This window comes from Molothrus ater, chromosome 21 (genome assembly GCF_012460135.2).
Source record: "Molothrus ater isolate BHLD 08-10-18 breed brown headed cowbird chromosome 21, BPBGC_Mater_1.1, whole genome shotgun sequence".
Classification (NCBI taxonomy): domain Eukaryota; kingdom Metazoa; phylum Chordata; class Aves; order Passeriformes; family Icteridae; genus Molothrus; species Molothrus ater.
The window spans coordinates 11,304,567-11,540,415 of NC_050498.2; the positions used below are offsets into that span (position 1 = coordinate 11,304,567).

Genomic DNA, 235,849 nt, shown 5'->3' on the forward strand with positions numbered 1-235,849 from the left:
AAACTTCAGTTATTGCTTCCATTTCACTAAGAAGGCATATACTTGCAGTGCTAAGTGACAGCATAAAACCCTTAGATAGATGCATAATAATTTATTAATTACCTCTAATATAGATAGAAGCCTTTGGACATAGATATGATACAAGGAAACTGTCATGATTCACTACCACAGATTAAGAAACATCTGGTTTTTTGCTTCCTCTTATCACTCATTCCATCTTTTTAATTTCCTATTCTTTCATTTCATGGTAGCACTGTTGAATACTAACAAGACATATGTATTTAACTGTGCTCACTCATTTCCATGCTAATTAATTCAGGCACCAATATATGCATTTTGTACAGGTTTGATAAATCCCTCTTAAATTGGTAATTTGAGCCCAAATCTTCTCGCAGGGCAGAGAGAATCATTCAGCTTCTGGCCACCTCTGCCTATGATGTCAGTGAAGGGATTATTTTAATTAAAATGTAGGTGAGAAAATCAATCAAAAGATACCAAACAGGCCAGATCACCCATTACTTGTAGCCAGTATATATATATGGGATTGTAATCCAATTTATGAAGCTTTAAAGACAGTAAACCAATTATTTTTAAAATGCGTTTCAGTCAAGATGAAAAACTACTTTGTCTTGTGCTTTGTTTTTTAATGACACAAATACAATGATTACTCCTAAGTGATATCCATCAGAAGACTCCTGGCAGTTTATATACCTCAAATACTTTGAGAGTGATGTTAGCAGACTGTTTTTCTGCTGTTATTCGCTTTCATTACAACACATTAAACCATGAGACAGAGGAATCTACTATGGTCCCACTGTGTTGTCCTTGGTGCCTTGCCACTCACAGATACCAGAGGCTCTGAAAGCCTCAAGTGAACAATAAATATTCAGGAAAAGATAATGAAATTATTATATATGGGACCACTACGCAAGTACATAAAATATAATTACCTTACATCAGGTATTTCACTGAGCTCAAAACCCTAATAATTGTTTTGGGTTACATTGCCATTTTAAAAAAATAGGAAAAAACCAGAGTGATGCAGCTAAAAAAGCTCTTCACTATGGAGAATTAAGTGAAAGTTTTGAAAAACAGGATAGTGTGTAATTAGACATAAGATATATCCAAGCAAATATTTACAGTCTTCAGGACAGAAAGACAAACAGGAAGCAAAAACTACCCAAATACAGCAAAAGTCACCATCAGTTTGGTGTACCAGAGGGTAATTTCATTCTGCATCACCAAAAATAGTTATTAATTGTGATGTATTCCATTCTTCTGAGCATCTTTTTCTCAGTTTTTTAGTTTGCTTTTTTGTCAGGGAGAACAAAAATAGAAGAAGGAAGGAAAACAGGAACAAAAAAAATTTCTGTCTCAGCCAGCATAAAATGTATTTCATAGTAAAAGCACTCAGGAATTAGAGAAGAAGGAAAAATTTCCTATTTTTATGCCAAAGCTATATCATAAAATAATATTTTTAAGAACTGCCTATATTCATAACCTCACTTTCAATAAAAATCCTGCATTCATAAAAAGAAATTTAGGGTGGTAGGGCTGGATTTATCACTGGAATCTGCACACTGCCATAAAGCATGTCCTCTATTAGTGACAACAGCTGTTGGTTTAATAACCTTAGAAAAGACCATTAAATTCCTTCAAATTTCCCATAAGCAGATGGAAGAAATGCAAAAGTGTTAAAACATATGGGAGAACATATTGGAATTCAGCAGCCTCCTGGAGCGGCCAGGAATCCCAACACTGCAGCCTCCAGGCTGACACGGGTCCCCCCACAGTGCTGGAGGTGGCTTGGCTGTGAAAATAATGGAAATACAGGGAGATGATGGAACAGGCTGGATGTCCAGGGGCAGAGGTTGCTCTGCCAGTTCACCCTCATGGCTTCTGCAGGTACAGATTTCCTTCCCACTCTGTTTCCTTGGGAAGTTCTTTGCACCCAGAACTTCAGGACATGCAAAATTTTAACACACAGATGAACCCTTTCCCCAATAGCTGGAACAAACCTCTGACTGTATCACCTCCGCACTTCCTAAAACAAGAAAAAAATTCATTTTAGGAAATGGGAATTTCCTAACAGCTTGAAAGAGGAACTGCAACAGGACACAGATGAAATGTTTCCTGCTGTGAGGCTTTTTTGTCTTGCGCTGCAGTAAATCCCCCAGGCTGGGAGGGACCCCCCAGGACAGTGCCCTTCCTAGAGGCATTGGCATTGAAAACAAGATAAATTAAATCCTTCCTCGCCAACCAGGCTGCGACTCGCTGCACGTGGTCCGGCCAGGAAAGCAGGAGCCCCGCTTCACTGACCTCACTCAGTGAGTGTCTACATGCAGTTATACACAGAAGCCTTTACATTTTTTTACTCTTTATATATCATCTGCAATGGACTATGTGAACTTTTTGTCTTCCCAGTGAATGCAATTCCCACCCAAACAAGCTGACAGGCAGTTCATGAGCCATCTGCAATATACTGCACCTTCCTTGTGTACACAAATAACTATAAGTTTGCTATTTCAAAAGACTACTTTTTCTTCAGCAAAACCCAGTTACAATATTAAGCCATAAATCTAGGTCTTGTCTCATTGTTTATTTATGGTAAATTTTCATAAACAAATGGTTCTTGTCTTCTCTAAATTGACAGCACAAAATGAACAAGTTTATCAAAGTCGTTCCAAACTATATATAACGTATTCGTGGTTTTGTAAATCCAAGTCAGGCATGTAATTATTGCAAATGGTATTTCCTGTATTACTCACTTGAGCAGAAAGTCATTTCAATGAAATTTTGGCTAATAATTGACTCTTCTGAAAATCCATCATTTCAACTCAAAAAATACATGCAAATTGATATATTTATATACACACACTTCTACTTGCCATTCACATGCCTGCCTACCCCAGCGTACATCAGGAACCTGGAAATTCAATGGCTCTCTGTTCTGTCCCAGAGAAATGTTATAGCTTGAAAGGGTTTACTCCCTACACCTTTTTTTGGCTTTTGTTTTTTTCAAAGTGCTGCCAAGCATCACAGTCCTTGCTGAGAATTTCTGGTAATAGAACCAGAAATAGTTGCTCTCTTTTTTGAGCCCAGTACAAAAGCCACCGACCCTGTTCTCTCCTTCTTGCCTCTTGCATTCATCTCAATTCTTCAGACCCATTTTCCAACCCTAAGTACTCTGTGACTTTCTTTTTGTAGTGATGACTTCATACCAGAAAACCAATTTATCATCCAAATCAATTGCTTGTGCATCCTTGCGGAGCAGGCTTTCAATACACCAGTAACAGATAGAGGTGAGTTACAGCTGCGCCTGTAGACCCCCAAGACTCCCAGCACCTGGCCAGCTGGAAAGCCAGACACAAATCTTTAAAAAACATGAAAAGGATGCACAAGATGCTTACTTGAAGGCCCTCATTCAGAATTGGCCTTAAATTGTCATTCCTTGTTCCTCCACAGTAAATGAAAGCTAATTTGTCTTTGAATGAAAACATCTGCAGGAGATCTAATGTGTTTTAAAATATGCATAGTGACCTCAAATTGAGCTGGACCTGCTTCAGCTTTCCTGTACACTGATGCAGAGATCAGCTGTAATGCAGGGATTGGAACTGCATCAGGAGCCCCCTCTGACCCCTGCTGCAGAGCCATGGGGCAGGGAGATGGAGAGGAGCTCTCAAGGACTGCCTCCCCACAGAGCCAAGCTGAGCTGACATCCTCCAACAGACAGAAACACCTCTGCCCCTTTTATTCAATGACCCAAAGAGACACTGCACCTATGGGCTGACTCCTGCAGTTTTAGAGGGAAGTTGGTCCAAATAGGGCCCTTGAGCTGTGCCTGTGCTGAGACCAGGTAAGCCTGGTGCCTCTTCTGAGCCATGGCTTTTCTTGTTACTGATGCCAAATCACTAATCCCTGCTTCCTGTGAGGCCAATTGAAAGGGGACAAGGAAAGCAATTAAACAGAAAAACTTCAAACAATTTCAAACAATTTTAAAAAACCCAAAAAACCTACAAACAACCAACACAAAAACTTGCATGCAGAAACAGTACTTTCCTCAACAGAATTAGCTAATAAAGAACATAAAGGCACTTGGAGTTTCACTGGGTTAGGCTTCAATCGTTACTACAAAGTTTATCAATTATTGAATAATATTTATATGAATTATTTAGCAAACCTTTTATTTAAACAGGCATTTGGTAGCAGAGAAACTGGAACAAACCATTTAAATCCTCAGCTTTATAATCTAAATAGGTAGGCTTAGCAGAGATAAAAGTCGCATTTCACAGGGAAAATCCATTTGCTGGACTCATTTCACCTTCCAAATTTGTTTCCACTCCTCAGAAACAGCATAAGATGAAGTCAAAAAGCACCTTTGGTGCCTGGTGTGGAGCACAATACCCTCCCCAGCACCCCACAATCCCACCACAGCTCCCCCAGTAGTGATGGCAGAGGAGGCCAATGGCCCCTGTGCAATCATCAGCACCATGGGGAGGGACAGAGCAGAGGCTTCGGGGCTGGTCCTCATCATTCAGCTAGAATAACCTGCAAACCACAGCTCTCTTCTCACTCAGAGACACGGGCAGCTCTCACAGCTGTCCCTTTCAGCTCCACAGCAAACATTCTGATGGCTGCACTCAGATCTTGCAGCCGCTTCATCCTGGTGCTGCACACAGGACTCATCCATTCACACAAAGAGGATGACTCACTCCCTGAAACCGGAAAACTGAGAATAAGCCTGTAGAGCATTGTGACCAGCAATTCTGTCCTTCCAGTCAATATTTAAACTCCATCAGTAGAGTTTCATGAGGGAACTTGCCCCCAAAGCTCCCTTGGAAAGCTGCATGTGCCTTTCCCAACTCAGTGCTCTGCAGTCAGCACAGGTCTCCTTCAGTGACAGGCTGTGCTGCACCTGGGCAATCAAACTGCTTTAATTACTTCAATGCTCTATATACACAGTAATAGAACAGAATTGTTAAAGCTGAATCGTTAATCATTTGAGCTAGATCAATAAATAATTATCTGTGCCATACCACTGTGCTCATAAACAGAACCTTCCAGACACAGACACATCGTAAATAAGCAACAGCCACACGGACATGTGCAAGAAAGGAAAACAGACATTCCTCACAAAAGCTGCTTTTTTTTCTCTAGGTGTGTAATAGTGAGATTTGTGAAGTGCCAGAGCTGTGAACTGATAATTTATATCAGGTATTCATATCTGGTATTATTTCTGCACTATAATTTTAAAACTGACCAGACATGCACAAAGGCACACAAACATGAGCAAAGTGATCATGACACGCCAAGGAGTAGTGATGGGGGTCTTGACCGGTGTAGGAGTTTTATGTAACAAATTTCCTGCAATAATCTAAAAGTTGTGAGAGAAGGGCGAACAAAAAGTAGGCATCCAGTCACTGCCACCATTAAACTCCATTTTAATGCCCATGACATCTTGGAGAAATTACTATTTAACTACCTCCTAATTAGGAGCCCTTCCACCCCCACATGTCTCAGATCTCTTCTTCCTCTCAGATAACTCTGGGAACTGGAGCTTTTAGGAGAAACAGCAAGCACTGCAAGATTTTAAATAAAAATTGCAAGATTTGTCAGCCCTGCTACTTGAGTGTTTTCCAGTTTTCAAAACAGAGCCCTGTGCGCTCCACCAAGGTGCTCACCACCAGACAGGATGTCACAACCAGGCCCATATCCCAGCTCTCATGAGCCACCCTTGCAATGTCCCTTTTCAGTCTCTCCAGAGACACAAGTCCTTTTTTCAAGAGGAACCTTGCCCTAGTTTCTGTGTAAGTAAAATTCATGCACAAGATTAAGAAAAAAAAAGTAAACAAAAAAACAAAATAATCCAAATGGTCCTCTAATAAAATCCACATAAGATAATGCATTTTTCATAGTGCATGAAAATATCAATAAAGATTCAAGCTCTTGTAGAAATCAATGATTCTCCTATTTCAAAAGCTTCTGTGCAAACAATATTTCCTTGAACTAATACAATACATTGAAGTGAAAGTTGTAATTTTATTATAATTGCATCAATAGAGCAGTCACATTCCTCCATACAAAACTCTGAAGATGAAATTTTAAAGCATGGCTCATAAATACAAGAAGAGAGAACAAAATAGCCTCTTTTTTGATAATTAAACAGTTAGCAGCTAAATTGCATTGTAATTGATTGGAAAATTGCTTTTTTAATGAGATTTAGTCATGAGGAAATGGCTTTTTTCTTCAATACATCCAATGTGCATTGGGGTCATTTAAAGAGCAAACTGCCTTCCTGGGCTCTCCCGTAGAGACTGAAGTTTGCCTAAGAAAAGTCACATCACCCAGCAAAGGAGTCCCGGCCCCGCGAGGCTCAGCCCCGCAGCTCAGCTGTGCTGGGCATCCGCCACCTGCAGGGCAGATGCAGGAGTGCACTCAGGGCATGGCAGGGGCAGGGGGTACAGGGGTACTCCTCACTGTCCCAGGAAATGAGCTCGCACCCTGCCAGCTCTGCTGTCTGTTTGGCTGATGCTGGGGTGGACTGGGAGCAGCGCTCCAGCTGAGGCCCCAGCCTGGACAGTCCTAAATAGACAAAACAATGTGAGAGAAAGTGCTGAAGTATCTTTTAAAAGATGTATTATTTCAGACCTAATGTACTACTATGATTAATACAGTGCACCAAAAAGATAAAGTAGCCAAAAAAATAAAGTAGCCTTTCTTCAACATCAGAAAGACCATTAAAATATTTGTTTTCAATGATATAGGAAACAGTCAAAAAGAAATCTTGTCCAGCTACCTTAAGAGCACTGAGTAAGCACATATTAAATGTAAATTATTATTTCACAACCATTAGTTACAGGAATTTTCCAAATGCTACAGGAAAAATGATTTTGAAGAATCCTGGTTATTGCAAACAACCTATTATGCACAACAACACACACATTACACAGTTAAGTCAGATTTTTAGTGTTTAGTTTCCAAGATTTCTATTGATGTGACTTGGACTGCAATATAAACAGCAGTGATCGCAATCATTTGTTGCTGCCATAGCAACAGAGAAAATTAAAAGGGCAAACACTGCAGCTGAAGTGGCATCACAGTTGTAGCTTATAATTGCTTGACAGTAAAATGTTGTGTGCAGGGTAGCAGCAGTACTTGCAGGTATCTGTGAAACAGGTTTGCTTGCAGAGATCAAAGTCATTTAGGTCAGTTCTGAAATCAAGAATGAGCTCCAGTTCTCATTTTTCTACAGTTCCTTTTCTTTCTTTTTTTTTCTCTCTCTCATGTAGGTAGATTTTTAAAAAGGAGTTCAGAGCAATCTTATGGAGATTTAAGCTATGTCTCCATTCTTCAGGCTTCTAATTTAGAACTCCAATGTAACTATTACTTGCCACTTCTGTTCTAGATTTTAGAATGTGGCGGACAACAGAGTCCCCACTATTTATGCAGTTTCCACAGCACAGGGATGAATTTGCTCTATTCTGCTGCCTCTGCAAGGTTTGCCATCCCTTGGAGACATTTCTGCCTACCTTAGTCCACTCACTCTCCCCTGCTGGTTACTCGCACTTTCACTGCATTTCCTTCTGATTTTCAGGGACATGTGTTCATATACCATAGGAGAAGATGGTCCTAGGTCATCTATCTAATAGTTTACTTTTTGCAGGGTTTTTTTCTAAATAATCAAAAAAGGACTTGAGCTCAAGTTTCTGCCAAATTTTATCCCAATGTGACTCAACTGAAGACACCCAGAAAGACCTTCAGCAGGAAATTAAGAGATGTCAGTTATGAGGTACTACGCAAGTTACATAGTTGGGTATGGTTCATAAAATACATGCGGTTTGTTTTAACGTGCTGAGGCAGTGTGGGGGCCTTGTGTTGGCTCAACAGATGACTTTTACCCTCTGGATTATTGAAAATCACAGAAGACAACAGTAAGACAATGAGATCCTGCATGGTCTTTTGCAACAGAACCACTGAGAAGCAGCAGTGGGCAAATTCAAAAATAGGTCATTCAGCTTCCCCCCATCAGCTCACTGCAGGGTATATTGTCACTTTAATTTCCTCATTTAGTTCCTTCTGCTTCCCATAACAGTGCTTTTGAATCACAACAGTGTTTGGGAGTAGGATATGCCAGCTGGCTTTGCAATGTTTTGTATATACACAAAAATCCTGCCTTCAAATGAGATTAACCTTTGAACAAAATTAATATACACAGCATAGTGAGAAGCAGTCACAAGCATATAGCACCTAGGAAAGGGAGAAATACGAGGTGTTCTTCAGTCTGGTGCCTCAGAGATTGGTGTTAAAATTGTCACTACAAGAAAGGATTGATTAAAAAAATACTGTACGGAGAGGCATGTAGGTAAGGATTTACTAGGGAAGGAGGGCCATACAGAAATGGATTGTCTCCTGCCCCTGCCAAGTATAAAAATGTGTCTTAAGCTTCAAGGTAAAACACTGAAATCCCAGAGTATTTGAAACTTCAGCAGTGCTTCAGGAGTATGATGCCATGTCCTCTGAGTACCTATCCTGATAAGGCTGAGCTTCCTTTTCTTGCACAGAAATATATTTTTAATCTGATAATAGTTTTGTGCTTGGTAAATACAGCCTATCCTTTTAAAGAAACATACAGTAACAAAACAAATCCTCATTACCGAGCAGAACGACGGCACACTTACTTTCTTGTCTTCTCTAGTAACTTCCAGTTCTATCTCCTGGGGAAATCCAGGCCGAGCTCTACGATCCTCCGCTGCTGCCCAGGGAAGAGCACGTTGGGTCTTTATTGCCATCTAGTGACGGAAGAGAGCGCATTGGCACACCGAACACACCTGGGAATTTGGAAACCGACAAACGCTGCTTTTCTCTCAGCCTGAACTTCGTGGTAACCTGTTACCCGCATCCCTTACGGACCTTGGGCCTCAGCTTTGCAGACGTGTGGGAACTGCTGCTTTCATACAGTCCCGCCACTCTGCAAATGAACCGGCCCTTCGCCCTCCCACCAGGACCAGGCACTTTAGACAGAGGCCACTCACAAAACCAAGGAGCCTTGGTTTGTCCCCAGGGAATACACCGAGCTTGGGAGCAGGGTCGCCACGCTGGGCAGAACATCCAGCCCCAGAGCGACATTTGGGGTGGCATCAGACGGTAACAGCCATCTATCTCCTCACCCTGAGAGAAGTACAGAGACAGATTGCTTACAGGTGTTTTGAAGATCCACCAGAGATGTGTTTTGTTTTGGAGGCTCTCTTGGTACTGAGACAGACTCCTGGCAGCTGGTACACCTGCACACAAGACACCAGAGCATGCCAGGGGGCTGCAGAATGCTCCAGGCCATGGACACCTGGCTCTCTGCTCTCTTTTTCCAGATGCTGTTGTCTTTGACCCAGCTGGGACCTGACGTTAAGAATTACGGAATGGTCCCGCGCCCGGGCTGGCCAGGCTGCTCCCGGCTCTCCTCCCGCCCGAGCCCGAGCCGCGGCCCCGCGCGGGGGAGCCGGTGCCACCCACAGCCACACGGTGGCGCCGCAGCACCGTGCGCCGAGGACCCCGCGGGCCGTCGCGGAGGAAACACCTCTCTTGTAGGCCACGTTTTCCCGCCGCTCCAAAGGGAAGGACTGGAAGGCTAAAGCCCGGCCCTGTGATCTGAGGCAGTGTTGCGGCCCTTTTCAGGCACAGCGACCTTGGTGCTGCAGTACGAGGTGTGACCCCATGTGCCCTCACAATAACTTCTGACGGAGCACAAAGATAGTGTGGAGTATTGTTGGGGTAACAGGGCTGGTGTGTGCATCATTGCTTTACCCACCTGTTCCTGCCCATTTGCTGTCCCGTGAGCATCCACTCTCCCTGCACGTTTAACTTTCCTGCCATTGGACTCTTATCAGTTTCCACTTGCATTTCAGGAGACAAAAATCCTTAGTTATCCCTGGATGTTTCTGCCATCTGCTGAGATGAAGGTGTTTGTGCTGGTCCTGGGTTCAGTGGTTCACTGAAGTCATGGAATGCAGGGTTTAATGTTTTCTAGTTGAGAGGGCTCAGCCCAAGGCTGCTCATTCAGCAAAAAGGAGCTTTGTCTTCTGTCCACAAACATCTCTCACAGCATTCCCAGCATCCAGCCAGCCAGCCCTTCCCACAGCAAACCTGAAACCATGCTGAACACCTGCATAGCTGAATCCACCCCACCATCTTTAGGGCCGAGCTTCAGCAGAAGGCCCTGTGGGAAGGCCCAGCTGCAGGCCGGACGCAGCGGGGGAGGTCGGTTGGGGGCTGTGAGGCAGTTAGGAGTGAGGAGAGGGTCAGTTCAGTGAGGTTGTGATTGGCTGGAGGAACACGCAGACAGCCACGAGCAGCAAGCTGATTGGGTGATAGGACGCCTGGGCAGCAGTGCGACAGCTGAGCCAGCCAATGGGGGCCCTTCTTCGGTTAAGTTCTGTTGGCCTCAGTTGGCCTTCAGTTGTGTCCAGTGGACATTAGAGGCATATTGCGATTTCTGCAGGAACGAGGTCTTCTTCGGACCCGTAAGGAGGTCCGTGCCCCTTTGTTCCCCATTGCTACAGGGTCCGGGCATTCAGGAGGTCAGTTGTGACTAAGTATAGCCCTTTGCACGTAGGAAGCCAAGGCCAGTGTGTCACTTTTCATGTTTCTGAAGGGTTGGAAGTGGCAGCAGAATGTTGCAATAGTCACAGGTCACCAGCATGTCAAAAGACTGAGTCTTTAAGAGCTTGAGGTGATGTGGAACATGTGGCATTGGAGTCCCTGGGTTGATAGGAACGTAGTGTCTTCTGGGAGAGGGAAAGCTATTCATCTTTCTTTTGCAGAGTTTGTCCAATGGCCTTGCTACTGTTCAAAACACACCAGGTTCTGTGATCCTCATGGCCCCTTTCATTTTTCTCTTCTATGAGAGGTGGCCAATTATCCTGAACAAAGAGATGAATGTTTTATCACTTAATTGCACACATATAAAGAAAAAGAATCATCAGTCATGGAGGGAAATTGAGGCAGCTGCTGGGTTTGCCATTGTCTATGCCCTGACACCTCTCTCTGCCAGATACTGCAAAATCGCCCACAGTGGTGTTCTGAAAAGAGAGAACATGCAGCATGAGAGGAGGCTGTGAAAGAAACCTCTGCACAGCAAAGCAGCAAAAGAGCAGGAACTCGGGAATGTGAAATGCATACAAAATACTTCTGTTCTTACTCAATGGCCAGCATACTCCTGCCATGTGGTTCTTCCTCTGCTGCCTCTCTTACAGGAGACCCAGATAACACTAAGGAAAATCCTAGAAACTCTTGAAATCCCCACTTTGTAGGAGTGAAGATCGATTTCCAATTTTTGCACAACTTGCTCTCTCCTGACATTTTTCTTTTTATTCTGCTGGATATCCTTTCTTCTAAGAGCAGAGAGGAAAAAAAATGTGAAACTGAAAGGCTCTGTTGCAGTAACTCCACCCCAAACAGCTGTTTAGGCCAAAACATTTTTTAAAGGAAAAACAGCAGCATTGCCAGACCAGTATTGGGTTTTGATTTTCAGTGGCAGTTCCACACACAGATTAATTTGCTAATCCTTAGAGAAACTCTGGGATCTCAGTTTCCTTTTTTCCCATATAAGTTTGATTTACATCAGCAGGTGGCAGGGTTCCTCCACCCCACCCCTGTCTGGCCTCTGCCCCCAGCACCCAGGCATGCTCCAGCCCCAGAGCCCGTGGCACCCTGAGGAGGGAGGCATGGCATGAGAGAGCCCTCCAGGCTGCCGGGCCTCAGGGCTGGCTTGTGGTGAGCAGGAGGGTAGGGGCATGCTGCCATCCCCTTTGCCTCTTGAGGGATGGGCATGGTAGTATTTGGCCCCCCAAATGCACCTTGGCCTCCCTGGGGCAGTGCTGCTTCCCTTGGACAAAAGCTGCCAGCTCATGGGAGGTGTTTTCCCTCCATCTCCACCCAGGAGAAACCCTTCCTCGGGCCTCAGCCTCTCATCCCCGGGCACACATGGGCTGCTCAGCCATGCTCAGCACATGCCCAGGCCCCACTGGTTCCCCAGTGGCCCTTGAAGCATTTGGGGTATCCAAGTAACATTCCAGCTGAAATCTCCAACCTGCATTAGCCAGCACTGTCTTTCCTCCCTGGGGATACTTTCCTGTGATTGGGATGGACTGACAGCACAGAGGCCCCAGGAACAGCACGTCCTGTCTCCTCCTGGACCTCAGCAATGCACTTTTAAATAGATAACTTCAGAAGATATATAAATTAGAGAGAAAAATTAACAGAACTTCATGTTTTCAATGCCAAGAAGTTTCAAGACTTTCTGAAGGAAGGTCGAGCGTTTGTGTACCTGCTGCTACAACTGATCCCTTATAGCTCTACAATGCAAGTGGTGTCTCTGATGTGACAGACCCTACCCACTGTGGAACAACGGGATACAGGAGATGCAGAAAATATTAACTAACCTTCTTAGTGTGTCAAGTAGGGGCACTAATAATAATTCTTTCACTTTGCAGGAGTATCAGAAAGAATCACTCACTAGACTTTGCACAATGTATCATAATGTCATAGACAACAGCTGCCACAGATGTTTCTCAGAAATTGGTGTGGTTCGTTTCCCATCTAAACAAGCCCCTTCTGTGCCCCATTTTTCTCTGGGAAAAATGAAAGAAGAAGAAAAAGGAAGCGCAGTAAGCCATTATTTAGATCTGGGAATAATGAATGTTTATCAGGATTTTGTAACACAAATTATGTAATGAAGCAGAGAAAAGGCTTTTGAACAAATATGTTAATGAGATGGCAGCTAAGGGAGAGGTTACAGAGCTGCCAATTCTGACACAAATTTTTAATGTGATTTTCTTTTGGATCTTTTTCCTTTTGTGGTCATTAGCCTGCACAGCATTTGAATGGGCTTTAGGGCACAAACTATATGGGAAACACCAATTCTAGGTCAAGAAAGACTGATCAGCAACATATACTGACTGAGAAAATCCCATTGACTCAAAATTCATAATGAGGGCTTTTATGTAGAATGTTGTTGGGCACGGGGATTGCGCCGAAAGGACTGTTCATTCAGAGTCTTGAGAGCTTTTCCTGGGAAAATATCAGATGCTCCACTGGGAACTTAGTTGAAAGCTACTCCTGAAGCAGGACAGTGGGCTGGCAGTAACTGGGAAGGACCGACTGGAGGGAAAATGGAGAGCAATGAAGGAGTGAATGCTGGTAATAACTCTTTCTATTTAAATTCTGTGTGAACCTTCCAGTACATAACATTACCATACAAGACCTCTTCTAGGCACCTTTTGAAGGCAAGAATCAGATAGAGGTAAGTTCTGAGCTGGTTGTTTTTTAAATATGACTTTCAAAAGCCCAAGTAGAAAACATTCTTTTTCTGCTACATCCTAGAATATCTCAGGGTCAGTTGTTTTAATTTTTGTTTCTCAGTATCAAGTATGATACAACTTACAATCCTTGTTTAATTTTATTTTGTTAAAACTTTTGTACCTCTGGCTGTTGCATGGAGCGTGCAACATGAAAGAACTTTAAAAAGAATGTGAGGAGTTTTTGTCTCGAGAGAGAGTAGCAGTTATCTAGGTCAAATGGACTGTTTAGAACAAGTAAACTGTACTTGTGTGCTTGGGCAGCATTTGAATTAGAAGCAGAAAATATGTCTATCTGTAATTAAATGAACCAGCTTCTGCCTGTAAAGCCACCTTTTTACAGACCGTTCCTATCCTCCAATAACTGGAGTAACTGGGATGATTGCCTTGTAGAGAGTGCAATATATCAGAAAAGCAGCTTCTCAGGAACAAACTAAGCTATTAAAAAAATCTGCATTTTACAATTTTTCTACCTGGACTGACCCTGGAAATTCTACTTTCTAAGTGGGATTTGTTTTCAGTCCCTTTCTCTATGAAATAATACAGGTCTGCCTTTCTTTACTAGTCTTCAGCAGTGTCCCACTTCTAACTGCAACTCTTGGCCATGGTTCACGTAATTGATTCTGGTATATGAAGTATAAAAGGAAAGATTGCAAGACTCTGCATGTGGTTTGACAATGCTGTCAAGGTCACCTAGGCATTTTCTGTCTTGAAAGCTGCGGTTGTTCCTGCCACAGCTGTTCCTTGCCCAGCCATAACTAGCCCAGTCTCTTGAGCTGGCTCTAGTGTTCACTCAACACTTCATTGAACCTATTCAGCTCACGAACAGCAGAAAAATGTTCTGCTTTCTTTGTCAAGTTAAATCAAATGAACCCCAGAGCCACCAGCTGAGAAATGTTGAAAAGGCCAGGGAAGGTTGGTGGCAGTGAGCCACAAGATGGGCTTGGCTCTGTTACTCAAACCCTTAATTCTTGACATGCTTCAAAATACCGGGGTTTATTAGGGCAGCAGAACAGCAAATGGAAAAAATGGTATCTTGCCACCAGGAAAAGCGATTTCAAGTACAAGAGACCTGATTCAGCTTCTGGTTCCACCTCACATCGCCACCCATGCCTAAGCCTCTTTGTAACTCAAAAATTTGAGTTCCTTTGAAAACTGATTTGAAACTTACTATCAAGAAGAACAAGAAAAGTACATTATTCAACACTAGGGTATCTAAGGATGCTACAGTCTCCGGCTTCTAAATGATGTCTGCAACCAAAAGCTGGTTTTACCCACTGCTTCTAAAGCACTATTTAAAGCTATTGTGTTCAGAGCCATACTGACTAGAGGAAGGGATTCCTTTTTCTTGAAGGTGAGCAATTGGTGCTCAGTTAGCATGAGCTGAATTTCAGGCTGTGGGAGGTTTTTGTTTGAATGCTCTTTGGATCACCTAAAACTCATCCTGGATGTTTTGCAAGTGCTTAGGCTCTCTGCAGCTCCCTTCTACTCAGCTGTCAGACCAGTTCTGTAAAGCAAGCAGCCAAAACTTTGTCTGTCCTCTCCTTGGCACAGTGAAAAGGAAGCTCATAATCAAATGATATGAAGGCCAGTTTGCAATAATTCTGCACAATAAGGGAATATTGATTCCCTTTTTTGTATTGACTAAAAAAAAGGACTGAGGCATGAATTAGCTAGTTTAAATTGCCCATGGAGTCCCATGTCTCATCCCCAGGTACAACAAGCAAGTCTCCTTTCACAAGATTAGTCCATCTAAAGGTATCAACACATTTCTTGTCTTTCTCTTTATTTTTTTTTTCTTCACTGCATCTTATTGAAACAAGAAGACAACAAATCATATTTGCACAGGTCTATCAGAGTTAACCTTAGAACAGCTCCTTTAGAGTGAACAATTTGCATTTTCTTATTTAAGTGCTTCTAGTCTTTTTTTCTTTTTTTGACTAGGAACCATTTTTTCATTGGAGACAGGCCACAGGAATTCAAGTTTTGGCCCATTCCCCACTTTCTGCTAGACTTTGCACTGGTGTGAAGTGTGTTTCCTCTGTGTTGGTAAGTTACCCAGAGGGACTGCTCAGAAAGGTTTGAAGATTTGGTATCTGTCCAGATCCGGTTAGCTACTTTTTTTGTTAGTGGGCATTCACTGCTTTTATAAATGAAAAGTAACATTGGAGTGTCTTGTTTTGAACTTCTGTCACTCAAGCTCCTTTGGTCAGCAGAGGACAAAGAGTTCAAGCTGTAGTCAGAGCTCCCTCATTACTTGCTGTGGAATCTGAAATTCTTTATTCCTGTGAGTAACTGCTTGGTAAGACTGTATTAAGAGATTGCAGGATCAAATTGTTGAGATATGATTTATGCTGACTTCAATTTCAGGTGTCTGTTGCCATCCCAGAAGCGAAACCTAAAATACCAACTATTTGTTTGTCCTCTGTCTAGTTGTCCCTTTCTGCCCACCCAGTCGTGCTGGCCACCATCAGTAGGGCTGTCCCTTTGGATTCCAAGGCTGCGCTGTAGACAAAGTCACTGAAGTCAACAACGTCAAAAATAACCTTTCAAGTTAACCTTCCTGGGTTATTTTTAACCCAGATCCAGAGGCACAATGCCTCTCAAAATAAGAGCAAAACACAGCCATGCATGCCTGCACAGACCTTTGTTTTCGGGAGATCCCCACTGTGGTTTTAACTCTCCATTTCCCCGAAGGAGCTCAGTCCTTCCCCACCACGGTGTGAATGAGCGGGGGCGATGCTCCCTTGGCGGCACCAGCAGCTCCCGAAAGCCCAGCTCCCGAAGGGGGCCGCGGCAGCACCGGGTCCCTGCGCGCTGTGGGAGCCTGTGCGTGCCGGCACCTCTCTGTGCGCTCTGTGAGCAGGGAGAGCGCCGCTACCGCGCTCTCCCGACGGCGCTGGTAGCTGATACACAGCCCTTGAGCCGCTTTCCTTGGCGCGGAGGTGGCCGTAGGGGAGGGGGTACGGCACGGGCCCGCGCCGTGTCCCGGCAGGGAGGGCGGGTCGGAGCGGGGCCGGGGCGCTCCGGCGGCTCGTTCGCTCCCGGGGCTGAGCCGCGCCGCTGCCCGGGGCGGCCCCCGGCGGGGCGGGCGGGACGTGTCGCCCCCGGCCGGGTCCCTCCCGTCCCTCCCGCCCCGTACTTAAAGCGGCGGCGGCGGCGAGCGCTGCTCGCGCTCGCGCCCTGACCGTGTCACCCCACAGAGCATGGCCCCGACGTGCCTGCAGCCCCTGCTGAGGTACCGCTCCTTCGCCATCCTCTTCCTCACGCCGCTGCTGCTGCTGCCGCTGCCGCTCGCCGTGACCACGAAGGTAGGTGAAGGGAGCCCGGCTCCGGGCCTGCTGCCCCCCGGGTGACCCCGCTCCGCCCGGCTCCGGGCCTGCTCCCGGTGGCACCCAACCCACCGTGCCAATTAGAGGCAATTCATTCTGGGGCAAGACAAACCCGGGCGTAGCTGGCCGGCATTGGGATTGTCCTGCATTATGTCGTAGCGATTGGAGTGGGCTGAAGGGCAGGAGTGCTTCCCCCAGCTCTCTGCTGAGGGTCTGGTACTCCCAGCATGTCGCTTGGTGACATTCTCCATCCTGATGCAGTCAGCGTTGTGTTATATGAATTGGTCAGGATTTCAAATGCCATGTCTTCCAATTAATCCATCTTACTCCAGGGATGGCGACGGCACAACTCCTTTGCGTTCAGTGGAGTTACACCAGCGTAAAATTGAAATAACCCAGGAAAGTTTGAGCTTTAATGCCTTGTAGCCTTCTTGATCAAGTGTGAAAGCTGAGTTTGCAGTATTTTAGCCTACTAGAGCTTTGGAGGCTATTCTAATGCCAAAGCCAGCCTTTCTTCTGAGCAACTTGTATCGCTCAATCTGTTTTAAAGTATGGGAAAATTTTATCTGTGTTTATAAACCAAATTGCCAACCCTTCTTGTTTACCTGTCTAAGTTATACCAGCCTGGCCTTTCAGTTGAATGGTGGTGCTTTATACAATGAGGAATTCCTGACTGTTAAGCTCTACTTTGATCAAAGCTAGGGAAGATAATTTCCAAAAAAATTAAGTATTTCTTCAGTTTGCCATTATTTGTAGGCATATTTTGTTATTAGTCTAACCTAAGAAATTACAATATTTCACAATGGGAAGGCAATATTTCTGTCAGTGACTGCTTTTTCATCTCTCAGCCAGGAGTCAAGTCACTGTGTTTTGTGTCAACTGCACAGAAACACCAAAGAGACATTCTGTGGCTGTTTCCATAAATCACAGATATATATATATATATATATAGATATATATATATAGGTATAAATACAAATATATATTTAATTCCAAATCTTTTGTTGTTTGAATTGGCCACAGTTGCTGGAGTTAAATTATAAGCATGGCTGTATTTTCACATAAATTATTTACTTCACATAAATTATTTACTCTCTACTCTCTAAAACCAGGATTTTGAATTTTATTCACTTAGAGTTGTTTATCTGTCTTTCATACTAGCAACAGATTAACCACAGTCAGTTCTACCCCTGCATTACTGCAGTACAGCATGAATTGTATCATGAGCTGACCTCATATTTATAAAGGGAAGGGACTTTTACAGGATCTGCCTGATATCATCTAGTCTCTGCAGAATTTTTCTTTTCAAATCTTGTGCTGTAATTAACCTGGAAACTTGAGGGAAAAAATTTCACATTACTTACAAAAGGTGTTTTCTGGTTCTTAAATTTTTCCCCAACACTCAACAAAATTAATGAAAACACAGCCCTTCTTACTAATAACACCTGATGTCAGTTTTTAAGTGTCGCTGTCACACCATTTATTTTAGCAATAAAGTCACATTTGTTGTATTAGAGTAAAATCCCATATACACATGCCCTAAATAGGAGCAAATAGTGAGCTACAGAACACGGACTTCAGCTTTCAAGCAGTTCACTGTTAGCTAATGAATACCTGCTTCTCCTGACAATTTTTAGAGTACAAACCACAGAAGGCTGGGATACAGAAATGCCTGGTCAACAGCCCAAAAAGACAGGTTACAACAATTCTAAACTAGGGAATCACCTTAGCAGGTAGGGACAGTATGATATGGGAAAATAGTTTAATACCTCTAATGTGCTTAGTCACAAAAAAAAAAAAAAAAAAAAGTTTTACTTTAGGAGTTACTTTAAAAAGCAAAGAAATTTTAAATTATTCAGTGAAATAGTTTCTGAGCTCAACTGTGTTACAGGACATACATCAAAGACTTGTGAATTTCAGAAAAGCTAATCATCCACACTGGGAAATTTGGCCTTCCATTTAAAAAAATTAATTCTATATTGCTGTTCTTGGCTCCTAGATGTAAAATCCGCTGACCTCAACCACCAAGAGTAATTTTACACGCCAAACTGTGCACTTACCTAGTGGTGGAAGATTTGTTTTTCTCACAGCATCTATTTTGTGTGGTTGTATTAAAGCAAACACTATGGCCTTCTTGGTCAAAAAGAGCTTTTTTATACAAGTGACTTCAGAACATGATTTAAAAACACAACTTTTAAGTCCTCATTCAGCGTAACTTGTTAAGCTACAGATAGTGGAGTGTGTGAGCCACTTTTAAGAGCTACCAATGTGTTTCTTATCTTTAAAAACAGTTTCAAATGCTTAAATGTGTCGTCTTTTATGTTGCAGGAGGCCAGATGTGCATATATCATCATTATCATGGCTGTGTACTGGTGCACTGAAGTGATCCCCCTGGCTGTCACCTCCCTCATGCCAGTGGTATTTTTCCCTCTGCTTGGAGTTCAGACCTCTAAAAAAGTAAGTTTTGCAATCCAGGTCTGATACAGAGAAATCCAGTGCTCTGATCCCTCATCAGTATTTAGCCAACAAGTCTGTATTATATGGGAAGATGCTGAACTACGTACACATTTGCCCAAAGTGTTAACAGTGGGGGTCTTGAGGTGGTAGAGGGGAGGGTCTGTTTTGGACACGGATTCTGCTGGAGAGCATCCCACTAGTGCCAGCAGTTTGTGTGTTCCCAACCACAAAGAGGAAGTGAAAATAGAGCTGACAGTCTTCTGGGAGATCTCAAAATGCACGGGACAAACCTGTGAGAGTTTGTCCCGTAGTGCCGGCAGGTGTGCTGTGTGCTCCCCAGGTCTCTGCCTGGGCTGTTTGTGCTGGAGCACAAGGCACAGGCTGTGTTCGGGATCTGTAGCCCAGATTCACCACTGCCCAACAAGCTGGTAAAGGCAGGTTGCTGATGGTGTTGAGAAAGCCCTTTTGGAGCTCAATATTTCCAGCACCTTCCATACTTTGAACCCCTAGCTGCGTTTTAGGAAACTGGTGTCATTTTGCACAATGATGCACAAAGAGCTCCTGCACAGGCAAGTCAGCAGTTACACAGGACATCAAGGGTTAGGAAACTGCTGGGAGCTCACAGGCAGCAGCTGCCTCTTATTCTAGTGTTGGCTGGAGCCTGCTCCAGTCCATGGATTTGAGAGGGTGGTAAGCAAATTGTACTAGTGAAGCAAGTATTTTGGCCTGACTTATCTTCTCTGTCTTACAGGTGTGCTTGCAGTACCTAAATAGCACAAACATGCTCTTCTTTGGAGGGCTGATTGTCGCAATTTCTGTTGAGCAGTGGAATCTTCACAAAAGGATTGCACTGAAAGTCCTTCTGATTCTTGGGGTGAAACCTGCATTGTAAGAGTATTACATTGGTTTTCTCTTACCTCTTGTTAGTTTAGCAAAGGCCCAGGGATGATATTTAACAGTCAGCAGAGAAAGGATCCTTCAAGAGCCAATTTAGCTGTACTTGCAGAGTATCCAGAAATGAAGTCTAGCAACAGGAGCAGTTTATTTGTACTTTATCCAAAACTAGCATCTGACTAAATTTTAGAGGCTTGCCATTGGGGACAAAATTATGACAGACTTAATTATGCCCTGGGATTCCTTCAGTGAACGTGGCAGAGCTGTCCTAGAAGGGAGTCTGGCCCTGCTCTGTACTGGTGGCTGCACACATCTCTGCCTGGGCTTTGCTCTCCAAATTATAGTGACTTCAAAGCCTAGCAGCATCTGTTCACTTTCTTCCTCTCTCCTCTGTGTCTTTCTTTTCAGCCTGATGCTGGGATTTATGATAGTCACTGCCTTCTTGTCAATGTGGATAAGCAACACAGCCACCACTGCCATGATGGTTCCCATTGTCCAAGCTGTCCTGGATCAATTGGACGTCACAGAGCATGACTTGGCCACGGTGGAATCAGCAACTGGGCAAACAAATACAGCGATTGAGCTGGAGGAAAAGAGCAAATCAGGGTCCACTGCAGTGAGCGGTAAGGGCCTGCTCACCAACAAACTGATGCTACTGAACTTGCTACACTCAGCTCCCCAACCTAGGAGTGTTGTGTACCCTTTCCAAGGAAAGAGGATGGTAATCTGACTGAAATCCTGTAAATATATGACATTTAGGTTTTACAAAATAGCTTTTAATTTTGATGGCTGCCATTTTGTATGCTGGTGCTAGAGCCCAGACAAGTTGCTATGTTCTTTCCTTCAAGCTGGAGTCATCCTCCCAGTTTCCCTAGACTTAACTGCCTGTTTAGGGAAGTAAAGAGCATATCCTGTGGGAAATAACCATCCAAACCCCCAGCATCCCACTTTCTAAATCTTGTGATTATCAGTGGGGATTCAGGTTCTAGGCCATGTAGGACTATTTGAAAAAATTATGTAAACAAATTCTATTTTGGCTATAGGGTAATAAATATCTCTTTATTGACCAGATGGTATGTGGAGGTAGGGAGAAGAAAGAGGGCTACTTTAAAAGCCACATGGAAAAGAGGAACTGTAATTTGACTCACATTAGACAAACTGTTCTTTTGTGTGATCTTACCCAGATGCTTGATTCCTCAAGGTCCTGTGCTACTGATGTGGTTCTACAATAGGTTTCACTTCATTTTAAATATGTGCACAAACTCAGACCCTCTCATTTCAGTGCTCTGCTGTGCTGTTACGCAGGGCTATATTATTAAATATGATTAAAGATCAGATTACAAGTGTAGTGAAGATAATAAGAGTGTGCCAAAAATACCTTTAATATTGGTGAGTTGGTTGCAGTTGCCATAAATTCTTTGTCCTGCTTCATTAGTCCAGTCAGACTTCAAGATTAGAGTGTTAACCTCAGAGAACAATGGACACAGCAGTAAAGTTTTGTGGTTATTGTAAATTGACAGAATGCCAAGCAAGGATTTGGGTTTTAGTGGGCTTTTTTTTCCTGCCTGTATTCACATCTGTTAAAGCTAGTTGGGTTCTCACTGTGGAATTGGAATGGTTTCAGTGACTACAATATTTGGCTGGTGGTGAGCCTCTCTGTGAAACAAGACATTACTGAAAAGGAGTTGTGGCACTGATGTGGGCAACAGCATCCTTGGATCATGTAAACCCAGTCCATCGGCCTCTTTCTTCTGCTCCTCATGAACATTAGTCTGAAGTATTTAGGTAGATATCTGTGAGTTTTTTAATTAAAATAAATGGCACATACAAACTGGAAGTACTAAGCCTACAGACCCTATCCTGAACTCTCTGCCTTTCCAACTTTACCTGAGGCAAATAATTTTCTTTCTGTCTAGGTGTAAGCAATGAACAAGTCACTGATGAGCCCAAATCTTCTGAGGAAAATAAAACAAGGAAGCGTATATGCAAGGGAATGACACTTTGTGTATGCTATGCGGCCAGCATTGGAGGAACTGCAACACTTACCGGAACAGGACCAAATGTGGTACTGAAGGGCCAGATGAATCAGTAAGTAATTTTTGCTGCTTCTTTTAGTTACACTGTCATACTGTTTGTGTGACCGATTGACTGGTCTTAGATGACAATTTCAGTTGTGAACGTCAAGCAATTAGTTGAGGAACTGAGACTGAGAAATGTGTATGAAGTGTTGGGCCTCATTTCTTTTTGCTTCAGCGTCTTTTAAAAGGGAGCTATGTGATGGAATTAAGGTCTTCTGAGAAAATTGGAAATACTTGTTGGCAATCAACATGCAAGTGGTTGATTATGCGATATTGGTTCTTCTGTGTCCTCTTTTTCAACTGAAATGCAGCACATCCGGAAGAGGAACTGCAGTAAAGAGCACCAGAAGAATGTAGATTAACTCTACTCATAAGCACACTGAAGAGAGCTAGAAGGAACTTGGCCCCTGCTGTAACACTGTTCCTCCATGCTGTGCCTGTGGAAACTGTGCAGTTGTGTTGTTCTGTCATTGCTAAACTGAGGTTGGGAACTGATCTACATGGAACCCAATCTGCAGTGGAAATTTTTCCAACATTACTTCCTTGTGTTGCAAGTACTTCAGCCTTAGCTGCTACATTATCTCTTGGTTTTAACATCCAGCTGGAAGTTTGCTATTGATATTTTTCCTCCAATCGTTATTGGCAAGCACAGAGAATAACAAAATTTGCCTTTCTTAAAACACTGTCATCATTGTTTCAAGCCAACTAGCAACTTTTTCATCTGTTGAAGGCAGCAGAAGTACAGGCGTTAATTTCAGGGAAGACATTTCTTGTTCTCTTATTAGAATGAGTTGGGAGGAAGAAAAAAATATCCTTTCTTGGGATAAATGAACAGATGTGTTAGAAGTGAAAAGTGTCTAGAATGAATGGGAGATCTTTCAGCCACGCTTGTCTGACTGAGACCTAAAGTATCAACATAAGCTCCTGTATGCATCAAATTAAAACACAGGGAAAACTGACAATCATTTAAGTTCTGCTCTGAAACCAGGCTGCCTTCTCTCATGACTTAAATTAGGCTGTGGATGTTACCTATGATTGCATGTAATGGTTGTCCTAGATTTTCTGCAGCACATATTAAAGGGAGACTAGATTGCTAAATGTTTTGACATTCATACAGAAAATAATTTAATAATTTCTTTACAGGTTATACCCCGACAGTAATGATATTGTGGACTTTGCTTCCTGGTTTGGATTTTCATTCCCAAACATGGTCCTGATGTTGGCGATAGCTTGGCTTTGGTTACAGTGCTCCTTCATGGGACTCAAGTGAGTATTTATCTACATGATATTGTGTAAACCCCTCAGTAAGTTAGTGCAGATCAGCTTACTGAGACATCTGGCTAGAACAAATGCAATGACAAGTTATTAATTTTGTAGCAGAGAGCAGGGCCATTTCACAAAAATTTTGAGGTCTGGAAACCTTTTGTGTTCATGGGAGGTATATTAAGGCAAAAGCCATATACATTCTTAATCTTCAGACAAAATTACCTTTTTATTCTTCAATCTCTCGCCTGTGAATTTCAGCCCTGGGAGAGCTGGCATAGCTGGTTTGCAGCCATTGATTCAAACCTGACTTTTTCATCCTGTGTTACTCCAAATTGCCATCCTTTGATAGACCACATTCTTCTGTGAGAACTGGTGTGTCCCCACAAAATACTTTGGCACTGTTGTAGTTTCTTTATTTATGACCTCTGCTGTTGTCTGTGCCTGTCCCCAAGAGGGGCAGCTGCAGAGTGATAAGGATGCTAGATCCCTCTAATATGTTCATACTTACAGTATTTTTTTTCTCCCTTTTTTCAAAGCATAAAAAAAAACTGGGGCTTTGGGACAGAGAAAACTGACAAAGAAAAAGCTGCATACAGTGTGCTGAAGGCAGAAATGAAGAAGTTAGGCCCTATGTCTTATGCTGAAATAAATGTCCTCCTTTTGTTTATATTGCTGGTGGTCTTGTGGTTTTCCAGAAACCCAGGCTTTATAAAAGGCTGGGCTAGCATACTCTTCAAAGGAGGAGAAAAGTAAGTATTTAGGGTTTTTTTCCATCTTTTACCCACTTGGTTATTAATCAGATTCCCTTGCTCATACATTCCATTTTGAATGTGGGATCATTAATTCCAACTTTACCTGACTTCACATGTTTGCTGGGCTTGATACAATGGCTTGTACATGACACTACCAATCATCTGTAATTTGACTGTTTGTGCTGCAGTGAAAAGGCTGGAGACTGAGACATGGAGCAAGCTGAACTTTCTAAAAGAAGAGAAAATTCTGTAATGTTGGTCTCAGTCACCCTGACATATACCTTGGTATTTTGTTTGTATGAGCTCCAATCAGTTGCAGTGACATTTGAATATTTGGTAATACCACATTTAACCAACACCTTAGAACTCACTGGAAAATTGATTTTGTGCTTGGAATGGCTTCTTTGTGTAGTATTTGTGCATGGCATGTTAGGAATATAAAATACATTTTGGGACTATCATTCAGGCCATTTCTTTAGATGCCTGTCTTTGAGATACAACTATTGAATCTTGGCTTCAGTGCAGAGAAAGAACCCTGCTCCAGGAAGGATGAGTTGTCATCCAGGACTCTATTTATTAATGTGTTGTTAAACACATTATTAAAGCTTGTTTCTTTTATTATTGTGTTTAAATTATGGCAGATCTGAGAGACTTCAGACATCAGCTGATGTCCTATTTTGCTCAAGCCCGAAATGGGATGGCAAAGATCAGTGACTAGAATGCTGGAAGACAGCCCTTTTCTAGGAGAAAGGTGTCCATTTTCTAACCTGTATTGTCTTTTCTTCATTAGGTATATCACTGATTCTGTTCCTGCTATGTTTGTTGCCCTGTTACTGTTTGTCCTTCCTGCTCATAAGCCCAAATGCATAGGCTGGAATACAAGCATGTCTGACCCTGAACAGACTGAAGAAGGTATTTAAAAGAGGGACTGTTGTGAAACATCTAACCCACTCAGCCAACAAGGCAGAAACATGCACTGGATTTGCATGCAGTTCTTTAGAGCATCTCACCTACCTCCCTTGTTGGGCAGCCCTGGGGCCCAGTCCATGTCCGTTGTGTTACCCTCACCCTGTGCAGATTTCTCAGTGCTGTGCATCTGCCCACCGCTATCTTACAGAACAGAAGACAAAGTGTCTTCGCTCTCCTAAAACATGTTCTACTTTTTATTTCTCACTTCAGATAAGAAAAAGCAATTTTTATCAGCCCCGCTGCTAGACTGGAATGTGGTTCAAAGGAAGATGCCCTGGAGTATTGTGCTGCTGCTGGGAGGAGGTTTTGCTTTGGCTGATGCAAGCGCAGTATGTCCTGACATCTGTTTTTCTCTGACTCAAAGGCAAACTTCCCTGGTTTGTTATCTAGTCCTGTATTACTGGGCATGCACCCAAAGCCAAACCCAGTAGCAAAGTTCTGATCTGAAGGGAGATTATCAAATTATCAAAAACCAAGGAGACGTGAATGCTTGTGAGTCTTCTTCAGGAATTTTTGTTCTTTAAAGTTTCTTTAATTTATCTTACCTCTTGGAGACTCCCAAGTAGGTTGGGATCTTCACTGTCTGGACAGTCCAGAAAAGCATCCTTTCTTATTTCTGTAATCATCCCAATCCCAGCCCTGGCTAGAAAAGTAGAAATATAGATAGCACTTGTCAGATTTTCAGTACCATTTGAGGTTTGTTTGAGGGTTATATATCTTCAGACTTAAAGCAAAACCACTGCTGAAGTGGTCAGAAAGAAAATCCTGGGTTGATGCTGTGTTTATAAATTCACAGAAAAGGCAGCTAAATTCCCAAAACAGGAAGGAATCTTGAGGTGAACCATATTGTTTCTTTCATCGCTGCTAAGATGCATCTAAATCAAAGCAAGCATTAGCTGTCAGTAGTGCAATATTTTAGGGAAAGTCAAATTTTGTGGCTAATTAGGTTTAACCATGGGGCAAGTTAAAGCTCTGGCCCTGACATTCATCCACATACAACACACATAGATTATGAAAGTTCCAGAGCCTTAAAACCTATCAAGTCAGATTTTGTAACCTGTTTGTATCAACTACTGCCTGTGTTCCTACAATAGAGCATTCATACAGAATCATAACCTTCAAAAACCTTAGAAAAATGTGCCAAGAAGATTCTGGGCCATACACTAAGTATTTGCAATGACCTCAGAAAAATTTTCTTGTTCAGCAAGAAAACCAATAATTTTGTAACCTGTGTGTGAGCAAGTATTTGGTTTCTGGAAGAATCAGAAAAGTGGGATTCAGTGTGATGTCCAGTTGGCAAGGAAATTTTTTTAGTTTTTGTGACAGATAATTGTACTTTCCTGGATGGTGTTTGTATAATTTTGGAGTCCTTTAGTACTATTTGTCAGGAATGTTGCCCATAGCATGGCTTCCCTGTTTGTGAGTCAGGGATTCTAAACCTCACTGAAACCCACTTTCTTTCTTGCAGAACTCTGGGCTCTCAGCTTGGATGGGTCGTCAGATGACACCACTGGGATCTATCCCACCATGGGCCATTGCATCAGTGATCTCCCTCATTACAGCTGTCTTCACTGAATGCACCAGTAACGTGGCCACAGCTACCCTCTTCCTGCCTGTCTTTTCATCCTTGGTAAGACTGCTTCTGTCCTGTTACCCTGTCAGCTGGAGGATCAGAGTTAAACTGCGTGGCAAAGCAATATTATAATTATTGTCTTGGATGTTGCTCCAGTGTACTTAAAAGGAAGCCAGGTCATGCCTTCTGTAAGGTGTGTGCCTTGGCCCTGGAGAGGGTGAAGTGACAGTCACTTTTTCAATACAGTTCAGCAAACATCAGTTACTTCTGGTCATTTTGAACCATCAGCTTAGTACTGGAAAAACACACACACACAAAACCCAAACCAAAGCAAAATCCAGCACTTTCTGATGGTGCCTTTGAATTATTCATCTTCACATTTGTGCTAAAATACTCAAAGTGGTAGGCCTGATTATTAGGAATGTGCAATTTCTCATAGGAACCCAGAACAATTTTAAAACTTAAGGAGGAAAACCTGATAAGTTTTGCTGCCTTTTCTGAGCAGAATCAAAACTGTGGCATAAAGAGAAAAATCGATTACTTTGTTCTTTAATTAGAAAAGGACAAACACTTTATTCTAGACTATTTCCTCAAAGCAAAATTATCCCAATCAAGGTACTGAGCTATTAATGACTTAAATTGGCACTTAAGTTTTGAGTGCCACAGAATTTATGTAAAGTCTAAGAGTGTCACTCCACGTGCCTAGTAATTATAATTCCCATTCCTGGAAAAAGGGTTGTCCGAGGTCAAAGAAAAGATTGTTGGATATATTTGACCAGAAATCTAAATTATACCATAGAGCAAAACAAACAACAAGAAAGAATCAAGCCTTGTTTTTAAGTATCATTGGACAGGAAACAACAGGAAGTTATCTTAAAGCACATGTGGATTTCAGAATAAAATGTTTGTGAAATATTTTGGTGATGTAGTACGAGGCAACAAAATAAGTCTATGTATCTCATTGGTCTGGGGTAGATTGATCCTTTATGCTTTTCTTTTCAAACACCCCCAGAGTGATATTCTCTCCATTTCATTGCAGGCTGAATCTATCAAGATCCACCCTTTGTATATTATGCTGCCTGGTACTCTCAGTGCTTCATTTGCCTTCATGCTACCTGTTGCAACACCACCAAATGCAATAGTGTTTTCTTACGGCCACATCCGTGTTTTGGATATGGTAAGATAATTGCCTTCTCTCTTATCTGAAATTCTCCATTGCTTTCTTCCTGAAATATGGTAAGAGTTTAATTTTCTTTGCATAGTATTTCCAACTCTATGCCACTCTCTTCTGCAGCATTAATATTGTGATAAAAATTTGCATCTCTGAAGTAACAGTACTTCTCTCATGGGCTTTGGCAGACATACAGTTTGGCCCAAGTGAAATGAAAAACTGACAAGTCATAAGTCTCTGAAACCTGAAGGGTTAAAGTCCAGGCATGCCCTGCAGTGTTCTGGGGCTTTGGCAAGTGTCTAAAGCCTTGTCTCCACTGGAGCTGAAAGCAGAAGGTAGCAATCAGTAGCCCTTGGCTCTGGTCCTCTGATTTTCTGCCAGACCACACAGGGCAGGTTTTGGGCGGAACACACAAACATTACTGGTTTTCTAACTGGATACTTGAAGAGGGCATAAGCTGTTCTCTAACTAATAAGAAGGTCGTGTTACACATGCCTTAAAGCTCCTCGACTGGTTATATACATAGCAAAGCGCTCAAAGACTTTGCACAGTGTGTTCCCTGGTATCTCCGCCTAAGCAAGGGCAGAAGGCAGTGGATAGAGTGGCAATTTCTGTGATTTATTTGACCATCTTTCTTGTGTATGTACAAGTAGGTCTTGCTGCAGTTTGCTGTGCTGGTGTTTGGTTATTGTTGGTTTGGATTTTTTTCCTCACAGGTTAAAGCTGGACTGATGATGAACATCATTGCAGTCTGCTGTGTCACACTGGCCATCAACACGTGGGGAAGACCTATGTTTCAGCTGGACACATTCCCAGCCTGGGCAAACAGCACAAGAAACCAGTGAGCTGTGAAGAATTCGTGTGTTGAACTAGGAAAGTACCGTCAGTACTCCCTGTTGCCTAAAGTCCCGTATAAAGTCTCATCACCACTTCAGATCCAGTGTTGGGTGTTTGCTGCCTTCCAGCAGTCACGCATCAGTTCAAGTTTGAACCAACCCAATCTTACTCCAGTTGTGCTGGAGCCAAAAGTGTTTGCAGTTACACAACCTCTCTGTCAGGATCATATGTTCAAGTGATCCATTGTACCTCCAGTCAAGGTCAAGGATTAGGATTTATCAAACTTTCAATAAAGAGAGGGGAGACTGTTGTATCAAATGGTTTGAACTATTATGTCACTGGTATGTACTTGTATATCATTAGCATTGAATATTGCACTCAGGAAGGGGCTGAACATTCCTTACCTATTCCTTACATCTACAAGTCAGCAACTGTACAGAGAAATCCCTGTTGTCACTTGTCTAGTGAAGAAGGGGTATGCCATGTTGTGCTATGTTATGTTTTAGTTGCGACTCAGCCATGTGGTGGGATCCTTCCAAGTCAACATCCAACACACTTTATCTTGCCTTGTTTTCACTCCCAAATCTCACTGCATTTAGACACCTTTATTGAGGGTTGAGATAATGTAATTCCATGATGGCCATGATTCAGCTGATATCTCGGACAACGATGCACTAAGGCTGGCTCTGTGTTTCTTGCACTGTGACAATTAGAGGGCAGGGAGCCTTTCCCTCAGTCACAGGTGTGATTTCACATGCCAACTAGTGTTTTCCGAGGGCCAGCCTGGAAATGACCAGTGGCCCTTGGGACTGCACATCTATTGCAGAAGTTCCTGAATTAGCCCCTGATGTGCCTTATTAATTAACTCTGGAATTTTTGAGTGAAGTCAAGACGTGAGGAAGGCTCTAACTGATGACCTGGGAAAAATTTAGGGGCCCAGATCTTATTGCTTGTGCTGGCTGACAGCAGTGGGAGTTGTCCTGTGTACTTTGGAATTCATATCTTGTAAGAAAAGTAGTTTGTAACCTAATTATGCCATTTCTGTTGCAGAAGTAGTCTACAGAATGATTTGTGTTGGTCTGGGCGTATTTTGTCAGTGGTACATGGATGCTTTCCCTTCAGCCCTGGGGATGGAAGTGGGTGGGAGGTAAAGCAGTGTCTTACAGTGGAAAGATCTGTGGGTATGACCTGGGATTTGCTTCCAGACTTGCCATGTATCCCCGTGCAAGTCAGTTCACCTCTTTGTGCTTATTCCCCCTCCTAAAGAAGATGTTATCGAACCTATCTACCTCACCAAGGTGTTGTGAGGACATAAGGTAAAATTCTGCAGCCATAGTGATTTCCCACTTCGTGATAATGGGTGCAAGGTGTTACGTTTTAGAATGATAGAATTCTGTGTAGAAGATCTGGCATATAGCATAGTATTGTGTTTAGGATATTCAGTAGTTCTGTTATTAATGTGAATTTTCTTTATGGAACTGGAAAAATACATTTTTATCTAGAAATGAGGGAAATATTTTTTCCACAAAATGACCAGGTGCTTTTTTGAGCAGAAAACTGCTTTAAGAATTTATTTCCATCCCTTTATCTTTTATGCTCTTTCATGGTGGTAAGCACCATAAACTATCCACTTAATGTTGTTCCCAAGAGCCACCAATGGCTCCCTGTCTTCCCAGATGGCTGCAGGTAGTGCAGCCTCACACTTCTTCAGGGAATGGTGGAGCATGTGGATAAACACACTTCCACTTGCAGAGTCTGTCTAAGGAAGAGGCCAGTTCTAGTGCCAAGAATTGGCAGATGAGATATTGCTCACAGATATTTGTCACCACCTGAAACTTATGACAGTATTTTTTTGAAGAAAGTGAAACCAGGAACAGTTGAGCACGTTCTGTCCTTTGGCAGTCACCACTTAATGCTGATTTGCATCTCTAGGTATCTAAATGCATTTGAGAAAGGGACTTCCTCTGCTTTCTGATGGACTTCACAGTGTGAGAACGTGTTACTTTTGCCAGGTACATGGTGCTTGCTCTGCTCTGTCTGACAAGTAAGATACAGGGGAGCTTGCATGGGTAGATGATACTGAGCTTGGCGATCTCAGTTCATGCAGACCGAAACTCCTTTAAAACCAGTTCCAGCTAAAAGCTGCAGGACAGACGCTTCACTGTCCTGTTTGCAGAAAAGAATGTTCTGAAAGTTTCTTGAAGGGGAGAGATCGCCCTCACCTCAGCCAGTGAAGAGCTTCACTCTGTTGCTGGACAAGAAGGAAGCAAATGCTATTTTCATCAAGAGTCACACAGGGTGATTCATGGTCAGGAGTGCTGGGCCAGGGCAGTGTGCCTGTGGGGTAATAAAGAGAGTTGAGCTTATTGTAACTGTGAATTATTGGATGTGTCACTTCTCTGTACCGTTCATGGCAGTTTCTTTTTGAGACACTTTTATGACATCCTGTGATTGATTAATATTTAATTTAAATGGGTGGGTTGCATAATTAGAGCCTGGCAAATAAAAACTTACTAGAGCTGTCTCCCCTCCTGTGTAGCATAGTGGACCACTTGTTTCTGCATTAGCTTCCACTGTAGCACAGTGGTGCCCCAGTAAGATCCCAGAAGGTACATGCTCTAGTGAATAATACAAAGCAGAGATTCAGACACCACTTTTAAGTGTCTTCAGACCTGAATATCAGTGGTTTCTCTTCTTTAATCAGCTAAGTGATAACTCAAGTTTGCATCCCTGAAGATATTTAGGTGGGACCAAATCAGGTGGCATACCCTACGAACTGTCTCATTCATTTCAGAGTAAAGGATTATAAGACTCTAAGAAACACAACCAGTTTTTAAGAATAAATGTGTACAAACTTTCCAATATAACAGGCACAAATGGGCTTTTCTTCAGCAGCAAGCATGCATGGTGTCCTGTTCCAGTGCCCTGAGTAAATCCATATTACTTGCAGTGGACAGTGCAAGGACAATTGCTTTGTGAGTAGATCTGGTTTACAGCCCCTTCAGCTGCAGGACAAGTATCATAGAAACTTACCGGACATAGCAATTGTTTTGTTGCTCATCAAAGGAATATTATTTTAGGTGCAGAAGTTGTGATGGTGCTAAGGTAGTGGCATAAAAGAATCTGTTTGCCCCCCACTTTCAAACATGCACCCCCAGCACCCACAAAAAACATGGGAGGATCCTCAGTGTGGGCTTTGTCAGGGTGAGTTATTCAGCCACCCTGAGTGAGCAAACAGTTCCCGTTTTACCATCTGAGGGCAGAGTGTGATTCCTTGTGGTCAGTGAGTCTGTCAGCTGGCCAGCTGGCAGTACCACCTCTAAGGAGCTAAATTAAAGCTTTCTTATTTTCTGCCCACTTTCTATGGATCCTTGGCTTTTCCTTTCTTCTCTCAAAATACCAATTTACCAAAATATCAAGTTGCTAATGCTGTTTCTGCAATTATTGAGCGTCCTAAACCTGCAGCATTGTGATCTGGGCTGCTGTTGCACCGGGCTCCTGCTTGGTCATGTACCAGTGTGCAAACTTGTTCCCACAGTGTACTAGTGCTTGGGAATGGTCTCACAACTGTGAATGAGTTCATGAACTACCAAACTACAAGAAGACATACAAAGGGAGAACACAGGTATTTCCTGCCCATGTTCACAGAACATCTAGATCTGTGAAATAGAGAAGAAAAACCTTTCAGCATTCTCTACATGATCAGAAGTCCCCAATCTGAAGAGTGGTTCGTATTTGTTGGTGTCATCCGCTGAGTTCAGAGCAGCGAGTACTGCATTCCAGCTGAGTTCTGTTCTCACTTGAACTCAGTGTTTGGCTTATTCAGCCTTTGTTTTCCAGCTCAGGTGTGTTGCCACTTGAAATAGCAATAACCTGGTTGTAGCCAAACCCAACATTTGCTGACAAAGTTGGAATTGGACAGTTGGTGAAATCAGTCCAGAAAAAGAAATAGATCACTGAATCAGACCTAGCCAAAATGCAGCAGTGGCTCCTTAACATACCACCTCTTCCTTTTCAGTAGTGACATATTGTATACATTTTTACATACTTCACATCTTTTTTTCCCCCCCAAGTGTCTGTGCTAAATATGTGAAGAGGTGAGTGGTAATGAACCCTGAGCCCTTGGATCAAGTGACAGAGTTTTCACAATGTTTTCCAGTGTGGGTGAATAAATGTGTGACTTTAGACAAGTCTGATCAATCTCTTTGTGTCATTGAGAGGCTTTCAACACTTCTGTGCCTTTGCACCACAAAGCCACCACTCTGCTGCAAGACTTAGGCTCAGCATTTGTCTGTGTGGTTTAATGGCAGGGTGCTGATTCTCCTCTGCCCAGAAGAACCATACCAGTGGCAGCTCTTCCGTGTCAGATCTGACCTTCCCCTCTGTGTATCTTTGCTGGCCCCTGAGGGAAGGGTCTGTGGCACAGAGAGGGCTTGCCATGCACTGCAGACTGCCTCTGCTTGGCACAGAAACTCTGAGGGAAGTACAGCCCTTACCTTTGGGAGCACAGAGTAAAGATAGGCATGCCATGATGCCCTCAGGTGATTGGGGACTGCTTAATATAATGTTTGGTAGTTATTTAAAAATAGAGCTGACTATACTGAAGCTATTTTTGCCCATTTAGGTTTTTCTAGAGCATTTAGTCAATAGTTGCCCATTTATTATGGTGTAAATGTAGATTTACATTTACTGTAGATTCTGGCCATAAGAAAGAGACTGTTTCTTCTGTCAGAGAAAAGATGTTATCCTTCCCCAGTTTACTTCAGTGCTTTATTTACCCACACAAAATTATTTCCCAGTCTTATTTGGCACATGACACTTCCATGAGTTTTCATAAGCTGTTTCAGGCCAGACTGTGAGCCTCATTAAAATGTTCATAGAACTTTTTTTTATAGACAAACCATTTTCTTGAAAGAACTGAATGTTCCAGATACTAAATCTAATTTATTGTCATTTCCTTTGTGAGATATTCTTTGAGAACAATAACCTGGGTTGGGTCTTTGCAAATATTTTAGAAAGCCAGCTGAAGATCAAATTTCCACCAGAAACAAAGTTAACACAACCTTTCAATTAAGGAATTATTATTCTGGAGGAAATTTCTGTTTTACTTCAATATTTTGCCTTGGCTATACAGTTAGAAATCAGAAACATAGGAATGTATATTGCTCCTGACAAATGGCTGACTTCAAATTCACCTGCTGTCCTGGTGTCCGAATAGAAGCCCTCAGATATTTTTAACCAACTTATTAATGAAAAACATAAAATGCTTTCTGACACATGACATTTAATCTTGAATTTATCTTTGAATTCTAGTGTTTGCCTGAAGCTGGAAGACTACCACAGTCACAGAAGTACATGTGCCAGTGCCTTCAATACACCAGTCTTTTTACACCATTTCATCCAATTTGCAGCTTGCTTGAATGGTATTTGGCATCTACAGATGAAGTGGTTCCACCATGACTGTTATTGGCTGCCTTCTGAAATGCGCATTACCTGCCAGTTCCTGGACCTCAAAAAAGAAAACTTTGTGAAGAGTTAAGCCTTTAATTAAATATGTTCTGACAATTGTTTTAGTTGCTGAAAACTATGATTTTGTTTCTATTGAATTACAATTATAGCATTGGAGTAAAAAAATTGCAGACTTTGTGCTGGCTCGTTATATATATAACATAATGCATACTCTGCTCTCTGTTATTTAACCATATTTGAAGCAGGATGCTCTCCAGTCTACAGGAGCTGTCTTGCATTCTGTGGGTAAAAATCCTGTCAGATGTCCATGTTAGTATCAGTTTGCATTCTGTTCCAAAGCAGTGGGCAAACGGGGAGTGAACAAGAGGGGATGTCTTGGGTTTCATGCACTGGTGTGGAATATGTCCCTGTTTCATCTCACTTGATCAGTTTTCAGTGATGAAATTGCTGGACCTTTTTTCTCTCTGGTGCAAATGCACTGCACTATGGTGTCACAGAGGAATCTTTTGCAGCATTTCTCTTCCTCAGGGTTTACCTCCAAGATTCAACAGCATGCCAGATGAGACTTTATTTTCTCTGTGTCTCATAAAACCTTGGTGGCTTCAGGTCCCAGAAGTGGCTCCATTTAAGACCTGTGACTCTATGCCGGTTCTAATGAGTTAAGATAAATTTATTGTCCTAAACCATGACATTTCTGGCAGGCAACAGCAATGATAGCAGTCTAGTTTCTATGAAAGGAGAAACTGATGCAGCAATGTCATTCTGGTTCTATGACAATAAGACAAATTTCTGGCTCACATTTATATTAACACATGTCCTGCAAGTCACTCAACATTTAAAAACAAAACAACAAAAATCAAACTTTTCTTAGGGAATGTTCCATATATAAAATCCTTTATACTATAAAATCTCACATACTAAAATCCTGATTTTTAATTTTGTTTCTAATTTTGATGGACAAGAATTGAGATGTTTGACTTAACTTGGGCAAACCTACATAGTAATTTATTTTTGTGACCAATCCTTTTTTAGGGTTCTCTCCTCTGAAGTCACTCTTGGGAGAGAAATCCTGTTCTAGAATAGCAATGCAGACACGTGGGATCCATTTGATCTCTTCTTTTAGCTCAAAGTGTGTGTTTACTGGGGAGTGACTTGTTATGTTTTGATATAGTAATAGTAGTATTCCACAACCACTAAAATGTAGCTTAAGAAAGCAACCCTTTTTTTATTAAGAAAAAACTATGCACGGATCCTTTTTATATGTTTTTGTAATGCAATTCCCAGGGAAAAATTCATACTGCATAGGAAAATACAGTATTATAGAAAATTGCTATGTTGGATGCCAAAAATACTTCAACAAATGAAAATTGAAAATGATTAAACAACAAATAAAGGAAGAAATTAGAAGGGTTTCAGTAAGTCTGTAGAGATTGCTTCCACTGCTGCTGCTCACTCATGGAGCATTTGCTTATTAATGGTTTTACTCTGAGACTACTGTGTTTTAATTAATGAAGAATTAAGGTTAGAGGTTGACAGAAATCTCCTTGGCTGACTGTAAAGTCACTATACAAAACAAACCTGCAAAGCTCCAAACTTTGTCCAATATCCAATATTTACCATTAAACTTTAAATACACTTTAGTATTTTAGGGTTGATTCTCTCCACTTCCTTTTGCTCTGGAAGCAATGAACAGCATCTTTGTCTAGTACAAAGCTAAAATGAATGTTCTGCAAATACAAACAAAATTTCATCCTCCTTTTATCCTTCCCTGCTCAAGGGTTATGTGGGGCAAAAGCATGCCTGGATCACTGACCCCAAAGACAAATTCTAATGGCTCTGGGACTGCCTGGCCTCTGTGGCAAACGGACAAACCAGTACCCGTGCTCCAGTACCCATTCCCAGAAGGAATGTTCACGTTCGGGAGGAGTCGTAGGGGCTGGTGTCGCAGGAATGTCACCCTGAGCTTGCACGGGGACCCCCTGGCACAAGCAGCACCAGGGCTTTTGTGTGACCGGGCTTTTCTCCCCTCCGATGGGGAAGTTCTGCAGGGCCGGAGGCAGCCGCCGCACAAAGCGACTGATGTAAAACGGAATGCTGCTCGTTTAAAAATACACTGGTTTGTACTTTAATGATTTCCGAGTCCTTTGGGGTTTGCCGTGAGCTGCAGCAGAGCACGGTGAGAAGGAAGGAATTTGTACAGACCATATTCGAGGAGTGAGGGGATGGTGTCTGCCGTGCTGAGCTCCCGACACCGCAATGTTTGCAGGCTGCTCTGCGGGGCAGACACGAGGGAAGCGCTCCGAGCAGTGCGCGCACACCCAGCCCGTAAAATGACCCGCACGTGTGCAAGGCGCGCCGTGTCAGTGTCCCGGGCCGAGTGCGAAGGACTGTGAGTGGGCACACGGCCGGGAACGGGAACGGGGACGGGGACGGGGACGGGGACGGGGACGGGGACGGGGACGGGGACGGGAACGAACGGCGCCTCCAGCGCAGGAGCGACGCTGGTCTCTAGAGACCATTTCGGGCCCGCGCCGCGTCCGGAGCGGAGACGGACACCGCCGCGCCCCGCCTCCGCCGCGCCCCGCCTCCGCCGCGCCCCGCCTCCGCCGCGCCCCGCCTCCGCCGCGCCCCGCCTCCGCCGCGCCCCGCCTCCGCCGCGCCCCGCCTCCGCCGCGCCCCGCCTCCGCCGCGCCCCGCCTCCGCCGCGCCCCGCCTCCGCCGCGCCCCGCCTCCGCCGCGCCCCGCCTCCGCCGCGCCCCGCCTCCGCCGCGCCCCGCCTCCGCCGCGCCCCGCCTCCGCCGCCGTTGCTATGCAACAGCCGCTGAGTTCCCAGAGTGCCTAGCGTTGCGTTTCGCCGGGCCGTCGGCAGGGGGCGTGCTTGTCGCCGGCGGGTGTGCGCGCCCCGGACATGGACGCAGGTGCGGGAGCCCGCGGGGCCGGTGCGGGGCCGGTGCGGGGCCGGTGCGGGGCCGGTGCGGGGCCGGTGCGGGGCCCGCGGGGCCGCTGCCGGAGCTACCCAGGCGCCCAGAGCGGCGGGTGTGACGGGACCGCGCAGGCCGAGAGGCGCCGCGCGGCGCTGAGGCCCTTTGCAGCCCGCGGCCCCGCAGGCCCCTCCCGTGCTTGCCCTGGCCGGGCCGGCCCGCGTACCGGGCCGTTCGCTGCCCTTCGCCCACCCCGGCCCGCTTTGCTCCCGGGCGGCATAGCGACTGGGATTACTTTCAATCTATTGTGTGGGTCCAATTCTTACTGGTTTTTTTCTTTAATCAGATGATACAGGAAATCGACTTCGATTCCAGTTGGAGCTGGAGTTTGTTCAATGTCTGGCAAATCCAAATTACCTCAACTGTGAGTACTTAAATAAATACCAGGACCCGCACGAGTTAACACAGTGTATTAATGTTTATTGTTACTGGTAATTTGAGAGAGAGCTAAACAAAGAAAAGGGTTTTTCACAGCATAAAAGTAGTCTGTAAAGAAGAAAATAACAAGTTCCAGTCTGTTATTAAAAAGTAATGTCAAGTTAACAGCATTCCTTTATCTGAAAACAGAATTTTACTAATGTGAATAGTTTTAGGTACTATACATAACTCATTGCTAATTTTGATGCTGCAGTCAAATTTTCTTGTTTCAAAAAGCTGTTCCATTCAATGAAAGATGCAAACTGTAAGGGAAATGAGACCAATCTATTATTTTGTTGACATAAAAATCTTATTTTGCTCAGTGGTTTTTTTAATTTGCCAAATATAAATTATTGAAATTTGATTGTAATGAGAAAGTTTTGATTTTGTGTTTTTTTTCCAAGTGTGCTGATATTTTACACCCGTCTGTAACTCTCAATTCCTTATTTGTCTTTTTATTTCAGTTCTTGCACAAAGAGGCTACTTCAAAGATAAAGCTTTTGTAAATTATCTTAAATATTTACTTTATTGGAAAGAACCTGAATATGCAAAATACCTGAAGTAAGTGCTAAATTCCCTTAAGTTTCTGCATTTTAATGGTTTGCCATTGACCTCATTTTACACACTGTACAGCACCACGTTAGGATTTCATTTCTGCCTGTAACATTACTTTTGTCCTCCCCGCAGCAGAGATTATGCAAGATCATGGTTATATGCAATGTAGATTTTCTTGTTTCCAAGAGTCCACATGTAGCAGCAACGGGCAAAATTATAAAAAATTCATGAGTTTTGCATAGAGTCTTCCTTTAAAACCTTAATCTGCACTTTCTATGGGTTTAAAATCAAACTATTGAACATTAAGGTAAAAAAGCAATTAAGTGAATTTTAAGATCAGTTTTGCATTATTGATGCTTACATGAGGCAAAGGGTGATTTTGTTTTTGCAAGTGTGCAAATTCCTTCCGTTTTTGGGAAATTGGTTTCAGTCATCTTTAAATGGGCTCTGGAAGCAGGCCCTGTAAAGCCTGTTGGATGGACGGATTTGGCCTATCAAACCAAGCCACTGGGGAAGAAGGCAGGAATGTGCATTTATTACTGGGATTGGATTCCTTGTTTCCTGGCCTGATGCTGCAGTTACCAACTCACAGTGTGGATGCTGAAGTCGTTTCACACTTGGGTAAAGACATATGAGTCAAAATTAACGACCCACAGAAGTACTGGAGACTTTAGATCTAGTCTCCCTTGTAAAAACCTGTATTAAAGCGTGTTTATTTTTAACCCAGGTATCCTCAATGTTTGCATATGCTAGAGCTGCTCCAGTATGAACATTTCCGCAAAGAACTGGTCAATGCTCAGTGTGCCAAATTTATTGATGAGCAACAGATCCTCCACTGGCAGCACTATTCCCGGAAAAGGATGCGCCTCCAGCAGGCACTGGCTGAGCAGCAGCAACAAAACAACGCCTCTGTAAAATGAAAAGCACACGCAGTAGTGGTGATGAGGTGTACTTTGTGATAGTGAAGTATTTACAGAAGATGAATGAACCCTTTTGCAAGTTTGGCTCTGGGTGTGTGTCCCTTTTATTTGAATTTATCAAGTGACTGGGGTTGTTTTTGTTTCATCAACTCTTTTGAAGACTAATAAACACCTGCAATTTATTTTACAGCATGGACAATTTTGTAAGAGCTTTACTACAATAGCTATTGATTCCTCTTAATTTTGAAAACAAAATCTAGATTTGTTCTTACTGTCTACAAAGAAATGTAGCTCTAAAGGCTGTTCCTAGGAAGCCTTTTCCCTGGAGAATAATGATGTGTCTCAAAGTGTACTGAGAACTCCCTGCTACTTACAGCTCTGGGACGAGCAAAGGTGAAGTGACGATAGAGTCAAAACTGTGCAGTTTTTCCTTGAAACCAAGCTGAGCTATTACTTGTCACTTCTGTTTCCCTGGCAGTCATTGTTGATGGAAGTTATTTTTCCTTACAGCATGTGGTACAGATAGAAATCAGACTGTACAGGGTGAGGTCTGGGGAGCAGAGATAGGTGCTGATAAACTCTCCAGGACAGAGAAGGAAACAAGCTGTAGCTGTCTCTGTTCTGTTAAACTCAGCTTCCCTGAATCTTGGCCTCTGCCCGTGCAGCAGTGGCTGCTCTGGAGTCTCTTTACACTCCATGTAACAAGAACAGGGTGTGTGGGGAAACATGCCATTGCTTGGAGTATTGGAGAAGCACTTGCCATTTATTCCTGTATAGTTTTTTTATTCTAAGAACATAGCTCTTGGCATCTGCCAGAGTTTTAATTTTCATATTTTTAGACTGTATTTCTGGTGCATTCATGTTGTATTTCCTGTCCTTGTAGGAGCAGGTACTCCCAACTGTTAACCATTAACATGTGATCAGTGACACTACAGCTGCCAGCCATCACATTATCACACTTAGACTGAACAGATAAGCCATTAAACATCTTTGGCATTGAAAATTTATCTTAACAGTTTCAGTAATTATGTGGTCAGGCTTAGGAAGGAGGTCTTTCTGTTTCTCCCCTTCCTCCTTATTCACTGTAACTTGTAGTTACACTTCAGTAAGTGCAAGCTAATCTGAATTTCTAACATGAGCTCAGCTCCTTTGAAAAGAGGTTGTTCACAAACTCAAGTTTATTTGGACATGAAAGGAAAGATACAGTTTTTCTTGTAAGATTTTAGTGTAAGGTTTGGACCCAGAATTTCAGGACATTTATCTTAACTAGTCCAAAGTAATTAATCATTAAAGTTTTAACAAAGGTCAGTCATTCCTTGAAAGGACAGTGCAGTAGTTGAGACTACCATCTTCATCAATGATTGACTAGTGAGGGTTTTAGTCTTCAGTAAACAACATACGCACAAGTTCTGATTTAAAGCATTCTTCTTCAACCAGCTTCTGAGGCTGAAAGAAAAAAGTTCATAATTAAAAAACTTGTTCTAGCTGAGAGCCATTTGTACATACTAACATTAGCCACATCCAGCAACTTTGGCCTGGGGAGTGAGGTAGTGGGGGTGGAACAAGAAAGGTAACTACAACTAAAACATTCCTGAGGGTTCTCTGGCCTTGGAAGAGGCGTTTCTAAGAAAGTAACTGCTAATTTAACTAACATGTACAAGTTACAACTTGAGCTGCAGTCTGAGCAGAGTGCTTGGAACTTGTTTCACTCCTGTAGCTCAGTGTTTGGAATTTTCTAAAGTTGAGGAGCTGCAAATCAGGAACAGTAACAATATGTAGCTAAGAAGTTTTTCAACCCCTCAAGCACTATGAGGCAAGTGCACATATTCCCTTTACTGCATATTTATTATAGACATTACACAATAAGCAGAATGATTCTCTCTTGAGGAACTGGGAGCAGAAGAGCTGTTTAGAATGCTCTGGTCTCCTTGAACAAGAGAGGGTTCTGAGAGAATACAAGTGACTAATTCATTCAGCCCTAAATTCCTGCCAGGTCCCCATCTCAATGCCTGTAGATTCAGAACATAAATCACTTACTGTTCCATATTTAAGCAGTGTAGGCACTCCTGTTAGTTTCAGATTCCTCCTGAATTCATTGTTGGGATCCTTCCAGCTGTTCAGAAAGAAAGTGTTAAGCACAGCTTGTAGAGGGGCATTTTGAAGTTAAAATAGCTTCAAAATTATTCAAAGGCCTTTGCCTCATACCTTCCCAATGCCCTAATCAAAACAAGCATGCAGATTGATTATGTCAGAGATAGTGAGGACCTCAAAAAATGACTGACTCTTGACAGAAAAGGACAGCTCAGTCAGTTTTTTCAACAGGTTAACCACCAGTCCACCAACAGAACAAACTAATCCCATTTGTCAACATTCAAAGGTACTTACTAGGCTCTATCTCCAACTAGACAGTAGATGAAAACTGACTCATCAGGCAGGTTATGAAGTTCCTTCCTCACAATTGGCTCAGCTAGAAAATAATTTTTAAAATCTGTTAGTACTAAATAGTCGTGCTACAGAATCACATGGATTAACTTGGACCGGCAAGGCTACTAATTAATGTTTTGTCTGCTTTAGTTAGAGATCTCTATTTTGGTTGCACCTGGCTATCCACAAGTTTCTCAGAGTTTATTACATGCTTGAACGCTGACTGGACTTGTGTTGGAGTAAAGGCGAATTTCTTCTCTAACACGAAGAGAAACACCCTTGTTTCTCTTGTTCTGTCCTGTCCTGGGTGTGGCAGCCCAGCACAGCGCCCTTCTGCAGGGTGACGGTTCCCTAAGGCACCTTCAGACCTGCTCAGACGCGTAAAGCCCAGCAGTTCAGTGCGGTGATTTCTCAGAAGGAAATATTGCCGCTGGACACGGTCGGGGAAGCCATCGCTGCGCCTCGACACGTGCAGCATAGGTGAAGCTGACGGAAGGGTTCAGGTCTGTCCGTCTGTCTGTCTGCTGGGCCGTGTTAGGAGCCTACGCGAACAGCCCGCGCCGTTCCATGTGCGCAGCCAAAGGGGCAGCGCGGCAGCTGCGGCTCACAGCCCGCTCAGCCCCTTCAGTTCACCAGGGGAACCTGCGCCTGGAGCCTGGCACCGGCTCTGGGGCTGCTGTGCCCGCGCGGCATTTCCCGGAAAGGCACCCGAGGCCTCTCCGGCTTCCTCAGGACCGACACGGCCCATGCCGCCCCTATGCGCCTCACCTGTCACGCAGTCGGGACACCAGCTCCTGCCCTCGGCGTCCTTATCGCCGCAGAAGAGCGCGAAGATGGGCCGGCCGTGGTAGCTCTGCGCCGTCCGCACGAACTCGGGGTACCCGCGGACCTGCCTCTCCTCCCAGCCCATGGCGGCAGCGGCGGAGGCTCCGCCCAGCCCGGCCCGCGCGGCCGCCGTAGCTCGGCGCGCTCCCGGCGGCCCGTGCGGCGGCGGGACCGGGTTCGAACGGCGCCTGGTGCGTCCGCCGCGGTCCGGGCCGCCCGTCCGACCTGCCTGCCTGCCTGCCTGCCTGCCTGCCTGCCTGCCTGCCTCCCTCCCTCCGTCCGTCCGTCCGTCCGTCCGTCCGTCCGTCCGTCCGTCCCTCCCTCCCTCCGTCCGTCCGTCCGTCCGTCCGTCCGTCCCTCCCTTGCGGCAGCGCCCAGGGCCCGCCGTGCCGGTGCTGCCCGGGACGCTGTGAGGGCCCGGGCCGGGAGCAGCCGCGGGTCCTGGGCGGTTGCGAAGAGGCCGCCCCAATCTGTCCACGGCTGCTCGGGCTGGTTCTCCCTTTGTTACTCACATCAGACCCGGGATGGCTTTTGCCAGTCTGAATTAACGGTTTATTGTTCTCGCATTCACAGCTGTGATCACAAGCAAGGGATAATAGTGGGATTTGCTCTCGAGCCGATGAGATGGTACCGAGCAAGACAGCGGTGTCTGATGATGCGTTTGCATTCACCAACCAGCGATACAGGAATGAAGCTAAAGCTTTACAAACACAGGTACCATTTGCCGTCTGTAGCAATGCTGAATTGGTTTTCTTCGTGATTGTAACAAAAATATGATTCTGACCCACTTCATGAGACAGCCCAGCAGGGAGTGTCATACTAGCTTTCCTTGCGCTGTCACACATTATCTTGACACTGTCCTTTAGTAAGGCTAGAGATCGCAAACTATGTGTAATTATTTTTAATTATCTGTTGTGGTTCAATCCCAGTAGGCAGCTGAGCACTTGCTCACCCTCTCTCAGTTGGGATGGGGAAGAGAACTGGAAGGAGAAAAGTATGAAAAGTTATGGGTTGTGATAAAGGCAGGTTAACAGGGAAAGCAAATGCTTTCCTGTTTTTGTGCACAAACAAGGCAAAATAAGGAATTCATTCTCTACATCCTATCAGCAGGCAGGAATCCAGCCATTTCCATGACTTCAGCACATATAACAGTGACTTAGGAAGACAAATGCTGTCACCAGTCTCCCCTTTCTCCTTCTTCCCTGCAGCTTTTACTGCTGAGCATGATGCTACAGGGTGTGGAATATCCCTTTTGTGAGTTGGGATCAACCATCCAGTTGTTTCCTCTCTAGCTTCTTGCCCACCCCCAGGCTATTCAGTGGTGAGCAGGTGAGGAACAGAAAGGGTCTTGACCTCTGTGAGCCCTGCCCAGCAAGAATGAAAACATTGGTGTGCTGTTAGCACTGTGTTCATCACAAATCCAAAACAGTGCCATCATGACAGAGTTGTATCACCTGTGTATAGCATTCTGTATAACATCAGGGATTTTTTTTTCAACAGCTCCAGTTTAACAGAAATGTTCCTGCAGTCCCAGAGAACTTGGCTGTCAGATTCTCTCACCCCCGTCCAATTATAATAGAAAAACTGAAGGCATCCAGTGATCAGAGAAATCTAGTTGGAAGTGAGGACCTCAGCCTGAGAAGCTCTGGGATGTTCTCAGTGGTATCTGAAGAGAGACTTAAATTGGCTGTTCAGCTGGCAAAAAGGGACATCAAACAAAGACGTCTCGAAGAACAAGTAAAACAGCTGGTATTTGGAGATGTCAGCACACCGTTGTGGACCCAGAAATCACAACCACAGAAGACTGAAGTATTTGCAAGTCGAGAAAATAAAAATACCCCAAAGTCTCAGACTCAGTTGATGTGTCAGCAGAGGCTTGCCCAGCCTTCCCAAGGAGAGTCTGCCAGCTCTGACACCAATGTTCATCTCTGCCTAGTTAAGGAAGGAAAGCCAGTAGCAGCTGTTTTGGACTCTCCTCCCAGCCAGGACACAGGACCAGACCACAAGCCAAATTTAAATAAAAAAGAACATCAAAATATGCAAGAAGTTCAGCGTTTGCAAAAAGAATTGAGGCGCTATGTCCAGAAAATTGAAGATTTTATTAAAAAAGGTGTAAGAGTGAACAGTAATTATATTATATAAATTATATAAATGTACACTAGTTTGTTGATTTTTTGCCCCTCATTTTTGGGTTGGATTAGAATTTGTATTTATGGCTGGACTTTTGAGAACCATCTATTTTTTTGAAAACTAAATAAAAGAATAGCTAGCCAGCTTAAGCAGTTGGTTTTTTTGTAATAACTAGCAGGAGGTTTAACCATTCCTAATTTTGAGTGCTTTATCTGCAACTTTGTCATAAAACTAATCATAGTTTTTATGACAAAGATTTTTTAAATAACTAATGAGCTATGTTGTATTAGACTGTTAAATAGAAACAGGATGTAGAGTTTACAATAACTAACTTGCATTACTGTTAAAGGAACCCCCACAAATATGTGGTTTGGGTCTGAATGGAAAAGGCTTATTACTAAATTGTCTGTTGTCATGACTTAATTGGCATTTTCACAGATTAAATTAAGATATAAAACTTTATATTCTGTGCTTTTTAGGGAGAGATAGAGAACTTCTAGATCCTGAAAACGAGCAGCGGCTTTGCACTAGGAGACAGCAACAAGCTGCACGGTCAGCTCGGATGCTCTATGTGCTCCAGCAGCAGGTAGGAACCATGATTTTAAACTGGGATGCATAGGAGCTTAGTTTGTTGTGATGAATTTGTCAGAAACTAACTGAAAGAAGAGGCAGTCAGTTGGGTTATCTCTGAACTTCCATGGCATTCTAGTTTAGATCTGAATGGTGTGACTGATTTCCCTTATGGCTGGACAGAGAGGTGAGCATCACTGTTGGAAAATCTCAGATGCTACAGTGAAGATCTATTGTTCATTTATAGACATGGAACTAATTCTGACTGACTTGCTCCTCTCTGTCTCCTTTCTTGATAAATAGGTAAAAGAAATTCAGGACGATTTAGAGAAACTGAGTCCTCATACAATCAAACATACTAAAAAGGTAAGATGTAGCTATCCTTCAGGCTGTAAGTGACTTATCAACAGAGTTTTCTGGATAATTGAGTTTGATTGTCTAGGGTGCAGCTAAGCCTTCTCCAGAAAGGAGATTTCCTTTGTATCTTACATATTTTGTCTCATTCTTTGAGAAGTATGGCTCACTTGGTCTGATACTGCCTTTGCCGCTTCTTCTCAGGTCTTGTCTGCAGTAAATGAGAGGAAGGTGGTTGGTCTTCTGTGTTTATGTGCCTTCTAATTCCTTCTTCATTCCAATTTCTTTTTGCAAGGAATTAACAATGTGTTCTATTCTTGACTGCTTTTTTTAGACTTCTGGTTGATGACACTCAGTCTTACCAGCCTTCTTTCTGATTTTCTTCTCTGCCCAGCAGTCTTCAGGGGGATGGCTGAGATCTGGCCCACAGTCTAGCCAATGTTGCCCTGTTGTTCTCTTGTGCTTTTTCAATCACTTGCATTTTCTTCTGTAACAAAACAAGGAGGATTGAGAATATTTTTGTTTGTGCAATATTTGCACATTAGACTCCAGCCAACTGTAAATAGCTACAGTTCTGTGTTGGCACAGTAGTTGAAACACCATGACCTGATATACCCAGGCTGTTTTACCTGAGGCCAGCATGACATTAATAGGAGTACTCTTTTGAGGAATCTTGAGTAAATTACTTCAATGCCTGTTTTGTTTTGTCTCATCTCACAAATGGATTAATATCAATTAAAATTATTCCAAGCCTGAGTGTTTCTGCATGACATTGCAGCAACAATTCTTCCAGTAGTATAAGTATCCATAGAAACTATAGATATTAAAGCATTTATTTATTTTTCATTTTTCCAGTCCCGAGCAGTATCCAGGTTGGCAGCAGCACATAGAGGAGCTGTACGAACCTTGCAGGCATTTGCCAATCACTTTACAGATCAAACAGATGAGCAGATTCCTGCCCATTACAAGGAACTGGGCAGTCTCATTCGTCAACTGTCTCTTTGCTCCGCCAAACTAGAAGGGGATTCTTCCATTTCTGAAGCTATCATAGACATTTTGCTGCAAGTTGAGGTAGGAAAAAAGCATTTGTTTTTGCTAAGGCAGGAAAGAGGTTGTGAAATACGAGATTGTGTTTGTGTTAATGAAATGGCAGAATATATTACTGGGTTTGTTTTTATTTTTAAAGGCCATATTTTCTAATGTAAAAATGTACTTCTAATGTTCCTAAGTAATGATGGTGTAAAAGAGACATGCATACTAAACACAGTATAGTACTGCTGGTCTTGTTGATGCTGGTCCTAGCTTTCTTGGCTGTCCTGGTAGAATGAGGACTAGTAGTGATAGTCGTAACAAAGCATCAGTTTCTAATTCATTAGTCATTTTCAGGACAGAGAGAATTAATTTTATACATAGGTGTACATTAAGTGTTTTATTACTCTGGATGCATGCTTTAGTCATCAGCATCAGTGGCGAGCACCTGAGCATCTCATACGGTGTTGCGTGCAGAGCTGTCCAGGCAGAAGATAAAGTTGTGGCTACAAGAGTTACTTGGCTCTGTGCCCTTCAAATATCTTTTTTACAGATATCTGATGACTTATACATGTCATTGGTATCACAGAAAAGTTCTGATGCATGTTGCCTGCTGCATAAATTTAAAAAAGCAATACCAGAGCCGTAAGATACTTTCCTTAAAATACTGTTAAAACTGTAAGAGGTACATTTTTAATTTTAGTGTTATGACCTGCTTATGAGAACAGTAAGAGTACTAACTGCCTGAGAACAGAAAAGAAGGTAATGGTTTATGTTTGGACATAGCATTGGAAGAGGTGTCTGTGTTACCATAGTCATGTGACCATGAAGTTTTTGTTGGTCTGTAGCCCTTGTGTTCGATTCTTTTTGAGCATTCTGTAAGCAAACAGTTTGCTGGAGTCAGTTGTAAATACAAAAATATAAGCCTTTTCAGGGAGATTGAAATAAATAATGTGAAAAAGCTTCTACATGAACAAGCTATCAGTCTGAAAAAACCTGAAAGTTATCATCTGAAAAAAAAAACAACAAAACAAAACCAGACCAAAAAAGCTCCACCTGCTTAGAATGAATTTGCTTTTCATTACATCAGATTTACTGAGAGAGTAATTAAAACTCTAAATATTTGGTGCAGGATCTGAATTCACTGCTAGAAAGCAAGCAAACACCAAAAACAGTGAAGAAATGCATTTCAGCTTCTCAGGCCAAATCTCCAAGGAACACCGAGACATATCCAGACAGAAAGCACTTTCTGTCTCCAAAAGGAGAAAACAAACCTCTCACCTTAAAGAGACAGCATGGACAAGAGTCTAAAAAACCTCCATGTGCCAGGAGTCTTTTGACTGGTTTGTATTTTGAATAACTAAATACATTTTTATCACTTAACTTGCCATCTGCAGTGCAATTTTTTAGTATGGTATTGTTGGTCAGAAGTTGGTTAGATGTTAGCAAATCAGTCTAACAAAAACCAGGCTGTAGTTGTTTAACTGTTCATAGTGAAAAGTTGTTCTGTGTCTTTGGCTGAGAATTCCCTTGGTTGGTACAATTTCTCTACTTCTGGGAGCAGTGGCTGTTTTATCCTGGCCAGTTCATTACTGTTAATATCTTTTGCACAACAGTCACGCTTTTGTACCTAGAGACACATGAGCTGATACTTAAGCTGAAGACTCGGGGGCTTTTAAGCACTATCTTGCAGTGCAACTGTTTGGAATTGGCTTTCTATATCATTCTTTTGCTTTGGATATGAAAGGAAAGGAGCTTTATTCTTTCTCAAGGTGAGATAAATATACCTGAAGTGTTTTGGCACCTCATGAAAGCCACTGTAAGTTCTTACATTATTATATAAACTATATTAACTGTTTTTCTTCTTTGTGGTGACTTCCTCACACCTCAGGCTGGTTTGTACTACAATAGTGAGTATTCCCTACTACCCCCAGGAGCAGGAATTCTGTATACTGAATTCTGGCAGTCCAGGCAGACAGTATATAAACATGTAATGGTTTCCATGTGTCTAAAAGAGGATGCTTTGTTATCACCACCTAGACCTCCTATAAAAATTGCTCCCAAAAGACTTTCCCATGACTTGCATATATATGTATATTTTCAAATATCTCTGTATGTATAAATATGTATATGCACACAAACCCCAAACCTTCCTGTTCATCAAAACAATGTAAGAAAGACAATTTCTTTAATATTTGTCAGGAAATACAAGGGTAGAATTTTTCATTTTGTCTTTGGTTTTTTTTTAAATTATAGTAGAGCTTAAAAATTCATGATAAGGTATACCTAGCATAACAGAGGTATCGAATGTAGAAAAAAAGACAATTCTTGCCCCTTTCAACTTAGAGTTAACAGTTCATATGTTTAGTATAGATAAACACTGACATGTTGCAAATATTTCAGCAGTTCAACAGGCAAACAGTTGTGCTCATATATTACACAATAAATACCAAGGAGAAAGTGGCCCACCTACTTCAGAGAGAAATGCCACTTTGCAAGGAAGCACAGATGTACTGGTGAGAGCTAGAGCTGTAAAAAAAGAGTCTGTCCTTGAAAGTGCTGCTTTGAAGAAGAAAGGTGTGTTATTGCCTGCAAAACCACAGGTATGGAAGTGATAAATCATTCATGCTGTCTTCTACTTGTTTTCTGGGATTTGTTGTATAATATAAGACACTGTCAAAGCTTTTCACTTCCTCACAATATTGTTATTTTGAGCTAGGAGACATAGGGGGATAAACTATGTCATCTGCCTGTTATTGCTAGTGGTTATGACTGTTTTAGAAAATGTTTTTCTAAAACAGTATTTACTGTTCCTTGGAAGTATACTCTACAACTAGAAACAACAACGGAATTGGTAAGGAAAATGCTCACTGAAACTAGTTTAATGTTTGAAATTAACGTGGTTTTTTTCAATTTGAAATTAAAGCTGAAGTATCTTCCTCCTATGGTCATCCTCTATCACAAAAAATGCACTCAGCAGTAATGTTGTGCTAATGTTAGTAGGAGAATATAAGTTACTCAGGCTTACTTAATTGATAATAGGAATGATAAAACTTCACTATACAAGTTCTGATTTCCGCTAAGTCCTTGCAACCAGAAAGAAGCTCCATAGTGGAAAGAAAACAATTCTTAAAAGACTAGGGCTATATTTTGCTAAGAAGTGTATTTTTCTTTTATCCATTCCTCAGAGTATCACTTTTAACTAGGAAAATCAAATCTGACATAGTAACATAGGTATATGCTTATGTAACTTTTACTGCTTCCTGTCGCTGGGGATCCGTGAGGATCATGGGCAGGAAGGTTAAGCATTTCAGCAATTGATATAGGGGAGACGAGCCTAAGTGACCTTGTAACAGATGTGGGAATATTATAGTTTTGTGGCTGAATACAATGTTACCTTGGAAACCTTCTATTTGGATTCATAAATAGTTAACTATTTATAATAGATTTATAAATAGTTAACATAGAGTTTAATTCTGAAAAACCAAAAGTAAGTTTTTTCCCCATGAAGAGAAACACTGGAAAAGGTTGGAACTGTTTGCAAAAATATAGTTGCAGGATTTAGCATGTGTTCTGTTCAGGCACAGCTTTGCTTCCCTTTAAAGCACTTGTAAATCCTTCACATACATCAACTGCAGCAAAGCCAGCAGGCCTGATTTCAAGATAAAGTCTGAAGCAGAATGCCAAATACTTTAAAAATTCAACAACTGGAATAGGCGTTTTTAATGCGATCATGTTAATTTTAAGGGAATGCTGAAATCTTTAAAATCAAGACGGGCACACCCTCCAGGAAAGCATGCCCGATTTCAAGAGCCAACTATAGCTTTCCAGCTAAAAGAGAACAAACGACCTGTTAAGGAGAGCAAAATGCCTCGCGTGCCTTCAAAGCCTGCAGCTGGGTATGTTTGCAGTCCCCTGGCACCCACCTCTGCCCTGCTTCCCAGTGGAAATGCCTCTGGATCTGTGCTAGGGACTAGGATAGAGTTGGCCCAGCACAGCTTGCTGTCACATAGCTCCTCTCCTTTCCCACTTGGCCCAGAGCAGCCCTATTCCCTAAAGCCTGGGAAGAGCCAGGGCTTTAGTCTTTTGTCTGAATTGCTGCCTGGGAGTCAAGAGCAAACTGTGCAAGGTGGGGCAGTGACAAAACACAGGAGGAGGAGTAGGTATTCTCCGCACTGCATTAAGAAGGTAAATATTATCTCCCTGTTTCAGAAGGACAAGATACATATATTTGTCCCAGGCAATAATAAAGTGCAGATTTGTTTACTCTTAACTCTGTTCAACATACTGTTAGACAGGGGCTCTCCAAATTTAGGTTGGTTTGCGACTGGTGTTTGTGGCATTTGAAGCCAGGAGATCCAGGTGCTAGATCTCCTAGGCAGTGTCCATGGTAAGATGAGGAGTTCATTTCTCTGGACAGTATTTGTGGATAAGCATGTAGTTCCTGTTACAGCAGAAACATGATTCAAGATCCCTCATTCTCAACAGAATTTTCTGTATTTTATGTTTTTAAAGTCTATTAATTTTCTCTCCGAAGTTTCTTGTAACTCTTCCAAACTAATGCTGGAAATTACACTATTTCATTCTTCAGTTGTTAGAATGTACATTTTGTAACTCTCTATGCTACTGTGCTATTTTTAAAGACTAGCAAGGCTTGAAGCAAAAAATTCAAGAGGAGTGAAGGTTTTAACTGACCTTTGCAGAGGAGAAATGGAAAAAATACAGAAGTTAAGGTAATGACTTTCTTTGAAAAATTTCATAAGAGGTGTCAGATCTGATATGAACTTCTCCCCACTCCCAACAGTGGGAGTAAATGTAAAAATACATTTATGTAGTTTGGTGTTTAAAATTATTGTTGGCATACCAGGTTTCAGAATGGCATTGTCTTGTGTTCTTCTTTGTGCAGGTCACAAATTGTTTCTTCAGACCAGTGTGCAGACAAAGCTGAGAAGGAGATACAGGAGTGGTCAGAGCCTCCATTTGACAGGACACAGGTGGTACAGGCAAGCTCATGCCACTGGGTGAATGATGCCTTGAGAGCTGTCAAATATTTGTAAAGGGGCAGCAAACAGTTCGTTTTCAACTTAATGCTTAATTAATTTCAACATAATTCAACTTAATCACTTTTGGTTTGGTTTGGGTTTTTTTTCTTTCTTTCTTGTATTGGGTTTATGTCTTTTTGTTTTCTGTAACAGTTGTTTTTGGGATTTGTTTTTTTAAGTTGCAGGTTGCAACAAATGCAGATATTCTGAGTGAAAAACTATTGGATGATCTTTTGGAAGATACTGCTCAGGAACTGTGGAGCATGGATCAGCATGAGAGACTCCAGGCTGAGGCCCTACCTGTGACTGACACTTACAGCCTGGAGTCAATGTTGCAAAGAATGGAAGAAATTGAAGTAAGATTTTCTGTCTTGCTTAGTCTCATTAGTGTCAATTTCTTATTTACTATTCATGAATTATAATAGCTGTAAGTATCTACATTCTTAAATGAAGCAAGGTCTGACTAGATCAGTGTCGGAGATCAAAGACCTGGATGGAGTTTGTGCTTCCAGAAGACACAGTGTAAGGACAGAAAGCAGAGTGTTTGATTAATGTGTTCCTGTAAAGTTGGCAGACCTGAGTTTGCATCCCATCTCAATACTTTGTGGCTTAAATCTTTGTGTGTGAATGGGAGAATCAGTATGGTGATTATGTTGATTGTCTAGCAGAATGGAAAGTATATTAATTTGAATTTTTCCCTTTTGTGTGCTATAGAATCTCAGTATTCTAGCAGCATGACCATCTTGAGGAAATATGCTCTGGCAATCCAAAATATTTCACAGGGCAACATGGAGAAGTCAGACAAATACATGGTTATCTTTGCCTTTATTCATCTTTCTATATAAATATTCTTAAGGTTATCATTTACTTGACTTGAGTTTTCTCATATATTGCTTTCTTGAAAAGTGTTCTATTTTTTCATAGTGTCTGGTTTGAGTTCCAGTTTGACCTTCCTGTTCTCTGAAATTTATTATGACTAAGAACTACACAGTTTAGTGCCATTTGCTCCTAGAGATCTGTTCATCAGTTGGAAGTGTGAAGTTGCAGTGTCCTTGTCCCTGAGGCACTGGAGCACACACTTGGATTCACTGTTGGTGAGGCAGGAGCAGCTTGAGGGCCCTTCGTTGTTTGGCTAAGGGCTGTTGGTCTGAAACGGGAGGAGTTCCCATGGGACTGGCAATTAGTTTTGTATTTGAGAATGATACTTTGAACAAGCGAAAAGTCTGTGTTTTCAATCCCCCACCTCTTTTCTGTGTTGTGTTGCCGGCCAAAGTAAGGCTGCTTAGCCCAAGGAGGATCCTGGCTTGCTTTGCTGTCCGTGATAATCAGTTCAGGCGGGCTGCCAGGTCCGTGGCTGACTGCTGTGTGTGTTCACCACAGATGTACCAGGAGGCTGTCCGCAGGAGAGTCACACAGATTGTCTACAGTGACTCCCACTTCTGGGCCCAGCAAGACAACATGGGTAATTGTCTTTTTTAATACAACTTGGTTTCCCTGTAATCTGTAGGTTTAAATTCAGGTGTTTTGAAATCAAGGTAATTGGATTATGTATGCTCAAATAGCACCACTTAGACACGTTTTTTACCATAGGTGATTCTTTCAGAGGACAGTTTCTAAGATGTGGTTCTAAAATCAGTACTTTATCAGCACTCCTTTTCTTTATCCTATGGTTTGATTGAGTAGCACAGTGAAGCTACATTGATTTTCCATTGGATCACATACAACTTTACTGAAACTCTATTGTTAAACACAAGTTGGAAAATCTCCCAGTAAGACTGGTGAAGATTTACCCCAAATCTTTATAGATTCTTTTTCCATATCTTGGATTTACCATTGAATTTGAGAGACTGTGCTATTTTTACAGTGGTATTTTCTGTCTCTCTGCTAGAAGTACCCACTGGCAGGCCAAATGATTTATACTAAAGGTAGTATTTCTAAAATGCTCAGCTTTGATACACTGAGCTGTATTTATGTTTTTTTCTAATTTTGAATACTTTACTTACCTGGAGGACTTCCCCTTAAAAGAAACAAAAGTCTTTGTGAGGACTTAACCTGCAGTAGATGTAGTTTTTCTCTTTCAAAAAACCAATTTAAAATAGTATTTTCTTCCTTCTAGAACTACAAATGGCATCAACAGCTAAAAAACTTACACCTCCTCATCCAGTTCAGATAACCAAATTAATCAGACATGGAGAGCTGGAAACAGACATTTTATTTGAGAAACCTTTTGACAGCACGTAAGTGGAATACTTGGCCCTACACTAAACTGTGGTGCATAAGATCTATGTGACTTCATTATAGTATTTTCATTTCACTAACTCTTCAAAAAGAGACTTAAAAATTTAGCTCTGTCTTGATGATTGTTTTATCTTTTCAGTGATATTGATGAAAATAAAGAAGCAGAGGAGAAATTGCAGACTGGAAATGATATTCTGCAGCCCTCGCTTCGGAATTCTCTACAGAAAGCATATTCTGTGTCTCTCTCTGTGCCAAGCAATGTGCTCCAGAGCATCTTGGATTATAACAGCAGATACAAGCATCATTTAAAGCTTATTTCCCATGAGGCTGTGGGCAGTTTCGATCCATGGCAGATTGCTGAGAGGTATATGAACTGTCTTTGTGGTTTGGAAGTGAAAGACTGGAATTTGAAAGCTGACTTTCTGAACCTTCTCTTTTTTTTTGCCTTCTCTCTCCCTCAGTCTTGCAGAGCAACTGACAGAAGAAGCCCTGTGTGACGTGGCAGCAGAGCTGCAGGATGTTTGTGAGGACTATGCAGAAGCTGTATTCACATCAGAGTTTTTGCAGCCGGTGCAGTGAATTCTTTCCCACCTGTCCCATCAACATCAGCCTCAGCCTGTGAGATTTTCTGCACTGGATCTCCATCAAAGATTAATCTTAGTTTTTTTTATAAAGCCATTATAATAATGTTTTCCTTTTCAGAAAGGACTTCCTTACTTTTCCTTTTATTGGCTAATCACCTTAGCACATGCTACACTGGAGTGAGTTCTTTTGGAGATGTAGCAATCCAGTGAAGGATTCTCATGGCAGAGCACAAATATGCAAACATTTGTCACTGGCTACTTGCAGGCTTGCTTGAGCTCTTGCCGTCGGCTTCAGAAGGGAGTTCCCGAGTACCTGTAGTAGCTAATGCACCGGCAAAAGGAGACCTTCCAATAGAAGCATGGGATAGAGATGTTTCTTTTTCTTAAACTAGTCTAAAATGTTACATTTTTATCAGCTTTTAGTGAGCGATTCAACCCCACATTCCTTTCTCTTAAGAATCCCATTGAAATCAAGAACAACAAAATAAATGAGCAACTGGCATTTCTGCAACATTAAATTAACTTGTTTCAAGTAATCAAGGTACTGGTTTGGATTATGTCTGGAGTCAGAGCGGTGACTAATAATTAACTTGAGGTAACCCAAAGAACATATGACAGTCTGTTTCCTTTGTCAATTTTTTTCTCCAATATTGTTCAATCTATAACACATTCATTTTTAATCCTCTAAGATTATTTTTATTTCCTCCAATTAGAACATATATTTTAAAAGTAATTTAGTTTCTCTTGAAGCCTTGTTTACTATTTCAATTTTCTTCAAATTTACATCAAATGTAGATGTTACTGCTGAAGTGGAACTTTGCTGATATGTGATTTCTATAACTTAAACCAGCTGATTTCTAAAATTGTAAGTCAAAAACACTAAAGCAATAGTGTGTCTATGTATACATATGTGTGAAAGTGTTTTGAAGATGTTTTATTTTTTAATAAACAGTTGTTTATTATCACTGAACACAGTTTTAATTTAAGATAACTTCCCTCTGAATCCATTTGGAATAGCGCAGCATATTCTATGATTCTGTATATCCATGGTCTTTCTCTAGGATTGCTTTCTTTGATGGCTTAGTGACACTGTAGCACCTTTGGAAAAGCAATCCTTGTCAAATCTTTTAAACAGGACTTGTGTCCAGCAGCAGAGGCAGTGTGGCTCGAGGGCAAACTACAGCATGTATACTATCACTGTCACCCATAGCTGGGAGAAGGTGAACATAGTTTACTTGCAGCTGGCTCTGGAGGTGGGAACTGCTGGGTGTTCTGGCTATTCCACTTAAGGCTCAGGCAAAACCACTTAGCTTGCCATGTTCTCAGGGGTATTTGCTGTGGCTCCTGAATGAACTAAGCAATACCCCTAGCAAATCATGCAATTATACCTACCAAGTCGGTGTTGGCACAGAGCCTTTAAGTTGCTTTAGGACTTGGTTGGATTATGTCTGCTTAGTTCTTTAATTGTAGGATTTTTGGGGCAAAACTTTTGTTCACTGCCCTTTAAATAGCGGTATTCCGACACACTGCAGTAACATACAAAGCCTCCTAAGATCTCTGCCAGCCTCCTCCCATCGTTTCTACAAGAAGGGCTGTGACTGAAGTCATTCCTTAAGATTAATTTCTCCCGCTTATTGGGGGTTCTGGAGAAGTTCGCTTTTCTGCTTTTAGAGACATGCTGCTAATGAGGCTCTTGAAGAGGGACGAACCCTGTAAGTTCCCTAATTCAGCTTTCAGCAGACTCTAAGCCACTTGCCTATGGCTGACTTAAAAGGCAGCTTTGCAGTTGTTCCGCCACTGCATTGACACGGGGCTTGGCAGCACCCGGAGGAATTTTGCTGTTCAAATCCAGAGCAGCCGCTCGCAGGAGCAGCTTGGCAGGGGCAGTGCGGCAGCAGCAGCCGAGCCGTGCGCGCCCCCCCAGCACCACGGGCCGGCGCAGGGACAGCGCCTCTCGGCCCCGAAGAGCTGAGGGCACGACGCGGGTCTCAGCCCCCTCCGGCTCTGCGGGCTCGCAGCTCCGAGGGGCGCCAGGACGGCGGGGGAGCCGCGACCCCTCCCCGGGAGGCGTGTCGTGAGGGCTGCGGGCGAGGCGAGCTCCAGGCAGAGGGTCCTTGCCGGCAGCGCCGCGCCGGGGACGGGGGCTGCTCGCACCGCGCGGCCGCTCTCTCTAGGCCGTATATGCGCAGCCACGTCCCCGTGCTGGCCCGGCCCGGCCCGGCCCCCGCTCTCCGCGGAGCCGCTCACTGCGCCTTGAGCGACGGCGGCTGCGCCTTTAGCGGCGGGCGGGCGGCACCGGGCGGCGGCGGCGTCTCCCGGCCGCGTCTCTCAGCGCCGCAGGCAAGGGGGCGGCGCGGGGCCTCTGCCGAAAGCCGATGGGGCGCCGGAGAGCAGGGTGCCGGAGCGCCCAGCAGGCGAGCACCTGACACGGCTAAGGACGGCTTGGCTGCGGGCGGGCAGCCCTGAAATGGCGAAATCTCCACTCCCAGGTAGGTGCTGAGCCTGCGCGGCGCAATGGGGCAGTCCCGAGGGGAGAGCGAGGCCCCCGGGGCGGGATGGGGCGGCCCCGAGGGGAGCGCGGGGCCCCGGGGGCGCGGCGGGGAAGAAGCTCCGGCGCGTTCCCCGCCCACCCGCGGCTCCGTGGCAGCGCCGTGTCCGCGTCCTTCGCCGCCGGCCCCGCGGAGCAGTGAACGCGAACTCGTGTGAACGAGGCGCGGGTACATTCGTCCTCGTCGAGCACGGCCCGCTCTGCCTTCGGCCCCCGCATCTGCCGCTGCCGTGGTCAAGGCACGGCCGTGCGGGTCTGCGGGGGCATCGCAGGCGCCCGCGCCCATCGCCGCTGCCCCGCCTCCTCCCCGCGCTCCGCCGGTGCTGCTCCGGGAAGGGTCGCTCCCAGCTCCCGGGGAATTCCGTGGCTGCCGCCTGGTCGGGGCGGTGCTCGCTGCCGCCCGCTCGGGAGGAACAGACCGAGAGGCAGCAGCCGTGGTCGGAGAGCAATACAGGTGTGCAGTTGGGTGGAATTTGACGAAAGCCTGCCCTGAGCCTTGCCTATTCATGTAACTTCTGCTTCCTCTGGAGCCTGAGCAGTGTGGAGGTTGGAGGTCGGTTGGCTGGGGCTGAGAGCAAGGCTTGAGGATGCTCAGCAGCAGCAGCAGCAGCGCCCAGATGTCCCGTGCCCGGTGGCAGGTGCGGCCTGAAGGAGGTAGCGTGTGTTCTGTGTGCACGAAGCCAGAACAGATGAGAGTGCAGTTGCTGATGCAGAAGTGGTTTTATTCTACGTTGCACACAGAACCCATTGCCGTTGCAGGTGAAGGCCCAACTGCTATGACTGAATGGTCAGTATGTGACATTTCTGGTGTTTGGTGCCAGGCCTGGACACAGCTTGACAGCAGCATGACAGTATTAAAGCTAAACCCAAAAGGGTGGTTTTTTCCAGCACTGTTTATTTCTTTGCTCCCCCAAAATAAACATGGATTGGTGGCAGCCCAGAGATGTAACACTCAGAAACATGACAGCATTAATAATTTCAGAGGATGCAAATATAGGATTGAACTAAATGTTTTTTTTTCTGACTTTGGAAGATGAAGAAGTAATAGAATAGGTGAAAAGTCTCATGTTTTTTTCTTTTTTTTTTTGGCATTAGCTTGCAGTTCTTTTAAGTTTGATAGGAAAATAAGAAGAGGGCATTGCTTTTTCTTTCTGCGATACATGAATAATGCAGCCTGCATACATACTTTGCATATTCAAGTACAATTTTGCACAGGAATTTTAAAACATAGTACTTGTCTTGGATGTGATTTCACTGAAAAAGTATGTATTTTGAAAGCTTTGTGATGGCAATACTTATTGCGAAGAAGAGACCATTCAGAAAGAAGGTCTGGAAGAAACTATCTGGTCTAGGCATAGGGAAAATGTGCTGCTTTTATAAATTGAGCTTACTGAGTTTACCAATGTGAGCTGCAATATGCACAAATATTAAAAAGTTGTTTTGCTTGTATATATGCTACCTTGCAGCCCCTGCTAGTGCTGTAGCCTTATCTCAAATAGAAAGGAAGATCAAAATTGTAGTGAAAATGTGCTGTTTGTTTACTGTTGAATGATAGATGTGCTTGTAAAAGGGTTTTAGACATGGTCCACACTTGACTCATTTGAGTAGCCAGATCTCACCTGGTGAACTCCAGACCCTAAGCACTTGAAGTCGTCCCTATGCAGAAATGCCTGGGCATTTGCAAGTGTAGATTGTAAAACCACATAAAGACAATTGTAGATCACCACCTGGCATGTCCCTGTGGGAGTGGTAGAGTATCTGCTTTCCAGCTCTGACTTCATTTTTAACAGAGCACAGTGACTCAAAATGCCAGAGCCTCCTCAGAAAGCCAGAATCTCTGCACTATGAAAGTAGATACTTTGCGATGTGTTGCAAGCAGTCCACCTACAGTCATTGCAGGAAAAGATTGGAGAATATTCATATCTTCTCTGGTTTTGGGGAGTCAGTTTGGAGGAGGTGATGACACTGCTGAGAGGGAGGGTGAAGTTAATTTCAGCTGTGGGGAAGCTGGCATCTGAAGCATCAAGAAACAGCTCTGGGAGATGTACAATGTTTACAGGAAAGTTTGATCTAGGATTTGAAGTCTGAACAGTCATGTTAAACCTCTTTTCTCTCTTCCTCCATCTCACTAGTAATCCTGTAAAGTGCAAGACTGCAAATGTCACTGGTACCTTAAAATAGGGGCTTTAAGACATGCATGGCTTAGTTTCTTGATTTGTTTTCTGTACTCAATATTCAAATACATGCCTATCCTTACCATCTGCTGCAGAACTGCCAGTGGAGGGATATAAACAGTAGACAGCCAGGGATTTTTCACTGTGAAGTTGCTGTGACATGAAAGACACTGAATGAGGAATGGGAGAGAGGAGATGGTTGTGTTGGCCACTTCTGACCACAGTGGCTATCAGTTAGGTCTTTCACTTCTTGACAAGAGAACCTGCAATCTTTGTGGACTTTTTTCTATCTGTAACTATGTCTGGCTTTGTCAGCTGTGTATTTTGACAAGGGAGCTTGACCTCTTGACTTGATCTTCCACTTTGTTTTTTCCCCATCCCCTTTGGCATTTTATGTTCTCTCTACCCTCCCTCTCACCTCCCAGTGTTATTTTTTTTCCTCTTCTCCGTTAGCCTCACAGTTTTGTAGGCCTCCCACTCCATGCCCCTCCTCAGCCCCTTCTACTGAGTGTGTTCCATTTCAGCTTCAATTGATTTTATTTCAGTTCCAGTCTCTGATGCAGATTCATTCTGTGATTTTGGATGAGGAGGCGTGCTATCAGTGATGGCATATATGGTCCATCTTTTTTGGTGGTCAGTGTGCAGGCAAGGACTTCTTCTGATCAGCATCTCCCTCTGTCTTGTATGAGATCCTGAGTTCTTAGGAGTGCCTCCAGTAGTTAAATTCACATACTTGTAATGTTCATCTTCCGTTTTACGATTTCCAAATAAGAAATAAAACATAAGTAGGAAATAATAGTGGGTGAAGTTGGCCTCCAGTAAGTCTTAACTTCATAGTCACTAGGTAACACTGTGTGGGTAGCTCAGTTAAATCACTTAATGGATAGGCAAGAAGCATGAAACCAGCAAAACAGAAGGAAATATTTTTATGCAACCACAGTTGGTAGCAATAGCAAAGGTCATTCCTCCTACCCAGCATCTCTATCCAAATGGAAAAATGACTTGTGCTTTTAAATTTTATTAGGACAACTGCCCCTGAATTCAAAATAGTGTGCTTCTAAAACAAGTTTTGACAGGTGGAAATTTTTTAATCTGTGTAATAGAGTCTATTTTTTAATTTTTTTTAATTGAGGTTAATTCAGTCCTCAATATTTGACTTTGTAAAAGACTGAGTTTCCAGTAGCTATGAGAACACTGTGTGCTGTTTCATCTCTACCGAGGTGTGATGATAGTAGTCAGGAGCGCTTTCTTTATCATTGCCTGTCTTCTGGCATGTGCTTGTGTCTGGGCTTGATTGGAAACTGGAAAATGTTACCAAGCAAAAGATGTGGAAAAAGGCTGGGCCTCCTGCAAAGTTTGAAATCTGTGATAATATGACAGTGAAGCAAATAATACTGAATTCATTTCACAGCAAAGCCCAGTGCTGTAATTGCATCCAGTGGAAACTGCAGCTCTTACCCCAGTCTGCTTGAATGCATTTTCCTGGCAAGTCTGGTGTGAGCACACCTGAGCTGGGATGGCCTCTGGAACCAGCCTGTGATGCTGCCACTACACAAGGGGCTGGTATGGCTGGCATTTGGGTCATCCTGCTTACTTTCCGTCTGTCCTGCTTGCCCGACGAGGTAGCGGGTGACACATGCACTGGTAAGGAGAAGAGGCAGATGCTGGAGTGACTCCTAGGCTGATGCTTCTAGACTGACCCTACTGTGCTGGTACTCTGCCCTCACAAGTATGTTTCAGGGATGAAATCAACGTACTCTCATTCCCAAAGAGTATGTGCTAGTCCTGCCCGTGAAGTGCTACTGTAAACAGTGATGTGATGACTCCAGTAATGGGGGTTTTTTTCGGTTTCAGTAAGAGTTTTTAAAAGCTATTTCAAAATTAGGGGAAGGCAGAACCAGTGAAGAAAGGTAACATGGCTGTGGTTTCGCAGCAGGGCTAGGCTTACTTCCTGCTGCATTTGAAAATTAATTTTCTGCCTGTTAGATCCAGTAGCAGATTCAATCCCTGTGCCTTGGTAAGGTGTGCTAAGAGGACATCATTTCCACAGGAAAATATTCCTTCCTTTTCCCAGAAGATATTCTTGTGCTCTCACATGTTTCACCTCTAGGTGTATGCCACCTAAGGACCTGGGCCCCGTACTGTATGGTGTTGCTTTGTGCTGTCAGAATTGATGCCAGTTACTGGAATGGAAATGGAAAGTAGATGCCTTTTCTTTCTCCTGACATGGTGTGTATTTTAAATACTATCTTTCTTAACAGGTAATATTGAAGCAGCATTTTTGGTACTGGTAGCAGAACATGTGCATACTGTTGAGTGACAATGGTGAGCTGTTTTGTCTTAGGATGCTTGGGACTTCTACGATTTGTGTGTTTTGGACACTGGGCCTTCCAAAGGATATGGGAAAGTGATTAAAGTTGGGAATCAACAGCATTAGGTATTCAGTTTTCAGAGGAAAACCTTTGCTTTTTAAACTTTTTCAGAGCCTCTTCAGCCTTACTTCACTTCTTACCTGTTTTTCTGTTTCCATTTCCTTAGTCCTGAGAATGTTGGCTAAAGACCAGTAGGGTCACTTTCATTCCTCTTGTGTTTTTCTTTTGTTTTCTCTCTTTTAGAATCACCCTCATATCACATGTAATGAAGCGTGCTCATGCAATGCTTTATTGTGATATCATTGCCAGCTTGTAAAAAAAAAGAGACACCTTTAGAAAGAATTTGGGTATATGCCTCCTGACCTGAGGAAGCTAGAGCTGATTCTTCTCTTATATATATTTTTCAACTGCTGGTGATTTCTTATGGAGCTATGGAAGAATGAGCCTTGCTGGTGTTTGTGGGTGAAAGTAGAATTGGCATTTTCCATGACTGTTCCGCTCCTTTGGTCTATTTGTGGAACATATCGGAGATTGCATCATTTTAGTGGGTTGTTCCTTCTCTGGATGGACAGTATTAGAAGCTGATGGTATGTGAGTGGGAACTTTTTCTTCTGCTGTTTGCTGGAATTACGTACACTCACTAAACACCAAGGATTAAATTTGTCTTGCATCTGAATTAGGATGACGTGTACAGAGGTGCAGTCTGACTTGCCTTCAACCGAAGTGTGAGTGTTGCATAACAGAACATGGAACTATTTCTGTAGAAATTTTTAGTCAAATAAGATCCTGGCTGTTTTGCTGCTTATCACAAGAGGTTGCAGCCGATTATCATCTGTGGCTCTTCCCCTTATGGAAGCTGTTATGCAGGATAGATTTCAGTTGTGATCCTTACTTATACATAGTAGGGGTAAGGAAATCAACATCTAACATGCATCACAGCACCTCCATCAGTCACCAGGTCACTGATGCAGCAAAGTACCAGTGAAATTCCAGCTGTTCTTTGTTGAAGAAAAAAAGACTTTTTTTTTTTTTTTCCTGAGGAAAATCCATGATTCTATTCTTAATTACAATTACTTAGGTTAGTGCTAGCCTAACTAGAGCATTGAGCTTCTGTTCATAGTTCTGCAACAATGGCTCTGCTGTTGTATTCTCCCTTGCTTTTACTGTGCCTCTGTGCTCAGGGCAAGCCCCTGCCAGCTCCCTCTATGACAGGTGACTGTCACAACTTGCAGTCCTGTGCAGAGAGAACAGGTTAGATAGGAAACTTTACTTCCGCTTCTTGTAGAAGAAAAGCACCTGTGCATTTCTGTGGGCTCTCCTTCCACCTCTGGGAAATGTTACTCTTATATCCTACTATCCCTCTGTCCCCACAAGCCTCCCCGACAGCTTTGTGGGGAACCACTGTATGTGCTTCCAGTTCAACTATTGTGACTCACAAATTGGTCATGTAGTGTTCAAGGCATTTCTCCATGCTTTCCCCTTCTTCAATCAGAAATTGTGATACTGAACAACTGAAATGAAATGGAAGTTGCTACCCGGGTGCAAAAGCTTCTGAAATCTGGCTGCTAAGAGTCAGCTGACTGATCTGATAAAGGGTAGGTTCACTGCTGTAGAAGCATAAAGTCATTACCGAGGAGCTCACCTGTGCTCTGAAGTAGGGCTGGTCTTTTCATTCTCTGAAACAAAATTATAAAATAAGATATGCAGCAGTTGACAGTGTAAATCAAATCAGTGAGTCCGGGAAATGCCAGTGTCTAATAAAATCAAGAAATGTTAATAGAGTCCTCTGAAGGTTAGCCTAATGCTAATCTGCTGGCACAAAAGAAAGCAGACTCAATAGGACCAATGTATTAGGGCAATGCAATGCAGTCCAGCCAGCAAATCAATCTAGATGTGGAGAGCTGTGAGCTTTACGCATATTTGTGCTGCTGACTGTGGTTATGTTTAAGCTGCTTCTAAATCTAGAAGCGTTCCCAGTGCAATATAATAAAACTTATGCTCCCAAGATCTTTTCTCATAGCCAGAATTTATGCCTGGATATTTGTCACACTTTTCCCTGCCCTCCCTTCACATTCTACATCAAACTCCAAGGTCCCTGGAACCATGGGCTTTTTTTGTGGGGTGAGTACTATTATTGATTTTCAGCCAGGCTAGTGGCAGTTCTTCTCCAGGGAATTGCTGTTTGCTTTGGAGTACCTTTGAAGTTTTTACAATTTTTTATTTTTATAGCCTCCTCCCTCCTTTTGTTCTTCCTCCCTCCCTTGCTCCCTCCCTTGCTCCCTCCCTCTTTCGGTCCAACCCTCCATTCATCACTCTGGTATTTTGTGGTGCTTCCCACCTTGTGCTTTTGGAATTTTGGAATGCCTTCTGTTCCAAGCATTGACCCCATGCAGATTTTTTTTCATTTGAAGTTCAGAATAGTGTTCTTTCTACCACTATTTTGATGACTGTAGTGGTGCATTTTAGGATAGATATGTATCTGAATGGAGGGGCTCCAGTAGCTGCCAGATATCACTGGACACATTCCCAATACATGCTGTACTCTTGTAATGAATACTGACTCCTTAATAGCCATTAAAAAAAAAACCTATCAAAATGCTATCAATTGACTATTATTTTTACTTACTTCTTAATAACCAATTTTTTTAACCCTATTAAAATGCTATTAATTGATTATTGTTTTTACTCACGTCTTGGCCAGCTAAAATCTGCTGCTTCTTACCACCCTTCACTTATATTTCTGATTAATTCAGCTATAGGTGGAGTAAATGAAGAACAAAAGGCTGTGACCTAGTGGCATGTTTTCTCCAGAATAATACAGAAGGATGCATCCTCTGTTTGAGTTGCTCTTTTACTGCTGAGAGAAGAAGAATGCTTTTGTGGCCAGGGGCTCAGGATATTAGAATCAGGTCTGATGTCATCATTTGCGGAAATGAATAAAACGAAGGACACTATTCTGGTGGGTAATGAGTGTCCTTTCTACAATAGTGTTGTTAGGGGTATGGTGGATTTGATCCCTGCTTCTCCACTGATTGTGGGGAGACTTTGTTGTTAATATAAGGAATATATTTCACTGCTTCTTTCTAGTGTTGGGTTGCTTAGATGTAAGGAGAATTCAGATACCTAGACAAATCTGGCTTACTTACTACAAATTAGTTTGAATATGATAATCCATGAGGACCATCTAAGCTGTCATGACTATATCTGTTACTGTACCTATTGTAATGTGGTTTTGCCTTCCTATCTTCAAATGGCAAGCTTCAAGTGAAAGCCCCAGGCCCCAGCACAGCAGAGCTCTGATGAAACCAGTTCAGTGAGTGAGAATTTAGTAGCTTGTCTGCAAATCTGTGAGCCAAATAAGATGGCACTTATTTTAGGAGTCAAATTGAATTTAAGTGGGAGCTACTGTCGTGTCCTGGGGAAATGCTGCTTTGTGTCTTAGAAACAATGTGCAGTTTGAGTGTTGGAATGGAACAGTCAGATGAATTCAACAGAAAAGAGTTTATCTTTTGAGATCACTGCATTAGCTGAATGCAGGCATATCTTTAACACAAACTTGTTTTAATCACTTTCATTAAGTGGAAGTATTTTTTTGCCATCCTGAGAGCTCTGGCTGGCTGACAGTTGAGATTAAAGTGTGCCTGATGATCATCCTCCTGAGGCACCTACACAAACTGGTCATTAATGTGTTGGGTCAGGGTCTTTTCTGGAGCAGAGGTGGGCATTCCCTTGTGTTAATGTGGGTCTCCTTGTATTTTCAGCTGGCCCATGCCGATTTGGTGGTGCTCAGCGGCACGTGCAGAGTGTTCTCAGAGACTCTGTAGAGAGCTCCGATGATGAATTCTTTGATGCGCGGGGTGAGTACACATTTTTGTCCTCCCCTCCCCATTTTTTCCCCCAATTTTACAACAACTAACTAAACTCCTTCATGGGTGAACTGACAGCATTGTCCTCATCAGACAAAACCTCCCATCAATTCTATCCGGGATTTGTGCATGGACCTGAATTTACCGGAGTTTGTTGAGGTGCTGGGGTGGATGAGTGAGCTGCCCTGAGCTGAGTCTGGAATCAGAAGCAGCAAAACACCACCAGTGCAGAGCTCATGGGGTCTGACCCTGGTCCTTCCCAGCTCAGATGGTGTATGAGGTTACAATGGGAGTGTTCTTGTTCATAGTTCCTAATGAAGGCCATCAGTGTCCATGTTACTGATGGCCAGCTTTAAAGACCAATGTCTTAGGTTTTCCACTCTATCAAAACTTTTTCTGGAGGGACTGGGATCTCTGCTCCTTCAAAGAGCAGTATTTGAATGCTTGCGGATTTCATCACAGGATGTTCTGACTTGGAAGGGACCCACAAGGATCATTGAGCCCAGCTCCTAAGTGAATAGCCCATATGGGGATCAAACCTGTGACTATGGCACTGTGCTCTAACCAGCTGAGGTACCTGCAGCACTCCCTACGTCATCTGGGAGGCCCTGACTCTTGACATGGTTGGTTGCATGCCAAGTTTTGTTCTGAAGTGGGAGAAGAATCTGAAGGTTGGGTGCATACACAAACTCCCACCTCCAGTGGGAGGCTGGAGCTCTGGTTTTGGTTCTGTTTCCAGGAACCAAAATTTACACTCTTCTGACACATTTCACTTGTCTTTTTCTGAAAGAGCTTTCCTTAAATACCTAAGTTTTAATGTCAAAAGTAGTCTATGTAGTCTGAAATGCTTGTAATGACAGTCGCTATAGTTTTTATAATGAAATAAAAAGTCACTATGTAAAGATAATGAACAACATCTGTTGCTGTGTTGTTAATCCCCTAATAACAGACTTTTAGTGAGAGATAATAATACGTGATAAATTGCTTCTGTGGATCAAAATTAAATGTGCATGGGATACATCTAAGCATGAAGAGAATGAGAGATGGTGATCTTTTCCCACTGGGTATTCAGTGAGAATAGGATACCCAAATTGTTTAAGCTGCATTTAAATCTTAAGCTTTAATGAATGGAAGAGTTGGAAATAGAAAATAAATATACCCTATGCTGATCTTCCTCCACATGCCTTTGTGCTTTGCAATGTTCTACCATGTGCTTAAAATAGCTGTCTTGATGATTTCAGCAATGTTTCCAAATTCCGCGTGAAGCTGCAGTTGTAACTTTGAGCACCAAATCATACTTGAGTTTTTTTCTCCATAAAGAGAACTAAAATGATGATGTTTCAGACATTCTAGATGGCATAGTTTTCTTTGGTGTGAATAGATCAAAAGTCTGACTAGATTCTGTCTTTGGGAGTATGATCACTTACTGTGCTTGATGGAATATTCTTTTGAATCATCAAGATCCATTGTTCAGTAGTGCTTTGAAGGTCAGTTTGGTGCCTGCATTTTTGAACCTGGCAAGATATGCATTGTAGGCTGAATTTGCTGGACCTAGTCCATATTGAGTTAACACAAGTATTTCCAAGTTTAGATTACTTGATAGTTAGCTTGCAAAAATGCTCTTCAGATTAAGTTTTCTTTAGATAGATTTTTATTTCTTCATATCCTGTCATTGGTCACCAGAGAAATATCAGCAACTCCCCCTCTATGGCCCACCTTGAGGAAGTTGCAGACTGCGATGAGGTCTCCCCTCAGTCTTCTCCAAACTGAACAAACCAAGGGACCTCAATTGTTCCTCATAAATCTTGGTCTCGAGGCCATTCAGCATCTTGGTTGTCCTCCTCTGGATGCTCTCTAGTAGCTTTAGATCTTGTATTATGGCACCCAAAACTAAACACAAGACTCCATGTGAGGTTGCGCCAGAGCAGAGCGGGGCAGTCACCTTCCTTCAGCTGGCTAGGGTGCTGTGCCTGATGCACCCCAGGACACTGTTGGCCTTTCTAGTTGCCATGATGCACCATTGACTCATATTCAATTTGCCATTAACCTAAACCCTCAGATCTCTTTCCCCATGGCTTGTCTTTAGCTCCCTCCCCCACAGTTTGTAGGTCTAACCAGGATTACCTCATCCCAGGTGCACAATCCAGCACTTGCACGTGTTAAATTTCATATGGCTGGTGATTGCCCAGCTCTGTGGTCTATTCGTATCTCTCTGCAAGGCTTCACTACCCTTGAGGCAGTATAGGTCCTCCTAATTTAGTATCATCTCTGCTTTCTCCTGACCAGCCTTTCAGAAATAAAGTGTTTAAGCGTCAGGAAACTAAATGTACACAGAAGCATAAATACTAGCAAAAGAGGGAGAAGGCGTTTCTACACTCAGAAGCTCTCTTGGTGATAAGGGAACTTGTGTCTTTGGTAGAGGAAAGCATATGTGTAGGCTGAAGTAATTGGCATTATCAGTAGATTAAATTTAGCACCAAAGAAACAAGAGGAGTTTGTGCTGGAGTGAGAGAGACCTGTCCAGGACAGAGACTGTGGCTTTCACCTCCTAAAAATGAGGTGGCTTGATACCCTTTTTCTGTCTCCAGCATAAAATTTTCTGCAGTGTTTCTTACCTATATTCCTCACCCATTCTCTGTAATTTTTACAGAGTGCTTCATCAATGTTTGATATTCTTGCAGCTGCAAAGTGCAGCTGGAGTTGAGTACTATGGGATTTCTTCATGGGAGAATTTGGAAGCTATCCCACATCTACCCATCTGTAATTTGTACTTCATAGACAGGCTGAAGTAGGAAACAGTGGGCACTGCAGTAGGCACCATTAAAACATAACATTAGTGAGCTGCTTTTGTATTCTGAAAAACAGCTGGGGTCAAATCTCAGTTTCTCAAACAAAGAAGTTTCTGGCTGGCTGCCTTGTAAACAGAGAATCAAGCACCTGTGTTTGAGATGAAACAGCTGTACATGTTTTGACTGTTGATTCATCTGTCATGGCTAACTACTTAATTCAGTAAAATCCATATGGAGAGGGAGAAGTAATATTTTACTGTTTTATATTGCCTGGCTTTCCTTTGTTTCTTGCTTTCCATGTGACATGCCATAAGTTAGGCAGGAATTTTACAGTGTCAACATGTAAAATTATATTTGATGCAGGAAACTACCTTATAATTTAACTGCAACATACCTCTGATCACAGAAGATGAAAGTTACAGCTGAATACATCATCACAAAATTGTCAGAATATGAAATTCCATGGTTGACTAACATTTTTTTCCTCAGATTTGAAAAGCTGCTCAGAGAAGCCTGCACATTCCCATTTGGCTGTTTTATCAGACTTCAACAGCAGACAGGCAAACACCCCTATACCAATCTCCCCACATGCCTGCCCCACAGCCTTTAAGCTCAAAAAAAAGTCTTCCATAACAGCTCTCTCATTTGTTTTCAGTTCTTTTCACTGGTCTTCGTGCCTGCTGCACACACCTGGCAGTGTTCTTCTAATAAACAAAGTTTAATAAAAACACCCCAAAACCAGCCAACTACTCTAACATTCAAAGTGATTATTATTGACTTTGTTTTGCAGTGGCTGCTCAAGAGAGAAAAGATTCAGACAGTCCTCTCTTTTCCATGTTTTTTCCTGCACATAATCTGTGAAGCGTATAGGATTGCTAAAAAGCATATGAGTAGGCAAGAAGCTTTCCTGGATAGTCCTGCATAACCTGTTACATGTTCCCATTAGGGGTTCTAATGAGTGTTTATTTCTCTCTTGGTTACTAGTTCTCACCCTTTTTTCTCTTTTTTGTCACAGCAGTTTATTCTGTTCTTTTTCCTCTTACAGAAGAGATGGTGGAAGGAAAAAATGCTATTCTCATAGGCATGAGCCAGTGGAACTCAAATGACCTTGTTGAGCAGATAGAAACAATTGGGAAGCTTGAAGAAAATCAAGGTAATGTTTAGGTTGTGTTACATAAAGCTTAAGAGTTAACAAAAACATCTGACTACTGAAGCAGTTCACAGTGAAATGTCAGTTCTTTATTCCTGCAGCTCTGTTCATAAGCACATTGTCACTAGGTGCCAACTCCTTCCCTTTTGGAAATCATACTTTTTTCCATCTCGCCTGGTCTTTTAACTGGAATTGTGGAGCATTTTGAGTTGAGATCCGCAGCTAAATCCTGTGTGTTTTTCTTCTCCTGTGCTCTGTAGTAGTAATTTATGAGATCTGGTGGCATGTGTATGTGTAAGACTCATTCAATGAAGAAACTGTGGAATTTAACACAGGAACTATCTCATGCTGTGATTTTCAGAGCAGGATTGGACTCAGTGATGCATGCCATTATTTTCCTATAAACAGTGCAGTCTGCAAAACTGCATCTGCAGTATATTTACAGTATTCTTTCTCATTTGTTAATAGAAAGCATATGTCACAGCCTTCATGTGAACATATTTCTCATGACAGATTTGTCATTATGAAGGGCTAGCAATAGTGAAGCAGATGGCAGGAAGCAGCATAACTTCTCATGAGAGCATGATAATGGAAATAGCAGTTTTCTTTTGGGACTATCACCCCTTTATGCTTTGTAGCCAACACAAGTTCTCTTTTTCTTTTTTTTCCCCCTCTAAATCTCTCCCTAATTAGCATGGCAAAATATTAGGGATATTTGAAATGGTCTGTGTAATAAAAAAAAAAAACAGAGGACCTGTCTTGATTCTTAGTATGGGTTCAAACTTTACCTCATGATCTCAGAAGTTTAGGAGTGGTCATATGAATTGTCTTCTAGATTCAGGGTACAAACTTTTTTTTTTGGTCATGTATCAAACCCATGCCTTTCATGCCTGCTTTAGGATGTTGAATCACTCAGTGTTTTTCCTTTCACCTGGCTTTCTTCTTGTGGTGATCTTGAGATCTGATGTGCTCCACCTGAAGAGGCAGGGCAACAAGTTACTTCAGGCAAAGCTAGAGATGCAGAACTTGCTTAGTGTCTCTGAATCACTGGTGAACGTGTTTTGTTCTGTTTGTCGACAGGGTTTCCTGTGAACAGAACTTTCTGTCTTGAAATCAGAAATGGGCCTTACCTCCACAGATGTCTGTAAAAGATGTAACAGACAAATATTTATATGACTAATATGTCTCTTTTCCTTTCAGGTGAATTATATAGAACCTCTTTAAGAAAACAAAGGTTCCCTGCACAAGGCAGTATTGAAATACATGAGGACAATGAGGTGAGATTGTTTCCTAAAACAAGTTGATTTTCAAGGAGTAGACATGTGGAAATACTCTCATATTGTGTTATGTAACCTAAAACTCATCTGATGCCTTAGTGTGTTTTTCCCTTGTTTAGTAGGTGCACATGTACTCACTGAAAGTCGTCACAAGATTTTTAGACATTGCATACTTACATGGAAATAGGACTCAGTTTTCTGAAGAAAAATTGTTATGTCTGCTTAGTACTTGACTGGAAATGCAGGTTTTGTGAAGCAGATTCAGCAGCAGTCATGAATTTGATAGTAACAGAATTGCCTTTATTTAGAAGCAGGAAAGAATCTCAACGAGTGGTCCTTCCAGAAAACTGATTAAGGTCCTCTGTCCACACATAGGACAGGTAATGGAAATATCTACCTTACCATTTTTGAAGAACTCAGTCCCACAACCCCCATAAAATGATGACAGTCATTGATTGACTGCAGTCAATCAGTCCTTGAGCACCTGTCTAAGTCATGGCTGAGCTACTCCTGAGAGACAAATTAATTTTATTCTCTTTGAGTCTTCCTGTAAAAGATACCAGTTAAATTCAGCTGAGAGACTTCTCATACCATTGACTTTATTGACCCACTTGATTTTTTTCTTTTTGAAGCTTTCAGTTTCATCAGCTCCTCAGCGGTGGTGCTTATTTACAAGCAGACATTGTCCATGGAAGGAACTACACTTAGCTTTTAAAGGGAATTAAATTTCTCTTCTGAAAACTGGAATGAAACCTTACAGAGAAGGCAATTGTAAATCGGTGCATGGAAAAGTGGAACCTGAAAAATGCTTACATGATTCTCCTGTATTTAAGCAGTTACAAGTCAGGTCAGCAAAAAGCCTTCAGAATTAGTACTTCTACTGGATACTAAAATTCATGGGCTGAACAGAGACAGTGGAATAACCTACAATTCTCTCATTTTCGGCCATTTCTCTGTCACCATAATACAAGTGCTAAAGTTATCAATTTCCTTTCATTCTAGAACTTAAGAATAAACTGTCCAGAACATTGCCTGATTCTGAGTAAATCACCCAATCTAGCATTAAATGATCCTTAGTCAAAAAACATTACTGTTATTTTTACAGTGTGTTCATATTTGGTCAGGAACTAGAAATCTTCAAGAATCCTGTCATCCAAAGTGAAGAAGAAAATAGCAGTCAAGATTTAACAACAAAAAAATCTAACCTTTTCATGTATTACTGAGTTCTTGGAGTGCATGTGAATATCAAGGGGTAAAGAGGAAAAAAAAGGTGAAATTGTGAGACATTCAAAATGCTTTTCTGGTTTCAAGCAGGAAACATGTTGGTTATCTACAAAACATGCTGATTATTGTCTGTGTATGCGTCTATTCACATATTCATAAATTTGTTTGTGAATTTTATGGATATCAGCAATAATGCATTTTTTTTACTTTTTCAGGAAGTGTCTTTCATTTTAATAGGAAGCTACCAGTCTCAAAAGCCTGAGATAACTGCATCATCTGCTTTTGCTGAATGTTTTCATTGATAGAGGAATTTGTCTTTTTTGGACTTGTGATGATTTGAATGAGAACCTTGCCAGTAAATTAAGCAATCACTAGGATACCTAGACAGATAATAGCTTATGCTGCCTGTGGAGTTTGGAATTTTTTCTCCAATCTCAGAGTATTTAAAGTAACTTCTGATGTACACAAAGCTGTCTTAATCTTTGTTGATCTGAAACCTACATCTGTGCTGCACAGAGTTTGTGTCAGAGCATAGTGGGCTCTGCATGATTCAGACATACTTGAATTAAATGGAGCACAGGACATGCGCACATGCACACACATGCCCCCACCCACTCCAGTGAAAGCAAATATCAAAAAATTATCACGATGGGCATGGCAGAAAAAAAAAATCACTGCTAATGTTGACACCAGGTAAACTAACAAAGTCTGTAAAAATGCCTCCTCCTTTCCTATTTCGTGTTTTTCTCACAGGAAGGAGTTCAACACCAGAACTGCAAAACTCATGTGTTAATTTTGATCCTACATGGGGGGAACATATTAGACACTGGAAGTGGGGACCACAGCAGCAAGCTGGCAGACATCAACACCTTCAGTTCTGTGTTTGAGAAAGTGACCCGAGCCCATTTCCCTGCCTCTTTGGGCCACATCTTAATGAGACTTGTTCCCTGCCCAGCAATTTGTTCAGCAGCTTTCTCTCTTGTTTCCAGGTAAGTTGATTTGCATTCCCAGTGTTGGTTATGCATTGTGGTTTTGAATGGTTTTCTGTGATCTATATATTTCAAAATGAAATTTTGTGATTCATTCTTAATCTTCTGCTGACTGGAAGACTTGCAGCGATCTTTCATCCTTTTCAAAGTGGATTAATTTGTTTTAAAATAAATTTTTATTGGATGTATCCACTTCAGAAGTGGCTCTTCCTCAGCTGCTTTTTCAGTCTTGAAATTCAGTCATTGAATGAGAGAATATTTTGAAGTAACCTTACTTTCCATGACATAAGTATTTTAAATGGCACGATAGAGAAAGATGAAAGAAACACATACTCCTACATCAATTCTTCTACAAGTGCAAACCAGGATTAACTGCTGAACTCTGGTGAGGGGAGAAGAGAATCAGATTTTCTTGGTTTCTGTTTTTCTAAGCAAAGAGTTGCTTCTCTTGGTTTTGTCTGGGGCTTCCTTAAGTGATACTTGCTTTTAGAGTATTTTTATTTCAGTATAGTGCCCAGGGTTACATTTGAAGCTCATGATTTCAGATCGTGTGCAGCTTTGTTTCATCTTTTTGAAAACATTGGACACTGGGAAAAATGTCTTAATATGCTTTTGAACAATACACCTGTCATTGTGTTCTCGGAAACTATTCCATTGTGATGGTTGGATTCTGCTCTCTGGTGCAGTGAGTTATTATATGGGGGGGAAGCAAAAGCTGAAATGTAATCATGTCATTGCCATTTAAAATTATGTCTAGTTGTATGTAGAACAATTGCATCAAGTGCGTTGAACTACAGAAATGCCTTCTAGTGTGATCCCATTCACCTGAAGCAGTAATGCTTGGGTTTTTTTAAGGAATTAAATTCTCTGAAAAAATGATCCTTGCTGTGTTTTCTTATTGTGAACTGCAGTAGCCCAACCCATTTCTGTTAGTAATTTCTCATTCTCTAATGCTGTGCGCTGCCTCTTGCAGTTTCCCTGATGATAACATGTCCTTTTCTAGCCTAAATCCCTACAGCTATGATGAGAGCTGTCTCAGCAGCAGTGAAGACCACATCCCACTGGCTGCCTTGCCTTTGCTGGCTGTTTCATCTCCTCAGTACCAGGATGCAGTTGCCATGGTGATCAGTAGAGCCAATCAAGTTTATAATGAGTTTCTCAAATCTACTGATGGGGCTGGTTTTAATGGACAGGTAGGACTATTTTCTCTTACATCAAAGTAAAATTTCTTCAGAGCAAGGCTGTTTGGTTTTATGCCATTTTGTTGAGGGGTTTGAGTTATGAGTGTGGGACACTACAAATACGATGAATGAATGTTAGCATGGGATCATATACACAAAATGCCTTCTCTGTGTCCAGCACAAGACAGGCACTTTTGGAATCCTGTGCATTATCTCACGTGGATTTACATAGAAATATGATATTGATACCCTATGTGAGTTACTGATATTATTTTGTAATGGGGCCATCTACAATGGCCAGAAACATGCATTTCTTTTAAGTACAGTGACCTCCACACTTCAGAAAAAGAAAGGAAATACATTTAATATAGAGTACGGTGTGAACTTTGAAGGGAAGCATGTGTCTTATTACACAAATTCTTTTCCATGGCACTAATAAGATTATGCTGTGATATATCAGTATTTTTAGACTATAATTTGGTTGTAAGCCATTTTTACTGTGCACAGTAAACTGTTCTCGGTTCAAGCATAAAACCAGCCCAGCTGCAGTGACAGAGCATTATGAAAGGTAAAATTATGTAAAGAAGAATGATACCAGTTACAAAAATAATATGAAAACTTTCTCAATAGAACTTTAGTGTTATGATATTTTTCCTTGGCAAAGCTACAAAAAAGTTTCTCTCTTGTGGTTTACAAATAATATATTGTACTTACTGGTTGACCTCTATATGTTCCACAGAATTTTCACCATCAGCTACCAGCACAATTAAAATGCAAGTGACTTCTCTGTGCTCTCTAAAGTGCTTTGCTTTCTTCCTTAGATAAGCCCTGTACTGACTGAATATCATATATCCTGGCATGCACCCTATTTGGATCTTTCCTATAATATTTTTGTCTCTTCTATCAATTTGCATTCCAAGTTCATTAGATCAGAGATTGCCTTTTTTGATTTTATATTGTATGTGGAACAAATTGACTCCCACTCATCAAAATAGTTCCTGGCACAGATATTCTTTGCATAGGGCATATTTCTGGTGATAAAAGAAAGTAGAAAAAGGTAGCTGCAATATAAACCAAAGTGTAGAAACCAGTAACAAGGGGAAGAAGTAAGATAGAAACTCTTCTGCAGTACTGTGATGCTTTTTGTCTCTTTTGAAAACACTTGCTACATCTTAAAAAAAAAATCTTTTTTTCAGGTGTGTCTTATAGGTGACTGCATTGGAGGAATTTTGGGCTTTGATGCCATCTGCTATAATTCTAATACAGCTTACGAGAGTCGGAACAGTAGCAGGAGAGGAAGCATCAACAGCATCCAGGTGAAAAGAAAAAAATACACAGAGCTGAAACCCCATAGATGCATTCCATGGAGGAAATCAGCTTCATATAAACCAGAAGAAATTTAAGGAGTTGGTAAATTACCATGATAGAATGGGATTCTACCCATGTATCAAACTTCCTCTCATGAGGATGCTATAGACTGCTATGAGGTCTCCCCTCAGTCCCCTTTTCTCCAGCCTGAACAAGCCATGAAACCTCAACTGTTTCCTTATATGGCTTCCCCTCCAGACCCTTCACCATCTTTATAGCCCTCTTTCAGACACCTTCTAATAGCTTTTTTATCTTTCTTGTTATTGTGGTGCCCAAAACTGCACACAGGACTCAAAGTGTGGCCACACCAGAGCATAGTAGGACAGTCACCTTCCCTGAACTGGCTAGCAATGCTGTGCCTGATGCACTTCAAGATGCAGTTGGTCCTCCTGGATGCCAGGGCACACTGTTGAGTTGTATTCAACTTGCTGTTGACCACAACCTCCAAGGTGCCTTTCTGTGTGGCTGCTCTCCAGCCTCTCGTTCCCCAGTTGGATTAAGTGAGATCATATGTATAAATGCAGGCATTTCATATAAGCTCTTTGTATTTTGTTATCTGTCTAAATCTTCCCTTTGCTCTGTTAATTTTCTGAAGGATAATCCACTCTTAGCAGAGGACTCCAGTCTGGGTGACAGCAAACACCTGAGCAAAAGCAATATTGACATCTCGGGAATCCTGGAGGATGAGAAGCAAAGGCCACAGCTGCCTCGGAAACAGAGTGACTCATCCACTTATGAGTGTGATACCATAAGCCAGCATCATGCCTTCCTGTCCAGGTAACCAGTGCCTGATGACTGAGTCAGAGAAGTGGGCTTGCCATTGAAAGGAGCCTGTGAGCAGCAGAGCATAGAGGCATTGTTATTGTTTGTGGTATGTTTCTGGAGGTTTGCTTAAAGTTCTTGTCTCTCCCTCAAAGAAAACTATGGATTTAGTGGGTCTAGTATGAACATACTCACATCTGGAGAGTTTTTTATTTGATCTTTATTCAGTTGTGAGGGTTTTGAACATGCAAAAATGAATGCACAAAGTTCTATTTTTTCAGTACAGCCCACTCAAAACAAGATGAGTGAATACTTGATAATTGTAAATTTCTGTTACCTATTTCTTTCTAACAATCCCTCTGACTTCACTTTCAGGACTTTTATTATTCTCTAGTGAGATGATTGCTTTAGTGCTCCCGTTGATCTATAAGCTATTCAGATCAGCTTTAAAACAACAACAGAAAAAAAGCCCTGCATAAACATTTGGCTTAAATGAGGAGGGAACTGGGGGGAGAAGTTAACTTAGTTTTCCTTTATCCTAAAAAACCTTTGATATACATGGGATGGGAACATAACCATTCCCTTTGTCTCATTGTTCCTGCTGGTTCTAAGCTATTTGATTTTTTACTTACCTGAACTATTCAGGCTTTTGTTTCCTCTATCTATCTTCCCATTTCCTGTATTTCATTGTGAGCGATGCAGAGGAGCTAGACTTACTGTGTGTTGAAGTTTCAGTTCTGCTCAAGTTGAGTATAGTGCAGACTTACTACTGTGCTTTACTTCAAGTCTGCATTTTTCTTAGTAGCAGGTTAAGGTAATTCTATAGTCTTGCTGTGATGGAATGTCCTTTGCTTTGTTTTCTTTGACTATTCTGCATTTATTTTGAAACCATTACATTTTCTGGATATCAGTGTGTTGTAGATTGTTTTTCCTCTGAGACAGAATGGTTGTTTTTCTCTTGTCTGCAACTGAAAACTTGAAGATTTGTTTGGTCAGTCACTTTTAGGAACTTTTATAGGAGAAATACAGTGTTATATTTAAAACAGTAAACTTAAATATTCATGGTCCTTGCAAAACTTTACCAAGTATTGTGTAGAATAATTGCAGGAAACTCTTGCATTGTTGAAGGCAGTAAATTTACTGAATAGCCGCACTGAAAATCATGGCTGCTATACTGCAGTATCATTTTACAATTTTAAGGCTTGGATCTAAATGCCATTTGCTAGAACTTTCTAAGTATCTTGTTTTGGTACTGTTCTTTTTTTCTGAATGCCCTCTTTATTATTTTTGATTCAATATTTTATTTGTTCAGCATCCACTCAAGCGTGTTGAAAGATGGTGCAGAACTTCCTCCTGTGGATTCCAGTTTCTCAGAAGTAAACCTGGGCCGATTTGAATTTGAGGTGTCTGATTTCTTCCTTTTTGGATCACCGCTTGGTTTGGTGCTGGCCATGAGGAGCACAGTTCTGCCTGGTCTGGATGGTAAGTTCTTGGGGTTAAAATACAAGATGCATAAAGACCTTTGTAAACAAAGAGGCTCACACAACAAGGAGGAAAACAAAGGAGCCTAGTTAAAGTCAGGGACTGAGGTAATTTTCTTCCTTTAAGAGATGGTAATGTTAATGTAGGTAGGTACTGAGGTGATGAGGATTGCTCTAGGGAGGTCACTGCTCACTTAAAAAAGTGTATCTTAAGTTCTGCTGTTAATTATATACCCAGTGTCATACATCATGAAGCTCACACTTCACCAAGGATGACTCCTTGAAAACAATACCAAAAAATAACATCTCTTCTTGGTTCAGCATTACCTCTTGTTCATGTCTGGCTTCGCGGGTGGGTTTGGCCCTTGGGTGTGTTGCTTGTGAGCCATTCTTCCTCTCTAGTTACAGAGCCTACTGATCAGACACGTAGAGGATTTTTTAAATTTTATTTCTAAAGCATCTGGAATTTTTAAGTTTTTCAGTTAAAAGATTACTTTACTTTTCATTATTCAGCACATGCTTTGTCTCTTTGCATGGTATGAGCTTTTCGTAGTGCAGCATCTTTATAGGAAATGATGCATTCAGTTATTAACAGGTGAGGGAGAAAATCTGTTGTAATAATGAGAAGAGACAACAACTCAGAGCTCCAAGGTTTTTTTTTTCCTAGCCAGTCCTTTCCACAGTCTCTGCTCTGTTACCCTCTGGGCACTTTGAAAGGAAAATTTCATGTTAATTACTAGGATTTTAAACTATTTTCTTCAAATTAGCTCTCACTTCCATTCTTCCTTGAATATTCTGCAAAGGAATATGCTTTGAAAGCAGCTCAACTGATGGGCATTTCAAACACATTCTGAGGTGAGCAGTGTCTACTTGAAGCATAATTAGTCTTTAGAGGTGCATATGATAAAAGAATCCCATTTTAAAGTGATAATTGTGACACTGTTGAGAGGAAAACAGACAAATTTAAATCTATCATGCAGACAGTTGGAAATTAGTTGAGAAGAGTAAGGTGCCCTCTTTACTGAAATAAATGGTAGAAAGCTACCTGAAAATGTGACAAGTAAAATTCAGATGTATTTATTTGTTTTGTTAGAATTAGTTTTTATAATATAAGGGAAGGTTCTGCTATCCCCTAGGTTTACGTCCTCGGGATGACAAAAGCCCATCAGATTGTTTTGCTGGTATATATTTGAAGTGCTGAGCATCACAGCTATAATGCTCAATAATGTATTTACAGGATTTTAAAATTCTTTTTCATTTCTCACTTCCTTCTGTTTCTCTTCTGCTGCTCTTTACATTTCATATGTGCCTGCATTTCAGATTGTGATGTCTCTTTAAACTCCTGTGCAGTGAAGTGTTCTTTACATATGAAATAGGAAACAATTCAATTTGGCCAGCTGTGTGCTAATCTGGAGTTTGCAGAAGACCCTGTTAACTGTGTTTCTGCACAGACTCTTTGAAATTTGTAAAGCAGCAATACTGGCCTCTTTTTCTCTGTCTTGTTCTCCAAGTATGCCAGGTCCGACCAGCCTGCAGCCAAGTTTACAGCTTCTTTCACTCTGCTGACCCCTCTGCCTGCAGACTTGAACCATTGTTGGAGAAAAGATTCCATCTTCTTCCTCCATTCAGTGTCCCACGGTACCAGAGATACCCACTAGGGGATGGAAGATCTCACCAGTTAGGTATAGTGCCTGTTTTCATAGCTCTCATTCCTGTTGTTCTCTTAAATGTTCTCTCCTTATACAGCTCAAGAGAATTTGAAATAGCAATGTGCCAGCATGCTAAAAACAAACTCTGGGACTGAGTAGCACAGACATACTTAGCAAGTGTGGAACCAAAAATTACTAAGGAAAATTTTTCTTATGCATGAGGTTTGTGATACTAGTTGTGTTAAAGAGGAGTTTGAAGGCGATACCACTGTTCTAGTTGAAGTATCACTTGGAAAATTCCATGTCCTTGACTACCATTTTAAACAATTTATTTTTTCAATTAGTTGGCCTTTGCCTAGATCTTCATATGTTGTTTCTTTTGGTCACTTATGGTTGGTTTGTTGTAGATATCTACTAGGACAAATCAGACTACTGAGCAGTCTTGATTGCATTTCTCCTGGGTGGATTACTAAGCAATAGTTATGTTGGTAATAAAGATTTGAATCCAGGAAAAGAAAACCAAAGAGAAATGGATTGATTTCTGGGGAAGAAAGAGGAAGGGGTGGATGAGCAAGGTGCTAGTAGAAGGAATTGTGCTTTTTTGGCTTAATAGAAAATTAGGTAAAATCATATAGGCATGAAGTATCTTTGACTTGTCACGTTACACAGAAAAGAACATTTTGCTCATGTCAGAAAGAGGACCAGAGAAGTATCACAGACTCCCAGGACTATGTAGTTTTCAGAAAATTACTTTAAAATGAGTAGGGTTGAGTGTGAACTAAAGTAGCATCCCAGCATCACTACCCAGTTTGGAAGATCCTGGCCAAAAGCACCCAGCTGCCATTGCACGTTCATGGCAGTAGGGTGTGTGCTTTCTCCATGCAGTCATGCTGTGTCGTGCTATTCACACTCTGAAGGAGGAAGTTTCATCCATGGGCATTAAATGAGATATTATTCAGGAAAACGTTCATTAGCCCTGTATTTAAAAATAAATGAATAAATAAGGAAATAAGATATACACAGATGCAAAAGTTTCAAAACCATGGTGTGCATCCTTTTTTTTTATTGTTATTTTCACTTTTGTAACCTGCAGGTGATGCTCTCCACAATCACAGTGGTCTGTTCCTTGAGAATAGCTCTTTGAACATACCTTTCTCTCAGGAGAGTCCTGGATCTCCAAATACATCTGATCAACCACAAGGGAAAACGAGAAAGTTGAGCTTGGCCAGCACAAACAGTGAAAACTCTGGGTCAACTGAAAGCTTGCCATCAGCATGCCTCACCAACAGTGAGTGAAGTGCCCTGTGCTATTGCATGTGGCAACAGCCTTTCCCTTTGCATTGTTTCTGTGAAAAAGTTGATTATGAAAAGAAAATATATCTGCTTGGAATTTGGGGAGAATGAGAATAGCCCAAGTTTCTGCAATTTTACATAACACAAGTTATCTTTCTTTTCTGTTTGTAATTAGATAGATAAAGTAATAGAAAATAAGTCAGTTTTATATTATGGTGTTATTCATAAATAGCCACAGGAGTTTCATAGTAACAGGGGTTTATGATCATGTTCTAGGCATGAAGCAGCATAGGCAAATAAGATTTGTTACTCATAATTAGAAGTGCTATAAATCAGTATATTGTCCTGCTATGGACTATAGTCATATGTGTGTACATATATATGTCTGTATGTATGTATCTCTCTTTCTCTCAATACTTGCATCACTGTTCAGGAGGCATTTGCAATTCTTACCCTATAACATGATTATAAAAGTAATAATCTTTCACTGTACATTTTCCATGGACTAGAAAGCAGTGGGGATCATGCTGAGGTGATTTCTGCTTCCCAAAACTTGGACCCAGAAGAACTCTTTAGATGTTAGGCAGTTAAGGTGATGATGCAGTCAGTAAAAACTGTACTTTTGTGAATGATAGATATTTAACGGACTTAAAATATCAAGATTAAGAAAGCAGAAGACGTGATTCCATTATCTAGCTTAAAATGAAGACAGCAAGAAATTTATTGATATAAAAATGTTATGCTATTTTGTTTCATTTTTTGTAGTTACTGCAAAGTGGTGGGGAACAAAACGAATAGATTATGCCTTGTATTGCCCAGATGTGCTGACAGCCTTTCCAACAGTGGCCCTGCCACACCTCTTTCATGCCAGCTACTGGGAATCAACAGATGTTGTGGCCTTCATCTTAAGACAGGTAACTGATCTTTTTTTTTTTCTCTCTGCAACAGATAACCTTGTGCTTGTTAATTGCATTTCCCAAGGGTCAGTCTTTAAATCTTTTGGTCAGTTAGGTGGCTAAGTGTGGATGCATCACATACAAGTGCATTTAGGAGTGACGGATCTGGATTTGTTGGAGAGGTAAAGGGGACAGTGAGCCCACCATTAGCACTGCTGACTTTGTGACCAGTAATATTGTGCCTTTATGCATGTCTCACCCCTCCTGTGCCCCAGATCAGTCTAATCCTGTATTATATATTAATTTTGTCCTGGTTTTGAAGGAATAGGCTACCTCCTGCCTTACATAATTATATCTTTCCCTATTAAGTATCAAACTCCTAGCACAAATCTGATAGTAAACCAGTTTGAAAGTACTGCTTCCTTAAGAAAGTCGAGTCTCTCCTTTACAGGACACTTTCCTATCTTGTAAGCGCATTACAGCTTTTAGAATTTAATAAGCCTTTCAAGCATTTAGAACATATCTCTAAAGCTATATGTGAGCTTACAGCTCTACATAAAGGACTAGTTAGTTCCAATACAGTCTGGACCTTCTACCCTTGTTGGGGGTTAAGAATAAGACTACTGGCTCCTGAATGCCCTGTGGCTGCATATATTGCCTGCACATTACCTCTAGTGAATAGAATTTATGCCAATTTGTTAAAAACCATGCTTACTTCTCAACACTGCTGTAATTTGTTGTAAACCAGCTGCTTTGCTGACTGTGATTGCAGCATGATTTTACTCAAGGGACTTCATATAAGACATCTTTTAAAAGAGTTCTAGATCACTCTCTTAGCAAGGGTACTGAGATTGTAGAACTTCAGCACAGAAAACCAGCTGTTCAACTTGAAAAATTTGCTAATGTATTTCTCATTCAAAATAGCTATTTGTGATTGCAGGTACAACCACAGATTTCAGTGAGACAGGGCTTCTGGTTTCAATTGAAATGTGGCTTAACCCACACCCAGATTCTGGATTCTGTAGGTTGTGTCCTGAAATCTGAGTTGGACATGAAAGTTTCTTGGTAATGTATGATGTTTAGGTTGTAAGAATGTGTATGACATAATAAGGTTCTGCAAGTTCAGTTGGACTTCAGTGGGTCCTTGTGGGTCCCTACCTATCAGCTACTGAAGTAGTTATACCCAAAAGGGATAAGAAGCATTTTCTCTGAATAGATGTGTAGAAAATCAATATAGATGAAGTCAGGAATCTGATGTCTACCACATAAAGGACATTAAAAATGCTTCTGTGGTTTTATGCTGCTTTACTGACTTTGCAGACCATAATCAAGACAATGTGACTTGTCTCTTGATACCATCCTAATATTTTCACTGTTTCTCTGGAGGCATGTGCAGGCTGTGCTGTGAATGGAAAAGCTGTTCAATAAGTATTTGAAATTAAGTGTTGGGCAACAGAGTGAAAGCAGTTTCTTTGTCTGTGCAGGTTTTGTGAATAAATGGCTTTACCACTCTACTTCCATTGTGCTTTTGCCTCTGCAGTGTCACTCAATTGGGGCAGCAGTGTAATTTCTCTTTCTTTGCCAAGTACCAGGACTCCTCAGGCCTCAAGCTGTTTATTAAAATATTAATATAATTTCAGGTGATGAGGTATGAAAATGTAAATTTCAAGGAAAATGACAACCTGGATCCAGAAACACTAAGTCCATCCAATCCACGAGAAAAATGGCTACGCAAAAGGACCCATGTCAAATTGAGGGTAAGTTTAACACTGAATATATATGGCAGCCATGGAAGATGGAAGATGAGTTTGGCAGAAATTTAAATGGAGTTTGATCTCCCCAAGTAAGAGTTTACATAACTGAATATCACTAAAGAGCTGAAAACTGATGACTTAATCCAGAGGCAGGCAGATCAATGGTTAGGGAATATGAGCAATTTCATCTTGGTTTATCACTTCATGTTGGGAGAAAGTCTTTCTTTCTTTCTTTAATATTTATTCTTTAATTCTTATATTTCTTTCTTTAAATAACAGACAGGCCCTAAGTTTCCATTATGCAAAGAGCTTTCTTTTATGCTAGACAAATCCATGAGCCAAGCAGAAATATTTCCTAATTTCTTCAGGTGCTAAGTCAATTAATAATGTCAGTTAAAATGCATGTGCCCTGTGCATAATGATGTGGCTCTGTGGCACCACTTGAAGTGAAAAAGAATTGGCTTTCTCTCAAATGTTCTCTCTTATTTGGTCGTTTTGAGTATTCTCTCTAGAAAGTCTATTCAGAAACCCACCATAAGTGAAAATCAGGCTCCAGCTGAAATGGGAATGCACTGCGCTTCATGTACCTCAGACATACTGCCCAGGACTGTGTTTCTGTGTCACTGTTCATAACAAAATAGAGACAGCAGCCTTGTGACAAAAATGAACCATACCCTTCTCATCTTCTGCTCTTATTTCAGAATGTGACTGCTAATCACCGAGCTAATGATGTCATTGCAGCAGAAGATGGTCCTCAGGTACTGGTTGGGCGCTTTATGTATGGACCTCTGGACATGGTGGCTTTAACAGGTGAAAAGGTGAAGTCTGAGTAATCCATTTTCTTAGTTGTTGAATGTGGCACAGATGTACAGTGTCAGAGAAAGCCTTACAGTGAGGAGAAATGTCACTAACCCCCTACTACTTGGGCAGAAATATGCTATAAAGTGGGCTTTACTGATGGCTGACCTGTTTCTGAGCTCTCATCTCTCTTACCTGATTATGGGTATCTCCTTTGGTTAGTGGTTAGTGGTGAGTGTGCAGTGGTTTCTGAATCGGCCATCCAGCTGTACCACCTACTGGAGACAATTAACTTTCCGAGGAAGAAGGAAAAAGGATTTTATAGTAGTTGACAAAGCAGTAAAAGAAAACCATGTATCATCCTATCCAGGTAAAACAACTAGATAAAAGAATAGGCATTCTAGAAGCTAGGTGGCTGCTGTATCTTACACATGGGCAAGTAAAGATTAGTTTTAGAAATTAGTAGTAATGTGACACAATTGAAACAGTCATTCCTGAAACTGCCTGCAGAAGCCAGGCTTACAGCTAATAAAGTCAAGCATCAAGTGAGCACATTTTTTCATATTCACTGAGATTGTAGGAGTTTCTGAGCAAACTAAGAGAGCAATGCTGCTGAGCTGAGGGCAAAACTGAAGCACGTAGGCTTCACTTGGCTTGTTTCAGGTCTAGCAAAGTTTTTAATATAGTTTATGTTAATTTTGATTAAATATTTCAGTTGAAGAAAACCATATTGATTAAATATTTTGATAATTTGAACTGTTTTGGTTGTAGGCGAGATTATGATTTGAGAAAGATTTTGTCTCAAGAACCAGATGCAGGAGGTTTTTTTGTAGGTTTACTGTGTGAAAAGGTAATATAGCTATGCAAGATAAAATTGTCTTTTTCCTAGTTTAGGGCTCTTCCCAAATTTCTGACCTCTATGTTTGACATGTGCAGTGCTAAGATCAGGGCTTTAAATTATGAAGACGATAAACTCTTGTATGTTAGAAAGCATTTGCTTATTGAGAGGACTCTCTCTGAAGTTCTTACTGAAGTTCCTTCAAACTTCCATGAAAGCTTTTACTACCAGACATGGTTGGAGATACTAATATTATCTAGGCTTGGCAGGCCTTGCACATAGGGGGTGTTTTGTTGACTATCACACTAGATTACTGTTTCATTGGTTTTGCAGGTGGATATCTTCATAATGACTGAGCCATCTTCGGGTAGGTGGGTGTATTTTGACACAGAGATATCCAACAGCAGTGGACGAATATCCTACAATATACCTGAACAGAAGAGACTGAGAGTTGGTGTGTATCCCATCAAAATGGTGGTCAGGTAATAACTCCAAACTGGAACTAAAGCTGTGATGGGTTGTGGTGATCAGGAAGGAACTTCAAAAGTGAGTAAAAACGTCATTTGAATCCCTGGTTGGGAGATTAAATCAATGAGGAGAATTTAGCTGAAATAGAATGTGTTGTTATCCACCAGTTAACAAAGTCCAAAGTCAGCTTACAGTCCCATGTAGTGCAACTTAAGAAGAAGAAAATGTTTTACCTCAGTTAAATAAAAAAGGCAATCAATTCAAGAAAATAGTTACTGAAACACAAATAAAATTATATTCAAAAATGAAGATTTAGAGTGCAGGAGTAAGTTTCAAAGAGGAACAAAATAAATTGCCCTCTTTTCATTAGGCTGTGAGCACATATTTGTAGGAATCTTCATCACCAGACATTTATGTGGTCTTTAGATTACAGGTTTTAGGAAACATGAGGTGATGGTATGAGAAGAGCTTTGGATTTCCTTGTCATTTATCCATTTTTTAACATCCAGTTCTCTTGGGGAAAATGGTTTTCACATGTCTTTTCATGACAAGAGTGATGTATGCCTGCATTGTTTTTCGGTTGGTTGTTTGTTTTTGTTTTATTTATTTGGTGCTTTTGTTTTTTTGTTTTTTACTTTTCTCAACTGGCATTCCCATTGCAAGGGGGGATATTTGCAAGAATAGAGGGTGGCTAATGTCCATATTACAAATTGTTAAGCTTATGGAGAAAGTTTGAGTAGTAATTAAGAGTACTTCAAGATGTTTTGCGGGGCTTTTTTCTAATTCTTTTGGTTATTTGTATGCATGTGATTTCTTATTAAGATCAGCTTCCAAATTTCTCTTTGAAAAACTATTTCCTAAAAGTGTAAGTTTTGATTGTCCCACATAAGACTGAAATCAGAAGCTATATTTGACAGTGATTCTTACAGCTGTAGGTCTAGAAAGATCTAATTTCAAATCTTAACTAGAACATGCAGAAAATACATTCTGACATTTTGCTTTTTAAATTAATTTATTGCTTTGACTCTGCAGAGGGGACCAGAGCAGTGCAGCAAGTTACCTGACTGTACTGCCCCGAGGAATGGAATGTGTTGTGTTCAGCATTGATGGCTCCTTTGCAGCAAGTGTTTCAATTATGGGAAGTGACCCCAAAGTCCGAGCGGGGGCCGTTGATGTTGTCAGGTAAATGAGATTTGAACACTTCAAATCTCTGACTTTCTGCTTGAATACACTAGAAAGGAAAAGGGTTGCTATACTAAACCGACAGCAATTTTCTAAGGGCCAAGATTCTCTGCAGATACATTTCTGTATTTTCTTGCACAGCACATCTGCCTGAATTTCAGAGAAATATTAGAATGCTGTGGATTACATTGAAATTTGTAGTTTAATTTGCCTAAAGACAAAAAGTTGCCTCTTGGGAATATGATCTTGAAGTGTGTGCAGTGAGTTAATAATGAGTCCATGTGTATTTTGTGTTTCACTAATTTCAAATAAGGACATATTTGTACTTAAAAAATATCAGGTGCCATGAATGCAAGAATGTTTTTTGGAGGAAAAATGAAAAGGCCTTTTAATTCATTCTTGCAGGTCTGTTAATGTTGGCCTGGATGGGAAAAGGCAGTTCTCATTTTGGAACTTGCATGAGAATGTAAAGTGTCAGTTTTCAAGGGTTTCCATTCCTTACAGCTGAAATGACAGGAAATCTCATTAAAGATTTCAAAAGTAGCAGTACCTGATGTGTTGCAAGGTTTATTCTAAGTATATTTTTGAATGGCTCTTATATTTTAGATAATATTTTGTATATTAATGTCTCTTGCTTTCCTCCATCTCCCCCAAGGTGTAGACATTATTACTCAGTTTCTGGATTGGAGCAGAGACTTAGGCATGCTGCTTTCCACTTGTTGAAGGACTTCATATGACTTCTAACTGGTCTGAGAAAAGATGCTGACCTGACCTGTGAGCATTGTTGCTCTTTCTGCACTTACATAATTTAACTGCTTCTTCTGACAGGCATTGGCAGGACCTGGGATATCTGATTATCTATATCACCGGCCGTCCAGATATGCAGAAACAGCGTGTGGTTTCATGGTTGTCCCAACACAATTTCCCACAAGGGATGATCTTCTTCTCAGATGGACTCGTTCATGACCCACTGCGACAAAAGACCATTTTTCTCCGGAATCTCATGCAAGAGGTACTAGAAACCTATTTGTAGCCTTAAAACCTCTTTTCAGGGAATGCAATTCAGTAGAGATCTCCCTCCTTTCTGAACAGTAAGTCTTACTGAACATCACAAAGTCTTTTTGCCACTCCTCACTTTTAAAAGAGTAAGGAAAGCTGATAAAACATCCAAAGGGACCTCCGGTCATGACAAATCAGTAGATCACCTGCTTGTCCTTTCCTGTGCACATAGCTGTAGTTCTTGCTCACATGCAGGCAGATTGATTTAGCTTTCTGGGGTTTACAAATTGAAATTGTTAACAGGGAACTCATATGCTGCTTTACTGTAAATCAAGCACCAGCCTTGTAGTTGCATGGTGTTCAATAGTGCGTTCACTTTGGAAGTAATGTTTGTTTCAGTGCCACATCAAAATCTGTGCCGCATATGGTTCCATGAAGGATATTTCTGTGTACAGTGTCTTGGCTCTGTCGCCATCCCAGATCTACATAGTTGGACGATCCACAAAGAAATACCAGGCACAGTGCCAAGTAAGTAACTCTTGCTATTCAGTCAGGAAGTCCTAGGGAAGACAAGGCAATGCATGCAAGTGAATGCATGTGCAAACTTACAAATACACAAAGCAGCAACGGTATTTCAAAGAAAGGCAGTTGGGGTTACAAATGAGGCATTTTCTGGAAGGGTGAATAGTAAAGAGAATCAAGTGGTTGCAGGTTGTATCTACAAGTGCATGCATTGCATATTTCTGAATGACAAAATGAAATGGGTCACTTGAAAAAAAAATTGAGGGGAGAGGAGTATTAGTATTTTTGTAGGTGTCTAACTGGGATGCCAGTGACCAAAACTTAATACCTCATAGCACTCATTGGTCAAGGCAGCAGTAATTTGTCACTCCCTTCTTTTCTTCCTATTTCAGTTCCTCAGTGAAGGTTATGCAGCCCACTTGGCCTCGCTGGAGTTCAGTCTCCATTCACGACCCAAAAAAAACAACTCTCGGATGATCTTGAGAAAAGGCAGCTTTGGCCTCCACTCGCAGCCTGAGTTTTTGCGCAAGAGAAACCACCTCCGCAGGACTATGTCTGTGCAGCAACCTGACCCACCTTCCTTAAACCCCAAGCCAGAGCGTGCTCAGAGCCAGCCTGAATCAGACAAAGATCATGAGAGGCATTTTCCTTCCATTGCTTGGGTTCGAGGTGGAGTTCACAAATTTGAATCTATTCCCTAGGAGGATTGGGACTGTAGATTTTGGGTGCACCCCATAAAACTTGTAGGCATGCCTGAAAGGTAGTATTTAGGCAGCTCCAAATTAAGAGAAGTGGACAGGAATTTGTACCTTGGAGTCTTCCCTGTTCTGAAATCTGCCTTCTTACACCAACTGGGGCACTTCCAGTCTTTTCCTCTTATCATGTTTATTGGGGAAGTTTAAAACAATCTAAAACTATCACAAGTTTTGTCATCATAGCAACAGGTTATTTTTGGGAACAAATATAATATGTGCAGTAAGAGGAAAAGATACTGATTTTACTCAGAAGGATTGTGGTATCAGCTAATTAGCTGCACCCAAACCAGCATCAAGGGTAGGTCCTGTAGGTTACAGAGGAGGTTTACACTTTAAACATTAAGTAGTCATGTCTGTTTCCACTTCACTTTTCAATAAAAGTGATAAAAGGGAAGCAGCAGCAGAAGCTACAATAACAGGTGGTTAGGACTTCTACAACAAGATGCTTTCTGGGTGCCTTAAACCCAAGGTTTCCTTTCAGCCTACAGTGTTGGTCAATAGACTCCAACATGGGCACTCTCCTTTGTGTGAGGTGCTGGACAAATAAATGCGAGAACTTCACTTGTGAACCAAACATAAAAACTTCATGTTAAAACTAAATATGTCAGCCACAGTTTGAACACAGTTAGTGTTGTTGTAACCCAAGTAGTGTGCAACTGTACAAAGATCACATTGTTTGTGGAACTCAGTGACTGTGCAAAAATTGTGTGGACTGCTCCAAAGAAGATGGCTCTGATGATCTCAGTCCGAGAGTCAGATCCTAAGAGGGCAAGCTAAAAGAAACCGTTTTACTAAGTGATCTGCAAACTTCAGAGCAATTGCTTTTTAATTATTCGAACTAGAATATTTACACTGGAGGGGAAAAAAACTAATTAAGTAAATTGATAAATTGTTTACCTTCTCATGCTTAACAGCAACTTCTGCATTAAGACAATCTGTAGCATTCAGAATTATAGCATTTGAGCTTCAAAGAGTGGACATGCAAAAATACAGGTGCCACATAGACATTTCTCTGCTGATTTAAATTTCTCTCTGATCTCTCAATGGACTTACTAGAAGTAAAATGTGTGATGTTTTCCCTAAGTAGTAATATTTCTAGATTATTATAGTTACTTTAACATAGTAGCAGTTTGCAGATTCTTCATGCAGATACTTCCATGGAAATTCATCAAGAGAATTTTAATGACTGAACTGACGCATGTTTTAAAACCTACAATGAAGTTACAAGTGCACATAAAACCCCCTACCCCCTTTTTTTTAGAGTTAAAAACATACTCTTGACACTGAGAAAGCTTGAAGTCAAAAGAACATTCCTTTTTCAGGTTTGTTGTTTGTTTTTTATTTCAGGGAATTGGGGCAGAGATGGTGTGGTGCCTCTCCATCCCCCTTTCAGGTTTTGCTAGACCAGACAGAGTCACTCACCAAGTCGGTTAATGATTTTGAAAGTTAACATGTAAAACAATAAATGCAATGGAAAACTATTAAGACAGTGCAGAAGTAAAGTAAGTCAGTACTTTCTGTTAACCATGAAGTTTCAGTGGACTTTTGGAATGGTGTAAGAGAGTAGCTTTTGCCTTAAGAGGCAGCAAAATAGGTTATAAGTGGAGATGTTTGATTTATATTTTCAGACATTACTTGGCAAGATTGTCAGTTACCTATTTCAAACTTCCTGAAATATCTCTGGCACATCAGTAGTTGGTTGTTTTGGTTTTTTTTTTTTCCTATTGCTTCCTTTAGGGGAAGCGGTTATCTCTGCTGAAGATTAAGGAAAGATGTAAAATGTTTGGTAGCAAACACTCTTTGAGAGCAGGTAAATACATTACAAGGGGCTAGGGTTTTGTGCTGTTGCTACAAAAGCTAAATGAAAGATAGCTTGCAAACTACATTGAAACACTCTTAACATTTACAAATGCTTTCCCAGTAGTATCATAGTTCTTGAACCCATGAAGTTGGAGGAATTATTCCATGTTCTGTCTCAGCCCACTGCATGTATTAATTCTAGTCACATAGTCCGTTTCTTCTCTGCTTTGCACCGTGAAGAGGTTGCACAGGTGCACCAGCCTCCATCTCCTTCTAGTGAATTTACTGTTAGCACACTCCTGCTTGTTAGTTTTAAATAGGCATGGGAATATACGGCTTGTGAGAGGAACTTAATAGGAAAATGTTAAGTTTGATGAGGGGTCTAAATTGATTGATCGAATAGTTCTTTTTAATCATTGGATGTTGTTTAGCATGTCTCCTGACTGTAATCGCTATTCCTGTTCAAAGCTACCATTGTTTTAGCCATCTACCTCTATCACCCAAGAGACTTGAAAACCTATTTTTTTGTTTTCAATTGCTGTAGTAGAAAGGTCTACTTCCTTTCAGAAGAGGGATCTGTGTGTATTTCTGTGACTGTATTGAAGGAAATAGTGTCTAAGTACAAGGTTAGAAAAATCTCCTAGGTTATAAAGGGCTGTCTTTTACTCTTGGAGACATAATGTCATTTTACAGGATTTCATATCATCAAGACTCCGATTTTGTGTATTTCTATTAATAGCTGGGTCACCTTTACAGCAGTCACTGTGCTTCCTTCCCTTAAGAATATTAGGAGCTAATAGCAGTAAAACAAGTGTGTGTGCGTGCATGTGCGTATATGATTTAGTGTGGTAACAATTTCAAAGTTTCTACACATGGCATTAAAATCAAGCTGAAAATACTCTCCCTTTAACTTTTTCATACAATTTATGAGAGCTTATATGGCATTTGCATAATTCCAGCACTGCTGATTGCTCATGGCTAGAATGGTTTATCTTGTGATCCCACACTCCAGCTGTGCACTTTGGCAAAATAGTGACACAGGCTTCTTAGTTACACGCTTTGTCCACATGGAACTGCATCCAGTCATTCACAGGCATTCAGCTTGCAATAGGATTTCAGTTCCACTTGTGTTTTCATGGAAGATCAGTCCCCTAGGAAGCCATTTGCTGAGGGTAAGTTTGATCCTACAGTCATCTTATTCTTGATTTCAAATCCTCATTGCTGCAGTTTCTGTGCAGTCAGCACTTAAATTAAACTACACAGACTATGAAAGTGTTTTAGCATACACAGAAGGGAAAGGGACAGTGAAGTCAGGTGGGTGTGCCCACAGAACATACATTACATTCATCAGCACCATCTTTTGTTTAGTGCCTCCAGTGTGTAACAGAAAAGCACATTCTTTTAGCGTGCTGAATGGAGGAAGCATAAATGAAATTGTAAAATGCAAAATTGTTAGTCCAGTGGCTACTAAGGGTACAGTACAAGTATGCCACAGTTGGAAGCATTTACTTCTTTGTCCTGTTGATATGGATCCATTTTAAATTACTGTAAAAAATGGCTGTGATTAATAGCAGTGGTAGAGTTATTTGAGATATTGTGAAAACACACCTTCACAGCTGTGGTGTTTTGGTTTTGTCTGTGTGTATGTGTGTATAGCTACTGGAAGACACTAGTTTTGGTTCTGCTTTCACAGCAAATTTGTAACCAATACACATTAAAAAAAAAAAAAACAAAAAAAACAAAACCAACTCAAACACAGCAACAGTGGCTGTCCAATTTTGTTGTCTAGCTAGGTAGGTTTGGAACACGGTATCATTGTATAGATTGCAGAATTGAATAGTGATGTTAATCCAAATCTGCTTATTTTGAATAACATTTTTGTTTGCGTACACTAGTGCTCTTGGTATAGACTTTTGCTTGACCAAAGTATTCCTGTTTAGTTTTGTGGCATGATTTGTATCTATTCAGCATAAAATTCTGTTAGGTGTAAAAATGACAAAGTACTGGTAATCCTTATTCATTGGGGTTCATGAGAGCTGTCATTTTTATTTGTTTACATTAAACTAGTCTTAATTTATACAGATTACTTCACTTTTTCCTCTATACCTAGGGAAGTCACTTCCAAACAGCTAAAACTTTCACTGATTATGTAGAAGTGGAATTATCAGTAAACTAGAGGGAAAAAAATTACACACCCTGGTTTATGCAGGACAAAGACATTTTTTTCAGAAGCCCCAGTATTCTGCAAAATAGCCTTTGTTTACCATTAGTAGTGAACAAGTTGTCCTGTTTATACATTGCAGTCTTTCTTTAGCCAGGACATTACTAATGCGTGTATTGAACAAATCCTCAATACTTAGATCTATAGTATCATCATGGAATCTTTAGTATAATTTATGGAATAAATTTAGAGAGGGAAAACTTTTTCCCTTCTTTCTATACCATTTCTGTTTTAAACTTGCTAAAAGCTTTTTTTTATAAGCATTTAAAACAATACCTGAAACCAGTAGGTATTTTATGTTTTAAAATGTGTAGGTCCAACAGTTGTTACTGAACAAGTAGGATTTTCCTCAGTTTTTTTTTCCTATTGCCATCTAGGCTGCAGAAAGGTGAGTACATCATCATAGGACTAGCTGATTGGAGCATGGATATCTTTTTAGTAAACTCATTGGCTTGATAATGGAGAGATGACGATTATGCACCACAATTTTATGATTTTTCTGATTAGAGATTGACTTGTGGCATCTGAACTCAAAATTTCTGCATTGAATTGTTCATGTCAGGCATGCAGGGGAGAAAGTGGCACTTTGATCCTCATCTGGAGCTGAGGATAGAATTCCTATACACACAAAACTTTCCAGCCTACCTTCTCAGCTTCTCTAAGAGCAGTGATTCCTCATGGTCTGTGTTGAAAGCTTAAGCAGAAATTGTGGGTTTGTGAAGGTAATTAAGACTTCCATTATGTTTAGGCACTCAAGGTAACGATATGTTCCTATAGATAAGCCTAAATTCAAAACCCCCATAAAGAATGGAAGTAATAACACATTTTTCTGGATGAAAATATTTGTTTTTCAGAAATAAGGCCTGGAACAGCTAGAATCATGTGCATGGACACTGGAATTGAAGTCATGTGTTGGCTCTTTCACTCATTTTAGGTCAAGCCCAAACAGAGATTATTACAGTTTACCCACTACTTGTATTAATCTCAATAAGCTATCCTTGAAACTGAATGGAATTTTGGGGAGTTGGGGGAGATGAATTTCACAGTTCATTTGTCATTTGTATGGACGTATAGAACATAGGAGGGGAAAAAGAGAGAGGCAGGTTTAATGTGACATGGTGGGAGATGGTATATTAGAGATTGCAACACTGAAACATGATTTACAGATAGCAAGTCTGAAAGGTAGTGTTATACCTGGATGACTGGTATACAGCCCAGAATGGCAGTCCTCTCACAGAACCCCAAGTCTTATGCATAACTTTTTTTTCTATTTGTTGGGGTGAAAAGGGGCAGTCCCCTTACAACTGAATTCACGCAAAGAAACTTGAAATTGTAGGTGTTCTTTCAGTCTATAGTTTTATTAAGTGCATCCTTTTAAATATTGTCAGTGAGAAGGTTCTATCTGGTGACAAATGTTTATATTTCTTATGGCTGCCTTGTAAAGATTCAAAAATGTACAATAATGAATTTCTTAATATGAAATAAGGAGTAAGATTTCTACAACTGCTATAGATTTTGATGTGAGCTGGTTTTTAAAATCTTAAAACAGATTAGCCACTTAAATAAAACCTTCTTGCACCTTTAAACAAACAGTGTCACTGATTTTTCTTACCAGTAATTTGAGAAATATTGGATCATGATTGTACATGTCCAAGTAGCTGGTGGAAACATTATAAATAGAAGCTGGTTGATCTGTCTGAAATAATACTTGGATTGGAGGTCAACTTTTCAAAAACCTCCAACCCTCCTTCCTTTTCAAAAGTCATAGAAAAAGGCATTTCACTAATGAGAATTTGTGAAAGCTTTATAGAAGTAGTTTCAGGACATACAAAGGACAACTTAGAGATACTATACTTATACTTCCATATAGAAAAGTTGTTAAAAAATTCACAAAACACACACAAACACTAGATGAAGAAATAACACAAGCTAAAATTCTCAAGTCCTCTGAAAGTCTAGAAGTCTTCAGGCTGGAAGGGTTGCTTTCATATTTCCAGGCCTCATTAACTGTTTAAATGTTTTAAAATGGGTTCATTTGACAAGAAAAAAAAGAAAAATTTGGAGCAAGTTTAAAAATCAATACTTATACATAAATCATAATTGAATGCTTTTCATATTTATACCTGATACCATTAAAATTTTAGTAACACTGGAGCTACTAGGTCACATGCACATTTTAAAAATTACCAAGTAGAGCAAAGTTTCCCAAATCAGTCTTTTGTTTGAAAGTTCATTTTAGAGTGAACATAATTGGAGAAGCCTGCACAAAGCTTACCATGGAAAACAGCCCTGCTATTGAATTCTAAAAGCCTGACAAATCTTTGTTTTCATGTGAAAGACTAAACTTTGTTATACTGAATGACAGACCAAAAAAGGGGCTTGTCAAATGAATGTTAATTTTTTTAAAAGTAATTAGAAGCAAAATAAGGTATCAAATGCTAAGTATACATAATCAAAATACTTCCACTGTGATACTAGCTAATAAGAGCAGTTACAAGATGTTACATTAATTGTAGAAACAAATTTCTGTGTATAACTAAAAGACAGATGCAGCACAAAAGCGATGTTTAAGTCAACTGCCAAGATGCTATCTAAAGCATCAGTAAGAAATTACAAAGTTGATCTGATTTGTCTGGAGCCAAACCACCTAAGATAGGATTAGATTGCTAATCCTTAAGGCCATGAAGTAAGACTCCTAAAATGGTTTTGTTCTTGGGGCATGAGTGACTCCACAGAATCCTGTTGCTTTGGAATGGCAGTTTTGCTTAGAACTCAAAGAAGCCACTACTGTTTTATTAACTTCCAGCTAACATGATTAATAACTTTAGTTTGCTAGTAACAAAAAAACCCCAACAAGTTAGGCTTTCAAAATAATAGACCAATCTTTTTTGCATGGAAAGTATTTGTGCTAAATCTCGTGGCTGCTGGATACCAATTTAAGCACTACTCTTACCTAGGATTATCCTTCATAAGTCTATCATAAACCCTTGCTTTGGCCATTCTTACTGGCCAGTTCAGCATCATTTTCTAAGTACTTACTGCCTTATGAAATACGGTTTCAATACAGTTCCCTCATCTCAGCAGGGATAATACACTGTGGTTGGTACTATTTTGATCCTCTCTTTACTAGAAAAGAGAAAGCAAGGAAAGTCCTGAGCTGTTTCATTTAAAAAAAAAGTGTAATGGCTCAAGTAAGTGTATAGAGTGCAGCCTTTCAGGTGCTATTCAGACCTCTCCCTTATATATGCTCATAAACTTGGAAACATGAAAAAATAGTTACAGCCATCTCTGTCTAGGTACCAAGTGCTTGATGGAGTTTCTTAGCTTGCCTTTTAATAGCTTGAGATGGTTTCAGGGATCGATGTACAGACTGTGAATTCCGTGCCGTTAGATAGTAGTAGTTTGATATTGCTTGTTGCCTGAAGAAGAACAACAGGATTACCATTAGCAGCATGAAGTCAGTAGAGTTAATCAACTGGTTATCCCACAAATTGCTGGAAAACAGATGGGAGAAAGGAAGAGGTCTGGTACACTTTCACTGTGTAACTGTTCTAAACACTAGCAAGAAAATATTTTGTTATCTTCAGTGAACATAAATGGCAAGTACACAAATGAAGTACTGTGATATTTTAACTAGCAACAGGAGCATTTCTTGTGATATAATCTAATTCATTAAAATGCAAAACATTAGAACAATACTTTGAATTGGAAACAATCATTTGAGATCAAGATTTGCTTCATCATGAAAAAAATGAAAACGAAGCATTAACATTAAAACTCATGGCAATTGGATACCAGAAGAGAAAGTCTCAAGTAAGACTAAAGGCACCTCCAAAAAAGTTCATTTCACAATTATTCCAGTAGGCAACTAGGCAGTAACAGAGCACAGTGTATGCATCTACACATGCAGGAGTACTGGACCAAAGCAGTACAGATCTGTACTGGAAGCAGTACAGATGACTGTTCAAACCGTCAGTCCAGCATTTGAAACTGCTCTCATTTTTCTTGAAAAGTTCAACGAAGTGTCTTGCACCTGTCTTCATTGCTAAAATGGGACATAGTATTCAGGATGTACCTTTCCCTCTAACAAAAAGAACAATTCCAACATAATGGGTGAAGATATTTATTTCACATCCACTTGGGTACAATTGCTGTGTTTAAAAATGCCACCAATACAATTATGAGCTGCTGTTAATTGTGATAGCATAGACTAAACTGCTATGAAAACTCGAGGGATGGAAAAGAAAGGCTGGAAAATCAGACAGCTCAGGATAATGGTTGGTTCTCTCATGCTTTGTGATCATTAGTAACCAGTGAGAACTGAACCTGAGTGACAAAAAGATTAGTACTAGTCATTTTTGGTCTGGAGTGAGAAAAGCTGATGTTTGCATAGGAGGTTCATTGTGAACCCATAAGGACTCACTAATCCTCAATTTAGAGGTGAAGTTTTACAACTGCACAATGATCTGCTGTAGCAGAGATGGCCACAGTGAATATGAAGGAAGAACCCTGTGGTTCTACATAATACTGCCTGAAAGAAGCATGAGATAATAAGCCTTTCTCTCTATAAACAGCAGGTTTTCTCCCCACAGATGCATGCAGGCATAGCCAAGGTAAGTAAACAACTACTTTACCTGGTTGCTACAATCTTCAGTTACGAATGAGAGAAACTGTCACATCACTAGCAGATGGGAGAATATTAGGAGTGAGATTTAGTGAACTTTCAGTGGGTATGATAAAATTAACTTGATACAAGTTTTAACCTATAGTTATCTAGACATGGTCCCATTGGTACAAACTTTTGCAATTATCTGAGATGTTAAGCCCTTACCTCTTTGTAAGTAAAGTACTTGATGCTAAACTCTCTTTAGAGAATTTGAGGTGCTTGACATTTAGTTATTGAATACTTTACATGGTCTAAGAGAGGAAGAAGTTTAGGGAATCACCCTATGACAAGATTTCTGACCTTTAATTTTTATTTTCTTAATATGTCTAATTCAGAATGACATAACCTTCACAAATGCAGCAGCCTACCACCCTGTGGATTAAACAAGGTGTTTTATAAGAGGTTTCTTCATTTGGGTACCATGGACTGTTTGTTAACATAATGCTACCTAATAAAAGGGTTTTTTTAATGGATGTGCAGACATCAGTGACTGCACCCGTACACTGGAATTTTCCCACCTCCTCCCCCAGTCTGGATTGGCACCTCTTTTACACAAGAGTCAGGGAGGTATTGTTCTCACACAAGGTCAAAGGTAGGCTCCTTCTGATAAAAATCTGACTTCCACAACAAGGAAACTGAAGACAAGTAGAGCATTTGGCAGGTTTTAGAAGCTGCAAATCCAACTGCAGATTTAAACTTCCCAGGTATCTTTAAGAAAAAACGGATATACTACATTACACTTGAAAAAGTTCTGCAACTATTCCTAATCCCGAGTTACAGGGACTACTTGGCCTGCAATTGGCTATGTTCAGGTGGCAGGTAAAGTTGAGGGACACTTAGCAGTATTTACCTCTCTTCTTTCACAATGGCATCATCAAATGCTTGGGAGATACGCTTCAACTGGCAAATCCCTGAGGAGACCAGATCCAGCTCACAGTCAAACTCTCTGCAAACAGAATAGTCATTGCTACAGATCAAACAGGACAGGCTGACTAGGTGACAGTACTCAAGCCTTCTCCCTGAAGTACCACTCTTGTTACCTCTAGACTTTACCCAGAGAAGTTTAGGGCCGTGGAAATTATACTCTTAATTCCATTGGCCAACTGCTTCACGTCTCCATTCATCCCCCGAACAGCTATCTTCCAACTGAGACATAGGATTCAGGTTCACAAGGCTTGGATTCAACTTCTAGCTTTAACCTTTCTTGTGACTTCGACCAAAAGAAAAACCTGTGTGCACATTATTAAGTATTTCCCTAGCTCCCAACTCTTGATCTAATTTGTGTTTGTTCTTTGAGGCACGAATCTCTCTACATTATATAAAGAACTCCGCATAAGCAGAGGTATTCCTGGTATCTTTGGAATACAAATAGCAGCTTTGGAAAAGTTACAATTAAATCAGAGTGAGATACTGAGCATTTTCCTTTACCCAAAAGGCACCAGCAAAAAGCTCAGGTACGTCTCTAAGAAAAAATTACTTTTTATGTTTCAGCTTTACGCATAGCTCAGTCCCTGTCTATACAGGGAGCTGGAACTACTTTCTTAACTATTCAAGCAGCACACAGCTTCAGGGGAATAGGATAGAAAACTTCATACCTTGCCTTTCACTTTATCAGATACTCTAATCAGTGTAATAAATTTAAAAAAAAAAATTTAAAAAAAAGTTTACAAAAGAATGTGACTTACATCTTTCTGCTGGAAGGAACAGGAGATGAATAAGGGCTCTTCAGTGCTGCTGCTCTTCTGGATCTCCGGAGAGAGAAACCATTTTTACCAAGCCAGGATGAGAAATCCCTCCATTCTCTATGTTTTGACACCCTTGTTGGCCCAAGCAAGGCCCTTTTGCAGGACTTTGGAGTGCCTTTGGAACTGGCTGCTGGAGTAACACTCTTATAGCAAGGTGTTTGAGGTGTAGCAGTTCTTTTTTTGGTAGAACTGGTCGCACAGCTTCTGCTGATGGATTCAGCTGGACAGGTCACCATTGAGCGAACTGGGCTTTGGCAAGACTTCTGTATTTTCTGAAAGAAGCATTAGACATGTTAGGCTAAATGAACTCAATTAGCCATGAGTTTGGAACCAGGAGGGCTAGGAATATTTGGGCTGAATTACTAGCTTCCATGTTCGTATCAGGTTTCAACTAACATGAATGCATCTCAACCTCTGTACTCATTTGCATAGGGAATCTCTTGCTTCCCTAACCCTTGACACTCATCAAGGACTTCAGAGCAGGCATTGGACAAAGCTCTTGCTGCTCTTATGCTGGAAAAATTCAGGCTCCACAACACAGAACGCATGCATTTAAAAATCCAAGGTCTGCAAGAAAGGGAAGTGCAAGCTTGAATCTGCTACCCTGCTACCTTGTAGCAGGTTTTGTCAGTCTAAATTTAGATTAACTATAATGAAGAACATGCGAGTAAATAGTATGGGTACAGGAGAATAAATAAAAGAAAAAAAATCCAAAATGCTGCACATTTCTCAGTAACAATTCTTTGCAAATTATGGCAATTTCTACCCAATTTCCTCTGTGTAAAGGCTGTTCTGCCATATATGATTAAATACAGGAGGGGAAAAGCTCTTATAACAAAATAAACTGTTTTCACCTTCCTCCATGTTCTGCCAGATCCATAATTTGCCTGTCTATACTTTAGAAAAAGATATTAAAGATTTTAAAAGTTAGTAGCTATGAGACAAACACTAAGTTGTGCAAGTGTGTGGGAATGGACTCTCTGGAATACAGCACTCAGTACAAAATTCAGAAATCCTAGTACTGGAGTTGAAGCAAAAACTAAACTCTATCTATGTTCTACTGCAAAGACAAAATACCTGGGACACTGTTCCAAAAGCATATTTTGCTGTTCTTTTAATAGTCTGAAGAGTTTGACACCTCTGCCTTGGTTCCAGACTTTCCCTAGTTGGGGTTTTATCAACGCGAAAATTCAACTCGACTGGCTTTAATGGTACCCGTTTCCTTAAAGACATGCGAATGGTATTGAGAGAACTCAGAGAGGCCCTTCTCTTGAATTTATCAGGCACAGGGCTCTCATCCTCATTGAGGTCAGGTAGGAGCCGGTGTTTCCTCCACGCCACTGTTGCTTTGACATTTTGGAGCACAGATGCCATCTTGTTCCAGTTCTTGGTCAACTTTATTTCTAAAACAATGAAAATGAGAGCAAAGCTTAGGCAGAACAAGGTACAAAGCAGTGTAAAAAAAGAGAAATTGAAACTGTTGCAGAATATATTTGGTTACACTTGCCTGAAACAAGAAAACTAGAGCTGAGCAGACTTTTAACTTTTAGTTGGAGTCTTGAAAGAGAACGGGGTTGATTTTTAAGGCTATTTAGGTTTGCTCAAGTCCACCAAGAAGCCTTGTATTGCAATTCCACTGGAAAACTCTAGTTTGAGAGGTAGAATGCTCTATGAGTGCATTTTTTTTTTGGTTTATATCTCAGATCAATATCTGATATCCCAAATTTTTGCCTTCTTTAATCAAAACAACCTTCCACAGCGAGACAAGTTTACACAGCTGCTATTGTCTCCTGCTGTACTTAGCTGAAGGCTTCTGCTTCAGTCCCAGTTATGATTGTGGATACGTAACTCGTGAAACAGACAGGATTATTACTGGCAAAAGACTTTCGTGAGAAGGGCTAAAATGCTAGTTATCTATATGACATATGATAATTTAAACATATATACTTTCCATTCTTGATTTTCACTTGTTAACGAATACGATTGAAATGAGAGAGAGCGCCGCTACTGTCCTACGATTACAATGATCTGTTTATTAAACAGGTATTGCACAGGACAGCGCGGTGCCTTCTTTCTTCTGGAGGCCACGGCGCTCTGGGGTAGCCCCCGGCCGGGCCCCTGGACACACCCGGGCCCACGCCTCGTCCGAGCCGCTCTCGCCGCGAGCAGCCCGCTCTGCTGGCACTGGCCGTGCTCCCCGCCGACAGCCGCGGCAGATCCGCCGCGCCGCCACATGGGGCTAACGGGACTGGGCGGGACCAGCCGGTGCTGTTTTTGCGCCTACCGGGACAGCAGCAACAAGCGCGAAAAGTGCCGCCAAAGCCGGAGGAGACGGGCTCGGACAAAGGGAGCCACGACTGGGCCGCTCTGGCAGCTGCTCGGGGCAGTACTCACTCAGCGCGCCGGACGGAACCGGGACCCGGATCGGGACGGAGCCGCCGCCTCCCCGCAGCAGCTCCTCTGTGCGCCGCCACCGCGTTTGAACGCCGCACCGCCCCCTCCGAGCCCCCGGATTGGCGCCGCCGCCGCCCGCCGCAATTGGCTGCGTCCCGCGCGCTGGGCTGCCGTTACTCGGCCGGGCGCGCGCGGCGCAGCCGGCGGTGAGGGAGCGGCCCGCGCCGGCTGAGGGGAATGTCCGGCCCAGCGGCGCAACCGCAGGGGCTGCGCTGCGCCCCCGCCCGCCCGCGGCTCGGGCGCCTTCGCGGATCTCGGCCCAGAGGTCCGCGTCAGCTGGACGAGTAAAAGGACTCGGGCTGGGTTGCCCCCTTGGGTATCCAAGCCACACCTCCTGTTACTTCTGGTAATTATCGGTCAAAGTCTTAGAAGGTTTTTGTTTGCTTTTACTCCACGGGCTTCTGCAGCTCTTGCTGGAGGAGACAGCTAATGTAACTGTCCGTATGGGATCGTAAACCATCCGGGATGCCCTATGCCCTCTGAAGCAAAGAGGGCCAAGGCCAAAGGACGTAATATGTTCAGCAGTGGGGGATTTTATTTTGTTTTGTTTTTTTTTTTTTTTTTCTTACCCGAGTGGCAAACAAGACATGCAAAACGTTCATTTATCTTGAAATTACTTCTGCTTGAAAAAAAAAAAATTGCTCTAGAAAGAACTGTAGCAGCGTTTTTTTCCCAAAGATTTGTTTTCCCCCCACCAAGTTAAACTCGGAGCTGACAGCTAGAACACCTCCTTAACTAAGACTTCGCTTATAGTGATGGAAAAGCCAACCCAACACCGCAGGATACCTCTTGAATCACACCACTGGCTTATAAACAAACATACCTTTTACAGATTCATAAGAACTCTGGTTTTAAAAAAGTTCCACATGATGGTGTTTGTCCTGCTTTGTATTCACACACTAATATTGATGAGTACAGTGTAATAAACATCCTTTGTTAACAGACGTGTTTCTATGTATTACAGCCCTATATTCTGTTCTGCTTTCCTCTGTCCATTGCCTTCAGGGCTTCAAGGTAGCTGAAGTATTAGACCTCTTCCCCTGTGTTCTCCCCACTCTCTATAGCAAAAGTTTCAGGTTCTTCTCACTAGCAAACTGGAGCTTCAGCCACCATATTTTAAGACTTGGTTTGGATTTTTGGAAATTGATCTAGAGACCTCCTAAATGACTAATAGTTCTGCAAAACAAAGAGCTCTTCTTGGGGATGCTAAATAAGAGAGAGAGAGAGAGTGAGAGAGACAGGTAGTAATCAGACCACATGATCAGTTTCTAAGGGTTTTATTGATAGCTGGGGGTGTGGGTTGGTACTTTGAATGGCAAGAGTGGGCAGAAGAATCCCTAAGAATAGAAACGGTGCTAATTGAAAAGAGTATGTGTACAGGCAGAGAGATTCTATGTGACATAAGAACTGTAGGCAAAAAGACAAACAGCAGACTGAAGCTTAATTGTGCTATCAACCTGTCCTTTCATGCCTGTTTATACAATTAAAATAGAAATATCTGAGCTTTTGGAGTTGTAAACAGACTCTCAGGGATCTGCATGTTTTCTTCTTCTTATGGTGCACTTCTTGTTTTCATCCATTTCAACTTTTTTTATCCAGCCTTAATCTAAGGTAGGGTACTGATTGTCATGGAATGGTACCCCAGAAGACTATGAAAAGTCATTAGTGCTAATTTTGCACTGATGGTCCTGTTCCATGTATATGTATACTGTAAATGTATACAGCCCAAAGAACTGAGTACTTTTAAATGCTAGGCATCAGATCACAGACCATGATCAATTTAATTGCAGCTGATGCCAACCAAAGGTTTTGCAGACGATGTGGCTACTGTCACAGCATTTCACAGAATCACAGAATTTCTGGGTTGGAAGAGACCTTTAAGATCATCGAGTCCAACCCATGTTCTAACACTTCAACTAGATCATGGCACCAAGTGCCATTTGATACTATTTCACTGTTTAGCTAGACTGAAGGTGAAGGCCCAAAAGTTAAAATATGTGTCCTGTGTTTGTACTGTGATTGTTCTTCACTCTTTGTTTTTTTCTTTTGATTTAGGTAAGACTATACTTTAGACTCAAGGGCTTGTTTGACAGCTGGAGTACAGAGGTTGTTAGTTTTGATTGTGAAGAAACAAACTTTCATCCATTTGTTTAGAAGCCTATTATGTTGGGATTGGCAAGAAATCTACCCACAGCTTTCTGCATGTTGGTTTGATTTAAGATCCAGAAGAGAAGTCCTCTCAATGGAAGATGAGAGTGAACCCGAGCAAAGCTTCTGGGCCTATCTACCTGATGTCTGTCTGAGGCATGTCTTCCATTGGTTAGATGACAGAGACAGATCTCGGGCTGCCTTGGTCTGTAAAAAATGGAGGTGTGCCATGCAGTCTGGATCTCTCTGGAGATGCAGAACCATCACCTTTTATGGCCAACCATCAAGGACACGCACACTGGAGTTTCAAAGTGCACTGTGGTATACCAAGAAATTTGGCAAGTATTTGAAGCACCTTGAGATCAAGTTATCGAATCCTTACAATACTCCCTTTATCAAAAAATTTCAAGTGATTATGAGAGGTCTTCTTTCACACCTGGGTAAGTGTAATAGTCACCTAGTATCCCTGAGCATCAAGTACCTAGAATTAGACTGCTTGATCTGGAGAAATGTGGTTAGGGCTCAGTTTATCAAGAATTTATCTGCCTTCCTGAAAAGAATGAGCAATCAACTTGATTATCTTAACTTAAAAGGAGCAAGAATAACTTTGGAAGAAGGCTGTGAGCTTCTGAATTCTCTAAGCAGTTTGACAAATAGAAGCTTTATATCTGAAATCAATATTGAGGATTTCTTCAGTCTCCACCTTTCTGTCTACAGCAGTGCCTTGTTCCACCAAACTATGTCTAAGTTCCACAGGCTGACCATCCTGACTTTTAATTACAACTGCATCTCTGATGAACTGCTGGACATCCTACGTGAGCGCAGCTCTCATTCCCTGTGCACCTTGAATATCAAGTGTCATATCCATGACCCTCATGGGCAAGTGGTCTCAGGAATGTCATGGGCAAACTTGGCCAAGAGAGCCCCAAAACTGAATGTGAACTTCTTCTTTGAAAGAGTCATGAAGCATGATCACCTAGCTAGGATCCTGCTAGAGGAGATCCCAGTTAGGAGCATCAGCCTACGGAGCTGTTATTTTAGTGACCCAGACTGGACAATGAGACCTACTCTCACCAACCTTCTCCCAGCTTACTGGCATGGTCTGCAGGTAAGGGAAACAATAGACACACCCTACTGCAGTATCACAAAGCTCTGCAAAGCAATCATGTAGGCCTTCTGCAGAACAGCAGTCAGCAACAGAAGTTCCCGACCGCTTTGGTTTTACATTCAGAGGGCAGTTTTCATAAGTAATTTCAGTGTTTCATCCATAATGTTGTCAATGAAATTATCCTTGTCCAGTTATAACCCTCCATAATGCTATCAGGCTGCTCTATTTTGGCAATACACAAATGTCCTATAGCATATCTAAATTAACTAGTGCCCATGTCAAAGCACTTCGGTGTCACAAGGGATGTGTCATCAAAGGTTTGCAACAGCTGACCCTCGTAAGTGAGCATCAGGTCTTTGCACGCCAGAGGGAAACAAGTGGCCTTACACCTGATGGCTGCTGACAGCTTTCTGTAAGTCCTGTTTCCATTGCAGAGTTGCAAATAAACACCATAAACACCATGTAAAGCTTTCTAGAAACCATCATTGGCTCTACTCTTGTCTCTGGAATAATTTTCATTATGTCAGATAAGATCATGGTATGACTCTAGGTGCAGCGTTTTCTAACTTCATAAGGGTCACCCCCTCTTAACAGGAGAGTGATTTACTGTAGCACATACACTGCTGTCATAATGCAAAACAGATTGTCAGCTAATATCAAGGTAGAAAATTGATCTGACTTTTTTTTGTTAACTTGGAAAACTATTTGTTGAATTCTAGTTACTGCATGCAACATCTGTTTAGTAGTACTAACAGTGTTCATTTTTTTCCAAGAAATTAACACTTGAATTAAACAATGACCATGAGTTGCTGGACAATGAGCTGCTACAGCTTATTTTATCATGCAAGAGGTTGTTATTTCTGAAAGTCTGGGCATTTCTAAGTGTCAGCTTTATGGAGAGGCTGCTACAAAACCGCGCAGAAAGGAAATGCATTTTGACTACCATAAAGGTAAGACTTTGTGCTTCAAAACTCCCATTCCCATTCTTGCTCCTATACCCAAAGGTCCCCATGCCCAAGCAAAGATCACTTACAGAAATGTTAATCTAACTATCTTCCCTATGTTATGCCTTAGTACCAAAAAAAGGAGGCTTTCCAACCCTACTTAGCCACATACAGATACTATAGAAGTTTATTGTGAAGTCCTGAAAATTCCAGAAGCCCTTCCTAGACTGGCACTCCCTCTGTCACCTCTAGTTCAAGCCCTCTCCCACTTCCAGGGTTTGTCAGTTACCTCTCGGGCTCAGTGCTTATGTCTATAACCAAGGAAGGTGGCTATAGACATAATAACCAAGGAAGGTGGACTGAATCCCACTAAATTGCAAAAATACAAACACATTACACCTTTTAGGGGTCCTGTGTTGAACTGGGGCCAAGCCGCAACTGTAGCTGGTGTAAACCATGCTGACATGCTACTTTCTGTGCTACAATCTGAATTCTGTAGGTCCTTACATATCTGTGCAGATCCCAGGGATGCATCAGTTCTGGGGGTAAAAAGAACCTTGTTCTTCCTGTCTGAGTCAGCACAGGCAGACAGCAGGGACAACCACAAAACCACAGCTAAAAGACAAAGAGTAAATTTACTTCCCTTCTTTTGCTCACTAAGGCATCCCCAAAGCAACGCCCAGGCAGACACACACAAGTGGAGATGGAGGCACAGTTAAACTCGCTCCGTGCCAGAGGATCACTGGCTGGCATTCATACTGGCTTATCAAGGGCTATTCCCATCTGCAAGGTCACCTGAGTGATTTACAATCCTTCTTGCTAGTCTTCCACTATTTAACCTGTTCCTCCCAACACCTCCCAAAAATTCTTTGTCAGGAGATGATGTTTTCAGTCAGCTGGGAGTGGGAAGAGAGTAAAGATTCTATTCCAATTCAAGGAATTTTTCTTCTCTAGATTCCTAGTCACAGATGCTTCTTGTTGCCATGAGCTGTAATGGGTTGAGCTCCCTATATCTGAGAGACATGACTTCTATTTGTGCATACAGGTCAGGATTTATACGGCCCAAGACGACAGCACTGAGGAGGAGCGGCTGCTGGCTGATATTTACAGGAAATTCAAGTACCTGATTGACTCAGAACTTAATTATTTTGTCATCACCTACCCAATGGTATAAACTACAGGAAGAGAACACCCAGTGACATCTGCATTAATGGATCCTTTGGAGTGCTTTAGTAGGGGATTTGAATTTTGACAGCAGTGCTTCCAAAAGGGAGTTGTCATTCCAGCAAGTGAGAAGCAAGGGACAATTTTAAACTCCATGCATTAAAATGTTGGACTTGGGAACTGGACTCTTTTGTCTCCAGCATTATATATTCTTTCCCTTGCTTTGGTTTTCCTTGCCAGAACCAAAGGAAGCAGTGATCCCTTTTCTACCCTTACAGGCATCTCTGATAAAAAATAAGACCCTCCCCTTTTTTCAGCACTTCTCATTGCAGAGCTTCAAACACTTTACCACTGAAGCCCATCTCATTGTTTCCATTTCACGAATAGGGGAACTTAGGCATGGGGTGAGCAAGTGATTTTCCCAAAGTCAGCCTTGACTTGATCTCGATTCAGATGCAGACAGGTGCACTATCTAGTGTATCGGTTAGGTCCTGTTAAGTTGGCCATACTGTCTAGTTCTTAGCAGCAGATGCTAAGATAAAAACAAAACATCGCATGGCCAGTCCTGAGAGACAGCCCTCCCACTTGCCCAGCTGTCCAATAAGTGATTTATGAGGACACTCCTGCTCTGGCTTCCACACAGTTGCCTTTTGACACCTTTCAATGGCAAAACATATCATTAGTTACACACGAGAGAAACATGGAAGAAGGGGCATTTCTCATTATTCTGAATTTTATTGCCAAGTGGAAGATTTCATCAAACATTTTAGAGCATAGATAGTTCTGAAACAGCTGTAAGTACTAGGTCTGTTTTAATTACCTTGTGCAACTAGACAGCATTGAGCCAAGCCAATAAATTTGGAAGCTTGGAAATAAAATTTCAGCAGGAACTGCTTCTTTGGAGCACAATCTCCGAGTATAATGACTTCAGTAATTGTTTATGCAAACAGACTCTCTCATTTGCATGCACAGCACTTCATCAATGTACAGTGTGTTCTCCTTGACCTTGATCTCTTCCTCCAAGGAAAGCTGGCGGCGGCTAAGGCCTTTCAGCTCTGTCTGAGCCTGTGCCAATGCATCCTTTAATCTAACAGGGAAAACAGATGCAGGTATTAGTTGAAAACACATGGGTAGGGGTTTTTTTCTCACAACGGTTAGGAATTCTGAGCAAGAAGGATGGAAAGGGATTCACAGAGACAATATCCATTGTCTTCCCTTAAAGTCTATCCATTAACTTCCTTTAAAGTGTCCTGCCCTTAAGAGAAAAGCAATTCCCAGCTTTTCAGGGAGAATAGTTGGGACCCGTTGTTATGCTAATACATTAAATTAACCAATACCACAGATTTTCCTCTTGCATATTTCCACTTGCCTTTGAATATTTTTGGTAATCTCTTGAACTTCACCCATCAGGCTGCTGTGCACCGTGTCATAACACAGTTCCATATTGGGGCGATGGTTCCTCGCTTCCAAGCGGGTTTGAGCCACTTTCACAGGTGCTTCCTTATCAGTGATTGCTTTCTTTAAGGCTGCAATGTTCTTCTCCTGTGAGGCAGTCTCATCCATCACCTTAACAAATCCAACAATGAAATTCTGCACACTGCCTCTTACAATGTGTGAATCCATCATCATCTACTTTAATAGTTGCAACAATCACAGTAGCACTCAATATGTTGTTATTTCATCAAATAATATTTTGCAAAGCTTAGCCAGGAGTATGATTCCTTCATTGGAAAGCAGATGACACGGTTCTGGGTAAATCCAGAAATTTATGCTCAGGAATTAATATTTTTTAATATTAAAACTCAGTTTTCATGTGTCAAATTTTGAGCATATTGACCCTGCTGTTATCAGGCTCTTACATCACAATCTCGAAAAAGCTATAGGAGCCTCATGCAATTAAAAATCACAAGAAAAATCCTGTCTTTACTGATGGCTACAGCAACATTTAGATTGAATGAGTGACTCCAGAAATTCGTCTCTTTGGTGGTGCACACAGAGCTAAGAAAAAAAATCTAAAATTACTTTTATGGAGAAGGGAACAAAAAGGAAAATATGGCAGATAAGTGCAACCCACTGGATTGGGTAAACTGGTAGATAACCGAAGCCTTGTGTTTCCACTTTTTCACTGACTGTCCCCTATGACTTACCATTGCAAGAAGTGTCTCTAGCTTGTGCTTGGCATCCTTGACTTCCTTCACCCTATTTCTAAAAGCATTATTCACCATCTCACAATGCTTGCGCATGTCATTTGCTATCTGTGAGAGGATGCCATCGATAAGTGCCTTCAGTGCCAAAGAATTGTTTCGCTGCTTGTCAGCCTTTTCAACATTTATATTTGTGAAATCTATCCAGTCCTCAGGGCTAACAAAACTGAAAGAGAATCAAAATAAGAGGTCACCAACAGACAGCAGCAGGCCCTCTATGACTTCATAAATCTGTAATTGTGCCACAAAATCAAGAACAAAGCAGCACTTTTAACTGCATGTCCCAGTAAGTGCCATATGTCCAGGGAGTGCTACAGATACAAAAGAAAGACTCTGTCACAATCATTTTGCAATGAAGTAGATGAGAGTCCAATGAAAACAGATTTGCTAGAGAGATAGAGGAGCCTTGCTGTTACTTTCCCCCGGCAAAGGGGAACTTATGACTTAACATGGCGGGAAACACACATAATAATCAATATTTCTTAGAACATCTTTCATTAATAAAGCTGTTACTATTAATAGCAGGCAACTATTTACACAACACGTTCACTTATTCTCTCACAGAGTTCACCTATACGACACTTACAGTACCTGCCTGGAACAACAGTTGAGAAGCCCAGCCCCAGGAGGTAATCCCCAGAATTAGAGGGTTATGCTTGTGCAGCTTTGGCTTGCAGGCAGGTGTTTGAGAAGTTCTTCAGAGGCTTCGTTCCTTGTTTCATTGGGTGAATATATAAAGTTGTAATTGTCATTTGCACATAGCAGGCAACACCATCCTGGGTGTGGTCTGAGTTACATAACCAGTTTTAAGTGCTGGCAGCAGGAGCTGTCAGCCTCTTGGTGTTGCAAGTTTGCCAGCTGTTACATAGCAACAGTAATTTTAGGAGGCTCTTGCACATACTGCTGTCCTAGTACAGTTCCTCTTTTCAGCCCATTTTTCTGTGGTAGCTATTTTTGCATTTAAACCTTTCACACTAACTAACCCATGAGGAATGGGCACATTTGACAGCTTAATGTCCGAGTCAGAAAGTGACTAGACACCTCATGGGTCCCAGTCCAGCATTCTCCCCACTGGGACACCCCGGGAGAGGAAAGAAGTTAAGATCAGTAATCTATTCTGTGTTTAAGCAATATGTGAAATTCTTCCTTAGCTAACTGTGAGCCTCAAAAGCTTTTAAAAAAACTGCAGTTCACTGGGAGCATAATTATTGTGGTTTATTTCACAGACATATTACACAGATACAGAAGTGATGGACAGAAGTATAAGAATAAGATGGCAAAAAGATAAAGCCTGTTTTACACAAAACTAATCTTGCTGTTACTGGGACAGCCCATATTATCTGTATAATTATCATATGTTTGTTGAACTAAAGAACCACTTACTTTCCTTCTAGTTTCATTGCATTATCAGCATATATAATATGAGGAGTGTCGTTTGTCAAGCTAGCACAGTAATCATCAATCGTCAAAGCTGTGAATTTGTCCTTCAGATCCATGTCCAGGTCATATTTTGCTGAACGGTTTCGTCTAGGAGAAAAAACAACCAAAACTCTAAGACCATGTGTAGGCATTCACAGGTGTCCTTAATATGCATGCATACATGCATTAGGTAATTAAAATGCTGTTACAGAAATCGTCGTGTAAGAACTCTTAGTTGTCAAGTCACAAAATCTACAGTATGAAGCTGCCTTTTTAGAAATTGATGGTACAATTCTCATTGAAATTAAAGGCACAGGACTGGATCATGAGAAGACCAAGGATCAAGTGCAAGTACTTTGTATTCTACAAGCAGAACCTCTCACCACTACTGATTGAGTGGTATGAATTAGGACTGACCTCCTGCTAGTGTTTAGCATTGAAGATAACTTAGGACCTGTGTTCAGCCTGACAACTTCTCAGTATTATGGCTGTCTTAACTTTCATCTAATTAGTGTTCTGTTATGCTCTCTGCCTCTGCACCTGATTTGCTCATTTGTTTGTTCCAATGTACGTTCAAGTAAAGCAATAATCCCCTGGAGGACTTCAACTTCCTTCAGCAGCTGCTGTTCCACTTCATCATGCACCAAGTCAATCCCAACTCGCCTCTGCCTACATGAAAAAAGGAAAAACCATCAGCCACATTGTTCAAATGCCTGCATCGAACAGAAGATGATAAAGTTCCACTTTCCTCAGTGCTGTAACACCTAAATCAGACTGTGACTTCGCTGTAAAGAGAGGTGGGCCTTTAGTTTGCAGTCTTTTTTCTTATTTGTTAAAGGTTCATTACCTAGACTTTTTTTGTCTCCTTGAATGCTCACCTGTACAGGAGACACTTTTGGGCAACGACAAGGGGCTCTTTGCAACCCTCCAAAGCTCTCTCCAGCCTATTCTTGAAAGTCAACAAAATCTCTGTCTCATTAACAATTTGTTCTAGCTTGTTATCTAATTCTTGCTTCCAGAATTTTATCTCTTCCCGTCTCTGTTCTGTAGAATCAAAATAACAAACATGTATTATTATGGGCCCATTTTATGAGCAAGGGGACTGCAGCTCAGGTCTTAGGTATGGCTAAAAATAGACTTATTCTATAGTGGAGTACCTGTAGTGCTGTGGGCTGTGTGGAAACAGTTTAGCAACCCTGTGTCAGGAGGTTTGGTTAAGAGAGCTTTTCGTGTGTTTCGTTATAAAAATAAAGAGTCTGCCTCAAAATATTTTATAAAATATTTTTGATTTTTTCATTACATTAACAAGCATGGCATTGACATATACTCCTATTCATTATCAACTAATTTGCTAAGTCCTTCTTGAAAATATAGCTCAAATAAAATATTTGACCCTTGCAGAAGACATGGGATTACCTAATTTCTTGTTGACATCACTTTGGGTTTTTTGAGTTGTCTTTTCTATTTCATCCACCAGCCTCCAACTCTCAGCTATCATGCATTCTGACCTGGATTTCTGGGACTCTGTACTGGCACACTGCATCTTGTTTGCAGTGTACCATTCTGAGGGATGAAGTTTAGATGGATCTTGCAACAGCCTGGCCATTGTTATTTGGAAAGTTTCTGGATATAATGCAGGTCAGTTTTTGGAATATCAAACCTGAAAACAGAAATAGCGTTATATTTGGCTGCCAAAGCAAGAAGGGGAGAAGACAGGTCTATAAGGATGAGAAATATTTTGTTCTTTTTACCTGCAAAATGACACTGATATGAAAAAAAAGAGTTTTTGCTCAAAGTTCCCCAAGTCTTTGCTGATGAGTAGGGAAGAATGTGCTGATATGTTTGGAGTGAGAGAATGAAGAAACAGAAGAATTTGTGAGGGGACTTTATGAGGAGAGAAATGGATCTGACAGGAAAGGATGGACTATGCAATAGGAAGGAGAAGAGAAAGGAGACCTGTGGAAAAAGATGGAATTACTAAACAAGCAATCACAGAAAACAAAAGAAAAAAGTGAACAAACGTAAAAGATAAATAGCCTCAGAGAGGTTGGAGAAGCAAACACTTTTCAATAATATGATTGGAGAAATGGATAAAATCTAGACTATAAAAAGAAATGTAACCACAGAATTATTAGTGTTGGAAAAGACCTGTAAGATCATTGAGTCCAACTGTTAAAACAGAACAGCTGTATTCACCACTAAACCATATCCTTAAGTTCTAAATTCACATGCCTTTTGAACACATCCAGGGATGAGAATTCCACCACTTCCCAGGGCAGGCTGTTCCAATGCTTGATTAGGTGATTCTTTTTCTAATGATGATTAGGGGAAAAAAAAAACCTAAACAAAAATAAACCAAAAACACCCCCCCCCCCAAAAAAAAAAAAAAAAAAACAACCAAAAAACCAACCATACAACCACACAACCAACAAAACAGAACACCAAACCCCAAAACCTCAAATCAAAATCGGACCTGAAAAGCTGAAGGCAAATGAGGATATGGGAAAGTCCAGAAAGGATTAAAGAAGAAGAACAAAGCATACTGAGGAGACTTGGAGACTTGTTTAGTGGAGGGTGAAACCAATGCCCCGAATTTGCACAAAGTAGTTTGATTATAAATTTTCCTATTGCAGTATGCTCATCCAGTGTTCCTGAGACAGTTCGTGAGCACAAATGCATACAACTGCGCAGCAACACACAGCTCTGCCCACACTCCATTCAGCACAGCCACCCTTAAATCGACTTCCTTCGCCCTCACACACTTCTCGACTGACCTCCATCCTCGACTGAACTGGAGTTCAAAGCCTGGCAAAGTGCCACGTCCTCAGCTCCCCTTCCCTAGGAAGGTGTTTCAGCCTCAGAGACCCCTCAAGAGTCTCTCAGCCTCCTCAGCAGCAGCACAGGTTCTTTTTAAATGTGTGACTCAATACTGCAGGAGGCGGCTCGAACTGCGCGGAAGGCAAACAAACTGGCTGCTGTGGGAACTAGCGCAGCTACCTCTGCTAGCAGCTTGGTGCTGTGGCACCGGCTGGAGGAGGCACAGCACACACAAGTCCGTGGTGCTTCATTTCACCCCCTTCCTGTTAAGATTTATCGGGAAAGAAACCCACGTGTTGGCTGTACATTATTTTTTTCATAGTTCCCAGAGCTGTGGACAGTAATTCTGAATTGATTTGTTGTAGAAATGCATAAAGATTGTGAAACAAATGAGAGGCGTGTTAAGTATCCAGCTATCTAAAATGTCAGTCGTGAAATATCCTTAGTAGTATGCTCTATCTTTATGTCGACAATATTCTTTCCTGGGAGAAAATATTCTGGGAGCCAGACAGAAGAGATGAAGGAGATAAAGAGCTTGACATTAGACGGTACAATTGTGTCCCCTCCGTATGGCTCTGCTATGGTTTAGATAGATCAGTTTCTCTGAGTGAAACCCGACAATGTTCCAAAAGATCACAAAATGATAAAGAAGTAACATTACTCAAAAAAAAAAAAAAAAAAAAAAAAGAACAGCTGTCATGTTTCTGAAAACGTGCTCAGTCACCTTGAAAGCTGAGGAAACAAACTCCCAGTGGTGGTTTTCCACGACGTTATTGTGGGACCCGTGGGACTTCATGCTGTTTTGTTCTGAAAACCCAGTATCTCATGCTGTCCTGACCCAGATTGTAGCGACACTGCCACAAATTAAAGTTACAAACCACAAATCCATTCATCAATGTCAGCTGCCGTAAGACAATTTCCTTTCAACCTGTTAATATGAAATTTACAACCCATCCTGCAATATGAACTTTACGACCAAAGAAACCCTTTGGTTTTACCTCAGATGGTTTTCTCTACCGACTCACAGGGCTAGAAAACGGCTCCACGGCCGCCGGGGCTGCGCGCACCGGACGGGACGGTCCCAGCGCGCGCCCCCCGGGCGAGCGCCGCCCGCCGAGCCCCGCGCTAGCGAACGGCCCCGGGAGAGCGGCGGAGGCACCGCCCGCCCTAACGAACGGCCCCGGGAGAGCGGCGGAGGCACCGCCCGCCCTAACGAACGGCCCCGGGGGAGCGGCGGAGGCACCGCCCGCCCTAACGAACGGCCCCGGGAGAGCGGCGGAGGCACCGCCCGCCCTAACGAACGGCCCCGGGAGAGCGGCGGAGGCACCGCCCGCCCTAACGAACGGCCCCGGGAGAGCGGCGGAGGCACCGCCCGCCCTAACGAACGGCCCCGGGGGAGCGGCGGAGGCACCGCCCGCCGCGCCGACACCCGCGCCGCCTTTCCACAGCGCGTGTAAGCGCCCAGTTACGGCCGTATGAAAAAGGAAGTCCTCTTCTGCACAGCAGTAGGGGTAAGCTAACACCAGCTTGCTTACCACGTTCCATTGTTCCAATGCCTTTAAAAGGCATTGTTCCAATGCCTTTAAAAAGGATTTTACAAAGGAGCGGTTCCTCACATCGTAAATTTTGTCTGGATGTAGAAAATAGGGTCACTATTTGTGAAATGGCCAAGTCCTCAGTCAGGAAACGTCTCACGTTTTCTGTGGAGGAGTCTAACCAACCAGCATTAATGAGACTAGATCTAAATTAAGTATGTTACCATATTCCTTGTTGGGTGTATGAAAAATACCATAAATAGTTTTATTCGTCATAGAATCAATCAGCAGAACTGCTGCCACTGTGTTGAAGTAGGAGAGTTCTCTAGGTTGAGCTCACACTGCAGCATCATCAACTACTTTCTTTCAATGTTGCTGAAATCCTAAAGCAGACTAACATAATAGGTCTGAACAGTGGTGTTCCACTAGAGTCCAAAATAATCCATAAAGAAAGGCTGAGAGGGCTGGGGCTGTTCAGTCTCCAGAAGGCTCATCAGAGAGCTTCTGGCAGCCTTTCAGAATAGTCTTAAAAAGTAGATGATGTCTCTGCTGACATTATTTTGAAAATATTGCACAGAACAAACTGATTTAGCCTTTAAAAGTAGGATCAAGTTGACAATAAACAACCGTAGATATACTTTTAGATGTAATACAGAAACATTAGAAAAGTTAAGAAACAGTCCATTTGTGTAAAATATATACTACGCCAACTTAATAGATTGTTCTTTTATCATTCATGTTAAACACACTGTCATATACACATACACACGTGCTCTGCATTAAAAAAATAAAAATATTGAAAAATCAATTGGGGGCATACATTATATACTTTAATTTCAATTTAATCATACAATCAAATAGTTGAGGTTATTCATACAGAGCAGACCTCTTAATGCAGAAAGCTGTAAGTTTTTCTAGAAGTATGTCATAGCACTATCTCCCTAAACCCTTACACACAAACCACCAATAGATCAACTCAACTTACAGTCTTCAACTTTCCTGCAAACAGGTGGCTGTTAAGTCCCAGATATCTTTAGTCACCTCTCTGAAGTGGGAAGACTTTAGATAACCTGCACAAATACCTTGTGGATAGCTGCAAAAACAAGCTAAATTACAGAAAGTATGTAGATTCACCCTGTTGAATTAGCAATAATTTTACAGTCTAAAAGTTCCTTTATATAATTATATGCTATTAGGCCTAAATTGGCCAAGCACTTACCTGCGTCTTCAGCACTCATATCACACAGTAAAATCATCTATGACCTCGGACTGTGAAGGAATGCGATGTATTAAGCCAGTATTGACCCTCTCATGGTAATTATGATGGACTCAATAAAAAGTACTCTACTGTAAGAATGTAAATAGGTGTATTGTATGTGCTAGTTTTGGACAGATTTCTCCTCATGCTTAACCAAAACTCCTCCAAAACATAAGTACGATATGTTTATCCTTAGAGTGTATTTGGCAGAGCTATAGGCACACACTTACTCCTCAGAATTATAATCATTCAAGACAAAGTAAAGAACTGAAGGCAATGGCATTTATATGCTAACAAAGCTGGTGCTTCATTCATGGTTTTTAAGTAAACTAGACTAGAAAGGGAGACTGAAGTAAAATCATATTTCAAATGCAGCTGAACTTATGTACTTTTTTAACTGAAGTTCAGAGCACAGAGAATCATGACTGGAACAAAAATCTTTTAAGTAAAAGCTCTGTGCTTTCACTGATTTTACTTGGTTATCTGTCACATCATTCTAAAAAGATGCAATAAATCTGAAGAGTGCTTGACATATTTTATTATAAATGGTCATCAACACAACCAAATTAATCTTTCTAAATATCTACACATCAATGTAGAACCAAATTAATCTTTCTAAATATCTACAAAAAGCACAAGGGCAGGTTAAGAAACATTCTTTAGCATGAGCAGATGATTTGTGGCTTTCATTTTTTTTTTTCTTTCTATGAGCCTATTCTTAGGGAAGAAATAATTTTAGAAGGCTTTTTTCAGTCCAGTAAATCTGGAATAATCTAACTGTACTGTGGTTTTAATAGTAATATAACTGAAAACTGAAACTAGTGCAAGGCTTTTGAAACTATTTCAAAACTCCCACATCTTTCATATATATTTTTGTGTATTGTTCATTTGCCTCAGAATCAGCATCTGTACTGAACAAGTTGAAAAGAGTTCACTCTTGTCCACACTGAAGAGCTGCTCTCCCCCTGAGTCCAGGTAAAAGGACATTACAGAAACAGGCTTGTTTCTATTAAAACTGTTCAAAGGCTTTTGTACCTTGCTAGCTCCTACCTTTCCTGCAATCCTACACCATGCAAGCACACGATCTCAGACAAAGAGGAGTCCCAGCTGTTGCTAGTCTGATCAAGAAATCAATCCAGGACTGCCAGCAGAGGCATTAGCAGCCCTCTCAGCAAATACTATTAGATTTGACCATTACAGACAAATGCCATTATGTAACGTAGTAATCCGTCACCACACTCATCAGACAAGAGGTTATGCTGTCTTTATGATTTAAGAGAACAAAACAATGCCTGTTTGATCTGTGTGTGTGTATGCTAGAGTGCAGGGGTAGGGTTGGAGGAGAGGCTCATTAGAGCCAAATTGATTGCTCTAATGGTTGAGTACTCTAGGTCATTATTTGCTAAACAGAATTTTCCTTGTCCGTCTGCTGTTTCTTTTATACTATGTTCAACAGAGAAGTGAAACTGAAGGTGCTATCTTCTGGAGTTTTACCTGCATTTTAAGATGGAACACCTTCATACCAGAATCACTGCATAAAATTGTCCCTAACCTTACAGACAGGAGAAGTAGATTTGCTTCCTGTGATCTTTAAACATAAAAATCCTAAAAATCCAATCTACTACTAGCACCAAAATGACAATATTTGCTTTTGCCAATGTCTTTTTGTCTTTCTCAAACCTATTTCCAAATTACTGACATGGTGATGTGATCAACACTTCAGGGCACTGCTCAGAAATACTTCAGTCAGCCAGCTACACAGCTGAACGTTAGCAAAGGGACAGTACAAAGCAAGAAATAATACTGTGCTCCATTTGCAAAATGTCAGTCTTCCTATTAGCACGCTGTACTTGACCCTTCTGGCTGGAGAGGTGTCGATAGTTTTATTCAAAACACCGTAGATGACTGTACAGAGACTGGACATAGGTGAAGACGCACATGGGATCTGGCTTGTGACCCATCACCATCATGTCTTCCACTTCTATCAGACGGTCACAGTGAGCCATTTTCCTGTATTAACAATAAAACAGATACAACAAATCAAGAGTTACATAACTGCTTCCAGAATTCATTTGATGCTCTGATTTGAGCACCATTGAAATATTTAAGAAATCGTGAGGTTTATTGGCAGCATTTCATTTCACAGTGAATTGAGCAAGGTCAGGCTGGACATTGTTGTTTTTTTTTTATGACCACAGAATATTCCTGTTCTTTCTGTCTCTTGCTTTATACTGGGATCTGATCTAAAGCCCTGGAGTGGTGGTGCTTTTTTCACTATCATTCACATTCCTTGTATCTGTAGCATGTAACCCAATCTCACACTACTCTGCCCATGTCTCAGTTCTTGGCTATATATAGGGAGTTCCAAAAGAATGGAAAAACTCAGGAGGAGATGAGATGTGCTGATGAAGGCCCATGTGGCTGTGAATTGTTTTTTCTCCACCACACCCATATCTTCAAGATGTGAGTGATCTGGATCAGCAGAAAGGAACAGATCTGCAGAGGCTTAAGATGAAAAATCAAAAGGGCAGGGTTCAATTGTATCAGCATAGCTAGTACTGGGGTGAACAGCAATAGCTGAGAAAATAGCCTTTACTGACACTCAAATCAGTTTAAAGGCAATCATAGCTACGAATAGTAATTTCTGTAATTTTCTCTCACCTAATGTTTCTTAGTGTTGTGTTTATGGTGTCTTTTGTTCTCCCCTAAACTTACTGTTTATATAAACTGAGGTAGAAGAACACTGCAGCTTTCCCTTGAGAGTTGTAGATAGTTTTTTAGAGATCAATCACCTAAATGTATCACAGAATCTCCTTCAACTCACTGACAAGCAACAAAATTTTTTTATATATATGTGTACTTATAAAAATACTTGTATTTCCCAAATTAATTCCTTTGCTAGAGGCTGTAATAAGGAGAAACAACATTATGTCAAGAAATGTGAAAGGCTTTTTCTGAATGGGCAATGGCAAATCCAGTTCTTTAAGTTACCTCATTAGCCATGTGTTCGTACCGCCTATTACCATTTGGAAAAAGTGTACCAAACCCAGCTGCATAGCACATGGAGAGGTCTTACCCTAAGAATCACATTGATATCAGCTCAAAAATGTTACTATCTCTGACTGGCAGGTTCACATTCATAATGACTTTAACAAATTAGTTAGCATTTAATTACCTGCTATACAGCATAAAAAAGAATCTGGATAATGTGACGGAGGGTATTAGCTCTGCCTGTTTTCAGAAATGCAGTTACCTGGTTGAGATACTGAGAAGCTCTCAGTCTTGATCTGTACTTACACTGAATTCAACCTTTGTTCTTTTTCAAGAAGAACAGAGATGAAGTTTCCCACATGTTCTATGCATTCTCTCTGCAGAGCTTTATTGTCTTTTTTGGCATGATACATGCAAGCTAGTAATGCTGATGCCTTAAGTTTTAGCTTCATATTTTCCAGATTCTGTACTGCATGAGTATATAAGTCTGAACTTCATATAAAGTGTTAGCAAGTTCTCCTCACAGTTTAGTCAGACAAAACAATCCTCTCCCAGTCCGAGAACCAAGGACACCCTTGCAGCTTCAGGCCCAAAAAGTATAAACAGCAGCGAATTGAGGACAGCAATCTGGGAGGATGGGGCTTCGTAATCTGAAGGTGTAATTGGACAATTAACCCCAATATGTAAATGCACCAAAACTTACAAAAGTGTGAAAACGTGTGATCCATCATCCATCTCGGGTGTAGCCTTGGCCAGGCTCTTGTACTGTCCAAGGTGTATCCTTTGAAGGCCTTTTTACTAAATACCTACTTTATTCCTTTAACACTGTCTAGCCTCTGTTCTAGGCAGCCTCCCAAGGCATCAATAGAGAGTCAAAAAGAATAATAATGAAACTCTTCACTGCTGCTCAGGTGCATTAGACTTGAACTGGAAGCACTTCCCAGAGCACTAATGTACTCACTCAGCCGTTGTGAAGGCCAGCTCAAAGTTCTGCTTGCGGTTAGCTGGGTCAAGCTTATTATAATCAAAAGCTTCAGGAAAGAAAGAATGCACAAGAGCGCAGAATGCCATCCCATCATTCCAGCTTGAGGAGAAGTTCTGCAGATCAATGTGCTGTCATGATGAAAAAAATACACGTTAATGCAGCACAGGGGAACAAATAAGAGCAGCTGCTTTTGTTCAATGCAGTTTTCTATCATTCTTTCCCACCAGCAAGAGCACAGGCTTTATTTTCTTCTTCCCATCTTTGTATGTCCATTTCATTGTTGACATTCTGGTGAAAAAAATGGCACTAAAAAGCAATAAAAGCTCTTTGCTTAAATACCCAGATGCAAAGCAGACATATAGTCAAGGTCCCTGATCCAAAGCCCACTGAAAATACTGTGAAGAATCTCATCAACATCAGTGAGCACTGGAGCAGGCCTGATGCACCAGCTCAGTATCTGTGGAAAACTAAGGACACTGCTTATATATAACCATAATCACCCTATGGAGGATTTAAAATTGAAGAACAGTTCATTTTGTGAATAACACTAGATAAAGACTATGCTTGCTGGCTTTGCCCAATTCAATATCTGTTTACACACAGATAGGTAGAAATATAAGAAAAATCATGCCTACTGCACAACCTGATTCTCAAAACAAATTCTTATTGTTCCTTTCAAATGCCACAGTGAAAAGAAACATATTTGTCTCATGCTGCTTTCTCATCATATAAAATTCAAGTCCCAGCTCTTCTGATAAGCAATTAACCATAATTTTAATTAGTTCTGCTTATTTACACTATACTCTACACTTTAGCAATAATTATGCACATTTAGTAATGTTGAAAAACATACTAAACACATGCAAAAAATCCCTAGAAAAAAAATTCTGTATTTCTTTGACAGTTCCAGTTTAAGGCCAGGTAAAATAAGTAAAATCTCAACTGCTGTATTCCTATAGTAACACTGATGCTACCTCACAAAAATTTACTCAAAGTATGATTGAAACTCAACCATTTATTACAAATTTATTTGTCGAATACTAAGAGAGTACTTGGGTCTGCATGTAGCAAAATGACCATAGTCTCCATGTATTCAGAACTTGTCATGTATAATGTGAATAAAAAATTACAGCCTGCAACTAAGAAAAAAAAGTCTGAGCGTATACTGAAATTTTTATCCATAAGCACAAAAAGGTTGGCTTTTAGAAAAACACTAATGCATTGCTTTAATATACATACAGAATCTTGTTCATGCAGTCACTGACAGTCTTAAATTGCTGCCTACAGAAACCATATTCATGTTACCCACACAAAAATTGATGACTTTGAGGAAGTTAACTAATTCTCTAGCATATTTTACATTCAGCCTTTGAGCACGGAATTTGGCAAATTCTCTTGAAACAAAAAAGAGAGAGATGAAAATACTACCATATCTTTACCTTGTATCCAATGGTTTTTGAGCGACACCAGTCTAACAAAATTTGTTTAATGCTGCTAGCGCTGGCAACCCCAAAACTCAGCGACCTCTTCAGCTTAGCTCTGGATTCTCCTTTTCCTCTGGAAAATTAACAGAGACCAGATTAAATTACATTCTAGAAAAACTTAAACCTCTTTGTCAGGAACATCTATACAACTTTGCTCAGGTCAGCCCCTGTCCAGGTGATATTTGAGAAACATGTTGCTGAAACCTCGACTTGTTGGTCCTGCAAGAAAAACTTAGTTTTATTAAACGGAAGACAGAATTCCAATTCCTCTTTTCTTTAAATCATACTTCCATCAAGAAGTGTCCATATTTTGATCCTTAATGAATGGCAACAGAAAGACACTGTATTTGCAGTCTCCTATAATGATGGAGAAGGCAACTTTCACAGAACTCTTCCCTGATAAAAGGGAACCTGCTGCTTCAGCTGAACAACTCCAAAGTCAGAGAATTCTGTAGCTGTGAATTTCCAAGACTTGGTCTGTAAGTCAGTGAAACTTTAGGGGCCTCGTATTGTTCCTTAGCTCCAAATCCTACAATGAGAGAGTTCTCCCACCCAGCTGTACTCTGCTGGTAATAACTGACAAATTAGTTTTCCATTAACAAACCATTCTGGAGACAAGGACTGAGACGTACTTTCCATCATCACGTTCAAGTTTTTCAAAAAGCGCTTTCCTGGCCTGTGTTCCTGAAGTCCGCGGGAGCGTCTGAGACCGCACCAATTCTCGCCTCCTTTCAACTGGGCGATGCACAGCAGGAGGAGGTGAGGGAGAGCTGGGTGTCACCTCACAGCAACTGTCAATGGCACTGGAGAAACATAACGTGAAAAGTATGTGGTAAATGAAAGAGTAACTCTCTGCAGTGACAAGAGCAAGCATAAAGGTTCAACTATTGTCTCTAAACCTTCCAAAAGATCCATTTCAAGAAGACCTGCATGAGTCAAAAAGCAATGTTAATAAGAGTAAAATTATTATTGACACACAACAGCACTTAAGTATTGAAGCACCTAAGGTACTGTTACAAATAGGACACAGCTGGACAAGCCACAAGCACCTTATAGCACTGAGCAGAACAACAATTAAAAACCTTCAAGAAAAAAAAGACAAAAAACCAAAGTTGTGGCCACACAGGAGCACTAAATCCCATCGATTTCCAACTTCAGGGTTCTTGGAGGCTGTGACATTTTTAAAATGAAACTTGAAGAATAAATCAGGAAGTACTCTTGAAATTTTTACTTGTAGCACACTGAATTCTGACCTTCTGACAGTGTTGCTTTACTGACTGCAAGCTGTATATATGATTGAGAAATATATTCTAATTTGTGTTTGTTTGAGCCATATACTGCTTCATTGGCATTAATGAAGAAAGCCAAATATTGCATTTGGAATTACTCCATATCACAGAGATGGGGAAACAGGCAAAGAACAATGACATCGCGTTAATTTCTGGTACAGATGGAGGTCAGGTATGACACCAAGTTCTCGAGTGTGCTCACTGTATCATGACTCAAATGCTGAAGTGCTGATGTTGGAACTACCTCGGAGGAAATGTAATGCCTAATTTGCGATTGTTTTCAAGACAGATACAAGCCTAATTTAAGAGATTTAAACGTTCTTCTCTCCAATTCTTTTCTTGATGAATATTTTGCATGCTAAGCATGTCTGTATATGCCAGGAATAATTGTGATACCATGTAATTCTCTACTAAGCAACTGCAACTTGAGTTAATAAAGAATGTGTAGTAGTCCTCAGCAAGGAATTTAGTCTAGCCGAGCCAAACTAAGGATATTTGCTGGTAATCATATGTTGGTTTCCAAAAATAAACCCAAGGTACTAATTTCAACACAGATTAGTATATTTAAAACTGTTTTCAAAGGATCTGACAGCTTCCTCCTCCTAACAAAAATCCACCACTATCAAGCACTGATAATCTTATTCAATAAGACTAAAACAGTGTTGAAATTCACAGTTAGGTCTACTTGAAAGTGCTCTGTAAAATTTAGTCCTTTCTCATCTCTGTTCCACTTAGCCCAGAGGAAAGCTCACAGCCTTTAACATGCTTAAAATATGTGACTTTGTATACCAGTGACTCATTTGTTCTTTGGTGCACTGGTGGGACAGCCTGAAGAAGCACCCCCCACCAAAAAAGGAGCCAAATGTGCTAAGGCTATCCAAAGCTGTAATCGCAGGCGTGATGTTGATGTACAGCCTACTAGATGCCTCCTGAAAAGAAAGGTGTGAGGATTAACCAGGATATGGCCCTGATATAGGAATCAGAGGCACAAAAGAGCAAGTCATGCAGGGGGTTTAGGGGGAACGAGTGATCCTCAAACTAGACATATAACATGATATATACAGCAGGTTACTGATTTCCCATGAGAAGTACAATCAATAAATAACCTGGTATGTTTCACCTGAGAACATTCAGGGTATGTATATAAGCACCGCTGTGTTGAATGAAAATTACTATGTACAGTACATCACTAGGATGGTTTTAGTACAGATAGTGTGATGATTCCAGTAGTCACTGACATTGATTGGTGATTCGCTGAAGGTAGAAGTGTGGTTAAGAGGAATATGCCCATTTACATGTTGATGGACATAGCACATACGTTATATACATTAATGTAATTTAATGTATGTACATACATACATTAAATGAACTACCTATGTGAATGCAAGAGATCATGAGGCAAGTAGTTTAATGTACAATGATACATCCAGTGCTTAAAATGGCATCTGGGACTCACCTGTTTTCCAAGTCAGCAGAACATTTGTCCCTTGAGACGACATTGACCACAATGGCCTAACAAAATGTCATGAAAAATGCATACCTTTCACTGGTTTTGGCTCCACTACGCAGCCCATAGTTCACAGTTGAGACAGGCTTGGTGACAGAAGTAGCATTCTCTATATAAAAACAGAAAAGATGCATTAGTGCAGAAACTTTCCTCATGTGCTTTCAAATAGAAACTTTCCTCATGTGCTTTCCTGATGGATAGACACGCATTGATTTTTACTCACCACACTGTAAAGCTGCAGGCCTCTGACTTCCATTTGAGCTAACAAGCTGGGGAAGGATTTTCCCCAGCAGTTCAATTCCTCTGTAAAACTGCAGCGAGGATAGTGTAGGCATACCAGGAAGGACTCCAAGAGGATGCCTTTGATAAAACTGCAGTTGGAAGGTCAGATCACTTCAGGCCCTCAGAGCAGGGCACACTGCCACTGACATTTCAGTTAAAGGAAAAAGTGGTGCTTGCAAAAGTCATTCTAGCAGACAAGCCCTGGGGAGTTTAATGTAATTGAGTACATAATTTAAATTATCTAGTTTCTACCAGGAAGACATTTTAGTTTGTAAAGCAGAACAGATTCGAAGTTGCAAATGTGGCTTAAAATCAACTTTCCCTCTTCCTCCCTCCACCTCTGAGGTTCTACCTTCTGTGCTTTGCCTCTTAGGCCTCAGCTTTGGACTCCAGCTGTGCTCTATAATTGCAAAACAGTGGAGTGCCTTGCCCAGTTTTAATGTACCAAAGCCAAAATTTGTTGCATAAACCAGCAGCTGATTTCTTGAAAGGTCCTTCTATACACGAAGGACTGCCATCTTAGAAGCAGTTCAACCTGATCACTGTCTTACTCTCTGAAAATGCAGAATTCTTCCCTCTTCTTATAGAAGTGATCCAGATCAACTACACTTCTTATGTAAAACACACTGGTAAATGCCAGCATACAGGTGTGACAAATTTGTGACCACTAACAATTGCCAGATATTTATGCCAATCTCAGATGTTTTCAGATGAGGAGGAATGTAATCCTTATTCCGGAAGGGCTACATATTTTGCTAAATAAACCGACACTTGAGACCACTGTGAAATGCCAGTACATTGTGCAGACAGTAACAACTTGGTGACAGCAATCAGAGGTACTTTTGGAGAGAGCTCAACTCACCTATTTCAACTGAAATCAGAAATCCTTAAAGCATTTTGTCCTTTACCACATTATATGACAAAGGAGACGCCTTACTTTTATCTTGCTCAAAGTAATTTGCTTCAGTATATGTGGGTAGGCATGCCACTTTCCAACTGCCTTGTGTGCAGTCACAGTTTTCACTTGATCAGCTGAAATCTTCACTGCTCAAGCTGTCTGCTTGCCTCACTTTTCTGGCATCTATGGTTTCCACTGCAGAGACTGCCTAACATTACACATGTACATCACATGTGCAAGTAAGGGTAAGTACCCCTCACTTTGAACTCATTGAGAATCTGATGGAGTAGAACAAGTGTTTGTGATTCTATGAGTCTGCATACATACTTGTTAGCAATGTTAGTATTACCATGTACCTACAAGTCAAAACTACATGCTCAGATCCCCCAAAGAGCCCAGAATCACTCTCAATTTTTGTTACATAAGGGCATGCAGATAGGAATACTCACCTCCAGTGGCAGATGAATCCATTGTTCTCATGGTAATTGAATTCCAGTCCTTCACTGTATCAGCACAAACAAAGACAAAGGAAGTGTTTGCTACATTTTTAGTTTTAGTAAGATAAAAACTGAAAGAATAATCTGCAAATAATCCCTATCTCTTGTTAGCAATCCCATCCCAGTCTCCTTCTATAATTTCTGACCCATATATATATAGTCCAATTTGTAAGTGTCACAGCCAAGGATGAACGGCTTCCATGTGAATTTTTTTTTAAACTCAGTTTCAATATAACTAAGATTCTGCAATCACTGACATGTGTATATGTGTCAGACTGCTGTCAGTCATTCCTTCTTCCAAATGACTATTGGAACCTGCTGGCCAAATATCTGCCTAACTTCACACAGGACCTCCAGTCCTAAAGCACTAAAAATGTCCACAAATTTAACGAAAAGAGCTGGGCATGTTTAAGAGATTCAGTAACTTACTGAATTCAGTAACTGCGCTGTCAGATACACTTCACTAAAAACTCAAATACATTAGGCACAAAAATTCTCTGCAGATGTGACATTACAGCTGAAGGCTCCAGCTAGGACCCACAGTATTCCAAAATGGAATGTCCCACAATGGGATATATAGCCATAGAAGCAAGGTTTCATAACGACCACTAGGTCACAGGACAATAATCATAGCACCAGTTGAAGAAAGGAAACGGGATGCGGCGTCAGCAAGTTATTTTTCTCTTTTACCTGGCTGGTTGGAAGATTTTACTCCCATTTTATTTGCGCTCTTGCCCTGTCCCAGCAGGCAAGAAGATGTATTAGTTGTTCCTGTTGGACAGATGTTCTCTCCTGAAAACTTCTCAGATGTCCTGGTTACTGCAGTAACAGGAAGGTGGGGCATCTGTAAGGTGACTGCAGGGGCATGGGCTTCGGGGGACGAAGATTCTGACATCTGAAAACAGGTCAGTTCACGGGCAACTTTTGCCTGACCTGAGTAAAAAATGGGAGAGAGGAAGTAAATTTGTTTGCAGTTTGTAACAAAGCTACAAACCAATGTTCATGCAACAATATTTTACAGGTCATTGGACTTACTCCTCTTTGAAACATTATACCATTTACATAGCAGAAACAACTCTAGCCCAAGTGACCCTTGCAGCGATCACACATACTCTACGTGAATCTCAGCAGGAGCAATATCTTCAGATCATTAATATACTAGCATTTGCATTTGGTAAGCTTCTCTTCCTCTGTGCAGCCCTCACTCACAATCTCCTGCCCCAGTTAAGGAAGCAGCATTTTTGTTCATGGTTTTATGAAACACTGTATGACTCTCTCTAAAGTGGAGATGGTAAGTCCTTCGTCCACTGAAGGATGACAGAAGCAGATGGGTGACTTGCAACATGTTTTGGGACAGAAGACTACAACGGCACCCACCACAAAAGGTCTTATCGCTTGTGTCTCAAGTTAATGCAGGAGTAATAGCTTCCAATTTATGAAACACCATAGTACATGCTTAACAGTAAAGCCAAAGTTTAATTTCTAAACTAATTATGAAATAAAGTACAGGTGGCACCAGACAATATCCATCCTGAAACTATAGTAGATTCTAACCCTTCCAAAATGTGAGTCCTGCTCTATGACTGCCAAGATCAGGTATTTTACCAGCAGTGCTGCTTCATTTCATGCCCTGTTCCTACCTGATGATGAAGATCGATGCCCATTTTCAATGATGGAAGAACTAAAAACTCTTCTAAACTCAGGTTTCTGGTGGTCATCCAGGTCTACGCTCTGTCAGAAAAGAAAACAGACATGACAGCTAAATTTCAAACAGCAGCAAAAGCGAGAAGAATATCCAGAAACACCTGCCAAGAACAGGTCTTCCTCATGCAAGTGACCACAAAATAAGAAAGGAACAATTACCTAACCCCAGGAGCTGAGCCTGACAATGAAGCATTGGCAGTGCATAACTTAAATCAATCTTCACACGTGTGTCCTTAACGGACCCCAAGCACCTAGGAAGTGTTATCTTTTGTTAGATAAAAGTATCGCCACCCACTGCAATGGTGATAAACAGAAGACTTGATGTAACAGTGGAGAAATTGATTGAGATTGCATGGAATAATGCTATGCATTTTTTCTGTTTGCTGCAGAAAGAAAATACAGTATAAAAACATATTGTACAGGCATTACAAAGTAAATTCAATCCCAGGACACTACAGCTATTTTATAATCTGTAACGTTTGTAAGGATAGCTTTATAGCTTTTTTCTGGCAAAAGCATAAATTGTCCTCATAATAGCTGTCAATATAATTTCAGAAAAATCAGCCAGGAATTTTTTTGTGGGTTTAGTAGAAGGTAGGGGGGGGGGGTTGAGGGGTTTTGTTTGTTTGATTGGCGTTTTTTTTGTCTGGTAGGGATGGGGTTTTTTGGGGGTTGAAGGGGCATGTTAAACTGTGAGGAACTATGTGATTTTTGGCTGCATAAGTAAAGGAAGAAGAAACTGCTTCACAGATACATGATTACTGCAGTTAAGTTTCCAAGAAGAAGCAAGTTAGCTTCAAGCTACAAGTAGTAGAGAGAAATTCCCCAACACACAGTCCACAAAAATGTTCATTGATTGCATAGTAATATCCAGATGTTTTAATTTTCTGGGAGAAACCCCCTATTTTGAAACGTTTGGAAAAGGGACTGTGCATGAATAAACTCGGTTATCACTAGCTGCCAGGACTGAGAAAATTACAAATTAAACAAATACTAATTATAGAAACCAGACAGAATCAGGGGTTCAGAACCTTTATTGCTGCATTTAGTGCAACTGAGATCCCAGTCAACAATTACTGCTCAAATCCAGAACTGAAATGTAAAGCACAGCTAATGCAGCTCCCTAGAATGTACCCATGATACACAGTTAGAACTGTTTAGCCATTCATGTCACATTATGACCAGAATGTGAAGAATGCCTGTGTAGGCTGTAAACATGAATCTACTTTTATAAGCTGGGGAGGTGTGGGTGAGTAAAATTGTCAAATGACATGATTGTTGCAAAGGTCACGTAGCATTCTACACACTGAACTTGCTTTCTAATGCAATGTCAAGTGCTGTGTTACCTTATTTCATGCAAACCTGACTGCTACGGTTTGGCTAACAGTGCCAAAGAAGAAACTGATACCAGGCTGGAGGATGGGGAAGAAGGCCCATGTGCTGACAGAACAGTGGGAGGATCTGAGATCAGATTCTGATGGGCATTTAGTAGTGTCAGACTGAAGTACTTTCAGAATTCACTGTGGAGATGCCAAGCTTCTGACAAACTCGTGTGTTTAGAAATACTACTTCTGTCAGTGCTGGTTACATAGATTATAAATAGCAGAGGGATAACTACACATATCTGTTCTTAATAAGAAGTACACATTTGTACGACTCGTGACAACAACACAATGAAGAACTGATGAAGTTGAAGAAAAGAAAGTTAACACTAATATTTTCGACGCCTTATCCAAAGCTGGCTTGTAGAACTAATCTCAGTGTAGGTCAGAGGTTTTCATGTAAGGAGGGTGATAATACTTTCCATAGTTATAGGGCGGCTGGAATTTCTCCTTTGCTGCAAAGAAGTTTCACTTTGGAGATCCCTAACTGTAAGCTGCAATTATCGCAAGCCAGTAGTAGAAATTCAATGCATTCAGAAAAAATAAGCACCAGTTCACAAGATTAGGAAAAAAAAAAAAAAAGAAATACAATTGTTATTTCCCCGCTGAACCTCTAAGGTACATGTCTGTTATGTCTCTTCAAGATTTTGTCTGCAACAAGGTCAAATTCTAGAAGAATGACAGACACAGGATATTACTCTCACTCAAATGACAGATTTCAGTCATTCAGTGTCATTCATAAGACCACCAATTACCACAAGGGTCACAATACAAATCTCTGGTTCTAGAAATGCTGTTTCTCTAGGAGAAGTACATCCCATTCTTAAATATGATAGGTGAAATTGTTGCTTCACTTTGTTGAACAGTAATATTGCCACTGACTGCCACCCAGGCAAAGTTCCACACTCTGTTCCTTGCATATATAGAGATCACTGAGGTATCAGATACTGGGAACAATGAAATTTTGAGGAAATGGAAACAAGCCAGCTAGACACCAGAAAGAAGTGTACCACATTTACCCCTTAATTCTACTACAAGAAAGCCATTGTCCACAAGACAATACAAGTATCCTCTATCTGTAACTGACCCTGCTACATGAAGAAAAAACCTTGAACACTATGAACATATTAGAAAAACTATTGCACTGAAGAAAAACAACAGGAGTACTGGATATACTGGATATAAATGGATAGGAGGGGACAATTCTCTCTTAGCAGCTTCAGCAGGTGCCTGTGGCTATGCCACAGTGAATTAAAACAAACAACAACAAAAATAGTCTAGATAGGATCAAGGCAACCATGAAATGTCACCATTCCAAAAGGACACTTCTGGAAGTATAAGAGAATAATAAAGAAGATAAACCAAAATATTTCCTTTATCAAACAGAGGAGTTAAGATAGTTTGGAAATAGAGTATGTAATGCTCTAGGAATCATGTAATCTCCCTGTCATTATAGAACCATAGAATGGTTTGAATTGGAAGGGATCATAAAGATCATCTTGTTTCAACACCTTGACATGCACAGGGATTCCATGCATTATATCAGGTTGCTCAGGAGCCCATCCAACCTGGCCCCAAAGACTGATAGGGATGAGGCATCCACAACTTTCCCGGGCAACCTGTGCTTCACCACCCTTTGAGTGAACGGTTTCTTCCTAACATCTAATCTAAACCCGCCCACTTTCAGTGGTTTAAAACCATTGCCCCTTGTCCTGTTGCTATCTGCCCATACAAAAACAAGTGCCTCACCCTCTTTTTTGTAAGCCCCAAAGTATTTGAAGGCCGCAATGAGGTTTCCTTGAAGTCTTCTCCAGGCTGAATAACCCCAGCTCTCTCAGCCCATCTTTGCTAGAATACTTAGGTCATTATATAGACCCAAGTCACATCTTATGCAGTTACTCACAGGCTGCGTAAGTGCTGGGTGCCATCAGGTCATCAAGGAGAGATCCCAATGGGTAGTAATACTTGTTTAGACCTTCATAGGTGGTCATAGCCAGCTATCTATCTCTCTGTGGCTTTGACCACTGCAGGCAGATTCTCTGCAGCTGTCTGTCCAAGTTATACAGAAACTCTTCTGATGGTTTTAAAACAGGACACCCTTAAAGTACTTTTAGTTCTCCCTCTTAACAAAGGCATCATGCTTAATCACAAAAACTATGGAAATATCCTAAGTTATGAAGCTCTTGCCAAAATGTAAAATCAGACCAACAAAAGGAAGATCAAAACTCTTTCTTTGTAAATGCTCAGTAGCGCAGGTATGGCTCCAGGATCCAGATCTTTGAAACTACCTCTTCAAATATCCCCTATTTTCCACCTTTGTGAAAGCAGCTCTCAAGACTCTGGCGTGGTTAAGAGAGCTGAGTTGAAATCTGGTATCAAAATAACAGAAAGACTCACCTCCAAATCAGAGCAGCTAACGGCCATTTAAAATTCCACCGAAACCAGTATTTAGACTGCTCTATATCAGCTTTCAAGGACATCATAGCAGAAATTGCCCAGATTAGAATTAAAAGGAGATTTGTGTCCTTGCTTCTGAACTATGCTTGGAATTCCCTGGATTCATTTTTTTCCCAAATGAAATTACCATGAAAAATAATCTAGCAATATTAGAAAATAATGGCTGAGATACCAAAGATGCTCAAAATCTCTGATATTCAATTAATGCTGCATCGACCGCACAGTAAAAAGGAACTCAACCAATAAATCTTTTCAGGAGCAAAAGAGCACATCTTGATTTGCTACTATTTCCAGGTCAGTATTATTTGCTTCTCGTGTCTCACATTATAGAAGTATTTCCTAAGACTAGAAGCGTCACCAGTTTTATTATAGGTGCTCGTGTGTCTGTAAACATACACAGTGCCATTTATGGTATTCTGTTTCAAATTCTTCAGTCCTATATCCAGAAATTGGAATCAGCTGCAGGAACAGTGTTCATTACAGAAAATCTGAGCAACTGTCCCAGCAACCAAGGCTTGGTCTTTCGTCATTTGCATGTAGCCACATCAGAACCTGACCCACAAACTCATGTTTTCACTGCACAAATTTGGCATGTATAGCTGTAGCTGCACCTCCCATACTTCTCAGTACTGAAATTCCCTTTCGGTCAGCTCTGCTAACTTGGGAACTTCTCCAACCTAAATTGTTGGGAGGGCACTGAAGAACGATCAGCACTTAAGTGATCTTCCTTAAACCCCCAAAGCAAACCAGGAAGGTTCCCATCCAAACAAAAGCTCATACTGTGCTTTAACGCAGACCGATACTTAAAGATGGATATTGGCCGTAACATTGATGCAAGACTTTCACAGACTGTGAAGTGCACACCACAGCGTAGACAGTGGTGATGGAGTGAGTGAAATGGAGTGAGGGACCACAATCCCTTGTCCCTTCTGTATCACTCATCTTATTTCAATTCCTTGCAATACAAGCAAGTGTGGATAGCTCCGCAGAACAAAAAGGAAGCAGTCTGGAAGTTGTATGGATGCTACTTACCTTTGTCACACAGGGGAAAGGCAGCAGTTGCTAGAATGTATCAAATAACAGTTTTACCTTTCCATTTGCCCAGAGGTAGGAAGCCCAATGATCCCATACACAGGTCAGTAGGAATGAAGAGGGCTGGAATGCAATACAGACTCTCCTCATTCCTACCAATTCTAGTAAATGCAACTTCCAAGCTTTTCTTTAACCCCAAGCCTAGACAGACCACAGACCAGTTTTTTTAAAGCTCCAACAGTTTTAAAACCCCCTTAAGACATGCTTAACCAAAAGGACGTGAAACAGGCTGTCATCTGTGAAAGCCAAGTCTCTAGTACCTTAGTTTTATGTGACCCAATCACTGACTGGTTGCGCTCTCCTGGCGTCAAGGGTGGCACAGGAGCTCTCAATTCTTATCACAGAGACAGACACAGAAAAAGAATTACACAAAACATCTCGGTACCAGATGAGCTTTCCACTATTGGGATTTCTGTGCACCAAGTTACAGTGCTCCATTACACTGCAGAAAGTTTTATCAGTGGGAGGGATAACTACATTTGTGCAAGTTTAGGTCACGGACACCACGAAAGCTTGTGTCAACCTCTCAGGGACGAGCTGCAGCAGTGAGGGACAGTGGCTGGACAGCAAAACTGACTCACTGCGGGATGTTATCTTATGGAAACCACTGCCTGCTATATGCTAAGCTATTCCCCTTTGCAAGCTTGCCAAAATCGAGTCCAAAAAGGATACAAAAATATTCGCGTACACACGTACATTGATAGCCTAGACTGCCCCATCTCCTCTTATTTCTAACCGCAGGGCACTGACAGGTTGCTACCACTCTAACCAAGCTCCCAGTCTGACCAAAGAGGGCCATAATCAGGTAGATCTCTAGATGGTATCACAGCTAAGACCATCTCTCACAGCACCTCCCAAAATACCACTGACCCCTGGCAAAAGAGGAACTCCGTGTACCTAAACATTATCCCGTGCCAACACAGTCTGGCAACACCCGTGAAGCATCCCTTCATGCTTGCCCTTGGCCCTCCCTCCTGTCGTCTCCCTGGCTGCTTACCTGGCTCCGGCCAGCAACCGTTCGCTTGCCATGACCGGAGAAGGCGCCGTCGGCCGAACCTTGCGCCGGCGAGCCGGGCCCCACGACCTGGGGGCTCTCTGCCGCCTCGTTCACCCACTCCTGCGGCAGCCCCGCCGACCTGCCCAGGGCCTCCACCTGCCGAGACAGGCGCTCCAGCTGTACCCGGAGGCGCCGGTTCTCCTGCTGCAGCTCAGAGACAGCGTGTGCCAGGGGGCTGGCGAGGCGCAGCACCTCCTCCACCTGCCGGCCTACTCCTTGCTTGAACAGCTGGATGTCCACATGGATCTCCCGGACGGCGCCCCGCAGCGTGTCCTCGTAGCGTTCCAGGCCGTCGCAGACAGTCTGCGCCTCCCGACTGTTCAAATCCTCGCTCTCGCCGGCCATGGTGTCCGCGCACCGCAGGCTGCGCGGGCAGGGACGCAGGAAGGTCGGCAGCGGCTATCAGCAGGCGCCGGACCGTCCCCCCCACTTCGCCGTCAGCCTCTCCACTTCTTCGAGACCTCCCCGTGCCTCCCGGCGGCCCCTAGCCCAGCCCTAAGCCCGGCCCCCGGCGCCGCCGGGCACGGCCCGTTCTGCTGGGACGCGGGGGCACGGCGGGGCGCGCCCGGGGCAGCCGCCGCACAGAAGCGGCGCGGATGGTGCGGGTCGTGCTGCTGCCCGGTGTGCCCCGCTCAACGTGCACTTCTTCAAAGGGGGAGATGGAATTTCGGGAGGGAATGGTGGAACAAGCAGGGGGAAGGGGCGGGGCCACGGGATCGTTCACAGCTGCGCGGGGCCTTTAGCCCGCGAGGGGCTGCGGGCGGGGCCGCGGGAGCGAGACGGCTCGAATCGGGCGGCAGCGCCGGTGTGCAGCAAGGAAGAAGTGGGAGAAGTGGGTCGGGAAGGAATCGGAGAGAGACAGAACGAGGGGAGGAGGGGTTAGTACCAGGTCTTTCCCGGCTTGCTTGGACGATGACGATGTGAAAGTATGCACAGATTGTCTCTTTAGCGAGGAACACGGAGGCGAGGGGAGGAGAGAACGGTCTTTGAGGGCGTAGAGACGGAAATGCACGCACATGCACCCTTAGACAAACTGCCAAATTTCTACGCTTTCATGGGCAGAAACTTGTAGCCAGCATGTTCACACTTACACGTTTCCCACAGTAGGTGCAATTCCATGGGCATTAGTATTGAGCTGCCAAGTCGTCCAGCCGATCCAATCTGGGTGCGTGGTGGATGCGACACATTTCTGTCAAGCTAACCAGAGCCACGATGCAGAACCCTTTCAGGCGTATTCTTTACTGCAGCGCAAGACAAAAAAACCCCGCAGAAAAAGGGAATCTGAGAAATATTTTAAGCAAATTTGCATCATCAGGTAGCCTATACATGACAGCACTTTATGTCAGGTGGCTACAACTTCTTTGGTACCATTTAACAGTTGTCAATAGTAGCCTACTTGCAGCAGCAAGTAGCTAAGCCTGTAAATCTGGAATGTGCAGGGAAAGTTGGCATTCTGCCCCAGTCAGTATGTGTAAAACTCTAAAACAATAATAACAGAATCCAATTACCATTAGCTCACAGGCAATTTCTTAACATATGCAACCTTATCGAAAAACAATACGTGTGTGTGTGTGTGGTTATTACTGTTGACAGCTCATAGCTATTAGCTAATGGTACTCATAGTGTAATTCTTTGGAAAATACTCTTCTCTAGTAAATATTTCCATTTTTTACAATTTTTTACTTGTTAAAGAAAATTTCTACTTTGTCACAGAACAACTATCTAGTAGACATTTTTGTTTTCTGACAAAAGATGTTTTGAAAGAAAATTTCCAACCTATTCTCAGCTAGGTCTAGCAGAGCTAAGCAAATCAAATTGTTTGACTGTTTACAGACTCGGCAACCATAGAGTAATCACAAACTGCCAGTGTTCTTAAAACTGCCTCTCATTCATGCTTTTAGAGCAATTTACAGTACAGGTTAGCATACCAACAGTTAACGTACATCCTAATTTCACAAAAAAATGAAGTACAACTTTCCGCTTTCCGTCTGTCTCTCTGTCCTTTTGCAAACAAGGAATTAGCTTTATACTTCAACAGTCTGAAACCACACCCACCTTTCTGTTCCCTTTGAAATCTTCTCCTTTGGACCTCTTGCAGGTGGATAGAGCATGGGAATATGTCACTCTCCAAAAGCCTCTCAAAGCAGTTATTGGATGTAAATAGCACAAGTGAAGCCTAAACCAGTGATTCAAAGATGGACAGATAATGCTCAGATTCTCAGAGCTTAAACTGAGAGATTTAGAATATCTTGATGCCCAAATCACACTAGATTCTCTGTCTCAATATCTGATGGTTTTTCTTCTTCAGCAAAACTCTATTAGGAAATAAGATTTCTTTTGAAGTACAGGCAGTCAAGGGCCTCTTTTCAAGTCTGAGCCACAAACCAAAGACCAAGATCAATGGATGCATTTCTGTTCATAGTGTTTCAATAGTTCCCTAAGCACTTGTGGTTATCACTTTTTAGAATCAATCTGGAGTGCTAGAAAAAAATTGAAAACTATCCTAGAACAGCAGCAACGTGTAATTTCATTAAAACAAACTCTGTTTCCTTTCCTACATGTCTCCATAGAAAGACACACGCACGTATAATGTAGGTGGGTGTACCCGTGTGCATTCAGAAGCCAAACCATGAGCTGGGAAGTCCTCGCCTGATAAGTTCTTTCTAGACTTGTGTTAAAAGCATATGCATTTCAGACCTTGAGAAAACACAGCCTACTGAAACATATTAATCTAAAAGCTAAGCAATCCACTGGTAGTTATGCAACAAGGATTTAAAGAGGTATCTTAGACGTAGAAAGATTTTGGATAGTTTAAATATCAAAAGCCCATTCTGAAATCGGGTCAGTTGAGTGCACGGGTACAATCACTGCTCAGATGAAGTTTCACAGCCTGTCTGCATGTGAAACAACAGTTTTTTAGGGGATACAAGCATCATAACATCACCCTAGGACGCTGAGGAAGGATAAACCTTCTAAATATAAAACACGAGTTAACGTTCTTAGTGACTTATCTCAGTCATTAGTTCTAATTTGCAAAGCTTACTGAAAACAGCCGAAGACAACAATCACTCCAAGCAGGCTAACAGCCAAGAAGCCTCAGTTGTTTCTTATAACTGACAGGCAGCTTTTTGGTGTCGTTCTCACTTGTACCAGGAATTATTGTAACATTGAAAGCACGGTGGCAGAAGGTATCAGAGCGTATGCACGAGCCATGTGTCCGCAGACCTACGTGCAATTGCACCCACCCAAAGGCGGCAATAGGAGCAGCCATTCCCTGACTTGTGCAAGGTATGCAGCTCCTTTGGCCGTGTTCACTCACCACAAGAAGAACTAACAGTCTCCGTTACACCTAAGGATGCCAAGCCCTGTAAAGGGTAACATTTAAGAGACAACAGTCGCTGCCATGGCTGCAAACCTTGTTTTCTCAATACTGATCTCGGGTATCTGAGACCTGGTCATCCTCTCCTTAGCAATCACTGTGCGATCATGTGTCTGACAGCGTTCCACGGGCAGTTCCAATTCTTTCCAGATCAGAGTTCTAGCTTTTCACGGCATAAAGCAACCTGATACTCTGGGCTAGCTCCAGCTTACACGAGACTGCCAGCCAAGGGGAAGGCCTCAGCAATAGGACATTTTTTGTCAGCACCTGTCTAAAAGTGCTCTATTACAGAAGAAGTGGAAAAATTCTACAGTCACTTCACACAAACCAGTTCCTTATTCACATCTCCTCCTTAGCACCTGCTTCAGCAAGCACAGCATCTTACAATGTGGCTTATTATTTATTTTCCAGAGCACTCGGCTCACCCCATCTGATAAGAGGTGACACCACTTGAAATTCTGAGACCAGGGCAGAGGTGGGTAAAAATGAGAAGCAACCGCAAGACTTATGGGTATCTGGTGCGCTGTGGGAGTGATTCGGGCTGAGCGTCTCACTAGCAAATCTTTTATTAGGAGGATGAAAAGCTGCTATTGCATTATTTCACCCTTGGATTTTGCATTTGAAAGGAGTAGGATTGCCCAACACTATGGGAAGGCAACAGCACCCTAGCATTGTCCATCTGGGGTGCTGCTGCATGCTTTCATGGCTGCGGTACTTCCCCTGTGGAGTTGCCAAGACATACAAAACTCCAGCTAAAATGTCCCCAAATCAGCTAATTACAGTCTTCATTCTAAGAAACACCTTTACCGACCATCCGGAGATTTTCAGGAATATCAAAACATCAGTAGCAGTCTGTTTTTGCTCATTCCTCCTGCGTAATCTTCTGCTAGGTACTCCACTATCTCACTTTGCATTATGTTATGGAATTCATCAGTGATATATGACCATTTATCAGGCCAGGGCTTGGTAATGGCTTTCCTGTCTGATAATGCTGGTTGATGAGCTCCTCAACCACCCTTCCTAAAGCCTCCAACACATTCCTATGTACCATGTAAAATTCCCACAGTTTGGATAGAGGCCTGACTGTTACGTATGTTTATCTCTTTTCCTGTCTGGGATTCACTTTTTCCTCAATGCTTTGGTTTTCCCACTTCTTATTCTTCTTGGCTTGCTACAATCTTTCTTGTTCTACAGGAAACTGATCCCGTTATGCCTCCTTTTAGGAGGGAGATCCCAAGTGTTAAAACATGCTTACATTCTGTCTCAAATCTGTACAAAATTGATACTGCACCAGAGACCAGTCAGCTTCCTTCCTTCAACAGGAGAGCTTTAGCCCTTGGCTGCTGCTGTGGCCTTTTGGCCTGTATGACACAGGTAACACATTAATGTTCATTGTATCGCTGACTGTACTTAGCAATTGACAATAGAGTCAGACATTTGCCAAGGGCAGCCATGTAATGATCACAGTACAGTTTCTGAAGGGCTGAGAAAGACTTTTACTGCAGATAGAACCCAGCCCTTGCATTAAGCTCAATGGAAGGAAAGATATGAAGCTCCTACTTGAGGTAAATACGCACATGCTATGCTGGTAATTTAAAAGTTAACAGGGCAACTTCTAGTCTCAGCTATATTAGCACTAATGTGAAATTATTCTTTAAATTCCTGAAGTTACCTGATATTTACTGTTATCTCTCTAAAATCAGAACGCAGGCTTTGGTCTTGATTTTGAGGGTTGCCCATACCAAGTACTGGATTTTTTCCTCCCTTGCATGCCAAAAAATGGGCAACAAAGGTAGGCAATATATCTAGGCTTAGAAGACCATTCACAAAAAGGAGCAGAGGAAAAACATTTGGTTTTTGCTTCATCAAAAATATTTTACCCCAACTATTATTCATTATCAGAGCAATGAACACGGAGATGTGGACGGCAGCAGTAGTGTGTTCAACAATGACCTTGCTTCGACTCTTTTAATATAGAGCCGAACTCATAACTGATTTCTCAGATGCATATACTTCTTATTGCAAGCAGAAGGCATCATTAAGTTCCTTAAGAAAGCTAAGACTTTTTTCCTCTCTTTATAGGCAGGACAAAAACAGAGGCATTTTCTGAGGTGATCTGTCTACTGCACCAGCGGTTAAACCACTGAATGAGAACTCAGCTTTGTACAGTTCCCAACTGGCTTTCTAGCACTAGGCCTCAGCTTTACCTCTCTGCTGCTTCAGCGAGTGTCCCAACAACCATTTAAGGAGGATGCCAGGGCAGTGCACCTAGCCAACTGCGTCTCTCAGCACCCTAAGCTACCTCCGTTAGCAAAGGAATATTTAGGACTTCCCCAATAGAAGTAAACCTATCCAACTTCCTCATACTTCACTCTAAAATCAGAGAAAATATGGGGACCTTTCATAAGCTTCTGGTTTAAAACTTTTTCATGAACATCAGCATCAAATCCTTCTAGAATTCCCCTGCCACCATTCCTCACGACAGGTTTAGAAAGGTAGTGTTTTCTTCCATAATTTACATAATTGTGGCATCTCCTTTACGAGTATCCTGTGCTGTTTGGTACACGTTTTTTTGCAAAATAACTTTGCAAGAAATACCCAGAAGTGTTGAGATGCACAGCAGAATAGCAGATACTTGACAAGAATTATCCTGAAACCTGTGGAATATACAATGACTAGGTTCCCACCCTGCTACTGCATTCCTAATGAACTTCTTTACAGCATAGAGCAGCACTAGGCTGCTCACACCAACAATCACGGGCAACAGCAGTATGCCTCTTTCTACAGGGGAGCTTGCTTTCCTGCTGTGTGCAAACCAGAAGCTCTGTCAATGGGATTAACTAGTAGTACTTAGTACCAGTAGTCAGGACCTGAAGCTTAGCTTTCTTTAGAGTACATGCAGAGTAAACTAGGATCTCCTTTGAGAGATCTTTGAAGATTTGCCAAGATTCAGAAAGCTCACAGGTAGTTAAAGAGCCTGGCTCACACAACTAAGGAACACGCAACTTTTCTCTGAAGGTTTTTAGCAGTCAACAGAAATAGCGCTCGGTAAAGGTCAGTAACTCATCTTTCCAGACCTAATAACAATAACAGGGCCAGCAAGGTCGTTCTGTGATGACACAGTGATTTATGACCTAGAAGGGGCTGCCTTACAGCAGGAGCACATAAAATGCAGTAATGCTAGTTGCAGCTCAGAGGGGTTAACAAAACCTGTGGCTGAGGGTAGGAAAGGCTATTCTGCCCTTGTTAGCTAGTGCGTCTGTGTGGCTTTTAATAGGCTCCTTCTCCCATAGAGAACTGATATCCAGTGGAGCCAAAGAGTTTGGCAAGAAAGTTGTGAAAAGATCAGGAAGATCAGCTTTTGATCATTACTTGCAGCTACACTTTTATGGCCTGCAGGCAGTTATTTTTTCACATGTATTTTGTTGGCTGGGAAGAAGAGAAGATGCCAAAATGGACAACTTATGTACTGAATAATTTGGTTGGGGGAAATGCGGGGCAGAGTTGCATGCTGGAAGGACCGCTTTCTAATTTTGTGCCACAGATGGACAGATTGGAAACTATTCCTGACAGCTGAATGCAACGTGCATTTATTACTTGCAGCTTTCCCTAGTAAGCACGACGCTGTAGCATCAGGAGTGAAGACTGAGTTGAAGAATTACCTCTAATCCATCAAATCACAAAAGTGTTGGGGAGGGGCTGGGGGAGGGAAGAAGAAAAGACGAAGAAACCCCAAACAAACTCTCCTCTTGTCTACGCCAGGTAGACCCATTAATGGGAAGAGAATGAAATAACAAGTGAGTGAATTCCTCCTCAGCACTTCATCAGCACAGCTGTGGAACTGACATGCATAGAAACAGAACTAAAGCAAGAACAGCAGCACTGACAGCCTTGATGATAAAAGGAAAAAGTTGCCAGCTGTCACCAGCTGTCTTCCTACAACCCAAGTAACTGTCACTGAATCCTCTCTGGAGATGGCACGTGCTCCACAGATAGCCTTGTCAGTCATGCTGTGCTTCTAAGGGTAAGCTCAGTCTTTGACCATGTCACAGTTTTTCTAAGAAAGGCAATAACTGGCTCTAAATGAAGGTTCCCTCCAGAGTGGAGACACTAACTAAATGTGCAATGCAGAAAAGCCTCTGTAAGAAGGATCCTTCGCTCACACAACAAACTTCAGCAGGTGTCTCTTGTGGAAACGTGGAAGTCAAGACAGATACACTAAAGATACACTGAAAAAGTTCTTGGAAATACTGGGTTTAACAGCCCCATCCCAAAATAGGCCACTTACAGCTAAAGGGACAGCAAGCAAAACAGCCTGCAAACTCCTTTCAGTGTCCAAGAGACAGCACAAGCTAAATACTATTGAACCTAGATTGCATGGACTCTGAAGCCAAGGCACAGCACAGAGCGAAGTCAAGAAGGGTGTGTCAGGGATCAGAATAAGCACTACTTCCCTCTGCAGCAACTCCTAAGGCCTCTTCCTCACTGGAATCACCCACTTTTGCTCCCAGCAAAGGTTACCATAGCCACAGCAACTGTATGAAAATGACAGTTACTTGGTTTTAAAAGAAAAATCTCCTCCCCAAGTATTTTTACATTTACATTTTGCAACTCAATTGCTTTATATAACCCCACAGAGCTATGGACATTAAGACTTCCCAAGGTAGGTCAGAGCCTCTTAATCCAGACCTACAACCCATAAAATAACCATAATCGTTACCTGCAATGCAATACAAGACGAAGAAAGCAGCTGCAGGACGCAGCTAAACCCACTGTGTGACCCAGCCCCACTCACCCTGTGCAGCTACCGCAGCTCAAGCACCACCCGTCCTGTGGCCCCAGGTGATACTGTCCCAAACAGAGAGCAGTGGGCTTTCTTCCTTCCACAGGACTGTCCCCAGTGAGGAGCCTCCAAGCACTGAGGAAGCGAGCCATCTCGTCAATGGGGAAGCCGGCCTCTTCCTTCAGGGATTAAATCCGTGCCAGATCAAGCCTGATACCTGCAGCAAGGTACTGTTGTCTGAGGCTCATAGCAGCCTTGCCTCTGGATGAGGGCAGTGCAGCCAAATGAGATGCAGTTAAAACCACTGCCCCACCCAGACAAATCTGTGCACACAAACTCCTGGTCTCACAGAAATCCTGTGTCAGGTTGGCCTTATGTTTTGGGAGGAATCAAGATTGCATTTGTTTGTGACTCTGCCATACCTGGCCGTGCTGCACACGATGGGCTGGAGCAGGGAAGATGCTGTGCAGTCAGCTCAAATTCCTTTTGATGCCTCTGACAGGAGTTTGGAATGGCAGAAGCCGGGGTCAAGTGCTGCCTTAGGATGCTCCAGTTTGTATTTATTCCTCACCGTTTATCAGTTTTCTGTGGTATGATTTGGGCATTTGAGAGTCCTTGAAAATAGTGAGTGAAAACTTGGATGAGATATCAAAGAAGCCAGGGTCCTCGTGTCTGCTGTTGTCAAGGTGCTGTTGTCATGGGCGGAGACCACTGGGACACAGTCTTCTCTGCCCTGCTTCTGCAAAGCTCCCGCACAAATGTCTTTTGCTGCCGTGCCGAGGCCAGCTTCTCGGGGAGACACGGAGCAGACAGTGTCACTGCGGGACCCAAGGCTGCTCCAGTGGCCCTGGTGCTAGGTGTAACACAAAGCCCTCTGTGCCACAGCAGGAAAAGTGCACAGTTGCATCCTAACAGAAAGAAGGGGTCACCTTGAGTTTCCCTCTGCTATTTGCATTTTTGAATAGTCCCAAGCACTCACAAGTGTGCGATAACGTGATTTTATGGGTCATGACTCAATGAAACATCCCATTAAACCACTAAATAGCCTTTAAAAACATACAAGCAAAAAAATCTCTGGCATACAGCTCTCTCTGCTGAGTGAAGCTGCCTCTGTGGTTCAGAGCAGCTCCCCATCCCACCTCTGCCAGTCGAGCCAAGCAGAGGTTGCTGGGGCTGTGGGAGATGTGAAGTTCCTTTGATTGATTCCCATTGCATTTCTTTCTCTTCAGTCATGAAGACACAGCTTTTAGTCCTTGAGTCTAAATGCCAGCATGTTACAGATTCCTCTTGGAGCTGTAGCCAAGTAGCAGAAGACACCCTCTTTCCAGTCCTGGAGTACTTGATTGTTCATCTGTTGAGCTTGGAAGAGACACGCTGGACATGAAATTGCAGAGAAGCTACACTTGCAGTAGCAATTGGAACAAAAACCAGTGGAAGCTGTTCACTGTCTGCTCGTTCCCCATGTTTCCCTCAATCCTCTGGAGCTCCAGGTCACCAGACATCAGCTTTGCTTTTCCAGCAACGTTTTTGCTGAAGGGTTTCTAAATGGGGTGGTGGGCTTTGCTGTAGCTGGAATTTGTATCTATTTCAGGAAGCATCACATAGTATATCCTGCAATTTAATAGTTCCCGTGCCAGGTTAATTGTAGTGGAAGAAGTTAAATGAAACCAGGACACTGAACTTGAGTGCCCAAACCCCTGCCAATCACAGGTTATCAAATAACAAACCCACAGGTTACAACAATGTTAAAAGCCTAGCTTACAAAAACACCAAACTCCCAGACAAAAAAAAAACCCTAAAAACTCGGCCTACAAAAATACCAAACAAACCAGCCTATAAAAAACTGCATTTCAAAATACCAGGACAACCTAGTTTCAAAAAAATAGGAAACCCAATTTCAAGGTACCAAACCAAGTCTCAGATTTAAAATACCAGAACTTTAACCTCACCCAAGTTCCAAAATACCAAAGTAATCTAGTTTCAGAATACCAGAATAAGAAGTTCAGATATAGCAAAATAACCCCACATCAAAATACCAGAATACCAAGTTCTAAAATACAAAAATAATTCCATTTCAAAATACCAGAATATCAATTTCCAAAATATCACAATTACCCCATTTCAAAATATCAAACTGCAAAGTACAATTTTTCAGATCCCTTATATGGGCAGGATTCTCAAAACCAAAAGAATGCTTATTTTCATTTATAATGTAGATAGCCCTAATTAGAGGCCCTAACGAGACTTACACCATTCATATCATTACTATTCTTCTCCACCCTACTTAGTCACATGTGGAGCACTACTTAGTAATCACTAAGGAATAATTATTTAAGTCAACAATAAATTATTCAATTTATCTAGCTATACTACCAAAACGTAAAATTTTATTTCTTACTAGTTTTCTGCCCTTTTGCTCAAAGCTGTGGCTGCAAAAAAGAAAATGCTGTAATTTTGCTGAAGAGTTTTCTTCAATATCATGCTCTTTACTCCTTTGAATTTAAGTCAGAGAAGCCTCTGAGGGCTCTTATACTTGGTGGGATTTGCCCCCTCCCTTTTCCTGGGAATGAGACGTGGGCACAGTCAGAGGTATATTAGCCCCAGCCTTTGCTAAGGGGCTTCATTCCCTCTCTGGGATCAGCTGGGATAAGAGCTCTTCTCTCATTTCAGTGTAGAAGCTCTTTCAGCTTATCTCAGCTTGTTTTTAGCAGATACTTTTGAGTATCTAAAGCAACAGAGGTTTGGAAAACACTGTAAAGCATTGAGCACAGGGAGTATTTAAGTTCATGATTTAGGGTTGTGTGTTCAGGGGTGTTAAGGTGCTTTTATAATTTCTGGTTTTGTTCTTGTTTGGGTTTTTTTTGTTGTTGTTTTTGGTTTTTTTTTTTTTTTTTTTTTTGGTTTTTTTTTTTTTTTTAGGAGGAGTGCAACTTCCTGAAAATCCAGGTTGTGTCAAGTACAACACCTCAGTTTTTCAGCAGATTCATTGTGTTACAAAAGAGATCTACCCTGTGTCGAAGATGATGTTTGAGACTGAGGTTTCAGATGAGGTGAGGATTGTGACTAGGAGAAGGAGGGGGTGAACAGGGTACGCAGTTAAGAGATATTGTGAGGGGTTTTGAAGGCAGCAGGGTGGGAAATAGTGTTGATTTGAGTTCTGCATCTTTTCACAAGCATAGCAGAGGCATTCACTTGTCTTACAGCACAGAGGCTCATCCACTGCACTCACAGAAATGTCATGTAGCTTTGCCTCTCTCTAACCCAGGTGCCACTCACAACAACACCCATAGTCTTGGACTCAGGATGAAGCTAGAGACTTGAGGATCCCAGCACACTTAGGAGAGGATAAGTAGCTGACTTGATGGGATTTGGCCCTAGGAGGGAGAGCCAGGCTGTAGCCATGATATTTTCTGAAAAATCCTTTCCTTAGGATTTTTTTCTCCTGAGAAGCTGAGAGGCCTCAGGAACAAAATGTAAACAATGATTATGTGCTGCTGTGGAATGCAACAGGTGCATCTGTGATTGGTCTCACGCGGTGTTTCTAATTAATGGCCAATCACAGTCCAGCTGGCTTGGACTCTCTGTCCGAGACACAAGCCTTTGTTATCATTCTTTTTTTTTTTCTATTCTTAGCTAGCCTTCTGATGAAATCCTTTCTTCTATTCTTTTAGTATAGTTTTAATGTAATATTTATCATAAAATAATAAATCAAGCCTTCTGAAACATGGAGTCAAATCCTTGTCTCTTCCCTCATCCTGACTCCTGTGAACACCGTCACACCAGGCTGTGATGGAGGAGCAGGTGAGTGGGGAATGAGGGGGGGTCATGCTGGGTTACCCTCCCCCAGAGGGACCAAAAGCTGCCAGAAAATTCACACGGAGGAGTGGGTGTAGAACACCAAAACCTGTCAAGTTTTTCGTTTTTATAGGTATTGGCAAAGAATTGGAATTTATCTCTAAAACCATTTGGAAAGAATGATTTGGAAAGAATCTATCCATTCTATTGTATACAGGAATGTAGGAAACTCTGACTAGAGATGCGTAGTCGTTTTGAAACCAATGTTCTAACGTTTTTACCTAGGAATGAACCAATCAAGTGCCCTTAAACCGTAGGAACAGCTGCTGGGGCTGAAGGGAATAAATACAAAAGGCTCTCCGGCAGCTCCGGCCTCCGTTCCCTGCCTGCCCCAAGGCGCGTCCAGCCCGGCCCGGGCATGGGAGCGGTGCTGCCACCTTGTGGGCACAGAGCGGTACTGTGCACAGAGAGGAGCGGTGAAGCAGAGTTAGGAGTGCAAAGGGGCGTGACCGGGCTTGAGCGGCCGCCGTGCGGGGCCGTGGCTGGGAAGAACGACAGCGGCGGGGCCGGTTTCGGCGGGCGGCGGAGGCGCGGAGGGGACAGAGCTGCCATTTCAAGATGGCGAAGCACCCGCGTACCAGGACCCTGCATGAGCCGGGTCGGCCTCCAGCCCCACTCCAGATGGCGGCCGCGGCAGGACTCCGGCAGAGGCGTCGCCGCCGCTCCCTGCCGCCGTTCGCGGGGCTCCGGTGCCGCTGACCCCGCCAACCGTTCTCTCCCGCCGGGAAAAGCAGCAGAAAATGGCGCTGAGAGCGCGGGATCCGCGTCGGGACCGGGTTGAGGCAGCCGGTAAGAGAAACGCCTGTGTGAGGAGCGGGGGATGCTTAAGGGTACCACAACAAAGATGGCGGCTCGGCCGGGAGTGGCTTCTGCCAGTACCAAAGATTGCGGAGAGGAAATCCAGGAGAAATGGCTGCTGGCATCCTGGGCTTGCCAGGCAGGTTTTGTACTTGATTGCAAGGCAGTTTTCCTGCCTCTGCAGGGGGTGAAAACTGGAAAGGGGAGAGAAAAAAAGTAACTTTTTACGCCACACTCAAGATGGCGGCTCAGGACGGCACTCACTTGCCCTTCCAATGATGGCGGCAGTGTGCTCATGCGCCGTGGGTAGGGAGAAGAGAGGGCGGTACAGGAAATACCCCGCTCCGTCTGATCGGAAAAGTGCTTTCTCCTGGGTCTGGGCGGCATTGAGGTCCCAACGAGTTCCAAATCATCCTTGTGCCTCTCCTGTTGTGACTAAATCGGTGTTCCCTGAGTGGCTGCAGCTCCCTGCGTGTGGAGGGAAGAAGCCTGTGCTGGAGAATGGGAGGAAGATCCCTGCTGGTTGCTGTGTCCTCGGTGGGCACAGAACTCTGGCCAGATGGTTTGGTGAGTATTGAAACTGTGAAAAGTGCGTATTTTGTGATTGGCTTTTCGGAAATATTAAAATGAATATTATATGTGTTGTGTTAGAAAGTAATGCTGTATTAATTCTCTTAAGTAGTGTGTTAAATATAGTTTTAGCTTATAACAAAATGTTAAAATAGAAACTATGATATTTAGGAGACTTTTTTTAAAGAAAGGACTTGCAGTGAGATAGCAGCCACAGGACACCTAAATCTTTCAGAGAAAAAGAATTTATTGCTCTCTTATTAGAAGAAACGAACTTCTTCCTTCCTCGAAGGCGCTGTTAGAATTCAGAGGAAGAAGTTGATGATGACCAGACAAAATCCTGTATTTGAATGGAATTTATGCATCATGTATGAGATGTATGAATATGCAACAGGTTATTGTTTTTAAGGGTTAGTCCTTTGTTAACGGGGGTCCTTTTCCGGGCTTATGCTGCCAGAAAAAGGTACCCGGACGTCCGTAACTCTTTGTCTCTATTGTCTCGTATTGTCTTAATTTAATTTGTCCAAATTATTATTACTCTAATTGTATTACTATTTTTATAACCATTTAATTACTGTTAAACTTTTAAAAATTTTAAAAACAAGCAATTGGCGTTTTTCATAGGATCAATCCTGCCTGCTTTTCACTCAATTGTTGTAATGAGCCATCAGCTTTTAGCCAGCTTCAGTTCAGTTTCTTTTTCAGGAATTTTTTGGTTGTTTTGATCCTGAACTTGCCAAACCCTTAAGTTTGCTAAATTAACCCTGAGAAGGTTTCTACAAGCCAATGCTGAGAGGATTGGGGATTGGATAGTTAGGATCTTATGGCCCTTCAAGGGTTGGGTTCACCCCCTGATTTTGGTGCCAACGGAAACTCCAAGTTAACATGGATCAAAATAGGAAACAGTTCCCTCATCAAAGTCAGCTTTCCAAACCTCTGTTCAGGATCCAAAAGAAATGGGAATGCCCTTGGCAAAAAAGGTGCTTTTGAGACAAAGCAAGCTTAAAATGCCTGTAAGCAGGAAATCCAGGAGAAATGGCTGCTGGCATCCTGGCCTTGCCTGGCAGGTTTTGTACTTGATTGCAAGGCAGTTTTCCTGCCTCTGCACGGGGTGGCACCTGCATCCCACTGGAAAGGGGAGGGAAATAATTCCCCTCCTTCCCTGGCCCAGCCCTGGAGTGGGAGCAGCTTATCCTGGAGTTATCCTGCTCCTGCCCAGCATCCCTCTGGTACCCTCATGTGCTTCCCAAGCCCCCAGCACTGATGGATCTAAACAAGGAGAACAATCCCTGTTCCTTCTCTTCTCCATCCTTGATGTTCTTGGGCCCTGCATCTCCCTGGCTATTCCCTGTCTGACTCCTCATCTCCAGCCCACCTTCTCCTGGTCACATCTGAGCCTGAGATGTGTTTAGCAGCAAATCCATTCCTTTAAAGGAAGCCCAGTGCAAAGAGCATCCAGCTGCAGGTAAGTCTTCCTGCATTTCATTTTTCTCTGTCTGCAGGCTCTGTCTTCCTGCATTTCATTTTTCTCTGTCCAGTTTTGGAGGGTTTCTCTCCGTGCTTTCCTGTGACCCAGATGTGTCCCTTCCTTTGTCCAGATCCAGTGCCAAAGGATTGAACAACTGATGAGTGGGGTCTGGGATGAGAATGGTTCTGCTAAAATTAGGGAAAGAATGCTAGAAGAAAAATGAGCTTCCTTTGAATGTCTGGAATAAAAACACTGGGAAAGGGCACTTTTTAATTCGATTTGGTGCCACCTCCCCTTTTTTCATGGCTAAAACTCCATGGTGAGCAATCCAAGCCAAAAGATGAAATGCAGGAGTCTTTGATTCTGCAGTGAGCTTAACTTCCCTTTTCTCCTCTCTTTCAGGACAGGGAGAACCACTGAACTCGTCCTAGTCTTGCCAAGAGCTTTGGTGTTTGAGCTGCCAAACCCAAACTGGTCCTGATGATGGAGGACTTAAGAAATTACTCAATCCAACTAAATGCTTTAAAAAGGGAGATGGTTTGGTTATAGAAATATTTCTGCCTGAGACTGGGAAGAGACTGGGAAGAGTTAAACCCCCCAGTTCTGCACAACAGCACAAGGATTTTTTAATTCTTTGCCTTTTTTTTCCCTTCCTTTGAATGGGTTTGTTTGTTTCCCCTTGGAGACTGCACACACAATAGGCAGATTTTTCAATTAAGCCTTTTTTCCCCATTTTTAGTCTTCAATGGAGCCCAGGTGCCAATTGTTTGCTGCTTGGTTTCTACCTTCCCTTTCCTGCCTACAGCTTAACCCCTTTCTCTCCTTCCTGCTTTTTGGCCATCACTGGTCATGCAGATGATGCTGATGCAGATGGCTGATAAATAATTATCAAACAGCTTGGGAATAGTCTGTATCAGGTATCAGTGACATTAAAAAATGGAGTATATGGACCATCAACCAATGAATTTAGCAACAGTTGGATAGTAACTAATCATCTTTCCTTTAAAGCCCTGTTCAAAGCATATTTACTTATAAAGGGAAGGCATTTAGTTTTTATTTTAAAAAATACTACAAATCACCAACAGCCAGCTTAAGTGAGCATGGAAGACTGACAAAGACATTGTAATGTTTTTTCTTTTAAATCCCTCACAAACCCATCACGTACTGGGGAGGCAGCTCAGCGAGTTTCAGCCCACAGCTGCCATCCTGTGCTCATGGAGAGCAACCTCTCCAGCTGTCCCAGCCTCAGGAAAGCACAGAAGAGGGCTTTACACAGATCAGGGATTAAGCTAGACCCAGGTTGGGCTCAGCTCAGTCACCATGGCACCGTTAGAAGCCTTAAACCCTTTTTCTATCAGATTGATTGTGGTTGTGGTGCAGCCACTGTGCTGCTGTCAATGTGCTCCCCTGCAGCCTAGCCTGACATGGTGAGCAGGGGCTTGGGGTTCTTCTGCCTCATGTGTTAAACATCAAACCAGAAGATAAAACAACAGATAAAACCCCTGCCCTGCCATGTGCCTCACTCTGCACCACTGCTATGAGAGGAGGGTGAAAGACCCAGTCAGTTTTAGCTCTGTAAAGAAGCTGCAGAGCAATGATGAGTGCCTGAATCACATCCCCTGCAGCTATCAGGGGAGTGAGGGCAGGGAAAAGGGCAGAGAAAGGGAAATAAAAAAACAACAGAGCCACCAAGACTGGAGGATGTGAGGATGAATCCAAAACTATGCTCTCCAAGAGCTGAAATAACACATTTCTTAAAACAAGACATCCAAACTGGAATGAGGGACTTGCCCTCTTTCCAGATTTTCCCAGCACCATAACCCATAAAAAAAAAAAAAGTCATCTGTGGAAGTGGGATGCTCCTTTAAGCCTCACAGAGACTTTCTCCAGCACCACAAAGCACCCTTCCTGTTGCTCTTCCTTTACCACTCAGGGCTGAGCCATGGAGACCTGCTTCTTTAGTCTCTGTGTGTGTGTGTGTGTGTGTGTGTGTATTTCAGGGTTTTTTTTAAACCAAGAAAAAAATTGATACCATATTTTAAAAAGAACCTCCAGAGCTTTGGGGAAAGTGGGCATAAATGTCAAACAAAACACAAAGAAAGACTGAGCTACTAAGGGATCATACTTAGAGCAGCAGTGGTGGGGTGGGAGGGAAGAAATATAGCAGACAAATTTAACACCATTTAGGAGGGTTTATACACAATGTTTTCATTGCAAGCAGTATTTAGAAGTGACAATTTAGTGATTTATCAGATCCCAGCACACTCCTTCCCTGTCAAAGTGATAGGCAGAAGCAGCAGAGCAGCTCTGAACACACTGTTCACTACAAGGCACCACCAACAAACCCAGAACAGCTCCACCCTTGGCCAACCCTGTCCCCTTGGGCCTTCTGAGAAGCTGGGATTTAGGAGAAGGCCTTGCAGGGGAACAGTGTTTCAAATGTCAAAGGATTTAAAAATATACAAGGCTATGAAAGCTGATGGGACCTGAAAGAATTGAAGGAGAAGGTGTCTTAGCAGAGCATCTTTGGCCAGTGCAGCCAGATAACCCTCAGATATCATTACTGGAGGATCTGGGAGTGAATGGAGATGCTGCAACATGAACTCCTGCCCCACACGAGAGGTTCCCAGAGACCAAAAACTCCGTGCAGAGCACACAGGATCTGACCACAACACCTGCCTTGGGCCAAACCTGCTCTTCATTTCTCATGAGCCACACAGAAACGTGGTGTATTTATGATCACTTCTCTCACCAGACCTGGCTGCAGTCAGCACTGGATCCCAAAACTGAAGGAGAAGCCTTGCGTAGATAATTCCTCCTTCAAGGCTCAGCTGCAGTACCAGGCTCAAGACCTGGCATGCGCATGCATTTGGCAGGGAGTAGCAAATCAAGTGTAAGACCATTTCAGGTTTTTTTTCAGCTGATTGTTTAGGAATTTACTTGAAATAAACTTCCTCCCCAAGAGGGATTTCAATTCTACACATGCAGAAAGAGGAAAAAACATTAATGCAGTGTTGAGACAGCTCCGTGCTGAGAGCAGTGGTTTTAAGGTTAAGGCCCTTGTGTATCTGGGAGGGTGAAACCTCTGTTTCAACCCTCTGGGATCATCACTTGGGCTTCCTGTGCTTCTCAAGCTCTCAAAGTAAAATTGACCCACCAAACTCATTTTTGTCTCCATCCTAATCCCTGCATCATCCTTCAGGTGTATTTCCTCACAATGAAATTGGAGTAGAAAATGCTTTAGGAAATGCTTTGCAGCCCCTTCTTCCCCAAAGGCCCAATCTGCTTTAATTTTTAGGAATGCTCTTCAAGCACAAGGTTTGGATGCAGCCAGTGAGACTCACATTTCAGAAGGACCATCAATGGTCTGATAAAGACACTTTAAAGCAGGCTACTGGGACTGAGGAGGATATTTGAAACCTGTTGACATGCAGTTCTAGCAGAAGTGCAAAATGAAATGTAACGTAGTAGAACTGGAAAATGAAATGCTGTTAGACAAGGCTGCTCCCCAAATTGGCTCTGCCTGATCCACCTGCCCTGCAGCACAGCCTTCTGCCTTTCTCCTCACTGCCCTCTGCTCAGCACCAACCCAAACCTGGGCTATTTCAATTCCTGTCAGACACAGAGCAGCTGATGGGCAGCAAATGCAGCCTTCCCAAAGTGGCTGCCCATGACCCGGCCTGCAGGGCAGAGCTCAGGGAGGAGGTGGCAGCTTCCTCAGTGGCTTTTCATGTCCTCTCTCTCCCATGCAGACACTGGCATGCATGGCACGGCTCTGTTTTGGCAGCCAGTCCCTTGGCAGGGCTGTGTGAGCACAGGCTGAGCACCGGGTGAACTCTCTCCTTGCTGTGACACCTGGGCTGGCAGGCTGACACAGTGACCTCGGCCAGCCGATGCTGCCTGTGCCATCACCTGGCACTGACGTGTTTGATGAAAATCCTTTTGCTGGGTTTTTTCTCCTGAGAAGCCTCAGAACAGAAATGGAACCAATAACATTCTGCTGGCTATGGAGTGTGGGCTGGAGATGGTTTAGCAACAGGGGCATCTTGGATTGGTCTCCTGTGCATTGTTTCTACTTGATGACCAATCATGGTCCAGCAGTGTCAGGGCTGTGAGCAGTCCCAGGTTTTTATTATTCATTCCTTTCCAGCTTTCTGATGTCTCCTTGCTCTTTTAGTATAGTTCTAATATCTCATTTTCTTTTAATATAATAGAGATCATAAAATAATATTTCAGCCTTCTGAAAGGTGGAGTCAAGATTCTCGTCTCTTCCCTTGTGCTGGGGACCCTCAAACACCACCACAATCACCGGCCAAGCGGGTTTGTGCGAGCCTTTCAGTAACCATCGGCCGGTCCCGAGTCAGCAGACACTGGGGGGGGGGCAGCCCCGACACAGCCGACAGCGGGAGACACTGTCTGTGCCCCGAGGGTACTGAGGGCACCTGGGCTGGGGGCAGACACTGTCTGTGCCCCGAGGGTACTGAGGGCACCTGGGCTGGGGGCAGACACTCTCTGTGCCCCGAGGGTACTGAGGGCACCTGGGCTGGGGGGAGACGCTCTCTGTGCCCCGAGGGTACTGAGGGCTCCTGGCCTGGTCGCCTTTGCAGCACAAGAGACACCAGAGACAGCGGTAGATGATAAAGGGCCAACTCTTAGTAGGGGTTAATCCAAGGTTTTATTAGGAGTCCCAAAGGAGCTCCTGCACCTCAGGGGACTCCTGCCCAGAGCCCCAGGAGATGTGCCAAGGTTACATTTAAAGGGAGGTGGAAACCAAAAGTAGATAACATCCTACCAACCATTAAGTGACCCTAAGGGATGGATGCTGGGGGATAGACATATAGGACAGCGTATGGGGCAAGGCTTGGGGGGCTGACCCCTAGCCTGTGGCTAATCACTCGAGGACTTGGACCGAAACTTCTGGATGGAGGGGATGGGAGGCTGAGTGATTGACAGAGAGCCAGGGTGGAGGTTTGGGGATGATCTCATCCCGGGAGAGGGATAACACAGGTAAAAGGACGGGGGTACAGTTTGGGATAAACCGTTTGGGAAAAATAGGGGGATACAAAACAAAATTACTTCAAAGTATTACAAAGTATTAAAATGCACGACGGCAGGTTTGGGCAGCACCAAATAAAATGTAATAAAATGCTTTAAAAATAGAAAAATTAAAAATAAAAATTAAATAAAATTAAAATAACAAAATTAATTTAAAATAAATGAAAAACAAAATAAAAACTGTAAAGTGCTGTAAAGTGCCGGTAAAGGTCCATAAAAGGTAGTGCTGTAATGCAAGACCCTCAAAGACCACCACAATCACCAGCTTGAGTGGGTCTGGGCAACACCAAATAAAATAAAAAGCTTTAAAAATAATAAAATTAAAAAATAAAATAAAATAAAAGTTTTAAAAATAGAAAAATTTAAAATAAAAATTAAAATGAAAATAATAAAATATAAGCTTTAAAAATAGAAGAATTAAAAATTAGGTAAGAAATAAAATTTAAAAAATAAAATAAAAAGCTTTAAAAATAGAAAAATCAAAAATACAAATTAAATGAAAAATAAAAAGTTTTAAAAATAGAAAAATTTAAGATAAAAATTAAATAAAAAATAAAATAAAAATCTTTAAAAATAGAAAAATTAAAAATAAAAATTAAGTAAAAAATAAAATAAAAAGCTTTAAAAATAGATAAATTAAAAATAAAGATTAAATAAAAAAAATTAAAAGCTTTAAAAATAGAAAAATTAAAAATAAAAATTAAATTAAAAAATTAAATAAATAAAATAAAAAGCTTTAAAAATATATTAAAAACTAAATAAATTAAATTAGAAAAATAAAATAAAAAGCTTTAAAAATAGAAAAATTTAAAAAAACTAAAAAAATAAAATTAAAAAAAATAAATGCTTTAAAAATAAAAAAATTAAAAGTAAAAAATAAATAAAAAAATTAGAAAAACAAAATAAAAAGCTTTAAAAATCAAAAAATTAAAAATGAAAATAAAATAAAAAATAAAATTAGAAAAATAAAATAAAGAGCGTTAAAAATAGAAAAATTAAAAATTTAAAATGAAATAAAAAATAAAATAAAAAGCTTTAAAAATAGATAAAATAAAAAGAAAGGTTAAATAAAAAATAAAAAAAATAAAAAGCCTTAAAAATAGAAAAATTAAGAATAAAAATTAAATAAAAAATAAAATTAAAAAAATGAGCGTTAAAAATAGAAAAATTAAAAATTAAAAATGAAATAAAAAATAAAATTAAAAAAATGAAATAAAAAACTTTAAAAATACTAAAATTAAAAATAAAAACTAAATACAAAATAAAATTAAAAAACCTAAATAAACACTTTAAAAAAACCAATTAAAAATACAAATTAAATAAAAAATTAGAAAAATAAAAGCTTTAAAAATAGAAAAATTAAAAAAAAATTAAATAAAAAATAAAATTAAAAAAATAAAAATAAAATAAAAACCGTAAATGTTCCATAAAAGGTAGTGCCGTAAAGCGCGACTGTCGTAAAAGGTGCCGTAAAGCGCGACTGTCGCAAAAGGCGCCGTAAAGCGCGACTGTCGTAAAACTGTCGCAAAAGGTGCAGTAAAGCGCGACTGTCGCAAAAGGTGTCGTAAAGCGCGATTGTCGTAAAACTGTCGTAAAAGGTGCCGTAAAGCGCGACTGTCGCAAAAGGGGCCGTAAAGCGCGACTGTCGTAAAAGGTGCCGTAAAGCAAAACTGTCGTAAAAGGTGCCGTAAAGCGCGACTGTCGTAAAAGGTGCCGTAAAGCGCGACTGTCGCAAAAGGTGCCGTAAAGCGCGGCTGTCGTAAAAGGTGCCGTAAAGCGCGACTGTCGCAAAAGGTGCCGTAAAGCGCGACTGTCGCAAAAGGTGCCGTAAAGCGCGACTGTCGTAAAAGGTGCCGTAAAGCGCGACTGTCGCAAAAGGTGCCGTAAAGCGCGACTGTCGTAAAAGGTGCCGTAAAGCGCGACTGTCGTAAAACTGTCGCAAAAGGTGCCGTAAAGCGCGACTGTCGTAAAAGGTGCCGTAAAGCGCGACTGTCGCAAAAGGTGCCGTAAAGCGCGACTGTCGTAAAAGGTGCCGTAAAGCGCGACTGTCGTAAAAGGTGCCGTAAAGTGCGACTGTCGCAAAAGGTGCCGTAAAGTGCGACTGTCGCAAAAGGTGCCGTAAAGCGCGACTGTCGTAAAAGGTGCCGTAAAGCGCGACTGTCGTAAAAGGTGCCGTAAAGCAAAACTGTCGTAAAAGGTGCCGTAAAGCGCGACTGTCGTAAAAGGTGCCGTAAAGTGCGACTGTCGCAAAAGGTGCCGTAAAGCGCGACTGTCGTAAAACTGTCGCAAAAGGTGCCGTAAAGCAAAACTGTCGTAAAAGGTGCCGTAAAGCGCGACTGTCGTAAAACTGTCGCAAAAGGTGCCGTAAAGCGCGACTGTCGTAAAACTGCCGTAAAGCGCGACTGTCGCAAAAGGTGCCGTAAAGCGCGACTGTCGTAAAAGGTGCCGTAAAGCGCGACTGTCGTAAATGGTGCCGTAAAGCGCGACTGTCGTAAAAGGTGCCGTAAAGTGCGACTGTCGCAAAAGGGGCCGTAAAGCGCGACTGTCGTAAAAGGTGCCGTAAAGCGCGACTGTCGCAAAAGGTGCCGTAAAGCGCGACTGTCGTAAAACTGCCGTAAAGCGCGACTGACTGTCGCAAAAGGTGCCGTAAAGCGCGACTGTCGTAAAACTGTCGCAAAAGGTGCCGTAAAGCGCGACTGTCGTAAAAGGTGCCGTAAAGTGCGACTGTCGCAAAAGGTGCCGTAAAGCGCGACTGTCGTAAAAGGTGCCGTAAAGTGCGACTGTCGCAAAAGGTGCCGTAAAGCGCGACTGTCGTAAAACTGTCGCAAAAGGTGCCGTAAAGCGCGACTGTCGCAAAAGGTGCCGTAAAGCGCGACTGTCGTAAAAGGTGCCGTAAAGTGCGACTGTCGCAAAAGGTGCCGTAAAGCGCGACTGTCGTAAAAGGTGCCGTAAAGCAAAACTGTCGTAAAAGGTGCCGTAAAGCGCGACTGTCGCAAAAGGTGCCGTAAAGCGCGACTGTCGTAAAAGGTGCCGTAAAGCAAAACTGTCGCAAAAGGTGCCGTAAAGCGCGACTGTCGTAAAAGGTGCCGTAAAGTGCGACTGTCGTAAAAGGTGCCGTAAAGCGCGACTGTCGTAAAAGGTGCCGTAAAGCGCGACTGTCGTAAAACTGCCGTAAAGCGCGACTGTCGCAAAAGGGGCCGTAAAGCGCGACTGTCGTAAAAGGTGCCGTAAAGCGCGACTGTCGCAAAAGGTGCCGTAAAGCGCGACTGTCGTAAAAGGTGCCGTAAAGTGCGACTGTCGCAAAAGGTGCCGTAAAGCGCGACTGTCGCAAAAGGTGCCGTAAAGCGCGACTGTCGTAAAAGGTGCCGTAAAGCGCGACTGTCGTAAAACTGCCGTAAAGCGCGACTGTCGTAAAAGGTGCCGTAAAGCGCGACTGTCGCAAAAGGGGCCGTAAAGCACGACTGTCGTAAAACTGTCGCAAAAGGTGCCGTAAAGCGCGACTGTCGTAAAAGGTGCCGTAAAGCGCGACTGTCGCAAAAGGGGCCGTAAAGCGCGGCTGTCGTAAAAGGTGCCGTAAAGCGCGACTGTCGTAAAAGGTGCCGTAAAGCGCGACTGTCGTAAAACTGTCGCAAAAGGTGCCGTAAAGCGCGACTGTCGCAAAAGGTGTCGTAAAGCGCGACTGTCGTAAAACGGCCGTAAAGCGCGACTGTCGTAAAAGGTGCGTTTTTACGACACTACCTTTTACGGTACTTTACAGCACTTTACAGATTTTATTTTGTTTTTTTATTATTTTTAATTAATTTTATTTTCCAATTTAATTTTTATTATTTTTTTTTACTTTTCCTTTTTTTAAAGCTTTTTTTTAATCTTTTTTTTAGTTTTAATTTTTCTATTTTAAATAATTTATTTAATTTTTTAATTTTCCTTTTTGTTTAATTTTTAGTTTTAATTTTTATATTTTTAAAGCATTTTTTAATTTTTTATTTTTATTTATTACTTCATATTTAGTTTTGCTTTATCTATTTTTAAAGCATTTATTTTATTTTTTTAGTTTCTATTTAATTTTTCGTTTTGATTTTTTTAAAGCATTTATTTTATTTTTTACTTTTTATTTAATTTTTATTTTTGATTTTTCTATTTTTAAAGCTTTTTATTTTATTTTTAAATTTTATTTTTTATTTAATTTTTTGTTTTAATTTTTTTATTTTTAAAAGTTTATTTTATTTTTTTAATTTTATTTTTTATTTCATTTTTAAATTTTGCTTTTTCTATTTTTAAAGTTTTTCTTTATTTTTTAATTTAATTTTTTATTTAATTTTTAGTTTTGATTTTTTTATTTTTAAAGCATTTTTTTATTAATTTTTATTTTTGATCTTTCTATTTTTAAAGCTTTTTTAAATTTTTTATTTAATTTTTGTTTTAATTTTTCTATTTTTAAAGCTTTTTTTTATTTTTTAATTTTATTTTTTATTTCATTTTTAGTTCTAATTTTTTTTTTAAACTATTTATTTTATTTTTTAATTTTATTTTTTATTTCATTTTTATTTTTTGCTTTTTCTATTTTTAAAGCATTTATTTTATTTTTTTAATTTTCTTTTTTATTTAATTTTTAGTTTTGATTTTTTTATTTTTAAAGCATTTTTTTAATTTTTATTTTTATATAATTTTTAATTTTGATCTTTCTATTTTTAAAGCTTTTTTTAGTTTTTTATTTAATTTTTATTTCATTTTTAGTTTTAATTTTTCTATTTTTAAAGCATTTCTTTTATTTTTTAAATTTTTTTTTAATTTCTAGTTTTAATTTTTCTGTTTTTAAAGCGTCTTATTTTTTTAATTTTCTATTTTTTTTATTTTCTCATTTTTAAAGCATTTATTTTATTTTTTATTTTATTTTTTATTTAATTTTTATTTTTAATTTTTCTATTTTTAAAGCTTTTTATTTTATATTATTTGGTGCTGTCCAGACCAACTCAAGCTGGTGATTGTAGTGGTGTTTGAGGGTCTTGCAGTTACCCCGATTAATAGGTAGAGATGATGTTTGGAGGCCACAGTGTTACAGGTAGGGGTTAAACAGGTTTTTAGGGTCTTTCAGGTGATTTTTCAGGGATTTTTAGGGATATTTTAGGGGTTTTTTTACAGGAGTTTTTTAGGAATTCTCTGGAAATGTTTAGGATACCTTTAGGGCTTTTTCAGGGCTTTAAAAATAATTTTTAGGGTGTTTTAATGACTGTCTTACCGGGGCGCCCCAGCCACCCAAGGCACCCCGTGCCAGCGCCGCAGCGCTCCAGCCCAGCCTCCCGTCAGCGCCGCCCGTGGTCGCTTCCCCTCTCCTGCCGCTGCCACTGCATGGCAGGCCGAGCTGCGCCTTCCCCACCGCACCCTCCCGCTTCAGAGCTGCTGGATGGCGCGGCTCCGCCGCCTCCTGCAACCACAGACGTCCCGGCGTTCCCTTCCACAGCCGCAGCCGCAGCCCCGTTCCCGTTCCCACAGCTCCGCCGCCTCCCGCACGCCCTGGCCCGCCCGCCGCCATGATGACCGCCCGCCCTGCCATAGTGACGGAACCTACGCATGCGCAGTTGCTACAACCCCAGCACCAGCGATATCACTCCACCTCATCGAACCACAGTGCTGCTTCCGGGATCAGCCGCACGCATGCGCAGTTCTATCTCCCCGCCGCCACCCCCCACTGCGTTTGCCGCAGCTTTGGTACAGCCCGGTCCCGGTTCCGATTCGCTGCGTGCCGCTGTCCAGCCACAGCCGGCATCCCTGTGCCCTGTCACGCCACTTATGCCACCACTGTGTTTATACACGGCACCACAGCAGGCAAAAACTGCAGTGCCTTGCACGTATCCTTCCGCATCTCTCCTTCTGCTGGGCACCGAGAGATCCCTCTGCAGCACGTAACCGTGCACAACCGATACCTGGTGTGCCTCTGCGTTTTCGCCTTCCACACTCCTAGCACCCAGTGGGACTACTTTGTGTCACGATTCGTCTGCACAGCCACATCCATGCACACAAACCGTGCGAGGAGGAGGAGGAGGAGGAGGTTGGAATATGACAGCTGCTTTAATAAATACAGGACAGACAGAGAATTATTTTGCCCCTGCAAATGCCAACCCTTTGATCCCAACACAAAAGAATTTCAAAACAGAACTGTTCCCAAATAGCTCCAGAGTCCCCTCAGTGTTTGGGACAGATTTCTTGACCCAAAATTAGACAGTAAACCCTGAAAATTCGCCAGCATTAATGCCAAAATATGAGACAACAAAAACAAAGAGTTACGGACGTCCGGGTACCTTTTTCTGGGCAGCACGGGCCTGAAAAAGGACCCCCGTTAACAAAGGATTAACCCTTAAAAGCAACAGCCTGTTGCATAGTCATACACTTCATACATGGTGCATAAATTCCATTCAAACACAGGATTCTGTCTGCTCATCATCCACTTCTTCCTTCTAATCCTAACAGCGCTTTGGAGGCAGGAAGAAGTTTGTTTCTTCTGATAAGAGGGCAGTAAATTTTTTTTCTCTGAAAGATCCAGGTGTCCTGTGGCCGCTATCTCGCTGCAAGTCCTTTCTTTAAAAAAAGTATCTTACATAGCATCGTTTCTATTTTAACAGTTTTTATAACCTAAAACTATATTTAACACACTACTTAAGAGAATTAATACAGCATTCCTTTCTAACACAACACATATAATATTCATTTTATTATTTCCGAAAAGCCAATCATAAAATACACGCATTTGTCACAATCCCCACTCTTATTCTTTGTAAATCCTTCGGCTTGAGCAATATTTCTTATCTACTTGCATCTTCTGGACTATGTGGGCAAAATAAAACAGGGGATTACACAAGGAAGAAATATAAAAACAGTTGTAACACATAAAATGAAAGATCTTAATTTCTTCTAATACATTACCCTACCAGCTAGGTTTTAACATTGTTTTCTAATTTTTGGACCGGTACCTGGGTTATTATATGCATACATATTTTTTTTTCTTCTTTGATTTCTTTTGCTTTTTCTAGAATGACTTTTCTGTGCTCATCAATTTTCAACAATCTGATATATTAAACTTTCCAAAAAACACCCCCTTCTTTGGCCAATAAATAGTGTAAAGCCAACCTATTCTGATACCCGACAGTTTTTGTTTGGCTTAGCTGACTTTATATTAACTCCAATGCCTGGGCAGCTCCATTTGCTATCACTTCTATAACTGCTTGGAGTCTTGTAATACGACTCAATAGATAATTTGGGGTCAATACAGAGTTCAATTGCTGTGCTGGTTTTACCTTTTTGTTTATTATTTGTTTTTTTTTCCAAATCTACTTGAACCATATCTTCAAGATTAAATGTAAAACAAATCCCTCTCTCTCCTTTTGGACATTCAAATCCAAATCTATTACCACTTTTTCCTAAGTTTCTTGTAATCCAATAATTTACTCCATTTTGCCTACAGGTTCTTAATTTGGATGGGTTATAACAGTGGCTGCTGACATAGGTGTGTGTAATTAAAGAGGAACTTTGGTTTCTTTCCACGTGATGCTTTCTGCAGCATTTGTGACACAATCTTGCTGGTATCCTGAAAGGGAAAAGAGAACAAATGAGTGCCAGAAACAGGAATAACAGAGGTCCAGTATGCCTTATACTCCCACCTCCCAGGCCTGTGAGGTTGCAACCCACAGCAGGTGTATTTGATCTTCTCGGTGGCAAAAAACAGAGGCCAATCTGGTCGTGCCCTCTATTTCCTTGTCACTTTCTCTTAACTAATTTCCAGGCAAATTGGTTTGGACACCCTTTAACTGTGGTCTCTTACCATTCTTCAGGTATCTCTCATTCACCAGGCACTAGTAATTCCCATCCACAAAGCTATTACTTTAACACTTTTTGCAATAAGAGCATAAATGTTGTGAACTAAAATACTAATTATTCTCACAATTCAAGCATTTACTTATAACCCAGCTAGCATGTCCAGTATTGGAATGAATCAAATAAAGTTTACTGATGGAAATGGTAATTCCCCTTCTATCCTGTACAATTCTCAGGCTAAGGTCAGAACACAAAAACAGTCTTGATCCTTCTATCTGGAGTATTCGTCCCCTAAGGAGATGTTTTATTCAGGCAAGACCAGAATAAAACCAGGCAGGGCTTGAAACCAGTGGTATAAGCGTCATCTTAATTCTTAATTCTGTGTTGTTCTTTGTACATTTCTTGGATCATTTGCCTTTTTTGAAACTATTACCACTCAGTCCCCATTGGAAAGTCAGTTCGGTATCACCCGGTTTAAATGCGATAGTCCATTCCTCAGGTTCCTTCACAAGTCCTTTGACTCTGCTGGCATGAATTCACCCTCTTTCTGTGATTCTGATTGTTGCTTCAGTAGTACCTGGAAAGGACTTCTTAATAGCATAGTAATAAAAGAAAGATAATACTGCATTAACTTTTACCATTCACTTTTCTTCCAAACTTTCTGGGTTTAGCTAAAAGCTTTTTCCACAGCAGCCTCTTCTTCTTCTTCTTCTATCCAGCTGTGCTAATAGCTGCAGAGGCAAATTCTTCTTTTTGTGAGTTACAGTTAGTTAAATAAGAAAAGCTAGACCAATTTTAACACAAGATGTATCACATCTATTGCTTTTTACTTTTTGGGCAGCATTTAATTGTTTTAGCCTTACAAACCCATTCTTCAGGAAAAAAAACAAACAACAAACTTCTTTTTAACAGCAAACAAAACACACAAAAGAAAAACCAAAAACCTTTTTACTTAAGAAAAACAAACCACTTTGTGAGGTTTGGAGAGTCAGCAATCTCTGCTTTGATTTTATCTTTTAGTGCTAGCCCCCCTCCCGCTCTTTTCACGGCCTTGCTGTCGATGCCGTGCTGCCACTTTGCTGCAGGGCCGGAGCAGGGGAGAACAGCCAGGGGCATGGGGACCCTGGGGGCAGCCTTGGGTCCCTTTTGCCCTCTCTCTCTCTTCTTCTCTCTCTTTCTCTTTCCTTCTCTCTCTCGGCCTACTTACCAGGGCCGACGCTGCCATCCTCGACTCGGGACCCCGGCAGCCTGGGAGCCCCCCCGGCAGTTCCGCCACGGAGCCAGCCCGCTCCTGGCCGGCAAACCCGTGTCCTCTGCTGCCAGCACCGCCGCCGGGTCACCTCCATGGATCGGTCCCTGCCGCAGCCCCCGAGACCCCGCCGCTCGTAGGGAGCGGTCAGACACCTCCCAACATTGATAACCCCAAACCTGGCGTCCCCAGGTGCTCCTGACATTCTTTTCCTTTCTCTAGTCAACTTCTCCTCTTTTCCCTTCAAGGAGGGCCCGTTCTGCTAAACCCTTTCTGGACCCCAGTTCAGCATTGAATAACCTCCTAACAACTGTGTGTCGAGACACTTCCCTGCCTTTCATGCAAAAAACCCGCATTCACACTTCTGCTCTCTTCTAGCACCAAGATGTCATCACTTCACATTCTAACATCTCAGTTTGCTAACCACCTCCCTACTTCAACTTCTCTCTTTCTTCTCTTCTTACCTGTTTTTTTTTGATTCAACACACCTCAGACGGTACGAAGTGAACCTAACTAAATTACTTCCAAAAGTAGGCTTACAGCTTTCTTTTACTAGGATTGCAGTAGCTTTTAAATACCTACTGGCTAGCTGTGGCCTACTGAGTCCAACATCTTTGATATATGAGCTACTAGATATTTTTTTACTCTTCCTTAGTCTTGAATTAAAATTTTATGAGGTACTCCATTTTCTGTATTTATGTATAAATGATAAATGACTTTTCTAACAAAGTGTCATGGTTTGACACTGGCACAATGCCAGTGCCCCCATGAAGATACCCTCTCCCTGGTAGCTGCTGTGAGATGTGACCAGGAATAAGCAAAGCAGGCTCCTACTTAGGAAAGAAAAGAAAACAGAACTTTATTAACTACTCTACAACTACAAATAAAAGGGAACACACACACACAGGGAAAATGAAAACCTCACAAATGCATTTCCTCCTCCCCCCACCAAATTTCCAACACAATACATCTATTCCTCAAATCACCAACTCTTAGTCCAGCACAACTCTTCAAACAATCAATCCTCAGTTCATCAAGAGGAGAGGAGTCCTTCTTGTACCATGGGCTTCCCCTGGAAACACAGCCGAAGCCTCGTGTGTTTCCGTGTCACTCGTGGCACTGCCCGGAGTACATCTGCCGTCGTGACCTCTTCCTTTCATGTCCAGTGCTCTCACCACTGAACACGGACCAGAGCTGCTTCTAGGGTTGTCTTTTTTAAGGATGCTCTGTCCCGATCCAAAAAAGGCACAGTCTCTCCTTTGGGACACCTGTCCCCCCCATATTTTTCCACCCCCTGGGGCCGAGGGGCACCAACACTGAACCCTCTTGGTTCTGTGGCCATTGCCTCCCCCTAGAATGCAGTCTCTGTGTCACAAGGAACATGGTTCTGTCCATGGCTATAACAAAAAGAGTCCAGCAAAAGCCACTCCATCATCTCTTCCCACTAGGATTCTTCTCTACTCTTCTACTAGCTCTCGCTCACTCAGACCTCTCTCACACTTGCACATTTCCTTCCCCATCTTCCACTCTATCTTCCAGGAGAGGTCAATGATCTGTAAAGTTCTCATTCTCCAAAAAGGGGTTAAAAGCTCCTACAAGCGGCCGGCTGAACCCCCCCTTCTTCTCCTTCCCAGCCGTGCTGCCGGCACAGGCCCATGTTTATCAAGTCTCAAGGTTACAGTCTCAGGCAGCGGCTCTCTCTCTCTCTCCCTCTGTGTCTCTCGGGGGGGCTGCCCGATGGCTCCCGGTCTCTCTCTCTCTCTCTTCCACCCTTCCACCCCCGGGCTCAGGCCTACCTCTCTCGGCCTCATGGCTTTCCCCTCCCCCTGCCCAGCCAGCAGCTGGGCCGGGGGAGAGACCCGAACTCTTTCCCGCCGGAAACCCAAGAGGACCCTCCCAGGGGAGAGCTCTGCTTTTAACCCCATGTTCTCAGAGGCGTGTCCATGTCCTAATGGCCAGGTTAAATGCCAATATTAAAGCCGGAATATCCATTGGCCCAAAACACAGCATCCCAAAAAACACATTTCCTGTCAAACCATCACACAAAGGTAAGCTTAAAGCTGGTAGTTAGGCTAGTTTTAATTTAGCCCTTTTAATCTAACAATATCTTCTTTGGTCTGTTTTATATCATCTCCTTCTGTCCATTTTTTTCATACACAAATTTTGCTACTTGTGCGTACCCCTCAATCTATAATATTTCAACAATCTAGGTAATTTTCTGATCTCTCTCTTTGAAGAGGGAGGGAGAATGAATAAAATTCTTGCAATCTTCTCATGGTTGGTTTTCTAGCTACTTTTAATTATTAAGTGTCTAAGATATTTTACCACTGGGTAGTGAGTCTGAGTTCTTTTATTAACCTCCCTTAAATCTTGTACTAGTCTATAACTCCCATCAGACTTTACTGGGGGAATAGGGATATTATGAGGAGACATACAAGGTTCTAATGCCCCATCCTTTATTAGTCCTTCTATTACCGACTTCAAACCTTCCCGTCCTTCTAAAGATACAGGATACTGACGTACACGTACAGGACAATCTTCTCTCTCAATTGTAACCCTTATGGGGTCGATATTTAATCTTCCCCTATTTCCTTCCCCACCTCAAACTTCTTTGTTGTTTTTTTTTTCTTCATCCTCTTTTAAATAATTTTAAAACTCTAGCTGTCATTTTCCATTTTCTGATATAACTCCTATTCTTAATTGCACTTTTAAGACTCTTCCCAATAAATTGCTACCTGCCCCTGGAACCAATAAGACATCTCCCATCCAAATTCTAGTTTCGTCCCTCAATTACTACATCTTTAATGACCAGAAATGTAAAACTTTCCCTCTTTGCCCCTGTTACTTTCACTATATGTTTGCTCACACTATAACTTTTTGGAATATTTAACAGGCAGGTTCTCTCTGCCCCTGTGTCTATTACAAATTCCAATTCTTCTTCTTGGGGACCCACTTTTAAAGTTATCACAGGCTCCAGATGGTATTTGTCCCCCCCAGAAAATTAGAGCTTATGACCTCCCTATTCCTCCTCTGTGCCCATCTCTTTAAAGATTTTCAGATCTTCTGCTTACTTAGGACCATTTTCCTATTTCTCTTAAGTTTGTTTATCTATTTAGTTGCAGTTTCTTCTTTCCCCTCGAAAAGCTGTCCCTTAAAAACCTTTTTTTTTTCCCTGCATTTCGCCTTTGATATGCTGTCTCATTTATTCCTTTGAGTATGTAATTACAATAATTATTCATGTGTTTACTCCCCTCCTCGTTATTTTTACCCCACTCAGGAGGTACAGTTGGCATTTTGTCTTCTCTGGGGATCCCCGTAGATTATCTTTTTTCCTAAGCTTTTATTTCAGCTGCTCTGATTAATTGCCTTTATTCCTGAGAAAAATATTATTTTCATTACAGACCACATCTCTTCTGAAGTATAAACGTTTGGACCTAAAAATTGGTCTAATTGTTCAGCTATGCCTATGGGATCCTCCAAATATCCCTTTTATTTATTTCTTAAAATTTCAGACCTCAGACGAAGTCAAAGGAGCACTTACAAACCCTGGTCCGCCCCCTCCTATGGGAGCCTCTTTTAATGGAAATAGACGAATCCCTTTATCCCATTCTTTTTGGATTTTTATCATCTTCTATAGCTTTTCTCCCGTATTTTTAGGATGAATCAGGAGAGGACTTTCTTTTACCTGAACTTTTAGTGTTTCGATAAGGTGATTCCTTTAGAGAGTTCCCCTGAGCAGCCGGAGCTGTGGTTACCAAGGGAACGGAGCTCAGGGCAGGACGGGGGAACTCGGCACAGCTCAGGGTCTGGATCCTCCAAAGGCGGGGTCTGCAGCCGGGATCGTCCGAGGGCATCGGCACAGCTCAGGGTCTCGGTCCTCCAAAGGCGGGGTCTGCAGCCGGGACCGCCCCAGGGGCTGTTCCGGTGCAGACCGAGCTGCAGCGTGGATCGGCCCCACATGGCTCACGGCGGCTGATCCGGCAGAGACAAAGCCGGGACTGACCCCGGCCGCAGCGGCGGGAGCCGAGCAGAGTCCGGGCAGCCGGGGATGGGACAGACGGGACCCCCCCTCGGTGCGGTCAGCGCGGTACCCACGGTGCACACGGCAGGACGGACCCCCCGCCCCTTCCGCCGGCACGGCCAGCGGAGCGGCCGCGGGCCAGGCGGCCGGGACCGGGACAGACGGACCGGGACAGACGGACCGGGACAGACGGACCGGGACAGACGGACCGTGCCGGAGCCGGCACAGGGGCTGGGGCAGCCGCGAACGAGTGGAGGAACAAACAGGAATGGATGAGGTAATATTTCGTTCCCAGCCTTATACTTTCACCGTTTTTCTTTTATTGCCTTTAAAAATGTTATTTTCTTACAATCTCCCTCCTGCCCAGCATGTGGTATATCCTTTTTTTTTTTCCTGGATTAAACGGTTTTTACAAATAAATCCAGAGTTTACCAAAGCAAACTTCTGCTTGGATACTTTGAAATGGTCGACGAGTTAACTCACGACCTTCTCATGTTGTTTTTCTCACCACCCTTTTATTTATCCTTTGGCAAATTATACATCTTTCAGTTACTTGTTTTTCTACTCCAAAAATCGCAATGCATCCATAGTTCCTTAAAAAAAATGATCGCACAAAGCCTGAGTATCCCACTGGGCGTTTTGATACATGTCCTCTGCTATTCCCTAGTAAGCATTTTATTATCTGTCTTCCATCAAGATGTTTCTATTTTCCCCATTTATCTTTTTCGCCACCTATCTTGTTTTAATTCGCCTTTTTTTTTTTGCTTCCCTAAACTCTGGTATTTCCCATTTTTCCTCATTTGGAGTTAATATTAACTCTTTCAGCTCCATTTTCTGCTGCATCCTTAGCTTCCTGATCTGCCAAATTATTTCCAGGGTCTTTACCCTGCAAATGCCAACCCTTTGATCCAACACAAAAGAATTTCGAAAAAGAACTGTTCCCAAACAGCTCCAGAGTCCCCCCAGTGTTTGGGACAGATTTCTGACCCAAAAAGAGACACTAAACGCTGAAAATTCATCAGCATTAATCCCAAATTAGAAAACTCACAAAAATCTTTTGATAATTTTCAACTAACAGACTAGGATGAAGTCAGAGGCCAGATTTGCGAAGAAGAAAGTCTAAATCCTCTAGCTATGCCTGTGCCATTCAGCGAGCAAGCCGCTTGTCCTAGAACACGGGTGGCTATCCCACCTCATGAGATAAAAGAATTGCGAAAAGCAATAAGGGATGTGGTATCTGCTCCCCATATTTTAAGCAACTGCTGAAAAGGATAGTCCTGGAAGGACGTACACTCACCCCAAATAACTGTAAAAATCTTGCTAGTATAATTCTCACAGACTCACAATATATGCTACGGGAACTCAAATGGAAAAGACTGCTTACAGGGGTACTAGCCACTTATAGACAGAGTACCGATGCAGACCTTCGTACCCTTGTCATGTCTAAGCTGACTGTGACCCTCCTGATGATCAGCATGATAATGGAGTGAATTTACCCAAAACAGCGTTAGATGACATTAAAAAGATGGCTCGCAGAGTCTTTTTGCAAATTCAGCCTGCAAGAAGTTTTGAAAAAGCCTATAATCTGATTAGGCAAGACTCGTCTGAACCATTTACCACATTTGTGGGGCGGGTAACGCAAGGAGCAGAAAGACAATGCGGTGATGATATAGCTTGCCCAATAATGATACGGGACATTATTGAAAATAATGGCAATGCACAATGTAAAAGAGTTATCAAAGCCCTAGGAAAAGAAAAACCCACAGTGCCTGAAATGATAGATGCCTGTAACAAAATTGGGAGTCCACAGCAAGTGGCAATTATCCAGGCAAATGAACTTGGAAAAACTCTAGGAGAAAAAATTGAAAGGGCTCTTACAGCTCAAACAGCGCAAGCAGTCGCACAGGCAGCACAAACAGAAGCTTTACCTGTCAATCAACCAAAGACGAATGTCTGGGCTGCCTTAGCCAGGTCTGCAGGCTCCGATACCATCCGTCTATCTGACACAAGCCCTGACAAACCTTTTTCAACCTGTCTAGTTGGAGTACCTTTCCCAAAGGGTTTTGATAAGTTACTCCTGATAAATATTGGCCATATGATGATCATCACATATCTCCAACTCCCAGCCGGAAACACCAAACTTATATTGATAATTCTAAAGCTGATAAATCTGACCTTCAAGAGCTAGAAATCCTAGGCTCATTAACTATGGATACCTGTTACTTCTTTCATTTCCTAGGAGAAGACAGCCCTCATTTAAAGGTCACCCCATATCACCCAGCTTATAGCAATATGACTTCTTGTCTCCGTCCGTCCCGACCGTGCTACCCCCCGATGCTCCTACAGGTAGAAACTCACTCACTAGCAGGAAAAATCCTTCCAATGCATTTTTTTCTATTTTTATCCTCTGAGTGTCCAACTTCTTTTGCTAAATTTCTACAGATTTGAGCTCAAATTACCATTTCTGACCAGTGCAGAGACAAATGATGAAACATTCCTGAGTTATTCTTACTCTTCATCTTATTGAAGTAGCCAGCACTCAATTTGCATGATCTAACCAAAGTAGACATTTCACAGAAAAGCACTTTCTATAGCAATATTGAAAAACTATAGATTGTGGTAAAACCATCAAGTTTCTGCCCTCACTGGTGCAAAGTCACATGTTGTTTGAAGAGCATCCCACTGAATTTTCTAAAGATGTGTGAATGTGTCATCTGGACCACAGGAGATAAAGCAGGGTTAAAACACTGAGCAAAACTGAAGTTAACAAACACAAGGTTCATCAACCTTGCAATAGAAGCTTGCAGAAACCTTTCAAGGCTCATACAATAAAGCCCCCTGGCACTTTGTTCTTCCCCCTCCTCCCAACTCTCCATCCGTCTGAGCCAGCATCAGCAGGAAATTTTGCACGGAAGCTTGCCAGATAAAATAGCTATATCATCTGCCATTAGTTTTAGAGAGTTCTTCAAAAATAGGTTAAAAATTATTTTATCTATTATTTTTTAGCTGTGTCCTAAGTTAGGGATGGGCCAAGTCTTGTGTCTTTGTCTCACAGAAAGGTGGTTCACGTGTCCTTTAATATCATATGTGCAAATATTTCCAATCTGCATTCTGCCTTATCAGAAGGCTAATTAATTGCTTTATTATACTATATTACATTACATCTAAACCCAATCTGCCAAGTACTCAACCCCGCACACAACTCATGACTGTCAGCCAACAGTCCCGACACACACACACACTTGGCCCTGACAGGCCAAGGAAACAAAACACCATCACTTTGGGTAAACAATCTCCACGCTGCATTCTACTTCGGCACAAACACAGGCACAGTAAATGAGATAAGAATTGATTTTACTTCCTCTGAGGTTCAGAGAATGTGAATCCCAGAAATATTCTTGGGGAGAATTGTGCCTTGCTTTTCTCTGTGAAGAGAAATGCGGTGACAGGTGCACCCTTGCCTCCAGGGCAAAGAATCACGGAATGGTTTGGGTGGGAAGGGACCTTGAGGTTTATCTTTGATTTATGCAACACTTCAACAGGCAAGAGGGGGCTCATCTGCTTCAGAGCTGCTTGCTTTTCTCACACCTTTCACAAGCAAAGCCTGAAGCAAACCCTCCCGAGTTGCCCTATCGACCAGGGGACCCCTCAGCACTCAGTGACACTGCCGGCAAAACCTCAAACTTTTACTCACACAGGGACGAGGCTGTGCACTCGGTTGTAACCCAGATTCTCTTTTTCCAACAGAGAACTTCCTTTGTTCTCTCTGCAGGCCTTTTTGTAAGCACACCGATTAACAGACTACACAAGTTTCACCAGCAGACTTCAGCTAAATCCAAAATTGGTTTCTACCCCAAGTAAAATTTGCAACCCCCTGTCTCACCTGCGATGTTTGGAATTTTAGGAGGTGGCAGCCCACTCGAGATCAAAGGTCCTGGGCAGGGTGCAGGCCCACGGACACAGATGCCATCCCTTTTCCAAGGGAAACAAAACTCATCACCCCAGTTTCCTTACATCAGTTTGCCAAAGATGTTCGGCACTCCCAGGTCACTCAGAGTTCGTTGGCTGCAGACTCGGTCTTGGAGTTACGGAGTTACGCCTCCTCCTAACACTCACCTCCCCACCTCAGCCCCCTGCTGCTGCGTCCCCTTCTCCGCCCCTAACCCTACTCTATTTTCCAGCCCGCCCTTGCTCCATCCCTCACTCTGCCCTTAACCCGTCTCACCACACTTCCCGCTCCATCCGTTACTTCACCCACCACCCACCCGTGAGTCCCCTCCAGCAGCACGCAGGAGCCCGAAGCCTCGGAGGACGGCGCAGCTCTCGCAGCAGGACAACACCCAGGCGAGACAGGCAGGGACAATGTCTGTGGGCTGCAGGGTGTCACAAGGGGCTGCGGGCTGAGAGGAGGGGGCTGGAGGGTGACACAGAGGATGGGGGGAGCTGAGAGGCAGAAGGGGGCATTAGGAGCAACTGGGGGGCTCCAGGGTGGCACAGAGATGCTGAGAGGCTGAGAGCGGGGAGCTTGAGGGTGACAAGAAAAGGGTGAGGGGGAGCCGATGCCTTGAGGGGCAAAGTGGGGGCTGCTTGAGGGTGACAGGTGAGCCAGCCCTCACACCACCCCTAACCTTACCCTAAAAACCACCCCTAACCAGGTGGAGAGTGCACGGTGGAGGCCAGGGGGCCAAGGGACAATGTCAGAGGTCTCGGGGTGGCACGCAGACATTGCGGGCTGAGGGGCAAGGAGGGGGAGGCTTGACAGATGGAGAGCTCACACCGAGGGTTAGGGGTACAAAGGACACAGGGTACCAGGTAGGGTTAGGGTACAGGTGCAGCAGCCCTCAACCCAACCCCAAGGTCACCCTAAAGAGCGCCCCTAGGACCCCAGTTTTCCCCAACAGCAGCACAAGGCAATAACCCCAATGCTGGGACAGCCCCAGAAGTCTCCCAGCAGCTGCAGACAGCAACCCTAATAAAAAGGTAGCAATGATGTTTGTGGTCTAGAGAGTGACAGGTAGGAGTTGGGTGCTGAGCAGTTTTTTAGGGTTTTTTTTAGGGTTTTTCTCATGGCTTTAAAAGGATATTTTAGGGCTTTTTTGGAGGAGTTTTCCAGGAATTTTCTGGTAATGTTTAGGATACTTTTAGGGCTTTTTCAGAGCTTTTAAAAGATTTTGTTAGGGTATTTTAAGGGCTTTCTTAGTACTTTTAAGAATTGTTTGGGGGGGGGATTTGGGTGTTCTTGGGGGTTTTTTAGGACTATTGAGGGTATGTGGAGGACTTTTTAGGGCTAGGGTATTTTTAGGGTTTTTGAGGAAAGTTTTAGGTTTTTTTAGGGTCTTATCAGGGCATTTTAAGGATTTTTGGGGTATTTTTGAGCTCTTTTTGGACTGTTAGGGGTATATTTAGGGATTTCTAAAGGTTCTTTGGGGATTTTTAGGGGTTTTTTAAAAGTAGGGTATTTCCAGTGTATTCTAACAGCATTCTGAGGCTGTTTTTAGGTTTTCATGGGGTTTTTAGGACATTTTGAAGATCAGGAGGTTTTCAGGGAATTTTTAGGTTTTTTTAGGGTCTTTTCATGGCACAACACATAGAGGCTGAGGGGCAGCTTGAGGGGCACTGTGGGGGCTTGAGGGTGACAGAGGCTGGGAGCTGAGGGAGGAAGAGGGAGAGGGGACAGCGGGTGACACACAGAGATGCTGAGGGTGGCAGGGGCAGCTGTAGGGTGACACAGAGAAGCTGGGGGCTGAGGGGCAAAGGAGAGGGGTCAAGGGTGACGCACAGGAGCTGAGGGCTGGGGGGCAGAGGGACCGGTTGAGGGGTAAAGGGAGAGGGCTTGAGGGCTGGACAGTCCAGTGGAGATCAGGGGTGCAGGGTACAGCCGTACCACCCCTCACCCCAGCCCTAACCTCAGCCTAAGCAGCCCCCCTGAAAACAGCCTTTTCCCCCAACAGCAGCACAACACAGCAACCCTAACAGCGAGACCAGACAGCAACCCTCACACAGCAGCACAATGACAGAACCCTCAGAGGACAACAGACCCACTGCAAAAAGGTAGGGACGACATCTGTGGGCTAGACAGCAAGAGGTAGAGTTTGGAGACTGAGCATGTCTTTGTGAGGCTTTTTTTCCAGGACTTTTAAAGGTATTTAGGAGATTTTGGAAGGGACTTTTCTGGGACTACTTAGGGTATTGTTGGGGCTTTTTCAAAGCCATTTTATGAGTCTTTGGAAGATTATGGTCAGGGTCAGAGAAAACACCCTCAGAAAAGGCAGAGTTTTAGGACTGCAGTGGAATGCTTTAGCAAGGGGCCAGCAGTGGCACAGCGGGTTGGGTCCCAGGCTGCCAGTCCGAAGGTTGTAAGTTTTAGACCCAGCTAAGTGTTTGTGGTTAGGGTTAGATGCTCTCAGCTTTGGTCTGGGAGAACTTCCGCACAGAAAAACTCACCCCCTGCGTCTCCCCCCGATGCCAGTTTGCAGGAGGTGCTCGGCACTGCCAGGGCAGCCCGAGTTCTCGGCGGGGGCAGCTTTGCTCCCGGAGAAATCCTGCACCGGCCCTCTTCCCCGTAAAGCCAAACTCACCCCCGCTGCGCGTCGACGTCCATTCGCAGGAGGCACGTGGCACTCCAAGGGTGGCAAGAGTTCTCGGCGTCGGCAGCCGCGGTCCGTGAGAAATCGTTCTCTGCAGTTTTGGAGGCCGAATCGCAGTTTCGGCCACGGGCACACAGAGAGGAAAGACGGTTAATTTCCTTAGAAAGGAAAGTCTGGCAGTCCATGGTTTAAGGGGCAGACGAAGGGCTGTGCAGGGGAAGGAACTCCTCACAGGACCTTTCTTCACCTCAAGCCCACTCCAAGGTCTAGCAGCCCCCCATGTGCCCAGCTGCTTTCAGAGGGTTACCCAGGCACACCCGCACAGGGAGCTGCTAGTCCAGAGGGGCTAACAGGGGCATCCCAAGGGTCCCTCCAGGAACTACGGTCGGAGCATCCAGCACGGACTAGGGAGCAGCCGGACCCACCCGCGCATGGAGCATCACTTTGAGAAAATGCCAAGGGAAGAGCCCTTTTGCCAAGGGGCAGCATCTGAGCAGGCCAGGCAGCATGTGGGGTTCCAGGAGAGGGCTTTCAACTTTCCCCTTTTACTGTGCCAGTCCCTCCCCAGAGCCTCCAGACCCTCCACAGCACTCCCAGAAAGGAGAGGGGTTATTAGGAGAAAAAGGGTTTAGAAAAAAGGGAAAAAGCTTCCTTTTCCTTTATTTTTTGTGTTCAAACTGGGAGGGACTCTGCTTCCCCTGCAATTTTAATGGTCTCAGTTGAAAGAATCCCTGCCTTTTCTATGCTGTTAGGGGTGTTAATTGACAGGGAGTCCTCATTTTCTATTATTGTCCAGTTTAAGTAGAAGGGGAAAATATTGAAAATGTTTCTTATGGGTTTGAATTAAGGGTAGCCGCCCCCTTTTTATTGTCCTGAGGCCTAAATTGAGGGAGAAGCCCAGCTGTCCCTCCATCTTAAGAGTTGAACTGAGGGAAAAATCCCTCTTTTTTCATCCCTGGAGAGATTTAAAGAGAGAAGAAAACCCTTCTTTTGCCAGTACTTAAGGAGAATAAATTAAAGGGCAGAAGCTATTTATTTGCCATTGTATTAGTTTCAGTAGAGGTAACTGCCCCATTTGCTCTGTTTAAGGGGTTCACTGGAAGGAAGCTCTGCCTTTTTCAGCATTTTAAGGGTTTAAAATTACATTTCAGGGCCCTTCTTTCTGTGCCGTAGGACCAAGTATCTCAGAGCAGGGTGAGCCTGGCATGCACTTAACCCTTACACTGCCTGGGAAGCTTTTATTTTTCTTATTTTTACTTATAATGTAGATAGGCCTAATTAGAGGTCCCAAGGAGACTTAGACGATTCATATCATAAGCATTCTTCTCCACCGGGCTCAGTCACACATGAAGTAGTACTTAATAGCCACTAAGGAATAATTATGTAAGTTCACAGCAAATTAGCCAATTTATCTAGTTATGCTGCCTAAACAGAAAGTTTTATTTCTTACCAGTTTCCTGCCCATTTACTCCCAGTAGTTATTGCAAAAAAGAAAGTGCTGTTATTTTTCAGAAGAGTTTTCTTCTATAACAAGCCCTTTGCTCCCCTTGAATTTGAGTCAGAGGAGCCAAACAGCTGCAACTGCTCTGAGGGTTTTCATACCAGGTGGGATTCACCCCCCTCCCTTTTCCTGGGTGCCATGGGAACGAGAGGCGGGCACCATCAGGGGTATATTAACCCCAGCCTTTGCTCAGGGCCTTCATTCCCTCTCTGGGATGTGCTGGGATCAGAGCTCTCTTCTCATTTCAGGTAAGAGGCTCTTTCAGCTTATCTCAGCTTGTTTTCAGCAGGTGTTTCTGGGCATCTAAAGCAACAGAGGCTTTGAAGATACTGTGAAGAAAACAGCATAGAATACAGGGACTATTTAAGTTCACAATTTTGGGTTTTGCGTTTAGGGGTGGTAAAGTGCATTTGTAATTTCTGGTTTTGTTCTTATTTTGTTTTGTATTTTTTTTTAGAAAGAGCACAGCTTCCAGAGGCTCCAGGTTGTGTCAACTGCAATGCTTTTTTCAGCAGATTCATCATGTCACAAGAGGGATCTGCCCAGTGTCAAAGATGATGTTTGAGATTGAGGCTTCAGGTGAGTTGAGGATTGTGACTAGGAGAGGGAGGGTGAGCGGGTATCCGGTTAGGAGTTATTGTTGGGGGCATGGGTTTGAAGGCAGTAGGGTGAGAAAGGGTGTTTATTTGAGCCCCCCACCCCAGGCCTTCTAGAAGCTGAGCAGAGGCATTCACACGTCTTACAGCACACAAGGTCATCCACTGCACTCACAGGAATGCCATTTAACTTTGCCTTTCTCTTACCCAGGTGCCACTCATAATAATGGCCACAGCCTTGGAATCAGGATGAAGCTGGAGCCTGAAGGAGCCAGGCACACTCAGGAGAGGGCAAGTAGCTGACTCGCTGGGATTTGGCCCACATAACTCTGTACTCATACTTTGGTTTTGTTTTTCTTTATTGTAGCTGACCGCGAGGCTAACAGGTGATCACGGAGCCCTCCGAGGCAGACTCATTTCAGGTGCAACGTGGATCCACATCACCGATCATCCAAAAGATAAGTCAGGGCCACGGCCTGGAGATGGGACAATGGGAGAGTAGCGGGTTGGGAGTTCCTGGGACAGATTTAAAAATTAGCAGAGGGAAAAGTAATCTTCTCCAAGGGGCCTCTTAGGACAGCTAAAGGGAGAGGATCTACTTTTGATGGCAGCTTTCAGGCGGGCAGCGCAGAACAGTTCTGGTCCATGTCATGTTGTCCAGTGTACCGTGTTACCTAGTGTGTCTTTAGGGTCCCTTTTGCCTTTTCCCCTCGAGACCCTCACCACAAGCACGATGTGTTGTGTTTGGCATCCCCCTGTTTGTCACGTTCCGTGTCACGGGTGTCCGCACATATTTGTGCCGGAGCTGCTCTGCCCTGCCGCATAGCCTGCTGCAATAGGACAAGTCCCAGGGACTTGCAGTTTGTGGGGTGTTGCCAGACTCTAGATGATATTCCTAGATAGACAGAAGATGTTTGGAGCTGTGAAGTTATCCCGCAGCCCTTTGACTTTTATCCTCGCTTTCTTTCAGACGCAGAAGGATAAAATCCAGGGCAAAATCCATCCACCCATCCCGGGTGAGGAGGTTCCCCCGGGCAGGTCAGTCACTGTTTCTCTCTGCAGGGGGAATGTAAAGTGTGACTCTGTTACAGCACTGTCCTTTTTCTTTTTAGGAGGTAAAGCTGGATATCGGCAGTCAAGATGAGGTGGGTAAGGTGAGCATTGAGTAGGGTACAGAAGCAGTTGTTATTGCTCCAGTCTCACTTTCCAGTGCAACTCTAAGCTTCTGTTCCTGTTTCTGCACTTTAGGCAATCCACTCGGAGTACACCGAGCCCCAGTCACCAACCAGCCGATGCACTGGGTGCGCCGCTCTCTCGAGCCCTGCGGAAGAATCACGGGACTCGTCGATGAAGCCTCTGCCTTTTCTGTTTAAAGGTGTCACCAGGGTAGCCTTGGGCACCGGCCGAGGAGTCACGGTGAGTCGGGGAAGTAGGGAGGCGGAGCGAGGGTCCGCTCCGGTTTCAGCAATGCCGCATGACCTCGTCTCCTTTTAACCCAGGCTTACCCCGTGACAATGGCATCAGCCTCGGAGCGCGGCCGAAGGGCGTGGCCACAGGAGCCGGGCATTCTTAGGAGAACGGTGAGTGGCAGAATTGTTGGGTTTTGGCCAGTGTGCTGCAGAGATCATGCACTGATATTTGGATTTCTTTCACGTAGCTGACTGAGAAACAACAGGGAGTTGTTGAACAACAGTGCCAGCAGGAACTTCCCAGATGTTGAAGCTTCCTTCTTTTGCACCTGACAAGGATAGGCATCCTGAGATGTCCAAGAGATAAGTAGAGGGCTACAACCCACAGAGGGGATGAAAGCGGGGTGCAGGGTAGGGACCCACCAGGAGGGGATTTTGAGTCCCCTTTGTTGGAGATGGGGGTGTCCATGAAGCGGACACCCTTAGGCCCCATAAAAGGAAAGCCTGACTTTTGATCACAGTGCTGAGGTGCGCAGGGCAGAGCAGTCCCGGTGTGTATCGTGTCACTTGTCTTTTGTGTATTATGTGTGTTTGGATATGTCATGTCTTTTACCTTAGGCCTTGGAGGGGCCTGTCAGAAACCCTGGCATCATTGTTAGCATCTGTGATCTCTGCATTCCTCGGCCTGGCAGCCAGGCCATAGAACTTTCGCCTCAGGAGCTCAGACAGGCATCAGACTCTCTTGTCTCTTTAGAAGCATCCGGTCAGCTGTCTTTTCAGGTCTCGTTCTGAGCTGTATGGACAGCTATGCCCCGCCAGGATCCATTATGGCGGACTAGGACTCGAAGGAACGTGAGGGCAGGTAGAGGCTTCTGGCTGTATGATTCTTGGGCATCCATCTTTGCAGTTCTTGGAATAAATCATTCGGTTAGCATCTTCTTCCTCCAGGTTTCTCTGAGCCTCGTCAGCTCACCATCGGTCTCCCCTCGGTCATCTCCTTTTGCATTCTCTCAGTCCTCGCAGCCATTTTCCTTGCCAGGAGATTTTTGTCCGTTTTGTGTCCCTGTTGTTTGTCAGGTCCTGTCCCGTGTCAGAGGTGTCTGCACACACATTTGTGCCGGAGCTGCTCTGCCCTGCCGCATAGCCTGGTGCAATAGGAGAAGTCCTGGGGACTTGAAGTTCGTAATGTGGGGTGTAGTTGGACTCTAGATGGGATTTGTAGATGGACACAAGATAGCTGGAGCTCTTAAGTTATCCTGCAACAGTTTAACTCTTGTCCTAACTTTTTTTTCAGATTCAGATGGATTAAATGTGTGCCAGAGGGCCCCATCCCGGGTGAGTGGTTTCCCCCGAGCAGGTGAGGCACCATTTGTCTCTGCAGTGGAAGTGTAAATGATGACTGAGTTACAGCTCTGTTCTTTGTCTTTCTTCTTAGGAAGTAAATCTGGATACCAGCAGTCAAGGTGAGCAGTGGAGGGAAGTAGCTGTTATTGCTCCAGTCTCAGTTTCTGGTGCAGCTCTAAGCTTCCATTCTCTTTTTTGTGCTTTAGGCATTCCACTCGGAGCCTGCCAAGCCCCCATCACCAGCCGGCTGATGCACCGGGTTCCCTGCATGTGCGAGCCCTGTGGACGTGTTACAGGACCTGGTGATGAAGCCCAGAACTTTTCTATTTAAAGGTGCCATCCAGGTGGCCTTGGGCACCTGCCAAGGAGTTGCGGTGAGTAGAGGAAGCAGGGAGGAGGAGCGAGGGTCCGCTCAGGTTTCAGCAATGCCACATGACCTCGTCTCCTTTTAACCCAGGCTTACCCCGTGACAATGGCATCAGCCTCGGAGCGCGGCCGAAGGGTGCGGCCCCAGGAGCCGGGCATTCTTAGCAGAACGGTGAGTGGCAGAATTGTTGGGTTTTGGCCAGTGTGCTGCAGAGATCATGCACTGATATTTGGATTTCTTTCACGTAGCTGACTGAGAAACAACAGGGAGTTGTTGAACAACAGTGCCAGCAGGAACTTCCCAGATGTTGAGGCTTGCTTCTGTTGCACCTGACATGGACCTGCATCCCCAGATGTCTGAGACATAAGTAGAGGGCTACAACCCACAGAGGGGATGAAAGCGGGGCGCAGGGTAGGGACCCACTGTGAGCGATTTTAGAGTCTCCTTTGGACATGGGGGTGTCCATGAAGTGCACACTCTTAGGCCCCATAAAAGCAAAGCCTGACTTTGGATCACAGTGCTGAGGTGAGCAGGGCAGAGCAGTCCCAGCATGTATCGTGTCACTTGTCTTTTGTGTCTTATGTGTGTTTGGATATGTCATGTCTTTTACCTTAGGTCATTGTGGGGCCTGTCAGAAACCCTGGCATCATTGTTAGCATCTGTGCTCTCTGCATTCTTCGGCGTGGCACCAATGCCATAGCACTTTCGCCTCAGGAGCTCAGACAGGCATCAAACTCTCTTGTCTCTTTAGAAGCATCCGGTCAGCTGTCTTTTCAGGTCTTGTTCTGAGCTGTATGGACAGCTCTGCCCCGCCAGGATCCATTATGGCGGACTAGGACTTGTGAGAAGGTGAGGGCAGGTAGAGGCTTCTGGCCGTAGGATTCTCGGGCATCCATCTTCACAGTTTTTGGAATAAATCATTCGGTTAGCATCTTCTTCCTCCAGGTTTCTCTGAGCCTCGTCAGCTCACCATCGGTCTCCCCTCGGTCATCTCCTTTTGCATTCTCTCAGTCCTCGCAGCCATTTTCCTTGCCAGGAGATTTCTGTCTGTGTTGTGTCCCCGTTGTCTGTCACGTCCTGTCTGTCCCGTGTCACGGGTGTCTGCACACACATTTGTGCCGGAGCTGCTCTGCCCTGCCGCATAGCCTGGTGCAATAGGAGAAGTCCTGGGGACTTGAAGTTTGTAATGTGGGGTGTAGTTGGACACAAGATATCTGGAGCTATTAAGTTACCCTGCAACAGTTTGACTTTTGTCCTGACTTTCTTTCAGATGCAGAAGGATAAAATCCAGGGCAGAGCCCCCCATCCCGGGTGTGGGGATTGCCCCGAGCATGTGAGTCCATGTTTGTTTCTGCAGAGGAAGCATAAATGGTGGCCGTTACAGCATTGTTCGTTGTCTCTCTTTTTAGGAGGTCAAAGCTGAGAGCAGCAGTCAAGGCCGAGTGGGCAAGGTGAGCATTGAATAGCGTACAGAAGCAGTTGTTATGGCTGAGGTCTCAGTTTTGCTGCAGCTCTAAGCATCTCCTCTTGTTTTTTTTTTTTAGGTGGTCCACTTGCCATCTCTCCTGGCTGAGCACGCCTATGCCAGGTGTGTGCAGCTTAAGGTATCGGTGTGGTATCCTTGTCAGATTTGGGAGGTTGTGTTTTCACAGTATCTCAGCATGCTTTTCCGATTTGTTTCTTTGCAGGTGCTGTCGCTGCCCTAGGCATGCCAAGGAACAGAGGAGGGCAGGTGAGTCGGCGTTTAGGCAGGCTGACTCCTAGGTGAGCGTTACACAGCAGCATGCTAAGCGTGTCCCTTTTCTCTTTGCAGGTATTTTCCGGGCACCCTCCGGAGCCAAATCAAGATTTGAGGTGAGCTGGGGCAGCGGTGCGGAGGAGTCCCGGGGATTACTGTTTTTGAGGGCAATAGTCAGGTTTTCTGTTTTGTCTTAGGTACCCTGAGGAGGCTCGTAGCCCAAGCTTGGAAACGGCAGCACCGAGGCACACACGGAGAGCATCTCAACGTCCACGTCTGACCGAGGATGGATTTTGTCCGCTCCTCTTCCAAAAGCTAAGTGTCGGGGCCAGCGGTTGGGAGAAGGGGAATAGCCTTTACTATCACAGGAGGCAATCAGATGTCAGCTTAGGGGACAGGTCTGTAGCGGGGTGGGCTCTCTGGAAGTAAAGGGAGAGGGTTTCCCCTCAGCCTCGCCAGAGCCTTTGCTGGGCAGGACAGTTCCGACCCATCTTCACATTCTCGGGAACTTTGCGTCGTCCACCTCCCTCGACTCGACGTCGTCACGGATCTTTCCCCCGAGGAGCTCGCCTTCAGGTCCAGAGCTACGGCCACGGTCACCCGGCAGTCGGCTTCCTTCTCTAGGCTCGCCGCCCCTCTCGAGCATCCTCTTAACTGCTTCGGCACTAACTTCTTTTGACGACTTACATTTCATCATCACGTGCTCTCGTCCTAGGGCTTCCTTTCCTTTGGCATCATCAGCCTCTGGCTCACCTTGCACTAGGAATCTCTGGTCCCTAAGGGGACAGTGCCAGGCAGTTGTCACTCGTCTCTGTGTCATGTCGTCCGTGTCCGTGTTATGTCGTCCGTGTTATGTCGTCCGTGTCCGTGTTATGTCGTCCGTGTCCGTGTTATGTCGTCCGTGTCCGTGTTATGTCGTCCGTGTCCATCGTCTTACGTGTCACAGGCCTTTGTTACGTCTCAACGCTTTATCGGCACTATTCCGTGCCACGTAGGCCATATTCTACTCACGTTCCTTTCCGGATATCCCTTATTCCGGCATCTTTACATTTTTACTCTTTGAGACAGGAATGTCTCAAAGGGACAAGATGTTCTCATCCATCTTCCTTCTCACTACCAGCTTTGGTAGTGCCTTTTTTTCCACGCCATTCTCTTGGACTTCCTGAGGGAGCGTCTTACACCCTCCTCACGTGACTGCAGGAGTTCTATAGGTTCCATCTTCTCAAAGGGTACAGGGCTCAAGAATTAATCTTCCAGAGAGCTATCTCAAGTCCTGGCTTATACTGTATGTACTTACATTGTTTGTACCTATGCTGGTTTATACTGTATGTACTTATACTGTATGTACTTACATTGCGTTTACCTATGTTGGCTTACACTGTATGTACTTACATTGTGTGTACCTATGCTGGCTTATATTGTATGGACTTACACTCCATGCACACTTGCACTGTATGCATCTGCTTTTATTGTGTGTACTCATGTTGTACCACTTATGGTCGGAGCTGCCCTGCCCTGGCACATAGTCACAGTTAGGTAGAACAGTTATAAAAACTTGACTGTTCTTCTGTCTTTAGTGGGGGTTAGGGTAGAAAATTTATCGGTCAGAGCGGGGACAAGTCCTAGCTGTCAGCCACTCGTTGACCGCTTCCTGTCGTCTCACAGGTCCCTGAGGCTACTGATTTCCCCAGAATCTACCATTTGACGTCGAGGAGCGGCAGCCAGAAGAAGCGTGGAAGCGCGTTCTTCAGCGTCTCGAGTAAGAGACGCAGGGAACGTTTAAATGGGAGGAGTGCGTGAGCGTGTGTGAGAGCACGTGCCTGTGTCTGTCTGTCGGCGTCTGCTCGTCTCTGCGTGTGTGAGCGCATGCTGTGACTGGATTTAACCTTGTGTGTGTGACTTGCTTTTCAGGTTTTTCAACTCATTTGTAAATTTAGAGTAAAAAATCCCCAGCCGGGTTTAGCCTCCCCACGCCCCCCGGCTGTTTTTTTTTTCTTTTTTTTTTTTCCCCCCGGCTGGGTTTTTTTTCCCGGGTCCCGGTCGGTCTGCGAGGTGACGTTCATCGCCAAAGTTTGGGCACAGACCCTCCAGGGACCGGGTATTTCTTCAGGCAGGAGGAATTTTTGGAGGCTCCAGGGAACCACGTTCCCGAGGACCAATGATTGCTGGGGTGTAATTTAGCAGTTGTGATCAGAGGGATGGTGAGTTTGTGTGTCATTTGAAGGGGGTGTTAATGGTAGATGAGTGCTGTTTTTTGTGTGCTTTTGTTGTTTTGGGTGTCCTGTAACAATAAATCCACATGTAATGAAAATAGAAAAAGGTTATCATCTTGTGTTAATGTGTGTGTTGTGTTGTATTGCTCTGTATTGCAGTGTGAGCACAGGGTGAACTCTCTCCTCCTTGCTGTGACACCTGGGCTGGCAGGGATGACACAGTGACCTCTGCCAGCTGATGCTGCCTGTGCCATCACCTGGCACTGACGTGTTTGATGAAAATCCTTTTGCTGGGTTTTTTCTCCTGAGAAGCCTCAGAACAGAAATGGAACCAATAACAATCTGCTGGCTGTGGAGTGTGGGCTGGAGATGGTTTAGCAACAGGGGCATCTTGGATTGGTCTCCTGTGCATTGTTTCTACTTGATGACCAGTCATGGTCCAGCAGTGTCGGGGCTGTGAGCAGTCCCAGTTTTTATTATTCATTCCTTTCCAGCTTTCTGATGTCTCCTTGCTCTTTTAGTGTAGTTCTAATATCTCATTTTCTTTTAATATAATAGAGATCATAAAATAATATTTCAGCCTTCTGAAAGGGGGAGTCAAGATTCTCATCTCCTCCCTCGTCCTGGAGGACCCTCAAACACCACCACAATCAGCGGCCGAGCGGGTTTGTGCGAGCCTCTCACTAACCCTCGGCCGGTCCCAAGTTGGCAGACACCGGGGGGGCAGCCCCGACACGGCCAACAGCGGGGAGACACTGTCTGTGCCCCGAGGGTACTGAGGGCACCTGGGCTGGGGGGAGACACTCTCTGTGTGTGCCCCGAGGGTGCTGAGGGCACCTGGGCTGGGGGCAGACACTCTCTGTGTGTGCCCCGAGGGTGCTGAGGGCACCTGGGCTGGGGGCAGACACTCTCTGTGTGTGCCCCGAGGGTGCTGAGGGCACCTGGGCTGGGGGCAGACACTCTCTGTGTGTGCCCCGAGGGTGCTGAGGGCACCTGGGCTGGGGGCAGACACTCTCTGTGTGTGCCCCGAGGGTGCTGAGGGCACCTTGGGCTGGGGGGAGACACTCTCTGTGTGTGCCCCGAGGGTGCTGAGGGCACCTGGGCTGGGGGGAGACACTCTCTGTTGTGTGCCCCGAGGGTGCTGAGGGCACCTGGGCTGGGGGGAGACACTCTCTGTTGTGTGCCCCGAGGGTGCTGAGGGCACCTGGGCTGGGGGGAGACACTCTCTGTGTGTGCCCCGAGGGTGCTGAGGGCACCTGGGCTGGGGGGAGACACTCTCTGTGTGTTCCCCGAGGGTGCTGAGGGCACCTGGGCTGGGGGGAGACACTCTCTGTGTGTTCCCCGAGGGTGCTGAGGGCACCTGGGCTGGGGGGAGACACTCTCTGTGTGTTCCCCGAGGGTGCTGAGGGCACCTGGGCTGGGGGCAGACACTCTCTGTGCCCTGAGGGTACTGAGGGCACTTGGCCTGGTCACCTTTGCAGCACAAGAGACACCAGAGACAGCGGTAGAAGATAAAGGGCCGACTCTTAGCAGGGGTAATCCAAGGGTTTATTAGGACCCCCAAAGGAGCTCCTGCACCTCAGGGGGCTCCTGCCCAGAGCCCCGGGAGATGTGCCAAGGTTACATTTAAAGGGAGGTGGAAACCGAAAATAGATAACATCCTACCAACCATTAAGTGACCCTAAGGGATGGATGCTGGGGGATAGACATATAGGACAGCGTATGGGGCAAGGCTTGGGGGGCTGACCCCTGGCCTCTGGCTGATCACTCGACAACTTGGACTGAAACTTCTGCATGGGGGGGATGGGAGGCTGAGTGATTGACAGAGAGCCAGGGTGGGGGTTTGGGGATGATCTCATCCCGGGAGAGGGATAACACAGGTAAAGGGAGGGGGGTACAGTTTGGGATAAACCATTTGGGAAAAATTACTTCAAAGTATTACAAAGTATAAAAATTCACTACAGCAGGTTTGGGCAGCACCAAATAAAATGTAATAAAATGCTTTAAAAATAGAAAAATTAAAAAAAAAAAACCAAACCAAATTAATTAAAAATAAATAATAAAAAAACCCAAACTGTAAAGTGCTGTACAAGTTCCATAAAATGTAGTGCCGTAATGCAAGACCCTCAAACACCACCACAATCACCAGCTTAAATTGGTCTGGGCAGCACCAAATAAAATAAAATAAAAAGCTTTAAAAATAGAAAAAAATAGAAAATAGAAAAAAAATAGAAAATTAAAAAAAAATAAATAAAAAACGAAATTAAAAAAATAAATGCTTTAAAAATAGAAAAAATAGAAATAAAAAATAAAAAGAAAATTAAAAAAATAAAATGCTTTAAAAAGAGAAAAATTAAAAATAAAAATTAAATAAAAAATAAAATTTAAAAAATGCTTTAAAAATAGAAAAATTAAAAATAACAATTAAATAAAACTAAAATTAAATAAATAAAATAAATGCTTTAAAAAAAGAAAAATTAAAAATAAAGATTTAATACAAAACAAAATTAAAAAAATATTAAAAATGCTTTAAAAATAGAAAAATTAAATATAAAAATTAAATTAAAAATTAATAAAATTAAAAGGTTTAAAAATAGCAAAATTAAAAATAGAAATAAAAAATTAAATTAAAAAATAAAAAAAGGTTTCAAAATATAAAATTAAAAATAAAAATTAAATAAAAAATTAAATAAAACAATCAAAAAGCTTTGAAAATAGAGAAATTAAAAATAAAAATTAAATAAAAAATAAAATTTAAAAAAATGCTTTAAAAATAAAAAATTAAGAATAAAAATAAATAAAAAATAAAATTTAAAAATTCAAAAACTTTGAAAATAGAAAATTTAAAAAATAAAAATTAAATAAAAAACAAAAAAATGCTTTAAAAATAGAAAAAATAAATATAAAAATTAGAAAAAAACAAAATTTAAAAAAATGCTTTAATAATACAAAAATTAAAAATAGAAAAATAAATAAAAAACAAAATTAAAAAATGCTTTAAAAATAGAAAACTTAAAAATAAAAAAATTAAGAATAAAAATAAATAAAAAATAAAATTTAAAAATTCAAAAACTTTGAAAATAGAAAATTTAAAAAATAAAAATTAAGTAAAAAACAAAAAAATAAATGCTTTAAAAATAGAAAAAATAAATATAAAAATTAGAAAAAAAGCAAAATTAAAAAATAAATGCTTTAATAATACAAAAATTAAAAATAGAAAAATAAAAAACAAAATTAAAAAATAAATGCTTTAAAAATAGAAAACTTAAAAATAAAAAAAATTAAAAATAAAATTAAAAAAATAAAAAGCTTTAAAAATAGAAAAATTAAAAAACATTCAATAAAAAACAAGATTAAAAAATATAATAAATGCTTTAAAAATAATAAAATTAAATATAAAAATTAAATAAAAATTAATAAAATAAAAAGCTTTTAAAATAGAAAAATTAAAAATAAAAACGAATTTAAAAAATTTTAAAAAGGCTTTAAAAATAGAAAAATTAAAAATTAAATAAAAAAATTTACAAATGAAATAAATGCTTTTAAAATAGAAAAATAAACAATCAATAAAAAACAAAATTAAAAAAATATAATAAATGCTTTAAAAATAAAAAAATGAAATATAAAAATGAAATAAAAATTAAAAAAATAAAAAGCTTTAAAAAAATGAAAATTAAAACAAATAAAAAAATTTAAAAAATAAAATAAAAAGCTTTAAAAATAGAAAAATTAAAAAAAAGCAAAATTAATAAAATAAAATTAATTAAAAATACAAAAAAAACAAAGTAAAAACTCTAAAGTGCTGTAAAGTGCCGTAAAATTTCCATAAAACGTCGTAAAACTGCCGTAAAACGCGACTGTCGTAAAAGGTGCCGTAAAGCACGACTGTCGTAAAACTGTCGCAAAAGGTGCCGTAAAGCGCGACTGTCGTAAAACTGTCGCAAAAGGTGCCATAAAGCGCGGCTGTCGCAAAAGCTGCCGTAAAGCGCGACTGTCGCAAAAGGTGTCGTAAAGCGCGACTGTCGCAAAAGGTGTCGTAAAGCGCGACTGTCGCAAAAGGTGCCGTAAAGCGCGACTGTCGTAAAAGGTGCCGTAAAGCGCGACTGTCGTAAAACTGTCGCAAAAGGTGCCATAAAGCGCGACTGTCGTAAAAGGTGGTTTTTTCGACAGTCCCGCTTTACACTACTACCTTTTATGGAACTTTTACAGTACTTTACAGCACTTTACGGATTTTATTTTGTTTTTTAATTATTTTTAATTAATTCTATTTTTGAAATTTAATTTTTATTTATTATTTTTTTAATTTTCCGATTTTTAAAGCTTTTTTTAATCTTTTTTTTACTTTTAATTTTTTTATTTTAAAGCATTTATTTTATTTTTAAATTTTCCTTTTTATTTAATTTTTAGTTTTAATTTTTATATTTCTAAAGCATATTTTAAATTTTTCTATTTTTATTTTTTTCTTAATTTTTACTTTTGAGTTTTTGATTTTTAAAGCTTTTTTTATTATTTTTTATTTAATTTTATTTTTGATTTATCTATTTTTAAACTTTTTATTTTATTTTAAATTTTTTTTAATTTAATTTTTTTGTTTCATTTTTTTTAAAGCATTTATTTTTTTAATTTATTTTTTTAGTTTTCATTTTTTATTTATAAACTATTTATTTTATATTTTAAATTTTATTTTTTATTTCATATTTATTTTTGCTTTATCTATTTTTAAAGCAATTATTTTATTTTTTTAGTTTTTATTTAATCTTTAAATTTCAGTTTTTTATTTTTAAAGCATTTCTTTTATTTTTTACTTTTTATTTAATTTTTATTTTTGATTTTTCTATTTTTAAAGCTTTTTATTTTATTTTTAATTTTATTTTATTTAATTTTTTCTTTTAATTTTTTTATTTTTAAATCATTTATTTTATTTTTTAATTTTATTTTTTATTTCATTTTTATTTTTTGCTTTTTCTATTTTTAAAGCTTTTTTTATTTTTTAAGTTTATTTTTATTTAATTTTTTGTATTAATTTTTTTATTTTTAAATAATTTATTTTATATTTTAATTTTATTTTTTATTTCATTTTTATTTTTTGCTTTTTCTATTTTTAATGCTTTTTAAAAAAATATTATTATTTATTTAATTTTTAGTTTTTATTTTTTTATTTTTAAAGATTTTTTTAATTTTTTATTTAATATTTATTTTTGATCTTTCTATTTTTAAAGCTTTTTAAAATTTTTTTAATTTTCAGTTTTAATTTTTTTTATTTTTAAACATTTATTTTATTTTTTAATTTTATTTTTTATTTCATTTTTAGTTTTAATTTCTTATTTTTGAACTATTTATTTTATTTTTATTTTTTTTATTTTTATTTTTTGCTTTTTCTAGTTTTAAAGCATTTATTTTATTTTTTTAATTTTCTTTTTTATTTAATTTTTAGTTTTGATTTTTTTATTTTTAAAGCATTTTTTTATTATTTTTTATTTAATTTTTATTTTTGATCTTTCTATTTTTAAAGCTTTTTTTATTTTTTATTTAATTTTTAGTTTTAATTTTTTTATTTTTAAACATTTATTTTATTTAATTTTATTTTTTAATTTTATTTTTTATTTATTTTTAGTTTTGATTTATTTTTAAAGCATTTATTTTTTTAATTTTATTTTTTATTTCATTTTTAGTTTTAATTTTTCTATTTTTAAAGCATTTCTTTTATTTTTTTAAATTTTTTTTAAATTTTTAGTTTTAATTTTTCTGTTTTTAAAGCTTTTTATTTTTTTAATTTTCTTTTTTTTTATTTTCCCATTTTTAAAGCATTTATTTTATTTGTTTTTTTATTTTTTTATTTAATTTTTATTTTTAATTTCTCTATTTATAAAGCTTTTTATTTTATTTTATTTGGTTCTGTCCAGACCAACTCAAGCTGGTGATTGTGGTGGTGTTTGAGGGTCTTGCAGTTACCCCGATTAATAGGTAGAGATGATGTTTGGAGGCCACAGTGTTACAGGTAGGGGTTAAATAGTTTTTTAGGGTCTTTCAGGTGATTTTTCAGGGATTTTTAGGGATATTTTAGGGGGTTTTTTACAGGAGTTTTTTAGGAATTCTCTGGAAATGTTTAGGATACCTTTAGGGCTTTTTCAGGGCTTTAAAAATAATTTTTAGGGTTTTTTAATGACTGTCTTACCGGGGTGCACCAGCCACCCAAGGCACCCCGTGCCGGCGCTGCGGCGCTCCAGCCCAGCCTCTCGTCAGCGCCGCCCGTGGTCGCTTCCCCTCTCCTGCCGCCGCCACTGCATGGCAGGCCGAGCTGCGCCTTCCCCACCGCACCCTCCCGCTTCAGAGCTGCTGGATGGTGCGGCTCCGCCGCCTCCTGCAACCACGGACGTCCCGGCGTTCCCTTCCACGGCCGCAGCCGCAGCCCCGCCGCCTCCCGCACCCCCCGGCCCGCCCGGTGCCATGATGACTGCCCGCACTGCCATAGTGATGGAACCCACGCATGCGCAGTTGCTACAACCCCCGCACCAGCGATATCACTCCGCGCCGACTCATCGAACCACAGCACTGCTTCCGGGATCAGCCGCACGCATGCGCAGTTCTATCTCCACAGCCCCGCCGCCACCCCCCACTGCGTTTGCCGCAGCTTTGGTACAGCCCGGTCCCGGTTCCGAGCCGCTGCGTGCCGCTGTCCAGCCACAGCCGGCATCCCTGTGCCCTGTCACGCCACTTCTGCCGCCACTGCATCTGTACACGGCACCACAGCAGGCGAAAACTGCAGCGCCTTGCATGTATCCTTCCGCGTCTCTCCCTCTGCCGGGCACCGAGAGATCCCTCTGCAGCGCGTAACCCTGAGCAACCGATACCTGGTGTGCCTCCGCGTTTTCGCCTTCCACACTCCTAGCACCCAGTGGGACTACTTTGTGTCACGATTCGTCTGCACAGCCACATCCATGCACACAAACCGTGCATCGAGGAGGAGGAGGTTGGAATATGACAGCTGCTTTAATAAATACAGGACAGACAGAGAATTATTTTGCCCCTGCAAATGCCAGCTCTTTGATCCCAACACAAAAGAATTTTGAAAAAGAACTGTTCCCAAATAGCTCAAGAGTCCCCTCAGTGTTTGGGACAGATTTCTCGACCCACAAATAGACAGTAAACCCTGAAAATTCGCCAGCATTAATGCCAAAATTAGAAAACTCACAAAAATCTTTTGATAATTTTCACCTAACAGACTGGTGTGAAAAACGCCAATCACTTGCTTTTAAAATTTTTGAAAGTTTAATAGTAATAAAATGGTTATAAAAATAGTCATACAATTAGAGTAATAATAATTTGGACAATTTGAATTAGGACAATATGAGACAACAAAAACAAAGAGTTACGGACGTCCGGGTACCTTTTTCTGGGCAGCACGAGCCTCAAAAAGGACCCCCGTTAACAAAGGATTAACCCTTAAAAGCAACAGCCTGTTGCATAGTCATACACTTCGTACATGGTGCATAAATTCCATTCAAACACAGGATTCTGTCTGCTCATCATCCACTTCTTCCTTCTAATCCTAACAGCACCTTGGAGGCAGGAAGAAGTTTGTTTCTTCTGATAAGAGGGCAATATATATAAATTCTTTTTCTCTGAAAGATCCAGGTGTCCTGTGGCCGCTATCTCGCTGCAAGTCCTTTCTTTAAAAAAAGTATCTTACATAGCATCGTTTCTATTTTAACAGTTTTTATAACCTAAAACTATATTTAACACACTACTTAAGAGAATACAGCATTCCTTTCTAACACAACACATATAATATTCATTTTAATATTTCAAAAAAGCCAATCATAAAATACTTGCATTTGTCACAATCCCCACTCTTATTCTTTGTCAATCCTTTGGCTTGAGCAATATTTCTTATCTACTTGCATCTTCTGGACTATGCGGGCAAAATAAAACAGGGGATTACACAAGGAAGAAATATAAAAATAGTTGCAACACATAAAATGGAAGATCTTAATTTCTTCTAATACAATACCCTACCAGCTAGGTTTTAACATTGTTTTCTAATTTTTGGACCGGTACCTAGGTTATTATATGCATATATATTTTTTTATTCTTTGATTTCTTTTGCTTTTTCTAGAATGACTTTTCTGTGCTCATCAATTTTCAACAATTTGATATATTAAACTTTCCACAAACACCCCCTTCTTTGGCCAATAAATAGTGTAAAGCCAACCTATTCTGATACCCGACAGTTTTTGTTTGGCTTAGCTGACTTTATATTAACTCCAATGCCTGGGCAGCTCCATTTGCTATCATTTCTAAACTGCTTGGAGTCTTGTAATACGACTCAATAGATAATTTGGGGTCAATACAGAGTTAAGTTGCTGTGCTGGTTTTACCTTTTTGTTTATTATTTGTTTTTTGACCAAATCTCGAACCGTCAAGATTAAATGTAAAACAAATCCCTCTCTCTCCTTTTGGACATTCAATTCCAAATCTATTACCACTTTTTCCTAAGTTTCTTGTAATCCAATAATTTACTCCATTTTGCCTACAGGTTCTTAATTTGGATGGGTTATAACAGTGGCTGTTGACATAGGTGTGTGTAATAAAAGAGGAACTTTGGTTTCTTTCCACGTGATGCTTTCTGCAGCATTTGTGGCACGATCTTGCTGGTATCCCAAAAGGGAAAAGAGAACAAATGAGTGCCAGAAACAGGAATAACAGAGGTCCAGTATGCCTTATACTCCCACCTCCCAGGCCTGTGAGGTTGCAACCCACAGCAGGTGTATTTGATCTTCTCGGTGGCAAAAAACAGAGGCCAATCTGGTCATGGCCTCTATTTCCTTGTCACTTTCTCTTAACTAATTTCCAGGCAAATTGGTTTGGACACCCTTTAACTGTGGACTCTTACCGTTCTTCAGGTATCTCTCATTCACCAGGCACTAGTAATTCCCATCCACAAAACTAAGTTATTACTTTAACACTTTTTGCAATAAGAGCATAAATGTTGTGAACTACAATACTAATTATTCTCACAATTCAAGCATTTACTTATAACCCAGCTAGCATGTCCAGTCTTGGAATGAATCAAATAAAGTTTACTGATGGAAATGGTAATTCCCTTCTCCCCTGTACAATTCTCAGGCTAAGGTCAGAACACAAAAACAGTCTTGATCCTTCTATCTGGAGTATTCCTCCCCTAAGGAGATGTTTTATTCAGGCAAGACCAGAATAAAACCAGGCAGTGCTTGAAACCAGTGGTATAAGCGTTGTCTTAATTCTTAATTCTGTGTTGTTCTTTGTACATTTCTTGGATCATTTGCCTTTTTTGAAACTATTACCACTCAGTCCCCTTTGAGAAAACGCCAAGGGAAGAGCCCTTTTGCCAAGGGGCAGCATCTGAGCAGGCCAGGCAGCATGTGGGGTTCCAGGAGAGGGCTTTCAACTTTCCCCTTTTACTGTGCCAGTCCCTCCCCAGAGCCCCCAGACCCTCCACAGCACTCCCAGAAAGGAGAGGGGTTATTAGGAGAAAAAGGGTTTAGAAAAAAGGGAAAAAGCTTCCTTTTCCTTTATTTTTTGTGTTCAAACTGGGAGGGACTCTGCTTCCCCTGCAATTTTAGTGGTCTCAGTTGAAAGAATCCCTGCCTTTTCTATGCTGTTAGGGGTGTTAATTGACAGGGAGTCCTCATTTTCGATTATTCCCCAGTTTAAATAGAAGGGGAAAATCTTGACAATGTTTCTTATGGGTTTGAATTAAGGGTAGCCGCCCCCTTTTTATTGTCCTGAGGCCTAAATTGAGGGAGAAGCCCAGCTGTCCCTCCATCTTAAGAGTTGAACTGAGGGAAAAATCCCTCTTTTTTCATCCCTGGAGAGATTTAAAGAGAGAAGAAAACCCTTCTTTTCCCAATAATTAAGGAGAGTAAATTAAAGGGTAGAAGCTATTTATTTGCTATTGTATTAGTTTCAGTAGAGGTAACCGCCCCATTTTCTCTTTTTAAGGGGTTCACTGGAAGGAAGCTCTGCTTTTTTCAGCATTTTAAGGGTTTAAAAATACATTTCAGGGCCCTTCTTTCTGTGCCGTAGGACCAAGTATCTCAGAGCAGGGTGAGCCTGGCATGCACTTAACCCTTACACTGCCTGGGAAGCTTTTATTTTTCTTATTTTTACTTATAATGTAGATAGGCCTAATTAGAGGTCCCAAGGAGACTTAGACGATTCATATCATAAGCATTCTTCTCCACCGGGCTCAGTCACACATGAAGTACTACTTAATAGCCACTAAGGAATAATTATGTAAGTTCACAGCAAATTAGCCAATTTATCTAGTTATGCTGCCTAAACAGAAAGTTTTATTTCTTACCAGTTTCCTGCCCATTTACTCCAAGTAGTTGTTGCAAAAAACAAAGCACTGTTATTTTTCAGAAGAGTTTTCTTCTATAACAAGCCCTTTGCTCCCCTTGAATTTGAGTCAGAGGAGCCAAACAGCTGCAACTGCTCTGAGGGCTTTCATACCGGGTGGGATTCACCCCCCTCCCTTTTCCTGGGTGCCATGGGAACGAGAGGCGGGCACCATCAGGGGTATATTAACCCCAGCCTTTGCTCAGGGCCTTCATTCCCTCTCTGGGATGTGCTGGGATCAGGGCTCTCCTCTCATTTCACTCTCATTTCAGTCAAGAGGCTCTTTCAGCTTATCTCAGCTTGTTTTCAGCAGGTGTTTCTGGGCATCTAAAGCAACAGAGGCTTTGAAGATACTGTGAAGAAAACAGCATAGAATACAGGGAGTATTTAAGTTCACAGTTTTGGGTTTTGTGTTTAGGGGTGGTAAAGTGCATTTGTAATTTCCTGTTTTGTTCTTATTTTGTTTTGTATTTTTTTTAGGAGGAGCGCAGCTTCCAGAGGCTCCAGGTTGTGTCAACTACAATGCTTTTTTCAGCAGATTCATGATGTCACAAGAGGAATCTGGGAATCTGCCCAGTATCCAAGATGATGTTTGAGATTGAGGCTTCAGGTGAGTTGAGGATTGTGACTAGGAGAGGGAGGGTGAGCGGGTATCCGGTTAGGAGTTATTGTTGGGGGGGTGGTTTTGAAGGCAGTAGGGTGAGAAAGGGTGTTTATTTGAGGGCCCCCCCACCCCAGGCCTTTTAGAAGCTGAGCAGAGGCATTCACACATCTTACAGCACACAAGGTCATCCACTGCACTCACAGGAATGCCATTTAACTTTGCCTTTCTCTTACCCAGGTGCCACTCATAATAACGGCCACAGCCTTGGAATCAGGATGAAGCTGGAGCCTGAAGGAGCCAGGCACACTCAGGAGAGGGCAAGTAGCTGACTCGCTGGGATTTGGCCCACATAACTCTGTACTCATACTTTGGTTTTGTTTTTCTTTATTGTAGCTGACCGAGAAGCTAACAGGCGATCACGGAGCCCTCCGAGGCAGACTCATTTCAGGTGCAACGTGGATCCTCATCACCGATCATCCAAAAGATAAGTCAGGGCCATGGCCTGGAGATGGGACAATGGGAGAGCAGCGGGTTGGGAGTTCCTGGGACAGATTTAAAAATTAGCAGTGGGAAAAGCAATCTCCTCCAAGGGGCCTCTTAGGACAGCTAAAGGGAGAGGCTCTAATTTTGACGGCAGCTTTCAGGCGGGCAGCGCAGAACAGTTCCGGTCCACGTGGTGTTGTCCGGTGTACCGTGTTACCTAGTGTGTCTTTGGGGTCCCTTTTGCCTTTTCCCCTCGAGACCCTCACCACAAGCATGATGTGTTGTGTTGTTTGCCCCCCTGTTTGTCACGTTCTGTGTCACGGGTGTCCGCACATATTTGTGCCGGAGCTGCTCTGCCCTGCCCTGCCGCATAGCCTGCTGCAACAGGACAAGTCCCAGGGACTTGCAGTTTGTGGGGTGCTGCCAGACTCTAGATGATATTCCTAGATAGACAGAAGATGTTTGGAGCTGTGAAGTTATCCCGCAGCCCTTTGACATTTGTCCTCGCTTTCTTTCAGATGCAGAAGGATAAAATCCAGGGCAAAATCCATCCACCCATCCCAGGTGAGGAGGTTCCCCCGAGCAGGTCCGTCACCATTTGTCTCTGCAGGGAGAGTGTAAAGTGTGACTCTGTTACAGCTCTGTTCTTTTTCTTTTTAGGAGGTAAAGCTGGATATCGGCAGTCAAGATGAGGTGGGTAAGGTGAGCATTGAGTAGCGTACAGAAGCAGTTGTTAATGCTCCAGTCTCGCTTTCCAGTGCAACTCTAAGCATCCGTTCCTGTTTCTGCACTTTAGGCAATCCACTCGGAGTACGCCGAGCCCCAGTCACCGACCGGCCGACACGCCGGGCGCGCCGCTCTCCCGAGCCCTGCGGAAGAATCACGGGACTCGGCGATGGAGCTGAGCGTTCTTAGGAGCATGGTGAGTAGCAGACTTGTGGGGTTTTGGCTGAGGGGCTGCCAAGATCGGGCACTGATGTTTGGTTTTCTTTAATACAGCTGTCTGAGAGACACCAGCCCAGTGCCAGCAGGACCTTCCCGGCTGACGAGGTGGCCTTTCTTCGCACCCGAGACCGGCATCCCCAGATGTGCGAGAGATAAGTAGAGGGCCATGACCCACAGAGGGGATGAAAGCGGGGGGCTGGTCTGGGAATTACTGGGAGGGGTTTTTCAGTCCACTTTCGAGATGGGGGGGTGTCCATGAAGCGGCCCCTTAGGCCCCATAAAAGCAAAGCCTGACTTTGGATCACAGTGCTGAGGTGAGCAGGGCAGAGCAGTCCCGGTGTGTATTGTGTCACTTGTCTTTTGTGTCTTATGTGTGTTTGGATATGTCATGTCTTTTACCTTAGGTCATTGTGGGGCCTGTCAGAAACCCTGGCATCATTGTTAGCATCTGTGCTCTCTGCATTCCTCGGACTGGCAGCCAGGCCATAGAACTTTCGCCTCAGGAGCTCAGACAGGCATCAGACTCTCTTGTCTCTTTAGAAGCATCCGGTCAGCTGTCTTTTCAGGTCTTGTTCTGAGCTGTATGGGCAGCTGTGCCCCGCCAGGATCCATTATGGCGGACTAGGACTTGTGAGAAGGTGAGGGCAGGTAGAGGCTTCTGGCCGTAAGATTCTCGGGCATCCATCTTTGCAGCTCTTGGACTAAATCATTCAGTTTAGCATCTTCTTCCTCCAGGTTTCTCTGAGCCTCATCAGCTCACCATCAGTCTCTCCTCGGTCATCTCATTTGGCATCTTCTCAGTCCTTGCACTCATCCTTCTTGCCCAGAGGTTTCTGTCCGTGTTGTGTCCCCGTTGTCTGTCACGTCCCGTCTGTCCTGTGTCATGGGTGTCTGCACACACATTTGTGCCGGAGCTGCTCTGCCCTGCCGCATAGCCTGGTGCAATAGGAGAAGTCCCGGGGACTTGAAGTTTGTAATGTGGGGTGTAGTTGGACTCTAGGTGGGATTTGTAGATGGACACAAGATATCTGGAGCTCTTAAGTTATCCTGCAACAGCTTGACTCTTGTCCTGACATTTTTTTCAGATTCAGATGGATTAAATGTGTGCCAGAAGGCCCCATCCCGGGTGAGGGGTTTCCCCCAAGCAGGTGAGGCACCATTTGTCTCTGCAGCAGAAGTGTATGTGGTGACTCTGTTACAGCTCTGTTCTTTGTCTTTCTTTTTAGGAAGTAAATCTGGATACCAGCAGTCAAGGTGAGCAGTGGTGAGAAGTAGCTGTTATTGCTCAGGTCTCAGTTTCTGGTGCTGCTCTAAGCTTCCATTCTCTTTTTTGTGCTTTAGGCAATCCACTCGGAGCCTGCCAAGCCCCCGTCACCAGCCGGCCGATGCACCGGGTTCCCTGCATGTGTGAGCCCTGTGGACGCGTTACAGGACCTGGTGATGAAGCCCTGAACTCTTCTATTTAAAGGTGCCATCCGGGTGGCCTTGGGCACCTGCCAAGGAGTTGCGGTGAGGCGGGGAAGTAGGGAGGAGGAGCGAGGGTCCCCTCAGGTTTCAGCCATGCCAAATCACCTCATCTCCTCTTAGCCCAGGCACCCCCTGTGACGACGACCTCAGTCTCCGCGTGTGCCCGAAGCGTGCGACCCGAGCAGCTGAGCATTCTTAGGAGCACGGTGAGTCGCAGACTTGTGGGGTTTTGGCTGAGGGGCTGCCAAGATCGGGCACTGATGTTTGGTTTTCTTTAATACATCTGTCTGAGAGACATCAGCCTGGTGCAAGCAGGACCTTCCCGGCTGACGAGGTGGCCTTTCTTTGCAGCCGAGACCGGCATCCCCAGCTGTGCGAGAGATAAGTAGAGGGCCACGACCCACAAAGGGGATGCAAGCAGGGTGCTGGTTTGGGAATTACTGGGAGGGGTTTTTGAGTCCCCTTTGGAGATGGGGGGGTGTCCATGAAGTGGCCCCTTAGGCCCCATAAAAGCAAAGCCTGACTTTGGATCACAGTGCTGAGGTGAGCAGGGCAGAGCAGTCCCGGTGTGTATCGTGTCACTTGTCTTTTGTGTATTATGTGTGTTTGGATATGTCATGTCTTTTACCTTAGGCCTTGGAGGGGCCTGTCAGAAACCCTGGCATCATTGTTAGCATCTGTGCTCTCTGCATTCCTCGGACTGGCAGCCAGGCCATAGAACTTTCGCCTCAGGAGCTCAGACAGGCATCAGACTCTCTTGTCTCTTTAGAAGCATCCGGTCGGATGTCTTTTCAGGTCTTGTTCTGAGCTGTATGGACAGCTCTGCCCCGCCAGGATCCATTATGGCGGACTAGGACTTGTGAGAAGGTGAGGGCAGGTAGAAGCTTCTGGCCGTAGGATTCTCGGGCATCCATCTTCACAGTTTTTGGAATAAATCATTCGGTTAGCATCTTCTTCCTCCAGGTTTCTCTGAGCCTCGTCAGCTCACCATCGGTCTCCCCTCGGTCATCTCCTTTTGCATTCTCTCAGTCCTCGCAGCCATTTTCCTTGCCAGGAGATTTCTGTCCGTGTTGTGTCCCCGTTGTCTGTCACGTCCTGTCTGTCCTGTGTCACGGGTGTCTGCACACACATTTGTGCCGGAGCTGCTCTGCCCTGCCGCATAGCCTGGTGCAATAGGAGAAGTCCCGGGGACTTGAAGTTTGTAATGTGGGGTGTAGTTGGACTCTAGGTGGGATTTGTAGATGGGCACAAGATATCTGGAGCTCTTAAGTTATCCTGCAACAGTTTAACTCTTGTCCTGACATTTTTTTCAGATTCAGATGGATTAAATGTATGCCAGAAGGCCCCATCCCGGGTGAGTGGTTTCCCCCGAGCAGGTGAGGCACCATTTGTCTCTGCAGCAGAAGTGTATGTGGTGACTCTGTTACAGCTCTGTTCTTTGTCTTTCTTCTTAGGAAGTAAATCTGGATACCAGCAGTCAAGGTGAGCAGTGGAGGGAAGTAGCTGTTATTGCTCCAGTCTCAGTTTCTGGTGCAGCTCTAAGCTTCCATTCTCTTTTTTGTGCTTTAGGCAATCCACTCGGAGCCTGCCAAGCCCCCGTCACCAGCCGGCCGATGCACCGGGTTCCCTGCATGTGCGAGCCCTGTGGACGCGTTACAGGACCTGGTGATGAAGCCCTGAACTCTTCTATTTCAAGGTGCCATCCGGGTGGCCTTGGGCACCTGCCAAGGAGTTGCGGTGAGTAGAGGAAGCAGGGAGGAGGAGCGAGGGTCCGCTCAGGTTTCAGCAATGCCACATGACCTCGTCTCCTTTTAACCCAGGCTTACCCCGTGACAATGGCATCAGCCTCAGAGCGCGGCCGAAGGGTGCGGCCCCAGGAGCCGGGCATTCTTAGCAGAACGGTGAGTGGCAGAATTGTTGGGTTTTGGCCAGTGTGCTGCAGAGATCATGCACTGATATTTGGATTTCTTTCACGTAGCTGACTGAGAAACAACAGGGAGTTGTTGAACAACAGTGCCAGCAGGAACTTCCCAGATGTTGAGGCTTCCTTCTGTTGCACCTGACACGGACCTGCATCCCCAGATGTCTGAGACATAAGTAGAGGGCTACAGCCCACAGAGGGGATGAAAGCGGGGCGCAGGGTAGGGACCCACTGTGAGCGATTTTAGAGTCTCCTTTGGACATGGGGGTGTCCATGAAGTGCACACTCTTAGGCCCCATAAAAGCAAAGCCTGACTTTTGATCACAGTGCTGAGGTGAGCAGGGCAGAGCAGTCCCGGTGTGTATCGTGTCACTTGTCTTTTGTGTATTATGTGTGTTTGGATATGTCATGTCTTTTACCTTAGGCCTTGGAGGGGCCTGTCAGAAACCCTGGCATCATTGTTAGCATCTGTGCTCTCTGCATTCCTCGGACTGGCAGCCAGGCCATAGAACTTTCGCCTCAGGAGCTCAGACAGGCATCAAACTCTCTTGTCTCTTTAGAAGCATCCGGTCAGCTGTCTTTTCAGGTCTTGTTCTGAGCTGTATGGACAGCTCTGCCCCGCCAGGATCCATTATGGCGGACTAGGACTTGAAAGAACGTGAGGGCAGGTAGAGGCTTCTGGCCGTAGGATTCTCGGGCATCCATCTTTGCAGTTTTTGGAATAAATCATTCGGTTAGCATCTTCTTCCTCCAGGTTTCTCTGAGCCTCATCAGCTCACCATCGGTCTCCCCTCGGTCATCTCCTTTTGCATTCTCTCAGTCCTCACAGCCATTTTCCTTGCCAGGAGATTTCTGTCTGTGTTGTGTCCCCGTTGTCTGTCACGTCCTGTCTGTCCTGTGTCACGGGTGTCTGCACACACATTTGTGCCGGAGCTGCTCTGCCCTGCCGCATAGCCTGGTGCAATAGGAGAAGTCCTGGGGACTTGAAGTTTGTAATGTGGGGTGTAGTTGGACACAAGATATCTGGAGCTATTAAGTTACCCTGCAACAGTTTGACTTTTGTCCTGACTTTCTTTCAGATGCAGAAGGATAAAATCCAGGGCAGAGCCTCCCATCCCGGTTGTGGGGATTGCCCCGAGCATGTGAGTCCATGTTTGTTTCTGCAGAGGAAGCATAAATGGTGGCCGTTACAGCATTGTTCGTTGTCTCTCTTTTTAGGAGGTCAAAGCTGAGAGCAGCAGTCAAGGCCGAGTGGGCAAGGTGAGCATTGAATAGCGTACAGAAGCAGTTGTTATGGCTGAGGTCTCAGTTTTGGTGCAGCTCTAAGCATCTCCTCTTGTTTTTTTTATTTTAGGTGGTCCACTTGCCATCTCTCCTGGCCGAGCACGCCTATGCCAGGTGTGTGCAGCTTAAGGTATCGGTGTGGTATCCTTGTCAGATTTGGGAGGTTGTGTTTTCACAGTATCTCAGCATGCTTTTCCGATTTGTTTCTTTGCAGGTGCTGTCGCTGCCCTAGGCATGCCAAGGAACAGAGGAGGGCAGGTGAGTCGGCGTTTAGGCAGGCTGACTCCTAGGTGAGCGTTACACAGCAGCATGCTAAGCGTGTCCCTTTTCTCTTTGCAGGTATTTTCCGGGCACCCTCCGGAGCCAAATCAAGATTTGAGGTGAGCTGGGGCAGCGGTGCGGAGGAGTCCCGGGGATTACTGTTTTTGAGGGCAATAGTCAGGTTTTCTCTTTTGTCTTAGGTACCCTGAGGAGGCTCGTAGCCCAAGCTTGGAAACGGCAGCACCGAAGCACACACGGAGAGCATCTCAACGTCCACGTCTGACCGAGGATGGATTTTGTCCTCTCATCTTCCAAAAGCTAAGTGTCGGGGCCAGCGGTTGGGAGAAGGGGAATAGCCTTTACTATCACAGGAGGCAATCAGATGTCAGCTTAGGGGACAGGTCTGTAGCGGGGTGGGCTCTCTGGAAGTAAAGGGAGAGGGTTTCCCCTCAGCCTCGCCAGAGCCTTTGCTGGGCAGGACAGTTCCGACCCATCTTCACATTCTCGGGAACTTTGCGTCGTCCACCTCCCTCGACTCGACGTCGTCACGGATCTTTCCCCCGAGGAGCTCGCCTTCAGGTCCAGAGCTACGGCCACGGTCACCCGGCAGTCGGCTTCCTTCTCTAGGCTCGCCGCCCCTCTCGAGCATCCTCTTAACTGCTTCGGCACTAACTTCTTTTGACGACTTACATTTCATCATCACGTGCTCTCGTCCTAGGGCTTCCTTTCCTTTGGCATCATCAGCCTCTGGCTCACCTTGCACTAGGAATCTCTGGTCCCTAAGGGGACAGTGCCAGGCAGTTGTCACTCGTCTCTGTGTCATGTCGTCCGTGTCCGTGTTATGTCGTCCGTGTCCGTGTTATGTCGTCCGTGTCCGTGTTATGTCGTCCGTGTCCGTGTTATGTCGTCCGTGTCAGTCTTATGTCGTCCGTGTCCATCGTCTTACGTGTCACAGGCCTTTGTTACGTCTCAACGCTTTATCGGCACTATTCCGTGCCACGTAGGCCATATTCTACTCACGTTCCTTTCCGGATATCCCTTATTCCGGCATCTTTACATTTTTACTCTTTGAGACAGGAATGTCTCAAAGGGACAAGATGTTCTCATCCATCTTCCTTCTCACTACCAGCTTTGGTAGTGCCTTTTTTTCCACGCCATTCTCTTGGACTTCCTGAGGGAGCGTCTTACACCCTCCTCACGTGACTGCAGGAGTTCTATAGGTTCCATCTTCTCAAAGGGTACAGGGCTCAAGAATTAATCTTCCAGAGAGCTATCTCAAGTCCTGGCTTATACTGTATGTACTTACATTGTTTGTACCTATGCTGGTTTATACTGTATGTACTTATACTGTATGTACTTACATTGCGTTTACCTATGTTGGCTTACACTGTATGTACTTACATTGTGTGTACCTATGCTGGCTTATATTGTATGGACTTACACTCCATGCACACTTGCACTGTATGCATCTGCTTTTATTGTGTGTACTCATGTTGTACCACTTATGGTCGGAGCTGCCCTGCCCTGGCACATAGTCACAGTTAGGTAGAACAGTTATAAAAACTTGACTGTTCTTCTGTCTTTAGTGGGGGTTAGGGTAGAAAATTTATCGGTCAGAGCGGGGACAAGTCCTAGCTGTCAGCCACTCGTTGACCGCTTCCTGTCGTCTCACAGGTCCCTGAGGCTACTGATTTCCCCAGAATCTACCATTTGACGTCGAGGAGCGGCAGCCAGAAGAAGCGTGGAAGCGCGTTCTTCAGCGTCTCGAGTAAGAGACGCAGGGAACGTTTAAATGGGAGGAGTGCGTGAGCGTGTGTGAGAGCACGTGCCTGTGTCTGTCTGTCGGCGTCTGCTCGTCTCTGCGTGTGTGAGCGCATGCTGTGACTGGATTTAACCTTGTGTGTGTGACTTGCTTTTCAGGTTTTTCAACTCATTTGTAAATTTAGAGTAAAAAATCCCCAGCCGGGTTTAGCCTCCCCACGCCCCCCGGCTGTTTTTTTTTTCTTTTTTTTTTTTCCCCCCGGCTGGGTTTTTTTTCCCGGGTCCCGGTCGGTCTGCGAGGTGACGTTCATCGCCAAAGTTTGGGCACAGACCCTCCAGGGACCGGGTATTTCTTCAGGCAGGAGGAATTTTTGGAGGCTCCAGGGAACCACGTTCCCGAGGACCAATGATTGCTGGGGTGTAATTTAGCAGTTGTGATCAGAGGGATGGTGAGTTTGTGTGTCATTTGAAGGGGGTGTTAATGGTAGATGAGTGCTGTTTTTTGTGTGCTTTTGTTGTTTTGGGTGTCCTGTAACAATAAATCCACATGTAATGAAAATAGAAAAAGGTTATCATCTTGTGTTAATGTGTGTGTTGTGTTGTATTGCTCTGTATTGCAGTGTGAGCACAGGGTGAACTCTCTCCTCCTTGCTGTGACACCTGGGCTGGCAGGGATGACACAGTGACCTCTGCCAGCTGATGCTGCCTGTGCCATCACCTGGCACTGACGTGTTTGATGAAAATCCTTTTGCTGGGTTTTTTCTCCTGAGAAGCCTCAGAACAGAAATGGAACCAATAACAATCTGCTGGCTGTGGAGTGTGGGCTGGAGATGGTTTAGCAACAGGGGCATCTTGGATTGGTCTCCTGTGCATTGTTTCTACTTGATGACCAGTCATGGTCCAGCAGTGTCGGGGCTGTGAGCAGTCCCAGTTTTTATTATTCATTCCTTTCCAGCTTTCTGATGTCTCCTTGCTCTTTTAGTGTAGTTCTAATATCTCATTTTCTTTTAATATAATAGAGATCATAAAATAATATTTCAGCCTTCTGAAAGGGGGAGTCAAGATTCTCATCTCCTCCCTCGTCCTGGAGGACCCTCAAACACCACCACAATCAGCGGCCGAGCGGGTTTGTGCGAGCCTCTCACTAACCCTCGGCCGGTCCCAAGTTGGCAGACACCGGGGGGGCAGCCCCGACACGGCCAACAGCGGGGAGACACTGTCTGTGCCCCGAGGGTACTGAAGGCACCTGGGCTGGGGGGAGACACTCTCTGTGTGTGCCCCGAGGGTACTGAGGGCACCTGGGCTGGGGGGAGACACTCTCTGTGCCCCGAGGGTACTGAGGGCACCTGGGCTGGGGGGAGACACTCTCTGTGTGTGCCCCGAGGGTGCTGAGGGCACCTGGGCTGGGGGCAGACACTCTCTGTGCCCTGAGGGTACTGAGGGCACCTGGCCTGATCGCCTTTGCAGCACAAGAGACACCAGAGACAGCGGTAGAAGATAAAGGGCCGACTCTTAGCAGGGGTTAATCCAAGGTTTTATTAGGACCCCCAAAGGAGCTCCTGCACCTCAGGGGGCTCCTACCCAGAGCCCCGGGAGATGTGCCAAGGTTACATTTAAAGGGAGGTGGAAACCGAAAGTAGATAACATCCTACCAACCATTAAGTGACCCTAAGGGATGGATGCTGGGGGATAGACATATAGGACAGCGTATGGGGCAAGGCTTGGGGGGCTGACCCCTAGCCTCTGGCTGATCACTCGACAACTTGGACTGAAACTTCTGCATGGGGGGGATGGGAGGCTGAGTGATTGACAGAGAGCCAGGGTGGGGGTTTGGGGATGATCTCATCCCGGGAGAGGGATAACACAGGTAAAGGGAGGGGGGTACAGTTTGGGATAAACCATTTGGGAAAAATTACTTCAAAGTATTACAAAGTATAAAAATGCACTACAGCAGGTTTGGGCAGCACCAAATAAAATGTAATAAAATGCTTTAAAAATAGAAAAATTAAAAAAAAAAAACCAAACCAAATTAATTAAAAATAAATAATAAAAAAACCCAAACTGTAAAGTGCTGTACAAGTTCCATAAAATGTAGTGCCGTAATGCAAGACCCTCAAACACCACCACAATCACCAGCTTAAATTGGTCTGGGCAGCCCCAAATAAAATAAAATAAAAAGCTTTAAAAATAGAAAAATTTAAAAAAAAATTAAATAAAAAACGAAATTAAAAAAATAAATGCTTTAAAAATAGAAAAAATAGAAATAAAAAATAAAAAGAAAAATAAAAAAATAAAATGCTTTAAAAAGAGGAAAAATTAAAAATAAAAATTAAATAAAAATAAAATTTAAAAAATGCTTTAAAAATAGAAAAATTAAAAATAACAATTTAATACAAAACAAAATTAAAAAATATAATAAATGCTTTAAAAATAGAAAAATTAAATATAAAAATTAAATTAAAAATTAATAAAATTAAAAGGTTTAAAAATAGAAAAATTAAAAATAGAAATAAAAAATTAAATTAAAAAATAAAAAAGGTTTCAAAATATAAAATTAAAAATAAAAATTAAATAAAAAATAAAATTAAACAATCAAAAAGCTTTGAAAATAGAAAAATTAAAAATAAAAATTAAATAAAAAATAAAATTTAAAAAAATGCTTTAAAAATAAAAAAATTAAGCATAAAAATAAATAAAAAATAAAATTTAAAAATTCAAAAACTTTGAAAATAGAAAATTTAAAAAATAAAAATTAAATAAAAAACAAAAAAATAAATGCTTTAAAAATAGAACAAATAAATATAAAAATTAGAAAAAAACAAAATTAAAAAATAAATGCTTTAATAATACAAAAATTAAAAATAGAAAAATAAATAAAAAACAAAATTAAAAAAATAAATGCTTTAAAAATAGAAAACTTAAAAATAAAAGAAATTAAGAATAAAAATAAATAAAAAATAAAATTTAAAAATTCAAAAACTTTGAAAATAGAAAATTTAAAAAATAAAAATTAAATAAAAAACAAAAAAATGCTTTAAAAATAGAAAAAATAAATATAAAAATTAGAAAAAAAGCAAAATTAAAAAATAAATGCTTTAATAATACAAAAATTAAAAATAGAAAAATAAAAAACCAAATTAAAAAATAAATGCTTTAAAAATAGAAAACTTAAAAATAAAAAAAATAAAAATAAAATTAAAAAAATAAAAAGCTTTAAAAATAGAAAAATTAAAAATAAACATTCAATAAAAAACAAGATTAAAAAATATAATAAATGCTTTAAAAATTAGAAAATTAAATATAAAAATTAAATAAAAAATTAATAAAATAAAAAGCTTTTAAAATAGAAAAATTAAAAATAAAAACGAATTTAACAAATTTTAAAAAGGCTTTAAAAATAGAAAAATTAACAATTAAATAAAAAAATTTACAAATGAAATAAATGCTTTTAAAGTAGAAAAATAAACAATCAATAAAAAACAAAATTAAAAAAATATAATAAATGCTTTAAAAATAAAAAAATGAAATATAAAAATGAAATAAAAATTAAAAAAATAAAAAGCTTTAAAACTAAAAAAATTAAAAATAAAAAAAAAATTTAAAAAATAGTTTAAAAAGAGAAAAATTAAAAAAATTAATAATAAAATTTAAAAAATAAAAACCTTTAATAATAGAAAAATTAAAAATAAATATAAATATTTAAAAAATAAAATAAATGCTTTAAAAATAAAAAAAATTATAAAAAAATGTAAAAAATAAAAAGGTTTAAAAATAAAAATAAATAAAAAATAAAATTAAAAAAATACAAAGCCTTAAAAATAGAAAAATAATTAAATAAAAAACAAAATTAAAAAAGTAAATGCTTTAAAAAAAGAAAAAATAAATTTAAAAATTAAATTTAAAAATATTTTAAAAATAAAATAAAAAGCTTTAAAAATAGGAAAATTAAAAATAAAAACAAATAAAATTAAAAAAATAAAATAAAAAGCTTTAAAAATAGAAAAATTAAAAAAACCCAATATTAATAAAATAAAATTAATTAAAAATTCATGAAAAACAAAATAAAAACTCTAAAGTGCTGTAAAGTGCCGTAAAATTTCCATAAAACGTCGCAAAACTGCCGTAAAGCGCGACTGTCGTAAAAGGTGCCGTAAAGCGCGACTGTCGTAAAAGGTGCCGTAGAGCGCGACTGTCGTAAAAGGTGCGGTAAAGCGCGACTGTCGTAAAACTGTCGTAAAAGGTGCCGTAAAGCGCGACTGTCGCAAAAGGTGCCGTAAAGCGCGACTGTCGTAAAACTGTCGCAAAACGTGCCGGAAAGCGCGACTGTCGTAAAAGGTGCCGTAAAGCGCGACTGTCGTAAAACTGTCGCAAAAGGTGCCGTAAAGCGCGACTGTCGTAAAACTGTCGCAAAAGGTGCCGTAAAGCGCGACTGTCGTAAAATTGTCGTAAAAGGTGCCGTAAAGCGCGACTGTCGTAAAAGGTGCGTTTTTTCGACAGTCCCGCTTTACAACACTACCTTTTATGGAACTTTTACAGTACTTTACAGCACTTTACTGATTTTATTTTGTTTTTTAATTATTTTTAATTAATTCTATTTTTGAAATTTAACTTTTATTTATTATTTTTTTAATTTTCCGATTTTTAAAGCTTTTTATAATCTTTTTTTAGTTTTAATTTTTTTATTTTAAAGCATTTATTTTATTTTTAAAATTTCCTTTTTATTTAATTTTTAGTTTTAATTTTTATATTTCTAAAGCATATTTTAAATTTTTTTATTTTTATTTTTTTCTTAATTTTTACTTTTGAGTTTTTGATTTTTAAAGCTTTTTTAAATTATTTTTTATTTAATTTTATTTTTGATTTATCTATTTTTAAACTTTTTATTTTATTTTAAATTTTTTTTTAATTTATTTTTTTGTTTTATTTTTTTTAAAGCATTTATTTTTTTAATTTATTTTTTATTTTTTAGTTTTCATTTTTTATTTATAAACTATTTATTTTATATTTTAAATTTTATTTTTTATTTCATATTTATTTTTGCTGTATCTATTTTTAAAGCAATTATTTTATTTTTTTAGTTTTTATTTAATCTTTAAATTTTATTTTTATATTTTTAAAGCATTTCTTTTATTTTTTACTTTTTATTTAATTTTTATTTTTGATTTTTCTGTTTTTAAAGCTTTTTATTTTATTTTTAATTTTATTTTTTATTTAATTTTTTCTTTTAATTTTTTTATTTTTAAATCATTTATTTTATTTTTTAATTTTATTTTTTATTCCATTTTTATTTTTTGCTTTTTCTATTTTTAAAGCTTTTTTTATTTTTTAAGTTTATTTTTATTTAATTTTTTGTATTAATTTTTTTATTTTTAAATAATTTATTTTATATTTTAATTTTATTTTTTATTTCATTTTTATTTTTTGCTTTTTCTATTTTTAATGCTTTTTAAAAAAATATTATTATTTATTTAATTTTTAGTTTTTATTTTTTTATTTTTAAAGCTTTTTTTTATTTTTTATTTAATATTTATTTTTGATCTTTCTATTTTTAAAGCTTTTTTAAATTTTTTTAATTTTCAGTTTTAATTTTTTTTTATTTTTAAACATTTATTTTATTTTTTAATTTTATTTTTTATTTCATTTTTAGTTTTAATTTCTTATTTTTGAACTATTTATTTTATTTTTATTTTTTATTTTATTTTTATTTTTTGCTTTTTCTAGTTTTAAAGCATTTATTTTATTTTTTTAATTTTCTTTTTTATTTAATTTTTAGTTTAGATTTTTTTATTTTTAAAGCATTTTTTTAAATTATTTTTTATTTAATTTTTATTTTTGATCTTTCTATTTTTAAAGCTTTTTTATTTTTTATTTAATTTTTAGTTTTAATTTTTTTATTTTTAAACATTTATTTTATTTAATTTTATTTTTTAATTTTATTTTTTATTTATTTTTAGTTTTGATTTATTTTTAAAGCATTTATTTTTTTAATTTTATTTTTTATTTAATTTTTTAGTTTTAATTTTTTTATTTGTAAAGCATTTATTTTATTTTTTTAATTTCATTTTTATTTCATTTTTAGTTTTAATTTTTCTATTTTTAAAGCATTTCTTTTAGTTTTTTTAATTTTTTTTAATTTTTAGTTTTAATTTTTCTGTTTTTAAAGCTTTTTATTTTTTTAATTTCCTTTTTTTTTATTTTCCCATTTTTAAAGCATTTATTTTTTTATTTTATTTTTTATTTAATTTTTATTTTTAATTTCTCTATTTATAAAGCTTTTTATTTTATTTTATTTGGTTCTGCCCAGACCAACTCAAGCTGGTGATTGTGGTGGTGTTTGAGGGTCTTGCAGTTACCCCGATTAATAGGTAGAGATGATGTTTGGAGGCCACAGTGTTACAGGTAGGGGTTAAACAGTTTTTTAGGGTCTTTCAGGTGATTTTTCAGGGATTTTTGGGGATATTTTAGGGGTTTTTTTACAGGAGTTTTTTAGGAATTCTCTGGAAATGTTTAGGATACCTTTAGGGCTTTTTCAGGGCTTTAAAAATAATTTTTAGGGTGTTTTAATGACTGTCTTACCGGGGCGCCCCAGCCACCCAAGGCACCCCGTGCCGGCGCTGCGGCGCTCCAGCCCAGCCTCTTGTCAGTGCCGCCCGTGGTCATTTCCCCTCTCCTGCCGCCGCCGCTGCATGGCGGGCCGAGCTGCGCCTTCCCCACCGCACCCTCCCGCTTCAGAGCTGCTGGATGGCGCGGCTCCGCCGCCTCCTGCAACCACGGATGTCCCGGCGTTCCCTTCCACGGCCGCAGCCGCAGCCCCGTTCCTGTTCCCGCAGCTCCGCCGCCTCCTGCACCCCCCGGCCCGCCCGGTGCCATGATGACTGCCCGCACTGCCATAGTGATGGAACCCACGCATGCGCAGTTGCTACAACCCCCGCACCAGCGATATCACTCCGCGCCGACTCATCAAACCACAGCGCTGCTTCCGGGATCAGCCGCACGCATGCGCAGTTCTATCTCCACGGCCCCGCCGCCACCCACCACTGCGTTCGCCGCAGCTTTGGTACAGCCCGGTCCCGGTTCCGAGCCGCTGCGTGCCGCTGTCCAGCCACAGCCGGCATCCCTGTGCCCTGTCACGCCACTTCTGCCGCCACTGCATCTGTACACGGCACCACAGCAGGCGAAAACTGCAGCGCCTTGCATGTATCCTTCCGCATCTCTCCCTCTGCCGGGCACCGAGAGATCCCTCTGCAGCGCGTAACCCTGCGCAACCGATACCTGGTGTGCCTTCGCGTTTTCGCCTTCCACACTCCTAGCAGCCAGTGGGACTACTTTGTGTCACGATTCGTCTGCACAGCCACATCCATGCACACAAACCGTGCGACGAGGAGGAGGAGGAGGTTGGAATATGACAGCTGCTTTAATAAATACAGGACAGACAGAGAATTATTTTGCCCCTGCAAATGCCAGCTCTTTGATCCCAACACAAAAGAATTTTGAAAAAGAACTGTTCCCAAATAGCTCAAGAGTCCCCTCAGTGTTTGGGACAGATTTCTCGACCCACAAATAGACAGTAAACCCTGAAAATTCGCCAGCATTAATGCCAAAATTAGAAAACTCACAAAAATCTTTTGATAATTTTCACCTAACAGACTGGTGTGAAAAACGCCAATCACTTGCTTTTAAAATTTTTGAAAGTTTAATAGTAATAAAATGGTTATAAAAATAGTCATACAATTAGAGTAATAATAATTTGGACAATTTGAATTAGGACAATATGAGACAACAAAAACAAAGAGTTACGGACGTCCGGGTACCTTTTTCTGGGCAGCACGAGCCTCAAAAAGGACCCCCGTTAACAAAGGATTAACCCTTAAAAGCAACAGCCTGTTGCATAGTCATACACTTCGTACATGGTGCATAAATTCCATTCAAACACAGGATTCTGTCTGCTCATCATCCACTTCTTCCTTCTAATCCTAACAGCGCCTTGGAGGCAGGAAGAAGTTTGTTTCTTCTGATAAGAGGGCAATATATATAAATTCTTTTTCTCTGAAAGATCCAGGTGTCCTGTGGCCGCTATCTCGCTGCAAGTCCTTTCTTTAAAAAAAGTATCTTACATAGCATCGTTTCTATTTTAACAGTTTTTATAACCTAAAACTATATTTAACACACTACTTAAGAGAATTAATACAGCATTCCTTTCTAACACAACACATATAATATTCATTTTAATATTTCAAAAAAGCCAATCATAAAATACCTGCATTTGTCACAATCCCCACTCTTATTCTTTGTCAATCCTTTGGCTTGAGCAATATTTCTTATCTACTTGCATCTTCTGGACTATGCGGGCAAAATAAAACAGGGGATTACACAAGGAAGAAATATAAAAATAGTTGCAACACATAAAATGGAAGATCTTAATTTCTTCTAATACATTACCCTACCAGCTAGGTTTTAACATTGTTTTCTAATTTTTGGACCGGTACCTTGGTTATTATATGCATATATATTTTTTTCTTCTTTGATTTCTTTTGCTTTTTCTAGAATGACTTTTCTGTGCTCATCAATTTTCAACAATTTGATATATTAAACTTTCCACAAACACCCCCTTCTTTGGCCAATAAATAGTGTAAAGCCAACCTATTCTGATACCCGACAGTTTTTGTTTGACTTAGCTGACTTAATATTAACTCCAATGCCTGGGCAGCTCCATTTGCTATCATTTCTATAACTGCTTGGAGTCTTGTAATACGACTCAATAGATAATTTGGGGTCAATACAGAGTTAAGTTGCTGTGCTGGTTTTACCTTTTCGTTTATTATTTGTTTTTTGACCAAATCTCGAACCGTCAAGATTAAATGTAAAACAAATCCCTCTCTCTCCTTTTGGACATTCAATTCCAAATCTATTACCACTTTTTCCTAAGTTTCTTGTAATCCAATAATTTACTCCATTTTGCCTACAGGTTCTTAATTTGGATGGGTTATAACAGTGGCTGTTGACATAGGTGTGTGTAATAAAAGAGGAACTTTGGTTTCTTTCCACGTGATGCTTTCTGCAGCATTTGTGACACGATCTTGCTGGTATCCCAAAAGGGAAAAGAGAACAAATGAGTGCCAGAAACAGGAATAACAGAGGTCCAGTATGCCTTATACTCCCACCTCCCAGGCCTGTGAGGTTGCAACCCACAGCAGGTGTATTTGATCTTCTCGGTGGCAAAAAACAGAGGCCAATCTGGTCGTGCCCTCTATTTCCTTGTCACTTTCTCTTAACTAATTTCCAGGCAAATTGGTTTGGACACCCTTTAACTGTGGTCTCTTACCATTCTTCAGGTATCTCTCATTCACCAGGCACTAGTAATTCCCATCCACAAAGCTATTACTTTAACACTTTTTGCAATAAGAGCATAAATGTTGTGAACTACAATACTAATTATTCTCACAATTCAAGCATTTACTTATAACCCAGCTAGCATGTCCAGTCTTGGAATGAATCAAATAAAGTTTACTGATGGAAATGGTAATTCCCCTTCTCCCCTGTACAATTCTCAGGCTAAGGTCAGAACACAAAAACAGTCTTGATCCTTCTATCTGGAGTATTCCTCCCCTAAGGAGATGTTTTATTCAGGCAAGACCAGAATAAAACCAGGCAGGGCTTGAAACCAGTGGTATAAGCGTTGTCTTAATTCTTAATTCTGTGTTGTTCTTTGTACATTTCTTGGATCATTTGCCTTTTTTGAAACTATTACCACTCAGTCCCCATTGGAAAGTCAGGTTGGTATCACCTGGTTTAAATGTGATAGTCCATTCCTCAGGTTTCTTCACAAGTCCTTTGATTCTGCTGGCATGAATTCACCCTCTTTCTGTGATTCTGATTGTTGCTGCAGTAGTACCTGGAAAGGACTTCTTAATAGCATAGTAATAAAAGAAAGATAATACTGCATTAACTTTTACCATTCACTCTTCTTCCAAACTTTCTGGGTTTAGCTAAAAGCTTTTTCCACAGCAGCATCTTCTTCTTCTTCTATCCAGCTGTGCTAATAGCTGCAGAGGCAAATTCTTCTTTTTGTGAGTTACAGTTAGTTAAATAAGAAAAGCTAGACCAATTTTAACATGAGATATATCACATCTATTGCTTTTTACTTTTTGGGCAGCATTTAATTGTTTTAGCCTTACAAACCCATTCTTCAGGAAAAAAAAACAAACAACAAACTTCTTTTTAACAGCAAACAAAACACACAAAAGAAAAAACCAAAAACCTTTTTACTTAAGAAAAACAAACCACTTTGTGAGGTTTGGAGAGTCAGCAATCTCTGCTTTGATTTTATCTTTTAGTCCTAGCCCCCTCCCGCTCTTTTCACGGCCTTGCTGTCAATGCCGTGCTGCCACTTCGCTGCAGGGCCGGAGCAGGGGAGAACAGCCAGGGGCATGGGGACCCCGGGGGCAGCCTTGGGTCCCTTTTGCCCTCTCTCTCTCTTCTTCTCTCTCTTTCTCTTTCCTTCTCTCTCTCGGCCTACTTACCAGGGCCGACGCTGCCATCCTCGACTCGGGACCCCGGCAGCCTGGGAGCCCCCCCGGCAGTTCCGCCACGGCGCCAGCCTGCTCCTGGCCGGCAAACCCGTGTGTCCTCTGCTGCCAGCACCGCCACCGGGTCACCTCCATGGATCGGTCCCTGCCGCAGCCTCCGAGACCCCGCCGCTCGTAGGGAGCGGCCAGACACCTCCGAACCTTGACAACCCCAAACCTGGCGTCCCCAGGTGCTCCTGACATTCTTTTCCTTTCTCTAGTCAACTTCTCCTCTTTTCCCTTCAAGGAGGGCCCGTTCTGCTAAACCCTTTCTGGACCTCAGTTCGGCATTGAAGAACCTCCTAACAACTGTGTGTCGAGACACTTCCCTGCCTTTCATGCAAAAACCCTGCATTCACACTTCTGCTCTCTTCTAGCACCAAGATGTCATCACTTCACATTCTAACATCTCAGAGTTTGCTAACCACCTCCCTACTTCAACTTCTCTCTTTCTTCTCTTCTTACCTGTTTTTTTTTGATTCAACACACTTCAGACAGTATGAACTGAACCTAACTAAATTACTTCCAAAAGTAAGCTTACAACTTTCTTTTACTAGGACTGTAGTAGCTGTTAAATACCTACTGGCTAGCTGTGGCTTACTGAGTCCAACATCTTTGATATATGAGCTACTAGATATTTTTTTATTCTTCCTTAGTCTTGAATTAAAATTTTATGAGGTACTCCATTTTCTGTATTTATGTATAAATGATAAATGACTTTTCTAACAAAGGTAAGCTTAAAGCTGGTACTTAGGCTAGTTTTAGCTTAACTCTTTTAATTTAACAATATCTTCTTTGGTCTGTTTTATATCATCTCCTTCTGTCCGTTTTTTTCATACACAAATTTTGCTACTTGTGTGTACCCCTCAATCTATAATATTTCAATAATCTAGGTAATTTTCTGATCTCTCTCTTTGAAGAGGGAGGGAGAATGAATAAAATTCTTGCAATTTTCTCATGGTTGGTTTTCTAGCTACTTCTATTTATTAAGTGTGTAAGATATTTTACCACTGGGTAGTGAGTCTGAGTTCTTTTATTAACCTCCCTTAAATCTTGTACTAGTCTATAACTCCCATCAGACTTTATTGGGGGAATAGGGATATTATGAGGAGACATACAAGGTTCTAATGCCCCATCCTTTATTAGTCCTTCTATTACCGGCTTCAAACCTTCCTGTCCTTCTACAGATACAGGATACTGACGTACATGTATGGGACAATCTTCTCTCTCAATTGTAACCCTTATGGGGTCGATATTTAATCTTCCCCTATTTCCTTCCCCACCTCAAACTTCTTTGTTGTTTTTTTTTTCTTCATCCTCTTTTAAATAATTTTAAAACTCTAGCTGTCATTTTCCCATTTTCTGATATAACTCCTATTCTTAATTGCACTTGTAAGACTCTTCCCAATAAATTGCTACCTGCCCCTGGGACCAATAAGACATCTCCCATCCAAATTCTAGTTTCTTCCCTCAATTACTACATCTTTAATGACCAGAAATATAAAACTTTCTCTCTTTGCCCCAACTACTTTCACTATATGTTTGCTCACACTGTAACTTTTTGGAATATTTAACAGGCAGGTTCTCTCTGCCCCTGTGTCTATTACAAATTCCAATTCTTCTTCTTGGGGACCCACTTTTAAAGTTATCACAGGCTCCAGATGGTATTTGTTCCCCCCAGAAAATTAGAGCTTATGACCTCCCTATTCCTCCTCTGTGCCCATCTCTTTAAAGATTTTCAGATCTTCTGCTTACTTAGGACCATTTTCCTATTTCTCTTAAGTTTGTTTATCTATTTAGTTGCAGTTTCTTCTTTCCCCTCGAAAAGCTGTCCCTTAAAAACCTTTTTTTTTCCCCTGCATTTCGCCTTTGATATGCTGTCGCATTTATTCCTTTGAGTATGTAATTACAATAATTATTCATGTGTTTACTCCCCTCCTCGTTATTTTTACCCCACTCAGGAGGTACAGTTGGCATTTTGTCTTCTCTGGGGGTCCCCGTAGATTATCTTTTTTCCTAAGCTTTTATTTCAGCTGCTCTGATTAATTGCCTTTATTCCTGAGAAAAATATTATTTTCATTACAGACCACATCTCTTCTGAAGTATAAATGTTTGGACGTAAAAATTGGTCTAATTGTTCAGCTATGCCTACGGGATCCTCCAAATATCCCTTTTATTTATTTCTTAAAATTTCAGACCTCAGACGAAGTCAAAGGAGCATTTACAAACCCTGGTCCGCCCCCTCCTATGGGAGCCTCTTTTAATGGAAATAGACTAATCCCTTTATCCCATTCTTTTTGGATTTTTATCTTCTATAGCTTTTCTCCCGTATTTTTAGGATGAATCAGGAGAGGACTTTCTTTTACCTGAACTTTTAGTGTTTCGATAAGGTGATTCCTTTAGAGAGTTCCCCTGAGCAGCCGGAGCTGTGGTTACCAAGGGAACGGAGCTCAGGGCAGGACGGGGGAACTCGGCACAGCTCAGGGTCTGGGTGTTCCAAAGGCGGGGTCTGCAGCCGGGATCACCCGAGGGGATCGGCACAGCTCAGGGTCTCGGTCCTCCAAAGGCGGGGTCTGCAGCCGGGAGCGTCCCAGGGGCTGTTCCGGTGCAGACCGAGCTGGAGCGTGGATCGGCCCCACGTGGCTCACGGCGGCTGATCCGGCAGAGACAAAGCCGGGACTGACCCCGGCTGCAGCGGCGGGAGCCGAGCAGAGTCAGGGCAGCCGGGGATGGGACAGACGGGACCCCCCCTCGGTGCGGTCAGCGCGGTACCCACGGTGCACACGGCAGGACGGACCCCCCGCCCCTTCCGCCGGCACGGCCAGCGGAGCGGCCGCGGGCCAGGCGGCCGGGACCGGGACAGACGGACCGGGACAGACGGACCGTGCCGGAGCCGGCACAGGGGCTGGGGCAGCCGCGAACGAGTGGAGGAACAAACAGGAATGGATGAGGTAATATTTCGTTCCCAGCCTTATACTTTCACCGTTTTTCTTTTATTGCCTTTAAAAATGTTATTTTCTTACAATCTCCCTCCTGCCCAGCATGTGGTATATCCTTTTTTTTTTTCCTGGATTAAACGGTTTTTACAAATAAACCCAGAGTTTACCAAAGCAAACTTCTGCTTGGATACTTTGAAATGGTCGACGAGTTAACTCACGACCTTCTCATGTTGTTTTTCTCACCACCCTTTTATTTATCCTTTGGCAAATTATACATCTTTCAGTTACTTGTTTTTCTACTCCAAAAATCGCAATGCATCCATAGTTCCTTAAAAAAAATGATCGCACAAAGCCTGAGTATCCCACTGGGCGTTTTGATACATGTCCTCTGCTATTCCCTAGTAAGCATTTTATTATCTGTCTTCCATCAAGATGTTTCTATTTTCCCCATTTATCTTTTTCGCCACCTATCTTGTTTTAATTCGCCTTTTTTTTTTTGCTTCCCTAAACTCTGGTATTTCCCATTTTTCCTCATTTGGAGTTAATATTAACTCTTTCAGCTCCATTTTCTGCTGCATCCTTAGCTTCCTGATCTGCCAAATTATTTCCAGGGTCTTTACCCTGCAAATGCCAACCCTTTGATCCAACACAAAAGAATTTCGAAAAAGAACTGTTCCCAAACAGCTCCAGAGTCCCCCCAGTGTTTGGGACAGATTTCTGACCCAAAAAGAGACACTAAACGCTGAAAATTCATCAGCATTAATCCCAAATTAGAAAACTCACAAAAATCTTTTGATAATTTTCAACTAACAGACTAGGATGAAGTCAGAGGCCAGATTTGCGAAGAAGAAAGTCTAAATCCTCTAGCTATGCCTGTGCCATTCAGCGAGCAAGCCGCTTGTCCTAGAACACGGGTGGCTATCCCACCTCATGAGATAAAAGAATTGCGAAAAGCAATAAGGGATGTGGTATCTGCTCCCCATATTTTAAGCAACTGCTGAAAAGGATAGTCCTGGAAGGACGTACACTCACCCCAAATGACTGTAAAAATCTTGCTAGTATAATTCTCACAGACTCACAATATATGCTACGGGAACTCAAATGGAAAAGACTGCTTACAGGGGTACTAGCCACTTATAGACAGAGTACCGATGCAGACCTTCGTACCCTTGTCATGTCTAAGCTGACTGTGACCCTCCTGATGATCAGCATGATAATGGAGTGAATTTACCCAAAACAGCGTTAGATGACATTAAAAAGATGGCTCGCAGAGTCTTTTTGCAAATTCAGCCTGCAAGAAGTTTTGAAAAAGCCTATAATCTGATTAGGCAAGACTCGTCTGAACCATTTACCACATTTGTGGGGCGGGTAACGCAAGGAGCAGAAAGACAATGCGGTGATGATATAGCTTGCCCAATAATGATATGGGACATTATTGAAAATAATGGCAATGCACAATGTAAAAGAGTTATCAAAGCCCTAGGAAAAGAAAAACCCACAGTGCCTGAAATGATAGATGCCTGTAACAAAATTGGGAGTCCACAGCAAGTGGCAATTATCCAGGCAAATGAACTTGGAAAAACTCTAGGAGAAAAAATTGAAAGGGCTCTTACAGCTCAAACAGCGCAAGCAGTCGCACAGGCAGCACAAACAGAAGCTTTACCTGTCAATCAGCCAAAGACGAATGTCTGGGTTGCTTTAGCCAGGTCTGCAGGCTCCGATACCATCCGTCTATCTGACACAAGCCCTGACAAACCTTTTTCAACCTGTCTAGTTGGAGTACCTTTCCCAAAGGGTCTTGATAATGTTACTCCTGATAAATATTGGCCATATGATGATCATCACATATCTCCAACTCCCAGCCGGAAACACCAAACTTATATTGATAATTCTAAAGCTGATAAATCTGACCTTCAAGAGCTAGAAATCCTAGGCTCATTAACTATGGATACCTGTTACTTCTTTCATTTCTTAGGAGAAGATGGCCCTCATTTAAAGGTTACCCCATATCACCCAGCTTATAGCAATATGACTTCTCATCTCCATCCGTCCCGACCGTGCTACCCCCCAATGCTCCTACAAGTAGAAACTCACTCACTAGCAGGAAAAATCCTTCCAATGCATTTTTTTCTATTTTTATCCTCTGAGTGTCCAACTTCTTTTGCTAAATTTCTACAGATTTGAGCTCAAATTACCATTTCTGACCAGTGCAGAGACAAATGATGAAACATTCCTGAGTTATTCTTACTCTTCATCTTATGGAAGTAGCAGCCAGCACTCAATTTGCATGATCTAACCAAAGTAGACATTTCACAGAAAAGCACTTTCTATAGGAATATTGAAAAACTATAGATTGAGGTAAAACCATCAAGTTTCTGCCCTCACTGGTGCAAAGTCACATGTTGTTTGAAGAGCATCCCACTGAATTTTCTAAAGATGTGTGAATGTGTCATCTGGACCACAGGAGATAAAGCAGGGTTAAAACACTGAGCAAAACTGCAGTTAACAAACACAAGGTTCATCAACCTTGCAATAGAAGCTTGCAGAAACCTTTCAAGGCTCATCCAATAAAGCCCCCTGGCACTTTGTTCTTCCCCCTCCTCCCAACTCTCCATCCGTCTGAGCCAGCATCAGCAGGAAATTTTGCACGGAAGCTTACCAGATAAAATAGCTATATCATCTGCCATTAGTTTTAGAGAGTTCTTCAAAAATAGGTTAAAAATTATTTTATCTATTATTTTTTAGCTGTGTCCTAAGTTAGGGATGGGCCGAGTCTTGTGTCTTTGTCTCACAGAAAGGTGGTTCACGTGTCCTTTAATATCATATGTGCAAATATTTCCAATCTGCATTCTGCCTTATCAGAAGGCTAATTAATTGCTTTATTATACTATATTACATTACAACTAAACTGAATCTGCCAAGTACTCAACCCTGCACACAACTCATGACTGTCACCCAACAGTCCCGACACGCACACACACTTGGCCCTGACAGGCCAAGGAAACAAAACACCATCACTTTGGGTGAACAATCTCCACGCTGCATTCTACTTCGGCACAAACACAGGCACAGTAAATGAGATAAGAATTGATTTTACTTCCTCTGAGGTTCAGAGAATGTGAATCCCAGAAATATTCTTGGGGAGAATTGTGCCTTGCTTTTCTCTGTGAAGAGAAATGCGGTGACAGGTGCACCCTTGCCTCCAGGGCAAAGAATCACGGAATGGTTTGGGTGGGAAAGGACCTTGAGGTTTATCTTTGATTTATCCAACACTTCAACAGGCAAGAGGGGGCTCATCTGCTTCAGAGCTGCTTGCTTTTCTCACACCTTTCACAAGCAAAGCCTGAAGCAAACCCTCCCGAGTTGCCCTATCGACCAGGGGACCCCTCAGCACTCGGCGATCCTGCCAGCAAAACCTCAAACTTTTACTCACACAGGGACGAGGCTGTGCACTCGGTCGTAACCCAGATTCTCTTTTTCCCACAGAATCCTCGAACTTCCTTTTTTCTCTCTGCAGGCCTTTTTGTAAGCACACCGATTAACAGACTACACAAGTTTCACCAGCAGACTTCAGCTAAATCCAGTTTCTACCCCAAGTAAAATTTGCAACCCCCTGTCTCACCTGCGATGTTTGGAATTTTAGGAGGTGGCAGCCCACTCGAGATCAAAGGTCCTGGGCAGGGTGCAGGCCCACGGACACAAATGCCACCCCTTTTCCAAGGGAAACAAAACTCATCACCCCAGTTTCCTTACATCAGTTTGCCAAAGACGTTCGGCACTCCCAGGTCACTCAGAGTTCTCGTTGGCTGCAGACTCGGTCTTGGAGTTACGGAGTTACGCCTCCTCCTAACACTCACCTCCCCACCTCAGCCCCCTACTGCTGCGTCCCCTTCTCCGCTCCTAACCCTACTCTATTTTCCAGCCTGCCCTTGCTCCATCCCTCACTCCGCCCTTAACCCGTCTCACCACACTTCCCGCTCCATCCGTTACTTCACCCACCGCCCACCCGTGAGTCCCCTCCAGCAGCACGGAGGAGCCCGAACCCTCGGAGGACGGCGCAGCTCTCGCATCAGGACAACACCCAGGCGAGACAGGCAGGGACAACGTCTGTGGGCTGCAGGGTGTCACAAGGGGCTGCGGGCTGAGGGGAGGGGGCTGAAGAGTGACACAGAGGATGGGGGGAGCTGAGAGGCAGAAGGGGGCTTTAGGAGCAACTGGGGGGCTCCAGGGTGGCACAGAGATGCTGAGAGGCTGGGAGCGGGGAGCTTGAGGGTGACAAGAAAAGGGTGAGGGGGAGCCGATGCCTTGAGGGGCAAAGTGGGGGCTGCTTGAGGGTGACAGGTGAACCAGCGCTCACACCACCCCTAACCTTACCCTAATAACCACCCCTAACCAGGTGGAGAGTGCACGGTGGAGGCCAGGGGGCCAAGGGACAATGTCAGAGGTCTCGGGGTGGCACGCAGACATTGCGGGCTGAGGGGCAAGGAGGGGGAGGCTTGACAGATGGAGAGCTCACACCGAGGGTTAGGGGTACAAAGGACACAGGGTACCAGGTAGGGTTAGGGTACAGGTGCAGCAGCCCTCAACCCAACCCCAAGGTCACCCTAAAGAGCGCCCCTAGGACCCCAGTTTTCCCCAACAGCAGCACAAGGCAGTAACCCCAACGCTGGGACAGCCCCAGAACTCTCCCAGCAGCTGCAGGCAGCAACCGTAATGAAAAGGTAGCAATGATGTTTGTGGTCTAGAGAGTGACAGGTAGGAGTTGGGTGCTGAGCAGTTTTTTAGGGTTTTTTTTAGGGTTTTTCTCATGGCTTTAAAAGGATGTTTTAGGGCTTTTTTGGAGTTTTCCAGGAATTTTCTGGTAATGTTTAGGATACTTTTAGGGCTTTTTCAGGGCTTTTAAAAGATTTTGTTAGGGTATTTTAAGGGCTTTCTTAGTACTTTTAAGAATTGTTTGGGGGGGGATTTGGGTGTTCTTGGGGGTTTTTTAGGACTATTGAGGATATGTGGAGAACTTTTTAGGGCTAGGGTATTTTTAGGGTTTTTGAGGAAATTTTTAGGCTTTTTTAGGGTCTTATCAGGGCATTTTAAGGATTTTTGGGGTATTTTTTGAGCTCTTTTTGGACTATTAGGGGTATATTTAGGAATTTCTAAAGGTTCTTTGGGGATTTTTAGGGGTTTTTTTAAAAGTAAGATATTTCCAGTGTATTCTAACAGCATTCTGAGGCTGTTTTTAGGTTTTCATGGAGTTTTTAGGACATTTTGAAGATCAGGAGGTTTTCAGGGAATTTTTAGGTTTTTTTAGGGTCTTTTCATGGCACAACACATAGAGGCTGAGGGGCAGCTTGAGGGGCACTGTGGGGGCTTGAGGGTGACAGAGGCTGGGAGCTGAGGGAGGAAGAGGGAGAGGGGACATCGGGTGACACACAGAGATGCTGAGGGTGGCAGGGGCAGCTGTAGGGTGACACAGAGAAGCTGGGGGCTGAGGGGCAAAGGAGAGGGGTCAAGGGTGACACACAGGAGCTGAGGGCTGGGGGGCAGAGGGACCGGTTGAGGGGTAAAGGGAGAGGGCTTGAGGGCTGGACAGTCCAGTGGAGATCAGGGGTGCAGGGTACAGCTGTACCACCCCTCACCCCAGCCCTAACCTCAGCCTAAGCAGCCCCCCTGAAAACAGCCTTTTCCACCAACAGCAGCACAACGCAGCAACCTTAACAGCGAGACCAGACCTCAACCCTCACACAGCAGGACAATGACAGAACCCTCAGAGGACAACAGACCCACTGCAAAAAGGTAGGGACGACATCTGTGGGCTAGACAGCAAGAGGTAGAGTTTGGAGACTGAGCATGTCTTTGTGAGGCTTTTTTTCCAGGACTTTTAAAGGTATTTAGGAGATTTTGGAAGGGACTTTTCTCGGACTACTTAGGGTATTGTTGGGGCTTTTTCAAAGCCATTTTATGAGTCTTTAGCATATTTTGAAGATTACGGTCAGGGTCACAGGAAACACCCTCCGAAAAGGCAGAGTTTTAGGACTGCAGTGGAATGCTTTAGCAAGGGGCCAGCGGCGGCACAGCGGGTTGGGTCCCACGCTGCCAGTCCGAAGGTTGTAAGTTTTAGACCCAGCTAAGTTGTTGTGGTTAGGGTTAGATGCTGTCAGCTTTGGTCTGGGAGAACTTCTGCACAGAAATCTCACCCCCTGCGTCTCCCGATGCCAGTTTGCAGGAGGAGCTTGGCACTACCAGGGCAGCCCGAGTTCTCGGCGGGGGCAGCTTTGCTCCCGGAGAAATCCTGCGCCGGCCCTCTTCCCCGTAAAGCCAAACTCACCCCCGCTGCGCGTCGACGTCCGTTCGCAGGAGGCACGTGGCACTCCAAGGGCGGCAAGAGTTCTCGGCGTCGGCAGCCACGGTCCGTGAGAAATCGTTCTCTGCGGTTTTGGAGGCCGAATCGCAGTTTCGGCCACGGGCACACAGAGAGGAAAGACGGTTAATTTCCTTAGAAAGGAAAGTCTGGCACCCCATGGTTTAAGGGGCAGACGAAGGGCTGTGCAGGGGAAGGAACTCCTCACAGGACCTTTCTTCACCTCAAGCCCACTCCAAGGTCTAGCAGCCCCCCGTGTGACCAGCTGCTTTCAGAGGTTTACCCAGGCACACCCGCACAGGGAGCTGCTAGTCCAGAGGGGCTAACAGGGGCATCCCAAGGGTCCCTCCAGGAACTACGGTCGGAGCATCCAGCACGGACTAGGGAGCAGCCAGACCCACCCGCGCACGGAGCATCAATTTGAGAAAATGCCAAGGGAAGAGCCCTTTTGCCAAGGGGCAGCATCTGAGCAGGCCAGGCAGCATTTGGGGTTCCAGGAGAGAGCTTTCAACTTTCCCCTTTTACTGTGCCAGTCCCTCCCCAGAGCCCCCAGACCCTCCACAGCACTCCAAGAAAGGAGAGGGGTTATTAGGAGAAAAAGGGTTTAGAAAAAAGGGAAAAAGCTTCCTTTATTTTTTGTGTTCAAACTGGGAGGGACTCTGCTTCCCCTGCAATTTTAGTGGTCTCAGTTGAAAGAATCCCTGCCTTTTCTATGCTGTTAGGGGTTGTTAATTGACAGGGAGTCCTCATTTTCTATTATTTTCCAGTTTAAGTATAAGGGGAAAACCTTGACAATGTTTCTTATGGGTTTGAATTAAGGGTAGCCGCCCCCTTTTTGTTGTCCTGAGGCCTAAATTGAGGGAGAAGCCCAGCTCTCCCTCCATAAGAATTTGAACTGAGGGAAAAATCCCTCTTTTTTCATCACTGGAGAGATTTAAAGTGAGGAAAACCCTTCTTTTCCCAGTACTTAAGCAGAGTAAATTAAAGGGCAGAAGCTATTTATTTGCCATTGTATTAGTTTCAGTAGAGGTAGCTGCCCCATTTCCTCTGTTTAAGGGGTGCACTGGAAGGAAGTTCTGCCTTTTTCAGCATTTTAAGGGTTTAAAATTACATTTCAGGGCCCTTCTTTCTGTGCCGTAGGACCAAGTATCTCAGAGCAGGGTAAGCCTGGCATGCGCTTAACCCTTACACTGCCTGGGAAGCTTTTATTTTTCTTATTTTTACTTATAATGTAGATAGGCCTAATTAGAGGTCCCAAGGCGACTTAGATGATTCATATCATAAGCATTCTTCTCCACCGGGCTCAGTCACACGTGAAGTAGTACTTAATAGCCACTAAGGAATAATTATGTAAGTTCACAGCAAATTAGCCAATTTATCTAGTTATGCTGCCTAAACAGAAAGTTATATTTCTTACCAGTTTTCTGCCCTTTTACTCCAAGTAGTTGTTGCAAAAAAGAAAGTGCTGTTATTTTTCAGAAGAGTTTTCTTCTATAACAAGCCCTTTGCTCCCCTTGAATTTGAGTCAGAGGAGCCAAACAGCTGTAGCTTCTCTGAGGGCTTTTATGCCCAGTGGGATCAGCCCCCTCCCTTTTCCTGGGTGCCATGGGAACGAGAGGCGGGCACCATCAGGGGTATATTAACCCCAGCCTTTGCTGAGGGGGTTCATTCCCTCTCTGGGATGTCCTAGGATCAGAGCTCTCTTCTCATTTCAGTCAAGAGGCTCTTTCAGCTTATCTCAGCTTGTTTTCAGCAGGTGTTTCTGGGCATCTAAAGCAACAGAGGCTTTGAAGATACTGTGAAGAAAACAGCATAGAGTACAGGGAGTATTTAAGTTCACAATTTTGGGTTTTGTGTTCAGGGGTGGTAAAGTGCATTTGTAATTTCCTGTTTTGTTCTTATTTTGTTTTGTATTTTTTTTAGGAGGAGCGCAGCTTCCAGAGGCTCCAGGTTGTGTCAACTTCAATGCTTTTTTCAGCAGATTCATGATGTCACAAGAGGAATCTGGGAATCTGCCCAGTATCCAAGATGATGTTTGAGATTGAGGCTTCAGGTGAGTTGAGGATTGTGACTAGGAGAGGGAGGGTGAGCGGGTATCCGGTTAGGAGTTATTGTTGGGGGGGTGGTTTTGAAGGCAGCAGGGTGAGAAAGGGTGTTTATTTGAGGGCCCCCCCACCCAAGGCCTTTTAGTAGCCGATCAGAGGCATTCACACATCTTACAGCACACAAGGTCATCCACTGCACTCACAGGAATGCCATTTAACTTTGCCTTTCTCTTACCCAGGTGCCACTCATAATAACGGCCACAGCCTTGGAATCAGGATGAAGCTGGAGCCTGAAGGAGCCAGGCACACTCAGGAGAGGGCAAGTAGCTGACTCGCTGGGATTTGGCCCACATAACTCTGTACTCATACTTTGGTTTTGGTTTTCTTTATTGTAGCTGACCGAGAGGCTAACAGGCGATCACGGGGCTCTCCGAGGCAGACTCATTTCAGGTGCCATGTGGATCCACATCACCGATCATCCAAAAGATAAGTCAGGGCCACGTCCTGGAGATGGGATGATGGGAGAGTAGTGGGTTGGGAGTTCCTGGGACAGATTTAAAAATTAGCAGAGGGAAAAGTAATCTTCTTCAAGGGGCCTCTTAGGACAGCTAGAGGGAGAGGCTCTACTTTTGATGGCAGCTTTCAGGCGGGCAGCGCAGAACAGTTCCGGTCCACGTGGTGTTGTCCGGTGTACCGTGTTACCTAGTGTGTCTTTGGGGTCCCTTTTGCCTTTTCCCCTCGAGACCCTCACCACAAGCATGATGTGTTGTGTTGTTTGCCCCCCTGTTTGTCACATTCCGTGTCACGGGTGTCCGCACATATTTGTGCCGGAGCTGCTCTGCCCTGCCCTGCCGCATAGCCTGCTGCAACAGGACAAGTCCCAGGGACTTGCAGTTTGTGGGGTGTTGCCAGACTCTAGATGATATTCCTAAATAGACAGAAGATGTTTGGAGCTGTGAAGTTATCCCGCAGCCCTTTGACATTTGTCCTCGCTTTCTTTCAGATGCAGAAGGATAAAATCCAGGGCAAAATCCATCCCCCCATCCCGGGTGAGGAGGTTCCCCCGAGCAGGTCAGTCACCGTTTGTCTCTGCAGGGGGAGTGTAAAGTGTGACTCTGTTACAGCTCTGTTCTTTTTCTTTTTAGGAAGTAAAGCTGGATATCAGCAGTCAAGGTGAGGTGGGCAAGGTGAGCATTGAGTAGGGTAGAGAAGCAGTTGTTATTGCTCAAGTCTCGGTTTCCGGTGCAACTCTAAGCATCCGTTCCTGTTTTTTCATCAGCCTCGGAGTGCGGCCCCAGGAGCCGGGCATTCTTAGGAGAACGGTGAGTGGCAGAATTGTTGGGTTTTGGCCAGTGTGCTGCATTGATCATGCATTAATATTTGCATTTCTTTCATGTAGCTGACTAAGAAACAACAGGAAGTTGTTGAACAACAATGCCTGCAGGAACTTCCCAGATGTTGAGGCTTCCTTCTTTTGCACCTGACACGGACTGCATCCCCAGATGTCCAAGAGATAAGTAGAGGGCCACGACCCACAGAGGGGATGAAAGCGGGGGGCTGGTTTGGGAATTACTGGGAGGGGTTTTTCAGTCCACTTTGGAGGTGGGGGGGTGTCCATGAAGCGGCCCCTTAGGCCCCATAAAAGCAAAGCCTGGCTTTGGATCACAGTGCTGAGGTGCGCAGGGCAGAGCAGTCCCGGTGTGTATCGTGTCACTTGTCTTTTGTGTATTATGTGTGTTTGGATATGTCATGTCTTTTACCTTAGGCCTTGGAGGGGCCTGTCAGAAACCCTGGCATCATTGTTAGCATCTGCGATCTCTGCATTCCTCGTCCTGGCAGCCAGGCCATAGAACTTTCGCCTCAGGAGCTCAGACAGGCATCAGACTCTCTTGTCTCTTTAGAAGCATCCGGTCGGATGTCTTTTCAGGTCTTGTTCTGAGCTGTATGGACAGCTCTGCCCCGCCAGGATCCATTATGGCGGACTAGGACTTGAAAGAACGTGAGGGCAGGTAGAGGCTTCTGGCCATAGGATTCTCGGGCATCCATCTTTGCAGCTCTTGGAATAAATCATTCAGTTTAGCATCTTCTTCCTCCAGGTTTCTCTGAGCCTCATCAGCTCACCATCGGTCTCCCCTCGGTCATCTCCTTTTGCATTCTCTCAGTCCTCGCAGCCATTTTCCTTGCCAGGGGATTTCTGTCCGTGTTGTGTCCCCGTTGTCTGTCACGTCCCGTCTGTCCCCTGTCACAGGTGTCTGCACACACATTTGTGCCGGAGCTGCTCTGCCCTGCCGCATAGCCTGGTGCAATAGGAGAAGTCCTGGGGACGTGAAGTTTGTAATGTGGGGTGTAGTTGGACTCTAGATGGACACAAGATATCTGGAGCTCTTAAGTTATCCTGCAGCCCTTTGACTTTTGTCCTAACTTTTTTTTTCAGATTCAGATGGATTAAATGTGTGCCAGAAGGCCCCATCCCGGGTAAGTGGTTTCCCCCGAGCAGGTGAGGCACCATTTGTCTCTGCAGCAGAAGTGTAAATGATGACTGAGTTACAGCTCTGTTCTTTGTCTTTCTTTTTAGGAAGTAAATCTGGATACCAGCAGTCCAGGTGAGCAGTGGAGAGAAGTAGTTGTTATTGCTCAGGTCTCAGTTTCTGGTGCTGCGCTAAGCTTCCATTCTCTTTTTTGTGCTTTAGGCAATCCACTCGGAGCCTGCCGAGCCCCCGTCACCAGCCGGCCGATGCACCGGGTTCCCTGCACGTGTGAGCCCTGTGGATGCGTTACAGGACCTGGTGATGAAGCCCTGAACTCTTCTATTTAAAGGTGCCATTCAGGTGGCCTTCAGCAGCTGCCAAGGAGTTGCAGTGAGTAGGGAAGTAGGGAGGAGGAACGAGGGTCCCCTCAGGTTTCAGCCATGCCAAATCACCTCATCTCCTCTTAGCCCAGGCACCCCCTGTGACGACGGCCTCGGTGTCTGAGCATGCCCGAAGCGTGCGGCCCGAGGAGCTGAGCGTTCTTAGGAGCACGGTGAGTAGCAGACTTGTGGGGTTTTGGCCGAGGGGCTGCCAACATTGGGCACTGATGTTTGGTTTTCTTTAATACAGCTGTCTGAGAGACACCAGCCCGGTGCCAGCAGGACCTTCCCGGCTGACGAGGTGGCCTTTCTTCGCAGCCGAGACCGGCATCCCCAGCTGTGCGAGAGATAAGTAGAGGGCCACGACCCACAGAGGGGATGAAAGCGGGGGGCTGGTTTGGGAATTACTGGGAGGGGTTTTTCAGTCCACTTTGGAGGTGGGGGGGTGTCCATGAAGTGGCCCCTTAGGCCCCATAAAAGCAAAGCCTGACTTTTGATCACAGTGCTGAGGTGAGCAGGGCAGAGCAGTCCCGGTGTGTATCGTGTCACTTGTCTTTTGTGTTTTATGTGTTGTTTGCATATGTCATGTCCTTTACCTTATGCCTTGGAGGGGCCTGTCAGAAACCCTGGCATCATTGTTAGCATCTGCGATCTCTGCATTCCTCGTCCTGGCAGCCAGGCCATAGAACTTTGGACTCAGGAGCTCAGACAGGCATCAGACTCTCTTGTCTCTTTAGAAGCATCCGGTTGGATGTCTTTTCAGGTCTTGTTCTGAGCTGTATGGACAGCTCTGCCCCGCCAGGATCCATTATGGCGGACTAGGACTTGAAAGAACGTGAGGGCAGGTAGAGGCTTCTGGCCATAGGATTCTCGGGCATCCATCTTTGCAGCTCTTGGAATAAATCATTCAGTTTAGCATCTTCTTCCTCCAGGTTTCTCTGAGCCTCATCAGCTCACCATCGGTCTCCCCTCGGTCATCTCCTTTTGCATTCTCTCAGTCCTCGCAGCCATTTTCCTTGCCAGGGGATTTCTGTCCGTGTTGTGTCCCCGTTGTCTGTCACGTCCCGTCTGTCCCCTGTCACAGGTGTCTGCACACACATTTGTGCCGGAGCTGCTCTGCCCTGCCGCATAGCCCGGTGCAATAGGAGAAGTCCTGGGGACTTGAAGTTTGTAATGTGGGGTGTAGTTGGACTCTAGATGGACACAAGATATCTGGAGCTCTTAAGTTATCCTGCAGCCCTTTGACTTTTGTCCTAACTTTATTTTAGATGCAGAAGGACAAAATCCAGGGCAGAGCCCCCCATCCCGGGTGTGGGGATTGCCCCGAGCAGGTGAGTCACTGTTTTTCTCTGCAGAGGAAGCATAAATGGTCGCCGTTACAGCATTTTTCTTTGTCTCTCTTTTTAGGAAGTCAAGCCCGAGAGCAGCAGTCAAGGCCGAGTGGGCGAGGTGAGCATTGAATAGCGTTCAGAAGCAGTTGTTATGGCTGAGGTCTCAGTTTTGGTGCAGCTCTAAGCATCTCCTCTTGTTTTTTTATTTTAGGTGGTCCTCTTGCCATCTCTCCTGGCCGACCATGCCTATGCCAGGTGGGTGAGAGCTTAAGGTATCAGTGTGGCATCCTTGTCAGATTTGGGAGGTTGTGTTTTCACAGTATGTCAGCATGCTTTTCTGCTTTGTTTCTTTGCAGGTGCTGTCGCTGCCCTAGGCACGCCAAGGAACAGAGGAGGACAGGTGAGTTGGAGTTTAGGCAGGCTGACCCATAGGTGAATGTTACAGAGCAGCATGCTAAGCGTGTCCCTTTTCTCTTTGCAGGTATCTTCCGGGCACCCTCCGGAGCCAAATCAAGATTTGAGGTGAGCCGGGGCAGCGGTGCAGAGGAGTCCCGGGGATTACTGTTTTTGAGGGCAATAGTCAGGTTTTCTGTTTTGTCTTAGGTACCCTGAGGAGGCTCGTAGCCCAAGCTTGGAAACGGCAGCACCGAGGCACACACGGAGAGCATCTCAACGTCCACGTCTGACCGAGGATGGATTTTGTCCGCTCCTCTTCCAAAAGCTAAGTGTCGGGGCCAGCGGTTGGGAGAAGGGGAATAGCCTTTACTATCACAGGAGGCAATTTGATGTCAGCTTAGGGGACAGGTCTGTAGCGGGGTGGGCTCTCTGGAAGTAAAGGGAGAGGGTTTCCCCTCAGCCTCGCCAGAGCCTTTGCCAGGCAGGGCAGTTCCGACCCATCTCCACATCTTTGCATACTTTGCGTCGTCCGCCTCCCTTGACTCGACATCGTCAGGGATCTTTTCCCCCGAGGAGCTCGCCTTCACGTCCGGAGCTACGGTCACCTGGCAGTCGGCTTCCTTCTCTAGGCTCGCCGCCCCTCTCGAGCATCCTCTTAACTGCTGTGGCACTAACTTCTTTTGACGAGTTCTGTTTCATCATCTCGTGCTCTCGTCCTAGGGCTTCCTTTCCTTTGGCATCATCCGCCTCTGGCTCACCTTGCACTAGGAATCTCTGGTCCCTAAGGGGACAGTGCCAGGCAGTTGTCACTCATCTCTGTGTTATGTCATCTGTGTCTATGTTATGTTGTCCGTGTCTGTGTTATGTAGTCCGTGTCCGTTGTCTTCCATGTCATAGGCCCTTGTTACGTCTCGATGCTTTATCGGCACTATTCCGTGCCACGTAGGCCATATTCTACTCACGTTCCTTTCCGGATATCCCTTATTCCGGCATCTTTACATTTTTACTCTTTGAGACAGGAATGTCTCAAAGGGACAAGATGTTCTCATCCGTCTTCCTTCTCACTACCGGCTTTGGGAGTGCCTTTTTTTCCACGCCATTCTCTTGGACTTCCCGAGGGAGCGTCTTACACCCTCCTCACGTGACTGCAGGAGTTCGATAGGTTCCATCCTCCCAAGGGGTATAGGGCTCAAGAATTAATCTTCCAGAGAGCTATCTCAAGTCCTGGCTTACATTGCATGTACCTACGTTGGCTTATACTGTATGTACTTATATTGTGTGTGCCTGTGTTGGCTTATACTGTATGTACTTATATTGTGTGTGCCTATGCTGGTTTATACTGTATGTACTTTTACTGTATGTACTTACACTGTGTGTACCTATGTTGGCTTATACTGTATGTACTTATATTGTGTGTGCCTATGCTGGTTTATACTGTATGTACTTTTACTGTATGTACTTACACTGTGTGTACCTATGTTGGCTTATACTGTATGTACTTATATTGCGTGTGCCTATGCTGGTTTATACTGTATGTACTTATACTGTATGTACTTACACTGCGTGTGCCTATGCTGGCTTATACTGTATGTACTTACTCTGTACCACTTATGCTTGGAGGTGCCCTGCCCTGGCATGTAGTCACAGTTAGGTAGAAGAGTTATAAAAACTTTACTGTTCATTTGTCTTTAATGGGGTTTTGGGTAGAAAATTTATTGGTCAGAGCAGGGACAAGTCCTAGCTGTCAGATGGCCACTCATTGACCGCTTCCTGTCGTCTCACAGGTCCCCGAGGCTACCGATTTCCCCAGAATATACCATTTGACGTCAAGGAGCGGCAGCCAGAAGAAGTGTGGAACTGCGTTCTTCAGCGTCTCGAGTAAGGGCCACACCAAGCCTGTAAGCGGGAAGAGCGTGAGTGACAGCATGTGTCTGTCTGTGTGTGTGAGCGCATGGTGACTGGATTTAACCTTGTGTGTGTGACTTTTGCTTTTCAGGTTTTTCAACTCATTTTTAAATTTAGAATAAAAAATCCCCAGCCGGGGGGGTTTTTTTTTTTCCCCCCCGGCTGGGTTTTTTTTTTCCCGGGTCCCGGTCGGTCAGCGAGGCGATGTTCATCGCCAAAGTTTGGGCGCGGACCGTCCAGGGACCAGGGTTTTCGTCAGGCAGGAGGAATTTTTCGGGGGCTCCTGGGAACCAAGTTCCCGAGGAGGGGTGTGAGTGCGTGCCGGGGGTTAGCAGAGCGGTCGAGGTCTGATTTAGTGTGGGTTTGTGTGTAAGCTGAAGGAAGTGTGTGTGTGTTGAAGGGTTCTAGGGTTGTAACCTTGTATGACTTTTGCTTTTCAGGTTTTTCAACTCATTTTTAAATTTAGAATAAAAAATCCCCAGCCGGGGGGTTTTTTTTTTTCCCCCCCGGCTGGGTTTTTTTTTCCCGGGTCCCGGTCGGTCAGCGAGGCGACGTTCATCGCCACAGTTTGGGTGCGGACCGTCCAGGGACCAGGGTTTTTGTCAGGCAGGAGGAATTTTTCGGGGGCTCCTGGGAACCAAGTTCCCGAGGAGGGGCGTGAGTGCGTGCCGGGGGTTAGCAGAGCGGTCGAGGTCTGATTTAGTGTGGGTTTGTGTGTAAGCTGAAGGAAGTGTGTGTGTGTTGAAGGGTTCTAGGGTTGTAACCTTGTATGACTTTTGCTTTTCAGGTTTTTCAACTCATTTTTAAATTTAGAATAAAAAATCCCCAGCCGGGGTTTTTTTTTTTTCCCCCCCCGGCTGGGTTTTTTTTTCCCGGGTCCCGGTCGGTCAGCGAGGCGACGTTCATCGCCACAGTTTGGGTGCGGACCGTCCAGGGACCAGGGTTTTTGTCAGGCAGGAGGAATTTTTCGGGGGCTCCTGGGAACCAAGTTCCCGAGGAGGGGCGTGAGTGCGTGCCGGGGGTTAGCAGAGCGGTCGAGGTCTGATTTAGTGTGGGTTTGTGTGTAAGCTGAAGGAAGTGTGTGTGTGTTGAAGGGTTCTAGGGTTGTAACCTTGTATGACTTTTGCTTTTCAGGTTTTTCAACTCATTTTTAAATTTAGAATAAAAAATCCCCAGCCGGGGGGTTTTTTTTTTTTTTTCCCCCGGCTGGGTTTTTTTTTTCCCGGGTCCCGGTCGGTCAGCGAGGCGATGTTCATTGCCAAAGTTTGGGCGCGGACCGTCCAGGGACTGGGGTTTTTGTCAGGCAGGAGGATATTTTTTGAGGCTCCCGGGAACCATGTTCCTGGGGAGCAATGATTGCTGGGATGTAATTTAGCAGTTGTGATGGCAGTGATGGTGAATTTGTGTGTAATGTGAAGGGGGTGTTAATGGTAGATGAGTGTTGTTGTTTTTTGTGTGCTTTTGTTGTTTTGGGTTTCCTGTAACAATAAATCAACCTGTAATGAAAATAGAAAAAGGTCATCATCACTTTGTGTTAATATGTGTATTGCTCTGTATTGCATTTGCATTAAATGCTGTATTTTGTTGTATTGGTCTGTATTGGTCTGTATTGGTCTGTATTGCATTTGCTTTAGATGCTGCCTTGCCCTGTATTGGTCTGTATTGCATTTGCTTTAGATGCTGCCTTGCCCTGTATTGCTCTGTATTGCATTTGCTTTAGATGCTGCCTTGCCCTGTATTGCTCTGTATTGCATTTGCTTTAGATGCTGCCTTGCCCTGTATTGCTCTGTATGTAAACTAGACTTTTACCAGTTTGTCTATGGATTGTATCTGCACTTGCATTTGTATACACTGTTTCCATGTATTTTGCTGATGTATAAATAAAAACATTCTTTTAATAAAGTTGAGTCACCCTTAATAAAGATACCCCCTGCCCTTCCTTCCCCCACTGTGGCTCCTGTCTTTTTTTGGTGTGGTTTTGTAATTTCTTTCCACTCTATTCCTTCCTTTTGCTCCTCACTTTACTGTTCTATTTCTAACTTAACTTCCATCTATCTCTAACCCTTTGTTTCTGTTTTCTTTATCACTGTCAATCTCAGTCTTCCTGCTTCTTTTTCTCTCTGTGTTCTCCTTTTCCTCAGATCGTTTTTTTTTCTCTTAGTCTTTCCCTTTTTCACCCCACCCCTCAGTTTTCACTTTCACTAATCCTAAGCACTTTCTTTTCCCTCTAACTCCTGTCCTTCTTCAGTTCTCCCACCCTCCTTTTCCTGTCTCACTTTGTCTTCCTGTTTTATTTTCTTCTGTCTTCTTGTTGCTTCTCTGTCTTTTCCTTTCTGTCTCTTCTCCCTCTCTCCCTCTCTCTCTGTGTCCTCTCCCTCTGTCTCTTCTCCCTCTCTCTCTCTCACTCTGTCTCTGTTCTCTTCTCTTCTCTTCTTTCTCTGTCTTTGTCCCTGTTCTCTCCTCTTCTCTCTCTGTCTTTTCTTCTCTCCCTCTGTTTTCCAACTCTTTTCTGTCTCCCTTTTCTCTTTGTTTCTCCCTTTTCTCTCTGCTTCTCTCTCTCTCTCTCTCTCTCTTTTCTCTTTGTTTCTCTGTCTTTTCTCCTTGCTTCTTTCTCTCTCCCTGCTTCTCTCTCTTTTCTGTCTCCTTCTCTTTCTCCCTGCTTCTCTCTCTCTTTTCTGTCTCCTTCTCTTTCTCTCTCTCTGCTTCTCTCTGTTTTCTCTCTCCTCTTTCTCTCTCTCTCTCTGCTTCTCTCTGTTTTCTCCCTCCTTCTCTTGCTAAGTTTGTTTTCCTTTCTAGCTTTAGTTTAGTTTAAAAAAGCAGCAGTAGAAACTTTCAGGCTCCCTGGGAGTAAAAGAAAAAGAAAAAAAAAAAATTTAAAAAAGCAAACCATTTACTCCCTGGGAGCCTGAAATTTCCTACTGCTGCACCAGACATATAGTTTTTCTTCTTTTTACTATGTACAGTATATAGGGATCCCACCCCAGGTGCCAGTAATCAGTAGCCATCAGCCAAACCCCACCCCCGTGGCCACCCCCCTCCCCAGACCCGCCCCCTGCAAGCCAGCACCCCACCCCATGCCGTCTGCCCATAGACAGTGCACTCACAGCGCCACCTGGTGTTTGCCGGCCGGTACTGCATGCACAGCGCCACCTGGTGTTTGCCGGCCGGTACTGCATGCACAGCGCCACCTGGTGTTTGCCGGCCGGTACTGCATGCACAGCGCCACCTGGTGTTTGCCGGCCGGTACTGCATGCACAGCGCCACCTGGTGTTTGCCGGCCGGTACTGCATGCACAGCGCCACCTGCCGCCTGCAAGCAGGTACTACATGCACAGCGCCCCCTGCCGTCTGCCGCAGCGCACTGCACCCGCGGCGCGCCCCCGATGACGTCATCAGCGCGACCCGCCCTAAAAAGGACCCCAGTGCACAGGCATCCACACCAGACGCCCGATCGAAACGGCGCCACCCACCCCGCACCCCCCAGACCCCCGCGCGCGCCGCCGCCGACCCCACGCGAACCGGAACGCCATTCCGACCCCGGGCAACCCACCAAAACCCCGCAAAACCCCCCCAAAACCGAGAAAAAAATCCCAGTCCCGGCGGCCGCCATTTTGTCCCTCGTACCACGTGACCCCCCGCGGCCGCCATCTTGTCCCCCGCACCACGTGACCCCCTCGCGGCCGCCATATTGTTGCCGTAAATGACGTCACCCCCGCGGCCGCCATTTTGCCATAAATGACGTCACAGAGCACTCGCCGCCATCTTGGCTCTCGGGTCACATGACCCCATGGGCGCCGCCATCTTGTACGGTACCACATAACCACTAGGAGGCCGCCATCTTGGATGACATCACAAAGTCCGCCATCTTGGTTTCTCCGATCACGTGACCGCCGCCATCTTGGTCCCGGGTCACATGACTGCATGGGCGCCGCCATCTTGGATGACATCACAGGGTCCGCCATCTTGATCCTGGGTCACATGACCTACTGGGCACCGCCATCTTGGATGACATCACAGGGTCCGCCATCTTGGTTTCTCCGATCACGTGACCGCCGCCATCTTGGTCATGAGTCACATGACTGCATGGGCGCCGCCATCTTAGAACCTTGATCACGTGACTGTATGGGCGCCGCCATCTTGTACGACACCACGTGACCACCTGAGGGCCGCCATCTTGGATGACATCACAAGGGCGGCCATCTTGGACCTGAGTCACATGACACCATGGGGGCAGCCATCTTGACTCCCCAGTCACATGACCTCATGGGGGCCGCCATCTTGGTTCTGTACCATGTGACCGTATGGGCGCCGCCATCTTGATGAGTCATCACGACGTCACGGCGGCCGCCATTTTCTAGGGTTAGGGTTAGGGTTAGGGTTAGGGTTAGGGTTAGGGTTAGGGTTAGGGTTAGGGTTAGGGTTAGGGTTAGGGTTAGGGTTAGGGTTAGGGTTAGGGTTAGGGTTAGGGTTAGGGTTAGGGTTAGGGTTAGGGTTAGGGTTAGGGTTAGGGTTAGGGTTAGGGTTAGGGTTAGGGTTAGGGTTAGGGTTAGGGTTAGGGTTAGGGTTAGGGTTAGGGTTAGGGTTAGGGTTAGGGTTAGGGTTAGGGTTAGGGTTAGGGTTAGGGTTAGGGTTTGGGTTAGGGTTAGGGTTAGGGTTAGGGTTAGGGTTAGGGTTAGGGTTAGGGTTAGGGTTAGGGTTAGGGTTAGGGTTAGGGTTAGGGTTAGGGTTAGGGTTAGGGTTAGGGTTAGGGTTAGGGTTAGGGTTAGGGTTAGGGTTAGGGTTAGGGTTAGGGTTAGGGTTAGGGTTAGGGTTAGGGTTAGGGTTAGGGTTAGGGTTAGGGTTAGGGTTAGGGTTAGGGTTAGGGTTAGGGTTAGGGTTAGGGTTAGGGTTAGGGTTAGGGTTAGGGTTAGGGTTAGGGTTAGGGTTAGGGTTAGGGTTAGGGTTAGGGTTAGGGTTAGGGTTAGGGTTAGGGTTAGGGTTAGGGTTAGGGTTAGGGTTAGGGTTAGGGTTAGGGTTAGGGTTAGGGTTAGGGTTAGGGTTAGGGTTAGGGTTAGGGTTAGGGTTAGGGTTAGGGTTAGGGTTAGGGTTAGGGTTAGGGTTAGGGTTAGGGTTAGGGTTAGGGTTAGGGTTAGGGTTAGGGTTAGGGTTAGGGTTAGGGTTAGGGTTAGGGTTAGGGTTAGGGTTAGGGTTAGGGTTAGGGTTAGGGTTAGGGTTAGGGTTAGGGTTAGGGTTAGGGTTAGGGTTAGGGTTAGGGTTAGGGTTAGGGTTAGGGTTAGGGTTAGGGTTAGGGTTAGGGTTAGGGTTAGGGTTAGGGTTAGGGTTAGGGTTAGGGTTAGGGTTAGGGTTAGGGTTAGGGTTAGGGTTAGGGTTAGGGTTAGGGTTAGGGTTAGGGTTAGGGTTAGGGTTAGGGTTAGGGTTAGGGTTAGGGTTAGGGTTAGGGTTAGGGTTAGGGTTAGGGTTAGGGTTAGGGTTAGGGTTAGGGTTAGGGTTAGGGTTAGGGTTAGGGTTAGGGTTAGGGTTAGGGTTAGGGTTAGGGTTAGGGTTAGGGTTAGGGTTAGGGTTAGGGTTAGGGTTAGGGTTAGGGTTAGGGTTAGGGTTAGGGTTAGGGTTAGGGTTAGGGTTAGGGTTAGGGTTAGGGTTAGGGTTAGGGTTAGGGTTAGGGTTAGGGTTAGGGTTAGGGTTAGGGTTAGGGTTAGGGTTAGGGTTAGGGTTAGGGTTAGGGTTAGGGTTAGGGTTAGGGTTAGGGTTAGGGTTAGGGTTAGGGTTAGGGTTAGGGTTAGGGTTAGGGTTAGGGTTAGGGTTAGGGTTAGGGTTAGGGTTAGGGTTAGGGTTAGGGTTAGGGTTAGGGTTAGGGTTAGGGTTAGGGTTAGGGTTAGGGTTAGGGTTAGGGTTAGGGTTAGGGTTAGGGTTAGGGTTAGGGTTAGGGTTAGGGTTAGGGTTAGGGTTAGGGTTAGGGTTTATT

General features: G+C 42.7%; 10 protein-coding genes and 3 long non-coding RNA genes across 22 annotated transcripts; 9 read left to right on the forward strand and 4 right to left on the reverse strand.

Moving 5' to 3' along the window:
- Positions 1-12,969: 12,969 nt before the first annotated feature.
- Positions 12,970-31,050, forward strand: LOC118694090 (Na(+)/citrate cotransporter-like). Of its 3 annotated transcripts, XM_036395018.2 has the most exons (15): positions 12,970-13,294; positions 15,294-15,398; positions 15,550-15,636; positions 16,553-16,660; positions 19,010-19,138; positions 19,890-20,026; positions 20,441-20,655; positions 21,949-22,120; positions 23,254-23,376; positions 23,913-24,125; positions 24,919-25,040; positions 25,308-25,426; positions 26,566-26,727; positions 27,710-27,847; positions 28,558-31,050. In XM_036395018.2, exons 4-15 carry the CDS (start codon positions 16,556-16,558, stop codon positions 28,684-28,686), a joined length of 1,764 nt encoding a protein of 587 aa, XP_036250911.1. In that variant the 5' UTR covers positions 12,970-13,294; positions 15,294-15,398; positions 15,550-15,636; positions 16,553-16,555; the 3' UTR covers positions 28,687-31,050. The 3 variants fall into 3 exon arrangements, with proteins under 3 accessions (XP_036250911.1, XP_036250910.1, XP_036250909.1); XM_036395017.2 differs by lacking the exon at positions 15,550-15,636 and having other exon boundaries at positions 12,971-13,294; XM_036395016.2 differs by lacking the exon at positions 15,550-15,636 and having other exon boundaries at positions 12,971-13,191.
- A 5,925-nt stretch (positions 31,051-36,975) lies between these two features.
- On the forward strand, positions 36,976-39,212 carry MED31 (mediator complex subunit 31). The gene is made up of 4 exons (XM_036394933.1): positions 36,976-37,065; positions 37,415-37,492; positions 38,010-38,106; positions 38,828-39,212. Exons 1-4 carry the CDS (start codon positions 37,056-37,058, stop codon positions 39,018-39,020), a joined length of 378 nt encoding a protein of 125 aa, XP_036250826.1. The 5' UTR covers positions 36,976-37,055; the 3' UTR covers positions 39,021-39,212.
- A 968-nt stretch (positions 39,213-40,180) lies between these two features.
- TXNDC17 (thioredoxin domain containing 17) lies at positions 40,181-42,386 on the reverse strand. The gene is made up of 4 exons (XM_036394934.2): positions 42,213-42,386; positions 41,406-41,487; positions 41,058-41,133; positions 40,181-40,466 (listed from the first exon to the last, which is right to left on the reverse strand). Exons 1-4 carry the CDS (start codon positions 42,352-42,354, stop codon positions 40,398-40,400), a joined length of 369 nt encoding a protein of 122 aa, XP_036250827.1. The 5' UTR covers positions 42,355-42,386; the 3' UTR covers positions 40,181-40,397.
- Positions 42,387-42,434: 48 nt separating this feature from the next.
- KIAA0753 (KIAA0753 ortholog) lies at positions 42,435-55,186 on the forward strand. Of its 5 annotated transcripts, XM_036394928.1 has the most exons (16): positions 42,435-42,460; positions 42,843-42,983; positions 43,770-44,379; positions 44,879-44,985; positions 45,273-45,335; positions 46,179-46,394; positions 47,485-47,695; positions 48,756-48,955; positions 50,100-50,251; positions 50,996-51,085; positions 51,259-51,355; positions 51,574-51,750; positions 52,775-52,856; positions 53,511-53,631; positions 53,772-53,996; positions 54,094-55,186. In XM_036394928.1, the coding sequence occupies exons 2-16, from the start codon at positions 42,894-42,896 to the stop codon at positions 54,209-54,211; spliced, it is 2,559 nt and encodes an 852-aa protein (XP_036250821.1). In that variant the 5' UTR covers positions 42,435-42,460; positions 42,843-42,893; the 3' UTR covers positions 54,212-55,186. The 5 variants fall into 5 exon arrangements, with proteins under 5 accessions (XP_036250821.1, XP_036250823.1, XP_036250824.1 ...); XM_036394930.2 differs by lacking the exon at positions 42,435-42,460 and having other exon boundaries at positions 42,660-42,983; positions 51,580-51,750; XM_036394931.2 differs by lacking the exon at positions 42,435-42,460 and having other exon boundaries at positions 42,660-42,983; positions 51,259-51,346.
- Positions 55,187-56,368: 1,182 nt separating this feature from the next.
- Positions 56,369-92,430, forward strand: PITPNM3 (PITPNM family member 3). Of its 3 annotated transcripts, XM_036395079.2 has the most exons (20): positions 56,372-56,705; positions 64,064-64,269; positions 65,072-65,167; positions 69,011-69,118; positions 70,316-70,392; positions 72,370-72,605; positions 73,609-73,798; positions 74,983-75,102; positions 75,750-75,931; positions 77,229-77,398; positions 78,909-79,079; positions 80,140-80,334; positions 81,105-81,253; positions 82,876-82,992; positions 83,691-83,807; positions 84,959-85,107; positions 86,126-86,275; positions 87,104-87,287; positions 87,674-87,802; positions 88,189-92,430. In XM_036395079.2, the coding sequence occupies exons 4-20, from the start codon at positions 69,016-69,018 to the stop codon at positions 88,495-88,497; spliced, it is 2,748 nt and encodes a 915-aa protein (XP_036250972.1). In that variant the 5' UTR covers positions 56,372-56,705; positions 64,064-64,269; positions 65,072-65,167; positions 69,011-69,015; the 3' UTR covers positions 88,498-92,430. The 3 variants fall into 3 exon arrangements, with proteins under 3 accessions (XP_036250973.1, XP_036250972.1, XP_036250971.1); XM_036395080.2 differs by lacking the exon at positions 64,064-64,269 and having other exon boundaries at positions 56,369-56,705; positions 87,730-87,802; positions 88,189-88,297; XM_036395078.2 differs by lacking the exon at positions 64,064-64,269.
- A 1,764-nt stretch (positions 92,431-94,194) lies between these two features.
- Positions 94,195-101,457, reverse strand: PIMREG (PICALM interacting mitotic regulator). Of its 2 annotated transcripts, XM_054517026.1 has the most exons (6): positions 101,378-101,457; positions 100,061-100,386; positions 98,924-99,255; positions 98,089-98,184; positions 97,207-97,253; positions 95,925-95,991 (listed from the first exon to the last, which is right to left on the reverse strand). In XM_054517026.1, exons 2-5 carry the CDS (start codon positions 100,355-100,357, stop codon positions 97,223-97,225), a joined length of 756 nt encoding a protein of 251 aa, XP_054373001.1. In that variant the 5' UTR covers positions 100,358-100,386; positions 101,378-101,457; the 3' UTR covers positions 95,925-95,991; positions 97,207-97,222. The 2 variants fall into 2 exon arrangements, with proteins under 2 accessions (XP_036250977.1, XP_054373001.1); XM_036395084.2 differs by lacking the exon at positions 97,207-97,253 and having other exon boundaries at positions 94,195-95,991.
- Positions 101,458-101,511: 54 nt separating this feature from the next.
- Positions 101,512-106,986, forward strand: FBXO39 (F-box protein 39). Its single transcript, XM_036395081.2, has 4 exons — positions 101,512-101,783; positions 103,493-104,693; positions 105,467-105,643; positions 106,683-106,986. The coding sequence occupies exons 2-4, from the start codon at positions 103,680-103,682 to the stop codon at positions 106,809-106,811; spliced, it is 1,320 nt and encodes a 439-aa protein (XP_036250974.1). The 5' UTR covers positions 101,512-101,783; positions 103,493-103,679; the 3' UTR covers positions 106,812-106,986.
- Positions 106,987-107,507: 521 nt separating this feature from the next.
- Positions 107,508-113,886, reverse strand: TEKT1 (tektin 1). The gene is made up of 8 exons (XM_036395082.2): positions 113,199-113,886; positions 111,841-112,084; positions 111,303-111,468; positions 110,965-111,093; positions 110,389-110,532; positions 108,949-109,171; positions 108,171-108,367; positions 107,508-107,888 (listed from the first exon to the last, which is right to left on the reverse strand). Exons 2-8 carry the CDS (start codon positions 112,028-112,030, stop codon positions 107,729-107,731), a joined length of 1,209 nt encoding a protein of 402 aa, XP_036250975.1. The 5' UTR covers positions 112,031-112,084; positions 113,199-113,886; the 3' UTR covers positions 107,508-107,728.
- Positions 113,887-115,584: 1,698 nt separating this feature from the next.
- SMTNL2 (smoothelin like 2) lies at positions 115,585-134,524 on the reverse strand. The gene is made up of 9 exons (XM_036395174.2): positions 133,600-134,524; positions 127,608-127,698; positions 126,658-126,900; positions 125,920-125,973; positions 124,324-124,399; positions 122,127-122,297; positions 121,450-121,567; positions 119,987-120,138; positions 115,585-118,044 (listed from the first exon to the last, which is right to left on the reverse strand). Exons 1-9 carry the CDS (start codon positions 134,002-134,004, stop codon positions 117,918-117,920), a joined length of 1,437 nt encoding a protein of 478 aa, XP_036251067.1. The 5' UTR covers positions 134,005-134,524; the 3' UTR covers positions 115,585-117,917.
- Positions 134,525-146,118: 11,594 nt separating this feature from the next.
- On the forward strand, positions 146,119-152,758 carry LOC129046906 (uncharacterized). The gene is made up of 2 exons (XR_008508757.1): positions 146,119-147,041; positions 148,915-152,758. It is a non-coding gene; the product is annotated as an uncharacterized LOC129046906 (long non-coding RNA).
- Positions 152,759-159,095: 6,337 nt separating this feature from the next.
- On the forward strand, positions 159,096-182,504 carry LOC129046914 (translation initiation factor IF-2-like). Its single transcript, XM_054517058.1, has 4 exons — positions 159,096-159,532; positions 162,584-162,758; positions 166,345-166,920; positions 181,851-182,504. The coding sequence occupies exons 1-4, from the start codon at positions 159,096-159,098 to the stop codon at positions 181,983-181,985; spliced, it is 1,323 nt and encodes a 440-aa protein (XP_054373033.1). The 3' UTR covers positions 181,986-182,504.
- Positions 182,505-224,411: 41,907 nt separating this feature from the next.
- LOC129046908 (uncharacterized) lies at positions 224,412-224,956 on the forward strand. Its single transcript, XR_008508763.1, has 4 exons — positions 224,412-224,479; positions 224,554-224,595; positions 224,688-224,730; positions 224,808-224,956. It is a non-coding gene; the product is annotated as an uncharacterized LOC129046908 (long non-coding RNA).
- An 876-nt stretch (positions 224,957-225,832) lies between these two features.
- On the forward strand, positions 225,833-226,734 carry LOC129046915 (uncharacterized). The gene is made up of 5 exons (XR_008508768.1): positions 225,833-225,883; positions 225,984-226,011; positions 226,099-226,266; positions 226,344-226,429; positions 226,507-226,734. It is a non-coding gene; the product is annotated as an uncharacterized LOC129046915 (long non-coding RNA).
- The last annotated feature ends 9,115 nt before the right edge of the window (positions 226,735-235,849 follow it).

Coding starts and splice junctions, on each gene's coding strand:
- LOC118694090 (XM_036395016.2), top strand. Junction 20,027..20,440: donor CTTGGGGTGAAACCTGCATT/GTAAGAGTATTA, acceptor CTTTCTTTTCAG/CCTGATGCTGGGATTTATGA. Junction 25,041..25,307: donor CCCTGAACAGACTGAAGAAG/GTATTTAAAAGA, acceptor TTCTCACTTCAG/ATAAGAAAAAGCAATTTTTA.
- MED31 (XM_036394933.1), top strand. Junction 37,493..38,009: donor AAATCCAAATTACCTCAACT/GTGAGTACTTAA, acceptor TTTTTATTTCAG/TTCTTGCACAAAGAGGCTAC. Junction 38,107..38,827: donor GAATATGCAAAATACCTGAA/GTAAGTGCTAAA, acceptor TTTTTAACCCAG/GTATCCTCAATGTTTGCATA.
- TXNDC17 (XM_036394934.2), bottom strand. CDS start 42,354: ATGGGCTGGGAGGAGAGGCAGGTCCGCGGGTACCCCGAGTTCGTGCGG. Junction 41,488..42,212: donor GTGTCCCGACTGCGTGACAG/GTGAGGCGCATA, acceptor ATTATTTTCTAG/CTGAGCCAATTGTGAGGAAG. Junction 40,467..41,057: donor CACTGCTTAAATATGGAACA/GTAAGTGATTTA, acceptor TTTTTCTTTCAG/CCTCAGAAGCTGGTTGAAGA.
- KIAA0753 (XM_036394928.1), top strand. CDS start 42,894: ATGGTACCGAGCAAGACAGCGGTGTCTGATGATGCGTTTGCATTCACC. Junction 42,984..43,769: donor CTAAAGCTTTACAAACACAG/GTACCATTTGCC, acceptor TTTTTTCAACAG/CTCCAGTTTAACAGAAATGT. Junction 44,380..44,878: donor TGAAGATTTTATTAAAAAAG/GTGTAAGAGTGA, acceptor TGTGCTTTTTAG/GGAGAGATAGAGAACTTCTA.
- PITPNM3 (XM_036395078.2), top strand. CDS start 56,684: ATGGCGAAATCTCCACTCCCAG. Junction 77,399..78,908: donor AGTTCTGCCTGGTCTGGATG/GTAAGTTCTTGG, acceptor TTGTTCTCCAAG/TATGCCAGGTCCGACCAGCC. Junction 85,108..86,125: donor CCCATCAAAATGGTGGTCAG/GTAATAACTCCA, acceptor TTGACTCTGCAG/AGGGGACCAGAGCAGTGCAG.
- PIMREG (XM_036395084.2), bottom strand. CDS start 100,357: ATGGCATCTGTGCTCCAAAATGTCAAAGCAACAGTGGCGTGGAGGAAA. Junction 99,256..100,060: donor CTTTTGGAACAGTGTCCCAG/GTATTTTGTCTT, acceptor TGCTTCTTTCAG/AAAATACAGAAGTCTTGCCA. Junction 95,992..98,088: donor GCCATTGTGAAAGAAGAGAG/GTAAATACTGCT, acceptor GTTCTTCTTCAG/GCAACAAGCAATATCAAACT.
- FBXO39 (XM_036395081.2), top strand. CDS start 103,680: ATGGAAGATGAGAGTGAACCCGAGCAAAGCTTCTGGGCCTATCTACCT. Junction 104,694..105,466: donor CTTACTGGCATGGTCTGCAG/GTAAGGGAAACA, acceptor TTTTTTTCCAAG/AAATTAACACTTGAATTAAA. Junction 105,644..106,682: donor GCATTTTGACTACCATAAAG/GTAAGACTTTGT, acceptor TTGTGCATACAG/GTCAGGATTTATACGGCCCA.
- TEKT1 (XM_036395082.2), bottom strand. CDS start 112,030: ATGGCCAGGCTGTTGCAAGATCCATCTAAACTTCATCCCTCAGAATGG. Junction 109,172..110,388: donor GCAATGAAACTAGAAGGAAA/GTAAGTGGTTCT, acceptor ATTCTCTTTCAG/TTTTGTTAGCCCTGAGGACT. Junction 107,889..108,170: donor ATTACCAAAAATATTCAAAG/GCAAGTGGAAAT, acceptor TTTCCCTGTTAG/ATTAAAGGATGCATTGGCAC.
- SMTNL2 (XM_036395174.2), bottom strand. CDS start 134,004: ATGGCCGGCGAGAGCGAGGATTTGAACAGTCGGGAGGCGCAGACTGTC. Junction 126,901..127,607: donor GCATCGATCTTCATCATCAG/GTAGGAACAGGG, acceptor TTTTTTACTCAG/GTCAGGCAAAAGTTGCCCGT. Junction 118,045..119,986: donor CTGGCCTTCACAACGGCTGA/GTGAGTACATTA, acceptor TTGTTAATACAG/GAAAATGGCTCACTGTGACC.
- LOC129046914 (XM_054517058.1), top strand. CDS start 159,096: ATGATGACCGCCCGCCCTGCCATAGTGACGGAACCTACGCATGCGCAG. Junction 162,759..166,344: donor CCCCCGAGACCCCGCCGCTC/GTAGGGAGCGGT, acceptor TGATTCCTTTAG/AGAGTTCCCCTGAGCAGCCG. Junction 166,921..181,850: donor AACAAACAGGAATGGATGAG/GTAATATTTCGT, acceptor GTCGTCTCACAG/GTCCCTGAGGCTACTGATTT.